The 288,358-nt window shown below is 42.3% G+C and overlaps 2 protein-coding genes across 3 annotated transcripts; both read right to left on the bottom strand.

The window, feature by feature from the left end:
* Nucleotides 1-5,857: 5,857 nt before the first annotated feature.
* Nucleotides 5,858-11,555, bottom strand: TRIB1 (tribbles pseudokinase 1; the record flags this gene model as incomplete). The annotated part of the gene is made up of 3 exons (XM_079722595.1): nucleotides 5,858-6,323; nucleotides 8,878-9,170; nucleotides 11,196-11,555. The coding sequence occupies 3 exons, from the start codon at nucleotides 11,553-11,555 to the stop codon at nucleotides 5,858-5,860; spliced, it is 1,119 nt and encodes a 372-aa protein (XP_079578721.1).
* Nucleotides 11,556-62,038: 50,483 nt separating this feature from the next.
* NSMCE2 (NSE2 (MMS21) homolog, SMC5-SMC6 complex SUMO ligase) lies at nucleotides 62,039-277,958 on the bottom strand (the record flags this gene model as incomplete). 2 transcript variants are annotated; one of them, XM_079722855.1, is made up of 7 exons in its annotated part: nucleotides 62,039-62,382; nucleotides 70,063-70,169; nucleotides 70,581-70,681; nucleotides 167,544-167,627; nucleotides 208,823-208,976; nucleotides 237,962-238,068; nucleotides 277,808-277,958. In XM_079722855.1, the coding sequence occupies 7 exons, from the start codon at nucleotides 277,956-277,958 to the stop codon at nucleotides 62,265-62,267; spliced, it is 822 nt and encodes a 273-aa protein (XP_079578981.1). In that variant the 3' UTR covers nucleotides 62,039-62,264. The 2 variants fall into 2 exon arrangements, with proteins under 2 accessions (XP_079578981.1, XP_079578982.1); XM_079722856.1 differs by lacking the exon at nucleotides 167,544-167,627.
* Between the last annotated feature and the right edge of the window lie 10,400 nt (nucleotides 277,959-288,358).

Below are 288,358 nucleotides of genomic sequence, written 5' to 3'. Positions count from 1 at the left end.
GATATCATGTTGCTGGTCTAGCACATCAAACCCAAAGTGTAAAGCACAGGACTGGAAAAGGCAAAGATCTGGAGTCAAACAGGCCAGGTTAGAGTCCCATCCACCCACTGCATGAACTTGGACACACTGTTCAGCCTCTAGGTCTCGGCATCCATATCTGCTAAATGGGAACAAATCATTCACTTCACAGGGTTGCTGAGGAGATAAAATGAGATGCGTACTGTAAAGCATCAAGCAGGATTGAGGTGTGATATTTGTGAAAGGGACCATCTTTCTCTTTTCCTACCTCTTCTAGGAACCCTAAGTCATTGACTGCTACTGGAATCTTTAAGAACCCACGGAGGGCTTCCCTGGTGGCGCAGTGGTTGAGAGTCCGCCTGCCGATGCAGGGGACATGGGTTCGTGCCCCGGTCTGGGAAGATCCCACATGCCGCGGAGCGGCTGGGCCCGTGAGCCATGGCCGCTGGGCCTGCGCGTCCGGAGCCTGTGCTCCGCAACGGGAGAGGCCACAACAGTGAGAGGCCCGCGTACCGAAAAAAAAAAAAAAAAAAAGAATCCACTGAAATCTCATATGGGCAGTTCCCAGGGGTTGGTAATGAGATCCTACTCCTCTTTTTTTTTTTTTTTGGAGGGGAGCCAAAATCATATTGAAAAGCCAGTCCCATAATCTTCATTGCTACAATGTCTTTTCTCATCCAGAATGAAATTTTCATTCTAGTTTCACGCTGCCTGTGACTAGTTTTAAAAGGAAGAATAAAGCTATTCCAATGGTCCCTCTGATGAAGATTATTGTAGGCCCTGTTTTCACACAATCAGTCTCTTTTCACAGAATACCAGCTGAAGAGGACGAAGAAGTCAAAGAGTATCACTCCTGTTTAAAGATGAGCAAGTGAGAACCAGAGAGGCAGGTCTGCTTGTTCAAGGTCAAATAGTGGAAGAGCTTCAGAGCTAGGGAGAGACCCCTGTCACAGGATCCCGGCTTCTGTGCTCTCGGCTCTCAGACGTGGAGGCCCATTAGGCTCTGAGCTGCTGGAGGACATCCCTCCATTTATCCATCCACACATGCACCCACCCACCCATCCATCCACTCATCCACTCACCCACCCACTCCTCCATCCACTCATCCATTCACCCACCCACTCATCCATCCACTCACCCACCCACTCATCCATCCACTCATCCATTCACCCACCCACTCATCCATCCACTCACCCACCCACTCCTCCATCCACTCATCCACTCACCCACCCACTCATCCATCCACTCACCCACCCACTCATCCACCCACTCATCCATCCACTCATCCACTCACCCACCCACTCATCCATCCACTCATCCATTCACCCACCCATTCACCCACCCACTCATCCATCCACTCACCCACCCACTCATCCATCCACTCATCCATTCACCCACCCACTCTTCCATCCACTCATCCATTCACCCACCCACTCACCCACCCACGCACCCACCCACTCATCCACTCACCCACCCACTCATCCATCCACTCATCCACTCACCCACCCACTCATCCATCCACTCACCCACCCACTCATCCATCCACTCATCCACTCACCCACCCACTCATCCATCCACCCATCCACTCACCCACCCACTCTTCCACCCACTCATCCATTCACCCACCCACTCATCCATCCACTCACCCACCCACTCATCCATCCACTCATCCATTCACCTACCCACTCATCCATCCACTCATCCACTCACCCACCCACTCATCCATCCATGTTGGCATTGGACACCTTCCTGTGATAGGCACTGAGCTGAGAGCTGGGAGCCAGGGGTGACAAAGATGGTCACAGTCCCCAGCTTCATGGAGATTTCTATTCACTGAGCTAGGACTGAGTCTTGGTCATCTGTTTCCCAAGGGTCTACCACAGTGCCTGGCACATGGTAGGTGAACAGTAAATGTTTTTTGAATAATGGATATCTCTCATCTTCAGTAATGCTCCCACCTTTATAACTGACGTACTGAATCGTTGTGAAGACATTGAAGGGGCTAAAATCTCAGTATCTGTATTTGTCTTGAACCATCTTCTCCAGTCGTCATTCTTACCAGAAGAATTTAAACAGCTGTGTGCAGACATAGCCACAACATTAGACAAGGAGTTAAAGACCTGAGTTTATGTCCCAGCCCTGAGCTGCTTACTTCTAAGTAGCTCCTGAAAGACATTCGAGCCTGTTTTCTCATCTATCAAATGGAGCAAATAATATTTGACTTGCCTATTTCACTTGGCTGCTGTGAATATAAAAGGAGAGAGAGAAGGAGAGGGAGAAGGAAAAGGGGAGAAAAAGAGTGAAAACTTCTAGAAAGTACAATATGAATAAACAGTCATTGAGATGTTACTTGAATGATTTATGTTGAGGGTACAAGAGAAAATAAAAGTGATCAGCTTTGTAACCAGTGCTCGGTACACTCTCCTTCCGACCTTCTATAATGTAACTGGTTGTGATTGCCCCAGATTTGTTCCGATCTTTGAAGAGATTAAATTTATGGATTTGTGGCATCACGTGTCATCCCAGCCAATCCTGACCCATATTTCTCTCCACTTTGTTCATGCAACGACAGTACAAAAAGGTGCTGTAACCTTAATTGCTTGCAAAGTATTTTGAAATCCTTAGATTAAAAAGCTCTGTGAAGTCCAAAGTATTAGCCTTCTGTGTGCCCAAGAAGATGTGCTGAGCCTCGCCTGGGTTCATCAGGGCAGGGAGAAATTGCAGTGTATGTTCTGAGGACCCAGGAACTTTGGGGTGTAAGGGTCTTCTTCGTGGAATGGCCCTAGATCAACTCCCAGCTTCCTAGTCTCTTAGCTACTCAGGCATCTGACCATTCTTTGTGTTGCTTTGTGCTTTTCCCATTTCTCAAGTTCCTGGGTCACGAGGCCTGAGTTGCACTTACTTTGGTATCATAGGTTTCTTTCCTGAGTGATCTCAGCCTAAGTCCTAGAAAAGGGCAACTGTGCCACCTGTAATTTCTGTATGCCTTTTCGTTTAAGCCCAGAGTGATGACTTAATCCTCATTCTAACTTTTACCATTAGAACTTAGAGCTAAAATTCTGTCCCATGGTGGTAACCCTTGGAGGAGGTGTCATGTAGGGACTGAAGCGGGTAGGAGGGGGCTCCTGGGGTCCTGGCAGTGTTTTGTTTCCTCGCCCTGACTGTAGGTTAGGCCAGTGTGTTTGTTTTGTGAAAATTCAGAGCCACACACTTCTACGTGCATTTTTCTATATATTTGTTACACTTACAATGCAAATGTTTTTTTTTAAAATCACTCTGGATGCTAACTGACTTCATATAGAATAAATTCTGATGTGATAGTGAAGCTATACACCTAATCAAATCAAAATCCTCTTTCTCTGCCTTTGTAATTCAAAATAATGTCGCTTTCAGTTTTCCTTCCTTTAGTTCCATTTTCACACTTACAGGAAAAAAGGACAAAAAGGAAGAGCCTCAATTAGCCATTTTAATTAAGTCTAATGGGGGAGGCAAGGGGGAGGTTGGTTCTCATCAGAAGTCCTGTGATGCCTTCAGGGATGTATGTGGACCTCTGAAATTACAACAAAATTCTGTTGGATACACATGTACATTTTTCTGAGGAGTGTCCACAATTTTCATCAAATTCTCAAGGGTCCCTGAACTAAAAAGGACCATAAGTCAGAGGGACTCTTACAACTCAAGACTTTTTTATGTATGCTCCTCTTGAAATGTTTCTCGACTCTAAATTCAACCCATAGCCCTCACCAGCCTGATTCACCAAATTGGTTTCACCCATCAAAATGAATTTGCCCACTTCAATGGAAAAAGTGAATGGGCTCAGCTGTCAAAGGTCATACACAATAATCATCATCTGTTTACTTCTCCATCTCTTCCTCGAGATTCCAGGCCCTGATGCCAGAGATCTTTGCATCCTCAGTGTGAAATTGCACCAGGCGATGGCCGATTGGACTCCAAAGAAAGTCACTGCACCAATTTACGAAACCAGATTTATTAAAATTTCTCTACAAGTCAGAAACAGCCGTCTCACATATATACACATGTACAGGAAGGATCTAGTGTTTCGAAGCCCCAGCCAGCCCAGAGTCCTTAGCCGGGTCATGTATCACAGATACAACATTCAAGCAACCACAAGAGCGTTAGCGGGACAGAGGCTTCTGTCCTCCCTCTTCTCCAAGTCCCATGATTCTGTCAAGGTAATATTGCCAATGATCATTCACATTTCACGTGGTCTTAAGACACGCAGGTTATTCAGACAGACACAGACAACAGAACAAGCGTCAGAGCCAAAACAACAACAAAAAAATCGGACATATGTATAAAAGGTACACTATATGTACAAAGTACACAGTACGTGAGGTATACACGGTATTCTCACAATGCATGTTAGTAGTTTGCCTAGGCGTAGCCCTTAAAAGTGACTGCCTGTTTTTGTGCCATTTCTCAAAATACAGTATGTTTGGTTTACCCGTTTAATCACCTGATTTCAGTACTGTCTGAGACATTTACTGATATTTCATCTGTACTTGTTTTTTTAATGCAAGTTGCAGTTTCTTTGTTAAGCTCTATCTTTTGTAGGTAGTGAGTTCCCATCTCTGGAAGCATTCAAAAAGAGGTTGCAGACCACCTGTGAAAGAAGTTGTGTGGGGGGGGACGGCGGATCTCTGCATTGGTAGGTGGCAGAGAAACGAAAGAAGTTGGACCAGATGACTTTTAATGTCCCTTTCAAGTTTAAAGGTTTGGGGCTTGCTATTTCATCCCAGATACTGATGATACAGATGTATTCATAAACCACACCACATCTGAAGTATTAACAACCTGTCATGCAAAACTGCAGACCATACCCATGAGGGTGGTTAAAGTATAATTCTGGAAGTTAGTCTGAGAACCGTCTAAGACTATCCAAAATTCACTTTCTCTGAAGCACAAAGATGTTTAACATTTGCTCTTGGGAGAGGGAGTGGAGAGCCTTCTTATCTTTCTCCTCCTAGACAAAATGCTCCACCCTGAGACGGTCTTGGGGAAAAAAGTAAAGGATAAATGCTAACATGTTTGAGGGGAACCAAGAAAGCTAATGGTTTCCAAGTGCTCAAATTCTTGTTAGAAGTCTCCAGTCTCTCTGTCTGAGCTCAGAGTTGTAAAATAGCCAGGAGTTTGAATCTTTTATGATACTTTTCCACAGTTAGCTGGTAAGTGCTTTTATAGTGAAGAGGTGGGAGGGCGCATTTCAAGGTCAGAAAGAAGGCATTAGTGCAAATGAGGTCTTAGCAGGAAATGGAGGAGAAATTCTGGGTTCGTGGTTCAGGCAGCCCCTGAAACAGTCTGCTCCAAAAAGATGAAGAAAGGGTGAGTGTTAAACCAAACCAGAAAAAACAACCTTCCGATCAGAGAAGCTAGGGTAGCAAAAGTCTGGCTACCAAAGACAAGTTCGAAGATGGCAGGTTTATTGGCCCAAATTATTTGTCACCCTGTTAAAAATATGGTTATTGCCCAAAATGCCACTGTGCGATTCATTTCCTCTCCCTTTAGAATGTTCATTTCACTTGATCACATGCTGTAGGATATCCATACTCCTTGCCACCTATAAAAGATGTGGAAGCCCCAAATCTGACAAAGGGACAGTTGGCGAAGGTTCATTAAGGGAAACAACTCTGCAGGGCAGCCAATCAGAGTGTATGCTGTCACTCATCAGGACAGACAAGAAAGAGGGCGCCATGTTGAATTCAGCAGTGACAGTCTTTATGCCATCACGTGTCTGGCTGGCCAGACGCCGAAAGGCCTGTCCATCTTTAGAAATGGAAATGCCATGTGTGAGAATTATGAGGTTTCTGAGGTTTGGGGATTAGCAGAAGAAGGAACTGATGTCACTGTCCTCCTGGTACTCTGGAACAATCTGGTCGGAAGTTCCTATTTCTGAGTCGACGTACCCAGGTTCCAAGACAGACTCGAACCAGGGATGGAGTAAGATCTCTGGAGCAGTGAGTCTTTCTGAAGGCTCCCGTCTCAGGAGGCTGCGAATGAGGCACCTGGCTTTGGGGGAAATGTGGTCAGGAATGCAGAACTGTCCACGTCGGATTTTGGAGAAAAGGGCACTGGGGTCTGAGTCATGGAAGGGGTATCGTCCCACCAGAAGGGTATAGAGCATCACCCCGAGGCTCCAAACATCCGCCGCCTTTCCGGAGTAGGTCCCTGTGGTGTTGAGAATCTCGGGGCTCACGTAGGCTGGGCAGCCGTGTTTGTCTGACAAAGCATCATCTTCTCCCTTAATTATGTGTGTATCTTCTAGACTTTCCAGTCTGAGCTGGGTTCTGTAGGAGAGAGGAAACAAGCCATTACTTCCAGATCAGCTACTATGAAAAACAAGGCCTCCCCGATAATAGCGCCCACAAGTACTCATCGCAAAGGCCCAAGGAATGCCAGTTACCCCTTCATCCAGTTAGCAGTGCCTTGCATCACCCAGGAGGACTCAGGATTTCACAAACCAATACAAACTGCAATAAACATTAGCAAAGTATTGAGAGAGAGCCTGGGGTGGAGGGTATGATGCAAAGCCCCAAATACTATTCAATATGCTACAGCTTATAAGACATATCCTAATAGGGGTTACACAATTTACAAAGTTCACATTGCAGCAGTGGGAGCCTGTCTCAGGGGAATGCTGACATTTCTCCAAAAGCTATCAGGGAAGAACAGTTTACCCTACTGCTTCAGGGAGAGCCTGGGCATCCTACAAGCCGATCTTATCTCTTATCATGCCACTGACTGCCAGGGCTACTTGGACCCATTGCTTGGCATTACAGAACATTACAGAACACGGAGCCCAAGGTCACTGTTATTGCGCACAGGTTCTTAGCACTCCTGCTCACATTGATATATACACACAGAGGGAATTCTGTCCACCTGAGCCCGAGCCATGATGGCCATGATGGGAAATGTACAAGGAATGTTAATTACAGTTATTGGGAGGTTTAATTGCAAAGAATGCTCAGTCTGGACAGAGAGGACAAAGAAAAGCAGCTGGTGGATTTGAAAGATGCAGGAGCCCTAAAACGCCCTTGTATGTGTGCACATGCACGTACAAACACACACACACACACACACATGCACACACACCCTAGGATGGCACATCAACACCTGAGCTCATTTACTCAGGTAAAAGTTTATCTCTTCAAGTAACAACTAAGGTTTGAAACATCTTTAGTTAAGGCTCTCTGATGAAGCTGCAGGTGCCTCCTTGTTCAGATCCAGCCACTCAAGCCTCTTGGCTCCCCCAAAGCCCAGAACCATGTGGGGAGTCTCCAATACATGGTGGCCACTTATGCTCCTCCCAGCTTCTCTGAAACAACCCTGTGTCAGTAAGTCACTCGTTGCGAAGTTAGAGGCAAACATTTGGTACAGGCTACTGGGTCAATTCCTTTTCCTCTCAAAGGTCTAGGTTTTTTTCGGTTTTTTTTCTTCTTCTTCTTCCTGCCTTCCTGTTCCCTGGAGTGTAGTATACATGTGCTAACTTCAGTATGTCCTCAGCCTGACCTCCCCCCCGTCCCCGCCCCCTGCCCGTCGTTATGTAAAATACCCATTGGTTCTGTAAACGGAAAATATGACTCAACCCACACTGTCTGCCACTGATTGGCTGCTGTAGTACTAAAACCCTGCACCTGTGCTGGTTACACGAATAGCGTCAGCCTGTCATTGCTTAACCCTCGGGTTGCCAAACTCCACGCACATGATATTCGCCTGTGCAATAGCAGATTTCAACAGTAAGCAAGGAGGTGTGTAAGGTGTGTTTCAGAAAATACATCACCATATCAAAGGAGAGTGTTCCAGGAATTGCAAACTTCTTCATTGCCAACACTTTGCTTTTCTTTGCTAATCAGTATGATCCAATGACTCTTGCAAGGTCAGACACAAAGCCATGCTTTCTGGCAACTCAACCCTATACTTTTTCATAGGATCTGAAGTTAAGGGTAAAAAGAGCACAGGTGGGGTGAGCCCTGCATGAATACCTACAACAAAGTAACACACACCCACCTGTGCAATTCTACAATGGTATTGCTTTTCATCTTTCCACAAGGGATGTGGCCCACCTCTTAAAATCAGGTAAGGTTTATCTCCTGTGGCTTCCTGAATTCTCAACTGAAACCTCAACTCTGAATCTTAATGTCACATTATAGTCTTATCGAGCTCATCTTGTTCTTTATGAGGTAAGCCATGATCTATATTTAGCAACCAATTCTAGCCAGCTTCCATTTCTCATTCAGCTGTGGCTATCTTCTGAAGATGTATCCAAACAAGATGTCTAAAAAGTCACCGGAGAATGGGGAGAAGATACTGGGGGCCAAGCCTGACTCATAATAGGAGGGTGGTGTGAAGGAAAGGGATAGGTTTCTGCAAATACGACAGTCTGACCAGCTCTGTGATACTTATTAGGTACAATAAATAAATAAATAAATAAACAGGGGAAGAAAACAAGAAAAAAAAAAACCCACTCGGTATAAACAAGGATTTGAAGACATCCTCTAGGAATGGATGTTGTGAAGGGTAGACTGACATTTGTACCCCAGAAGAACTGACCTTTCTGACAACGATGGGGAATAAACCTGATCCTGGGGTGGAAGCGGGGAGGGCATCCTGTCCTCACGTGACACCCCACAGATGCACCAAGGTGTCCCCAGGCCACGTCCACAAGGGTGCAGAATAACCAACTTTGGCTTTGGCTCCTCTGGAGAGAGGATTTCTAAAGACTAACTCTGGGACAACTGAGCCCTTGGTGTTGTTTTGAACCAACACCCTGCACCTAACTGCTCGACCTGGACCCTCATTTTGGTGTCAAAAGGCCCAGGAGGGGCTGTAGAGGCTGCTCACCTCTCCTCCGTGGAGAAGACAAACTTCCTAAGCTTTAGGTCCCCCAGCACGATGGCTGACTGGTGGCAGTGGGCAACGGCAGAGACGATCTGCTTGAAGAGCCGGGCAGCCTCCTCTTCCCGCAGCCTCTTCCGGCTGCGCACGTAGGAGTGCATGTCCCCAAAGTCCCTCTCAAAGAAGACATAGGCTTTGGTTTCCCCAAGGATCACTTCCACAATGCCAGTGATGTTCCTGTGTGAGGGCAGCTGGATGTAAGGCCGGATCCTGTCCTGGTAGTGTTTAATGGGAAACACCTGCAGAGAGAAGGGACTCACTTAGGAGGCTAGAAAAGCAGAGGCTGCCTCCCAGATCCTGGGCTGGGCTGCAGTTCTCAATCTCTGGGCTTTGGTTGAAAGTGAGGCTCCATTCATTTACCCCAACCTCCTGCAACCCCTCTTAGCTCTGCAACCCCACCTTATGCAGCCTGGGCTACTCCTAACACCCAAAAGCAGTAGCACCTAGGGCTAGCAAATCTCCAAAGAGCTACCATACGGATGGTTTGAAAGAAGTCTTCTATGTATGGCCTTCCGGCTCCAGAGAGCTAAGCTCCTAAGTCCCCACCCTCTGTGGCCCTTTCTCGTTGGCAGGCAGTGCTGTGCAAAGTGGCTGATAGAGGTCCCCCTGGGATCTCCAGGGGCAGGCCCTGGAAATGCATGGCCTCCTGCAGCCCAGAGAGAGCACAGGACATGGTGACTCTGCAGCCTCCAAGTGGAAGAACATACAGCTGGAGAACGTACAGCTCTGTCATTACTCAGAAGGAACACATGACTCCAAGCGCAAGACTGTCAACACAGCCCTAAGCAACCTGCCTAGGCTGACTCAGGTATAAGCAGTCTTGAGTTAAAATTCCCACAGGAGGGATACGGGATCCTCTCGGGGGGGGGGTTTCATTTGTTTACTTTTCTCCCCCACCACCACCACCAACTCCCATCCCCACTTTCACTGGGGACACGGGTAGCATCTTCTCTGAGAAGCTGGCTGTTCTCTTTAAGGGCCTTTGGTTTAGTCCGGTTACTCATATCCTAGACTCAACTGGAAACGGTGACACACGGGCTGTCACCATCTGGATTCAGCTATTATCTGCTCGGAGGAACTGGAAGGGGTTGCACAATGACCAGACCCACCCCACCTCTGGCCCTGGGTTGCTCTGGCACCAGCTCGGAAAACCCTTCCGCTGCCCCCCTCCTCCCACCCCAGCCCACACTCATACCCTCTGAGCTCTGCTCCCCAGCCACCAAGAAGAAAAGGTTTTTCCCCCCTTTAAACTGGGCTTGATCACACATGCGAAGTTTCGTTCGTGTCGGACAGTAGGTGGCAGCAGCGAGCCCAGGGAAGGGGAGCTCGGGGGGTCAGGTGAGTTGCGGAAAACCAAAGAGCGACTTAAACTGAGGGGTGACCCTATCTTTCGGGTGAAAACGAGCAGCCCGGAGGGTTCTCAGGGATGTCTGAGGCCCGGGTGTCCAGCTCGCAAAGGGTGCATGGCCTGCGTCTATGGGCGCTAGAGGAGGGTGCGGAGGATCCTGTTTGCACGAGTTGTATCCCCTCCTGGATGGAGCCCCTTACGTTCAAAGGAAAACCGCGGGCCGGAAAAGCAAGACATGAATGGAAGCGAGGGTTCCTAGTCGGTGTGGGCTTTCCAACATTTCTATTCCGGCCAAATCCCCCCGCCCTCGCTGGAAGACCCTCTCAGACTACTCTCTGGGGGGGACAGGGTTCCGGTTCCGGCGCGGGTTCCAGCCGGAATCCCCAAGACCGGAGCCCAACACGGACTTCCCGCCCCCTTACCACCCACGGCTGAGCCCGGGTGCCTCGCAGCCCCAGCAAGAGAGTTGCCAGCTGCTCCAAGCTCCAAGGAGGCACCCACAGCAGGGCGTCCTTCCAGAACGAGGGGCGGGGGAAGCGAGGAGAATGGGAAACGGGGAATGGCATGGCCCTGGAATCCATTTCAATTCCACAACTTATGTGGAACGCCACGCACTAAACTCGGCGCTAAGCAAATAATATAGATGTTGTAAAGCAACTGAGCACCGCGCTTCCTCTCGACCGCCAAGCCCCCGCTATACCACTCCATCCGAACCCCTCAATCCCCAATAGGGTGACCCTGGTCAAATGCTGCCTTACCGGGCTCAAACCCCCTTATCCGCCTTGCCCCAAGCCCAAGCCCTGATGGCACCTTCGGTCCCCGGGCGACGGCGGGCGAGACCCCAAACACCTTTGCCTGCCACCGTGCCCCCTCACCCCGCGACCCCCCGCCGGGTCCCGGCCCCCTCAGTGCCTACCTTGCAGCGCAGCTCGCGGCCGGTGTGGAGGCACAGCGCCCGGGACACATGCTCGCGCTCGGCCAGGGGCAGCAGCAGGTAGTCGGCGATGCGGCTGGGCCCCGGCGCGCTCCCGGAGCCGCCGCCAGCCCCCGGAGCGGCGGGCGGAGGCTGCGGGCTGCAGGGAGAGCCAGGGGGGCTGAGGTAGTCCGGGGGGCTAGAGCACTCGGAGAGACGTGGGCACTTGGCCGCCACGGCCGCCGCGTCGTCCGCGTCCAGCAGGCGTTTGGCCGGGGCGCCCCGGCCGACCGGGAGCAGCAAGGTCGGAGCGCGGGGCTGCGAGACGCCGCTCATAGCAGAGCGCACGGGACCGACCCGCATCCCGTCCCCGGCCGGGGCGTCCCCGGCTTTGTACGTCCTCGGATCGGCGCGGGAAGGCGCAACGGGGTCGGCGCCGGCGCCGCGACTTACTCCAGCCCGCGGGATGGAGGCTGCAGACGGAGCTTCGTTCTGCCCCCACGGGGGGCAAAGCCGGAGCCGCTCCCGGGCGCTCGCGGTACACGCGAGGGCCACGGTGGCCGCGCGTCCGGGGCAAGGAGGCCGGTTCGGGTCCCCGGATCCCCGTGGGTACCGGCTCGGGGCGCCTCGCTATTGTTGTGGAGCCTGCCGACAGTCGGGGAAGCAGAGGCGGCGGCGGCCTCCGAGGTCCGGAGCAGCGAGAACAGGATTCCGCAGGCTCGGCGGAGCCACGGAGCAAATGCACTTCCCGAAGCAAGAAGTGTCGGAGCGAAAGCCGGACCAACTTTTCCGCGGCGCCCGGGATCCTAAGCGCTCCGGGCTCCCGGCGTGAGTGTGCGCGAGACAGACGCGCTCGGAGAGGTTGACTGAGTGTGAGTGAGTGTGTGCGCCGCACCGATCCCGGCCAGTGCACTCCTCCTTCTCCTTTGCCTCCACCTCCTCCGCCTCCCGGTGACTCACGCTGTATACACATACACTCACAGGCCGGGCTGTGTAAACAGTTGGGAAGCCGGGTTGTGCAATGAGGTGGCTGCGACGACTCGGGCCCTGCCGCCGGGCGAGCAGTCACCGGAGCGGAGGGGAGGTGCAGCTGGGCCGGCGGGGGCGACGGGGGTGGCCCGACGGCTGGGGATGCTTCGGGCAGAGCGCGCTCCGGCGCAGGTGGCGTGTCCTGAGCCCGCTGGGGCGCGCGCACACGCCCCCCGGGCCGGTCTAGGCGGGAGGAGGCGCGCGCCCTCCCGCAGGCCGCGGGCTCAGCGCGAGAAGCCGTAGGAGGGGGGCGGAGGAAAAGTTCCCGTGACGTCAGGGTCCCGGGGAAGTGGGCGGGAGGGGAGGGGCCGTGGGGGGGCGAAGCGACCGTTGATTGGTGCGCGCTCCCCATTCACTCCGAGCACAATGGACTGCGGGCGCGCGCACCAGGGCACCCGCCGCTCGCTGCAGCCGCGGGGTGACACCTCTTGCCTCGGGGATCCCCCCAGTGCCCCGCGCCTTGGGACCTCCGGTTGGAGCCGTGGGCGTCGCCGAGGCCCGGCGGTAGCCGGAGGAAGGGAGGAGAGAGAAGGTGATGAATTCCAGAATCACTCATTCACCCCCACGCGGTGGTTCCGGGGAAGACCTGCGCGTGGTAGTGGATGTGGCTTTTTTCCTTTTCCCGCCCCCTCCCAGCTCTAATCCCCAGCGTCTGTTCGCTTCCACAAATAGAACCTTCTGTTGGATGAAATAAGAGCAAACACTGGGCCTTCTGCGCTGCCTCCACCTCCACGCCCCTCCCGCGCCTGCCGCCCGCCCGGATTGCACGGAAATAGCTCCTCCGGGCTCCCGGGCCGCCCCTTCGCGGTGACTCGCAGAAAGAGCTTCCTGAGCCGGGGCCGGTGGGAAACAAAGGATGTGGGGAGAGGGCGGAAGGGGTCCACGTGGCCGTCGCCGAATTCCTGCCCTCTCCCCAGCCTCCACACGCGCAGTAGGGTCTAGGACGCCGGGGCCAGCCCGGTTCCGTGGTGGCCGGGGAGCGGAGTGTAAGTCATCCTGGCCACCGACAGTGATGCTGCCTACACCCGGGCAACCCTGCCAGGGCGTGTGCATACACTCGTGCAACGTGATTTGGGTGAGCTCGAGATGTGTGTCAGACCCTGCACAAAGCTCCGTGAAAAAACAACCTAGAATCTGTCGATTTTCTTTCTTTCGAGAACCAGGTCCATTTGGAGTCCCTGGACACCCAACATAGATAACTGTTATCAGACAGTTCCTTCTGTACTTCTGCTAAATACTTCATTTTCTAAAACCAGGTCGAGCCCCAAGGATAAATCCTTTTCTATATCAAATCTCCATTCGTTCAACAAATACTAATGAAGCATCTGCTAAACTAGACGCTAGGGATTAGAAGATGAAAACTAGTAATAATAGCTAACATTAATTGAGGTCTGTAACGTGCACTTTACACACACTGCAGTTTTACAGCCACCCAGTGGGGTTATTTTTTGCCATTTTTCACACAAAGGAAGCCTGCAAAGTTAAGTTACTTGCTGTGGTCAAATAGCTACTGAATGCATTCAAGCTCTTAAGCATTTGTGGGAACTCAGGGAAGATTACAATTTGTACAGAGAAAAGAGAAGTCAGGGAGGATTCCCCCCAGAAGGCATTTGACCTGGGGGGATGTGTGGGATTGTAAAGGAGTTGCTGGGGTGGGGGGGGCAGGGATGTGGGGAAGGGTAGGGTCAGCTTAAAGAGGCCAGGGTGGCTGCAAGGCCGGAGCTGAGCCTGCACTTGCACATGTCATTGGGGGAAATGTGAAAAGCTCCAATGCCTGCTGAGAAGGCTGCCCTTCATCCTGTAACCAGGCGAGAGCCCACCAGAGGTTTTCCTTCTTTCAAGTTCATTTTGTGCTATTTATTTAAGATCCATTGAGCTGCCAGCTGGGCATCAGCACTTGGATGGCAAACTCAGCATGGGCCACCAGCATCTTCCTCCAAGGTGTGCACCTCCCTCACTGCCTCTTCTGAGAGAAAGGCATCCCCACCACCCATCCCCAGGGCCAGAATCCCTGGCGGTCATTTCCCCTTGAATCCACCCTTCTCCTATCCCGCACTCAGTTGTCACTGGGTCCATCCTAGACCTGCTAGCTCTCACAGCCACCCCCTGCCATCCCCTCCTCAGCTTCCTGAAGCTGCCCCTTGCAGACTATTTCTCATGCTCCCTTGCCCACTGGCTTACAGCCCAGTTTGCCCAGAGGGAGGCCCTGGAGGGAGATAGGAGGGTGCTGCTTTGGGCACTGGCTGCACCTCCTCTGTGGCCCAGGCCCCGCTAACCAGCCCCTCTGTGTAGCTGTTGCCATGTGCTGCCAGATCTCCCTACAGGAATGAAGGATTTATCCGCCCACATCCACCCAACCCTCCACCCCGGGACTGCTAGGAACGCCTTTTGGGAGTTTTGGAAACTGCCTCAACTGAGAAGGGCTACCTTGCCCCAAGCCACACTCCCTTCCCAGGAGGTCCACATCCAATGACAGGTGATTGTGGAGTCCAGCCTCCTCGCCCGAACTTGAGCCAACTCTGAAGGGCAACCCAGCTTCAGCCCGCCCATTTAGGGTCAACTGAGTTCTTCCTTGAGATTGCCTCCAGCCCAGCTCTTCTCTCCACCCAGTCCCATTCCTTCCCTCCCCTTCCACAGGCACTCCCTGATAAACCTCCTGCATGCTAATCTCCATCTCCAGTCGGCTTCCCGGGGGACTCGACCAAGGCACCGCCTCCCTCTTCCCGGCCTTAGCTTGCTCTAGGCACTCTGGCTCCTGGGATCAAGTGACACAACTTTCATCCCTCCTGCCCTAGGGTGGAAGCAGCTTCGCGATGTTGATAACCTCTGGGCCCACCCCCCACACTGTGTTGTTTTGTTCTATGTTTGTTTCTGCTCTTCCAATACCTTCATAACTAGTTCCTCACTTTAATTTTTTTCCACTGTACTTCCTGGCCTGGGTTCCATTTTCCTGACTGATACAAACCCTGTACCTTTCCCATGTCAATCCACTCTTCTCTACTCTCATGATCTTAGTTCAGAAACTTCTGGTTTTCTGCAGTAAGCTGCTAACTGGATCACTCATTCACCCTTTCAACATACAAGGGCACCTACTCTGCCAGCGTACCTGCTAGGTGCTGGAGATATAATGGTGCACAAAACAAAATGGATCCTTGAGCTCCTTAATCCATTCCCCACACTGCTATCAGAGTACTTTTTCTAAAATTTAAATTTGATCACATCAGGCCCTGGCCTAAAAACCTGGCAGGGAGCCTCAGATGATAAAATCCAAACACCCTCTTTCCTGGCCCTACTTCCCATTCCAGTCTCACCTTTCTTGTTTCCTCGCTAGCAACATACCCATGCCAGCTCCTGGTAGGGCCCTAAACAGATCTTACTAATTCACACCTCTGCATTTTTGCCTGTGCTCTTTCCTCCTACTGGAATTCCCTCCCCTCCCACTGCCAATCTGATGAACTCCTATTCATCCTTCAAAACCCCACACAGATTTCCCCTGCACAGCAGTCATATTTAAATGTCCTGCCAAGTGCTGTTGAGTCCTCCATCTAGCTTCTTCTCATGGCACTGTCCCCTCAGCTGTGTTCCAGAGGGCAGAGGCCATGTCTCATTCAGCCATGTGTCTCCAGTCCCCAGCCCAGTGTCTGTTATAAAGGAGGGGCTTAGTAAGTGACAACCAAACAAATGTACTCAAGGGCAGAGGGTCACCCACAGGGAGGGCCTGAGATGAGAGACAGGGATGGAGAACAGGCATTTGGGCCAAGACAGGGGACTGGAGAATAGGGCACAGATTTCAGAGTTGAATGTCTAGCCCTGGAAGGCAACAGGATATGGAAAAAGAAAGGGCTGAAGCTTTGGGGGCCTCCAGCCTGCATGCCTGGGAGGACAGACATGTACTCTTGACAGGTTCTGAGATCAAGTCAGCCAAGGGGACAAGTGAGCTAAAATTTTCCTGACTTCATTGCTGGGGCTTTCCCTGCTGGCAAAGTCTGGACTGAACTTCCATCAGACTTTTCAGATACTTATTTGAGGAAGTCAGTTACTCTTTATAGGCCTCAGTTGCCTCACCTGTGAAATGGGCATAAAAAAGGCCCGTTTTTCCTCCCCTGCAAGATTCTTATGGGAACAAGTAGCTATAAACTATTTGTCCTTATGAGTTATCTACCCATACACAAATATGATTATCAAATATGGGCATGCCTTGATTTTGAACTCTGTTCATTTATTCAACAAATATTCATTATCGGTTTACCATACGCCGGAGATGGAAAAGGTCTTTACCATGAAAATCCAAATTGACAAATACAAATATATAAGTAAATAGGATGTGAATTGGACAGTAATTCTTCCTGTGTTAAAAGGGTTCTTTGCTTTATAAAAGGGTCTACCATGTGATGCCATTTAGCAAGCTCCTTTGGCATATTTATGGTGTGGTTTGGTAAAAATATAGGAACCTTGAAAGCAAGACTCACAGTTGGTTGTGCGTGTGTGTGTATGTGTGTGTCCCCTTTGTAGCCTCAGCACGATGCTGAGGTGACTCAGGATGCTCACTGGATGACATGTTGAACTGGGGAAAAAATTGATTTACCTCCAACGTCTCAGGAAAGCACATATTACATAATGTGGGGAAACCTGTATTGATTTTTTGGGGGACAAAGTTGGGCTACTGATGAGCTCAGGCTTGATTCATTTTCATTCATGCCCAGGTAGGTGCCTGGCAGCACCATTAGGAAGGTTCTGAATGTCGTACCCATTCCAAAAAAATTGGGACATATTTAAGAAAAACAAAGTGTTTACGATAAGGTTCCAAAAACTGGAAAAGAGATGAACATTTACTGAGTTCCTCCCATATGGTAGAACCGTGTCTACTTTCTTGTTTAACGTTCAAAATTATCTCATAAACTAGTTATTACCACCATTTTACAGATTCACAAGAAGGCTCAGAGAAGTCGATTAGCTTGTCTAAGATCACGCAGCTGGAAGGTGGCCAGTTAGAACCGGAACCCTGATCCAGCTGACCTCAAGTCTGGCTCTTTCTGTTTTATATACCACCCAGTCTCCCAATGAAGAGAAAGTTTATCCGTATATTTCTCCTCCTGTGTCTTTTTTTTTTTTAGTTCAGTAAAAATCTTTATCTTTTAAGAACTTACTCTTCCCCCACCAAACATTCACATACACAGATAGAAAATTAACATTCATAGAGCCTCAAATCTGACCTTAACATGATTTCATATTACTTCTTTTTTTTTAATTTTCCTTTTTTAATGATTAATTTTAAGAACACAGGAAGCCTTAGGTCCTCCAGGCCTCCCCCTAACATCTCTGGGGGGCTGGACGGAAGTGAAACTGAGAGTCTGTGACCTGATGCCCTTCTCTCTTCCCGCCCCAGCTCCTGCCTTCCCCCTGTAAGGTCTCCAGGGCCCACCTTGGCCAGGCCAACATCTACATCCGTGGTGCTGCCCTTGGCCCTTCCTTGACCACCCACAGTCCTAGAGGTGCCCACAGCAGGTCACGTTGGGAAAATAGACTCAGGAAAGAACTCTTGGACTCTTGGACCCTAGAAGCATGTTCTGGGCATTGAGGCAGAGGATTTCCCCAGTCCTGGGTACCTGGAGTTTGGTCTAGGCCAGCAGGTACAGGCTCTATGTAGGTACAGCCCCTGGCCACGTGGGGACAGATGCAGCGGGCAGAGGGCCAGGTCAGGGCTGGATCGCCCAGGTCTAAGAGAGAGGCACTGGTCCCCATGACGGATTCCTGGGAGCTCCACCAACACCTCCTCTCCCACCTCCTCGTATGCTCATTTCTGCCTTTTGCCTTTAAAATGCTCTTTCAGTGACCTGATCCGTAATTCGCATAATCCCTGCCCTTCCGCAATGGAATGAGCCTTAGTGGAAAAGGCAGACTAAACAGAAATAGAAACAAATGGCTGCAGTCTATTGCGTAGAAGGCAGAGAATAACTTGGCGGGGAGAGGGAGGAAGGATCAGGGCTGACTTCACAGAGAAGGTGGCCTTGGAAGACCGTGGACGATCTATCACTTATCTCCACGGATGGCCTGTCCAGGGTTTACATGCACTTGTCAGGGTGGCTGGACTGCAAGCCTCTCAGCGACAGAGGCTGGGAGTTTCCTGGATCCAGGGGCGAACACAGCTCCACAGCTGCCCTAGATGAAACGGTGAAACACCCCTCACTTTCTTCAGAGTTATTTGCTCCATCTTTCATCTGTGAGTTGTCCCTGTCCACTGGCTCTTGGTTCATTTTTGCTTCAATTCTTCCAGCACATGGACAATGGCTAACCCTCTCTACCACTTGGCTGGGGTATCACCTCCCTCCCCCCGGCCCAGCCCTTAACTGCTGACCTGGTGAGTCACTTGCCCTCACCAAGATCACCTGTAGGCTGGGAAGGAGTTGGGGGACAGACACAAGGCAGCAGGTTGTGCTAATACAGGTGAAAACACTTTGTCAACTATTAAGCTTCGTGCACATGTAAGGCATTCGTTGTATTGCCTGTGGAAAGGGCATAGGCCTTCGTGTCAGAAAAGACCTGGGTTCAAGGCCTGGCTTTGCCATTAGCTCACAGTGTGGATTTGGATAGGTCACTTCCCCAGTTTGGGCCTCACTTTTCTCCTTTTTTGCAAGAAGATGTTAAACGGGTGGTTCTTGGACTGGGTTCCTTGGAACCCTGGGCTTCATAGCGGTAACTTAAGAAGAGAGCGGGAGGACTTCCCTGGTGGCGCAGTGGTTAAGAATCTGCCTGCCAGTGCAGGGGACACAGGTTCGAGCCCTGGTCCGGGAAGATGCCACATGCTGCCGAGCAACTAAGCCCTTGCACCACAACTACTGAGCCTGCACTCTAGAGCCCGCGAGCCACAACTACGGAAGCCTGTGCACCTAGAGCCCATGCTCCACAACAAGAGAAGCCACCGCAATGAGAAGCCTGCGCACCGCAACGAAGAGTAGCCCCCGCTCGCCGCAACTAGAGAAAGCCAGCACGCAACAATGAAGACCCAACACAGCCAAAAATAAATAAACAAACAAATATATATATATATATAAATTTATTTTTAAAAAAGAAGAGAGCAGGAAGCTGATGTGGGATTCTGGGCTGCCCATTCCAGTTTCCATCACATGTTCCATGTCATGCTGCTTCCGTAAGATCGTGTTTGAGAAAAGGCTTCCACTGCTTTGGAGAAAAAGAGTTTGAAAACCACTGGCCTTTGTATCTCTGAGGCCCCATCTCTGCCACTGATTCTTTTATTTAATGTCAAGGGTTACAAATCAGAAGCCCAGAGGCCAGATCCAATCTGCAGCATGTTTTGTAGGTCATTGCAGTGATGATGCACCGCCTAGTTTACCACAGTCCCCACTGTTCCTTATTGTCTAACACTTGCCACTTCACATATACGTTAGCAGCATGGCCCCTGGAGCTCTTTGAGCTTGCATCCTCAGAAGTGCTCCCTTGAGATCCTCTTTTCCCAAGAGACGCTCCAGATGGCAAAGAAGAGAAGGGCCCATAGTCTGGAAACAGATGTTCCCCACCAGAGGGACTGGGGTAGTTAGTCTAGGTATAAGGGGTGCCCCTCTTTCCTCGGGTCTGCCCAGCCCAGAAGACCACTGTGATAGTTATAAAAACATAGCTGCAACTTCTTTGTCACTTTTCTCATTGACAGGCAGAGTCTCTCGCATCTGGACAGGCTCAGGACTGCTTTGACCAATCAGGTACAATGCAAGTGCCACTGTGAGGCTTCCAAGGTTGGGTCACAAAAGTCCATGCAACTTCTGTCTTGTTCTGCAGGACACTTGCAGTTGGAACCCTGTGTGGCTAGGTAAGAAGTCCGTCTACCCTGAGAACACTGTGCTGGAGAGGCCACAGGTAGACCCTCCAGAAGAAAGACCCAGCTGAGACTGTCCTGCAGCTATCCCAGCCCAGGCGCCAGACAGGAAGCCATCCTGGGGGTGAATCCTCCAGCCTCAGCTACCTGCTTCTTCCCAGCTGAGGCCCCAGACATCACAGTGCAGACAAGAGCCGTCCTCACCTTGCCCCTTCTGAATTCCTGACCCACAGAATCATTTACCCCCTAAGTTTTAGGGTGATTTGTTACACAGCAGTGGATGACCAGTATAACATCCTGAAACTGTTCTGGATAAATTAGGAGGTCTGACAGGCAGGGCCTCACCAGCCCATAGGACACCAGCTGACAGGAAGGAAGGCATTTTCTCAAAACTCAGATAATTGCCCCATAAGCTCCTTGAGCATCTCCCAGGATTTGGGGAGGCCCCTGTGCTCAGACCTTGCTAGTTCTGCCTCACAGTGAGTCATCCTGACATATAAAGCATTCATCAAACAACACACGCACACACATATCCTACGGGCTTCTTTTTCCCTTTTCTCATTAAAAAAAAGCTCCACCCTACCGTGATCTGATCTGAGATCCTCAGGCTATGTTGAAGTAATTCATCTTGCCTCTTCAAACATACCATTTTCCCTCACTCAGCTTGAATGAGGCCCTGGTGGCAGCCAGCCAAGCCCATCTCCCTTCATTCTCAAAGGAAGCCTGGCCCGGTGTACAGGACTGTTTGGTTTCTGGGATTTCCATTTAAAAAACTCGAGGCCTGTGGCTCCTCTGCAGTATTCCGGAGGAAGGCTGCAGGCAAGAACTGAAGGGCAGAGGGGGCTGGGGCAGGTCACGTGGGGTCGCGGGAATTGCGTGGGGTGGGAGGGCCATCTCGGCAGCGTGGCAGAGAGGCCTGCCGGCTCCCAGCATGGAGGTCTTTCCCCCTTTGGTCTAACTGGCAGCTGCAAATTCAGTAGGGGCAGATGCCGAGGGGTTTGCAGACTTTATAACTCATCTTATGCAAACCTGGTCGACAAAAGTCTGGCTTTCTGTGAAAGATTGCAGAGGGGTAGTCGTCCATATAGCCTGTGGGTTCAGGCCACCTCCTTCCCTGGGAGACTGTCCGGTCAAAGATGATTTGCCTTTATTGGGGAAGAAGACCCTCTATGTGCTTTGCATATGTTATGTCGTTTATCCTCACAGCAGCCCTACAGATTGCTATGATCATCCTCACTTGTCAGCTGAGGAAAGAGAGGCCCAGAGAGGCTAAGTAACTTGCTTAAAGTCACACAGCTAGAAAGATTGGGAGCCAGAGTTCAAACCCAAGGTTGGACCATCTCCAGGCACTTGTCCTTCCCTTGTTCCTCTGTTCCATTCCCTGCTCGCTCTCTCTCTCTCTCTCTCTCTCTCTCTCCCCCTCTCTCCCTCTCCCTCTCCTTCTCTCCCTCACAGTCTCTCTCTCTCCATTTCTCTTGAGGAAACCATAGAGTAAGTGCCTCTGCTTAACCTATGGATATGGGGTGAGACTACACATGGCTTCACCTGTGGTTCTGAGGGAGGGCTTACCTAGTGCTTGTAAAACACAATTCAACTTATCAAAACTTGTTTCAAGACCTTTGGGGAATATTCCTATTTGGTATATTGGGGTGAACCTGGACTGGGGCTTGGGAAGGGATCTTTGTCCTTGGCCAAAGTCAGCCTTCATTGGGCCCATACTTACTGAGCTCCTCCTGTGCACTAGGCATCATGATAGACACCAGTAGTGGAGTGCAGCCCTGTCCTCTGTGAGCTCCCAGGGGAATGGGAAGGAAGTCAGTGGCATGGAGCACTGTGGTCTGAGCAAAATGAAATAGATAATAGAAGAGGGACACACAGGAAGGAGAGATTAGTTCTGCCAGAAGGCTCCTCATGGGCCAGGCTCTGGAATCTGACAATGTCCTTGTGGAGTCTGGATACACGTCAGAAGCAGATTCACTTGAACCGGGTTCTGTGAACTTGACACATAGTGAGAACTACATTGATAAAGGCAGGCATCCGGCAGAGCAGGATGTACGCATCAGCAGATCAATGAAAGCATTCCCTTTGCCTGGACAAGCCGCCCACAGGAAGCCACATTATCGGAAAGTTACTTGCACAAATGGAATCCACAAAGGGGACTTGGCAGTATTAAGAAGTCTATTTCAGCCAGGGTGGCTCGAAGCCATCTCTGACCCTAAAGGGAAAGAAAGTCCTCTGCAGGAAACAATTGCCATCAAGTTTGCTCTGGCAAAACTCTCTCCACCTTAGAATAAAGATGACGTATTAGTTAAAGCAAAGCTCTACTGCTTTACCAAAGATAGCCAGAAAGAAGCTGTGTGAAGACTACAGAGACTGTTTCTCTCCCCTGTAACTTTCCGAGGTGACCGTTACTGATTGACAGATTTTTAGGGACCTAGGTTCCCTCCATGTCGGGGCTCTAGCACATCATCCACATGGTCAAGGCCAGGTCTCAACCACGTCAGGTCCTCTCTGGCTAGAGGGGAGGAGCGGGTGAAGGAGGCACACCCACTACAGCCTGGAGAGGGCACATGTGCCCTGCATTCATATTCACGTTCCATTGGTGAGAACTTGGTCACGTGGTCCCACCCAACTCCAAGGGAAGCTGAGAAATGACATGTGTCCTGCCATGAGCCCAGGAAGATGGAGAGAGTAGGCATAGATGGACCCCTGACTATCTCTGCTTCAAATGGCAGTTAGGGTGTTTTTCAGGTGTAACCAAAACCTTGACTTAAACCAGCTTAAACCCAAAGGACAACTTTGGGCCGATTCCAGGGTTGGCTGATTCACCGACTCAACCCTGGAGGGTTCCAGGTACCACCCTCATTGTCGGCTCCAGCAGGCCTGGGTGTCACATCCCAACATGACAGTTTTCAAAGGAAGAAGAGAGCATCTCTCCCTGTGCTCTCCCATAGGAGAGAGGAGGGTTTCCCCAGAGACCCCCCTCCACCCCCAGCGGACATCCTCTCTTATACCACTGGCCTGAATTGGGCCATATGCCCATTTCTGAATCAATTACTGCTGCTGTAAGCAACACCCACCAATTCACACGTTGGAGTCCTTGATCCCCAGTACCGAAGGCTGTGACCATATTTGGAGATGGGGCCTTAAAAGAGGTAATTAAGTGAAAATGAGGTCATATGGGTGGGCCCTAACCCAACATGCCTGATGTCCTTATAAGAAAAGAAGATTAGGACACAGACAACACACATTCCAAGGGAGGACCCTGTGAGGACGTGGTGGCCATGTGTAGGCTGAGGAGAGAGGTCTCAAAACAAAGCAAACTTGCCAACACCTCGATCTTGGACTTGGAGCTCCAGAACAGCGAGAAAATAAGATTCTGTTGTTTAAGCCACCTGGTCTGTGGTGTTTTGTCACAGTAGCTCTAGCTAACTGGTACAACTGGCAATCAGCATGGATCAATCCAGTTCACTCCCGGGGTGCAGTCGGTGAGACACAGCTCATGGGAGAGGGAGGTGCGGGTTCTGAAGAAGGAAGCTGACAGGAGGGACGCTGGGCGAACAGAGGGCGAGGCCAGTGATAGACAGCATGGCCGCCGTCCACGCCACGGGCGCTGCTGGAGCCCTGTCCTCGGGGTCAAGCACTCCAGCCCCCTGCCATCCTTCTCCAAGCAGACATCAGGACAACTGTCTCGTTAGACTTCTGCTTCCCACACTACCATCACTCTCCAGTTCTCTTTCTAGAAGTTACTGCAGTTGACCTTGCTAGGAGTTTGGCAGGGAAGGGGGCGGGGGTCCCCCAACTCTTCTCTCACACCTGTATGGTCTGCCCCCTGGTTTCCTCCACTGAAGACCAATCCTACTTTAACTCCGAGGACAACCTCATTTCCAAGTTGCTGGGGGACAGAGGGGGTGCCGGTGAATGTTTAATAAGCTGTGCAGCACTGTAGTATTTGCCGATTGCCATGGTGTAAATACTCCCCTGTGGCCCATTCTGAAGGACCCACATGAGGCCACTGAGCACAGAACTGGGAAGAGACGTGCACAGTGGCAGCCCCAGCCCTCTGGTGCTTAGGAAGACCTCCCCCGTCATTGCCTTCGGGGATGACTTTTATCATCTGAAAGTCCAGTCCCTCAAGATGTTTGCGGGAAAACAGTTCCTGGGGCAGGAGAGGGTTAAAAACGTTTTATGAGCCCGCGGGTGGGAAACAGAGGGCATGGGAAAATCCTGAGGGTGTCCGGTGCGGCATCGCGGAAGGGCTCCCTCCCTCGCTGTTCCCAGGCTTCGAGGATGAATGCCGCCGTAGAGAACCAAGTGGAAGTAGGGCTCAGCCAGGCCCAGGCAGCCCAGGACTGTCACTGCCCACCCCCGGGGAGGCTTCCTCCCCCACTCACCTCTGTACAATCGCTTCCTCTGTTCCCCAGCTCCGCTTCCCTCAGGGTCCCATCCAAGCCAGACTCATGATAAAGGCCACCATTGACGGGCACTTCCTCTGCGCCAGGCACTGGGCCGGGCCCTCCAGACCCATTTTCTCATTGAATTCATACCACTGACCCACAGACTTGGTGGGTATAGTCCCGTCCCAAAAATAAGGTTCACGGGGGTCAGAGGAACGGTCTCAAGGTCATGGTGGCAGGGCCGAGGTGACTGAAACTGCGGGTTTTCCATGGTGCTGCTGGGGTCAAACAGGCCAGGCAGAGTCATAGAGTAATAATAACAATGACTGTGGCTAGAGCTTACTGAGGACTTAATTTAAAAAGTGAGGGTGAAAATACACACTGATCTCCCTATGGGGTGAAAATACACATTGATCTCCCTATGGGGTGAAAATACACATTGATCTCCCTATGGGGTGAAAATACACACTGATCTCCCTATGGGGTGAAAATACACATTGATCTCCCCATGGGGTGAAAATACACATTGATCTCCCTATGGGGTGAAAATACACACTGATCTCCCTATGGGATCCGGGTGAATTTGTCTCCCATTCTGCAGATGAGGAACCCAAGGCTCAGAGAGGGCGTGCCGCTTGCCCTGTGTCACAGCTGATTAGTGGCAGGGCAGGACTGAGGACCCTCTGAGGTGGGGCTGGGCAGGGGGCTGCTGCCCAGTCCATCCATGTCCCCCACCCCACTTCCCAGGCTGGCTTTGGTGTCCTGGTTCTCGTCATATCCCCCCAGAGGACCAGCACTTTCCTGGGGGTGTTTGGGTTAGATCCAAGATCCAGCTGGTCCTGCTGCAGGCGCTGTCTGGGTGGTGGGAGAGGAAACACCTATCCTTCCCCGCAATGCCCCACCTCCAGCTGGCTGAGCCAGCACCTGGGTGGGGAAGAGGGTAAAATGGCCCCACCGAGAGAGCCTTCCTGATGCAGTAACTGATTGCAAAACCCTTGCATCCCTGAGTGTTTTATGGAGGGTGGTAATTTCCCACAGCAGCAGGAAACCCCAAACTCACCTGGCTGCCAGAACACGGCCCTGCAGGTCAAACGCTAGTCCAGAAATACAGTTACCCCAGGCTGGGGCGTTAGAAAAAGAGCAAGAACACCACCACCAACCCCACAGTGGATCCAGTTCTTCCACACCCCTAATCACATTTAATCAACAAAGTCCACTCAGGTGGGAGGGGCAAACCCAAGTCTCAATTTACAGCCAACAACATCGGTTTGCGCAAGGTCGGCGGATGAGGAAAGAGCAGAAATAAGGCTCAAATCTGACTTCCACACTCTGGGTCTAGTGCTCAGTTCTCCACAGGTGGGGGTGATGGGTGATGCTGTCAGGAGGGTTCAGAGGCAAACAGAGGTGGATGTCAGGGTGAGAACAAGTACAGGAACCTGTAGCCAGACTGACCCAAGTGCAAATCTTGGCTCTGCAACATCAGGCAGGTTACTTAACCTCTCTGAGCCTTACTTTCCTCCTCTGCAGGTGAGAGAGGGTTGTGGTTAAGAGTCTGAGCTCTGGAATCAGAATGCCTGGATTTTAATCCTGGCTGTGCTCCTTACAGCCTGTGTGACCTTGGACAAGTCACTTAACCTCACTATGTTCATTTCCTTATCTGTCAAATGAGCAATGTTAAACCCACCTACAGGCTTGCTGTGAGGTTTTGCTTAGCTAATACCAATGAGGCTCTTAGCACAGGCCTGGCTTATGGTAAGCAGTCATTAATGACTAACCATTGTTGTTATCTACAAAATGGAGAAGAAAAGAGCTTTTGGAGATGAAAGGAGAGAAAGCACATTTCCAGTGTGTGTGTGTGTGAGTGTGTGTGTGTTTGGAAGGAAGTGCAGGGAGGCTCTTCACAGATGGAATTGGAACCTTCTAGGAAGGAGGAAGGAGCAGAAGGGGACCTGGGCTGGCCCTGGCCCTGCTTTGGGATGTTTCCTGCTGAAACAACCACCTGGCCTTCACCTGTGTGCTCCACTGACTCTTTGCTATGAGTCAAGTGCAGCTTCTTTCCAGCCACTCCCCAGTCCCAGCAACAATTCCTTTGGGAGAACAACATAAGGCTGGAAATCTTCCTGCCCAGAGTAGTGAAAGGGTCCAAGTGTAAATAAACACGGGCCTCAGAGTTTTGTAACTGTCCTGAGTCACTTCTCTTCAAGAAGATACGGCCAAGGGACAAGAGCGCCAAGTCTCATCAGTGAGTCTGAACCCAGGTGTCTTTCAGACATTCCTCATTTGGGTCCTTTCCAAGTTCTCTCCACTGGAAGGAGGTTCTCCGGATGTTTATGCTGATGGCAGGTCAAGGTTCAGAAGAGGAAACCGAACACGACTGGGACCCAGGTTTCGAAATTCCCCCATCAAACATCATTTCTGCCTTAGCAGAAATTCTTAGCTATCCCTGACTCTTTCCTAGTTGCCTCAGAGGCCTGACAACTTGCCATGTATTAGCTAGATGTTAGTTTGCAAGTAGCTGGAATTATAGTATTACATAAATACAGGTTTATTTTCTCACATAAAAAGAAATTCAAAACTGAACAAGGACTGTTGTTATTTTGGCAGCACAGTGATGTCAAAGCCATACGCACCATGATTCTGTTGGTCTTTCCCTCAAGTTGCAAAATGGCTGCTGCAGCTCCAGCTATCACATCTACCCTCAAGGCTGAAAAAGGAGGGAAGGGCACAAAACAGTGGCACTATTGGTGTCAAATATTTCTGTATCAGTCATTTATTGTCACTTAAAATACCACTGTGAAACTTAGTAGCTGGAAACAACAATTATTTATTAGCTCATGTTTCTGAGGGTCAGAGTTTGGGCTGGGACCGGCTAGCAGTTCTCCTACTGGTCTATTGGGCTCACTCATGTGACAGCAGTCAGTTGATGGCTCAGTAGGGGCTATATTGTCCAAGACAGCCTAACCCAAATATCTGGTATTTGATGCTGGCTATTGGATATGTGATGACAGAGCAGAGGTCAGAGTGATGCCATTGCTGAAAGGTGACCGCTACCCAAGGAATGTGAGTGGCCTCTACAAGCTGGAAAAGGCAAGGAGTGGATTCTTCCCTGAAACTTCCAGAAAGAACAAACTCTGCCAACACCTTGATTTTACCCTAGTAAGACCAATTTTGGACTTCGAACTGTATGATAGTAAATTTGTGTTACGTCACTTATTACAGCAGCAGTAAGAAACTATCTCCCTCCACTGCTCTCTCATTCTCTAAGGTAGAGGTTAGCCAACTATGCCTCCGCTGCCTGATTTTGTAAATAAGGTTGTATTGGAACTTACATTCCTTTCCGTATTATCTGCTTTCACGCTGCAACAGCACAGTAGTTGTGACCGAGACTGAATGGCCCACAAAGTCTAAAATATTTACTATCTAGGGGCTTCCCTGGCAGTCCAGTAGTTAAGACCCTGTGCTTCCAATGCAGGGGGCATGGGTTCCATCTCTGGTCAGGGAACTAAGATCCCACATGCCAAGGTGCGGCCAAAAAAAAAAAAAGTAAAATATTTACTGTCTGGCCCTTTATAAGAATTGTTTGCCAGCCCCTGCCTGTTCTAGGAGGCTTGCTGAGGCTTCCTTGTATAGTGGTTTCAGAATAGCAAGAGAACAAGAGTTTGCGTCAAAGTTCTTGGAAATTCAAAGCCTTGGAAGTCCCATAATGTTATGCCCTTTACATTTTGGTCAAATAAAGCAAGTCACAAGGCCAGTCACAGGGGTAAGAAATAAACTCCACCTCTTGATGGAGGAGCAGCAAAGTCACATTGCAAAGCAGTGTGGGTCCAGGAGCAGGAGACACTGTCCCGGCCATCTTCAGCCAAGAGTCTCAGAGCCCCCTTTCACCAGGAAAGCAAAGCCCTCCCACAGACTCCCATCCAGACATCCTTTCAATCTCATTGGCCACAACTGGGTCACGTGGCCACACCCAGCCACTAGGGGAGCTGGAAAGCAGGAACAGGATTCTCATGATTGGTTTAGGCCAATGGCGATCCACTACTTGGCGCGCATGCTCTGTTAACGAGGAAAAGGGAAGGGATTAGAGAGGCAGTTAGCACAGTTTGCTCTATGTGTGCTGTCTGGGTGGGCTTGAACTTCTTGAATTCACTCATTCAACACATAAACATCCAGGGCTTCCCTGGTGACGCAGTGGTTAAGAATCCGCCTGCCAATGCAGGGGACACGGGTTTGAGCCCTGGTCCTGGAAGATCCCCGATGCTGCGGAGCAACTAAGCCTGTTGTGGCACAGCTACTGAGCCCATGTGCCACAACTACTGAGCCTGCAGTGCTGCAATTATGGAAGCCCACGTGCCTAGAACCCGTGTTCCACAGCAAGAGAAGCCACTGCAATGAGAAGCCCGTGCACTGCAACAAAGAGTAGCCCCCGCTTGCCGCAAATAAAGCAAGCCTGCGCGCAGCAATGAAGACCCAACACAGCCAAAAAAATTTTTTAAATAAAAAAATAAAATATGGTGAATGAACTGACAATGATCCTTAAATATAAAATAAATATGAAGAGTATGTTTATAAAAAAATTTTAATAGCAAAGCAAAAAATAAAATCTGATAAAGTTTTTTGAAAAGTAAAAAAGAAAGACATACAGATGGCAAACAGGCACATGAAAAGATGCTCAACATCACTAATCATCAGGGAAATGCAAATCAAAACCACAATGAGATGCCACCTCACACCTGTCAGAAGGGCGATTATCCAAAAAACAACAAATAAGTGTTGGTGAGGATGTGAAGAAAAGGGAACCCTAGTAATGTAATGTGGGAATGTAAGTTGGTAAGCTGCTACGGAAAAGAATACGGAGATTCCTCAAAAAATAAAAAATAAAACTACTATACAATCCAGCAATTCTAGTCTTGGATATTTATCTGAAGAAAATGATAACATTAATTTGTAAAGATATATGCTCCCCTATGTTCATTGCAGCATTATTTACAATAGCCAAGATATGGGAGGGACTTAAGTGTCCATTAATAGGTAAATGGATAAAGAAGATGTGTTATGTACATACAGTGGAATGTTAGCCATAAAAAAGAATAAAATCTTACCATTCATGACAACATAGAAGGACCCTGAGGATATTATGCTGAGTGAAATAAGTCAGACAGAGAAAGACAAATACTGTATGATTTCACTTATATGTGAAATCTGAAACACAAAACAAATGAGCAAACATAACTAAACAGAAACAGAGTCATAGATACAGAGAACAAACAGGTGGTTGCCAGAGGAGAGTGGGGTGGGAGGAAGTGAGAAATAGGTGAGGGAGATTAGGAGGTACAAACTTACAGTTACAAAATGAATGAGTCACGGGTATGAAATGTGCAGTGTGGGGAATATAGCCACTACTAATGTAATATCTTTGTATGGTGACAGATGGCAACTAGAATTATCATGGTGATCATTTTGAAATGTATAGAAGTATGGAATCCCTCTGCTGTATACCAGGAATTAACATAGTGTCGCAGGTCAGTTATGCTTCAGAAACAAACAAACTCACTCATAGGAAAAGAGGCAGATTTGTCTCCACCAGAGGTGGGAGGTGGGGGAGGGGAGATTGGAGGAAGGTGGTCAAAAGGTACAACCTTCCAGTTGTAAGATAAACAAGTACTAGGGATGCAATGCACAACATGATAAAGATAATTCACACTGCTGTCCGTTATAACTGAAAGTTGTTAGGAGAGTAAAACCTAAGAGATCTCATCACAAGGAAAAGAACATTTTTTTTCTATTTATTTAACGTTGTATCTTCATGAGATGATGAATGTTCACTAAACCTATTGTGGTATCATTCCATGATGTATGTAAGTCAAGTCATTATGTTATAGACCTCAAACTTATACAGTGTTGTATGTCAATTATGTCTCAATTAAGGGAAAAAAATATTTTTTAATTTTTAAGAAAATTTTAAAAATAAAAATGAAATTGTATTTAGTAAAAAAAAAAAAAAAAATACCGGGATTTCAAGGGGACAGCTCCAATGAATATGAGGGTGTTTTTGTTTTGTTTTTTGAATTTTTTTTTCTGTCATTTCATTGAGAGTTAAGCTAGAGCTCAATTTTGCCATCAACATTAGAGTAGGACGAGCCAGAGGTCAGCCCAAGTTCTGTCACTGGTGCAAATCCTTACTTCTAAGCCTCAGTTTCCTCTTCTGTAAAATGGGCTTGTGGCAGTGTTGTCCAAATGAGAAATGGACACAATAAACATTTTGGACTGAGCTGCTCAAAAATGTACCTTGCCCACCTTCTTGCCAATTTCTCTTTCCTTCTCCATGCCTGGAACCTAAGGTCAGGGACAGGGAACCCTGAGGTAGACTAAGGCATCTCCCATCTTCACCCAAAATACACCCTCTGAAATTAGATTCAACTGTCATTGCCCCAGGGAGGGTGTCCCCAGAATAAGTGACACCACCAGGGCCAGTGGATGCTTCGGTGGGAATTGGGGGAGATTATGGACCACCTGGGTAGATAGCGAGTGGGCACCCCTGCATTTTCTCTTTTGGGGCTGCAGCAGGGATTTCCCTCGAGGAGACGCTCTTTCCTCCTTGCCTTCTGACCACCAGCCTGTGGAGTCTACTTGCCTGGCGTTTCACATTCCCTAGGCAGCTTCTATCCCTTTCAAGGGCAGTGCCCAGGAGGCCCAAGTCACCTACCCCAGAGCAGCCATTGTTCCCATGGTGTCCCCTGAGCCTGGGTAGAAGCCAGATTTGGGGGGAGGCATCGAGAACATTCCCAGAGGTCCCTAGGCCATCCGGTGGCCTCCCACATCCACAGAGCATGGCTCCAAACACCACCATCATCATCGTATCAATCATCATCATCCTTGCCAATGTCTGCACAGACTTCCTGTCATGAGCCCCCTCAATGTGGCAGATCTTTTGTGGGCATGAGGACTCTCAAACTTCACCAAGCCCTGTGAGGTGGGCTCTGCAGCCTCTGCCTCCTGAGCTGCTTCAGAGTAGTTAAGCTAAATGGCCAAGTTGACACAGCTAGTAAGAACAGAGTTAGGACTTGCCCTAGGGCATCAGTATCCATCTAGCTGCAAAGCTGGCGCTTCTACCTCTTACAGTCCTCACACCGTATTGCCTCTCTTCCCCGGGGAGAGGCAGGATGTGGGGTCTGAACACGCTCCCCCTTGGGGAGGCAGGGGAGGCTGAGCCTTCTCTGGCACTGCCCTGAGGGTGACTCACAGCCCTCAGCCAACTCCTCTCAGGAAACACTAGGTTAATTGTGGTCCATTGTTGCTCTCTCTCTGCATAAGAATAAGTGTGAGTAACTGCGGAACAGAAAGGAAGCAGTTCCTGAGTAGGGGACACAGATAGAGGAGGGGGGATTCTTGGGAACATGAGGTGTCCCTGTCCGGAGCCGGGAGGCCTGAGGTCCACCTCATCCGGGGCAGAGAGAAGAGAGCCGGGGGGCCTCTGCCCCGCACTCAGGGATGCCCTGAAAGTATATTCCGAACACCCTCCATGTGCCAGGCATGGGGAGACGTGCAAGAGTGGGGACTGGGGCCGAGGCAATTCTGAAGCCTGATGGCCAGGAGAGAAGCTTGAAATCATTTCTGTGGGCAGAAGACAGGGTACTTGGGAGACCAAGGAGGTTGCTGGGAAGGGTTGAGAAGCAGGAGTGATGGAGGACAGAGATCTGTGGAGCAAGGGAGGGCCTGCGGGCACGGACAATGCGACTGCACTGGGGAAGGAAGAAATGAGTCCAGATTTACAGAGGCTCTCGACACCCTGCCAGCCTGCTCCCACAAGGCGGGACACATATGTGAGTGGCCACTGGAATTAAATGAGGCGGCCTGGGTTCCAGAGCAGGTGCTGCCACTTGCCTGGAGTGGGGGAACTTGAATGAATCAGTGCACCCTCTGTGGGCACAAAAAACACAGACATCAAGGACAGCACATCTGGCTGGACCCCAATGGTCAATGGCTCAGAGTGAAGCCAGAGGGAGAGAAAGTGGACAGTCAATGGGGGGGCCTAATGCTACTTCTCAGAGCATTCACCAAACACCTTTGTCAAATATAATAAACTCTGGGGGCTTCCCTGGTGGCGCAGTGGTTGAGAGTCTGCCTGTCGATGCAGGGGACACGGGTTCGTGCCCCAGCCCGGGAAGATCCCACATGCCGCGGAGCAGCTGGGTCCGTGAGCCATGGCCGCTGAGCCTGCGCGTCTGGAACCTGTGCTCTGCAACGGGAGAGGCCACAACAGTGAGACACCTGTGTACCGAAAAAGAAAAAAAAAAAAAAAAATATATATATATATAATAAAGTCTGGACCCCTCCGTGCCCTGCCTACTCTAACTTCATCTCCTAGTCATGTTCCAGACACACCCTCTCTATATAAACGTGGCAGCCACTTTCTGCCTCAGGGCCTTTGCACATGCTGAGTCTGCTTCTGAAAGCCTCTTCCTCACCACCTGCCCATTTCTCCTCCCCACCAACTCCCACTCATCCTTTAGGTTTTAGCTGAAATGTCCCTTCCCCAGAGAGACCTCTCTGAACCCCCAAACTAAATGAGCTGAGTCACTCTGTTACCACTGCTCCCAGCATCCAGTGTTCACAGTTCCTCTATGTCACTGACCGTCATAGGAAAATTATCTGTGCAATTGTTTGATTCGTGCCTGCCTCTACTCCCCACCGCCCCGGACTACAAGTGCCCTCGGGCCAGCAACCACATCTATTTCACCTCCCAGTGTATCCTCAGTTCTCCTTTGTTGATAGGAAGAGAGGAAGGGAGGGAGGCAGGGAGGGAGGCTAACCGGAATGGTGGTAGAAAGAAGGAAGCAGGGAGAGACGAGGGAGGGGTCCCTTGGTGGGGACAGCGCAGGCCACCTACAGCGCATACACCCCGTCGCTCTCTGCCCTCCCTAGCAGTGTTCAGCCGTGGCTGGGTGCCTCAGGGGGGAAGGAGGAGACAGAGAAGGGCAGGCCAGAGTCCACCTCCGTCAGAGCGTCACCTAGAGCCCCTGGCCTGTGTAGCCCCTTCAGAGGCAGCCTCTGAGCTCCGCCCCACAGCAGCTCAGTAGGGAAAACAAGATCCTTAACTTCTGGGAGCCTCACCTGGCTCTTCTGTCAAGCGAGATAAAGCACCAACCTCCCACTGACTCTGAACTCTGGGAGACTGAACGAGATGGTGGCCCTAAGGCACCCAGCACCTTATCTGGCCCAGCACAAGTGTTCAGCAACTGTGAAGCACCCCCAGTCCTGTCTCTTCACTCTCCTCTGGCCCACTTCTCAGCCCTCGCGACAGCCACCGCCTTCCGCAGACGAGTGTCTGTACTCAGGGCCCAAAAGGGAGAAAAGAAGGTAAGAAAGAATGTGGGTGGCTTTAGGGAACACTTGACAGTAAGGATTCCAGAGTCCTGCCTATCTTGAAGTCATGACGGCCCCTCTCCAGCTGTGTGACCTTGGCAAGTGACTTAACCACACTGTGCTTCAGTTTCCCCATCTATAAAGTAAGGATTACAACAGTGCTCATCTCAGCTTGAAATCAGGGAGTGCCACCCACTTTTCCCTTTGCTCATTCCCCTGACCTTGAGTTCAGCTGCTGGCTCCCTTAGAGTTATGGCTCTGTAAACCCAGGGAAGCCCTCGGCCCCCGTTCCTTTTCCTGGTTCACTGAGGAAGGGTCCGGGAAACAAAGCTTTGGTCTGGGGGCTGGGGAGCCCTGGTCCTCCTCCTAGCTTTTGTACTAAGTCACTTCCCTTCTCTTGGCCTCAGTTGGCCCCGTCTCCGAAAGAAAGGGGCTCAACTTGGGGGTGGTGCGAAACCTGAACTAAAAATTAGAATTACTCTAGGGGAGAATTTTTAGATAGCTATGGCTTCCTTCTGTTTAATAACCTGCCTTTTCCACTATTGTATAGACATCTTTCCATTTGAATAAATGTAGTTCTACATAATTAAAAAATAAAATACAAATAAATAATAAAATTAATCTCCCTCTTTCTTTGTACTTTTAACAATATGTCACCTAGACAATTTAAAATTACACATATGCTGGAATCTAAAAAAACAATATAAATGAACTTATTAACAGAACAGAAACAGACTCACAGACATAGAAAAGCAAACTTACGGTTACCAAAGGGGAAGGGGGTGGGGGAGGGATAAATTAAGGAGTTTGGGATGAACAGATACACACTATTATCTATAAAATAGATAACCAACAAGGACCAACTGTATAGCACAGGGAACTATATTCAATCTCTTGTAATAACCTATAATGGAAAAGAATCTGAATAAACTATTATGGAAAAAAAACGGAATCACTTTGCTGTACGCCTGAAACTAACACAACATTGTAAATCAACTCTACTTCAATTAAAAAAAGAGCCCCCACCAAAAAAATAAAATAAAATAGAATTACACACACGCTCACATCTGTGGCTTACATTGCACTTCCTTTGGACAACACTAGTCTAGTTGACCCCTTAGGCTTTGTCCCACTTAGACGATGGGATGACAGCCGGTCCCTCCTCATTCAAAGGTTCTTCCTCCGGGCAGAAGGCAGCTGCATTTGTTGCGTAACAAACCACCCCAAAATATAGTGGCTTAAAACGAGCATTTATTTAGCTAACAGCTCTGTGAGCCTGCAATTTGGGCCAGGCTCAGCTAGGCTGTTCTTCTGTCGATCTCAGCTGGTCATATTCAGTGTCCACAGTCAGCTGGGCAGCTCTGATTCTAGGGATTGGCCGGCTGTGGCCAGGGTGACAAAGAAGCTGAGTCTGTGTCTCTCATCGCCCATCAGGCTAGCCCAGGATTATTCCCACAGTGGTCCTGAGGTTCCAAAAGCTAGAGAATGGAAGCTGCAGGACCTCTGGAGGCCTAGGCTCAGAACTCACTCCATGGCACTTGTGCCACAGCTATTGTCCAGAGCAACTGAGAGTGCCAGCCTAGATTCAAGGGCTGGAAAAACAGACTGCCCCTGTAGTGAGAAGAATTGGGACCATTTTTGCAAACCACTTTCGCAAGCTGAGTGGCCCCAAACCAGGAAAGGACTCGCCTTGTTCCCCAGACACTACTCTCTGCCAGGACCTCGCTGTGACCTTCACGGGCCTTAGGCAGTTTGCCTCCATGGGCCCCTTCCTCCATAAAATAAATTAGCAATTAACGTTGTATTTTATGACTACATTGGTATAATGATGGACATATTCATTTTTTTTTCTGATTTTAAAAGAAATGAAAATTGAACCATTTGCGTGGGCCCCTAGAAGTATACTGGGCCCTAGGTATTGGGTGTCGTGTGCCAGACACACAAGTCGGTCTTGCTCTTGGTGGCTGAGCCGGCACAGGGCACCCCAGGCCTGCGTGGCTCAGAGGCCCAGCAATTGCTCAGCCACCTGGCTGACAGAGGAGGGGGCAGGTGTCCTCTGAATGAGTTACTTATTTCCCCAATTAACTGTGTTTCTAACACCTTATGAGAACATCAGTACTTTGCCCTTCCTTCACGTAAGTGATGAGCCACTGTTAGACTCCCAGGGAACCTCCTGGAAGCCCGGTGGAACAAGGAAGTGCATTCAGGGCCTCAAATGGTGATAATGACATCAGTACCCCTCCCCTCTTGTCAATCACTCTGCCAAGGGCTTTCCCACGCTTCCCTGCCTTTGAACCTCACACCATTTCTGCAGAAACTGAGGCTAGGAGATGTAACAGGACTTACCCATGTAGAGGTAGAGTCACCAAGCAGCCCAGGTTCCCAGACAGAGAGCGCTGGGCTTGTTCCCTGACACTGCATGAGTCCCAGGTGATGTGCCCCTGGTGGTAACTAGTATGGCCCACGGCCCTGGTAACCAGAGCTTCCTGTCACACGGGGAAGGGGGCCGGCCACAGAGCGCAGGCCTCCACTGAGTGACTCGTGAGAAGATTCCCGACGGCCAGGGGTGTAGGCCGCATGAATTTGGGGTGGGGGAGGGCTGGGTGATTCTTTCTTGAGGGAATAATTTATGGCAGCTCTTCAAATTCCAACCTTGCTTTTTGCTTCGTCCCAGATATGTATACTAGTCTGTTGTTTTTAACAAGGCTATATTATCACTATTCCTATTTATTTTAAAATAATTTTATAAATTTATGTATTTGTTTTTGGCTGCGTTGGGTCTTCGTTGCTGTGTGCGGGCTTTCTCTAGTTGCGGCGAGCAGGGGCTACTCTTTCTTGCAGTGCGTGGGCTTCTCATTGCGGTGGCTTCTCTTGTTGCGCAGCACGGGCTCTATGCGCGCGGGCTTCAGTAGTTGTGGCTCGCAGGCTCAGTAGTTGTGGTTCGCGGACTCTAGAGTTCAGACTCAGTAGTTGTGGCGCCCAGGCTTAGTTGCTCTGCAGCATGTGGGATCTTCCCGGACCAGGGCTCAAACCCATGTCCCCTGCATTGGCAGGAGGATTCTTAACCACTGCGCCACCAGGGAAGCCCTATTCTTATTTATGTAAAAAGCGTATTAAAAAGGACAGAGCTTGAAAGTCAGATGGCCCTGTCTTTTCTGCCCTTTTCCAGCGGGGCAGCTGATTTAACCTCTCTGACCCAGTTTCCTGAACCTGAAATGATCACCCAACGCCTAGGGCTCCTTTGTGAGGATTAATGAGGAAAGATGTGGCAAGTCCCTCGCCCAGAGCTCAAAGGCCAGCGGCAGGGTCCGGACTCTCTTGTCTCCGTTTAATTTGCCCAGGCCGCCCATCCAGCATCCATGGTGGCTGAGATGACCCCAGAGCAGGGCAGTCTCAAAACCCCTCCCCACTGCCCTGTGCCCAGCCATGCCCACGTGGCCTCAGCTCATCACCTCGGACGAAGGTAGAATAGGTATTCTAAGCATCGTGGACATTTTTCTCTGACAACATGAAAAATGGGGATTCTTGCCCCTCAGAGTGCCTGGCAGGGAGAGCGGGGTCCAGCCCTGCCCCCCAGGGCCAGACCTGTGTCAACTGAGATGCAGGGGGAGGGGGGAGGGCGGGAGCCGCTTGGAGCCTGCATACCAGTCATACCTCCCACCGGCGCCTGCCCGCCCAGAGCCATTCCAGCTAGCTGCTAAGAACGTGAGAAGGTCCCCCTCTGCACCGCCCCGCCTCCCCTCCCCCCAAGAAACCACTCTCTTCCTGGCTGGCCCCAGTGTCCCTCAGGCCGTGGTGACAACCTGTTTCCTGCCATGGCAGCTTTGGAGCCTTACGTAAGGTTAGATCCCAGAGCAGAGGAGAGGGCTTCCGCTCAATTCAGTGCCGCTGCCGACTTGCCAGACGCAGGGGTATAGAGACAGACTGGACAGCCAGGCCCCTGGAGTCATCTGCAGATGAGCTCAGTAGAGCGTGGAGAGGAGCAGGGCCACCTAATAAACCCAGCTGAGATGGGCTTAGGCAGGGTGAGATCAGGGAAGGCTTCCTGGAGAAGGTGATAGCTGAGCTGCATTCTGGTTACCGCACAGAAAGTGGGACGGGCATTCCAGGCAAAGGGCTCAGCCTGAGCAGAGCCTTGGAGGCACCGCGCCTGGCTTGGTGAGGGGGAGGGGAACAGGAGAAAGCGGGGAGGGGGTAGGGATACACTTGGAGGGGCCTGAGTGTCAGTATAAGTTGTAGACTTTGTCCCAGGGGCCCTGGGAAACAGGCAGGGAGGGGTGGATGGCCAGATCTGTGATTCTAGGTCTAACTCTGGCTGCCTCGAGGGAATGAACAGAAAGGGGTAAGAGTCTTGGAAGCAGGGAGGCCCCTGACGAGCTGCTGTCAGAGGCCAGCCAGCAGGAGAGGGCAAGGATCCCACGAAGGCAGTGGCACTGGCAAGGGGGTAGTCAGAGAGGAAGGGACCCGGATCTGGGCGCCTCGTGTGGGGAGGGGCGAGTGAGGAGCAGGGGACCCAGGGGGCACAGCTCCTGACTGGCTGGGCTGAGAGACTGACTCCCCACCTGGAGGGCAAGCCCATTTTCCAGACTGCATCGGGAGGTGGGGCTGGAAATGAAAATCTCCTTGAGGTACCAGCATGCCTCATTTTATTACACTTTGCTTTATCGCCCTCGCAGATACTGTGTTTTTTACAAATTGAAGACTTGTGGCAACCCTGCATCAAGCAAGTCTATCGGCGCCATTTTTCCAACAGCGTTTGCTCACTTTGTGTCTCTGTGTCACGTTTTGGTAATTCCCGCAATATTTCATCTTTTTCCTTGTTGTTATATTTGTCATGGTGATCTGGGATCAGTGATCTTTGATGTGACTGTTGTTATTGTTTTTTTGTTTTGTATTTGTATTTTGTATTTATTTATTTTTTTTCGGTACACGGGCCTCTCGCTGTCGTGGCCTCTCCCGTTGCGGAGCACAGGCTCCGGACGCGCAGGCTCAGCGGCCATGGCTCACGGGCCCAGCCGCTCCGCGGCATGTGGGATCTTCCTGGACCGGGGCACGAACCCGTGTCCCCTGCATCGGCAGGCGGACCCCCAACCACTGCGCCACCAGGGAAGCCCTGTTTTGTATTTTTAAATTAAGGTATGTACATTGCTTTTTTTTTTAGACATAATGTTATTGCACACCTAATAGTATTACACAGTATAGTGTAAACATAACTTTTATATGCACTGGGAAACCAAAAAGTTCGTGTGACCAGCTTTATTGAGATATTCTTTTCACTGCGGTCTGGAATCGAAACCACAATACCTCCGAGGTCTGCCTGTGTTTGTACAGGACTGTGCCGGCAGCTACTGGGTGTCTGCTGTGAGAGCCGGAGCTCAGGAAAGCCTGAGCTGAGGTGGGGGCTGGCGGCGGAGCTGGGGGTTGTGCAGCGTGCCTAGTGCACGGTAGGCGCTCCCTGCAGCCTGGGAGTGGATGAGACTCAGGGAGACCCTGAGGATGGAGCGGAGAAGGGATGGCCTGGGAGGGGCAGGTCCTCAGAGGGGATACAGGTGTCCCTCCAGGGCTGCACCACCTGATTCGAGGTGGCGCTTGAATGGATCCTTTTCATTTTCATATTTATGTGTTTGTTTTCATGAGTATTAGAAAACAGAGAACATCACACCTTTTAAAAGTTGCCTTTTAGAATAGTTTAAGTGAAAGGGAGGATTAATATCAAGTGCTGGGACTTCCCTGGGGGTCCAGTAGTTAAGACTCCGTGCTCCCAATGCAGGGGGCACGGGTTCGATCCCTGGTCGGGAAACTAAGATCCCGCATGCTGCATGGAGCGACCTAAAAAATGTGTGTGTGTGTGTGTGTGCGCGCACACGCGTGTATCATCAAGTCCTGATGAGGATGTGGGGCAGGGTGGACGTGCATCCATTGGAGAAAGGGGACGACCACTCAGGAAAACCTTTTGGCAGCATCTACTGATGTCAAGCTCAGCTGAGCCTGTGGTGGGCGCCCAACAAACGAAGAACTGGTGAATGAATGACACAGGGGAGGGGCCCTGGCATTCACGGGGCAGGCAGGGGAGGAGTGATCAGAGAGGTGGGTAGACACCCCCTTGGACATATTATACGATCTTTATTCCTTCTTTTGATCCTCTTTGCCACAGTCATTCATGTTTTCTTCTACTCACAAGTATTTCTGCAGCACCTCCTGTGTGCAGGCACCATGCCAGGCACTGAGCATCCGTTAATGACCAAAAAAGGCACAGTCCTCACCCTCATGGAGCCGACAGACTGGAGTAGAGATAGAGAAACAAGTAGACAGGTACACGGAGCTGTCACATTCCCGCTCAGATGTCTTCCTGGGTACTTCCCTGGAAAGTGGAGTCATATCAAAAATGGTAATTACAGGCTCTAAAGCCCTTTCACTCTGCGATCCCATCCGCCTGTCACCATCTCCCTGAGGGTTGAGGCAGCTATGATTGTTTCCATTTTACAAATGAGGAAGTAGATGGCAGGAGAGGGAGGTGACCTGCCCAAGGTGACAGAGGCTCTCCGTTACACCTGCTACAGCCCAACCCTGGGCCCCTTATGTAGGTTGGTAAAACCTTCAGGGGAAAGTATATAAGAAAGCTGTAGGTCAGCAGGCCCTGGCTCTATAGATTTGCTTATTCTGGACATTTCAAATGAATGGAATCATATCAGATGTGGTCTTTTGTAGCTGGTTTCTTTTTTTTTTTATTATAAATTTATTTATTTATTTTTGGCTGCGTTGGGTCTTGCTCTCGGGCTTTCTCTAGTTGCAGCGAGCGTGAGCTACGCTTCTTTGAGGTGCGCGGGTTTCAGTAGTTGTGGCACGTGGGCTCAGTAGTTGTGGCACACGGGCTTAGTAACTCCACCGCATGTGGGATCTTCCCGCACCGGGCTTGAACCCATGTCCCCTGCATTGGCAGGTGGATTCTTAACCACTGCTCCATCAGGGAAGTCCCTGTAGCTGGCTTCTTGTACGTAGCACAAGGTTCACCCATGCTGTAACATGTATCCATACCTCATTTCTTTTCACTGCTGAGTAATATTCCATTGTATGGATAGACTGTTTTGTTTATCCATTCATCCATTGATGGACATTTGAGTTGTTTCCACCTTTTGCCTATTACAAACTATGCTGCTGTGAACATTCCTGTACCAGTTTTTGTGTGGACACGTTTCTCTTTGGTAAACACCTAGGAGTGGAATTTCTGGGTCAGATGGTAACACTGTGTTTATATTGCCACTGTTATGAGGGAAGCAAAATCAGTCCCAGTTTTCAGATGAGGAAGTAGAGACTCCAAAAAATCCAGTGACCTGCCCAGGTTGTACAGAGAATAAGTGACCGAGGAGGCTTTATAGTTACGTCTGATTTCAAAAGGCAAGCTCTTTCAAGCAGCTCCACTGTGCATTGTAGGAGCTCAATTCCTATAACTTTAAGATGTGTGGGGGAGGGAATCCCCTGGAGGTCCAGTGGTTAGGATTCCACGCTTTCACTGCCCAGGGCCAGGGTTCGATCCCTGGTTGGGGAACTAAGATCCTGCAGGCCTCGTGGCTCAGCCAAAAATAATAAGATGTGTGTGGGGAAAAAAGAAGATGCTGTCAGAATTAAACAATGAGTTAAGCAGGGTCTCTGCCTCTGAGTGACTTACCATGACTGTGTCACTCACAATGACCCTTAACCAGCGCCTGCCCTGTGCTAAGTTTGCGCTGGGCATGATGGTGGCCACAAAGGTAAAGGCCGTGCCCTTCTGGCTCCCAAGGAGCTCTAACTCTATTGAGGGAGGCCCTGGGCATGTCAGTGGATAATGCTGATGGGTGACAAGTGCAGTGGCCCAAGAAAGTGCTCAGGACACGTGGAAGAGCTGGCGAAGACCGCCCTGAGGTTCTGGCCAGTCTGCTGGGCACTGAACAATGAGCATAAATAAAAGGCATTTCAAGGTGAGTGGACAGTTTGTCTAAAGGCCTTACAGCTTTGGTGGGTCAGAGTGGAAGGTGTAGGCAGAGACCTGGACAAGAAGCTGAGCACTGGTCAGGGCCTCAAACACCACACCAAGGAGATTGGACTTGTCCTTTTGAAGTGTCTAAAGCAAGAATGATACAGGGTAGTTTGAGGGTTAGAAAAATCCCCCCTGGAGCAGTGAAGAGAATGAGAGGAGGAGATGAAAATGGGGCAGGTTAGAAGTCTACTGCACCTGTCCCAGCAATAGAAGAGCGAGCCTGAACAGGACAGCAGTGTTGGAATGGAGAGGAAAGGACAATGAGAGAAGCATCTAGCAAGGGGGGAAGCATCTGTGCCATTAACTGGCTCTGACAGAGGCAACTTCTGGGATGGAGCAGCTTGAATGGTGGCCCCCCAAAAAGATGTGTCCACCGGGAACCTGTGAATGTGGCATTATTTGGAAAAAGGGTCTTCGCAGATGTTATTAAATTAAGCATCTTGAGATGAGATTATCTTGGATTCTCCCAGTAGGTCCTAAATCCAATGACAAGAGTCCTTATAAGAGATAGAGAAGAAATGATACAAATGAACTTATTCACAAAACAGAAACAGACTCACAGACACAGAAAACAAATTTATGGTTACCAAAGGGGAAATGTGGGGGAGGGATAAATTAGGGGGGTTGGGATTAACAGATACACACATACATATAAAATATATAACCAACAAGGTCATACTGTATAGCACAGGGAACTATATTCAGTATCTTGTTATAACCTATAATGGAAAAGACTCTGAAAACAAATATATATATATATCTGAATTACTTTGCTGTACACCTGAAACTAACACAACATTGTAAATCAACTATATACTTCAATAAAAAAAATAAAAAATAAATGGAAAAGAAAACAAAAGAGAGAGAGAGAGGAGAAGGCCATGTGAAGATGGAGGTAGAGACTGGAGTGATGCAGCCAATAAGCCAAGAACCCCTGGAGCCACGAGAAGCTGGAAGAGCCAAGGAAGGGTTCTTAGAGCCCTGCTGGAACTTTGACTTTGGACTTCTGGCCTCCAGAACAGTGAGAGAATCAATATCTGTTGTTTTAAGTCACCACATTTGTAGTAATTTGTTACAGCAGCCCTAGGAAACTAATACATGGGGCGATGCAGGTTCCCAGGGTTTGGGAAGGAGGAAGCAGCCTGCTTTCAGCCTGCAGACCCAGACGGGGCAAAGCTGCAGGGAGAAAGCTCTCACTGGGGCCGGGCCCTGCCTCTGGCTACAAAAACAGTCGCCAGTGTGTTGCCACATGAGGATTAGTCAAATAATGATGAGCTCTGACTTCCCCTGAGTAATTCGGTCGGGCTGGAGACTGAGGCCTCCAGAGGGGCGAGCGGAGTCGTTGCCCGGTCAGCCAGCGAGGAAGAGAGCATCAGATACCTCCCAGAAAAAGCTGAGCTCCGTGGGAACCTGCGAGAAACCCAACCAGGCTCACGGGTGGCACACCCCAAACACGAACCAGTCCGGCCACCTGCCCTACACACCGCACTCCACACGGTGAGCTCACCCCCTCGTCGGCCACAAAGCCCTCTAAGGGGCGACCCCGCTGGGGGCAAGGTGAGCCTCGCCAAGCACTCTCTAGACTGTCTCATGGGGTCCAGCCAGTGGGGGTGGGGGGAAAGGCAGGCAAGGTCGTCCCCTCCTCAGAGGCTGGGGGAGCTCCGTGGGGCAGCAAACTCAGGAGCTTTGGAGTCTAATGAGCCAGGGTTCAAATTCCAGCACCACCTCTTAATAGCCCTGTGTCTCTGGATAACTTCAGTCATTTCACTTGGCCTCAGTTTTCTCATCTCTAAAGTGGGGACGATGAGACCCACATTGCAGGATTGTTTAGAAAATTAAACGAACTGTCATATGCCAAGTGCCTAGCACGTAGCGGCTGTTTTGATCACTTGTCAAACACGGGTTGAGCACCGACTGTGTGCCAGCTGCTGGTGAACAAGCAGGTCGCTGCCATGATGGAGCAACCCGATAACAAGGCAGACACAGCCCGGCGTGGGAAGGCTCTGATGGGAGGGTCAGGGGGTCAAGAGGAATCGCAGAGGAAGTTGAGTTAGAATCACATTTCTGTTGTGCCAGAAAGATTCAGGGATCAGCTTGAGGTCACAGGGCAAGTAGTGGCCAGGTCAGCACTCAGACCCATGCTTCAGACTTCCACCAGCTGCCACCTCTGCTCTGGGCCTGGCAGTCTCTGAGGTCCAGGTGTGCAGGATTGGACCAGCTCTACGTCAGAGAGTCAGCCCACCTGGAATATCACCCTCAGGCCTCCACCCTGAGTGCTGGGCATCTGACCCACTGACGCCCCACTGACCCTTGACCAAGGCCCTGGTACTCCATGTGATAGAGACACCCCAGTTTGTTTATCCGTTCACCTGTGGATGGATAGTTGGGTTGTTTCCAGTTTGTGGTGATTACTAGTATAGTTGCTATGAATATTTGTGGACAAGTCTCTGTGTGGGCCTATGTTTTCAATTTTCTTGAGCAAATTCCTAGGAGGAGAAAGACTAGATAGTGGTAGGTATGATTGAACTTCGTAAGAAATGGCTAAACTGTTTTCCAGAGCGGTTGCACCGTTTATATTCTCATGTGTGTGAAAGGTCTAGCTGCCCCACTCCCCTGACAACCCTTAGCCAGTCTTTTTAATTTTAGCTACTGTCTTGGTCCACTCAGGCTGCCATAACAAAATACCACAGACTGGGTGTCTTAAACAACAGAAGTTTATCTTCTTACACTTCTGGAGGTTGGAAGTCTGAGATCAAGGTGCCAGCATGGACCAGTTCTGGTAAGGACTCTCTTCCTGGCTTGCAGACAGCTGCCTTCTCACTGAGTCCTCAAACATCAGAGAGAGAGAGTGCAAGAGAGCGAGCCCTGGTCTCTTCATCCCTTTACAAGGGCCCCAATCCCATCGTGGGGGCTCCACCCTCAAGACTTCATCTAACTTTAATCACCTCTCGAAGGCCCCATCTCCAAATACCATCACGTTGGAGGCTAGGACTTCAACATATGAATCTGTGGGAGACGCAAACATTAGTCCATGACAACCCTTCTAATATATGAGTCATGGTATCTTACTGTGGTTTTAACTTACATTTCTCTGATGATTAATGATATTGTGCATCTTTCAAACCTGCTCACTTGTCATCTGTTTATTGTATTTGGCGATAAAAGATCTGTTCACATCTCTTGCCCATTTTTTATACTTGTTTGTTTTCTTATTACTGAGTTTTGAGAGTTCTTTATATATTCCGGATACAAGTCCTTTATTAGAGACATGATTTGCAAATATTTTTTCCAAGTCTGTGGCTTAGCTTACCATTCTCTTCATAGTGTCTTTTAAAAAGCAGAAGTTTAGGGCTTCCCTGGTGGCGCAGTGGTTGAGAGTCTGCCTGCCGATGCAGGGGACACGGGTTCGTGCCCCGGTCCGGGAAGATCCCACATGCCGCAGAGCGGCTGGGCCCATGAGCCATGGCCGCTGAGCCTGCACGTCCAGAGCCTGTGCTCTTCAACGGGAGAGGCCACAACAGTGAGAGGCCTGCGTACCGCAAAAAAATAAATAAAAATAAAAATAAAAAGCAGAAGTTTAAAAATTTTGATGAAGTTCAGTTTATCCACTTATTTAATGGGTTATACTTTTGAGGTCGCAATTAAGAAATCTTTGCCTCACACAAGGACACAAAGGTTTTCTCCCATGTTTTTTATTCTAACAATTTTATTGTTTTAGGTTTCACATTTAGACCTATGATCCATTCTGAGTTAACTTTTGTATATGGCACAAGGTATGGTCCAAAGTTCATTTTTTAGCGCATGGACATCCAATTGTCCTAGAACCGTTTATTTAAAAGACTATCCTTTCTCCACAGAACTGTATTTGAACCCTTGTTTTTTTAAAAAAATTTAGTTATTCATCTATGTGTAGGTCTGTTTATGGATTCTCTTTTTGTTCCATTGATCTATTTGTCTATCATTAGGCCAATACCACCCTATCCTGACTACTGTAGCTTTATAATAGGACTTGAAATCAGGGAGTATTAGTCCTCCAACTTTGCTCTTTTTCAAAATTGTTTGGGTCTTCTAGGTCCTTTGCGTTTCCACACGAATTTTAGTTTGTCAATTTCTCAAAAAGAAAAAAGATGTGGTGGGACTTTGTACCAAGTCATTGCTCAAGAAATTGTTCAGGATTTCAGTCTTGACTCTTCACACTACAATAGTGCTTCCTGGTTTACTGGGCCCTTTCATGCCCTCAACTGAACTCTCTCAACAAGCCTGTGACCCAGGCAGGTGTAGCTGGTGTACAATAAGGAAAACTGAGGCTCAAAGGCAAAGAGCCTTTCCCACGGTCACCTTGCTAGCAGGTGGCAAATAGGCAAATATGGCAAATAGGCTTTTTTAAAAAAATTAATTAATTAATTTATTTATTTTTGGCTACGTTGTGTCTTCGTTGCTGCGCATGGGCTTTCTCTAGTTGCGGCGAGCAGGAGCTACTCTTCATTGCAGTGCGCGGGCTTCTCGCTGCGGTGGCTTTTTTTATTGCGGAGCACGGGCTCTAGGCGCACGGGCTTCAGTAGTTGTGTCTCACGGGCTCTTAAGAGCGCAGGCTCAGTAGTTGTGGCACACGGGCTTAGTTGCTCCATGGCATGTGGGATCTTCCCAGACCAGGGCTCGAACCCGTGTGCCCTGTATTGGCAGGCAGATTCTTAACCACTGCGCCACCAGGGAAGTCCAGCAGATAGGCTTTTAATGCATAATGTCAAACTCCAAATCCACAGCTCTCTGTACCAAGCCACCTCTGAGTAGGGTCTCCAATATATTCTTAGTACTCCAGAGTTTAATAAACTGGACAAAAAGGAGCACTCACTGTTTTGGTTACTTTTTAAAAAAATGAGTTTCAGATGTTGGTGCCATCCATGCACATGTATTTCTGTTGCCCTATTCTGAACTCTTTCCTCTGACTCTCCTAAACTGTGGGCGTCAGTCTGAATAGGAAAACCATATGTCTTTGTTCCCTTTTAACTTTCTTTCTTGGCAAGAACACAGCTCCATAAAGGAAAAGGGAGAGGAAATGGGGATACATCACAGAAGGAGGGATTCCAATTTGAAGTAAGGAAGAACTTCCAGATGGTGAAGGCTGCCGATCACTGGATAGAAATGCCAAAAAAAAAAAAAGAGAGAGAGAGAGAGAATTTTCCAGCTTGGAAATCCTAGGGTCCACATGTCCCCAGGGAGTAGTGATGGCCTGGACCCTCCCTGTCCTCAAAGGCCATTAAAAGTCAGTTGTGTGGCTCTCTGAACGCCTTCTCCCAGGTATCCAATGACAGTCCTACGGGTTCCCAGGCAAGCCCACACTGCCAGTGGGACCCCTCATGGAATTGACTCACCGTGTAAGTAACAGTTCAGAGATGCAGGTTTTGCTTTGTGTCAGGTTCCCTGCAGTTTCTGAGACAGAGATCTGCATATGGGGAGGCTGCGGGGAGCACTCTTGGGAACCACATCTGTGGGGCGGGGGGCGAAGGAAGCACATTGGCAGAGGGAGATGAGTAATGCACCTGCAACAAAGGCTCTGGAGCTGGGGTGGCCTTAAAAAGTTGCCCCCTTAGTGATCCCCTGTCAACCAGCAGCCCCGGGGAAGGCAGAGGGCCTCAGCTCTGCAGCTCGAGCCCCTGGCAGCTGGGGAAACAAATGCCTTGGTCCTGGAGGGGCCTGTGGTTGGTGAACCACACAGTCACCAAGGTCTAAGTTTGTTCTGGAGCCCATCTTCCTTGGTTCTTCAGCATTTCGTGGAATAAGACCTCTGATGCTCCAACTTAGAATAGCAGGAACACCTCTCCAGAAGCCCTTTCTGAGGCCACAAGTCCATCATTGCCCCCTCCCCCCAGGAAGGGTGGAGTAAAAATTACATCAATGCCTAAATATCACCACCTAGACACTCTCCTTCTGGGCCCTTCACAAGACTCATCTGTACCCACTTGGATGCATGCCTCACTCCCGTGCTAGGACAGGGGCCTTTGAAGCTCTGCCTGCTTAGGACCTCGGCAGGCGCTGGCCTGAGGCAGGTCCGAAGTAAAGCTCAGTTCTCGGCTCACAGAGGTACTCCCCATGGCTTAGTTTCTTCTCTCTCTCACTGTTTTTTCACTAGATTCTTTTCTGAGCTTTTGCTTCCATTTTCACTAATCTCAGGGCTCCTCTTGATATTGATGAAAGACAAGATAAGTCTGAACTCTGTAATTTCCTTCATGTCACCCATAGCGATGAAGAAAATCCCTCGGCTGGTTTGTGGACAAGATACAGTACCCAGGGGTTCTGTATCCGTGGATGCAACCAACCAAAGATTGACAATATTTGGGGGAAAAAAGTTCTAGAAAGTTCTAAAAAGCAAAACTTGAATTCGCCACACTGGCAACTATTTACATAGCATTTACATGGTATTTACAACTATTTACATCGTATTTATATCTACATTGTATTAGGTATTATAAGTAATCTAGAGATGATTGAAAGTATACGGGAGGATGTGCGTAGGTTATATGCAAATACTGTACCATTCTATACAAGAGACCTGAGCATCCTCAGATTCTGGTATTCCCGGGGGTCCTGCAACAAGTCCTCCCCGCCCCCCGCCCCCCATCCTGAGGGAATGTTATCGATTAACCACCCCAGGAAGGACCCACCCCCTCTCCACTCCCCCACTGGAGAAGATTGTTCTTCTTTCTCCACCCACACTATCAGGAAGCTTCTGGAGGAAACAGGAGATGCCCCTCCAAAGAATGCTACCCCAAAGGGCTAAGTTTTATCTGAGACCTAGAGGGGGTTGGTCCTGATAGAGCTCCCAAGAGAGGCTGGAGGCCCTGGGGGAGGAGACATTTTCCTGCTTTCCTGTGCTCCTTTCACAAATACCCTGCCATATGGCCGCGCGAGAGCCTGCTCTGAAGGAACCCACAGTCCAGCGCATCCCTGTGTCCAAGCTGGGATGGGGACCGCACAGGCTGCAGGGGGAAACCAAAGACAAAGTACCGCACGCAGACTCCAGTGGGGCGGGGGTGGGGGGCGGTTTACAGGGGCAGAGAGGCTCTGTGGAGGAGAGAACAGCCCGGCTGAGAGCTGGGGGAGGAGCTAGCAGGTGAAAAGGAGGGGCGGTGAGGGCACAAGGAAGGGTCCAGGCTAACAGAGCAGCACCTGCACAGACCACAGCCAGGTGAGGGCCTCGAAGCTTCAGGGAAGGCGGAACATTCTGTCTGGCAGAGTGATGGGGAAAGCCATAGACTGATGGGACGGAATAGATGGAATGGGCCTGAGGGAAACAACTGGTGCTGAGACAAAGCCTTCTGGGCAGAGTCCCGAGCAGCACGCAGCTCCCCCGTACAAACCCCAGTGGGCATGGAGGCCCAGGGCTACAGCAGCAGCGGCATTGCTGCAGGGGTGGGCGTCTCCCTCGCTGGACCACGCTTCCCTCACACCCGCATCCGCGTGGCTAGGGCTTCCTCACCCCTCCCCCGTCTTTGCCTAAACAGCACGTTCTCCCGTGGCCTGTCCTAATTACCGTATTTGCAACGTCTACACTTGCCCTGGTCCTGATCTGTTTTTCTCCTCGGCCCTTGTCACCATTCACGCCCTATGCATTTTACTCCTCTGCCTGTTTATTGCCCAGCTGCCTCACTTCTTGTCTGTTTTGTTCATAGCCTAGATGTCGGGCACATAGAAGGTACTCAATAAAGATTTATGGGATGAAAACTGCTCATAATAGCTCCTATTTATCGAGCACTTACAACGTGCCAGGCTCCACCTTCACACTTTACATACATTCCCTTATTTATCCTCACAAACACCTCCCCCCCCACTTTACAGATGTGCAAACTGAGGCCGAGGGCCATAAAGAAACCTGTTCCAAGCACACATCTAGTCAATGGCAGAGCTGGAATTCAGAATCTTAGATCAGGGATCTGCAATTGCTACTGCTGGGTTCCCTCGGGAGACGGCTTTAGCATTTCCAAGAACAGACGATATCTAAGAAGGGTGTGTGTTTTTACATCGCTCCTCATTGTGCGCACACACACATAGTTCAGAAAACAAATTTCGACAACTGCATGTTCAAATTCAGAGGGCAGATTTGCAAATCCAAAGCGGTAGTGTTGGCTAAGTCCTTGGCATGAACCTCCAACCCGCGGACGTTGGTCAAGAATTTTTCGGTAAATCTGTTGGGTGGAACTCCTGTGGGGTGGTTCCCAGGCTACCCCGGGGAGCTTGTTAACTCCTGCATCCCTCCCAGAGTTTCAGGCTTTGCCTCGGCGCCAAGAGTCCAGACGGTAGGCTGCCTGCGGGGGAACTGACAGAAAAAGCGCTCTTTCTCCCTAAGAAACAGTCTCAGAGCCATGGCCATGCCCAAGTGTCTTATCTGAGCTGTGAATAAACAACAAGCACAGAGAACAGTACCCTGACTCATTTCACCCTTTCAACCTCTGCTCGAGGGTGTGAGGGGTTCTTGTCCTGTTATCTCACGGGTGGAGGCTGAGAGGTCAGGGACTCTTGCCAAATCCCAAGGCCAGGCTTGGGGCCCTGGACGGAGACTCAGCCCAGGACAGAAGCCCTCAACCCCCCGTGTGTGCCCTGGAAGGTGTCGGCCAAGCTGGCATCGGTTGTGAGGTCCAAGCGCATCTCCTGCAAAGCTCCTGGGTCTGAGAGGGGAGGGGTCAGATTTTATCTGTGCTCCCTCACCACTTCCCCCATCAGCCAAAGCCCAAGCCGTGAGTGGCTCTCTGTTGGTTTCCCTGGGGGAGAAAAGGATGACACAAATGACTGTTTTTCATTTCCCAGACCCCACCCAGTGCACTTTTAAGATGTGGAAATTTTATTAAATCCCTGGGCACAGCCTCTTTTTACATGTTCTGTGGTTTAACTGTCCCTGGGTCTTTTTGCTTATGGTTTGAACTTTTTTCCCTCCCTCTTTAAACCTGAGAGTTTTCTTTCTCCGCTGTCTCTTAACTGCCCCAAGTGTTAACATTCCTAGTACTTGCTACAGGCCTTGCACACTCGGACAGTACATGTGTACTGACCCGCGTCCAGTGGCTCCCTCTGCGGGCTCGAGTCCCCAGTAGGAGTCTGGGCTCCCATCCGCCCGACCTCCCCTCACTCCTGCCCCACTGGGACCACATGGGGCACTTGTTCCTGCTGCTGCCCATGACCTTTGCTCCCTCCCGTCCATCCAAATTTGTCCCTTCCTCATGGCCCAAGGTGAGTCTCCCCGGTCCGCAAAGTCTTTTCTGACCACTGATGCCCACAGGGCTTTGTCACTCCTCTTACATCCTGAAGGATTGTGTCTGCCTCACCGAGCTGGTAGCACAATTCGACTCTAGAATTACCCTTGAAAAAAGATGTAATGAATTATAAAGACATGAATGTTTGTTTTAGAAAAATGAACTACCCCACCCTCAAACCTGGTTCAAACCCCCCAATCCCAGCCCCCCAGGTAACCCATTATAAATTGGTTGGTACTTTGCATTATTTAATTTTCATGCATTCACATGCATTCAAGTGAACTGTCTTGAAAGCAGGAACAGGAGCTGAGGCAGGCTCCCCTGGTTCCCCAAGCATCCAGCCAGCCTTCGGCCATTAGTGCTTAATTCCTTCTACATGCACCGTTCCCCTGGCTCTGGACAGCCAGCCCCAAGAGCAGGGGTTAAGACCTCCTTTTCACAGGTGAAGCTACAGAGACACAGCAGATTTCATGGAGTCACCTGAGGTCACAGAGCTAGTGAGAAAGAGAGTGAAATTGGAACTGGCGTCTTCTGACAAGCCCAGCTGTTCTGGGAAAAACGCCGAAGGATGCTTGACTTCCCTAAATCTCGCTCCCCGAGTGCCCTGCTCTGCAGAGCTGAGGTTAGCAAAAAACATGTTGCAATCCCTCTTCGCTCCGGGGGCAGCCAAGACGGGGTTCTCATCTGTGACTTGATACGGGCCCTGGGTGGCAGTCCCTTTCACGCCTCTGGTTCAGTGTCCACCTGGGTGAATCATCAACCATCAGCCAGCTGTCGCCTCACCTTTAGCTCGGTGCGGTGTGAAGCTTGTTTTCTTTTGCTGGTATTAAACAGTCACCTCTGACATGTGGTGAGATGCAGGACGTTGCCTCCAGGGCAAACACGGATCCACAGGAAAAACAGATCTGTAGAATACAAGTACTCTAGGGTGCCAAGAGTTGGCTTCTCCCTACGAAGCTTCCACAGCCGGCAGGGATGTCACCTGCCTTCAGGAAACAGATGGGATGTGTGGGTAAGCTCCTGCTTACTGACTCGGGGGAGAAGCAGGAATGCCTGGCTGAGCACTGGGGGCATGAACCAGACCAGGCAGCCCCAGGGGCCCAGAAAGCCCTGTTCCTGGGCTCACACGTCTCATGTGAAACTCAGATCTGTGGGTCAGCACAAACCTGGTCCCGGGCCATCTTTCTGCAGTGCCTGCTGAAAGCCCAACCACAGTGGGTGGGCGGGTACGTCTTGAAGATTAATTGCCAGAGCTTCATAGTGGTGTCAGTGTCCTCTCAAGGGACTTGATTTCAACGCTGGCAGCCTGTGGAGGGTGGTTCTTAAGAGAACCCTGGTGAGTGTGGGAAGGCTCTGGGCCCTGGCCTGGACCCCTAGCCCCGCTCCATGCAAGAGTTTCCCAAAGAGCCACTCGGGATGATTGTAGCTGCTTCAAGATACCTATTTCTTTTATTTCAAGAATTACCTATTTATTTTAATATGTTTTAAAAGATACTTAGCACATCAAACCCGCAATTTCATGTATACTATTACTTAGGAGGAGGCTAAACATTTTTTTTTAAGTTGGCTTGATTAAAGTAAAAAATGAAGCAAATGATAGTACAGGTTATGAGAGTGTGGCAAAACTTGAACAATCGGCGTTTGGGAAACACTACTTTCTGGGAGAATCGGATATTCGTGCCAAACATAGGGACCAAGCCTAGATCCAGATGAGGGGATGGTTAGAGATTTCTCTCTCTGGAACCACATTAGTCCATTTCCAAGCTTTCAACCTGTATGAAAGCTAGACTGGTAAGGGAAAGCAAGTAAGATGGTTTTTGTGTTTGTTTTGGTTTAATTGAGACTTTACAGTATATGGGGCCCTGGGGGATAGAGATGAACAGCTGCCACCAAGTGGGGCAATTAAAAATAGTCTGTGTAGTGAAATCCGAAATGGCAAGCAGGGCGTGACGCATAGAGTCAGGACGAAGTGGGTCATCAGGCTTTCAACTCAGCACGTGATTTTTTTTTTTTTAAGTAAAGAAAGAAAAAGATGTACAACTCTTTGTATTTACCTATGGTCTTTTTTTTGAGCTTTTGACATAAGAATGTGGTGTTTAGATAGCTGTAGCTCTACTGTGTATACATATGTCATTCTGTTTGGCTTTACTAACCCAACATGAATTCATTTGGGCCTTTCCTTGTATGTCCGATGCCTACAGTCCTCACGTGAAGTATGAATCACTAACAGCTGGAGAACTTGTTAAAACGCAGATTCCTGGACCTGCCTCCCAGGATTCTGACTCAGTCGTCATCGGCATTTTTAACAAGCTCTTCAAAACCCTGGATAAAGGTGTTCCTGGACCTCCCTTTGAGAAACCTTGAAGCTTGGGGAATATACATGGTCCAGATGTGGAGTCCACCCTCAGAACCCAGTCGAGGGAGGGAGATGAGACACCACAATAAGTCACAAGGTAGAAGGTACCCAGCGCAGCTGGAGAGCATGAGATAAAGTACAAGGAAGCTCTCACCACCATCTCCAACACCCAGGGGTGCTGAAGCTTGACCCTCTGCTCTGAGAAGTTTCCACACTTTTGCTGGACTGTATTCCAACCAACCTTGAATTACATATTCATAGTATTACTTCTACCTCTAGCAGAAGAATCATTTCAGTGATGTAGGAGCTTATCTTTCATTTTGGTGAAGGGTAGTGGGGAGGGAAACACTTACTTGTCTTGGCTAGAAATCAGATTCGGGTGGCAAGAACTGGGTGCTCTTCCGAAGCTGTATGGAGGTGACATGCAGCCTGAAACAAATACAGCCTCCCAATACCCCACCCTCTACTGCTTACCAACAGAATCAAGAAAGAGGTCCTGAAGGCTCCTTTGAAGGAAGTTAGAGATCTTGTGAGAGGCTGAGGCAAGACCAAGAGCTGGGACCTCCTCTCACAATATCTGATCCATCACCACCCACCACCCCTCCTTGAGGGCCCATGGCCTAATAAAAGGGAGTTAGACCCAAGTGTTGGAAGACTCCGGGGACTCCATCTGAGAGGATCTGAACCACTAAGGCTGGTTCCCTCAGGGACTTCACACACTTACTTCATGGTTTGGCCCAGGACTTGGGTCTGCCTTCACCCAGCAGTTCTTTCCTGTCAAATCACAGGGGAATGTGCTTTGGGGATTCTGGTTCCAACCCCGGCCCCATCACTCACAAGCTCAGAGACACTGGGAAAAGATTTCATCTTTGGTCATCAGTTTCCTTATCTGAATCCAGGGCAGTTGGGAGGTTTAATGGGATAATGTATGTGAAATGTGTCAGATGAACTCTGACAGATGCTAACTACCATGGGTCTGGGAGAAACTTTATCTTCATTAATTTATGCATACTCCTTCTTATTTCATCTTCCAAGGACATAGAGAACATTCTTCTTTTTTCCATGTCCTCTTTACTAATCAGTGAGCGTCTGTGAGGTGCCAAGGCTCTGTGTTAGGGGCTGGAGATGTGTGAATACAGCACACCCCGCCAGAGGATGCCCCAGAACTGTGGGAGAGGATCACAACAGAGACAGGTACACGTATCCACAGGGCTGTAGACCCTCACCGTGCCCTGGACTCCTGGGTGGTTGAGTGAAGTGTTCCACCCCTGTTTACAACAATGCTTTTGAAAGCATAAGATTACAAAGGAAACCAATAATACTGAAATATAGTTATGGGACCATTTTGAAAAACGAATTTGTGATCTAGTAGATATGGTTCTCTTTTAACACAGTAAATGAGATCTAGCAGATTTAGTAAGGACTGTGTTTTATTTCTTCACTTTTTCTGCTTCCTATCTGTCTTCCTTCCTCTGGGGGCTCCAAATACATGTGTGCTAGTCTGCTTGATGCTGTCCCTCAGCTCACTGATGCCCTGTTTACTGTTTTCTGTGACCTTTTTCTCCCTGTGTTTCCACTGAATAGTTTCTATTGCTGTATCTTCAACCCCACTACTCTTTTCTACTACAGTGTCTAATGTGCTGTCAATCCCACCCAGTGTAATTTTCACTGCAGATATATTCTTTTACTTCTAGGAATTTGATTTAGTCATTTTTATATCTTCCATGTCTCTCCACAACATTCTGTGCTTTCCTCTACCTTTTTAAAACACATGGAGTATATTTTTCGATAGCTCTTTTAATGCCCTTGTCTACTAATTCTATTATGTGTGTCATTTCTGGGTCTATTTCTATTGAATAATTTCTCTCCTCATTATGGATCATATTTTCCTGCTTCATTGCATGCCTGGAACTTGTTCATTGGATACCAGACATTGTGAATTTGACATTGCTGGGTGCTGGCTTTTTTATTTCTTTTATATTCTTTTAAATATCTTTGAGCCTTTGTCTGGACACTGTTAATCAGAGACAGTTCAATATTTTTGATCAGAGGTCAACAACCTGCAGTCCAGGGACCAAATCTGGCTTCCCTTTCTGTTTTTGTATGGCTCATGAGCTAAGAATGGTTTTTCTGTTTTGAAATGGTTGAAAAAAATCAAAAGAATATTTTGTGATGTGAAAATTTTATTAAATTAAATTTTCAGTGTCTATAAATAAAGTTTTATTGGCACACAGCCACGAGCATTCATTTCCGTACCGTCTGTGGCTACTTTCGTGCTACCATGGCAGAGTTGAGTGATTGCAACAGAGACCAAGTGATCTGCAAAGCTGAGAATATTTACTGTCTGGCCCTTCACACAAAAAGTTGTCTACCCTTGCTTTTGAGGCTTGCGTATAAGCACTGTTAAGCAGATAAATGCATCCTTTAGTCCAGGGCTAACTTTGCCCCACTTTGGCTGGTGGGAGAAGGAACACCTTAGGCCTGTGTGAGCTCTGGTTTTTGTTCCCGCTGATCCTCTGGGGGGTTCTTTCCCAGCCTCAGGTAGTTTCCTCACAGGCACGAGCTGATGATGACTCAGCTGAAGACTCCAGGGGGACCCTCTGCAGGTCTCCAGGGCTCAATCTCTGAGCAGCTCTCTGCTCTTCTAGCTCTCTGCTCTGCGAATTCTAGCTACTTGGCCTCCCTGATCTTCAACTCTGTCTCCTCAACTCAGACAGACCTCCAGGCTCCAGCTAGGTCCCTCTCCCTCTATGGTAGCCTGGGAACTCTTTAGGCAGGAAGCAAGGGCAGCATCCAATGTCTGAAAACCACAATTTCATACATATTTTGTTCAGGTTTTTAGTTGTTAAAGGTGGGAGGTAAATCCAATTTCTGTTAGTCCACCATTGCCAGAAGCAAGCTAAGTACTGTATTTTAAAAGAAGAGATGCGTATAAATTTATCTTTACAGCAACAAGAATGCTATGTGAAAATGTCATTTTTATTGGTGATGAAGTCACAGATACTGCTAATTCTACTAGAGTTCATTGCCTGCATTCATAATTGTAGGAAATCAAATTCCGATTGGAGGTTAGTAAAAGTAAAGATGTCCTTTTTCTCCCCGTACTAATTTGTAAACCTTCTGAATTTTATTCACAGTCTCCTGGGGATCCATGGTTTCCTGGATAAGAGCTCTTGCGCTGAGATGCTAACAGTAATTTTTTTCTTCTGAGTACCAAAGAACTTTTAATTGGCCCTCTTATGGAGCTTATTGTCAATTGTCCTTGCAATATTTCAAAAAGCCCCATGTTTTGTGTAAAACAGAAGCCTCAGTTTTTTTCTCTGTGGGCAAAAACATCCCAGTGCCTTCCAGCACAGCATCCATGTTTCATCATCCTGAGCCTTGTTTGTGCTGATCTCTGGACTCATCAGTGTCGCCGCATTCCTTGTGAACTGTGGGGAGCGTTATCAGCTCAGGGCCCACGCAAAGCCTGACGGCCAGAGTCTTCCCTGACTCTGAACGACAGCTTTTCCCGTACATTCCAGCAGCCTTCTGACTTCTTTCTTAACAGCACTGCACTTCTGGTTTGTGTTCTGGTTATGACGGAGGATGGTCCCTGGGCTGCGCTTCCTTTCGTAAGTGTGTCTTGCTTTTTCTTTTTGTTTTAAAACAAATTCTGTATTTGTTCATGAAAAGAAATCCCCATTAAATGTTCCCTTTAGTGGTCATAAATGTTTATGGTCTTGTTATAAGTTTGGGTCATTCTGCCAACCACTAAATGATTACGGGGTCGTTTTTGGGGACTCAGTTTCATCCTTCCCAATGGCAGGATGAACAGAGAAAGGAACTAGCCAGGGTTTTCACTCCATTATACTTAAAAAAAAATAATAGAAGTAGCTAATTAGAACTATTGATTACTATTAGTGATCACTGCGGATAAAATGAATCTACAGTTGGGAGATTAAGACATAGAAATAGGTAAAATCAAGTTCCTTATTGTTATCAATCCTATTTAATCTTATCCTCTCATTAACCCTTAACAGATTTTTTGTTTAAGTAATTGCTTCTTTTTACTTGGATTTCTTGAGGCTTGAATAGAACTCTTTTTTATTTCACGTTCATCTTTAAGATGCAAAATCCATTCTCAGAATATTGATAGAGATGTGGTTACCCGCTGAACTGGGGGCATCAATGGCTGTTATAGCTGTCCCGTCTTTTCAAATGACCAGGAGGAAAGGCCTCCCCTCTCTCTCCTGTAAAGCAGTGCCCCCCTCAGCTGATTTATATCATTTATACCCCATAAAATTCACCTGTTTTAAGTGTTGGATTCAATAACCTTTAATAAATCTAGAGTTGTGTAATCCTCACCGCAATCCGGTTTTAGAACATTTCCTTCACCCCAAAGCACTTCCATCCTCACCTCCAGCCTCAGGCCACCAATAATCTACTTTCTGTCTTTATAGAGCTCTCTTTTCTGGACATTTCATGTAAGTGGATTCACACAATGTTTGATCTTTGTGACTGGCTCCTTTCACCAGCATCATGTTCAACCATGTTACAAGCATTGATACTTTATTCCTTTTTGTAACCACACAGTATTCCGTCTGTATGGACCCACCGCTTCTGTTTAGCCCCTCACCAGTTGGATATCTGGATTGTTTCCACTTTTTTGCTATTATAAAGCATGTTCCTTATGAACATTTACACACAAGTCTTTGTGTGAACATAGTTTTGACTTCTCTCGGGTAGATACCCAGGACTGGAATTGATGGGTTGTGTGGTGAATTCATGTTTAACATTTTGTTTAAAAGCCAGACTTTTCAGTGACTGCACCAATTTGCATTTCCACCAGCAATATATGAGAGTTCCTGTTCCCACTCAGATTTAACTGCCTTCTTTTCAGAAGAGTTACCCCCTTCCACAAAGTTTGACACAAGCTAGAAGGCAGATTTCCAAAACATAACATATTTCCAGTACCACTGGGTCATCCACCCTCAGGATTTATCCTCCATATCCCAATCAGAAGGTTTCACAAACTTTTGATTAACTTCTTTTGAATCTTGTGACCTGATTTACTAAAACACAATTTTTACTTACTCAATAATTTTCCTGTATTTCCTTTCTTTGTGCTACTGTCCCCCAAACATGGCACTCACATAACCCTTTATGCAATTTATTTTTTTACATATCTGTCTACGCCAACTAGACAAGAAGCGCTCTGGAAGGAATATTTTTGTATCCAAAGTGACTAACACAGAACATGGCATCAAGTGGGCCTTAAAAAGTGTTTGCTGAATAAATACTTAAAGATGCAACATACACATTGGGTTCAAATATACTCTAATTTCCAAGTCCGCTTGTTTTCCTTCAAAAGGGCCATATACTTTGCACAGGACTGATTCATAGAAGAGGAATCTTAGGGTTTAAGAAAACCTTGGCAAGAAGTCCAAATCTTTTAGCTTATGTGACAAATCTGAGGGCTGGATCAGTAAAGTGGCTTGCCCAAGGTCATCTGCATGTGCTGGTTAGGAATATGCCATTACTTCTGGAAGAAACCCTGCCGTGAAGAGAGCAGGTGAACTAAAGTGTTGGGGAGACAGAAGTGGGGCTGGTCTGTGGGTAGAATCCTGAAGGCCAGGCCTGAAGTTCATTCGGTAGGAAAGGATATAGAATTATCCAATCAGGATTCTAGTAGATTAACATGGGAGGGGGCAGATATGAGGTGGGAGACCAGCTGGAAGGCTAGAAAACAGTCTAAGTGCGAAGCCAGGAGGGAGGGCCTGGACTTGGTGGGGTGTTTGCAGAGGGGAGGAGTGGGGGAGCACTGGGCTATGCAAAATGCACCCATGACTGGAAAACGGTGCCCCCCCCGCCGAAATGGCGGTCTCAGGAGCAGAAATAAGGAAGATGGGATAGAAGTGCAGGTCTGCTGATCATTTATGCATCCTCTACGGCCTTGGGGCAGGGAGCCCAGAGGGAGCCCAGTGGGTGAGAGCACTCCCTCTGCACTCACGGTTCCATCCCAATATAAGCTCTACCACCACCACTCACAAGCCAGTGACCTCAGGCCAATGACTTAATGACACCGAGCCTCAGTTTCCTCATCTGTAAAATGGGGCGATAACGCTTCCTTCCAGGGTTGTAGGGAGGATTTGCTCAGGTGATATGTTTAAGGCACTCAGACCTGAGCCTGGTGTGTGGCCAGCGATCAGTTCCCAGTGGCCTCGGTTCCCCCAGTCCTGTAATCTCTTTGTCCTCACAGAAAACTTGAATTGAGGCATGTTCAGCTGGGAGCTGTGCTCCCAGCAGGAGTTGCTTCAAACTGGGCACTCCGTGTTTGAACTTCTATATAAGGTGAGAGAGAAATCATCTTATTGTTTGGAGTTTGTGGTAATGTTTTAAACTTACTCAATTGGAAATTTCTTAAAGGAACTAGCAATTTTTTTAAAATGCCATGTTCACACAATTATCCAAGTCCTAAACCAGTCATGCGAAAGAAATGATTTAGCTACAATATCTGGTGCAGTTTTCAAATGTCACTCATGGGGCCTTGGGTGATCTCAGATAAGACTGGGGCTGCCCTGTGGAAAAGGGGATCGAACTCCCACCTCCTCTTTGACTAGAACTGCTCCCCTTTTAGCTGTCATATTATTATTGGGTTTCTCAGTAAGACAAATACGATGTCATTTGAAGAAAAGGTTTCACTTTTTGGGAAAACTCTTGTAATGGCAATTAAACAAATATACCAGATTGATAATGACAAGCAAATGGTGAATCTTCAAAGATAAAAATAAGTTTTATATAAAACTTCAAATTCGTTAATTGGCTGGACAAGTATATGTTTTCTGGAGACTAAAGAAGGAAAAATGTCACAAGATACAAATACCTTTTCCGTAGTAAAATGGTGTTTGCATTTTTCTAACCGATATCAGTGTCCACACCAATATTCCGGAATCCTCTTTAGAAAGAGTAGGGGAAAATGCAAATCCAACCTTGGGCAAGCATTTCATGCTTGTCCCTATCTGTTTAGGAAACAAATTATTTCACAAAAAACCACATTCCATGAAAAGTATATTTGTTCTGGCTTAAACATAATCATTTCCTCTGGAAGTCTGATTCAAGTAAAGCATCTTAAGAAACTCAAAATTACTTAGTTTGTAGACAACTGAATGTCATACTCCTTTCTGGATTTCATGAAAGTGTTTTCAAAATTAACTGTGCCATTTTAGACTATGCTTTGAAACTCAAATGTGTTATTATTTCATGGCCTTTACTGCTTATTAGATACCAAGTCCAGTTACTTCCTGCATTTTAGTGCACTTTTTTTTTTGCACAAACATGTATATGCTTGTTTATTTACAAAAGGTTCCATTTTTAAATGTGGACTTTCAGTATATTTTTAGATTCTAAATAAATCGATAGGGAGGAGGAGAGCATACGATTAAGAATCCAGGGCTTCCCTGGTGGCGCAGTGGTTGAGAGTCCGCCTGCCGATGCAGGGGACACGGGTTCGTGCCCCGGTCTGGGAGGATCCCACATGCCGCGGAGCGGCTGGGCCCTTGAGCCATGGCCGCTGAGCCCGCGCGTCCGGAGCCTGTGCTCCGCAACGGGAGAGGCCACAGCAGTAAGAGGCCCGCGTACCACACACAAAAAAAAAAAAACAAAAAAAAACAAAAAAAAAACGAATCCAGACCCTGGGACCAGATGATCTAAGTTCCCATCCCAGCTCAGCCACTTACTAGCTCTGTGACTTTCCACGGGTCACTTCACTTCTCTGTGCCTCGTTTAGTGGGAACGATAAAGTGGGAATGATAACTGTACCTCTCTCATCAGGCTGTGAAAATTATAGGAGTTAATATATATATGTAAAGTGCTTTGAATAGCACCCGGTATACAGTTAGTGCTCAATACATGTTAGCCATTATTAGTTATTCTTGGTTTCCTAGTGTAGTCAGGGTATGCTTCGTTAGGTTTAATTGATTATTCTAGTTGATAAAAGGCTGCTATGGAGACTATGAATAGATTAGCACTTTTTATACAAATGGAATATAAATCAATGGTATTCAGTTGACAGACCCTGCTGGTTGTAAGTCTGCAGACTTTCGGGGCTGAAGAGACAGTACAGAACATCTTATTCAATATCTTTATTTCGTGGCTGAAGACCCCCCGCCCCACGGGGCTGAAGCTACTTACCAAAAGCCACAGAGCAAGGCAGAGAACAGCCAGGATGTGGTTGCTTCCGATGACGCTTCAGGATCTCAGAAGGCTGCAGCAAAGTTTCCATTATGGCATCAATTATCATCGCACTGATAAGCCAGCTACTGGAGCATTCTGTGCCCATCAGAATGACAAAAGCATTTACATCTTTGGAACTGTCAGCATACAAAGTAAATATAGGTAAGGAAGCTGGCTTTGCTTTCCACCCTCATGCTATTCTTTACTATCCTGATAGAAAATGCTTGCAGTTGGGGATGTTTCTATGTGTTTGCATTTCAAACATGCCTTGCAAGACATTTTTTTGGTTAAAACTATAATAAAAAACAGTCTGAAGGATTAGAAATAGAGAAGCCTGGCACCACCCAGGCTTTACCACTGGAAGCATTTACACCTCGGGAGGCGCACAGATAGGACACACGCAGATAATCAAAGTTTTATTTAAAGTTGCAGGACGCTTAAAAATAAACAATATAATATGCTTGAATGTTTACTGTGACATAGAAAAAGGCTTTCAAATACACTAAAACCTTCAATTTTACCCCAAAGTATGCTATGCAGCCAGTCGAAGTGCTTTGACAAGCATCGCTCTCTACAGATGGCTGGGGTAGGAGGTAGGCTGCGGAGTTCCCTGCAGGCAGGTGGTCTTCCTAGTCAGACTGGCGATGTTTTTTCTTGCTGTGGCTCTCAATCGCCCTCCTCAGCACCTCGTCCTGGATGAGATCAGACATTCTCACGTCCGTGTGGCTACAGCCAATTTTCGGGCAGCTGTGAGGGATGAGAAAATCAAGTCAGGCCGCTTCCCCTTAATGCCTTCAGCATGAACTTCTCTCACATGCAAGAATCTAAGTGAGGGCATTTTTTTTTTTAATTAAATGAAAGATTCTTTAACGTCCAGTGTTTTACAATCTTCAGAAGTTTCACACAGGTGACTTCATATAATCCCGTAATAACCCCTCGTGCTTCTTCTCGCCCCTATCTTGCCCCTCCCCTCCCTCTCCCCACCGAGAGCCACGAGTTTGTTCTCTGTATCTGTGAGTTGGCTTCTTTTTCGTTTTATTACTTTGTTGTATTTTTTAGATTCCACAGATAAGTGTTATCACACAGTATTTGTTTTTCTCTGACTTATTTCACTTGGCATAACGTCCTCCAAGTCCATCCATGTTGCTACAAAGGGCAAAATTTCATTCTTTTTTATGGCTGAGGAGTGTTTAAGTGAGGACGTTTTACCAACAAAGGAGCACACTTAAAAAATCAGGACCGATGTGCACTCATTCATTTGTTCACCGGGTGCCCACCTGAGCCAGGGCCTGTCCAGCACCGGGGGCAGGGCAATGCCCACTTCACAGCGCTCACTTTGCGGTGGGGGAGACAGATCTTCGCTAACTCAACCGCATAGATGCCTGCTGTGAGTTCATGTGGCATTAAGTGCTACAAAGGCTAAAAAGCAGGGTCAAGGGAGAGAGTGTGAGCTAAGGGGCTTATGTAGAGGGGGTCAGGGCAAGGCTCACTGGGAGGTCTTATCTAGAACAAGGGCTGCATGAGGCTCGGGCTGGGGCAGCGGCCCGTGTAGAAGTCGAGGAGATAGCCGCTTGGTGCCCGGGAGTAAGAACAAGGTCCGTGTGGCTGGAATGCCCAGGGCAAGAGGGAGGGCATTTGGAGATTTGGTTGGAGGGCGTGTGGGGCTTTGGGTTTTATTTTAAATATGAAAACAATGGAGGGGTGGAGATAGGGGAGGGATGGGATTTGGCTTACATGTAGGAAACATGACTCTGGCTGTTTAATACAGAACACAGGCAGAGGGGAAGCAGGACAGAGGGGGGGATTGTGCAGCAGCCAGCAGAGTGAGGGCAGCTTGGATGAGGGCGTAGCCGTGAGCAGCCTTGGATACAACCGGAAATAGAACCTATGGGACTTGCTGATGGACCTGATGTGGGGGGTAAAGGAAAGCTGAGCTTTGTGCAGAGTCTGGCCCGAGCCGAAGGGGACCGGTGGTACCCTTCCTCTCCATGGAAACAACTGGAAAGCCAGGTTGGGATGGAGTCAGGCAGGAGTCCTGGTTGCTACATGTTCCCTCTGAAATGCCCACTAGTCCTCCCAGTGGAGAGACTAAGTGGGCTGATGGGGACTCAGGGGAAAAGCTGTGGCTGAAGAAACCAGTGGGTGAGTCATGGTTCTGTTTAGATGTGGTCTCCTCTGAAGGCAGCGGGCTGGATGAAGTCACCTGATTTCTTCTCAACATGAACCAGACTCTGGTAGAGCACCCAGTTTTGGAGTCAAGCCAACCTAGGTCTGAATTCTAACTCCAATGCCTACTTGCTTATCTTGAGACCACCGGCAACTCACTTTACCTTTTGGAGCCTCTGTGTCCTCAGATTTACAATAGGGGCAGAATCCCAATTTCACAGGGCTCCAGGCAACACAGTGCTCAATAACTTTCATCCCCTTCGCCATCTCCTATGACTGTCACCAGTCTCCTGATGAAAGCTGCTGATCTGTCTATAGATTGCATACCTCCAACACAGACGGGTGCACATTCGTGCATTCATTTGACCCTCTTATGTGATTGGCCCTGTGCTAGTTCTAAGCACCCAGCTGTGAAATACAAATATAGGTTCCTGCCCCACACAGAACTCTGGCCCAGTGATCTGAGACAACCCTCCAAAAAGCACAGATCAAAAATAACAAAATTCAAGACAAAAGCTATAAACCAGAAGGGGAAGAAAGCAGATCATGGGAGCTCTAATTTGTCCAGCAGTAGAAAGCTCAACAGTTCAACACAAAAGTGAAACTTTTTCTCGGTCTTAATTTCTGGACCAAGGCATCTTTATATTAGAGGAGCATTAATCAATGTAATGAATAATATGCTTGCTAACAATATTTATATTTAAAATACTGAAATGTGTCCTGTATGTTTGGGGACATGTGTTAAAATGTGATTAAAGAAAGGCAATCATATGAAAGACGATGGGGGTGATTTGGCCCAGGTATGATGATTTGGCTTTGCGTTAGGGGAAGGATTGGAGGTGCTTGAGAAATGCTTTACACTGGTTTAAAACACCCTGCTGTCTCAAAGTGAATTCTTTCTTTCAGTATGAAAGTAAATAAGGTGAGATTATGAAAAGGATATGGACACTTTCCTGACTTCAGCAAAGGCAGTTTTCATCACTTCAACTTCCATGACATACATGGAAGTGCAACCTTAAGTCGGTGGCTGGGATGACCCTCAGTTAATGCTTATCAACCCACTGATCATTCACATTGAACAGCCAGGATGTGGGCTGTAGTCCCCCCACTTCACAGAACAAAGTCTTTAAAACCAATAGTCAGACAGTGAATAAGCTGTTTTAGGGAAGTGGAGAGTGAGGTGGGGAGGACTTCCTGATGACATCAGTGGTTTTAGTCAGTAAATGAGAGCATTCTGAGAACGTGTGATGGGATTAACCACAGCAGGCAGTTGCGGAGCTGGCATGCACATTATCCCAGGGCCACCCGTGTCAGACAAAGCGGTCTGAGCTCACTGAGGGTATCAGCCCAGGGGACAGAGGCATTAACCAAAAAGCCCTCCCAACGGGAGCCAGACGGCCTAAAGACACAACTACAGGCTCAAGGGTGAAAAAGCCCTGGGCTCAAGCCTCCTGGCTGTGACACTCTGGGCAACTGATGTCCTTAATGGGCCTCAGTTTCTTCCTCTAGGAAGGCAGAGCATAGGGTTGTTGTGAGAATGAGCGGGATGCGTTGCAACAATGGTCCAGGAATTCACTCAGGTGCTCAGTAAGCTGGTTCCTGCTCTAGGACACAACTTCTGTCCTCTAGAACCTTGTGGAGAAGAGCCGGGCCCACCTACAATGCTGGCAGGAGGCAGGCGCTGTGGGAGCACAGGGACGGGGCACCTTGCACAGCACAAACGGGGGTTCCAGGAAGGCTTCCCGGAGGAGAGGTCGATGCAGGAGAACCTTGTTTCTCACGCCATCTCAATTAAACAAACACAAGTTTCTAAACTAAAGAGGATAAGACAAGGTCATAATGACACGATACTGAATCAGGGCCCTCCTCCGCTGGAGAAAGAACACTCTATAAGCATTAGTGCATTCATCCCCACGACATCCTGGTGAGCAAGATAGGCGTGGCAACAGCCAGTCTTAAGCTCTCCTGTCATTACTGTTCAAGAGTCAGACCTACAGGCCTGGAAGGAGAGGCTGGGTCCTGAACTGGGGTCACTGACAGGGCAGAACATTCCACCGCAGCAGTGGGCAAGCGTGTAAGTGTCTGTTGAGCGAAGGGACCGAGTCTTAGGGGGTCCCAGAGGCTCTGGGGACCCTAGGCCTCAGCATCAGCTCCAAAGTACAGGATTCTGGGTCTGACGAGCTCCTGGATCTGGGCCCCAAGAATGCCAAAGTCCAGCCCAGCTCTAGAAAGCAGGTCTGGAAATGTGAGTGGGATGGATTCCCATCATACCTAAACACAGAGTGTAACTCTATCCTACATCCTCTGAGTCTAAAATAATGTGTCACCAAGCAGTGAGGTAAGTAATACAAACATGAACAGTCTTGACCTCAATAACCCGACTGCTATTTGTTCAGTCCAAAAGGAGCTTTCTCCTAAGTGCTTTGCTTCTCCACTGCCAAGAAATTTGCTGGTCCAGACCTAGACTGGAATTCCCCACTGTTCCTTTGATCCTGAAATTCTGTGAGATGTCACTCTTTCCATTTTACAGATGAAGACACTGAGGCTCTGAGACGTTAAGGGACCTGTTGGTAAATGGTTAAAATAGGGCCTCCAAGGTCTTCCCTGGTGGCGCAGTGGTTGAGAGTCCGCCTGCCGATGCAGGGGACAGGGGTTCGTGCCCCGGTCCGGGAAGATCCCACATGCTGCGGAGCGGCTGGGCCCATGAACCATGGCCGCTGAGCCTGCGTGTCCGGAGCCTGTGCTCCGCAACGGGAGAGGCCACAACAGTGAGAGGCCCACGTACCGCAAAAAAAAAAAAAAAAAAAAAAAAATTAGGGCCTCCAAGCGCAATGCTGGAGTTCTGCTATTCAATGACACATTTCTGTTCAACTTAATTGTACTCTCCGTGCTCTTAAATGTGACTGTTTGTTAATATAGCCTCTGTTCTTAAACAAAAGAGGAAAGAAATGACTATGGATAATAGGAAATACCTTATTAATATGAAAATCATAAGGCAGCTTTATTAGTAAGATAATAAACAGCCTGATTATTAAGAGATGTGTTTTAAGAAATGATTCTAACTATTGTATTTAGTTAGGGCTAAAGTCTCAACAATGGAGACTTTAAAATGGAGTCAGTGCCAGTAACACAATGTAACTGGAACTCCTGTCTGACAAAACATAGTTGGAACCAACAAGGAGGAAAAACTGAGATTTCTCGGACTGGATGTGTCATAGACATTTTTAAACAAAGGGAAGCCAGAACTGCTCATCGCCCTGACATGCGTCCTGGGAAACAACACTAATTCGTTTTTAATCAGGAACCTCTGGAATAGGATTTGAAGATGCCCTGGATTCTAACCTGTTGCCAAATACAATGTACCTCATCCTCAAGATCCTGTCACTCCAGCACTGGCTCCTGTGATCCTCAACTCGCTTATCTCTCATCCCTTCTCTCCTGCCTACATCTCAGACTGCTTTGTTGGAGTCTTCTTCCTTTGATTGCCCTTTCAAAATGGCAGAATGCTTTTCTGTGGGTCTACGTTAGGTGCTGGGGGAACGCAGTAAGCAAAGCAGAGCTGCATCCTGGCCTCACGCTGCTCAGAGCCAGGCCAAGGTCCCGTCCTTGGGGGTTCTCAGCTGGCTGTCACATCCAGTCCAGAGCTGTACCTGTGCTGGTCTGACTCCTCTGTATCAGTAACCTTACAGTCAACATCTCACACTCAGAGCTCTCTCCCGAGCTCAAACGCCCACATTTTCTGTGCCTCCTGGATACTTCCAGGTGGCTGTATTGCTAGGACCTCAAACTTAGCATGACCCAAACTGTGCCTCTTCTATTCCTTCCTAAATGTGTTCCCCTTACGACCTCTCTGCCGGCTAATGACGTCGCCATCCTTCTAGACACCCAGTTTAGAAATGTCGGTCATCCTTCCACTTGTTCCCCTCAACTTCCGGCTACCAAATTCTGTCCATCGTACCTCCATGGTCGTGTTCCTCCTCATTTCCCTCCACCTATGACTCCTGCCTCAATCCCAGCTCTCATTACCTATAACTTAATCTACCGCAAAGGCATCTGAATTGACATCTTCGCCTCATGCCTTTATTCATCCATCTCTTGAACTGCTACTGGAGTAACTTCCTAAAACCCAGGGTGACTCACCTTCTTCCCTCAAAACCCTGCAATGTTCTCTCACGCCTACAGAATAATGGTGGCAAGAATGAGGATGAGGGTAATGATGATGGGATAAAGTTTACTGACCACATGACAGGTACTTTAAGTGCTGTACGTATATCTTATTCAAATTTCAAACATACCAAGGAGGCAATGACAACTATTATCATCCATTTATAGATGAGGAAACTAATGAAATCATGACATTTAACGCCCTCTACAATGAGTACAGAATAGAGAGAGAATTTACATACACCATTCCCCCACTGCTATTGTCCAGAGCATCCTTCTAATCACCGGCTAACATGCAATAACTGTCGCTGTACGTACTATCCCCCAAGTGGAACAGACTCTGAATAGGGCGAGCCTCTTGGCTAGAAAGAGTCTTCTCCACCATTCTCTGAAATCCTTCTCATTTTCAAGGCCCAAGCATTCTCTGAAATCCTTCTCATTTTCAATCCTTCTGATTTTTCAATAGTACCTTCACTGTAATCCTTCCAGACTTCCTCCACTTGGACTTAACTATTTTTACTAAGCTATGAGAACCTGCAGAGTTTGCGGAATCTGCACACAAGTTATAGAAATACAGAAAAATACCCACCTTTTCCAAATGACGGGTGTTACTCAAGTGCTTCCAAACATCATTTACAATTCAAAAAAGGCAAAGGACGTTAGAAAATCAAAGTATGTAATCAAGAAGATGCATTTAAATGTGAGTCTGCTCTGGGAGCTGCTCCCAGCCATCCTGGGACTTGGGAGAAATGTGCTTTTGTATCAGTGCCTGCCCTTTTCAAATCTGCCTCGAGGAGAATGTCACAAACTTTAAGGAAGAAGAGCTGTGACACAGAACTATCTGGGAACCCCTATTCTTAGCAGTTATGTCAACAAATTAAAGTTTTGTTTTTCAGAGGATAAACATAGAAAAAAGTTAGGAGAAAAAGAAGGCTTAGAAGTCCAGAAACAAAGAAAATTACACTCACAAGGGAAAATGAAAGGTTCCTTAGGGAAATATGGTATCTCAGTCGTAAGCTGGAAAGTCAAAACAGATAAAAATGTGCTCAAACAATCTCGATTTTGTAATCATTAGGCAGTTCTTCTAGAATAAATAGGGCAAACTACTTGACTGAATGACCATCAAGATATCTGCAGTCTCAAATGCCCTATCTTTAAGTCCACACCCTGATGAGGAGAGGTGGGGAATTCCAGTTCTAGGTCTGGACCAGCAAATTTCTGGGCGACGGAGAAGCAAGCCACACATCAAAGGGACTGTTATCACAAGTCCATTGAGAACTGGTCACACCTGCAATTCCATTCCTTCGACAAATCTGTGATAAAAGCACAAGAAATGCCAACCAAGTCAAAGCTAGGCTAGCCAACTCAGGCTTCTAGGTTATTACAGAAACAGAGCCATGGTCCTCCAGGGTTGGAGCATGTGTGCATGTGTGTGTGTGTGTGTGTGTGTGTGTGTGTGTGTGTGTGTGAGAGAGAGAGAGAGAGAGAGAGAAAGGGGTAGAAATATATATATAAAAGAAAGATTCTCTAAACATTCCAATTAAAATTTTCTTTCTCATTGCAGTCATCCATGAATTTACTTAAACCATTTGGGAAGTTATTTACGTAATTAAAGATATGAAAGGTTTTCCCGGACAATCAAATCTTGATCATCAAGACCAGTTGGATATGAATTCTTATCTTAGAATGATGACTTAATATTTTTTTTAAACAAACTACCTGTATTGCAGGATGCAAAAAAACAAAAAAAATTTTTTTTTAACCATTCCTTCTTGTTTGGGTAAGTGCATATAGAAAGGGGAAAAGAAATCTCTCGGTATCACAGTTCTCTATTTTTTTCAGGCTCCAGCACAAATTCATAAAAATTCCTATTATCTAATGATTAACATTACATCCAATTCCTTTTTCTTGTGTTCTGAAGGTGTGGTTGAAGCTCCTTCAGTTTCTTCCTGAACAGATTATTAATTTGTTCCCTCATGTCCTGTTTTTCCATGTTGACACTATCCCTCCGGCTGAATGGACTTCAGGGGAGAAGTTGAAGCGCCTTGGACTGACCACCCCTGGGAAGGTGTCATTTCCCTTCCTGCGGCAACTCACCAGGCCTTTTTCTTCCGCTTGTGCTTGGACTCAATCATGCGAACAATGGCTTCCTCTTCATAGGTGTGGCCACACACTTTATTTTTCACTGGCTTCTTCATTTCCAACTGCAATCAAGGAGACATCAGGCTTTCAGGAATGATAGTGATCAGCTTCCAGTAACTTCTCCAAGCCAACAATTATTTGGCGCTATGTTTGCCTAGACTTGGGGCTTCCGAGGTTTAACCTCCCCGTTTCATGGCTCTAGATAACTCCTAGGGCAGATGACCACATCAGAAGATGCAGGGAGACCAGTGGCACCAATGACACTTGGCCTGTGGGCCAGGAATTTATTCCTAGATCCCTAAGGACATCATTGACTGAAAACTCTTTCCCAGGTATACTCTTCAACTCTCATCCCTTTCCTTTCCTCCCTCCTCAACTCTAGACATGAAATGAAGTCAGAAAGCAAACAGGAACCCTTTGCCTCTATGAAGTGAATTGCTTTTTCTTTCAGGGGAAGGAGGAGAAAACAGTACCTGTGTAATGGGGCAGATGAAGTTGGTGTGACTTTGGGTCACAATCATATCTTCATCAACTCCTTCTGTGGCATCAGCCTCTCTTTCTGCTTGAAGACCATCTAGAGGGAAAAAGGGAAGTTGCTGAGTCTCATTGGTCTAACATGTCAAGGACAGGAAGGGATGGAAGGGTCTCTTTGGTGTTAGCCCCTGTGCTAGGCGCTTGGATGCATATTAACTCTTCTGCAGGGGAGGCAGGAGTCTGCCCATGTTTGGTAAGGAAACAGATTTGGAGCAGCGAAATAACTTTTTCAAAGTTACAGAGAGTGAATTTGTGAGGGAGTGCTGTTCGCTAATCAAGAATGTGGCTTTGGAGTCAGAGGACGTGGTAATCTCTGCCACTTCCAGCTGTGAGACCTCGTGCTAGCAGGGTCTGTTTTTAACATCTCTATAACTTTATTGCAAAGATTAAGAGGTGAAGAATTTAGTGTGCTCTGCACAGCTCCTGGCACAAAGACACATTCAACAAATGATAGTGACTGTTGGACAGTACAGGGATTCTCAAACTTTTTGGTCTTAGAACCCTTTTGTACTTTTAGAAATCATTGAGGACGCCAATAAACTTTTAAAATGTGGTTTATATTTATCAAGATTTGCCATGTTAGACATTAAGACTTAGGAATTTTAAAATATGTATTTATTAATTCATTTAAAAAGAACAACCCCATGACATGTGAACATAAATGACATTTAAAAAATTAAAAGTAATTATATTTTCCAGAACAAAAAAAAGTTAGAGATAAGAGTGGCATTGTTTTACTTTTGTGAAAATATCTTTAATGTGTGGCTTAATAGAAGATAGCTGGATTTTTTTTTTCATGGTTTGCATACTATATATATTTATTTTTTCATCAGTCTAAAAATAATGTCTACACATTTAATTTCTGTCCAGTAAGAAGTGATAAGAGGTTTAAGAAGGCCTAGTTTAAACAATTTCAAAGAATGAAAATAAGTGAGCAAAATTATATTTATCCTAAAATATGTCTTTCCATCCACTCCATAGTGTAATGGCTCCTTGAGGCAACTTCCAACAACAATGATGTTTCTGATGCTTTCTATGGTGGCAGAGAGGTGAGTATCACGGTCTGCAGGGCACAGCAATAAATATAACTCTAGTAATCCATTGTACATCGAAAGTCAGGGAATACTTCATTGGAATTATTCTCATTTGGGGGGATGAATAAAATTAAATCAAAGGACACAATACCTGATAAAGGAGCAAAAAGTTTGTAGGCTTTGGTCAAAGAAAGAAAAGGGCCTAATGAGTGAAGAACTTCACTAATGAGTGAAGAAGAACCATATATTCTAGTTTTCTTCCTTTAGTTTCTCAACTAGATTCCATTAGTGGAGTTTTCTAAAAGATTTGGAGGAGATTCCAATTCAGATATTATCAGAGATCATCATAAGGATAGCTGGATTTTGATATCTGTGTATGCGTCCAGTCTGTCGTGATATCACATCACACAGCCTCTGGAAAAATTCACTTATGAAAAGAAAGAGAGTGAAAAGGGCAAATGACATCTTAGTATTATTATGAAGATAGTTTTGACCTTGTGGGCACCCTGAAAGGCTCTCAGAGTACCCTAGGCGTTCCTGGCCCACACTTTGAGAACCGCTGAGTAAATGAGTGGTAGGGCTAGCTTTGAATATAACTTATTTGATTCTGATATCTGTGTTCTTTTCATGGTCCGTGCCCCTCACCAAGGGAAACTAGAGAACAGATGGCTTCTGAATGGGGTACTGAGAGAATCTCATATGAAAGCCTTTCTTTCTGGAGAAGGCAGACTTGTCATTCTGCACTGAAATCAAAGATCAGTAGTGTTTTAAACACAAGTGTGACAGTGCAGTGACAGTGTAGTCCTTCCTCCTCCTTTTTCCCCTCCCTTTCTCTCTTCTCCCTTCCCTTCCTTCTTTCATTTTGGCAAAATATTGAATGTAGACATTAAAAAGTGCCTCGCTTTTAATGTGTGAGTGAAACCCTTTTCTCAAGTTGAGATGGTTCTGCGCATCTTTTAGTTCCTACAACTGCTGGCCCTGGCCTTCCCCCTTGGCCAGATGAAGTATATGCTGGAAAAGTACTACTGGAGGCAGGAAAAGGGCCACAGAGCACTTGTTCAAGGTCACCCAGTGAACTTATGGCTGAAACCCAGGGATTCTGCCCCCAGTTACTCTGTTTTTTTTTTGTAGGGGTTTCTCTTTGTTTTAGCAACTAGTGCTATTTATATGCCAGCTTGTTGTATTTTCTTAGAGAAATGTCCCCCAAACAGCGCTTATTCCTTGAAGAAGCCAAGAGTGAAGCCCTCAGGGCTTAGGATTTCCCATACAGAGCGTTTTCTAACCACTGGTCATTAAGGTACGATGCCTGGGGACTTTCAGCTTTTCAAGGGCCGATAAAAATGTCTGAGACCTTGAAAACCATTTACTGGTTTCAAAACAGGATAACTACAAAATGGAGAATAATCAATTTTAAAGGTCTACAAAATGTAATGTTGGGTTAACTTCATTAATTGTTGATTTGGTAATCAAAAATATTTCCTTTGGAAGCAATATATACGCTGGAGTTAGGTTTTAATTTAATAATTCCCAAGTATGCTAAGATAATTGCTGAGAAATTAATAGCCAATTATAGGTTAAATCACTTACTTGTAGCCAACCGTTTTCCAAGGCAAAACTGTAAAAATATCTTCAAAAAATTTTGCCAGCAATAAAATTATATTTAATGTGGAAGTTGTCATAGTTTAGTATGTTTGCTATGATGTGAGTTGCGGCTTCTGAAATAATTTTCCTTAGATCTATGAAGAGTCTTTGTGCTTCCCAGGACCCGTCTTTGGTATGAATAGCGCAAGAGTCAGACTCTTAAAAAAGAGTCCTCTTATCAACCCAATGATTCTTTTTTTTTTTTTTTTTTTTTGCGGTACGCGGGCCTCTCACTGTTGTGGCCTCTCCCGTTGTGGAGCACAGGCTCCGGACGCGCAGGCCCAGCGGCCATGGCTCACGGGCCCAGCCGCTCCACGGCATGTGGGATCCTCCCGGACCGGGGCACGAACCCGCGTCCCCTGCATCAGCAGGTGGACTCTCCACCACTGCGCCATCAGGAAAGCCCCCATCCAATGATTCTTCACGATGGTTCAGGAAAGCTGGACAGGTAAGGAGAAAAGTCAAGAAGCAGAGCAGAGAGCTCTTCTGATTCTCTGATTCACTTTCCAAAGCCTCCTCTTGCGGGCTGCTGCCGCCCATTTCTGATTGTGCATTCGACAGTCAAAATAAAAGTATCTCTTTGTCCATTTCTTACAGGGCTTCCTCTGAACTGATAGATTTCTGACTGTATACATTATACTGTGGAATTCACCAGAAAATCTGTTGGATGAATAACAGGGTTCAGCCAATGTGAAAGACTGTGGGTTTTTTTTAATTTTCTATTTTTAAATTTCAAAAAGTAGAGGAAGCAAGAAAGCACAACTCAAGTGCAATGCCAACCACTAGGGAAGGCTGAGTGGGGAACTTAGAAGCTGTAGGTGGCTATCAACAGCAGCGATCACGAAAGAAGAAGGTGACATAAGTGAGACTGGGAAAGAATGCCAATGGTGAGTAATAGCCCACGGACCGAGAGTCTAAAAAGAGAAAGAGCCTCAATAGCTAAACTTCTCTTGAGCTAGAACATTTCCTCACCAGAAATCTATATTTATAGAAAGTGATATTAACGTTGGGATTCTACAGTGTGCTAAAACAAAAGGTCACATCTGGCAATAAATATCACTTACACTAATCTATACAAAAAGACAAAACTTTTTGATAAGCCCACTGATAGGAAGATTGGAGAAAAAATACAGATCGTCTACTAGAATCACAAAAGTTTTAAACTGAGGTTATTTATCCTTATTCTCTCATTTACTGGAGAAAACGGGAGATCCAAAGACATTATAGGTTTTGTTCAAAGTCATGCAGGGAGTTAGTGCAGCAAATCAATGTATAGCTCTACTTTCTTGGCCTGCTTAATTTGAATACTAAAACCAGTGTATAGGTTCTGGGAGCCATCCCTCCCTCCCCCAGATTATTATTTTATTAATAATAATACCTCAAGTTTACTGACTGCTTCATACCAGCTACTATGCTAAGCACTTTATATACATTATTTCATTTAATCTGCACAAAACACCCATGAAGAACAACTCTATTGTTATTCCTACTGAATAGACAAGAAAACTGAAGCCTCCACAATATTTTTAAGGCAAAAGTAGAAAATGTCAGCATTATAATAAAGAAGTAAGCAGATTAAATCCGTTTGTTATTCAAGAGATCTCAAAAAAATTTTCTGATTAAAAAAGGAAGAACAAGATGATGAGTCACACTGTTTTCCATATACATAAACAAGGCATGTTGTCAGAAGTATACGCGCCAGCTGTCAGCTTCCGCCCAGATGGGCAGATCTCAGACCCACACCTAACATCCATGCCGGGGGCCCAGGGCACCCAAGCGAAGTGCTGAGGAGGGAAACCTGGGCAGGAACTAGTATCTACAGAGCATCCAGGAGGGATGTATCAGGACTGAGTTAGTAACTTGAATGGGATTTTTTTGATGTCATAAAATAAAAACCAAAAGGAGGAGACATGAAAATGCTTGCAGTAGTAATTAAGTAAGTAAACAATCAAGGATTTCCAAAAGTCTGTGAATATTCCCCAGTGATGTAAGGTTAGGAGGTCGGTGAGGGCATTTATTGGATCCCAAGATGTGCGTTCATGGTTAGTCAGTGATGACCGTCAGTGAACAGCTAAATCCTCATCTCAGTCATCCTCCTCCTAGGTGCTCAAGCCCAAACCTTTGGAATCTGTCTATCTATCTATCTATCTATCTATCTATCTATCTATCTATCTACCTATCTTATTTATTTTGGCCGTGCTGTGCGGCATGGCATGCGGGATCTTAGTTCCCCAACCAGGGATCAGACCAGTGTCCCCTGCATTGAGAGCGTGGAGTCTTAACCACCGGACCGCCTTAACCTGGAATCATTCTTGATTATTCCTTTCCCTTCATTCCTCACATCCAAACCACTGGCAAGTTCTGTTGACTGGTTCTCGACTATATTCCCTAAATCGAAATCTAGCCTCTTTTCTCGATTTCCACTGCATCTTAGTCCAAACCACTACGGCCTTCTGCCCAGGCCTCTTCAGGAGCCTCCTAACTAGAACCCCTGCTTCTTACAGGGGTCACGACCTCCACCCCTCGACCCCCGCCTGCTTCTTACAGGGGCCTCCATAGCCAGCTCCTCTGACCAGTCCCCCTCTCACCGACCGTGCTCGAGTCGCACTGGTCTTTCCTCTGCTTCTGGAACCTGCCAAGCTCTTTCTCATCTTTGGCTGCTATACTAACCTGCCTGGAATGTTCTGCCCTCCGCATCTCTGCTTGTGCTACTCCTTCCTTTTCATTTTAAAATGTCGGTGTCAATGTTACCGCTTTGGAGAGGCCTTCTCCGACCTCGTGAGCTAAAGAAGACACCAGCCCTCCTCTACCCCAGCGCTCTGCTGTGACCGCACAGCGCATCTCTTTAGGTGCTACTTTCTTGTCTGTCTCCCTCTCTTCTACTTTCCCCTACTCCTGTTCTCTTCCAGGAAAGCAGGGACTTCATTGTCTTGTTCATTGCCGTTTCCTAGATTCTAAAATGTCCTTGGCACGTAGTGGTAGGTGTTCAGTAAGCATCCCGTTAGTAAAGTGCTTCATCCAACAAGGCAGGAGTGGGCATACTTTTCACAAGGATATACTTAACATATTTAACAGATGCGGCAACACAGACAGACACAGACACACACACATGTCTCACACAATGATGACTTTATAGGTTTTAGGCAAATAACAGAGAGGACTTCACTCTAGCTTGGGGTACAGCCTTGGACCCTGAATTCCACATCAGGCAGCAAGTAAATGTAAGTGTTACAATTATAGCAGGCCGTGTGGTAATTACAAAGGAGAATCCAGCCAGACATGGTTTTGTGGTCAGAAAATACACTTGGGCCTGGCCACACACAGCCCTAGTATTAGTCACTTGTCTGTCTTCAGGCAACCCAAATTTGGCTGACAGACAGTTTTACGCCAGCTGGGAATAAAAGTTGATTGCTATGTGTTTTTTCAATTAAGCCTCAGACATTTTTCTAAAAGCACTTTTCTCTTAAAAGTTAGTAGCAAATATTTTACAAATATTTGTTGCCCGCCTGAAATGCTTATTGGGCTGCCTGGATTATTTTACTTGCACTGTTCTGGGATGGCGTATTTGGGGCAGCTGAGCTGGTACATGGGAGATCCCCTCCCTAACCTGCAAAAGAAGGTTGATTCCAAGTTGGAAGCTCTGCAGTCACAGTGCCTGCATATGTGTCTGTGCCAACTCCTGACTTGTCGCCCCACCAAGCAGCCCACAGGCGGGGTTATGAGTGGCCCCCTCTGTGAACTCGGACCTGTCTTAGACTCCAAACGGAAAAAGAATTGGGTCAGCAGGTTCAGTGTCTTTGGCTTGGAATTAAGAGGAGTGTGTGTGTGTGCGCGTGCGTGCGCGTTGTTTTGGGGTCTACTCTACTACTAATGGGTATCTAGCCTGTTCTTACTTTCTTTCTGGTATGAGTGGCCTGTCCTGAATGCTTCTTAGTTTCTTACTGGGATGAGTGGCCTGCCCTGAATGCTAGCACTTTGGTTGGGTCAAGTTAGCATTAAGGGAATCCTAGGTTTGAAACTCTCTGGCACTGGCTAAGAGCTAAGACTCCTCTGTGTGTGAACAGCTTTTGCAGAATTAAAATGCAGATCATGTCCAGAAAGGGCCTACAGAATTAAAAATTTCCTAGGTGTTATAATCTTCATAGGATAGCAAAATTCAACCAACAATTTCAACAAAAAATATTCAGCAAAAGTAGATTGAGTTAATAATCAGAACAATGGATAGAACATAGTAAGGATCCGATAAACGTTATTTATCATGTATATATTTTATTATAAACCAATGCTATATAACTGTAAATTGTTGCTGCTATTGTTATTTTTATCACTACTTTGTGCCAGGTTGTATGCTTGGTATTGGCAAAAAATAATCCTTGCCCTCAGGGAGTTCAGTCACACAGGACAGATATATCTTGTGATATATCTTGTGAGGGCTATGCACACACAAGATACTGTGGAAAGAAGCTCCCAGGAATGAACAGGGTCAGCCTCTCTGAGGAGCTCATAATTGATCTGTGACAATGAGGAGGATCTTTCAGCTCACATTGTCTGAAACAACTCTGCTGCCCCCTTAAACATGAGCATTTAATTCGCAGCTACCTCAGGTCAACATTTTGATCAGTCTTCTTCCTTCTTCGGTTAGCTATAATCTATATTCATCTTAGATTCTACACATTTAGAAGAAGCTATATATATCCAATACAATTCAATCCAACCCAATCCAATCCAGTCCAGTCCAACCAAACACAATCCAACCCAACCAAACTCAACCTAACCCAATCCCTGCAGCCAATCTCCTTCCTTTGAAATCTTATAACACCTACTGTATATACCATACTCTTTTAGCTTAAATTTCTTCATTATTCAGTTGTTTCATGTGGATGGAACTTCTTTTCTAGGTAGATTGAAAGCTCCTTGAGGACAAGCATTGTGTGCTCAAGCCAAAACAACTCAACTCAAGTTGTATTCATTGAACACCTGCTCTGTGCCAAACACTACACAAATGCCCGTGCATATGAAGAGGATTAAAATCACGTCTGGTGGGAGAGACAGATACAAACACTTATATTCTGTGCAGTGAGTGAAATAACAAATATGTTTTCTACAAAGAAGAAAAGTAACCTAGAAGATCTCGGAAGGTGGGGTGAGGAATCAAGGCGAACCTCCCTGAGAAAGTGATGACTGAGCCAGGCTCTCCAGGGAGGTGTGATAAGAAGAGGGAAGGACACTCAGGCAGCTGAGGATTAGAGTGTTTAGGAACACGGGCTTGGAGACAGCTTGCCCGGGTTTAAATGCTGGTCCCATGACTTTATCAGCTGGGTGCTCTTGGGTGAGTTACTTTACCTTTTTCTATTTCCATCTTCTCAGCTGTAAAATGGAGTTTACAATCTACTTCACAGAGAAAGAACCTACTTCACAGAGCTGTATGAGGATTAAGTGAATTAATGTATGAAAAATTCTTAGAAGGGTGTCTGGCAAATAGCAGGGGGTCAATAAATATTGTTATGATTATTAATATTATTACTCAGAATTTCCACGGAGCTAGCATAGAGTGGGTACCTGCAACATATATGCTCTATTAAATAAAAACGATGCGCTATGGACTCACCCAAAGAGAAACCACAAGACTGCTCGACTCAGGATTCTGAATGGGATGAGCCCTTCCATGCCCAGGGCAAAGGGAGGCCTAAATTAGCCCAGTTGTAGTTAGCTGACCGGGCACTATCAACATCTTTAGTCTCCTGGCCGCTTTCACTTCCACAGCTCTTTCAACAAACTCCTCTAAAGATCTTGAAAGTAAACTGAATAAAGAGTTTCAGCTTATAACCTCCAAATGAGCTGAGATTTTCATAAGATGCACCCTGTCACATTATCATGCACTTGTTAATTTATCTGCTGTTGTTTTAGACACGTTCTTCGTCCTCAGCTGACATCATGTATTAATTTGCCTCCATTTCTTTAAATACTGTCAAAATACATCATATGTCAAAATACGAGGGTTTTAAAGTAATCAGAACCCGGTGCATTCTACTGGTGGGACAAAAACCAATCCTTTGAGATCTGGTCATACAATATCCACTTTAAGTCAATAAATACTGAAAATATCCCCAAATTCAGTACATGCATTTAGTACTTGTTATGCAAGTACAGAGAAGGTTTGATGCCCATCTCTAGGTTTCTAAGCAAAAGCAGACCACCAAATGCACACATTCTATTTCTTTGCTTTGGGCAATTAACTAGAAAACCACATGATAGGAAAACTGATTTGCCAGCATCGAGAAGGTATACAACTCTCCATCATCATCTTTTTTTTTGTGGTACGCAGGCTTCTCACTGTTGTGGCCTCTCCCGTTGCGGAGCACAGGCTCCGGACGCGCAGGCTTAGCGGCCATGGTTCACAGGCCTAGCCGCTCCGCGGCATGTGGGATCTTCGCGGACCGGGGCACGAACCCGTGTCCCCTGCATCGGTAGGCGGACTCTCAACCACTGCGCCACCAGGGAAGCCCTACAACTCTCAATTGTTTAGATCCACGGAAGAGTATGAAGCAAGCAAAGATCAGAAGATGAGAAATCCCATTTGGGTCCATTTTATGTTTCCTTGTTTTAGAGGGTTGCAAATACCACCTATCCAGGTACCCAACACAGTAGATGCAACTTATTCCTATATGCCTTCCAATCTCTATCTTTAAACTACCTTGACTCTGTCTCCTTCTTTTCATGCTCACTGCTGCTGTCCTAATTCAAGTCCCCAGACTTCCTATTTAGAATATTGCAAAAGTTCTTTATTTATCTCTCTGCCTCAGTCTCTCCCCAACCTCCTTCTACACCCTAGCTCATCTTTCTAAAGCCATGGACTCCTAAGCACAACAACAAGACTTGTCATTAGTTGGCCCAGAGCATCTTCATCTCCCTCCCCAATCCCATTCCCCATATCCATCCCAAACTCATTAGTTTCCTCACACTTGCCAGGCTATTCTGCTTCTCTGCTAGCCCTTCCCCTAGCAATCTGTGACCACACTTCAAGACTAAATTAATTCAAGTATTTCCTCTGTGAAGCCCCAAAGCAGAGGTGATACCTCCTTCAGCCCCCAGAATATCTTTGTAGATGCTGTAATCATTTGTTTACTTCTCTATCTTCCCTACTAGACTATGAATTCCTTGAGGGGAGGAACTCTGCCTTATTTATCTTCATATTCTCAGGGAGCCAGGCAAGGTGCTGGAACTTAATAAATGTTCACTGAGTGACTGGTTGCCAAAGCAAGAGAATGCTTTGATTATTGTTATATATAAACTGACTGTGATAATAAGATGAAAACAGTAAAGAAGACTGTTCTGTAGGCAAATATTTTAGAATAAGACAAGCTGGTCTTTGATCTAATTACTTTTTTCCAGAAAGGGAGCCATTTTACACCATCTAAGTCATTCCACTCTCCATTCTCCGTTCCAAAAGAGAATGCAAAAGCAAACTACCAAAAAGCAAAAGCAAACTACCAAAAAGCAAGATGACAGAGTTCGTATTCCAAGAAATAAACTATTCCATACTATGTCTTTATATTATCTCTGATTCTATTCCCTTGCCCAGGGGAAAGAACAATAATCATAAGTTTTGAAAAATGTGTAAATCATCTTAAGTTTATTGAGTTTAGCCAGAGTGTACATGTAGTGACATTCAAGTACAGCAGTTTTTATAACAGAGAAAAACACTGGGGAAATCTAGATATTTGACAGACTGAGAATTTCAATGAACGGTGACATCACCACTCAAAATCTGATAGAAATTAAGAACAATCTTTACCATCAGAAAATGCTTATAACAAGAGGCGGAAGAAATGAAATTAAAACTATATATGTAGTGTGATTAAATAATCTTAAATATGGTATACAGAAAAAAGACTGAAAGAAAATATGACAAAATATTGCAGTCCACTGTGTCCTGGTGGCGTAACTACTGTATATGTGAACTGGCAGTAGAGAAGGAATCAAGGGCATTTTTTAACTTTTGAAGAATAATTATTCATTTGTACTTTTTATAACTGGTACTGTTTATGAGACCAAATAATATTTAAGAAGAAGGTAGGACTGATGGCAAGGGGGATGGATGGATTTGTTTATTCAATTTGTCAAACGGAAACAGGTAACGAAATCAAGTCTAGAGATCATAATATTTTAAAAAGGAGCTTTACAATTTTTAATTGTTCAACTTTAAAACTGCAACACTTCAGCTTTGGGTAAGACAGGGACTATGACACCATTTCCATCCCTGATACATTCGAGATTTATTATCCTAATGACAGTTGTAATATTTCAAACTTATCTGCTCCCCTACAAGGTAATCCATCACAATGTAATTTATATAACATCTTCTCTCCCATCTCCTCTAATTTCGAAGCTCTAGACAAAACAAAAATGAAATTCCTGTGTAGAATGCAAGACTTTAATAACAGAATAAAGCCAGCACCAACAACATACTTTGTTTTGTAAAGCTTCTCGAAATAAATGATAAATTTTGATCTTCAGATGATAAAAGGTAAAGAGGCACTGAAGACGTCCATTGTGGGATAAAGCTCAGTGAAGGGGGAATTATTTGTCTTACTAAGTGAGGGCAGGCCTCAAGTCTAATCAGGTATGTTACTCCGTAGGATTTACCCAGCATGGTAGTTACAAAATGCCTCAGAATCTGGCATTAATTAAATATGCTTATTTTTCCTTTCTACATGCATCTGATAAAGAGTATCAAGGTTTATTTTTGATCCATTTAAAAATTCTTCTTTATGGTGGCACAGTGTAGTCATTTTTAAACAAGAAAAAAAAAAAAAAGAATAGAAAAAAGAAAGGGGACTAATCCCCAAAGTGCATTCCATATGGAAGAAATTTAAAAAGGTGAGAGCCCGAGGGACCAGATCTAGTGAGGCTCAACAGTCCTGTCAGCCGCAAAGTCAGCGAAGCCACCCAAAACGCAGCCCGGCTCCCAGCCTGCAACGTGCGCAGAGCCAATCGGGGCTTCGGAGAGTGATGAACCCACAGACGCTCTGGGCCACCTCGACATCTGTTTTCAGTTTTCAGGGTCTTGTCTGAAGTTAGCCTAACAGAAAACATACCAAAGGGGGGGAAAATCCCTGCCAACTGGAAGGAAGAAGAAAAATGACAGAGACAGAGAGAGATGGAGAAAGAGAAGGAGAATGGGGAGGAGGATGAGGGGAGGGGTGAGGGGTATGGGGCATCTTCCACACCACAGAGGCCAAGGCGCTCACACACCTAGAACCAAGTCCTGTGGCCAAGCTTTCCTTCTGTACCCCACCCCCCCGTCGACTTTCCACCCTCTATAAAACCTTCTGCACATGCAAAGGAAGAAGACACATGACTTCAAAATCGGGAGCAGCTTAGGACACAGCTCTTGTGAATGCGTACAATAGATCTGAGTCCTTTGTTCGTTTTGTAAACATGGAGAAATCACACTTGTAAAACTTCCTCGACCGTGACATTCACAGCACTTGACAATATGCTTAGCATTTACTGTTTTCCTTATCCACACCTAAATATGTCAGGAGGGATAAATTTTCCTTCTCAGTGAGAGCTCACATACTCCAGGGCAGGTGGCAATTAGGAGCGAGCTCGCTAAGGGAGGCAGCAGCGGGCCTGACAGTGGCTGGGCCACGCAAAAACACAGAGAGGGCTTCCCTGGTGGCGCAGTGGTTGAGAATCTGCCTGCCAGTGCGGGGGACACGGGTTCGAGCCCCGGTCTGGGAGGATCCCACATGCCGCGCGGAGCAACTGGGCCCATGAGCCACAGCTACTGAACCTGCGCGTCTGGAGCCTGTGCTCCGCAACAAGAGAGGCCGCGATAGTGAGAGGCCCACGCACCGCGATGAAGAGTGGCCCCTGCTCTCCGCAACTAGAGAAAGCCCTCGCACAGAAATGAAGACCCAACATAGCCAAAATAAATAAATAAATAAATTTATTAAAAAAACACACACACACACAGAGAATCTCACCAAGTCCACTGCCTTCCTCTGGGAAAGCTTCTCACTCAGGGGCTCCCCCATCCCTCCCAAACTTAAATCCTCGGTAATTACCTGTTTCTGCCACTGTCTCCCTGACTAATCTGTAAGCCGCTCAAGGACAGGGACCACCTTTGCTCATCATCTCTGCATCACAGTGTGTGGCGCATGATAGGGGCTCAGGGTTGATACCTGGCATCCAATCTTAAGGGCGGCTTAAAAATTACACCGTTCACCCCCGAGCTCTTCTGCAGAAAAGCGGTTCTGCGCAAGACCCAGAGGAGAGCTCGGTAAGGCATGGACTTCAGCGGGGTGGGTTAAGTCTAGATCTAGGTTCCACGGGGCTCTACCATAAATTGGGGGATAGGTGTTGAAGTTCTTCAGGCGAACACTGTCTCTTCTCCACTATTTCATTAGGATACAGTGAAGATGAGATGAAATGTTTTGCCCTCTTTGGAAAAAAGGACCTAACAAATACATCCAGGCAGTAACAAGAGCATCATGAGGAAGGAGAAACCTGGAGACAGTTTCTGAAAAGGCAGAGCAGGGCGACTGGCTGATCTTGTTCATTTTCAAAGCCTTTGGGGGGGTCCAAGTTCTAGCGCTGCAGTGTACGGTCTACGGACATTCACGAGCTCCAAAAGGTAGCACTAATGGGCGTGAAAGATGGTGAGGAGGGACAAAACAAAGGAAGGAAGGAAAGAAGCAAAAAGGCTCTCAGAACTTCCTTTACAACCTCCATAGAAAAACTGAAAGATCTCAACTAACTACCTTTCTGAGCTTCTAATGAGGGTGATGCTGTTTGAGCCACAGTCTCCAGCCTAGAGTGTGGACCTGATCTGGATTGTGCAGGAAGTAGTGAGACAGCATCAACTCATTAGCACACGTCCCCCAACATCACAGAAGGACAAGGCTGTACAATAGCTCTCCGGTTTCCCTGAGGACAATTCTCTTCCTTAGCTAAAAATTGAGACGAAAGCCAAACGTGGTGAGACAGCTGGTTAAGTGACCGGGGAAGACTCACTCTGAGTCCCTCAACCAGCAGCCCCGTGAGGGAAAAGGTAGCAGGGAATTCAGGGGCCGATAGAGGAGGAGGCTAAAAATAATAAAGGGTGAACATCAAGGAGGAAGAGACATTGTGCCGGGGAGGTAATCAGCACACTAATTACAGGGGTCATAATTAGGAGGGATGGAATGAAATTAAGAAAAGGAAAATTTTAATTGTCAGGAAAAACTTGGTTGGGCTCATCGTGAGGGAGAGATGAGTTCTCTCATAATCTTCACACAGTCTGAAGGCCATTCATCTGTACAGAGTTGGCTCAGAATGAGCTAGAAATTATTTAAAGGGAATTTTATTTTTGTTACCAAAAGTAGACGAGGTTACTTGATGACACACAGAGGGCCTCTTGTATTTAATTTTATCATTCTGTTCCCTCTTCTAAATTAAATTGTAAAATAGCTAATGATAAAAAAGCCTATGACTATTTCATTCCAAAAATATGATTCAACATGTAAGGAGATTGACCGGCAAAGTGAGAACAAGTGAGGAGAATGGAATACAGTCAAACGCGCTTCAATTGACAAGAGATTTACAGGTGATGGCAAACTGGAAAGGAATAAGTACTAAAAATACGACTGGTTTCTCTTATTTTTCAGAACGAATTCAGTTACTTTATTTTTCAGAATTAATACAAAGATGGCAATTAAACTTAATTAATCATTGTCAGGACACGGTAAAGAGCATCAGCTTTCAAATTTTAACCCAGTCTCAGGATGACAGTCTGGTAGCAGTCTCACAGCTGTCAGATAACTGAAACTTGTAGCCCTAAAGAGGGTTAAAACTTAGGTTGTAAGAAGAGACTACAGTATTGGAAGCTTATGGATTGGGAATAAAATGTCAAGAAAATCTATTTTCTCTTTCTCATTTGGGGGCTCAAGGAATGATGCACGTAACTTTCATTGAGTAAATGTCTGCTGACCACCCCTGTTTCCTAGGCGCGGAGGATGCAAAGGCCAGGGGTTGGAATGGACCAGAAAACACATGACTCTATCCTGGTGGGCTGAGTGCCAGGATGGACGTGAGCTTAGGGGGTCCGGGGGAGCTTACCGGGAGGCTTCTAAACACGACTGCAGGAGGGACAGTGATGCTGGGAAGAATCCTGAAGGAAGAGGAGGTAAGATGAGCACAGGCAAAAAGGTGAGAGAAAGCAAGGCTTGCCATTCCATCATCCTCAGCGGATGGGTTTAAGAGCAGCAACTCCAGTGATTTGTACAGATACCCTATTATGTAGATTACACTAAAGGAAGCAATATTAAAGTCAGGTTTTCTGATATTACTGATATCTCCCCAGTATTATTATTATTACTATTAGTATTATTTAAATGCATCCTAAAATGTAAGCTACCCAGGAGGTTGTCTGCTTGCTTCTTCCTCTTTCACCCACCCACCCACCACCATGAACTGAGGGCCTGTCATCTTGGTGGGTCCTGTGTTCACCAACATCAGGAAGGCCAAGCAGAGCTCCTGACCTAAATGACTCACTGTCTAGTGTCAGGGGAGAGAGTGCCGTTAAAATACAGTAGAATAAGTTCTACGAGCTTCAGCAATGGCTTCCAGAGGAGAAAGGAGATTCCAAGCAGGGTGGGGAGCTCCCGCAGGGCCTACAGGCAAGAGAGGTCCAGGTACCTTTGGAGAACTCTAAGTGCTTGGCTCAGGGATGCTGGGGGAGAGGAAGCTGGGAGTGGAAGGGACATGAGGCAGACCTGGATGACACCAGATACTGCTAAGCAGTGATCCTTCCAGAGCAGCAAGGTGTCAGGGCGCTTGTTAAAAATTTTCCTTTCCGTATGTGAATTATCAACATGTAACATTTTGGACAGGATTTCTCAGGATAAGTTATATCTTGTGATGAGGTACTCTGTGTTCTCACCAGTTGTCGGCTCATCCTTGCCCCTTCAGGTCAATTGCAAATTCAGGGATAGAGCTATAAATAAGTTTTCAGAGACTCTCTTAAAAAACCTTTGGTCTGATTTCATATCCAAAGATGTCTTGAGCATTGTGATGGCCTGATTCAGTCCTTATCAAAAAACCTTTTCCATAAACATTCAATTTCACCACACACACTGTATTTATTACTCCTGTAATGAATTTCATTTCAAATCCTACTTCTGCCAACAGGCACCACATTTTGAAAGGACAGACAGCCTGAAGGCAGATTCAAAAGTAGAGTTTACAGCACTCAGGATTTTCTAATGCAGGCTTTCATCTTGTATAATGTTAACTATATAATTGCTAACTTGATTTTTCTTTTCTTCTCTGTATTGCTTCTGAGGTTCTGATGAAATGTTTGCTGCCATTGCTAATGAAATTCAGAAAAGGACTGTTGGTTTTTTTACTCTGCTTGGGAACTGTGATGCAATAGATGTTTGCATACTGCTGTCAGGACAAATAAGATTCGTTATTCCTAAGTGCAAAGGGAACACAGCTTTTCAAAAGAAAAGTGAGAAGAAAATTCAAGCAGAGAGGACTTGCGGAAATTTAGCAGGAAGAAACTTTTGTGTTCTGCTGAGCTGATGTATGAGAAACATTTTCAAGAGCTTTTATGTAAAAGGCAGTTTCTTTTTTTTTTCCAACCCAACATCTAGGGTAGAGAAGCACAGTGCCTTCAAGTGAACTGTTTGCCAATTAGAGGAAAACAGTACTTTGGTGGATAGTAAATGGGAATGACTGAAAGTTCTGGGTTCTGCCACTTGGGAGGTCATGCCACTTAAGCAACTGTTCTTGACCTTGTTCTTTCTCCAACCTGAAAAATAAAGGAATGAGAAGAGGAAGGAAGGTGGACTCTCTAGTTTTAAAAACCCATTCCAGTTTTAAATCCTTTATCCTTATAATCACTATCAAAGCTTACCACTATCTGAAAACTAAAAAAACAAAGATTTTCACGAATATTTAGGTAGTCAACTCAAATGACTCTTCATACTGATTCCAAGGCAAACTTGTTGCCTTCAAGAGTCAACCTATTTGCAAACCAAACTTGCACAACGTCCTAATTTATGTTACAGAAATAAGTGGCCATTACTAACCTAGCAAATAAAATTTGGATTTCAAGTGCTGAAAACATGTTTCACTATGACCAATGTTAAGTATAAACTGAGCAACAGAGATGGTTACCCAAGTATAGCAGATAGGTACAATGCGGTTATTACCAACATTTTGAAAACAGTATTCAGGAAGCCTTATAATCACAGCATTATTTTCCAAGAGTCAATGGACTACAAAGAAGAATTGTGTTCAGACCTGACACATACTTAGAGGAGGAATAGGGCTATAAGTCAGCAACAATAACAGAAATTAAGTCAGTAGCTGAAATACATTTTCCCAGACTTCTTACTATGCCACAGACACTTAGGTACTTCTAAAACAAAACATTTGCCCATTCTTCTTTTCATACTCCAGATTACAAAGTCCTCATATAGACGAACCTCATTTCCCCAAATTATAATTATTTTTTCACCAATGCGTTGCAATGCACACAAACCCGTAATCTCACAAACATTAAGTAGCCCACCGGTCATTGAAAAGGGCAAGGAGGTGAGACCTGGGCCATTACTGAACATAAATGGCCAAATCACTGTATTAGTTGGGGGAAAGGATTCCCATAACTTCCAGATGTCTTGCTGGTGTGAATGTCTAGGTAGCCAACAGGACCACCAGTTTAAAAATATGAAAACCACACACTGGAGCCAGTATTTCTCTTGGAACTATTATTTGAAGAGGTACCGATCTGGAAGCCCAAAGACTAAAAGGTGGCTTGCAAAGAATTTTCAAACAAGGAACTCACATTCTCCAAAAGCACAAGTTGGATGCAGCTAATATTTACTCTTCCATGTTCCAGACAGTAAAATGCCACACATGGCAAATGAACCGTGAACCCGACCACGTGAATTTTCCTGTGGTCAACTTCTCCCATTTCTGTTCCACAGCAGTTTCACTCAGCGAGACCACCAGCATCCTCGTCACTTCTCTGAATCCATTCTGATCCTCATCATCCTTTCATAGCTTCCGACTCTGCACATAACCAGTCCCCGCCATCTCCTAGCCAACTTGTGACTGGGGCAGTGAGGAAGGAACAAGGGCCTCAGAGTCAGATCTAGGTGGATCCTGCCTCCCCTAGCTGTCTGATGGCTGGAAAGGAACCACCTCTCAGAGCCTTAGTTTCCTCGTCTTTAAAATGGGACAACACTCAACTGGCAGGACTGTTGTGAGGACTGAGAATTTAACTGAATACCTTATTTAATTTGAGTAAATTGATTATTTAATGTATGCAGCACATAATAAAGCGCCCATCAGGTCTTCTCTCCCTTTCTTTTCCCTTGGATTCCAGGAGACTGGATGCGTTTGCTTTTGTTTTCTGCCTCAATTCTTTCATATCCTCTTCAAAACCACTTCAATGATCCCCTCTTCCTGGCACTGAGGTCCTGTCAGGGCTTAACTTTCCCTGTTCTTCTCCCTCCACTACAAAGTGCTGTGTGATAATATACGGCCTCTCCTAGTTTGTTATTTTCCTAGTCCTGACTATTCATTTCCTTGTTATAGTGTCTTAGTACAGTGCCATATGCACACAGGGCCATAAATGATGTTTTCTGAGGACCTAGCTCACCCAGTGCCACTATATTATTTGTTTAGAGGATACATCAACCAACCTACCCACTTTGAACTTTCCCCTTCAGTTGAGCAATGCTTAGTCCTCAATCTGAAACACCCTAAATCATCAGTAACTCTTATTTATTTATTTATTTTTTTTAAAGAAGATGTTGGGGGTAGGAGCTTATTAATTAATTAATTTATTTTTGCTGTGTTGGGTCCTCGTTTCTGTGCGAGGGCTTTCTCTAGTTGTGGCAAGCGGGGGCCACTCTTCATTGCGGTGCGCGGGCCTCTCACTATCGCGGCCTCTCTTGTTGCGGAGCACAAGCTCCAGACGCGCAGGCTCAGTAGTTGTGGCTCACGGGACTAGTTGCTCCGCGGCATGTGGGATCCTCCCAGACCAGGGCTCGAACCCTTGTCCCCTGCATTAGCAGGCAGATTCTCAACCACTGCGCCACCAGGGAAGCCCAGTAACTCTTATGTTATATGACATCTGCTTATCTCTCTTCTGTGAGTCTTCCTCTCCTCTGTCTCATTGTATCATGTCCCATGTTAATGATCCGACAAATAAGTAACCTCTAGCCATGTTCCAGTTGTCCTCTCTGGGGCATAATTCAGACCACTCCAAGAGCTGGTGTTGGTTTCCCACCTCTCAGCCTGTGCAATATCCCCTCTATTGTTCCTTTCTTTGTTTACAGACAAAAAGGGACAATTTTAATTACCTCCTGGCTGGATGTCTATAACTTTCCTCCCAGTGTTCTCAGAGAGACCTCATGGAAGGAGACAACATGAGCTTAAATCTTGCCTCCCTCAGTACTTTTGTGTTTTTGAGTGAGTTACCCAATCTTTCTGAGTGTGTTTCCTCATCTGTAAATGGGAAAACAACACCTGTGTGGTACGGTGGCTCTGAGGATAAAAACGTTTTGCGTAAAATGCTAAATATGGGCCTTGACATATGACAGCTGTCAAGAAACGGTGGAAAAGATTTTTCTTAAACCTCCAGAGCTGCTTCCCATCACCCAACCACTCCATCCCGCCCCATCCCAGACCTCTGAGTGGCAGTGATTTTGAGTGTTTGACCTTCCTTTCACCGTCTCACCGTGACTTCCCTCTGTGGTGCAAAACATGCCCAAGAACCTCATCTACTGCTTCAAGACTCCTAGGTTGTTTCAAGTTATTTCATAATCCTTTTTGGCCCAATCCTTCTCACACACACTCTGCCCACCATCCCCTATGCCCACATTCTGAGCTCTCTCATCTCAAGATGTCCTTGAAATGCCAGCTCCCAACTTTCCTGATTAAATATAATGGACACTGTTACCTTCTAACCCTTGAGAAAAACAATTCTGCTCCAGCAGGGGGAGGTGGGGAGAATGCTGGTCAGATCAGGTAACCTGCTCCCAACTTGCTATGTGACCTGGGCTAAGGCACTTCACTTGTCTAAGCCAGGGAGGCAGACTGGATGTCTCCAAGCTCCCTCTAGGCTCAAAGATTAGATTCTCTGAATTCGGTGTATTCGGATGCCCAGTCTTGTCTGCCTATCTGCCTATCTGTGTTGTTCTGCTGCTGTATGAATAAACTTTAGGCCCCTTAGCCTCAGCACTGTTCTCAAGGGCAGAGACCATTATCTGGGTAACTCACTTAGCACAGCCTGGAGCGAGGTGCCACAGACAGACAGTACTTAACACACGCATTTAGATGACAATGATCAAAGCACCTCCCGTGAGGCACAGACAGCTGCCACTAGATGACTCAGACCTCTCTGCAAAATGGCTTAATTTAGCTCTCTTTCGGTCTAAAGAACAGGGTCTGAGTGAAGAGCAAAGTGAACTGAATACCCTTTAACTAATTTAACCTCCCGATGGCCCTGTAAGGTCAGGAGGGAGGTTTTTTTTTTTGCGGTACGCAGGCCTCTCACTGTTGTGGCCTCTCCCGTTGCGGAGCACAGGTTCCGGACGCGCAGGCTCAGCGGCCATGGCTCACGGGCCCAGCCGCTCCGCGGCATGTGGGATCTTCCTGGACCGGGGCACGAACCCGTGTCCCCCGCATCGGCAGGTGTACTCTCAACCACTGCGCCACCAGGGAAGCCCAGGTCAGGAGTTTTTATCTCTATAACACAGATGAGAACGTACAGACACAGACAGCTCCATCCACTCCTCCGGAGTCACCAGTGGACCCAGGGGTCCGAGTGAGTAGTGGAAAAACCCTAGACTGACTGGGAAGGAGACCTGAGTTCCAGGCAGGCTTCTGCCATTAGCCATGTGTGTGATCTTAGAGGTGGCAGTTTTGGGGCCTTACTTTCCTCATCTGGAAAACGGCCTTGAGCAGTGGTTCTCAAGCCTGGCAGGGTATCAGGACCACAAAGAAAACAATATTAGAAACAAATCTAGACTCCCGGGCCCACTCTTGGAGATTCTTATTCCATGGATCTGGAGTGGGGCTCAGTACACTTTATTTTCTGCATGTGACCCCCTATGGGAACAAAGATCACTGGCAGCTATAAATGCCTATGACACTGGCGTCACAGCTTAGCGTTCCATTCAGACAACTTTGTCTCTTCCAAGTTCCAAGGCCCATTAGATCATCTAATCCTTCTCTTTGTCTCTTGAGGAGAACCCAAACTGGACTATTTCCAAGCATATTACATGGGAGCTTACCACATGCAAGAAAACCCAAAGAATTTTGAAATCAAATGTTGGTTCATGAGACTCACAGGGTCAGTAAAGAGGTAACCTTGTTTTGATAGAAATCCAAGCTAAAGTGCAGCGAGCCCTGCGTAACCAGCCTGAAAGGCTGAAGAGGAAAGGGAAAAGGCAACAGGCTTGCTATAGCAGCATAAGAAGCTTCTTTTTAAAACAAAAAACCTGTAATACATCTGGATCTGCTGACGAAAGCTTAAAGATTCAGTGAAAGTCTTATTAACAAGGGAAGAACGAACCCAAGAATCGGTTTGCTTTGTAGTCTGAGCGCTCTTATCTATTGAAGGCTTACTATGTGTGCCAGGCCCTGTGCTAAGTATTTTACACACATTACTCCATTTCACTGAACCGACTCTGATGCAAGTATTCACACTTTGTTGAAAACTGAAGTTCACAGAGCTAGCCAAACCCTGGTATATTTGACTCCATAAACCACATAATACTACAAACATGACCTTAATATCTAATAAGCTTTAGGTCAAAATTTCTAGAATATCCAACACTGAATAGGAAAGCTCAGCAAATCTGCCAGGTTTCTAGGAATCTATGCATTGGAGACAAAAGAATTCTCAGATGTGCTTCACTTAGAGGAATTTGGACAAATGGAAAGAAGATAATAAATATAATTTAGAAAATTTGAATCCACCTCCCATTCTTGATGCTGGTTTGATGGTGTGAGTGCCCTTGAAAAGGCAGTTTTCATATCTGGCTGGGGGTTCCATATCAGCAGAGTGAGGGTGATAGGAGCTACTTAGATGGCAGGGATATTGTGAGAATTAAATAGATTTAAGTCCGCAAAGCAGCTTTGATCTCTTTAGAGAAAGGTGACAAATAAATGAATTAGGGAACTATTATTTGTCCTCCTAAAGGCCATAGCTGGCTGAAGCTTGTAAGAAGCACCCTAGAGACCAGACATCCTCCATCATTTTCTCAACTTTCCAAATTTTACCCCTGCAAATAAACCTGTGATTGCAAGAGGTGGACCAGACTATAGGCTGCAACTTCATTATTGATTGGAATTTGAAATACAGTAACAAACTAGTGGGTACCAGTGGGGAGAGGGAAGGGGGAGGGGCACGGTAGGGGTGCGGGATGAAAACTATTATGAATAAAATAAGCTACAACGATATACTGTACAACACGGGGAATATAGCCAATAGTTTACAATAACTATAAGTGGAGCATAACCTTTAAAAACTGTGGATCACTATAGTGTACACCTGTAACTTACATAATACTGTACACCAACTATACTTCAAAAAAAAATACAATAAGCCTGTCTTAAATTCTTTCCAAGGGGATTTCGGTCCTGAAACCCAATTTGGATTCTGTTGAAGTAACTTCTTACAACACGGTCTGATTTTTGAAGGTCGGCCCCCAAACTGTGCTATTATAAAGTATTCATAGAAAAGTGTACAAAAAGCATTCAGTTGTTTTCTGTTAAAAAGCAAAGCGGAAAATACATATTTTTTAAACTTCAGGAAGAAGAAAATGTATAGTTTTCGTCTTTCGCATGCTGTTTTCCTACCCTATTTGAGGTTACTCTTTCCCATTACACGGCTCTTGACATTTACACAGCGTTTTACAATCTTTTTATTATCTCATGTTCACAGGCACCCTATGAGGGAGAGCCCTGGGTACTGATAACCCTTTTACAGGTGAGGAAACAGTCAAAGAAGCCTAATAACTTGTTCAAAATTATGAGAAACCTTTCTTCCTTTATATATAAGACATTTTACCACCTCTTTGAGAGTGTCAGCACAAACTCAAAGACTGAACACATAAAGGGAACAAGGTTTGGGTTTCTCTTTTAGTGGATTCAGTATTACATTAAAACTGAAAGGAGCCTGTGGTCATCTACTTCAAACCCCGCACTTTACAGATGTGACCTGGAGAGAGGTGAGCGCTCAAGGCCTCATGCTCTTTAGACCCAGTGTCAGGACGCCCGCCACTCATCCAAATCCCAGACCCGCAGGCTTCCCGTGTGGACTGCCCCTTCTTGCTGGGATGTGAAACTCTAAAGGGTTAGATCTAAACTGTTTTCTTTAGCACCTAGTATACGTTCAAGGCTGAAGAAATGGATGTCATTAGACGTGGAATTAAATCTAGAGTCCTCCAGCTGCCAGCTTATCACTGGTCCGTGAAGTACTCAAACCTCTGGAGCAGATCTGTGTTCCTCTGAGACTAGCCTTCCTTCCCAGGGAGATTATCAAAAGGGCAGTGGAGCAGATTGCCATACTTCTCATGGTGGGTCACAGAACCAGTTCTGCTTTTCCCTAGCAAGAGAGCAACTTTATTTCCACCCCTCTGAAAGCTACATGCTCCAAATCCTTAAAGCAACCCATCCACTCCTGTTCCTACATCATCATTCCTCCCCGTTCAGCTTACCCACTTTTGACTCTAACTCCTAACCTCATTGGCTCCAAAGTCAACAGTTTAGGTAATGGTGGTTCTTTTGTAGGGGTCTGGAGAGAAGTGCTAATAATGACCATTCTTACTACTACTATCACCACCATCACTACCTCTAACCCCATCATTTTATTGAGTGTTCACTGCGTTCCATGCCCTGCGCTACGTGAACACTCTGTGTGAATTAATCCAGTTCATTATGTGTCTCACTACAACTCTATGAGGCAGGTTACAAATATACCCATTTTACAGACAAGGAAACTGAGGCACAGAGAGGTAAAGTTGCCCTATGTCCCACCGCTAATTCTGGTCCAAGAGGCCACACTTGTTACCAGTCTCTATACTGTGATGGGGTCACAAGATAAGGAAGGGCCTCCAGACTCTGAGTTTGTCCAGTGGAACAAGCCAGACAGGTGCACTGCTGGAGAATAGGATCATCTGGCAATGAAGTTGTCTATAATCAAAGGTTGATGTGGATTCCAAGTAGAAATCCACATAAACACCTAACTCCAAACTAAACAAAGCGCAGTATTTGTTCAAAAGGAAATGTTCTTGTTAACTAAAAAGAAAGGAAACAGGATATTAAAAGACAATGGCAATTCAAAGGGGTTGTGGCAGCTTTGAAGGAAGAGCCAAGCTGAAGAGCCCTGCTCACAGCCTAGGGTTCCTGCACTGCTGAGCTACTGCAGTTCCCTGGGCTGAACAAACCCGGGGTGCAACAGCAAGGCTGCGCTGCATTTTCAAACACTTCCAAGAACATCTTTACTGTCTCACCCAGAGAACCTATTAAGAAAGGATGCCCTGCTGTGGATTGAGGTCAGCCTGGTCTTGCTACACTTCAGACTTGGTTTCCCAGGTGGCAATGTTACTGAGAACATCTTCGATGCTGCAACATGATTCAAGAGTGGTTTTCTCTGCATCTAAACTCACAGCTCAATCTTGGGTGAGTCTGAACAATGCTCTTCACTTTTCTTTGGCCTGCAGACTGTCTGTCTGAGGGGACAGGCACGACATAGGTAGCAGGGAAGGCACTGAGCTGGGGTCAGATCTGACTTCAGGTCTCGCTGACGCAGTAACCAGACATTTCCTCATCTATGAGAGGGTTAGAACTAGATGACCTGGGATATTATTTCTAACTATAACATTTGAAGACTGTAACTCCCCTGTCACTAAAAAGAAAGAGGAAAACCACAAGAAAATGGAAACCCAGCTGACTGCAATTAATGGAAAGGCTGATACTGTTTCTGATGAAACAGTGACAATGTATATCCTATCACTGATTCACGCAAGAAAACAAACAGTAAGGTTGAGATTCTGTGCACCAGCCTCTGAATCATATGGAGGATCCTCAAGACCACATTTTGAAAATCCTTGAGTTGGGCTTTCAGGAGAGAACTACTCATCACCACTTCTGGCCTGGCAGCTAATCAAGTTACCAAACCAACAGGGCTCAGCATCCCGAATTTCTCCAATGAAAATGTGCATCAAGATACCCCTTTGACAGGCACAGAACCCAGTCCCAGCTCTTGAGGTGCTCAGTCATTCACAGGTTCATAGCTCTCCATGTGCTTTTTTACACGTTTACTTTATTTTCTTTTCACTAGAAGCTGATGCGACAGGCATGGAAATTGATCTTTAAATGGGGAATATCATTATTATACTTAGCTCCACTTCACCCTTGCATTAATGCATGATCTTATAAACAGTTTAGGAATCACTTGTAAAGACAGATGCATCACGAAGGTCTCTACCATTGCGTTTAGAACATGCTACTTGCAGACATGATTCTGACAGTCAATTTCAATGTGAGAATTTTTAAAAAGATCAAAAGAATCTGTAGAAAAGGGCCAGTGAAGGGTCTTTGGGGGATGTCTGCCTCTTAAAAGTGACTAACAAACTTGAAAAAATGACCAGTGCTATTTCCTTAAAAGTTAGTTTCACTAAAGCAAACAGTTTTTAAAAATGTATTTCCTTGTGCTGGAAAACCTCACCCATAATTAGAACAGTTCACAAATACGGCAGTCTTTTATTGAGCAGGAGTTCTTTAATATATACTAATCTCAAAAGATTCAAAGGGAGTTCCCAGATTACCTATTTATAATTCATTCAGACCCATTTAGAGATGTTGAGAACCTTTGTTAAACCCATTTGTAATAATCCCTGTGATAATTAGTTACCTAATACAGTTTTGCCTTTAAATCCTTTGACAATTATACACATATATTTCGTGGTTACTTATCCATATTGGAGAAATGAGTCCTTCAGGTCAAACGTTCCAATCTATATGCCTAAAGAAATATTACTTTCAACACCTTTTATTTCTGGACATTCTGTACCCAATACTTGTATAAAATATACCCCCAACCTCCTTACTTCTGGCACCTGCTTTCTTGTAATATAGCTGTCCCTTGCACACAATACTAAGAAGTTTGTTTTTTTAGCTCAATGAAAGGGCCTTTTGAAAAATAATACTCTCTTGCTTCAACTTGACCAAGAAATGAGGCATAAAATATTTAAGTTATTTCGGACAAACCCATAAAATCAATTTCTTAACCCGGAATAATCTTTAAAGTCTCCTTTAAAGGCAACATTCTGTAACGGTTCAAAGGAATAAAAAAACAAGTATTTTTCAGTTGGTAATTAATTCCCAATTTTTGTTTTTCCCTTTCCTTTCTCTTTCTCTCTTTTAAACCAGAGTTTTCTTTTTTGACTTATTTTAAAAAATTATGCATGCATATGGTTAAAAACTCAACAGAAGTGAATAAAATGAGAAATAAAAGACTCCCTCCCTGTCCACAACAATTCCAGTTCTCAGAAATAACTACTGTTAGGTTTTTGTGTATACTTCAAGAAATCCCTTACACACACACACACACACACACACACACACACACACACACACACAGCTACTGTTCATTCAAAAGAGTACCTATGTTAATATATATTGTTGGGGGCTTCCCTGGTGGCGCAGTGGTTGAGAGTCCGCCTGCCAATGCAGGGGACACGGGTTCGAGCCCTGGTCCGGGAAGATCCTACATGCCGCGGGGCAACTAAGCCCGTGCGTCACAACTACTGAGCCTGCGCTCTAGAGCCCGCGAGCCACAACTACTGAGCCCGTGTGCCACAACTACCGAAGCCCGCGCGCCTAGAGCCTGTGCTCCGCAGCATGAGAAGCCACCCCAACGAGAAGCATGCGCACCGCAACGAAGAGTAGACCCCGCTCACCGCAACTAGAGAAAGCCCACGCGCAGCAACAAAGACACAACGCAGCCAAAAATAAATAAATAAAAGAAATAACCTTTTTAAAAAATGCCTTAAAAATATATATATTGTTTTGCACCTTGATTTTTACATCTAATAATATATTTGGGGGATCATTTCATATTGGCACACACAAGTTGACTTCATTTTTAAAAATAGCTGCTTAATATTTTATTTTATAGGTATCTAGAGTTCACTTAATGAATCCCCTAATAAATAACATTTAAGTAGCTTCCTGTCCCCCTCTTTTACTGAGGTATAACTGACATGCAACGAACTAATATTTAAAGTGTATAATTTGATAAGCTTGACATAGGTATGTATCCGTGAAACCACCACCACAATCAAGAGAGTGAATCAACCATTCCCCAAATTTCCTTTTGCCCTGGGTTATCCCTTCCTTCCACCTCTTCCCACTCCTCACTCCCAGGCAACAGCTGATCCATTTCCTGCCATTTTAGATCAATTTGCACTGCAAAGAATTTTATATAAAGAATCATATAGTATGTGCTTTTTTTTTTCCTGGCTCCTTGCTGCATATATCAAAAGTTTGTTCCTGCTTTTTTGCTGAGCAGTCTTACATTCTATGGATATACCATACAATGTTTATCCATTCATCAGTTGATGGACATTTAGATTGTTTCCAGTTTTGAATGACTACAAAAGCTGTTATGAACATCTGTGTACTAGAAGTCTTTGTATGGACATATGTCTCCAGTGCTTTTGTATAATACCTAGGAATGGGATGGCTGGATAATATGGTAGGTATACACTAACTAAACTGTTGAATTGTTTTCCAAAGTGGTTGTATCATTTTACAGTCCCATCAGCTGTGTAAGAGACTGACATACTCCATATCCTTACTACCACTTGGTCAGTTTTGTCTTGTTTTTAAATTTTAGCCATCCTAATAGGTGTGTGGTGGTATCTCATTATGATTTTAATCTGTATTTCCCTAATGACTAAAGAGACTTTACATGTACTTATTTGTCACCAGCATATTTTAAGTGTCTGTTCACTTCAATACTTTCTGTCCATTTCAATATCTTTTCAAAGTTTATTTTTTTAAACATATGGATAGTCAATTGCTATAGGACCACTTGTTGAAAAAGACTATCCTTTCTTCACTGAATTGTTTTGGCATGTTTGTGGAGAATTAATTGGTTGCCTGTATATGGGTCTACTTCTGGACCCTATTCTGTTCCATTAATTTGTTTAACTGTGTCTATCTTACTACATTTTCTTGATTACTATAGCTTTAAAAGTCTTGAAGTCAGATAGAATAACTTCTCTAAATTTGTTCCTCGTTTTCCAAGTTATCTTGGCTGCTCTAGGTCCTTCGCATTTCCAAATGAATTTCAGAACAAGCTTGTCAATATCCACGCCCTCTCCCTCCTCCCCCTGCCAAAAAACTTGGGATTTTGATTGGGGTTGCTTGAATCAACAGATCAATTTGGTGAGAAATGACTTCTTAAGTAAATTGAGTCTTCCAGCTCATTTACATGGTGTGTCTCTCCATTTATTTAGGTCTTCTTTGGCTTCTCTCGGCAGTGTTTTGTAGTATTTAGTGGACAGCTCTTGCACACTTTTGTCAGATACATTTATAGGTACTTCATATTTTTTGATGATACTATAAATGGCATTTAATAATTTTCAATTTCTGATAGTTTATTGCTGCTATTTAGAAATATAATTTCTGTTTATTGATCCTGTATCCTGCACATTTGTTAAACTCACTTATTGGTTCTAGTAGCTTTTTTGGAGATTCCATTGGATCGCCTGCACAGATGATCATGTCATCTTCAAATAAAGAGTTTTACTACTTTCTTTCCAATCTAGATGCTTTTTATGCTTTTTCTCACCTTATTGCACTGTTAGAATACCCAGTACAATGCTGAATAGAAGTGGTGAGGGTAGACATCCTTGCTTGTTTCCTGAGAGGACAAGTTTTCAGTTTTTTTTTTACCACAAACTATGATTTTAGCTACAGGTTTTTCATAAACACCATTCTTACGTTTAAGAAGGTCCCTTCTATTCTTAGTTTGCTGAGAACTTTTATCAAGAATCAATATTGGATTTTGTCAAATGCTTTTTCCGCATCTACTGATCCGTTAATATGGTAAATTACACTGATCAATTTCCAAATGTTAAACTAAATTTGAATTTCTGAAATAAATCCTACTTGGTCATGACGTATTATCTTTTTAATATATATTTGGATTCCATTTGCTAAAAATTTGTTTAGAATTTTTGTATCTATGTTTATGAGGAATATTGTATTTGTAGCTTTCTTGTAATAACTGTTTTTGGTATCTGGGTAATGCTGACCTCAAAGAATGTGTTGGGCAGTTTTTTTTTTTTAATGTAATTTTTTGGCTGTGTTGGGTCTTTGTTGCTGCATGCAGGCTTTCTCTAGTTGCGGTAAGAGGGGGCTACTCTTCGTTGCGGTGCATGGGCTTCTCACACGATGGCTTCTCTTGTTGCAGAGCACGGGCTCTAGGCACGTGGGCTTCAATAGTTGTGGCACACAGGCTCAGTAGTTGTGGCTCGAGAGCTCTAGAGTGCAGGCTCAGTAGTTGTGGCACACGGGTTTGGTTGCTCCGCGGCATGTGGGATCTTCCCGGACCAGGGCTTGAACCCATGTCCCCTGAATTGGCAGGCAGATTCTTAACCACTGCACCACCAGGGAAGTACCAGTATTTTCTTTTTTGATTTTCTGTAAAAGTTTGTGTAGAATTGGTATTATTTCTTCCTTAAATATTTGGTAAAATTCATCATGAAGCCATCTTGGCCTGGAGTTTTCTTTGTGGAAATATTTTTTTAACTGCAATTAAACTTCTGTAATAGATGCAGCACTATTTAAGTTATGTATTTCTTCATAAGTGAGCTTTGGTAGTTTGAGGCTTTAAAGGAATTTGTCCATTTCATCTATGGTGTTGGATTAATTGGCATAAAGTTGTTCATAATATTCACTTATCCTTCTAATACGTGTAATGCTTATGTTGATGTAACATCTCTCATTCCAGATACTAGTAATTAATATAATCTTTCTGTTTTGCTTTGTTTTTTCCTCCTTGGTCTGGCTAGAGGTATATCAATTGTGTCGATCTTCTCAAACAAACTGCTTTTAGTTTCACTGAGTTTTTCTACTGATTATCTAATTTCTATTTGACTAATTTCCACTCTGATCTTTATTTTTTCGTTCATCTGCTTATCTTTGATTTCATTTGTTCTTCTTTTCCACTTTTTTTTTTTTTTTTTTGCAGTACGCGGGCCTCTCACTGTTGTGGCCTCTCCCGTTGCAGAGCACAGGCTTCGGACGCGCAGGCTCAGCGGCCATGGCTCACGGGCCCAGCCGCTCCGCGGCATGTGGGATCTTCCCGGACCGGGGCACGAACTCGTGTCCCCTGCATCGGCAGGCGGACTCTCAACCACTGCGCCACCAGGGAAGCCCTCATTTGTTCTTCTTTTCCAGTTTTTAACATGGAAACTGAGGTGACTGATTTGAGAACTTCCTTCTTTTCTAATATGAGCAGGTGTTTAACGCTACAAATTTCTCTCTGTTGCTTTAGCTGCACTCCATATATTTTGATATGCTATGTTTTCATTTCATTTAGCTCAAAATACTTTTAAATTTCCCTTTGATCTCTTTGACTACAGGTTATTTAGAAGTATTTAGTTTCCAAATATTTAGAAACTTTCCAGACATCTTTCTTTTTTTTTTTTTTTTTTTTTTTTGCGGTACACGGGCCTCTCACTATTGTGGCCTCTCCCATTGCGGAGCACAGGCTCCGGAGGCGCAGGCTCAGCGGCCATGGCTCACGGGCCCAGCCGCTCTGCGGCATGTGGGATCTTCCCGGACTGGGGCACGAACCCGTGTCCCCTGCATCGGCAGGTGGACTCTCAACCACTGTGCCACCAGGGAAGCCCCAGACATCTTTCTGTTACTGATTTCTAGCTTATTCCATGGTGGTCAGAGAACATACTTTTGTAACTTGAATCCTTTAATTTTATTGAGACATGGTCTCTTTTAGTAAATACCGCATATGCACTTGAAAAGAATGTATATTCTGCTGTTGTTAGGTGCAAAGTTCTATAAATGTCAATTAGGTGAAGTTTGGTGATAGTTTTCTATATCCTTACCAATTTTTGGAGTACTTGCCTATCAGTTGTTGTGAAATCTCTGACTATAATTGCAAATTCACCTATTTTTCCCTGCAGTTCTATCAGTTTTTGTTTCAGTAATTTTGAAGCTTTTTTATTAGATGCATCAATGTATGCCCTCTTGATGAACTGACCTCTTTCACATTATAAAATGACTCTCTTTATCCCTGGTAATATTCTTTGCTGCGAAATCTACTTTCTCTAATTAATATAGTCACATAAGTTTTCTCTTGATTAGTGTCAGCATGTGCTTCCATTCTTTTACTTTTAGTCTATTTGTATCTTTATACTTAAAGTGATTTTCTTTTTGTTTTTTTTTAAAGTGAGTCTCTTACAGATAGCATATAGTTGGAGTCTACTTCTATATCTAGTCTGATAATCCCTGTCTATTGACTGCTATGCTTAGACCACTTATTTATTTAATGAGTATTGATATGATTGAGTTCAATCCCGCCATCTTGCTATTTGTTTTCTATTTGTCCCATCCGTTCTTTATTACTTCTTTCCTCTTTTTCTTTTTTTTTGGGGGGGGGAGGGGGATGGGTGCTAGTAACTTTTGGATTGAGTATTCCTTATGATTCCACCTTATCTTCTTTGTAGGCTTATTAGCTATAATCCTTTGTTGTGGTATTTTAGTGGTTGCTTTAGATTACAGTACATATCTTTAACTTATCACAGTCTACCTTCAAATGATACTACTATACTACTCCATCTCTATTATAAGAGAATTAAAACAGTATACTTCCATTTCTCCCCTCTTGGCCTTTGTGCTATTGTCATATATTCTATATTCTATTTCTACATCTCATATGAACATTGTTGTTATTTCTGCTTTAAAAAGTTAATGATTAGGGACTTCCCTGGTGGCACAGTGGTTAAGAATCCGCTTGCCAATGCAGGGGACATGGGTTCGAGCCCTGGTCCAGGAAGATCCCACATGCCATGGATTAAGCTGAGTACAACTCAACTAAGCCCGAGTGCCACAACAACTGAGGCTGCGTGCCACAACTACTGAAGCCTGCACAACTACAGCCTGGGCGCCACAACAAGAGAAGCCACCGCAATGAGAGGCCTGTGCACCGCAACGAAGAGTAGACCCCGCTTGCCGCAACTAGAGAAAGGCTGCACGCAGCAATGAAGACCCAACGCAGCCAAAGATAAAAATAAAAAAATTTATTAAAAAAAGTTAATGATTAAAGAGGTTAAAATAATAAGGAAAAAAATGTTTATATATACCTATATAGCTATCATTTATGGTGCTCTTTATTTTTTTGTGTGTAGAACCAGCTTTACATTTGGTATCATTTTCTTTTCCCTTGAAGGATTTCCTTTAACATTTCTTGTAATGCAGGTCCTGCTGATGAATTCTTTCACATTTTGTGTCGAAAAAGTCTTTATCTCATCATTTTTTAAAGATATTTTAAGATATTTTTAAAAATTTTAGATTGACAGTCTTTTTCCTTGCAGTACTTTAAATATTTTGCTCCACTGTTTAGCTTGTGTGTTTTTTTTTTTAATGAGAAATGTGCTGTTATCTTTATATTTGTTGATTTGTACGTAATGCACCCTTTCCTGCTCTTGTTGCTTTTAAGATTTTTCTCTTTATCACTTGTTTTAAGCAATTTGATTACAATATGCCTTGGTGTAGTTTCTTTCATGTGTTCTTGTGCTTGGGGTTTGTTGAATTTGGATCTATGAGTTTATAGCGTTCAACAACTTTGGAAAAATTTCAGTCATTATTTCTTTAAATATTTTTTTAGTCTTCCTATCTCTTGTCTCATTTGGGAACTTCAATGACACATATATATGACTCCTTGAAATTTTCCCATAGTTCACTGGTGCCCTTTTCACTTTTTTAAAGTCTTTGTGTGTGTGCATGTTTGATTTTGGATAGTTTTCATTGCTATGTCATCCAGTTCATTAGTCTTTTCTTCTGCAATGTCTGTGTTGTTAATCCCATACAATGCTCTTTTCTTTCCTTTTCTTTCCTTCCTTCCTCCCTCCCTCCTTCCTTAAAAAAATCTTAGCCATTGTAGGTTTCATCTCTAGAAGTTTAATCTGTGTCTTTAAAAAGATGTAAAAAGATATATCTCCTTACTTAATATGGGCAATCTTTCCTCTAGCCTTCTGAACATATGGAATGCAGTCATAACAATTATTTTAATACCCTTGCCTACCTATTTTTATATCTATGCTATTTCTGGATCAGTTTCAATGGATTGATTTTTTTCCCCCTCATTATGGGTTGTCTTTTTTTGCTACTATGCTTGCCTGCTAATTTTTTTTTTTTTTTTTTTTGCAGTACGCGGGCCTCTCACTGTTGTGGCCTCTCCCGTTGCGGAGCACAGGCTCTGGACGCGCAGCTTCAGTGACCATGGCTCACGGGCCCAGCCGCTCCGCGGCATGTGGGATCTTCCTGGACCGGGGCACGAACCCGTGTCCCCTGCATCGGCAGGCGAGCTCTCAACCACTGCGCCACCAGGGAAGCCCTTGCCTGCTAATTTTTGACTGGATGCCAAGCATTGTGGGGTGACATTTATTTTTGTCTTCTTATAAACATTCTTGAGTTTTGTTCTGGGATGCAGTTAAATTAACTGGAAACAGTTTTGTCCTCTGGGATCTTGCTTTTGAGATTTGTTCAGGGCGACCAGAGCTGTGTTTAATCTATAGTTAATTTTTGCTCCACTATTGAGGCAAGACTTTAACAATACCCCTGAAATATGAAATTTTGTCCTTTCTGGCTGTTGAGAACAGACATTATTCCCATCCCTCTGTGAGTTCCAGGCACTGTTCTGATTCTTTAGATTGTTCTTTCTCTGGCCTTGGGTCATTTCCTCATATGCGTGCACTCCTCTGTACTCAATACTCAAGGGAGACCTCCTCAGCTCTCCAAGTTTCTGTCTTTGCACAGCTCTCTACTCTAGACTAACTATCTTGGCTTCCTTGGACTTTTAGCTACATCTCCTTCAATAAGGGAGACAACAGGGATCTGCCTATGATCTGCTTCTTGTACTATGGCCTGGAGACTCTCTCCAAGCAGTAAGCTGGAGCAATCAGGGGTTCATTTTCTTTTCCTGTCTTCAAAGATCATTGCTTTCTGATGTGTGATGTACAATGTCTTAGGAGCTATTGTTTCATATACTTTGTCCTTTTTTTTTTTTCTCTTTTCTTTTTTAAAGTTTCAGGTGGAGGTAAATGTGGTCTGTGTTGCCTCATCTTGATCAGAAGCTGAAGTCTTACTTCTAGTTTTTGGCTGATATAATAGATGTGGCAATATACATCACTGCATACACACCTTTGGTTCTGTGAGTGGATTTATTTGTTGAATAAATTATCTAAGGTGTCTTTGTTAGGTTAAATGGTAGGTGCATTTTAAGTGCAAATGATTTTGCCAAGCTGCCCTCCAAAAAGGTTTTACAATCAATACTCCTACTGACAGTTTTTGAGAATGCCTACTTTCCCATATACTCTACGACACTGAGTATTATCAAATGTGTACATCTTTACCACTTTGATAGGCAAAAAAGTGATTTTATTTTCATTTCTTTTGCAAGGTTAAACATCTTATTATATGCTTACTGGTGACCAGTACTGCTTTTTCTGGAACTATTTATGTCCTTTGAATTTTTAGAAAATTGATTTTTCATTTTCCTATTGATTTGTAAGAACTTGTGCAGGAAATTAACCTTCTACCATATGAATTACAATTTTCCCCTTCAGTCAGTTGATGGTTTCTCTTTGACTTTCCTCAGGTTGTTGTTGTTGTTGTTGTTTTGCCATGAGTAATTTTCAAATTTTTTTTTTATGTAGTCCAAGTTATCAATCTTTTCCTGTATGGTTTCTGGAATTTTCATAGCTCCTGTATATACACATGTACATGACAGTAACAGGAGTTTATATTCTAAACTCATAATTAATAAGTGAAACAGTTTAGTTTCTTTTTTTTTTTTTTTTTCAGTAAACTGAAATTAGATAACAGTTTGCTATACTGAGTTCCTGTTTCTTATGCTGATTAAGATCTCTGTTGGGCAACTGTCTTTGATTAATAAAACACAGAAAATACAGATTATTACTTATAAATACAGTTTGGTAAACAAGAATTTCAAAGCATGGAGGAGAGTAGAGGTATAAAAAAGGGATCTTTTGGGGAATCACTGGCTTTAAATCATAGTCTTATTTTTCCCAGGATGGACTCATCTTTAGGGTTTGCTGGGAAGCTAGAGGGATGATATGAAACCAAAACTGATGGTTATTTTCAGACATGTTGGTTGGTTATAAGATAGTTCCTAAAGCCTGGTGCCTCCCCTAAAAACTCCAGCAACTTCTCCCCCTCTGTCCCCACCCTGCCCCCCATGACCAATGTACTTACTGCCAGTGTCATAAACATATTTAGAATAGACTTTGTACCTTGTCATACTTTCTTCATAAAATTGCCTAATTGTTTTCTGTAAGTTCTATTTTCCCAACCAGGCAGTCAGCCACTTGAAAGCAGGGCCTTGGGCCATATGTTTACCACAATATTGAGCTTAGATATATATAGTTGAGTTGTACTCAGCTTAAGCATGTGCTGTTAAAGGTAGTAAAACTGTGTAGAAACTACCAAACCAGGAGAGTAGAATCCGAGAAGAAAGTACGTTATTTATTGCCTGGGGATGACACTTGTCACCATAAGGCATTTGGCAAAAATGAGGCTACTGTCCAACAAAGGAACATGAATGCAGTGAGGCCTGAAAGGAAGACCCCTTCGGAGGAAATATAATTGCTAAACAGGCCAAGTTCTCTCTCAGCATAGTTAGAGTGAATAAATTACCAAGGGACTGAAAACTGCAGACCATTATACTTCCGTAGGGGAAATGAGCTAACCTTTGTGAGGGTCTATGACATGTGGTGGCAAAGGAGGAGGACAGCTAACATTTAATGCTTATCGTGCAGCCAGCACTGTCCTAATAAGCACTTTCCATGAATTAGCTAATTGAATCCTCTTAAGTCCATGAGGAGGATACTATTATTCCCACTGTACAGGTGAGAAAACTGAGGGTCAGGGACATGCACAATTACTTAGGTAACACAAGAAGGCAGCGTGATTTGAACACAGGTCTTTCTGACTCCAAGTCCAGCCCTTGATTATTCTACAGATTATGCTATAGACTATGCACCTCATTTCATCCTCAGAGGAACCCAGATAGAAGCTTTCCCACATTGTTGATGTGGCAACTGGAGTTCTGAGGTAAGGGAACCACCTATGGGCCATCCAGGTCTTTCTGACTCTAAACCTCATATATTCCTTGTATGTGGAGCCTCCCGACCCCTACACTCCTCCACTCTGTTTGTCCCAGTCCCTCTATCCCTGTAACTCTCCTTCTATCTGCTCCCAATGCACACTCTAAAGGGAAAAAGGGAAAAGGTGTAGTCACATGAGAAAAGTCAATGATGAAGGAACATGCTATGCATGGTCATTCTTCTGTGTCTGTCTTGGCTCATGTGATTTCCTGTGTCTAATTATATCTTCTTCCTTTAAACCCACACATGTGAGTCTACTTGCTCCTTTGAGGCCCTCCTTGATTCTCACCTCCCTTCTTGAATCAGCTGCTCTCACCCTGCCCTTACATACCACTTTGCTTACACCTCTGCTCCTACAGTACTTCTCACACTCTGCCCATTTCTCCACCTAGACCCCATCTAGCATCTTATTTAATCATGGTATCACCAATAGCTAGCACAGTGCTCAGGCATGGTGCACAATGAAGGAACTCAGTAGCTTAAAAGAAAGCCCACAGGTCCCTATACAGCACTTGCTACTGAAAAGAAAGCAACTGCCAGGATCACAGCCCCACTTCCAAAGGCGTAAGAAAGACAACTGGCAGACAACCACTACCTGGGCTGGGTTATTTTCAGGGAGGGATTGAGTGTCTAAAAATGCAAGTCTCCTTGAAAGGAAACTGCAAGCTTAGAAAGGCACGTTACTGATTTATGGAATCTGTGTGAGCTTTTAATGGCACAGGAGAGTTGGCCTGCTGCTCCGAATATCCACTCAGGCATTAAAAGCTTTGCTTCTAGTTGCTGAAGTATTTTGAACAAATCATCTCCTACGTCCATTCAACTCAAATCTCTGTATGTTTGCTACCCTATTCAAATACCAGTCTTTGAAGACCCCATGCTTTTGAATACCACATGCCAATCTTTTTCACTTTCCACTATTCTAAATAACTAGAAATGCGGTATAGTAAGTTGCTCACACAGGGCTCCTCAGGAGGTATTTGTTGGAAGATGAGAGAAAGAAAGCATCAGTCGCTTTCTGCCACTATTTGGTATTGGTAATTGCTGGTAAATTGAATCTTGGGTCTATCATTTTGGGTCTCTTGGAGTTTTCATTTTGTCCTGCAAAACCAATATCTCTAACCTGTTGAGAGAAGGAAAGTAAAGTTGTGGGGTTTCCCCTTTCTTAGCTGTGCCCCACTTTGTCTGTGAAGGAACAGGGGGCGTTAGGAAACTATTCCTAACTACAGGGGGCACATGTAGCACAAATGCGGGGGTTTAGGGTGAATGCAGAAGAGCAGTCACAAAGCAAAACTGATTTTGAGGATTTGCTTTGGTGTCCTTAGTTTATGTGGAAGTTGACGACAACAAGAGAGGTGTAGGTGGCAAGTCACAAGGTCCTGCTCTTTACAGCTAAGAGTATAGCCTATCTGTCATCAAACACGAATCTGGAAGTTGTAGCTGGCTCAGAGTTGGCATACAGGCTTTTTACTATTTCTTCAAAGTGTTTTTCACATGCCACATTTAGAGTTGGGATAATTCTGAAACACACTAGCAAGAAGCTTTCATAAAATGAACACAACTGCTAATTCTCTTCTCCCAGTGATGGACTTTTATCAGAGCTGCTCCTTCCTACCTTTCAGGTCCTACCTCACGCCTCCTGCCTTATGCTCCAGCTACATCTGCCTCCTCATTGTTTCTGGAACAATTCATTCCAGCCCCAGGGCCTTTGTACATGCTGTTTCCTTTTCCTTTGTACCTGCTGTGTTCTTCCCTGTGCTCTATCCCTGACGATTCCTTCTGTTTCAGCTCGAGTCACTTCCTCTGAGAGGCTTTCCCTAACCACTCTTCTCAAACAGGCCCCCCACTCTTTATCACACCAACCAGCTGTCTCCTACTCAACCCACCCCATCCTGTCACTGGGCAGAAAGCTCATTACATAACCCTTGTGCCTGAAATAGATCTGTTTCCTTTTGTCCTGTCTAGTATATTTAATACTACCCCAGTCACCATCCTTGTTCTGGTGGCACTATGGATGCAACATGGATTGACACTTCAGAAAGTTTTCTAACAATGTCTAAAAACAAAAAAGATTTCTGTTAACTCCAAGTAAACCAAGAAATTAAATTAAGAAACCACTTTCCAAGCATCTGAAATTTTATTTTAATGTTTCTATTTCAGTATAGCTCCTAAAGTGTAATAAGTACATCTTTTGAAAAGCACAGAACAGAGATATTACAGTTTATTAAATGTTTTAAAGACTTGATTATTTCTAAAGTTTTTCTAATTCCTTCTGTAACTCTTATTTTCAAGAAAAACAATCCTCTCTTGATTCTATTTCACCACTGAGATTCACACAAACCATTCCAAATTTCTTAATTTCCAAGCAACACATTAAATTCTTCAGACTTCTTTCAAAACAGCTAAGGGGAAATCCCTGATGATTTCAGCAGACAATTCCTTAATCAGGAAAAGGCTTTAAATGCCAATCACCAGGAAAGTTACAATTTACAGGAAAGAAAGGGGAAATGCTGACATATTACACAACAAAGCATGAATAAAGCATGGTTTATGAATTGAATGGCATACTCATGCTGACAGTTTTATCAAGAATTTCTGGTGACATCATAAACTATGTTGGAGCAATGAACTGGTTCTATTGTCCATGTTTCTGAGAGTCTAAGGTGAAAATAAGATTCCCTTCTTTGGAGATTTTATGGGAAAAATGAAATAACAATTTGTGTACTTTTTTCCCCCCTAGACTTCTACAAAGACTCTGGGTTTTAAATGAAGCAAAGAACTGAGCTAAAGGGAATTCTTATTTGATGCCTAATTTCATCCAGAATTGAGGAGCGCCCTTTCCGTCAAGGTTTCTATTAGTCGGTAGAGGAAAGGAATGATCTGCTCTGCCTCTAGCTGTGGGTGTTCAGATCAAAGTTCTCTGCAAGGGCAAATGCTGCCGCAGTAGGGTCCCCAGAACAAAATCCTCCCCCAAGTTACAAAAAGAAGAGAGTTTGAAGGTAATAACTACCAGGATGTAACTCTGACCCCCAGTGAATCTGGTAAAATCAATTATTTTCAGTTGTAGTAATTATGCAACATATTAGAGATGAGAACACCATGAGCAACGGGTTTTCCCCCTTGTAGTCTATATAAATTCATCAATAAACTATACTCTCTATTAAGGCTTTATTGTAAGTGATTACAAACACAAGGCATTTCATAAACATTCTGTCATTTGCTACACTGTAATTCAGCAGAAGGAATGACGCAAAAATTATAATCTTCAGTAAATGAACAGGAAACCAAAGAAGAAAAGCTCCTGAAGGCTGAAATAGATCAGTGACTCAGTCCCAGAGTCAGCCTAAACCTCCATTCAGATTGGGTCTTAAGCATTTACTCATTAGAATGGTATTGGCCGAGAGTGAAAAATGACTGGAGAATGAACGAGATACCGGTAAGTATACACAAAACTAAGGAAAGGGGCTGAGAGCGACTGGGGATTTAAACATAATTATGGAAAACTTAGAAATAAACTATGGTGTCGGCCTTTATTTTGAAAACCATATTGAATATCCAAAATAAAAAATGATTGCGAATTTCCATGTAACCAAATAGCAACTGCTGTCACTTACTGGGCATTCATCATTTACTAGGTACTGCCCCAAGAAGTCTCCACACATTATCTCTTTTTAATCCTCATGACAATTCTATAATGTTCCAATTCCCATTTTAGGGATTAAAAAAAAATTGAGGAGCAGAAAGGTTAAATAACTTGCCTCAAATCTCACAGTGGAGGCCTGGGAATGGAACTCACTTCTGACTCCAATCTGAGTTATTAACCAGCAGTGATGTATCTTCTCTATTTGGGCATTTTGGAGCTAGCCTCTCTGAGTATCCTTTGGGGCTCTAACAAAATGTTTCAAGTATTTTCTGATGCTTCATCCTACTGATTACACAATTAGAGTTTCCCAATAGAAAGATACTATCTATTGTTTCTGTTTAATCACACTTCATTCCACTGCCGTTGCTGCTGCTTAAATAGGGCGAAGTCCCACCTATCAGAGTAGAAATGAAAAAGAAACTGGCTTCCAACCTGTTTTATTATCTTTCTGAGGTTCTCACAGCAGAGCTTTAACATTTTCTTCTAAAAAACCTTGTAATTACAGACTGGTGCTTCTTGTTTTGACAGTCCAATCTTATTAGATCATGTTCTAGCTCAGTGTAGACCTTGCTCAATACTCCGAAATTTCAGACCTACCAAAGCTACTAAAAACTTTTCAGTTGAGGAGTCCACGACCTCATGCGAAATTGGAGTCATGGGAATTTAAACGAACTAATAAAACATCTTTATGGTAAACTGAAACAGTGATGACAATGGAATGAATGACTAATATTCACATATGACTTTTTTATCCAAAGCGCCCAGTGTTCAATGCATTTTTGCAAACTGATTAAACTTCTGCACAGTAATAACTATGCTTTGTACTTCCATGACACAATTCTTTCATGGACTGCTGTGCGCTGGCCTCATGTTAGCACGCTCTAATTGCCCTCAGGTGGCTGGCAGGTGGTACAAGAAATGTACTCTTCGTTCGTTCCATCTTCAGAATAAAGAAGTGGTACAGAGGAAGAAGAATTCGAGCCGGGGCAGATTTCAGCAACTGAGGTATGCTCGCCTGAATGGGGGGCCTGCAGAACCATGTGGGAAGGGCTAGCCATGCAGCTCAAAGAGGGAAATGACTTCCCAGTAAAAGCAATTTACAAATACTTTGGCATACATCACCTTTGTGTTATGTGGCCCCATGACTCAGTGGAAGTGAAACGTGTACCTTATTTCCCCTCTAGATCTCTACGTTCTCTTCCCCAGAGCAAGCCTATAACCTCAAATCTCTCAGCAGCCAAAAGGAGATGACTAAGGACAAGGCCAGAGGGTTCAACTTTGGGTTGTTATTTAGCCCGTATTACTGGTAGTAACCAGAACAGCATAAAATACTACCATGAAAAAGGTTAGAGGACAAAAAGACTGTTCTCTGACTCAGGAAAAACATCAGGCAAGGATAATTTTCAACTGTGTGATTTTTAAATAAATGACACAATGAGTGTCTTACTTGTGATTCTTCATCTTAAATCACAGAGCAAAGGCTCGAGACTCAGTATTTAGTATCTTGTTACATTTGGGTCATGGAATGTAATGAGAAGCTTTTTCACTTTTCATTTGGGATTATATTGTGAAGAAAATGGCACCAGGCTCTAAGAGATTTATAAACTTCAACGTCTCTGGGGCTAGGAAATGAGCAAGAGTAAAGGATGTGGGCCAGGTGGGGACCATGCAAAGTGGAGGGGCCGACGAGAGGCAGCTCTCCCACTCAGGCGAACTGTTCCCCACGGGAAGGAGGGAAGACCCAACGTTGTCAGATCTGGCACATTTAAAATAAAAAGTTGGAAATGTGGATTGTTATGTGAAATCTCCCAATTTGTGTATGTTGCAACTAACTGATATATGTATATACAACTATGTGGGCCAAAGCAAACACATCTGTGGGCTGGATCCAGCTCACAGACTCTGCTGTCTGACCTCTGTGACCACAGTAATGGTTTTTAACCCTTAAGCAATTAAAAGGAAACAAGATCTGACACATCCTCCAGGGAGTAAACTACACTGTTGCTTGGTCAAAAGGCCCTTTACAACTCCACTGTGTGGGGTTTTAGAAATAAGTCCAAGAAGTCGATGATTTCATTCTACTAACTATATGAAGTGTACAGCTTTGCAGCTTCCTGTTGTAAGGAGGTCAGTATCAGAGGATCTTAGGGCAAGTTAGGGAAGGGGTTTAGCAGGGAGATGTTCTGTGGCATCACAATATGAGGTGTGAAGCTGACTCCAAGCTGGAGCTCATACCACCTGTTTAAAAATCTAGGATTTGTTCTCTGCTGGCTGCTCTGAGACAAAGGAGCCCAAGAACTGTGTCAACCAGGGGCTTTCAGTTGGCAGCTCAGTAGGACTGACAGAAAAGTTCAGCTAGAGAGAAAAGAGTCATATCCCCCTTCTGATCTGACAACACACAACGGAACAGAGACAGCACGATGGCTGGTTGGCTGGCTGCCCATCTTCCTTATCATACACGAGGCACCACGCCATATACCATGCCTTCAGCTATCTTCCCAGCCTGCTCCTGGAAGATTTCTAAACATAGCCATTGCACATGTGTTTGGAAGGAAGGAGGTTTCTATTTTAAAGGAGAGAGAGTTCCTTCTCTCTGGCTATGGGGCTTGAAATTGACTACCCTCTCAGTTAGTTCTACCATGGACCACTGATCCTCAGTGTTAAAAGAGAATAAGAGGAGATAAATGCTGGACTCTTCCCTCCACACTAAGTGAAAGGAGAGCTGCCCTGTGACTGATTTGCAATCGGTTGGGGAAATCTATCCTCACTGGCCTGGCTACCATCTTAAAATGCTGTTTTATCCACTAGCATAATACAGTAATAACACTAACACCAAACCTTTATGGATTGCTCACTACATATGCCAGGTACACATGCTTACTATGTATATGCCAGGTACAGTTCTAAGTGCTTTATATATATTAACTTATATTCCTCACATAACCCTAAGCATGTAGGTACTATTATTACCCTCATTTTACACATGTGGAAACTGAAGCACAGAGAGGTTAAGTAGCTTGCCCAAGGTCACAAAGTCAGTGACTGGTGGACTAGGAATTCAAACCTAGACAGTCTGGCTCCAGGGCTGTGCTCTTAACCATTATGCTAGATAACCTCTCAAAAGGAGGAATGAATATCAAGGTAAAGGCTGTAATTTGAGACTGAGCTACTTAGCGTACAATATGAAGGCTTGATAATTTCCTGTTCTGATGGAAAAGAAATTTTCTATTTCCACATTTTATGCAGGTGTCAGAGCAATTATACATCCAGGAAAAAAAAATCTAAGAAATTTCAGTGTGCCCATTTGACTCTCAATATTTGTTACAGTGGAGTGTATTTTATATGCATTTTATATGCAGAGATTCAAGCATTGTGGGGAGGAGAAAGAGACAGAGACAGGATTTAGATTGGACAGCGGGGTCCCAGAAGGGGCATGGGGCAGGCGGCAGCAGCCAGCTCTCTCTCGGTGGGGCTAGCTCCCCGTGTGCCTCCCTTGCTGTGCAGGTCTTCTTGTGTGGAGTGCAAGTCTGTGATTAAAAGATAAGTGTTTTCTAGTATAACACGGCTCCTCATGGCAAGCCGACGACTTCATCTGGTGCTCAACAGAAAAAACCTGCAACCCTTGAGAAAAAACTGTCTGTGGGAGACTGACTTAGAGATGGTGCCTCAGCCTGCCTCAAAGACTTGCAGAAGTCATCTTTTGTAGATTTCATTTTTGCCTTACACACCTAAAAAACCCAGCTTCCTGTATAACCTGTAAGCAAATTAATTTCAGTACATATTATCTCAAATTTTCTTGTAATCATTCTCAAGCATTTCTGCAGGGATATAATCTTTAGTTATTTTTAGGTCCAGCAATTGTTCTTAATTATAAACTTATTCCATATCACGACCTGTGATCCTAATTCCCTGGCTATTGACCCCCAAGTCTAGCTTTGGAGCCAATCTTTCACAGGACTCTAAAAGAGCATTCTATAACAACACAGAAACCTATACTGTAATTGATAATGACTTGTTACTCTTTAATTGCTTTTTCATTTATGGCTCTCTACTAGACTATAAGCTCTGTGAAGGCAGGGACCAACCTCTAAGAATGACTGACACGTAGTGACACTCAACACCTAACTAATGAAAAATAAAAGGCAGTCAAATTTATACACCAGAGCACAGTACTATACTTTGGCCAGAAAAAATTCCACTGCATAAAGGTATGTGAGTGGTTCTGAACTCCTAAGCTAGGTGAGCATTCAACGTCTTACCTTCATTTCCTTAGGGTCTGTTTCTCTTTAACTATACATCCTTTGCTGGGTGACCTCATTCACTCCCCCATGCCAACCATATGCCAACAACGCACAAATTTCTTTATCTCCCCCTACCCCCTCCCCTGAGCTACAGGCCTGATTTTCCAACTGCCCTCAAGATATCTCTGCCTGACATAAGTGACTCAAGGTTAACGTTTCCAGAACTAAGTTTTATCTTCACCCTCCCAACCCTACTCCATTTCCCCTTCTCTGGAGTAAAGGCCTATTTCTTGCTGCAGTTTCAAGCGAGGCTTTGGTGTCAGAAAAATCCATGTTCCAATCCTAGGGAGACATTGACTGGTTGTACAGCATCGGGCTTCTCTGAGTCTAAATTTTGACAACAGTCACATCGCCCAATATTACCGACTCCATAAAGTTGGCATGATGACTAAATCAAATGATGTATTAAATTCCTTAGCTCAAATCTAAGAAAAAAAAATGTCATGAAGAACCTAGGGGTAAGATGGGAATAAAGACACAGACCTACCAGAGCATGGACTTGAGGACACGGGGAGGGGGAAGGGTAACTGTGACAAAGTGAGAGAGTGGCATGGACATATATACACTACCAAGCGTAAAAGAGATAGCTAGTGGGAAGCAGCCACATAGCACAGGGAGATCAGCTCGGTGCTTTGTGACCACCTAGAGGGGTGGGATAGGGAGGGTGGGAGGGAGGGAGACGCAAGAGGGAAGAGATATGGGAACATATGTATATGTATAACTGATTCACTTTGTTATAAAGCAGAAACTAACACACCATTGTAAAGCAATTATACTCCAATAAAGATGTTAAAAAAAATTCCTTAGCTCAGTGCCAAGTATATAGCTTCAGTCTGCAATAAAATAGTGCCTTTGATTATTCTCTACACTAGTTAATTCAGTATCTCCATAAGCAAGAAAACTTCAAGGTCATCCTTTACTTCTGATGACCCTTCTACTCCCTCTTGATTCAAATAGTCCCCAAGTTCTCTCAATCCTATGTTTAAAACCTCTCCAATCTGGGTTCATCCTGCATCTCCGCTGACACAGCCTTCACCCAGGCCCTTGTCTTTGTCACCATTTATTCGCGCATTCATTTCCTTGCTTTAGATCTCTCTACATTTAGCTCACACATCACAGTGACACCAAAGTCATCTTCCTTAAAACCTACATGAATCACGTCACTTCCCAGCCTAAAAACCTTCACTGGCTCCCAGAGGTACAATCCATATCCATCTACACTTCTTACGAACGGGGTGGAACTATCACTTACACAAAATGACTTGTCGGGATCTTTATATATATTTTTCACTTACTCATCACAACAATGCCATTATTTAATGAAAAAAATAAATTTGGAAAATGAGGCCATTCACTAGCCACTAATGGAAGTCAAACAATTTGCCTGTGTCTGAATCTTGTCAGACTGGAATTCACAATCAGGTTTGCTTCTAGCCTGTATATCTGTCAGTACAATGAATTCACAACTTATTTAGAGAATGAACTCTAAAGTCAAATATAAAATAAAAATTTCATAGGACTCAAAGCCAACTTGGCCATCTCTTAGAAAAGCGGAACAATATCTCTTTCCGTGTTGGAAAGAGCGCAGTTTCTTTGGCTGATATAAGATTAAGTAGTTGATGGGCATCACCTGTACTATTTCACTGTAGCCCTTGTCTCTCTCCATTTTTGCTGAGTGTGAACAGCTGAATCTATGTACAGCAATTGAAATATATGGCTAACAGAACACCCAGATAGAGTGCACCATAACTGAACACTATCTGTGCCTCCCAAACAGCTGGAGTGGGGCAGAGACCACTTAATTTGCACATATTAGGTGGCTAATTTATACACTTGGAAAAAATTAATCGCTTTTTTTTTTTTTTTTTTTTTTTGCAGTACGCAGGCCTCTCACTGTTGTGGCCTCTCCCATTGCGGAACACAGGCTCCGGACGCGTAGGCTCAGCAGCCATGGCTCACGGGCCCAGCCGCTCCACGGCATGTGGGATCCTCCCGGACCGGGGCATGAACCCGTGTCCCCTGCATTAGCAGGCGGACTCCCAACCACTGCGCCACCAGGGAAGCCCTAATCGCCTCTTCTTTATCTTACAGTTCAGCTCCTTCAAGAATCATCACCGATTTCAAAATAGCTGAATGTGAATTAAGAAGCTGATTGTGTAGGTCATTATTTGGTCTCACAAATTGCAAAAGAAATGATCTCATTCCCAACAAGACTTCTGTCTGTCCTTTACGTTCTGCACTGCAGTTTGGACTTGAACACTCAACCTGACTTTGGGGGTGTCCATTCAGTTGAGAACAACTTCTTTCAGAGTAAGGAGTCTGAGTTCCCACAGGCTCCTGTGAGTCAAAGCTGAACTGCAGGTTCATGGGTGGGGACACCTGTTCTGAAAGCTGCCTCATTTTCTGGTCTAATGTGGTTAGGAACAGGAAGTTGAACCTTTGGTATTTTGGGTTTTGATTCTACCCTGCCCTGCCCTTAAAAAGCATTCACTCACACCAGGGTCTTTAAATGTGGAGTGACCACATTTACAGCATCCATTGGAGAAACCGAAGACGCTGGGAAGTGTGAGGCTGGAGCTTCGACACTGTGTCCTGCTGCTTGGTGTCCCGGAAAAGCACTTGTGTGTGGTGAGTGCTGTGCACTCCGATTCTCTGTCCCTGATTTCTGGAGTCCTTTGAAAGCACGGACACCGAGTTTCTACCCAGTTCCTGGGCACTCGTCTTGTGGAGTGGTCAAGTAGATGCTGAAATCAGTCTTGCTACAACCAATCTGGTGGCAAACACATCCATACGCTCGTTCAATTACAGTAGAGCATCATGAAGTCACACGGATTTGGGTTCCAATACTGCTCCAGGCAGCCTCCCTAACACCACTTATCTCAGGTTCCTCCCTGGGGATAGTGTCAGTGTCGTTTGCCTTACATCATCATTCTGATCTGTTCCCTCTCTCTGATCGAATCAGATAACACAGGTGAAGCACTTTTACAAGCTCCATAAACAGTAGTAGTTGTTATAATTCCTTCTAGTTCTCACTCCATATTGACCTCAAAGTCAAAGTCAAAGTCTTCACAATGGTCTACAAGGCTCTGTGAGATCTGCCCCTTGTTGCCACTCTGATCTCATTTCCTGTATTGCTTCTCCTTGTTCATTCCACATGGCCCGCTTGGCCATTCCTGGAACATTCTAGGACTCTTCCTTTGCATGGACTGATTCCTCTCATTTTTCTCCAGGTGCTCAGAGCAGTGCCTGGCACCTAGGAAACATCCAGTAGATATGTGTTGAGTGAATGATGAATGAATAAATTGCCTTGGATGGTCAACCAATACCCCGTAGAGAATTCAAGCTCAGCACTAAATACCTCACTGAACTGCACAGGTCTCGATATGTTTAGGTCCCCTTCAGAGAGAACTGGACTCTGTCCGCTAACAGTGAACAAGAAACTGTTCCAAGTGCTTTCTATGAATTAGTTCCTTTAATCCTCACCCCCATTACTAGTCCTTACTTGAGCGAAAACAAAGCACCGAGAGGCAAAGGAATTTGCTGAAGGTCACCCAGCTAATAAGGGATGTAGGCTGCCTGTCAGGAGCCACTGCCTACTATTACTTTTGGCCAAGGGACCAACCTTCAGGGCTGATGACTACTTTGAATGATGCCTACTGTCCGACTCTGGCTGATTCTACAATTCCCTTGGGCTGCCAGCCATACAGGCGGGCGATCTCCCCAGGGCCCCCTTTCCACCAGACCGTGCCGCTGGAGTTCTCCAGCACACTCCCCAGCCAATCCTGCTCCAGTTACGACGGAGGAGGTCAGGCCAAATGGGTAAGGCAGACTGTTTATTTCAGGGACCAAAAGGCCCAACTGGTTTTGTTGTTTGTTTTTTTCTTATAACTTATACTTCACAAAATCAGCTAATCATTGAGACACAGAAATGAATTTTTTCTGTAACAGTCAAATATAGATAGGATTTGAAGTCAGTGAGTCAGGTGATTATTTGTCACCTGGCACGTGCTAATCCACCCTTACGACTCATCTCAGCATTCCATGCCCCAGGAAGCCTTCCTGGATGAGCCCTATCCTCACGCCCATGCCCCCTCCCCCAGGCTAGATTAGGTGACCCTCTCTCAAGGCACCCAGCATCTCCTTCCACCCTAAGGTGTGCTTAACTGTACTGAAACCACCTGTTCCCGCCTTCCCCACAGACTGGACACTTGAGCGTGGGGACAGTGTCCACTGCATGCTTGTCTCCACAGTGCCTAATGACTAAATTCAAAAGACGACTCTTGAACAGAACAGTGTCACTCCACTGAGATACCACGACCTCTGACATCTCCGAATCTGCCTTGTTATCTTCCATCTGGCTTGGAGTGAGATCTGAATGACAAAGCCCCTGAAGTGACCCAGTTACAGTTCAAGAAAGGCATGACTATGGGGTCAGAGGAACAGTCTTCAAACCACATGGCATTCTCTTGCCATACACTCAAAAGTTCTCCAGCTGTTCTCGATGAAATTAATTAGCCCCCAATTCTCCTTAAATAAATGCATAAAAGGAGTTGTGACATTTTCTCTAGGGGTCTTCCTTTCTCTTTCAAAAAAGGCAGCACAAGGATACATTATCTCCTCGTGATTCAGCCAATACTTATGATGACAACCCCCATCAACCAAAATATTTATAACCTCCTGAGTCTCACCGTGTGTACAGATTTAAAATTCAAAATGTTTGCAGGTGATGCTATTCATATTTTTAAAGGTTTGCTTTCAGAATAGTTCACTGGGTCAGAGTGAAGGAGCTAATATGAAATAGAGGGAAAAATAATGACACTCTCCTTGTTACTAGCTAGCATCAGCTATTCATGAAATGTGCTGCTTTGAGGATCCACGCAGATAAATATTTCAGCGCTAAATGGAGCAAGGAAGTGCATTTTAAGTATCCGAGAAACAACCCCCTTGGGATTATGAAGTCAGACTCTTTAATATCACCCCAAACTTAATCCGACCCATGCTGACTAATTCTGTAATGAATTCTGTAGTTATCAAGAAGATTAATTTAAAAAAAAAAAAAACACCCCACCCTGCTTATTCTGAAGCAATGTTGACATGAGTCTCAAACCAGTGACAGCAAACCACATACCACAAAGTATTTAAAAAAAAAAAAAAAAAAGCAAAACCCAACCCACAGATGTTAAGAACCACTGGTCATGTTCAATGGCATTCCATTTAATTCTTATAATAATCTTGCCCATTTTTAGAGATGAGGAAACTAAAGTGAAGGCGGTTTAAGGAAACTCCCTGCATCGCCTGGCTTGTAAGGTAGAGCCGCAGGACTAGATGCTCTGGCTGAGTCAGCAGAGCCTAGGGGCTGAGAGTGGGGTTTCTGCAGCCAGAATGCCTGATTTCAAATGCCGGCTCTGACACTTACTGGCCCGGTGACTTTGAGCAAGTTTCTTAACTCTGTGTCTCAATCTTCTCATCTGTAGAAATGGGGACATCAGTAGTACATATTTCAGAGGGCTGTGGTCAGGATTAATTGAGTTAACTTATAGAAAGCGCTTACAACAGTGCATACAGGCAGCATCATTTTTGCTCTTATCTGACTTCAAAGCCTGTGCTTTTTCTCCCACATCAACGGTTAACATTACAAAGCACACATATTACTATTTTGAAGCATTTCATAATTGCCTATTGTAAATAATAAATAAATGTTTGTTAATTAAGATATTCCACCCTAGTTTGCACCTTGTCTCATTCCAGAAAGGTTAGTGGTGAGAAAAGCAGGTATCAGAGAACACAACATTTGGCTCAACAAAGGAAATCATTTTCACCACTTAGAACTTCCTGAAAATGGAAGGAACTTCCTGTCCCAGGAGGTACCTCAATCAAAGATGACTACTTAGTGGAGATTTTATAGAGCAGATTAAAAAAGGGCTACCTTCGCAGGAGAGGGGAAGGGCTGGTAAGATAAAACTCTAGGGAGTCTCTTTTACACTGGAGAAGATTATTGGCTTAAAGAGCTGCCTTTTGGCAAGCCATTTTTATAGGAATCTTACCTCAGCTACTTTACACTCAGACACATCTTGAGTAAAAAGCATGAATGGTATGAAATAGAGGCTGTTAAAAATGGGTGTGTAGGGCTTCCCTGGTGGTGCAGTGGTTGAGAGTCCGCCTGCCAACGCAGGGGACACGGGTTCGTGCCCCGGTCCGGGAAGATCCCACATGCCGTGAAGCGGCTGGGCCCGTGAGCCATGGCCGCTGAGCCTGTGCGTCCGGAGCCTGTGCTCCGCAACGGGAGAGGCCACAGCAGTGAGAGGCCTGCGTACCGGAAAAAAAAAAAAAAAAAGGGTGTGTAGGAAGCGAGTGTGTGTGTGTGTGTGTGCGTGTGTGCGCGCGTGTGTGTGTGTGAGAGAGAGAGTGAATGTGAGAGAGATGTTAATTAATTCATTGATTTTAGGATATCACAGTAAAATGGCCCAGCGAAGTGAGCATAGTAATTTAATTAAATAAGTGACTATAAATAACTTTATGCTTGCAATGACAAAGAAAATACTTCCTGAATTTTTAAATATACCCTATATTTTCTATGCAAAATAGGTAATCAGAGGTGTGTGGCTTTCTGAAGGAAAACCAGTATAATATTCTTTTTTATTCTAATTTCTTAACAGAAAAGAGCAAGCAAAATCTCTGATCCATTTTTGTTCCATGAAAGATAAACCTTGCCTTTTCCTATAGGAATAACCAGCCTTGGGTTTGCCTCTCCTAAGCAGTTATTGCTTCACGTTTGTGTGCAAGAATGTAAAAGAAGGAAAAGGAATCTTAAAAGCTTTAATAAAAACTACCATGACAAAAATAAAAACAAAAAAACAAACTCTACTACAGCAAAACTCATCAATTTTCTTCCCTATTTGAGGTCTGCTATCCCATTCATTCATTCATTCATTCATTCATATTCTCTCTCACATTTCTCCATTGCCCACCCCTCTACCCACCTCCCGCTATTTCTAGTATGTGATTTGGTTGAGGAACGGTGCGGGGGGGCTATAGTACTCATTAATATGGCACGTACACAGGGGAAGTTGTTTGTTGGAGAGCTCAGGGTGCGAGCTCTGGATAAGGCAGGCACTAAATTTCATTAAACCTCAGTTTGTAAAATGGGGATATAATAACAGTACCTATTTCAGAGGGCTATGGAAGGAATTAAATGAGATAATCTATGTAAAGCTATTAGTATACACTAGCACATAAATCAATGTTCAATGAGTGCTAGCCAGTATTATTTTTTATTACTCAAGGGCTAATCATTTGCAAAAATAAGACTCTAAACTATAATTCTTACTTTAATAAACACTCTTTAGTTCTTCTTCGATAGTTCTAAAGGCACATGGGGTAGTTTAAGATCTTCATTAGAGGCAACAATTATCATTGGGTCATCATATGCTTAAGTTTTAGTCAAAATAATACTTTAATTAATAGAATGCTCAAAACGGAATTTACTAAAGCTTCAACAAACAAACATACCCAGCTCTCTAAATGTATAAAGTTATTACTTCCCTTTGCTTTGGGGGGAGACAAAATTCAAGCTCTGCCCATAAGCCTGGCTGATACTTTCAATTTCCCCTCCTCCACCCCAAACCAAGCTACAAAAATGCATATTAGGGCTTCCCTGGTGGCGCAGTGGGTGAGAGTCCGCCTGCCGATGCAGGGGACATGGGTTCGTGCCCCGGTCTAGGAAGATCCCACATGCCGCGGAGCGGCTGAGCCCGTGAGCCATGGCCGCTGAGCCTGCGCGTCCGGAGCCTGTGCTCCTCAACGGGAGAGGCCACAACAGTGAGAGGTCCGCGTACCGCAAAAAAAAAAAAAAAAGCATATTAAAAGTTAAGGAACAAATAAGGCAGTACATATGATGATATATTATGAAGGGATTAGTTATCCACTCTTAGTTCTTTTTCTCTCCTTCCCTCCTTTGTTCCTCCCAGACCTTCTCCAAGACGTGCTAACTGGAAACAGGCATGTAGAGCCTAACGGGGAGAATCTGGATCTATGTGGTCATTCTCTCTATGGGTCAGGGAGGATGATCAGGCTACCGTTAGGATCTCTTTTTTGGGGGATGCTTTCTGAGGGATCCTGAGACCTTCTCTGAAGAAAGCATCCTCTCATTCTGATCAACTTTTTATTTTTTTTCTTTTCTCACCAAATGGCCTTTGGGGATGTTCTTTTTATGTATCTGCTAACTGGCGAAATCAAGATGGTGAAACCCTGATACCTTCTAAGCCCCTCATTTTTTTTTTCTTTGACAGAAAGACAAAGATAACCACAGTAGGAGCCTCAATAGGTAAAGAGATGAAAGGTACAACTGGTACAGAGTAAAGTCTAGGCATATAAGCAAAGGCTAAAAATCACAGTGCTTTTACTGGAAACAAGGGATATGGAAGCAACCAAAAGTCATAAAACAGTGCTTCCCCTCTTCTGCAGCCAAACCCCAATGTCATCACAGCAACATGACATTCAAGAAAGTCCAACCTATTTTAAGTAGTTTCAGGTGACAGATTATTGGCCCACAATGAGAGACAGACTGATGGATCACAGAGAAGAAAAGTTCACTGTGCTGTGAACCACACTGCTAATCTAGACTGATAAAACCAGAGGAGACATGCATCTCCACTTTCAAGCGCTTACTGGATGACATCACACTGTGGATTTAACCAAAGTGCTGTCTAGATTATCCAGCAAATGTCACATAAGAGTACTTGAGTAGCTTAGATAAAGGTCTCAAAACACTGTGAATGAATTCATCTTGCAAAACAAATTTCCCATATGAGTTCATAATCTGAATTCCATGTCATTTCACTTTGTATCCTTTCAGGTATAACTCAAACCCCATAAATGACATTCGTCTTGCATAGAACAATGGTTTTGTTTTAGAAAGTCAAGCCAGTAATGTAAGGCAGTTTCCATTATGTGCATAAGAAAGCATAAGATTGAAGCTTTTGTCTTAGGTTGGTAAAATAAATATTACAACATTAATCCGTCAGGGAAACACACATCAAAACAATGAGATACCAATTCGCAACCACTAGGATGGCTACAATCAAAGAGACAGATAATAACAAGTGTCGGCGAGGACGTGAAGCGATTGGAACCCTCACACATTGCTGGTGGGAGTGTAAAATGGCGTAGTCGCTTTGGAAAACAGTCTGGAAGTTCCTAAAAAGGATAAACATAGAGTTACCATATGACCCAGCATTTACACTGCCAAATACCACGAGAAATGAAAATGAAAACATATGTCCACTTGTACACGAATGTTCATAGCAGCATTATTCATAACAGCCAAAAAAATAGATACAACTCAAATGACCATCAATTGATGAATGGATAAATAAAATGTGTTCTATCCATACAACGGAATGCTATTCAGCACTAAAAAGAATGAAGTTCTGATTCATGCTACAGCATGGATGAACCTTGAAAACATTATGCTAAGTGAAAGAAGCCAGTCACAAAAGACCACATATGCATATTTATATGAAATGTCCAGAAGAAGTAAATCTATTAAAGACAGAAAGTAGATCAGTGGTTGCCTAGAGCTGAGGGGGTTGGAGGAAAATGGGAAGCGAATGCTAATGGATACAGGGCTTCTTTTTGAAAATGTTCTAAAATTGATTGTGCTTGGTGCTTGGTTTCACAATTCTGTGAATATATTCTAAAAGCCACTGCATGTGTACTTTAAATGGGTGAACTGTATGATAGATGAATTATATCCAATAAAGCTGTTTAAAAAAAAGCAATATTAACATATCAGACAGAAGGAAATATGGTCATCTAACTACAGCAAGGGTAACTTCTGGCACAACAGTCAGCGTATAACCTATCAGCTAAAGGCTCAAGACCTAAATAATGGCCTTCATAGTTCCAGGGACCTCACTAATGTTTAAGGTAATCCTGCTACCTCTACAAATCAGTATCCTTGATGATTAAGCATCCCTCCTGTTTGTATTCCCTGCAATAATTAGCATAAAGCTTTCCACATAGTGGATGCTCAACTATGATCTATTGAATGGAATTCAAATACATTTAAAAATAACCAACTGGAGTTGGTAAATAAAAATCAAACCAAGAATGCTTTGCCCTACATGGGGAAAGCTGATCGGCACCAATACAGCTATATGACAAATTAAATCTGGGGCATCTAAAATGCAATCCTGTCTCCCAAATTTTAGTCAGTCATTCCTGGTTACAAAAAGATTCATGCTCTTCATTTGCCTGGGTTGCATTTCCTTGAATAAAAACTGGAACTTCCTGGGCAGGGGTTACTTCCAACGTGGATTAACAGACAAGACCCCTGAGTGTACAAGGTGGGACGGTGCTCTTATTTCCTATTTATTGTCAGGAAATGCTCAGGCAGTCTTTTGTGGTTGTTATTTTGGGTTTTTCCTATACTCTAGCCTGATGTTTAAGAGGATGAGCTCTGGAGCTAGTCTGCTTGCATTTAAATTCGAGTTCTGTTCCTCACTGGCATCTCTGTACCTCAGTTTCACTATTTGCAAAATGAGAACAATTATAGTACAGGCCACAGGAATCTCTGTGAAGATGTAAAGTACTTCAAATGATGCCTGGAATCTAGTAAATCTCAATAGTGTAAGCTATTATTGTAATAGAATTTAGATTTGCAGAATCCCTGAAACAGAAGTCAGGCATAGCTACTGTTATCATAGAGTGGAGCATATGGTATCAGATATAAGCCAGCCCCACTGGGACAGGTCAAAGTAAAACTATGGAATCTCATTCTTTCCCAGATTTCTGGTTGGGAAATGCTACTCCAGGTTTTCAGCAAGTATGACCTGCCAACAGTTAAATTTTGTTTTTCATGTTGTAAAACCCTCCTGGAAGAGATGATATTCTTTGATGGGTATGTCACTATCTAATTGTGCTTTGGGCGGAAAGACGAGAACTACCACACTGTGATTAGATATGGTACTTTTCAGAATCTGTATGCTCTTAATTTTCTTCTGGATTTTCCATCACTGACAGGGAAGCACATAAGTGGCCTATAGCAGCCAACGATAATACCAGTGGTATGAGGCTTCTGAGTGACAGTTCCTAAGTTCCTTTTTTTTTTTTTAAGACAACTAGTTCAAAAAATTTTTAAATTTTATCAACAAAATTCTTTTGGAGATACAAAGGGCTTTTTAAAAAATTTATTTATTTTTATTTATTTATTATTTTTGGCTGTGTTGGGTCTTCACTGCTGCACGCGGGCTTTCTCTAGTTGCAGTGCACGGGCTTCTCATTGCGGTGGCTTCTCTTGTTGCGGAGCAGGGGCTCTAGGGCGCGTGAGCTTCAGTAGTTGCAGCACGCGGACTCAGTAGTTGTGGCTCGTGGGCTCTAGAGCGCAGGCTCAGCAGTTGTGGAGCACGGACTTAGTTGCTCTGCGGCATGTAGGATCTTCCTGGACCAGGGCTCAAACCCGTCCCCTGCATTGACAGGCTGATTCTTAACCACTGCTCCACCAGGGAAGCCCCAAAGGGCTTTTTCATGACATTTTCCCCCCCATGTTTCCACAGCTTCTTGAATCTACATATTGCTAGTGTGGTAGACACTGGGAATGTTCACCTATATCCACATTCTCCTCTTCCTCTTGGGTCCCCAACTGTATGTTTTTCCAGCCTTTCCATAGGTAGGTGTGGTACAGGTGATGCAGTCCTACTCATTGAAATGTGAGTGGAAGTGATGTGCACTTCCTTGTCTAGATCTGGCCCAATCTCACTCTTTCTCCATGGACCAGCCTTAATGGAGGGGACTCAGAAGGAGCCACAAGATGGAAAGAGCCTAGGTCCTTGAGTAACTTTATGGACCAGACCCATTCTGTCCCAATCCAATCTGCACTGAACTTTACATAGGGAAAAATACACAATAATAAGCCACTGGGGTTCTGTAGCTGTTTATACAGAAGCACCTGTTAGTTACTCTAATTAATATAGCTAGGTAAAGGCTTTGTTAGTTATTGTTTAGGAGAGCTGGTTTGCTTCCAGAATAGTTCTTTCTCTGTTAGATACTGGCAACAAGCATACTAATAAAACACATTTCCTACATCCCTTCTCCTTTAGTCTCTTTTACTATCACTAAAATCACTGGATACAATCTTTCAGTCATATCCACAAAACACATCCTGGTGTTTTGTTGATATGATTGAAAGATCATCATCTGATCCTGCCAGATTCTTCTTTAGAGAACATGTCTTTTGCATTGGATTATTTGTAATCTTAATCCAGATCTCTTTGCAGAGCTGGCCAAAGTATATCTCTAATTGTGCACTTGATTAATCACTCACCATCTCAGAGAATTGTTTTATAATTATATCAAGTTCTGAGTTAGGAGTTGAACAATCACAAATTGTCAGATAAAAATTAAAAGCTATCAGCAAACACTAACCACATTTATTTATAATTCTTCACATAGTTCTTTATAGCAATCTTTTAGTAGCCCATGTATTTAATGTAAACCACAATTTCTTTGTGTGTATTAAAGTTATAAATGGAATGAAGTGTAAATGGAATCTTTTACGATTATTGTCTCCAGCCTCTTAGGATGAATAAACAAAGTTGGTATAGCTACCTTGGGTTTTAACACCATCAATGACCTTCTGAAAGTTTCTATTCTTGCTCGCTGACTACTCCTTCCTCTCTCTCCCCTTCTTAAAATGTTTTTAATGCTTACTACCATATAGCTTTTTATTTGCTTGTTTGCTTATTGCCTGCTCTCATTACCAGACTGTAATTCCCATGAAGGTAGAACTTATATCTGTTTCTGTTCGTCCAGTAAATACTAACTGAATGCCTATTGTCAGGCGTTGCTCCAGGTACTAGGATTAAACATAACTGAAGATTAAGATTAAACATAATTAAGATATAGTACCTGGCCTCAAGGTGCATACAGTTTGGTGGAGGAAACAGGCAATAAGCTTATAAATGATATATACTGGGATGAGCGCTACTATGTTGTACTTTTCACTTCATGCTTCCTTGGTTTTGGGTGGTAGTCAGGGTTGTCTGTCTAGTTTGTAATGGCCCATCCTGCCTGAGAATTGCCTCTTTTTGCATTCATGTGGGTGCCAAGTACATATGTATGTATGTATATGATACGTATGTATCACATGGCTCTGTCCCCTTGACCACAGTGAACTTCTGGCCTGTGCTAAATAGAACAACATCTCTCTTCTGAGAGGCTGGAATTGGAACTGAGAAATTCTAATTCAGTCTGAGCTCTTCAGCTGAAATGAAAGAGGATATATAACGTAGAAGGCTATGCCGTGGCCATCTTCCGCCAGATGGCCAGGGAAACTGAGAAAGCTAGTCTAGAGAGAGAGAGAAAAAAGAAGCAAGTCATGTAAAGAAGTAGAGATGGGAGATTTTATGGTCTGAGGAAGACCTAAAGAGCCCACTTCATATTTTGGTTCTCATCCCTTTCCCATGAAACACCCTTACTTCCTTGTAGCCTTTTTTTTTTTTTTTTTTTTTTTTTTGCTAAAGCTATTTTGTGTTAGGGTCTTTTGCTTTCAATCATGTCTTAACTGAGACATTTCTATTTAATATGAAATATTAATAGATTCTATTTAATCTCATTCATTTTCGTAGTATAAGACATAGGAGCTATTCTCCAAAAAAGTAGCTTTTCCCCTATGTTATAAACGATGCATCTGTTGGATTTTAATACTTACAAATGCTAACAATGCTTCTAAGGTGTTTGCCTAGAAGTTTCCCATTTTCCTCACCAGTGATTTTAAAAGGTAGGCTCATTTCCATTCAAGGGCAGAACATCAAAGGCCAACATTCTTTAAACTCTGTGAAAAACACTATCACATGTGTACACCAGCTTTTGTGGCTAGTTAACATTCAGGGCAGAAAATAATTCTTCTTATAAACATCAATGGTGTATTTGTACTCATAAACAAAAAGGCTTTGATAATGAATGTTTTGATTTAAGCTCAGTAGTTGATCAGCTAGTCTGATTAACAACTGTTTACTGGAGACACCAGAATTTGAACACACCTAAAATACATGGCTTTAAGGTCCTACTCAAGAAAAGAAACTTAAGCTTTATATTTGGGCGGGGGGATATGCAGGGAAAGGGATGGATATACTTGAGAGATTTCAAAACAGCACACCCACAAACATCTGCTACTTTTAAAGTGTATTCTCTCATTATTCCTCAGAGATACGTCAGGCACTGTGAACGTTAAGGAGTAAGACTTGGTCTCTGTCCTAAATGAGCTCACCGTTTACTGGGAAAGATGGACAAGGAAACAGGAAACCGTAATGCCCTCTGCTAAGCGCCATGCTAGACATACCATCACAGATGAGAGGCATCTAATCCATCCTGAGGTTGGCCTTTGAGCTGAGCCCAAGAGAATAAGCAGGAGTCAGGCAGACTACGAGTAGAGGCACAGACAGACGTGCTAAGAGAAAGGAGCATACAAAGTTCATGTACAAGGCAAAGATGGGGGAGAGAAGAGGGTCTACATGTTAATATCCAGTAGTCCTGTAAGAGCTGCACGAACAAGGTACTTGGGATAATTGTCTATATTTTCCTCCAAAGCTCCTGTTCCCAATGCTGTTCACGTGTTCTGATTACTCTAGAAAGTTTGATTCAGTTCAACAAATATTTATTGAGGCCTTAGTAAGTTTTAGGTTGTAGTCTCTGGGAGCATGATGATGAATAAGACTAGGGAATAGTATTTGTACTAAAGAAGCACAGTCTAGTGTGGAAGACAGATAAACGGTATCTAGAGAGTGTTAAGACAGATATGTGCATAAAGTAAAGGGGCAATAAAGCTTCTAATGGGTCTTTAAGAATGAGTAAGAAGACACTAACCTCATTAACAATAATAAAAACAAAAGTGAGAGAAGCATTTCGGACCCAAGGAAGAACATAAGACAAATGCCAGGAGAAAGGACCAGGGCATAGGGAGACAGCAGATTTGAGAAATTATCTAGGAGGCAAAATAATGGAGATGTAATTACTGGGGGTGAAGGAGGGAAGTCGGTCTATTAAGACTCAAGGTTTTTTACTTGAATTGACGACCCATTAACTGAGGCAGGGATTGTAGGAGGAAAAGCTGATTTTTGAAGATAAAGGGCCATGTTGAAGCTGCAGTGCTGCGTCACCCAAGTGGAGAGAAGGGTAATAGGGCAGGACTTTGGCTGGAGATGTCACCCAGCAGCATAAAGGTGTGTGTGGGGGGGCGCGACAATAACTGAAATGACACAAGGGAAGTCAGTAGAGAGGATGGCAAGCGGCCAGAGGCACAATCCTAAAAAATATCATTTTAGTTGAAGGCAGAGGGGTCAGGAAGCTCAACAAAGGAGATGAAGTAAGGGGCAATGCACTTCTAGCAGCATTAAGTCATCAAAGATTTGAAATGAAGCAAAGAAACTCAGTAAGATACAGACTAAAAATCTGTGCAATCTGCAGGCTGCTGGAGATTTGTGCACTGGCGCGGTGGAGGAGACCAGGTGGTCGTGACGGAGGAGTGAAAGAAGAGAGGAAGGGGCCCCTGGGTACTCAGACCACGCTTTTAAGCAGCTCGCTGGAGCAGGGGAAGCAAGGGAAGATGCATCAGCAAATGCAGGATGATCTCAGCCTCTCTCTCTCTATTATCTATCCATCATTGTAAAGGTAAAGATGGAGAGACTCGAGTGGGTCTCCAGGCTGGGAGGAAAGCCGGCAGAGATGGAGAGACTAATGATACTGCGGAAGAGACATAACTGAAGGAAAAGGTCCCGGAGGAGAAAGTTGTCCTAATTACGTAATCCATGTTAACAAATTTTAGCTTCTAACTGTCTCTAGCCGGGAGAGTTGTCAAGCAATATGTCGTAGGGTCAGGCATCTGTGGGAAGCAACAGAGCAGGAATGAAACAGTGACACTGGGCTTGAAGCAACATCAGAGAGCAAGAGACAAGCTGTGTATCTTATCAGTCTGAAAGTTTCTTACATGTTCAATAAAGCCCTACAGAGAAGCACTCAGGTAATGAGATGAGAGAAAGTTGACCTCCTCATCAGTGTCTCCTGAAGTTCTGGGATAAGCAATGAAAACTATCCCTCCATCCAGGGGATTACAGTCACTACACAAACATGATTTTGTTAGGAGGTAAAGGAGTCAGATCTGAGTTGGAGTCTCAGCTTTACTAGAAACTAGTGACTTTGGAGCAATTTCTGTGCTCTAGGCCAGGGTGATGCTGTAGCCCAGAATGTGAGGCTTAAGCACGTTCTTAGACATGAAAGTGTCTTGTAAAACATAATGCTCTATGCAAATATATGGTGCATGAGGCACATATAATGACGTTATTTGGAGTCTCTGAAAATTGGGCAAATCTGGAAGAGACTGCCCATTGAATAGTTTTTGTCATTACCACTGTAAAGTCATGTATCAATACAAAGGAAAGTAACTGTTAAAGCAAAGACCTCCAACTTTTGCTGATGATTAATTCCTTTTGATTTTCTGGTAGCCCTGTGATTCTGAGAAGCCAGAAGGTTAGGTATCGACAGGGAAGTACAAATTAATTACTCCAGGCACTGGAGGGTGGGGAAACTAGTGCTACTAGTGGCAGGGTGTCTGGGGTCAGCGTGCAGCAACAGGCAATGGAGACTGTACAAGACTTCAAAGTGCATCTTAATGGTTAATGGCTCAAGTTTTAGTCAAGACAGAGCTGGGTTTGAATCCTGGCTCAGTCACTTATTAACCATATAATCTTGGACAATCCAACCTCACTGAGCTTCAGTTTCCTCATCTGTAAACTGGGATAATAACATCTACCCTTAGAACGTTGTAATAATTAAACACAACACTGGGTAAGTATCTATGTAAGGATGTGTGTGTGTGTGTGTGTGTTTGTGTGTGTGTGTGTGTGTGTATGGAATTCCTGGCATATTGTAAGTGTCCCATAAATAGTATCTATTATATTGGACCTGTTGTTACAGGTTTCATAGAATCTTGCATTCTTTTCACATATAGCTGTTATTTATTTATTTATTTTTTTGCAGTACGCAGGCCTCTCACTGTCGTGGCCTCTCCCGTTGCGGAGCACAGGCTCCGGACGCGCAGGCTCAGTGGCCATGGCTCACGGGCCTAGCCGCTCCGCGACATGTGGGATCTTCCCGGACCGCGGCACGAACCCGTGTCCCCTGCATTGGCAGGCGGACTCTCAACCACTGCGCCACCAGGGAAGCCCCACATATAGCTGTTATTTATTGATACTTACTAAGAGTAAGTAAGTACAAGTACAGTGTTATCTAAGCCTCCATCTTTAAAGTATAAAATCTACTATGTCACTCAAACACTCTGTTGAGAGTAAAAACTGTATCTACCTTTTTTTCCTCTGGCTCCTCAGGGTATGATAAATTACTCAGCACAGAGTGGGTATTTAAGAAATATCTGTTGAAGGAAGGAAGGAAAAAAGGAAAGAAAGGGAGGGAGAGAGAAAGAGAGGGAAGGAAGGAAGGATGTTGAGAGTTGCTAACTCAGGTGCTATAAAATTCAAGGGCTGAGAAAAACAGAAACAAGGCATTCTTGAGCTATCAAATGTGATGAAAAATAGCTTATAAAAAGCTATTTTCTTAGGCTGATGTGATTATTTTTACTCCTCTAAGCTCTGGTATTTCTCTCCATCTGGCAAATGGGAATGGACCAGTTATATTTCAAGTTTGCTACCTTAAGCAAAGATTGCTTAAGATAAATATTTGGTGCTTTCCAGAGCAAATCATACCATTTTAGTTTTAGGTTATTTTAATGATAGCTCCTTCAGATCTAGTTCCATTGATACTCTGTAGTACAGCATAGACGTACATTTGACTCCAATTCCAACTATATTTAGAATCCTTTTCACATGGCATTATTCAAGCAGATGTGAGGCCAGCTGCTGCTATTCTTTCCTAGAATCTTACCGAGATGGAGATTTCAGTAAGATTTTTAAAAATAAATTACACAGGTGTTATCTCTGAGCCCATTAGCACATTAGCTATAAAAAGAATATGTACAAATGAGGCTCCCTTTCCACAAGCTCCAAGATGGGAACAGGGTTTTCACTGTTCTGATCTATCTACCCTCATTTGGTTGTATTAAGCTATTTTTTATTTTTCACAAAACAAAAAGAAAGTGCTCCCTGGACTGTGGTACTACACTTTTTGTTGCTGTTGTTGTTAGTAGTTACACTAATATTATCACAGAATAAAGTGACGCAGTAAAGTCTTCTCTTTAGATTCAGATTCAAGTCACATCCACTGAGCATGGCACAGAAGCTCTGTAGGTGCCCCCATATCCACTATGTCATTTTTTCCCCAAGACATTTGAAGATACCAAAACAAACTTGAAAGCTGTCTTCAAAAACGTGGGAAGTCAGAGAGACAGCTGAAATCCTAAAAACAACTGAATCTAAGTATCTTGGGGGTGGTACAAAAATCACTGGTTCAACAGTCCTGGATATGGGTGGAATCTCTAATCCTGTTTCCTTATTTCTGAGACAAGGATTAATGGATTTTGGTTGGTCTCAATATACTGAGCCTCTGCCAGATCTCTCATGCCCTCATGTGGATTACAGCCTTAGCTCTGCATCTGCATGTCATCCTAAGTCTTAGGCACAGTTTGGAACTCTTCTAAAGCAAGTTGAATAAAGGAGTTGTGAGGGTTGGGGAAATATTCTCTCCTTAAGGGGGTATTTTTTTACAAAGTGGAAGTACCCCAAAGTAAGAAAAAAAATTTTTCTTTTGAAAAATAGGCAAAATCGGCCTCGGGTTCCCCTACGATCTACACGTTGATTGTGCTGTGTCCCCTCTCCATGCTGTTACGTTGACGGCCCTTTCCCACTATGAAATAATACTTTTCATCTGTGTATCTGTTTATGTGTTACAATACGTAATTGCATTTAATCTTCACATTATCCTAATCTTACTGATATTCACAGAGGTTGATTGATTTTTAGTTGGTCACAGCTACTGAAAGAGGCAGAGTGGGTGCCCAGACCCAGTTCTCTTGATTCCGAGTTCAGTGCTTTTAAAATTAAATACGACAATAGTAGCAGTAGTTAATAATTTACTACGTGTCAGGCATTGTGCTAAGAGCTTTACATATAACATTACCTTATTTCATCATCGTAACTTTGTGATATAGATAGTATTACTATCCCCACTTACAGATGTGTAAAGTGAGACCACAGAGAGAGTACAGAATATGTCCAAGGTCACACAACTATCAAGATGCACAATCAAGATTCTAATTCAGGTAGTTTGCTTTATGACTTGCTCTTTCAACAGCTATGCTAGATGGCCTTCCTACAACGGCATAGCTGCCCTCATCAAAAGTGTTCTCATAATTTCCATCCATAACGTAGGTAAAAATTTTGCAAGGAGAGTCCGGGGCTGCCTAATATGGTTCTTCACTGGAGCTCCAAGCCCTACGTAACACAGGTCATCCTGCTGTTGCACAGAGGACAGATACTTGGAAGGCGTGGGCTGTAGAGCATCACTGTCATCATTGTCAGTGCCTGAGCACAATGTATGATCCATAGACGATGCACAGTAACTGTGTGCTGAGTGGAATTCAATGGAAATTACCAAGTCTTCATTGACATACTGAAGTGCTGACTTTCTCAGGGTTATATTTGTGCTTTAAAATTAAGAGACAAAAGCCCAAAATCAACAGGATAAGTTCTGACTCTCAAATCAAGGAAATTAGTGAAGCAGAGGTAATATGCACCAATCACATACTGCCTGCAGACAAGTTTTGTTCGGCTACATATTGCTTTTAAATTTCCAATCAACAGCCAGTATTTAAAAATTAAGAGACTTCATTCAAAAGTCCCAATTTTCAAATTCTCTAGAAAAACTGCAAATTCTGCCACTAGACTGGGCATCTATTCTCTAGCTTGCCAATTTCAATGGGACCAGCTCTACCCATTTACTTTCCTCCTTGGCCCCTATAGGGTCCTGAGTTTGTAAACTATGAGCTAGATAGAGTGTAAAGGAAGACTTGGAAGGGCATCAGAGCCTTCTAAGATTCTAAATCATCATTTTGATATACCCAACAGACTACTCTGCCAGCCTTGCTGTAAAGTACATTGAAATTTTAGTCATTTAGTGACTGAGATTTCATCTTTGCTGCAGATAAACCGACAGCTCTCTCCCAACTTAGTTTAGTTGTCTCCCAAACTAGAATGTCTCCAGCATTACGGCACCATCACAAAAGTTACAAATTGGGCCAGCATCCTTTCATTGGCTCCAGGTCAAATGGCCCATGCTGTTGTTTTGCAGAGCTCTGCACAGTGTGGGCAAATAGCTAACTATATCTCACTCACGTGTTTTAAGGAAGAAAGGCTGTCACTGGTCAAAACTCTGATTCTTTTTTTTTTTTTTTTTTCACAGCACGCGGGCCTCTCACTGCTGTGGCCCCTCCCACCGTGGTGCACAGGCTCCGGACCCGCAGGCTCAGCGGCCATGGCTCATGGGCCCAGCCGCTCCGCGGCACGCGGGATCCTCCAGGACCAGGGCACGAATCCATGTCCCCTGCATCGGCAGGCAGACTCTCAACCACTGCGCCACCAGGGAAGCCCTCTGATTCTTTTTTAAGGCCACCTTAATCTGCTTATAATTGTCACATGGGTTATAGGCAAAATGTTGACATTTGCACTTACTGACCCCTTCTGGGTGGGCAGGATTTTCTTCCTGAAAAATTCTGTGGTCTCTGCAGTTGTGCTACTATTTAGGAAGACTGGAGCTTAGTAGAGCAGCAGCCAGGGAGGCAAGTATGCATTTGAGAAAGTCTTAAATTAAACATGTCTATTCAATCCAAATATAGTTACAGATAAACTACACCAGGATAAAATGAGATTTCCCTTACCAAATTTTGGATTTTATAATGTAGTAAAAATATTTCCTCAATTAGTCAGTGAATTACTATTGAATTCTGTGCCTTAGTTAAAGAATCTACAGGACTTCCCTGGTGGCTCAGTGGTTAAGAATCCGCCTGCCAATGCAGGGAACACGGGTTCGAGCCCTAATCCGGGAAGATCCCACATGCCGCGGAACAACTAAGCCCGTGCACCACAACTGCTGAGCCTGTGCTCTAGAGCCACAAATACTGAGCCCGCGTGCCGCAACTACTGAAGCCTGCATGTCTAGAGCCCGCGTGCTGTAACTACTGAAGCCCGTGCGCCAACATGGTCCGCAACAAGAGAAGCCACCGCAGTGAGAAGTCCGCGCACTGCAACGAACAGTAGCCCCTGCTCGCTGCAACTAGAGAAAGCCCGTGCTCAGCAATGAAGACCCAACGCAGCCAAAAATAAATAAATAAATTTATTAAAAAAAAAAAAAAAAAAAAAAGATACAGACGTTTAAGTGCTTTCTCCTGTCTAGGTCCCAAACAAAAACCGAAAAAAACATTTAAGGAGCCAAAAGCGCTGCTAGAATTACATATTCGGTCACATTTTATATTATAATCAGCTATACTTCAAATAGAGACCTTCTTTTTCTTAAGGAGGTTAACAGAATCCTTTCTGAATAGGATTTTTTGTTTTAATACCATGTATAATGATAGGGAATATGTAGTTTCTTTCACTGTTAAAAAAAAATCCTGCTTGTTAGAAAGTCTGCAGTCAACTCTGCTTTATTGCTTTGAATAAGCAGTTTGCACACAGAACAATAAAACTGTTTAATAAAAGAACATAATAGGCTTAGCAGATGTTGCAATCACAGAACATTTTAGGTACATGGTTTTAAAAGGACATTTCATCAGTTTAGAAATACTCTTTGGAAAATAAAATTCAGTTGCTGAATTTATGTAGGCTTTCTCTGAGGGAATGTTTGGACCTATTTTTCTCCAACAGAAACACAAGACTAAGTTTACAATGAAACAACTTCCAGCAAAGGTGGACTGGAAGAAGTGTGACTCCTTTAACTAACTCACATGACCCATGTTCCTGCTTGTGTTGCTAATAAAGACACCTTGGTTTTTCTTGGTTTCTTCAAAAAAATCATCTTTACCATTTGTTTCCCGGATAGCTTTTAAGGTATTGAAGAAAACTGTCACCTTCTTAGCAGTAAGTCCTTCAACATTTATTCAACCACCTCTACATGAGGACATAAAGACAGTTCCTGCCCTCAAGGAACTTATACTGCAGCAGGAAAACAAAAAGTGACAAATGAAATAAATGCTCGTTGGTATAGAGTTCAGGCCATTGCTTGCTAATTTATGAAGAGTATAGAAGACTGTGCTGGGTGTACTATGTCATTTTTCTGCACCTTCACAAGGGCAAATTTTTTTAAGGCTGATGAAAGCCAAGACTTTAGCTCAAAGGAAAAACAAAGTGTTACAATTTAAAAATGTCACTTCACGCAACTGATTTACTGAGAAGATAGGCAAGCAGCCAACATTTTATTTTATTTTATTATTTATTTATTTATTTATTTATTCATTCATTATTTTAAGATTTTAAAAAAATATTTATTTATTCATATGGTTGCGTCGGGTCTTAGTTGCACTTTAGTTGCAGCACGCGGGACCTAGCTCCCTGACCAGGGATTGAACCCAGGCCCCCTGCTTGGGAGCATGGAGTCTTAGCCACTGGACCACCAGGGAAGTCTCCAAGCAGCCACCATTTTAAATGTGTATGTTTATTTGCCAACAACAAAGTTGGATGACGTACTTGATTATTTTAATAAATTATAAGTTATGATTTAACCCTGCTTAGTGTTTCAACTCTAAGCTTCAAAAAAAAAAAGAAAAAAGAAAAAGAAAAATCAAAGTAGCAATCTTCCCCTCTTAATGTATCTTTCTGGCCTTACAGCTGGTAAACGTTCCAACCCTAAACACTTAGGTTGTATCTGGTACAAGTTTAGCAGACTTTACTCATTCCAGTCTAGTAACTTGATTCTAATTAGGCCTCTTACTCAACAAAATGCTTGAGTTGTCATATACTCCGTTGTAAATTTATTTGAGAGAAGTCTTAGCATGGTCATTATCATTCTTAAATAATAAGACCATTTTTCACAAGGAAACTACTCTTCTGACAGTGGCAAAGAAAATGTTTAACGTTCACGCCACCACAATCAACCATTTGCAATATACACGGGGAGAAAAAAAACGACCCTTGATCTATCTCAGCACTGCATCTGTGCTCACTGCCTCGGGCTCAGTCATGGCCCCCTCGGCTCCCAGGTGCACTGAACCACATCTATCAAAATATTTACCCAGAAAATAGCTTTGTAAAAAAAGAGTGGAATGTCCTTTTTGATGATTTCCTTTGAAAAATACATATGTATTTAACTGGCAACTACAAACTTTCAGTGATGGTAGATCACATGAATCCACTTATTTAAAAAAGAAAACAAACTCCTTTCATGGTGGTTATAGCTGATGTATTCTAATAACTATACCAACTACTCAATGCATGTAATAGGCTTTACATTTTCACCTTGGACTATGGCTCTGACCTCCAGCTGACTGTTCCTCAATTCCAATCAAAGCCTGGTTCTCACTGTGAGTTGAATCCTTACTAGAGATTTAGCAGGGAGGTAATATTAGGTATGAACCTCCAGCTTAATAACGTACGAACATTAGGCATAGCTAGTGAAAGCCATGAAGGTCTATAGCAGTTTTTGAACAAGTTAAAGTGAATATCAGCTTCTAGGATGGCAATTTATATTACGGAATGAAAACCAAAAGAACATCCCCCCCCCAAAAAAAAAGAAAAAGAAAAAGAAAAAAACCCCTCCTGATCTAAGCAAAAGCATGTCAAAAATCTACCTAACTTTTAAATATTCAACACTCATGTTACCGACCAGGGTTCTTGGCCTTCCTCCAATCAACAGAAATTGAATAGAGGCCAGACAAGAAATTCAGGCAAGGCTTTATTGGGGCCCCTGCTGCAGCAGCCGGGAGCGAGAACAAACAACAGGTTCCCTTGCTTGCTTGCTCCCTGAGGGGGTGGTGAGCTTGTTCCTTATGTGAGGAGAGGGTAGGGGTGTGTCCAGGGCTTGGGCCAGAGGCGTGGCTTAGGTGGTTTGCTCGCCCCTCTTGGTGGTGGTGTGTGCAGGGGGGCATGCTCAGTACCCTGCTTTTGCTCCTGACACCCTGGTTTTGCTACAGGCTCTTCCAAAGCGGCAGTTGGGTTTTTTGGTCTTTTTGTATCTTTTGGGTCCAGAATTGGTCCCAACTGTGCATGCACGCAGTTATTTTTAGTCCCATACAGTTTCTTTGTATTTTGGTGCTTGAGAAGAGTTGTGTCTGGGTGCAAGCATTGCAGCACTGCAGCAAAGGGTGTCCCAGGTTCCAGCCTGTCTCACTCATTGCCGACGAAATACCTCTACCATACTGTCCACAGGGTTGCTGCATAATCAGCATCTAAAACAATGGTTCAGGTCAGCACTTTGAGTCACCCCGACAGTGACGGGCAAGGGGAGAGGTCAGTTCCCACAAGTGTGAGCGTGGCGTGTGCTCTTGCTCCCCGGTTGCTCCCACATCCTGGCCTCACCATCCCTTTGCTTCATTAACTCCAGCCTTCTGCCCTCAAGACTTCTGTGCCACCCTGGACTTCCTATCCTCAGAAGGAACCAGACAGGATGGCAAGTAAACCTGAGAGCAGGGCCAGGACAGAGCATTCAGGAAGCTCTTACTGGTACCACCTGAGAGCCCCAAAGATTGCTGAGTATCTACATAGGAATGTGGCACTCATCCTGCATAAGACAGGAGAATTCCCTTCCCTTTTTTTCCCTTTTCATCAATAAGATAAAGTAGAACAAAACAGAATAAAAGATAACAAAATATTCATGCTTCCTTCCCTCCATAACAACAAAACCACCATCATTTAACTGCAATCAATTAAAATCCAGCAAATACTTCTAGGGCTATGTGCGTAGCATTGTAAACCCAGACGATTTATTTTTAAGATCTCAACTATGTTTAATTTTTGGAACCCTCCCCCCCAAAAAACATCGTATCAACCATACTAAAAGCTGTATTCATAACCCAAATTAAAAATAATTTTATTGCCAAAATAGTTTTGCAAGAATTTTTGTAGTCCTGTTTTTTAAATTATTTGGCCATCGGCTACTCATTTAATTTACAGTTTGCTATGACTTCTCAGTAATCACTGCTAAATTTAACATTTTATGAGGATGACAAAATATTTGGTTTTATATTTGTTTGCTTTAACACTTATTTTTGATCCTGTACTTTTTTGTGTTTCAGAGCCAATAATTTTTCTTTTGAGATCGCCAACATTTTTGAGGTTCTTGAAAAGTACAATAGCATTTAGTCATTGTGCCCCTAGCGGTTAATGAGTACTGTGATGGCCTTGACCGTAATAGCTAGAGAGAGGCCATCTGAGGAGGAGACGCCTTCCTCGGGAACTGGCAGGAAAGATACAGGGTGAGCATAGAGGGAGGGAGCACAGAGGGAGGAAGAGGATGGCTGATAGAGCTCATGTCACAGAAGTTCAAATTCAGTAAACCAGCAGACAGGATGTCCGACCGTTCAACAGTCACTTTGCAGACGTCCAACAGGAGACACAGATGCAGAAAGCACTTTCCTGCCCCTCAAGGAATTCATCGCTTAGTAGGGGAAATAGGACTTTAATATAGGATGTAAGGCAGAGTGTGAAAACGGTTGTTAGAAAGACCTCAAGTACCATGGAAACAAAGAGGAGGGAGCTATCACGAGAGCCACCAAATGGCACAGCTCCAGGGGGCGCCATTCACAGTGTCATCTATGTGGATGGGGTCCCCTACGTGTGTGCAGAGCTGTGGCCGTGGCTGAAGGGAGGATAAAAGGCATTCCAGAGGAGACGGCCTTTGGGCAGGTCTGTGAAAGACATTTCACAGGCTCTTCCATTTACTAGCAGAGTCACTTCTATGAGCTTCCATCTTCTCATCTGGAATAGAGCTAATAATACTGACTTCTCTGGGTCATTAGAGGAAATGAAAAGATCTATGTGCAGTACACTACCTGTGCCAAATCCATCCTTCCTTCCGCTTTTCTTTCCTTCTTTCTTTATTCAGATGCTCGTTGAGTTTCTACCGTGTGTATTCTATCAGGCACCGTATAGACGATGAGGGACAATACACATGAGTTTGCCTTCATGAAACTTACAATAAAACGGGACTACTCTGTTACTAATTATACTACCGACAGTGATAGGAGGAAGGTGGGCCACATAGAAGAAGCAGTGAGAGCAAAAGCAAGGAAAAGGTGTGTCCAGAAAACAATCAGGGGCTTCCCTGGTGGCGCAGTGGTTGAGAGTCCACCTGTTGATGCAGGGGACACGGGTTTGTGCCCCGGTCCGGGAAGATCCCACATGCCGTGGAGCGGCTGGGCCCGTGAGCTATGGCCGCTGAGCCTGTGCGTCCGGAGCCTGTGCTCCGCAACGGGAGAGGCCACAGCAGTGAGAGGCCCACGTACTGCAAAAAAAAAAAAAAGAAGAAAAAAAAAAGAAAACAATCAGTCACCCAGTTTTTCAGGAGTAAGGAGGAGGGTTTTATGTTGTTAAGTTCCTTCGTTAGTGGTAAGACTAATAGAGAAGAGTGGGAAAATGACTCAGCAGCAGCAAGTCAGGGAGTGGATCAGAGTGACAAATAGGTTTTATTTCCTACCTCAATTCTCATCAATCGGTAAGGGCTTCCTGGAAGGCTGTATCGAGAATGTGCTCATGATTGTCAATGTCCACCGTAGGTACTGCAGGGGCTGGGGGTGGGTTGGACATTCTCTGTCTAAATAAACTGGGCAGCCTGTCTTTGTAAAAAGCCGTGTCTGGAAGAATCTGTGTGATTTCTTTAGCAGAGATCCAGAGCACTAGAGCAGGACAGGAGACCCAGAGGCGGAGGGAGACCTCTGGCTGACTGATAGCACAGCAGAAGACCAAGAGATCAAAGGAATATAGGGTGGTGGTGACTGCTTTAATGAATTGGCTTAGTGTGGAATTCATGTTGGGCTGAGTCACCAAAATGGAGCCAATGGATTAGAAAAAGTGAAAGAGGTTGGGTTTTGGAGACAGAGAGTCCTGTGTTCAGATACTAGGTCTTCTAGGGGCAGGACAGGAATAAAGACGCAGACGTAGAGAATGGACTTGAGGACATGGGGATGGGGAAGGGTAAGCTGGGAAGAAGTGAGAGTGTAGCACTGACATATATACACTACCAAACGTAAAACAGATAGCTAGTGGGAAGCAGCTGCATCGCACAGCGAGAAGAGCTCGGTGCTTTGTGACCACCTAGAGGGGTGGGATAGGGAGGGTGGGAGGGAGGGAGACGCAAGAGGGAGGGGATATGGGGATATACGTATACGTATAGCTGATTCACTTTGTTATACAGCAGAAACTAACACAACATTGTAAAGCAATTATGCTCCAATAAAGATGTTAAAAAAAATACTAGGTCTTCCAATAAAATGAAGCTAATTCATTGGCTGGCTAACCATGGGCATGGTCTTACATGTCGGATACCATGGGAAGATACAAGGAGGAATAAGGAGTGGTTTACCTCTGGGGGAGTTTGTTTTTAACCCAAAGGAAGATTGCTTTTAACCCAAAGTTATAAGGTACGATGTGAAGTATGCCCCAAGAATTAGGTACAAATGACACGGGAGAGTCAGGGGACAGGGAATAGGGTGGGAAAGAAATAGGGGCAAGTTTCACAGAAGCTGCAATGAGAGTTGCATCAAAGGACATCAAAGATTTTTTCTAAATGGAATGAAAAATATTATTCTTTGAAGAGGAAGCATATGTGAAAGAGAAGAGAGGTGTGAAGAGTCCTTCCAGCGTAGATGCCAAAATCATACAGGATAAAAGCAAAAATGGGACAGATGGGGAAAAAAAAGAAGTGAGTCAGGTGCTGAAGCCACCTGGGATAACTTATCATTCATTTATTACTTTTATTGTCCTCAGACTGGTCAAAAAAATTTCATGACCAACCAAGCACAAGCAGATTCTTGTCATTAGAATTCTAACCCTAGTCAGTGATAAACTAAAGATGCATTTATCCTATATAGAAATCAAACTAATTAGGCCAATAAATATGCACAGAACTGGAAATGTCACGGTCCCCGAAACATTTGCCCAATGGAAAACTGGTAGGTGACATCCAGTTAATTGAGAGAAGAGCTTGCCTCACAACTCAAAAAGCAACTAGTTTTTAAAAGCTAGTCTCGTCTTTAAAAAATTAACTGAACTAAAAATAAAATCACTAAGTTGACAGGAATTACAATGAAATTAATACAAGGAACTTTCACTGAATTTTGTAAAACCCTACATTTACTTTGGAACCCTCTCAATTTTAGTAAATAAGTTAAAACATTTTTTGGTTTCATTTTCATTATTTTTGTTTTGAAATGTTGAAAGCTTGAAGCTTTCCTTTGTGCTCAGGATCTCTCACGTGCCAAACAGTATGGGTTACACTTTGCTTGTATATTGGGGGTGAGTGGCGAGGGGTGTAGAGTAGATACGCCTTTCTTGAACACAGTTTGAGAGGCCCTGGTCTCCAGAGCTCTGGAAGTCCTTTGAGAATGACATCATCATTTCGGTGACTCATCTGCGGTACAATCCATCTTGCAGAAGGAGAGGAACCTGAATGCAGCATGAGTTATGCTAGTCAGGGCAGCAGAGGCACCTGGGGCCGGGGTGGCGGGGGGTGTACCTGAGAACACCTGGGCCCCTACTAGCTCCAGGTAGGTGGTCAGAGGACCAGCAGGTTACCAAGAAATGGCCACATTCATGAGATCTCAGGATTCTAACACTTAAAATGCAGCAAGCCAATTTCACAGGTATAGAAACTAAGTCATGGGAAGGGCACCGGCTGACCCCGATCCACAATGAGTCAGAAACAGGGCCTGAGTTCAGAAACTGGTCTCTTAACTTCACCAAGCATTTCCTAGCCCACTCTACTAAACTGAAAGACACTTCAGAGGATAAGCTGATGAATCACGATCATACTGTGGTATAAATAAAGAATTAAATAAAAACCAGTTGCAACCTCAAATATGTCCATAAACTTTAAGTTGGAAAGGTAGTTTTAAAATACACTTTCCAATTCTTTTGAACTAAAATCAAATTTAGGACACTGTAGAAAGGCAGTTCAAACAAAAGCTAATTTTGTTTAATGAACTAACCAGGAAGGCATTGTGAAAGTATTGTGCAACTAAATGCTTAGCCAATTACTGTGAGATCAAATAACTGTTACCATAGTTACCGCACACTGTTTTCCATAATAACTTTTATCACTTCAATAAATCTTTGTGACGCAACAAATATAAAGTTTACTGTAACATGACTATAATGTTTTGGAAGGCACACACTGATGACTGACCTACCGAAATTACCTTCCCATATTTGTCAGTGAACAAGGGGTGATACTGTGTCTAGCTGACTCAATATCAAAATGTTTCACTGGCTTCTTTAAGAGGCTGTCATTCCTCAAGAGTTGAATTTACCTGGTCCAGTCATTCAGCAGAAAAATCAAAAGGCCCTTAGAGCATTACATCTTGTCTCTGAATGAGAATAAAAATAACAGCAGGCATTAATGAAGCCCTAATTGTCAGGTTCCATGCCAGGCAGTTGACATACATCATCATCTAATCCTTCTTACACTGCTGTGGGATAAGGATCTGGCCCAGTGTCATCCAGCTCCGTCTTGGAAGAGATTTCAACCCAGGTCTGTCTAGCTCTAGCTGAAAAGTCAGTTTTCTTTCCACCACACCACACAGTTTTTTGGTTTTTTTTCTTTTTTTAAAAAATTTATTTTTTTTAGGGGCTTCCCTGGTGGCACAGTGGTTGAGAGTCTGCCTGCCGATGCAGGGGACATGGGTTCGTGCCCCGGTCCGGGAAGATCCCACATACCGCGGAGCGGCTGGGCCCGTGAGCTATGGCCACTGAGCCTGTGTGTCCGGAGCCTGTGCTCCGCAACGGGAGAGGCCACAACAGTGAGAGGCCCACATACCGCAAAAAAAATAAAAAAATTTATTTATTTTACTTTATTTATTTTTGGCTGTGTTGGATCTTCGTTGCCGTGCACGGGCTTCCTCTAGTTGCGGCGAGCCGGGGCTACTCTGTTACGGTGCGCGGGCTTCTCATTGCAGTGGCTTCTCTTGTTGCAGAGCACGGGCTTTAGGCGTGCAGGCTTCAGTAGTTGTGGCACACGGGCTCAGAAGTTGTGGCTCACGGGCTCTAGAGCGCAGGCTCAGTAGTTGTGGCGCACGGGCTTAGTTGCCCTGCAGCATGTGGGACCTTCCCGGACCAGTGCTCAAACCCGTGTCCCCTGCATTGGCAGGTGGATTCTTAACCACTGTGCCACCAGGGAAGCCTGACAGTTTTATATTTATATAAAAAACACAATTTCTATAATAACTGTTTTCTTGCTGCTGTGTATAGTGTTACACCAAAGTGCCAGAGGAGACTCCCTGACACAATGCCTGGCTGGTCTGTTAGCTGAAATGATGTCGCTTCACTGGATGTCATTGGAAGATGGAAATTCTTTCCCTGGCTACACTGGAGTTGAGACGGTTATAATGACTATTCCCAGTAACCCCTGCCCTCCCACCACCCACATGCAGGGCTTAGTCATTTTGCCACTTTCACTCTTTCCTGTATCCTGCCCTTTTCTAGATCTAAATGCTGAGATTTTTGAATAAGTGAAGTGACAAACATAGTCTAATAGGTTAAGACTGACAATAAACTTGTAGTATGAGTACGATAAGATAAAGGCAGCTGAAGACTCAAATATCAGTTCTGTCAATGTGAGACTATAGCCTTGGGCAAGTCACAGAGTATCTCTCTGGGTTTTCCCATCTGGAAAATGGGGCAATAATCCCCACCTACCAACTCACAGGGATATTATGCAGATTAATTATTCAATGTGGTTGAATTCTTTGGAAGATACAAAGTGCTAAGTATAATAATCATTATCAAGGTGAAACGTAAAGCATACATATGATTACAGAGTATTAAGAAGCAGGACCGAAAGCCACTATCAGAAGAGTGTCCCACTGCAGTAAAAGCAAGCACTTTTATACATTCTCCAGAACCCTGATGTAGGAACTCTAAGGCTCCTACCTTTGAAACTTGATTCATACCTATTCAGCACTGTTCCAAAGGTCTCCGTTTTAAGAGGCCAAAGTCATTTCATCATTGGTTTCAATGATGAACAGGTAGGATTCATGTCCGGGACTGAATCAGCCTTGGATGACGCATTGGCTGTAATCTCCCTCCTGTGAGAGATAGCCAAAGGCTGACACCTCTGTCTTTTGTACCCCCCCACTGCCTGGGGAATTTAAGTGGGAAACTTGTCCTTGACTCTACCCTGTCTCCCCATTTCTTCCATCCAACCAGTTACTGCCATCTCCCAAATCTCTCCCCAATTCAACTACTTCCCTCTTGGCCCATCTTGATTGTGCCTTAAATGAGACCCGCCTCACTTACCACAATGACTGCAACAGTCTTAGATCCGTTTTCCTGCCTCCAGTTTTCCCTCCCCCTTCAGTTGATTGGTCATCCTACCCCGCATGTAACACAATGCTAATCAGGACTTGCTTCTGTATAAAACAATTCAACACACACCACTGCTTTCAGGATAAAATTCAGATTCTTTTGCAAGTGATAAAAGAATTTTTCTACACTGTCTCCAACTTCATTTTTTTACCTCTCTCCTGTGATCCTCTAGTCACTCTCTCCCTTATAGCTGGTTCGCTGCTTACTGCTACCACATCTACTTCACTATATACTCTTGTTACTTGTAAAGGTACTAGTCCTGAAGAACCCTAAGGGCAGTGGCTGGCCTTTACCTCAGCCTGCCATAAACTACACATGTACCCAATAAATGTTAAATGACTGACTGACTGAAAGGCTTCCAGAGGACATGGTAACCAGTTACGTCGACTTTTTTTGTTACGCTCTCAGCTTGGTAAAAGGCTCTTGAGCAACTAATTTGATTGATTTTTTAAATACAGCTGATGATGATGATAACTGATTCAGAATATCTTGTTATTAAGACTCAATTGAACTAAGTTATCCTTTGCAAGACAGACCTCAATGATTCCAGTTTGCCCTTTAAGCTTTTAGATTTGGTCAGATTCCATGAACTATTGCCAAGAAGCAAACACTCAAAGCATAATACAAGAGTCTTAATGATTTTGTAGGAAGCTGTGATCATAGAATGTCCACACCTATCAGAACCCCTGCTGTAAAAAAAAAAAAAAATCTTCATCGAAGTTTTGACAGGGACAGGAAATACATTAATCACATAGTGAGTGGCGTACAGAGGAGTATAAGTTTAAAGTGGTATGGTTTTGTTTGCTCCCCAGATATAGGAGAAAAAGTGAATGACAAACGGCATCTTACTTCCCGGCTCTGGAATGCTACTGGACCCATAAAACCAAATCAGTCATACATAAACCAGCTTCTCTTACTTAAAGTAAGAGCACCAAATCTATCTTAATCCATTTCGGAGAATGAGCAAAGACAGCTGTGCACAAGAAGCTCATATTTGTGGAAATAAAAAAGAGAATTATGAAACTTAAAAATACATAAAAAATAAGACATGCTCTCTCCCCAATATCTGCCAATTTTTAAAAAGTCTTTGAAATTGACCAAACATGAGCGATTTACTTGTCCACCGGTCATCCAGGAACAGTGTCATCTATTGAGTTAACGTCAGTTAAAGTTCACGCAATGGTCATCCAAGAGAATCACCTCTTATTTTAGCTTCCTACTTTTTGACACTCTTCCTCCTCCTGGATCTCAATTTTCATCTTCTAAGCTCAAGATGACTCCTGTGATTACTCATTAGTTTTGATCTGCAGGCTCTGGCACTGCTGGCCACATCATTCTTCCTGAAATTACTTCCTCCCTTGGCTCCTGCAAGACTATGGGACCTTGCACCTCCTCCATCTCAGACCATTCCCCCTATGACATTTCTTCCCTTTTTTAGCCAATGGATGTGTGTCTATCTCAGCCCTCTGTGTTGTTCCTGCTAAAAGACCAACATTATATCTGGATACACAACTTCTAAATAATTCACTTTTAGCCTTGACTTGCTTTCCCAGTTCCAAGTCTGTACCGTCAACAACCTAAGGGATATATTAATTGCTCATCACACCACTGCTTCAAAGAAAACATGCTTGAAACGGAACATACCATCTTTTCCTTCACACCCCAAACAGTTCCTTTTGCATTTTTTGGTAACAGATTGACCATTTTTTTTTTTTTTTTTTTTTTTTTTTGCGGTACGTGGGCCTCTCACTGTTGTGGCCTCTCCCTTTGCGGAGCACAGGCTCCGGACACGCAGGCTCAGCGGCCATGGCTCACGGGCCCAGCCGCTCCGCGGCACGTGGGATCTTCCTAGACCGGGGCACGAACCCGTGTCCCCTGCATCGGCAGGCGGACTTTTAACCACTGCACCACCAGGGAAGCCCAAATTGACCATTCTTTATGGCACTCATGCTAAAAACTTGGGGTCCTTTTTTTTTAACCTCTTCCTCCTTCTAACAACCAATGTTAAGTCCCAGTGCCTAATTCCAGTGTCCTCTGTCACATATCTCACAGCCACCCTTCACTTGCTTTTCTAATCTTACCAACCAAAAAAATACTGCTCAAAGATACTTGTTGTTTTAACACACAAGTAAGCACTCTTCCTGTCTCCAGTTTCTTCTCTTTCCTCCATAATGCCACCAGGTTAAACTTCTAAAAATATTAATTTGACTAGGCCCTTTCCCACTCAAAAGTTCTTCTGTAGTTCAATAACACCTTTATAAGATAAAGTATTGACTTCTTAGCCTAGCTTTCAACTCCCTCAGCAGTTTGCTCCTGAACTTCTGGCCTCATTTTTCACAATCTTCCATTAAAATACCATAAGAATAAAGGCCCCTATACAGATCTATACTCATTAAAGTAAAGCAATAAAAACAACATATGCTTAGGAAAGGGACCCCTTTCTGCTTCTGTGTCTCTTCTTCAAAGCAAATATTCAATGTCTTTATTTATGAATCAGAGGTTTTTATCCTATGATATTCCCAGAGACATCTCTCCTCGTCCTTCTGAATAAACACTGGAGTATAATTCCAAGATCTGTTTCCTTGCCCTCAACTCCCTTTACCTCTCTAAGACTTAATTGGAAAGAAAAGCAAGTCTATTGCTGCTCTTTTATTTTTCCTTCTTTTTCTAATCTTAAACTCCCAGCACTTTCTTTTTTTGTGTATCCCTAACAGGTATACTGGACCTGAAATTCTCTAGGATGTCCATAAATTGTTCAGAAGTAAGGCCAAGTGTAAGGAAAATGATCAGGGACTTCCCTGGTGGTGCAGTGGTTAAGAATCTGCCTGCCAATGCAGGGGACATGGGTTCGAGCCCTGGTCCGGGAAGATCCCACATGCCGTGGAGCAACTAAGCCCATGCGCCACAACTACTGAGCCTGCGCTCTAGAGCCTGCGCTCTAGAGCCTGTGAGCCACAACTACTGAGCCCACGTGCCACAACTACTGAAGCCCGCACACCTGGAGCCCATGCTTGGCAACAAGAGAAGCCACCGCAATGAGAGGCCTGTGCACCGCAAAGAAGAGTAGCCCCAGCTCACCGCAACTAGAGAAAGCCCGCGTGCAGCAATGAAGACCCAACACAGCCAAAAATAAAAAAATAAATAAAAATAAAAATAAAAATTCTGTCTGGAAAAAGTTGATAAAAGCAAAAAAAAAAAAGGAAAATGATCAGATGGGAAGAGTTTTCTTTTTCTGTTCTTCCCAACTACATAGGAGGGCCCTCTGATACACACTTCAGAGAAACAAAATCTTAAAAGATCATTTACACCTCCATACAGTCCTATGCACTCTCCTCCCATAGATGGAGAACATGGATGGTACTGTTTGTTCTTATGACCATACACCATTTTCATTATTTAAGAAACTTCACTAAAGAACAAAGTCTGTACAGAACATGAATGGAATAAAAAGTCTACAGTGAACATAAAATGAAGATTAAAAAAAAAACTTCAGTGAAATTTCACAGTTGTAGCAGGCCATTGGGCTATGCCTCAGACTTGCTGGGACTAAGTCCCATTCTTGCTTTCAGGGCTTACTCAAGGGAGAGACTGGGAAGTCCTGATCTTGGGGCATCCATCACGGTCCTGGGTTATACTTGTCCGTGTGTTCATTTGACCAGCATCTAAACATCAAATATGTGCCAGACACTGGAAATCCAGAGACAAAGTATAGCCCTTGCCTTCAAAAAGCCATCTAGCTGGGGGTATCAGAGTACCAGAACACTACATGGTAGGTAGACTGAGGCTTTCACTCATTAAGAATAACTTTAGTGAGTGTGAGTTGTTAAGCACTGTTCTGGGCACTGGGGAGATAGCAGTGAGTAAAACACAAAAATCTCTCCATACTCTAGAGCTAATATTTGAGAGGGATTCTTCAGTGCATCTAGGATTGGGTTTGCTCTAGAAAGATCAGACCTCTTATTGCATTCCAGAACATAAACACGGTAGACCTAAAACCTAACAGTAAATCAAACATGAAGCTAGAAGTAATTTTTTAGTTTCCTCATATGATGATTTATTCCATGATCCAACAGGGATAAATGGGCATTCCAATGTCTAAGAGAAAAGACCTCCCAAAACGTTATAGGACCAAGTGGACATTTCTGTACAAATCCTTGGAAAACTGCAATTAAGGTAATGATTTATATTTGGTCACTTTAAAATTTTAAATACAGTATATGGATTGAATAATATTTGCAAATAAGGTTCACTAGCTATAGATGCCATTCCTCCAGTTACCTCATTATGATGTCTCCGCCCCATGGACAGACAATAGGGTAGTTGTCTCTGTATAGTAAATTGCTAAGGCTGACCATCATAAACATACAGATCTAGTTCTGGAGAAACTAGATAAATAAATACGTACTCATCCTCAGCCCTTTTCAAAGAGGCAACAAAATGATCACAACCACTACCATGGTCTCAAAATTACTACTTGTCTTTATATAATGCCTGATACTTTTTTTCAAAGCTCTTTCAAAATCACTATTTTATTTGACTCTTTCACCAAAGCTATAAAATAAATAGGGTGAGCATTATCACTTCAGAGATGAGGAAACGGACACAGAATGGGCCCTACCTAAAGTCACACAGCTTACCAGTAAGTTTAGGAAAACAACTGGATTCTCAGTAAATGGCTCATCCACTACACCAGACTGTGGAGCTGTAAGCATTGAGTCCCCAGGTTTCAAAGTACCTGGCACAGAACTGGCACATAGTAAACCCTGGCTGTCTAATTTATCTGTTACTCTAGGTGTCTAGAGCAATATTTGGTGAATGAAAGAATAAACAACGGATGGATGGGACTTCCCTGGCAGTCCAGTGGTTAAGACTCCGTGCTTCCAATGCAGGGGGCATGGGTTCAATCACTGGTCGGGGAATTAAGATCCCACATGCTGTGCAGCGTGGCATGGCCAAAAAAAAAATAATAAAATAATAAAAGGATGGATGAATAATAATAAATGGATGGAGGAGGAGTGGCCAGACTAAGTGAGGGTTTGACTCATACACCAGCTATACAGACAGCAGCTTTCATAAAATTACATAAAATTGATTTCACAAATGCTTTTCAAAAGCTTCTAAACTGCTTTTTTTTAACTTCTGTACCTGATTAGTTTTAAACCAAAGTAGATGGTTTTCCCTGACCTATTTTCAAAGCTAATCTCTAAATCCCTTGGTTACAAAATCGTACGGATTAAATATTTGTTCTGTGAAAATGTATAATGGGTCAGGCAAGAAAAAATTCAAAAGTGTAAGTATACAGATTAAATTTCCAGAATTCAAGATAATAACAAAAGAGTTACATTCAAAGGCCTTCAGGGTGAGGAATCTCCAAGGAGAGTTTAGTTGCCAATATTTCAAAAGCTACTCGTCATAAACCCAATTACATGAAAATAGTTAACAGCAGAGCACAACAGCCAAACTGAGAAAGGGAAAAACAGATGCTTGCAGAAACAATGAAGGCTTTATGATGTTGGATCTAGACTACATTTGAACACCTAATGCGGTTTTCTGATAGAAAACCAGAAGTGCAGCATTTCCAACCTTGTGAACTGGATCACCCTTGCATGCTCTCCCCAGATTAACAAAGCTGGGGTGCAGCTTACATAACACTTGCTCTGCACAGTATCCAGCACAACGGTGACTGTCAATAAACGTCAAACAACTAATTGGGATAATTCCACAAAAAATTGCAGGTAAGAACATAATTCTGCGATGATTATGGAGTACTTGGGTTGACCCACAAAACAGAGATTTTTTCTCCTCTTCTTCACTAAAATGTAAATATTAGGATTTCTTTGCCAGCGTTTTTGTCTGCAGCCGTCCTCAGCACCTTGTGCTCCCCTGTACCTGTGGAGTAAGATCATTCATCTATGGGCTAATAGCAGCCGTGCTTTGACTTGACTTAACGTATCTGTGCTGTGTGGTATACTTGGAAGTAAAGAACTAAACCATGAGAGAATAGGACGGGGCTCTCCTAGACCCAAATCCTCATTTTATACAGGAAACTCAAGCCCAGAGAAGGGAGAGTGAATTATCCCTGGTCCAGAAGCCAGTAAGTGAGGGAGCCCACAGGACTGGAATGCAGATATGCTGGGGATGCACAAAAATGGCATACATATATATATACACACACTATATATATATACACACACACACACACACATATATATATGGCATATATATACACTGTATATATATACTGTATGTATACATATATGGCATATATATACACTATATATATATACTATCTACAGCATGTCTATATATATATATATATATATATATATATATATATATATATATATATATATACATACACTGTTAGATATTATTATATTTAGCCCCAATGAATCAAAGTAACCACACTATAATCATCTTTTTGCCACAGTGCTGTTTTGGTGAGGTGCTGCTACTCGGATGACTTCATCTTTAATTTTACCCTCTTGGTTCCATTCTGAAAAACACATCTGCACACTGGGCTACCACCAGTGACTTAGCCGAAGCAAGGACTCTCCCAGGTAAAGTCACATTCAAGGGCCCACTTCCTTCCACAGTCACACTCTGACTCACCGTAGAGGTATCTCCTCCCATATTCCCAGATTTGAAGCCTAAACTCGAGAGTAGTGTAGTACGATGCATTCCAGCTCTGACTTTGGCCTCTAGGAAGTCACTGAGTCTTTCTGGAACATTTTTAAATAAAGTATTTATGGAGCAACTTTCATGGCAAGTATTATGTATCTGGCACCGAACTACGGTGTGATAATAACAACTAATTTCCTAAAAGTGGCAGGTACTCTGGTAACTTTTAATCTCATTGGATCCTCTTAACAACTTTCCCCCAAAGGATGGTTCAATTATCTTCCTGTTTCACAAATAAGGAAATCAAGGCTTAGTGAGTTCTCACATTATTTTTTTCTATTTTACAGGAGAGGATCCTGAGGGTTAAAGAAGCTTACCCAGAATCTGCCTAACATTAACTAGCTAACAGAGCGGCTAGGAAGCAGCAGAGACAGGATTCAAACCCATGTGTGGCTGACTCCAAAGATGCTCCTTAGGAAGGAGGCAGCCAGGAGTAATGATGGCAGAAAGCTCTCTGCTCTCAATCTCCTTTGGGGACCACTTTAGCTGAAGAGAATCACCTTGCCCAAGATCATGCTCCCTTTCTGGGGTGACCAGCATCCAATGGCCCGTCAATAAGGTATAAAGGCCTGGCCCCGTTTCCCCCACTCAGGACAGCTCTGAAGGGTCATCCATCTTCAGAACTCCCTGCAGGTCGGCTGAAGCTTCTGCTGAGGCTGTATCATCACTGCCTGCCTGTTCCCTCTGCCCAGTCCTGCTTCCTTCGTTTCCCTTCCAGGGGTGCTGCTCCCCAGAGCACTGCCTGACAAACTTCTCCATGCTCATCTCCACCTCAGAGTTGGCTTCCCAGAAAACCTGACCCGCAGTATCCACATTCTTTTCACTTTACCAGGCTGCTGCCTCAGCTGTTTCATCTGTAAAAGGGGAGGTTGGATTCGATGAACCCAATCTAGTTTTAGCTTCAAAACAGCAGTGTGGCATAGGTGAAAAAGGTTAGGAGTCAGAGGATCTGATTTCTATTATCATCTCAGCCACTAACCAGCAGCATGACCTTAACCCCTGAGATTCCCACTTTCTAGTCTATAAACTGGAATGACATGATCCATCTTTCTTTCACATTTGTTGAGAGCACCAATTTAGAAACTACAAAGCCCATATTAACAGAAGCTACTATTTTCATGATAATTATTACCGTTAAAAATTTGTGGGAGCTGCTGTAACAGGAGCAGACCAGCAAGGACTAAAATGCTGCTGTTCTACAATTCTCTGGGGAGACCCAACCAAGGTCCCTGGCACCCCACCGCAAAGCTTGTGGCAGCCCTGTCCAACTCATATAACACCATGTACATCTACGCTTATGGTATTCCTCCAGTCTCAAAGGACTGTCCTTGACCCTATGCCCCTTTATCTCCAACTGGATGTTACTGCATGAATCATGCCTTCTTCTTCTTTTTTTTTTTTAAATATTTTTATTGGAGTCTAGTTGATTTACAATGTTGTGTTAGTTTCTGCTGTACAGCAAAGTGAATCAGTTATACATATACATATATCCACTCTTTTTTAGATGCTTGTCCCATTACAGAGTATTGAGAAGAGTTCCCTGTGCTACACAGTAGGTCCTTATAGTTACCTATTTTATGTGTAGTAGTGTGTATATGTCAATCCCAATCTCCCGATTCATCCCTCACGCTTTCTTCTTCTTCTCTCTTCAACTTCCTCCTCTTTACTGGCACGGGCCCCTTGGAAATTTACCTATTTTCTATCCCCCTAAAACCACCAGCCGCAGCAGCAGCACCACCAAACGCTCTCATGTCCCTGTGTTCTTCTCCAATTACACTTCATCCCTTGGCTGTACCATCTGTGACCTTTTTTACTTCCCATTCACTTAACCATTGATACATGGCTTTGCCCTGCCTGGTTAAAGTCATCAGTGACTTCTCATCTATCCTCATCTTACTGGACTGGCTGATGACATTTGACACACAAGATAATCCCCTCCTTGAAACTCTACTCATTTGGTTTCTGAGACAACTCTTTCTTGGTTCTCCTGGAACTTCCTGGATTATTTTTTCCCCTCAAATCTGTTGTGAGCTCCTTTTCCTTTGACCATCTTTTAAATCTCAGGGTACTCCTAGAGGTTCATCCCTAGGAGCTCATCCATTTAATAATTTCAGCTACCATCTTTGTGACAGTGACTGCCAAATCTTATAGTTTAAATCTCTTAATTTTTGACTTGTGTAGTCTTCCTTATGCTCTCCTTTGGTCCCTTCTGTGGCACTGGCATCTAGCTGGTCGCCTAACTTAGAAATCTAAGTCTTCCTTTGCCCTTTCTCTCCATGGTTACTGAGTGTTATCCTTTCTGTCTCCTAAATACTTCTTTTTTTTTTAACCCCCTAAATATTTCTTGAATCTACTTTCTCTTCCCCATCGCCACCACTGTAGTGTTAATTCAGGCCTCCCTGTCCTTGTCTACACTTCTGCAATGACCACCTAACTGATTTTCCTGCTCCCAGTTTCAAAACCCTCTATAACCTATTTTCTCCATGGTCATAGAAGGATCTGTCTAAAACACAAACTCTGATCAGATTGCTCTGGTATTACCTAGAACAATAACAGAAACACCAAATTGTCTGGTTACAGGATGCCTTCCTTGGCAGCCTGCCAGGATTCAAACTTTGCCCACCTCCCTGGCTACTTCATCTGCACTTCCCATCCCCAGCTTTGTGCTCTGGCAACACTCAATGCTCACAACCCTTCATGCACACCACGCTGCTTCATGTCTCTGCTTCTCGTCACACTGTTTTCCCTCCTGCCCAGAACACCCAACCCTTTCTCCCCTGACCTGGCTAACCCTTCCTCACTCAAGACTCAGTTGACCTGTCATCTCCCTGAGCAGGTCTTCCTTGATAGAAGGATTAGGTGTCCCTCCTCAGTGTTTCTGGGATACCCGGTGCACGCTGCCATCACTGTAACTCTACATTGCTTCAAAATTGCTTGCACGTCTACCTCCTTGTTCTGACAAAAAAAAACCTGGTGGCTGAACACATGAGTCACGTATTTTGCTCACAGATCTTCAATGTGAGCAGGGCTCGGTGAGAATGGCTTGTCTTTGCTCCACTCAGTGTCAGCCAGGGCAGCTCTCCCGAAGCTGGAGAATCTACTCCCAAGATGGTTCATTCATAGCACTGACAAGCAGGTGTTGCCTGTTAGTTCCTGTCCACCTGGGTCTTTCCACAGGGCCATTTAGGCTTCTTCACAGCATGGTATCTGGGTTCCAAGAGTGAGTGTTCCAAGAGACAGGAAATGGAAGCTGCTAGTTTCTTAAGGCCTGGGCCCAGAAACTGATACAGTTTCTGAGTAGAAACAGAATAGACTTCTGCTATAATCTATCTTCAGGCAGTCAGTCACAGGGCCTAGATTCAAGGGGGGGTGGGGTGGGGGTAGGGGGTAGGTAGAGCTCTAACTTTTGACAGGAGGAGTGTCAAAGAATTTGGGGGGCCATGTTTTAAAACCACCATACTCTTCTATTGGACCATGAGCTCTTTTAGGTCTCATGGTCATGCCATGTGTCTGCTGAATGAATACATTCATTCCTGGACCAAACTACCTTCACAGAACTTCACCATAACTTGCACCAAGGAGGCTGATTCCAGACCACTCAACCACATCAATTAGCAAGAGGAACAAGGCTCAAAGGAAATCAGTCCTACAGCATTTTAGAAGTTGGAGGGATTTATAAGCTAGTCAAATCATAGTCTTTCATTTTACCCAACCAAATCAAACCAAAACAAACAAAAAAACCTGAGGTGCATAGACAAAAGAATATGGCAAAGATTCTGTGTGGGTCAGTTATATAAAAAATAGCAATGATTCATAATTTATTATTTGTGGGAAGTACATGCTATTTATTTGCTCATTTTCTTTCCTTTAGCAAGTCAGAGTTAATTAAACCTTGGAGTCTGAGTGATGAGCATTTTTTTTTTTTTTTGCGGTACGCGGGCCTCTCACTGTTGTGGTCTCTCCCGTTGCGGAGCACAGGCTCCGGGCGCGCAGGCTCAGCGGCCATGGCTCACGGGCCCAGCCGCTCCGTGGCATGTGGAATCTTCCCGGACCGGGGCACGAACCCGCATCGGCAGGCGGACTCTCAACCACTGCGCCACCAGGGAATCCTGAGCATTGTTAATTTTCTTTCTTTTAAAGGAGGACACTATTTACTTTTGCAAATTGGGTCCCATTTACAGCTATCAGTGTAATTCAATCATTTGATGATGCAATATGTGTCTTGGTAAAATGTTTTGTGGCACACCGATGACTCAAATACTATGCACTGACATGCATCTAGACATTAAACAGAATATGCAAGAATGCACAAGACCCTAATTATTAGGCATCTAAACATGACTGATCCAAACACAAATGTGAACTGAGGTATTTGAGTTTGAATTACTAAATGTAATTATTAAAGTCAAAGGAAATGAAATAATTTGACATTAATAAGGTTCAAATTACAAGCCTAATTCTAAAAGTTGAATTTTGAGCAAATTAAAAAAAAAAAAAAGAATTTGTTGAATACAGAGAGATAACTAATTATAGCTTTAGAAACACACAGTTAGACCTGAAAATATTTAATTTCTTCTAGGCTTTCTGAGGAGCTTCCAAAACACTAGATAATTTTACAGAAATTATAATGACTACAACTACCAAAAAAAAAAAAAAAATGGTGGGAATTGTCAATTCACTGAATACATAGAAGCATTTTACCAAGAAAGTAGTATCAGTTTTCCCCAAAGGAATGAATTTTTTTTTCCCTCAGAGTTCTTTTCCTGCCTAGCAGAACATTTAGGAAATGTAACTTCCTAAATGCAATTACCTTGTAAATCAGACTGCCTATATGACTGCATTTTAAGCAATGTGGAGGAAGGGCACAATGCTGATTTAGCAATAAATAAATAATAAAGATAAATCACATGGGATGCTGGTTTACTACACAAACTAAGAGGTGTATTTATAACATTATCTGCACTCCCTACACGATGTTTATGCAGTGACTACATCTTGCCCAATACAACATCTGAGAAACAACAAGATCCCCAGGAACAGATCAGAAATAAACTGGAAAAAAAAAAAAAAAGAAAAACATAAAACTCTTGCAAGCCATCTGAGACATATTGCAGGAATTCCCAACCACCCATCCACAAAGGCTGCATCTTTTTTATTTAGAGCAAAAAGAAAGGCTGCCCCTCGGGGTTAATCATTATCACAGTACTTTATGTACCAACTATAAGCAAGGCTTTGGGCTGGGCACAAAATGGTTCAGAATCTGTGTACACCTGCTAATTCAAATTCTCTAGCAGGTAACACTTGAACATTCTTCAAGACAAGGCAACATGGAGCTTACATAAGCTTCCAACATATTTGCCTACTTCAGATGGAACCTAGCTTTACTTAAAGAGACGTGGCAGGGCTTCCCTGGTGGTGCAGTGGTTGGGAATCTGCCTGCCAATGCAGGGGACACAGGTTCGAACCCTGGTCTGGGAAGATCCCACATGCTGTGGAGCAACTAAGCCCATGCGCCACAACTACTGAGCCTGTGCTCTAGAGCCTGCATGCCACAACTACTGAAGCCCGCGCACCTAGAGCCCATGCTCCGCAGCAAGAGAAGCCACAGCAATGAGAAGTCCGCGCACTGCAACGAAGAGCAGCCCCCACTCGCCGCAGCTAGAAAAATCCCACGCGCAGCAACAAGACCCAACGCAGCCAAAAATAAATAAATAAATAAATAAATAAATACATTTTTAAAATAAAATAAATAAAAAATAAAAAACACTGTCTTCCTATTGAGGCCTGTGATATAATTTTCCATTGTTCCAAGTACCTCAGAAAAATTTAAGTTTGCTTTTTGAAAAGATCTACATATTTCTTAAGCTCATTTCTGGGCATTTTATATTATTACCGAGAATTGGATTCTCTGCTTGTTAATTTTGTCCCTCCCTCCCATTATACTTTCTAATGGGTATGGCTGGAATATAAGATAGCTGTTGACATTTGTCTTTGTCCTATAGTTTACTGTCTTACTCCCTTATTAAACTTTTTAAAATTAGGAAACAAAACCTTTTTACCACAAAAACTTTGAACATATATATAAATAAAAATTTAAACCACTTGTAGTTTCGACATCGAAGATACCCACTTTTAATAGCTGTGGAGTTAGATTCTTTTCCATATGGCATATCAGAGATTTAAGTCTATTTTATAAAAATGAGGATCCTCCATATTGTATATACTTTAATTATAATATACATAAACATTTAGTATATGTAGGCTAATATTGATGTTATAAATAACATTGTTGTCAACTGTCAATGTAAACCTCACTATTTAAAGATCAAGATTCAGACTGATTTAAAAGATAAAAACTAATAAATGTTTGGAAGTGACATGACAAATAAGTGATAATCAGAAGAAATTATAGCTATAATAATTTCAGATAAACTTCAATTCATGAGAATAAAAGTGAAAAAAGTAAAAGAAGGTTATTTTAAATTAATAAACGTTCATCCACAATCAGGAAATAATAGACTTATGCTATAAACATTTCAACAGCAATCTATCAATAGAGATACACTACATTTATTTTTAAAAAGAGAAGGATAAATAGAAATTCAAAAGTATCATGAGATTCCAACAGCATCTCAGTCCTTTTCAGACTAGTTAGAGGGCTAGAAAAATCTGAGAGGATGTAGAAGCCTTGCCGTTTTTGAAAAATCCACTGTGAGCATCTTCACATTTCCATACCAATAAGCATACATATAAAATAGTTTCTCAATGTTTTTTAAAAGTCCATGCCACCTTTAACCAAACTTAAAAATCTCAATCCTGCCTTTAATGTTTAAAATATATATTTTTTAATCCCAAACTTAAAATATTAAAACAATAGCAGATTTGGAGGAACAATTTTTTTTTTTTTTTTTTTTTTTTTTTTTTTTTTTTTTTTTTTTGCGGTATGTGGGCCTCTCACTGTTGTGGCCTCTCCCGTTGCGGAGCACAGGCTCCGGACACGCAGGCTCAATGGCCATGGCTCATGGGCCAAGCCGCTCCGCGGCATGTGGGATCCTCCCAGACCGGGGCACGAACCCGTGTCCCCTGCATCGGCAGGCGGACTCTCAACCACTGCGCCACCAGGGAAGCCCAACAATTTTTTTTTAAACTGAAGTAGAACTGACCTACAATACTATGTTAGTTCCAGGTGTACAACATAGTGATTCACTATTTCTATACATTACAAAAGGATCACCACAGTAAGTCTAGTTACCACCTGTCACCATACCAAGTTATTACAATATTACTGACTGTATTCCTTATGCTGTACATTTCATCCCCGTGACTCATTTATTTTGTAACTGGAATTTTGTACCTCTAAATCTCCCTCACCTATTTAATTCATCCCCCACACCCCAAAACCACCTGTTTGTTCTCTGTATCTATGAGTCTGTTTCTGTGTAGTTATGTTTGTTCATTTGTTTTTTTAGATTCTACATGTAAGTGAAATCATACAGCATTTGTCTTTCTCTGTCTGATTTATTTCACTTGGTCCATTCATGTTGTTGCAAATGGCAAGATTTCATTCTTTTTGTGGCTGATTAACATTCCATTATACATGTGTGTGTATGTAATTTCTTTATCCATTCATCTACTAATGGACACTTAGGTTGCTTCCATATCTTGGCGATTGTAAAGAATGCTGCAATAAACATAGGGGTGCATATATCTTTTCGAACCAGTGTTTTTGTTTTCTTCAGAAAAATACCCAGAAGTGGAACTGCTCGATCATATGGTAGTTTGATTTTAATTTTATGAAGAACTCCATACTGTTCTCCATAGTGGTTGCACCCCACCAACAGTGCACAGGCTTCCCTTTCCTCCACATCCTCCCCAGCATTTGTTTTTTGTTGTCTTTTGGATAACAGCCAGTCTGACGGGTGTGAGGGGATGTCTCATTGTGGTTTTGATTTGTATTTCTCTGATGATTAGTGGTGAGCATCTTTTCATGTGCCTCTTGTCCATCTGTATGGCTTCTTTGGAAAAATGTCTACTCAGTCCTCTGCCCATTTTTTAATTGAGTTGGGTGTTTGTTTGATGTTGAGGGAAAAAAATTTTTGCTTAAAAGCCCTGATCAACATAAGCACTGAGTATTCTCGCTTGATGAAAATGTTTGCCTTCTAACCTAAGTGGTGTGGGAAAGAGAACTCGACGTGGGCCATGCTGATCAAACCACTTTGCTTTCATAGTCACGCATGGAGAAAAACCAGCCTTGCAAATATATGTGGATGAAATGAGTGACATTCAAAGCCCACTAATTTGTTTTGGAGTAAACAGGGAAATGTTTTACTCAAAAATTCTCCAAAGTGATTTTTCTGGAAGTTATTTTGGCAACTGAATAAAACTTCAGTTCTAAACACTTGCCACAAAGACCTTCCAGCACAGACTGCATATATGTGAGAAAAGTATTCCTCACAAGCTCCCAGTGGATTTTCAGCTGTGAGTTGAAAAACTATCATCCAAATTTATTCTTCACACAGATTAAGTTAAATTTATCTCCTCCCTGAATCTGTTTTATCTTTTATAATTTTAATAAATCAGGAAATTTAGAGACATGTTTGGTACAACATAATGGTTAGGAAAGTAGACTCTGGCCCTAGACTAGGTTGCAAAGCTGATTCTGCCAATTATTACCTGGGTGCTCTTGGGCAGGCTACTAAGACCTTCCTGTGTCTCTGCATCCATACCTGTAAAATATGTAAAATACTACCTGTACCTATTTCAGATGATTGTTGTGAGCACTACATAAGATAATACATGTAAAGCATCAGAACAACATCTAGCTTGCAAGAAGCATTTGAAAAATGTTCGTGAGTCTTATTAGTGCAGCTGGACTTTGGCTGCAAAAACTTAATGTATTAAGTAATAATGTTGGGTTTTACCCCTTGAACTTTCAGTTTTTTGTATATAAAACTTTCAAATACATCTTCCAAATGTTATGCTTTGCCGAATGTTTGCAAGTTTGAAGCAGTTGCTTTTGTCCTTATGGTCTCAGAAACAGAGTGACATTATCCTTCTGCTCGTTAATCTTTCCGAGCACTTTTCCTTCTGACATGATTGAAAAGGTCTAACAGAACATGAGGCAATATAAATATTCATTGATTACTTCTTCTGATAGTTTGGCTTCAATTTTTAACATTAAAACCTTCAATTCATCTGGAATGAATTTTAATGTAAAATATAAACTTTGGATTTAAAGTAGTGTCATTAAAACATTATCAATGGTTCCAAATGTTTTTCTTGAATAAGCCAACTTTCCCCCACTGATTTGAAAATCTATCGCACACCAAAATTTTACATGTGCTTATTACAATATCTGTTTATTTCTTATTGTTCTCTCAGCGGAACTTATGTCTCGCAGAGAAAGGGGCTTGGTTACTTCGGTTCACCGCTGGATCACCAGAGTAATGCTTGGCTCATAGAAATAAATGGCTGGAAGAGGCTTTCCTCTTTTGACCTCAACATGATTACTAATTAATTGATTTTCTAATGATAAATGCTACATTACTAAAACAAATCCAAACTTATCATATGTACAGTTCTTTCAATATGCCGCCAATTTTATTTGCTAATATTTGACTTAAGATTTCACATATCTAGTTTTATGTGAAAGTGTTCTTAACTTTTAAGAAAAAGACAAAACATGGCATTTGGTCATAAGTCATCCTAGTTTCCTAAAATAAACTGGGAAATGTTCCGTATTTTCCCATGCTTTAAAATAGATTAACTAGCACAGAAAATATCCGTTCCTTTAAGATCTGACAGAATTTGATTAATATGTCTAGGATCTGCACATTTGGGGAGCAGAGAATCTTTCTTTTAATCTTCTTTTTGTAAACGTCATTCATAATTTTGGCCATTTGGAGTCAATTTTGGTTATTTTTTGTTTTAAATCTATTTTCAGTCATTCATTTTGCAGATTTAATTGTCATAAGGTTAAACATATTACTCCTTTCAAATCTATTTTTTTAAAATTCCCTCTGCATCTATGGTTATAGACCTCTCATTTTTCCTTTTAAAGGTGTGCCTCAGGATCAGATTATGGTTGGATTTTTTTAAAAAAGCGAATCCTTGTCGTTTAACAGAACAGCGTAGTCACTGTGTGGTAATAAGTTCAGTTTTAATTTAAAACTATATTCTGGTTTTTATGCTTCCAAAACTTCTGCTTTCCCCCTCATTCTTAGCCAATAGATTCGGAAGTTATTCATCCTATTTCTACTCAAGTACTGCTTGACTTTACTTTCTTTATCCTGTATTTCTTCCTTCTCAAAAAATATTTATTTATTTATTTGGTTGTGTTGGGTCTTAGTTGCGGCTCGCCGGCTCCTTAGTTGTGGTATGCGAACTCTTAGTTGCGGCATGCATGTGGGATCTAGTTCCTGGACCAGGGATCGAACCCGGGCCCCCTGTATTGGGAGCACGGAGTCTTAACCACTGCACCACCATATCCTGTACTTCTTAATAGATGCCAATAAGAAAGTAACAGTTTCTGGAATCTCCTTGCACTCTTCCATCTTCTTTCTGCTTGCCAAATTGTTGAAACACTTTATAATCGCAGATCCCCATTATTATTAGTCTGTCACATTACTCTTTTCTGAGAACTCATTTATCATTAGCATTGTGGCTTACTACTATATTAACAACTCTTATTCACAATTAATTCCCTACCACTTAAAAAAAAAAAACACCCTACTATCATTTCTTCCCCTTATCAGGTTCTTTATTCTTGCTAATTACTTATGTGGTGCTTGCATGTCTTCGCATAATTTTCTTTTTTCCAGGGCAAGTACATGAGTGGGATATTCCGCAAATCATTCAATGTCAAAGACGACCTTTCTGATGCCCTTTCAGGAAAAGATGCCTCAGCTGGCTGTAAAATTTGAGTAACAACCCCTTCCCCTGGATGTCTAAGGTGATGCTCTGTTGCTTTTTGCATATAGTGCTACCAGGTAACTGGATACAAATGTATTCTCCTTCTTTTGTGGATAACATCTTCTCCCTCACTCCACTCTACCCCGCCCGCACACATGTGATGCTTACAGTTTATCCTTTTTTAAAATACAACAATTTTGTTAGAATATATTTAAAGATTGAATTCTTCATCATTATTATTCTCTTCACTTAATAACAGCTTTCTTGAGATATAATTCACATAGCATAAAATTTCATTATTTTCTGCTGGCTACCTGTGATGTGAAGATTCATGATTCCCTTTAGGTAAGGCGGTAGTGAACGTGTGAAATGTAATTTGTAAGCTCAGGTCATCATCTTGAACCAAGAGCCTACCCTGATGCTGACTGCTGCTGCCATACTGCTACTCCTCCTCCCATCTGTTCCACTGGCTCCATCTTGGAACACACTTTACATACTCCTGGCTTTCTCACTGGGTTCCTCTTCTTTCTCCATTGTTTTGCCAGGTCCAATCCTCACCCTTCCTCTCCTCTCATTCAATACACTCTTCCTGGGTAATCTCATCCACTTCCTGGCTCCAACTGTCATCTCTATCAGTGGTTCTCAAGCCTCTCTCCGAACACTGTTCATATGGAAACAGTCTACCATCAGTAACGTCTCTCATTAGACACAGCAATTCACAACTGCAGGGACATCCTGGGATCTCAGCAGGTGCACTTATAGCTTGAAGAAGCACTTCTCCTGTCTAGGGACCTTCAGTCGGAGACAAGTCTATTCCATCTCTGGAGGACAGCGTCACCATCCACTGAGCTGTCCAATCTGGAAGCCTGGAGGTCATGACTACTAGACTTGAAGACAGAGATGGTGTCTCTACAGTTCACCACCATACCTCACAGAGTGTCCAACACACAGCAGCACAACAAATATTTGTTGAAGGAATGAATTCAATCACTAAATTCTGTGGTTTCTAATTCATATCCTTTCAACTCATCCTCTTCTTTTCACTGGCACTGTTAAGGTCACTATTATTGTCTGCTGGTTACTACTGAAGTCTCCTAGCCTCCAGTCCTGCTTCCCCCAACCCATTCTCCACGCTACAGTCAGTTATCTTTTTCAGTTATAGCAGTACTTACCATCCCTCAACTTAAGGCCCTTTAAAATCAAACGTAAAGTTCTCAACAGGCATATAAGTCTTAATTCTCTTGACTTTGTACATAGCATTCCTTCTACTTAAAGAACAACTCAGGTATCTTTGTAAAGCGAATTTCTTGATGCCCCCAAACTGAATTAAACATTCATCTTATGTGCTCTCTGAAGTATCCTGTACTTTCCCTGCTGCTGCACCTATTCTGTCTTGTAGTTGTCTGTTTACTTGTCTGTCTCCTCAACTACACTGTAAATTTTGATGGCTGCGCCAATGTCCTGTTCACTGTATCTCAATGCCCTGCAGAGCTCCTGGCACAGAGTAAGCATTCGATGACTATCTGGTGAATGAATATATTTTCAAATATCACCAGTGACCATGCAAGTAGATAACTTTGGAATTTCATCATGGGACAGGGATTCCGAACCCAGTTGGGATCCATAAATAGGTACGAAGAGGGCATGAACACCATGAAATGGTACCCAACATTCTCTGTGTATATACATTTTTGAGGGTAACTTTCAGACTGCCTAAAGAGTCAATAATCCTAGGAACTTAAGAAACATTACCGTTGGAGTTTATGTGGTTAGAAAGGAATATTCTAAAGTATATTACAAACGAAGAAAAACAAAATGGAGATACACACACACAACACAGACAAATATACACAGAGACTGACTTAATGCTATCAAGCCTTATGGTGAACCTTTTACTGAAAAGGGACAAGAATCAGAGAAGTTAGATAGCTGCAGGAGGACTGAAGAAAACCAGAGGATGCCAGAAAAAGAATTTAGAAAGGTAGAACAGAGAACGAAAAAGAAATTCTGTCTACTCTGCCATTTTATATACGGTCCTTACGCAGCCAGCGAGTGAAAGGTTAGGGCTTCATCACAAAGGATGTCGAAGTCTGAAGATACCTGTATAGTTTTGAAAACTGCATCTTCAGCTTTGCCATAACGCTGCCTAACTTCAGGACAGCTCTGTCCCGCCACTCTAGTTGTCTTTGCAGTTCTGTCCAGTGAATCCCTGTCTAGACACGGGCCTTCAACAGAAGGAAAGAAAGAAAAAAGGAAGGCAGCGGCCTGGGCTTATGAGAAAAGAGGGGCAGGGAGAGGAATAGGTCCAACGGTCCTTACTATTCAGGTGACCATCTTTCTCTGGCTCACTCTACTCCTTTGTCTTTATTCAGGGTAAAGTTTATGCACTTTAAAATTTTCAAGAATCTTGACGAGATATTATGCACGTTGGTAAAGTAAGGAAATGTACTTAAGTTCTGAAAAATACAGGTAGTTTTGAGAGTTGTAGGTGTTTTTTATAAATGTTGACTATGGTCAGCCTCTCCCCACTAATTTAACATGTAATGAAGCTAGAGAATATGATTTTCCTTTCTTTCTTTTTATTTTTTTTGGGGGGGTGGTATTTCCACATATCAGCATATAACATACTATACTGCCTGTTTTGCTTTAGAAAATGCAAACTTTCATATAATAAGATGTTGTTACTAATCTACTGAAGTAGGACAAGTACTTCAGAGGGGATGACAGGCTTGATGTTGAGTGTTTCGATGCTACCCAGCCGAACTTCCAATACCGTAGGGTCCACGGTGTAAACCTGATCTTACACATTCAAGCTGTCTCCGGCTGTGAAACAAACCTTGCTCACATGGGGACTAAAAATGGACCCTTTCCTCATTAGTATCATCTTTCATCCAAAGGAAATGAAAGCCAGAGGATGGTGAATTTGGTCAAAAGGCCTGAAGAATTCATTGACTGGTTAATCAGCCTCTAAATAATCAGGAATGGCCCACAAACCTATAAAGCAATTCATCCCCATACCATCTAACATCAGTCTACAAGAACAGCTCTGAGTAATATACAGATACAGGAGCCTCATGAATTTAACACAATAATCCAACAGTGTCTTACTTTGCTGCAGAACTCCACTGTATAAGATGGACAAATTGTGATTGTCAAAACAATAGTTTCAAAGAACCAAGTAAGAACAAAATAAGTCTTTTAAAGATTCTATATTTACCTGTGCTACCTGAAATCTTTGTGAGGTCCTAATCTACTAATAAAAGATATATTCTTTTAAATCAAATTGATAACTGAGGATTGCTCTGGGTATATTCCTGATAAATTTATGGTGAAATTTAGTGATCAATTATTCTGGCTGGAAGTTGGGGTGAAAGGGGAGGAACAGGAGAGAAAGGGGAAAAATTACCATTTATCAAAGTCCCATCTAACCGTGTACTTATTTGATGCAAGAATCAATTAAAAAAATATTCCAGGATGCACTTAAGAGTTGTAGTTGAGTTTTGCCCTGTTATCTACTCAGATATCCTTTTTGGCAAGACACTGCTGTTAATGATTTATTGAAATCTGGTTTACACGCCATTGTACTCATAGGTAAGCAGAACATGGCACTGAGAAATTGTGCTTTATTTTTTCCATAGCAGTGTGTGGGATTCTGAAACCCTTTCAAATGCTACTGGGACTATTTTGAGGAAAGAGAGAAAGATGAGAATGGAAGAAAAAAATTCTATAACCTCGTTCATTGCCTGCTCTACTTGCATCCTTATCCTTAATCTGCTCGAAATCATTGTGTCCTCCATCTTCTTTAGGTTTTACTGCTGCAAGAGAGACCCAGGTTAGGAAGTGACTTGAGTATGACGCCAGGATCAATGTTGACAATGAGATGAGAGCCAGAAGTGAAGCCAGAAGAGGCTGTGAAGCCAGAACTGGAAATGAGTTGTTGGGGGTCCTCACCATGTGACATCTACAATATACATTCCATTCATCCATACAGGTGTGGAATTTACAAAACCAAACAGATAATACTCACCCAGAGGATAAGGGTCTACTGTCATTGACATAATATTATTTGGTACACTCTAGCTGAAATGCGCACATTATTAAGATGTTCTTAACATGTTACTTCCGGGAAGACTTTTTCTGGTGAAGTGTAGAGTGGAAAGGGAACATGGAGCAAGACGACACGGATGGGCATCACCTGGGAAATTCAGCAGTCCGCTCCATCAGATGCCCACAAGGTAGTATTTACCTTGATGGGCCTTGCAGACTCTGATACCTGATTCTCATTGACTGGACCCAGGAATGCAGACTCATGCTAACAAAACTCACAAGACACTGATGTATTAAAAAAAAAGAAGGCGACTTTATTATTTACAGTGAACAACAGAAGACTCAGGCATACTGAATCTGCATCAGTCTGTACCAGCCTGATAGTGAATTATCTCCTTGGGAAGGCAAATTACCAGAGGGAAGCTTGGTGCGCACGGAAGCAGAGCAAGCGGAGTTAATTATGCAGGATTCCAGTGCAAAATGGCATGAGGCTCTGCAGCTCTGTACCACAGGGTTATCCACCTGCCAGGCAGGTTGGATGCTTGCCTCAACCTGGCAGGTGCTACTGGTCAGACAGTGCTTTGTTAGGCATCATGACAATCACATTAATAGCTTTTCTTTTTCTCTGTTTTGGAGACAGAGAAAATGCTCTTCTGATGGACATTTTATATGTTTGTGTGTTTTAAAGATGTCAATACCCTCAATTAGGTTACAATCAAATCTTTCTGCCCAAGGAGTCTTTATGTCTCGTAAGGTCACATTGCCTCCCTTGGCTTTAATCTATTAGCTGTTAATTTCTTAGGTTAATTTTCAGAGAGTATTTTCATTTTCCAGCTTTCTGGGATCAAGAGGGGCACCACATGGTGGACTCCACATTTGCCTACAGGTTCCACAAAGTGTCAGTTAAATTCAAATCGACCTGTATTCACTGTGCCAACTTTACGCCCACTGCTGTGCCAGATACAAAATAATATTCAGAAGTGTAACAAGAGCCTCTAAGGAAACATATCTACTGGATACCTATAGCCCTAAGTTCTTCTTAAGGTATACTTTTCATTCATTTTTCACTAGCATTTATAGATCCTCTCCTATATACCAGGATTAACTAGATATAAGAAATACAAAGATAAAAATTGTCTTGTTCCCTTTAAGAGCTTACAGTCTAGCAAAGGAACAAGACATTAAAAAAAAAAAAAAAAAAAGGTACTTTGCCAAGTGGTATGGAGCCTGGTGGAAAGCATACTTTTATATATAAGGGGCAGAGACGGAAGCCATATTTTTTTAAAAATCTATTTCTAAAAAATAATAAATAGTAATATTTAAAAAATGTAACAACAGTGGTTTGAAGCACAAAGTGTAGTAAGTTCCTTCCTCGCTTCTTCCCCCCCCCATTCTACCTCTCAAGGTTGTCTTCAGGAGTTGGAGAATACTCTTTCACATCTTTTTTTCTGTATTTGAAAAGCGTACACACACACACACTTTTGCATCCCCCAAACACACATATTTTTACACATATATAAACATAAATTTCTATATTTTATCAGTGTGTGAAATTTATATATTACACATTCTACTTATAAATATACACACACATGCACATATACATTTATGTAATATACACACGTGTGAGATCATATTATTGTTTTATAACTTGTTCTTTTATGTTTAATTTTTGGTTATAAGTTATAACATGTATACAGAAAAGTACACAAAACAAATACGCTCAGTTTGGAAAATAAATTACCCCACAGAGCTCCCACTAGGTCAATAAACAGAGAAGTCTGAGTACCCCAACCTGCACCGCCCCCAAAATCATTACGCTAAATTTTATGTTAGCCATTTACAAGCTTTCTGTGTAGTTTTGCTACCCATGAGGCAGGCAAAGTCCAAATTTGCCTGGATCAGCAAACGTCCTCAGGGTAAAAGCAGCTTTAGTTCTCTAAAGAACACTTGCTGAACTCCTGCTTTTCCTTATGGTTCCTTAGATTTTTCAGGCCTTTGCTGCTCTGAGGATGTTTTCTTATACATATTCAACAGTTTCAATAATTTTCAGCAAGATAATTGTTCAAATAACTTAATCAGCCATATTTCCAGTAACAAAAATTGGTGTCACTTCTCAATTTCTTCCTGTGTTACAGTTCTATGTATAAATGTAGATTCTTATCTACTAGATCCTAACTCCTTAGGGGTTATGAGAAGTAAACATCTTGGATTTCCCACAGCATGAATAGTGAAATATGCAATAAATGCACAAAGACCAAAGAGTAAAGGATTGGAAAAGAGAATGAATGTGTAATTACTCCTGCCCTTGAGGAGTTTCCATTTTCTTTTTGTGAGGGAAGATGAGATGTATAGGTATAAAACAATTTGACATGAAACAATTTGAGGCAATAAAGAGATATGTTTAAATGAAATCACTTATATTCACTGACATGAAGAGATTTCCAAGATATATTGTTAGGTGGGGAAAAAATGCTGTAGGATGGTGTAGGTGCGTAAAATATATCTAAATCTATAGCTATCTCCATGTGTGTAAATAGGTGTGTGTGTGTGTGTGTGTGTGTACGTGCCTGTGCATATTCTTGTTTATACACAGAAATACAACCGTAAAGACACATTACAGTGGTTACTTCTACAGACTGGAATTGGGAAGCCAGGAGTGATCTTTTCACTTTCAAATATCCTATCTAATATTTTTACATGAAGCATATATTACTTTTATAGTTAGGGGAAAATTTTTAAATTCTATTCAAGGGCAAACATATACAACAAAGGATATCAAGAACTAAAAACATCCAGGAAGACAGACATTATTGGGGAAGGCTTCTTTGAAAAGGTGGGACTTGAAATAGGTCCTGCAGGACTGGTGGAGTTTAAGTTAGAGGGCAGGAGTGGGGGGAAAGTGGGCTTGGTGAACAAGAGTTGTGCTGCGAGCAGACATCAGGGGAGAAATTAGAATGGTACCTAGAGAGGACCGTAAGGAAGTGCATTCGCCCGGCTAAAGCTAACTCCAGTTTACATTGAGAGGTAGGATTAAATGGATGGAGAGCCAGGGCATAAAATGTGGAATGTCATTAATATTAAGAGTTTAAAATTGGCTTGATGGGAAACAGAAGTCATTACAGGTTACTTTATGAAGTAGTGATATGAGATAATATTAACCTCGTGGACTAGTTTGTGTAGAATGAAATCAAACGTGAAACATCCCTGGTAATTTGTAAAGTGCTAGATCAGTAACTACTGGTTTTATTAAGTAAGTTATTAAATTAAGAGTCACATTTTAGGGAGACCACCTTGGTATTCTTGCACAGAATGCATTACAGGGGGAGAAAGACTCAGAGCAAGGAGATTCCTTAGCAATATCATATACTTGAAAGAGCTTACCCAGTTTATACAATCTGAAAAATGCAGATAACTGTCCTACCTCACAGGACCGTTTTAATAATTAAATGTACATACAATGGCATGGTCAAAATGGATCAGTTCATTTCTTCTCAAATGCTCATTGTCCAGATGTACATTGATAAAAGAGCAGAACTGATGCCTTGGTCGTGGGAATGGAAAAGATAAAGCCCGGAGATTTTTCTAAATAACTAATCAATAAAGATCTATTTATTGGATGTAGAGGATGAAAGAGGAAAAGATAAAGACTTCTTGGTTTCCGTCAGGGAAGACTCGCAGAATGGTGACATCCCTGACGGAAACTGACCTACGTCTGCCACCTACAACATTTTTGGAGTTGTGACACTCTTACCATGTGAGTTTCAACTCCTCCATCTCTCTGTCACTCTCAACCCACAACCCTCCCCACTTGGGTATAAGGCAACCTCCTTGCATTAGTACAAATATGGCTTGAAATATTTTAAAATAAAGGTGCATTTATATTCATTTTATTTTGGAAAAATTTTTTCAAGAACACATAAAAACCTCAAAACAACTGAGACATGCAAAGTTTCTGACTATTCAATGGTTGCAGTGGGCAAAACTTAGCAATACCTTGTTCAAAATCAAAACAAACCCTACATTTGACTTTAAGGAAGAAAAATTCTAGGCAAATGAAATTTGACAGAATTAAATATCTTTGCGGTTTAAAATTATGTGGATTTGTATTTTTATCATATTAAGGCCCAAATCACAAAATTATGAAAATCAAAAAAAGGATCAATATAAACTAATATAAGTGATGATTTAAAAATTCTTTTCTTCCAAGTGGATTTTAACTGCTGAGTGGCATGTTATAACCCTGGGCTGCAGTCTTAAAGCAGGGTTTATTATAGTTTTAACAGTATTCCAAAAGTTTCAGCTGGATACTTTTTGTTGCCTAGCTAGAGGTCAAAAGCTTGAGGATTATTACATGATAGAAAACAAAACTTCAAAAAACTTAAAAAGTGACCCGTCATACTTCAGACTCCTTACTTTGCTGTAAGGTCACATTTCTGAGGAAGATGACAGAGTTGGTGATTGTGTAACTAAGCCTCCAGAACTACTTACGACTCTGGAATGTGATCATGGTTTTGCAATGGAGTTGTTCACCATCGTATGAAAATCTTGGGAGATAAAATACCTTGTTTACCTGCTAGTTCCTGTCAAGAGAATAGCTCATTCACACATGGTACCACAGTACTTTAGTCTAAACTCCCAACCTGCATTGCTTGGTACGAATGATTCTATTTTAAAAGAATGTTAAGAATATTTCTACATACTTGAAAAGGTAAACAAAAGAGGGAGGACGGTGGGGGAAGGGAGAGGAATGGGAGAGAAGAAAAGAAATGCATCTTTGCTTCACAGTAACGTGGAAAGGGGGAGATAGGAGAGGATGCAGATGAAATGAAATGGGCTCAAGTTGCTACTGCCTGGTTGAAGGTAGAGCTGAGTGCACAGAAGCCCATCTTCTGCGTCTACTTTGTATGTTGAACTGTTCCGTAATAAAACGTTTAAAAATAAAAGGCACATACTTAATTTTTGAAGATTGTCTCCTAACTTTTTACCTAATAAGGGATAAGACAGTGCTATTAATAGTACTGCAATAAATATGTCATCTTTAGAACACTGATTTAAGATTTCAGGAGTTCCTGAGGCTTATCTGCCCAACAATAACAAAATTTATGCCAGATAATAATCCTTATTCTGCACATCGTACTTACATAAAGCACTCTCACATCCATTATCTCAGCCGCTCTTCGCATTAATACTCTGAGATCTGGCAGGTAGCATTCTCATTTATGAAAAATACAAGGCTCAGAGAAGGTAAGTGAATTTCGTTTCTTTCTTTCATTCATTCCACAAACATTTACTAAACACCTGTGTCAGGCAGATCTGTCCTAGGTATTAGGAATTAAAAGACAAAGAAAATGCGATTCCTTTTTTCAAGCGGACAGACTTATAAAACAATTAAATGACGATGTGATTCACATGCTACAATGAAGTGTTTTTCAAAACAGGATTTTAACTATGACCTACAGTAAGAAATACATTTTACATTACAAACCCAGAATACACAAACATGTTTAAGTGAAACAGAAGTTTTAGGAAACACTACTCTTCCTATACATGATTCACACTGTGGTATTTTTTAATCTACCCCATTCAGTGTCTTTTCTTTTTTAATAAAATGCTGGTTACAACCTTTTACAATGGGTTGCTGCTTAGAACATTTCATTATTCACTAGTGGGTGTGTCCTACAGTGTGCAAAAGTGTCAGGATGAGTATGATCAGAGTTCTGTGGCAACACAAAAAGAAACAAAACTGTTCTAGGTTAAGAGAAGGGCCTGAAAGAGGTTAGTCTCTGAGTACTTATCAATATTAAAATGGCAGGTCATAAAGGTCTTAAAGGTCATAAAGGTCTTAAGAGGCTTTAATCACTTTGCTTTTACAATAATTGTGCTGTTGCACGCTGGCCAAACACAAAGCAGCAACAGACTGTGAACTCACTGAAAAGCTACAGAAACAAGTTGTTTTCTTGAAGGGATGGCAGCAATCATTTATTCATATTTACTAACTCTTCATTATGTGGCACAGCACCTCCTGTCTACTGGATCATCCTGCTACTACCTGTAAAACAACTATAAACATCCTGAGACTGTAAGGTTTACTCTGTGACTAACAGTCCTAAATATTTGTTTTCTCAAAAATTCTCTGGAAGAAAGACTTAAAAACAAGAGACCAGGATAATATGTGTGAGATGTAAAATCAGATACTGTAATTTTTATCAACCACAAATCTATACTGTGATTTTGTTCAAGGCCTTAATCTTCTATCTCAGAGTCTCAAAACTTTGCTGTCTGTCCAGGCAGTTGTGTAGCTGCTGTGTACAGAGCTCAGGGAAGAGAAGAGGCAGCAAAAGCACTAATATCTCAAGCAGCTGCCCCCTGCTGTCTAACAGAGACAGGGTCAAGATCAGGGAGACCCATCGATTTGATTTTGCTTTGTCATTTCCTCCAATAGGAAGGTTTCCATTTTCAGGTACTTGTTCTGAGAATCTATTTTGCCCAAATGCACCAAAGGCTCATTTTGTGAACTTGACCTAGTCTGGCAAGTCCTTTGTGCCTTTTATCCAATAAGCAATAAAAGAGAAAAGGTGCTTTTCCACATCAGCATGTGCTCAGCTTACAGGAGCGCTACTATTCCTCGGGCATTCAATAAATATTCATCAAGGATACTGATATTGACACTGAGCAGAAAATAGACAAAAGGAAGAAAGTTAATTGGATTTCATGAAATGTAGAGGAACTACAGCTGTTTCTCATCCCTACTTCCCCAAAGGGAAACATGGTTTGAATATCAATGATAAAAGATTTTGTTGGCTGACGTATTCGTAATTAAAATCAAACCAAACTGAACCAAACCAAAAACATCAACCAGCATTTGTGCCTTTAATCATATAATTGGAGGGTTTTAGTAAATTGAAAGTATTCTGGGTTAGGCCTTATAGGTATTAACTCAGTAACAGAACGATGGCCAGAAGGAAATGAAAATTATAGTTTTGAGAAAGTCACTGAAAAGCATAAGCCATTTGTAAAGACATTCTGAGCTTTGGATGAATCTATCTGTTTGCAAGACACGTTTAGGGTTGATACCTTTGAATATTCTAAGAAGTCTAAATAGGTGAATGAACTACAGTCTAAAAGACCTTCATGTTTTAGACTACACAAAAGATTTATTTTACGAATACTCTTTAATTTAGACCAAGTATAACAGTTTCAAAACTCTCTAACTATTTAGTTGAGAATCAACTGATAAAACACTAAAACAATCAACCACCAGAACATAAGCTTGGTATTGTGCTCCTTCTATAATCTTTAGGACTCACTTCCAACTTTGTATGAAGCATCTTCAAGGGACTGCACTACTTGAGGCATCTTGAACCCATCATGTCCAAAACCAAACTCTAATTCGCTTCTACCCTTTCTTTCCTCCTGCCAACCTCCCAGAACACCCATTCTTCTTAGTTAATTCCAGTGATCCCTGAAATGAGTATGCACAAGAAAAATCCACAGGAGAGGGGGTTAAATATTAAAACTTTCATACTGGATTCATGCTCAAAAGTATTTAACTGTTTAGAATATGTGATTTTTAAAAAGTTGAGACAACTAATCTAATCTAGGCCTCCTCACTGCCTTCAGACCATCAGTCTACTAAGGGCTTACGTTCTTTCTCAAAATCTCTTCCACTTCTTTTCCTTCCATTTCCACCATCTCTTCAGTAGCTCAGCTTCTCCATGTCTTGCTGGGATTTCTGCAGGAGTCTTCCATCTTGCCTCACTTCTTGCAACATCTTTTTCCAACTCATTCCTTGCTCTGCCACTAGAAGTACCTTCACTAGTCAGATAATATCACTCACTAAAAAAAGAAAAGAAAAGAAAGCACTACCTACACAATATTCCAAACACTGGAATGTGGTTTTTACAACTTTCTATACTCTTAGCTCAAACTAGGAAAGCAGTGGGAAAAAAAGCATGACTTTCAGGCCTAGGTTTGAGTGCTGGCCCTGCCTCTTATGAGCTTTGTGACTTAGGCTTCCTGACCTTTTATTTCCATTTTCGAATGGTGATATTAATAGCTCACAAAACTGTTACGTAAATCAAATGAGATCATCTATGTATGAGAAGGAACGTAACACAGAGCCAGACGCACACTGATCGATCGTCAATTGTTTGATCCCTTCGTGCTCTAGGTTCACCTCTTCTACTGCCCTCTGCCTCGCTCCCATTACACCTGACCCCACGACCCTGGCACGTCACACACCAACCCATCTGCAAGACATGATTCCCTCAGATATGACATGCGCTCTCAGGCCCCTGTGGTTCTGATTATATTTTACACCCTCGGCCTCGTATGTCCTTTACTGCCGTCTCAATGAAATTCTACCCGTGCCTCAAGGCCCAGCTCCAATGTCAACTCTTCCAGGAAGTCTTCCCTTTATTCCGCTGATCAGAATTAACCACTTTCCCTTCGTGTTCTCCCTGCACACTGTTTACAGCTTTACTTTTGTATTGATTTCTTTGCATTATAATATTACTATTATATTTGTATTAAATATAAAATTATGTTTACATATGTTACCTGCATGAATTATAAGCTTCTTGAAGGCAGAAAGCATGCTTTTCTTCTTTTAATTCTCAGCCGTTAACACCTTGTGCTGGAAGGGATTTAACAGAGGTCTGCCGATTGAATAAATAAATGTATCACAACATTTCCAAAAGGAGTAAATTCTCACCAGAACAAAACACCAATCACTTGTCTCAACTTTTGAAGTAAGTTTTAGAAAACAACGTCTACCTGAAAAATACACTATTATTTAACCTTTACAACACATAAATTAAAAACAAGGAAGAAATGACTTAAAAATGGTAAAGTTTTGACATTTCAGGCTCAAAGAACAAGATATTATTTTTAAACTATTAAACTGATAATATCAATTGTCATCCACCGACAGCCTACTAGTGAGTGAATATTAATAGAGGGTAATGATTCAGAGGAAAATCATGATACATACATAAATGGAATATTAGACATCAATTAAAAATCATATTTTCAAATACTTAATGAACTCACACTATACTGAGTGAAATAATCAGAACACAAAACGGATCCCAATCTTGCAAGGACATATTTTATAAGAAAAAAAGACTAAGGAAATACAGAAGACATTAATATGTGGTTATCTCCAAGTGGTGGGACTACAGGCAATTTTTATGTTTTGTCTTTTATATTATCTAAATTTTCTACAACACATGCATTTGTATAGTTAGAAAAGTAGTTTTTAAAAGGATTGAACATCAAGAAATTCTAATTAAAGCTTAACCAGATTTGCAAATACTAAAAAAGTTATTAGCCCAGTAAAAGACTTCCTGCTTCTTAATATTAATTGCAACATATCTGTGTAGACATGATCAAACACGGAGAGTTAATGCTGTAGTTTAGAAAAAGATATGAAGAAAAGTTTTCCTTAATTCTAAACAGAAAGCGGAGTAAGTAAACATCTGACTAGTCATTCAGTAGGCAGCAAAGCACCAGCTCTGGAGGGGGAGAGACTTGGTTAGCTCCAGCTCAGCCGCCTGTCAGCTGCCCTACTTGCTTTGTCTGAGCTGTAGTCACCCTCTCCACAGATGAGGGAAAATCCCCATGTTTCCTCACGGTTACCTGCAGAACCCATGCGGACACCGTTAAGGAGACCTCTACCCCAATGTCTAGGACATGGAAGGTCCTCTCCCATCTCACGTCTCACAGATCTGGAGACTGTCCAACCCGATTGGAAGATGGAAGAGGATGAGTACGGGGGTTCATTCTGACGTGAAGGGAACCAGAAAGGTTGGTTAAGCTTGCTGGGTAGTGAAGGCTGATTCTAAAAGAGACCCTGGGTGATTTCGGCTGCACCAGCTGTGGCCGTGAATGTGGCGCTCCCTGGTGGAGCCCTCTGCAAAGTGGGATGGGGCCACTAAAAGGAAGCTGATAGAGGTGGGTGAACGGGTGAAGACGGGGGACTGGGAAGGACACAAACAGATGAGAGAGAGGGAGGAGGGAACAGGTTTCGGGGGGCAGTGCCACTGAAGGGGCGGGGAAAAGCGGAAGCTAAGGGAGAAAGTGGAAATAACCAGATGGTGGAAGAGGGAGGAGGGAGGGGGAGAGAGGGAAAGTTGTCTCTTCCTCTCCGCTGTCCTCCTCCCTGAAGTTTCTCCCCCTTCGCGTTTATTCCTCTGCTTCTCCCTCTTTCCTACGCCCCCCTCAACTTCACTTCCAAAGCCACACTCTTATTCTCAAGAGCCACTCCTACTCCCTCTCCGACAAGTGGCATTCCTGTCTCCAGGAGCCAGGAAGTGGAAACCTAGAAAAACACTGGACTGCTCTGCAATGCCCAAACTGGCTGCCCAAACCCTCAAGGTCCCCAAGCGTGGAGGATAACATCTAGAACTGACCCCGGCTGCAGGTATGAGGGGCACAGCACAGAGAGAGCAGCTGTTCACCTCGCTACTTTCTGTTCCTGGCCACCCGCTGTCCTCATTTGCACTATCTTCAATCACAAAGGATGCACTGTCTTCAATTACAAACGACCCACGCGAATGTCCCATGATTAGAATTTACCCTCTGATAATTGTACGGTCACCTTCCTTTCCTGGCACATTTATAAAATGTTATTTTAAAACGTCAGGATCGGACATGTTTCAAACAAAGAACACACAAAGACTGGGCCATGAGAATATTTATAGTCAAAAATCATAATGTCCTCAGGGTAGGAATGCATTTATTTCCAAAGTACATCACCTCGACTCCCAATATGTCACTTTAATGTGCCAAGGAAAAGCTCAAGACAAAATGCTTGATTCTGGTTTTCTTGAAGAAAATTTTATGTATTCTTTTTTACAAATAAATATAAAGGTTGTACTGAATCGAAAGTGTAGATAAAGTGTTACATATGTGGGTGCTGAGTGGGGGCAACTTCAGAGACGGAAGGATATACTTTGATAAAACTGGAACAAGTCTATTAAAAAATCATCTTTTGGAAATCATTACTTGAAAAATAAGAAAATGCTAATATTGTACCAGGAAATGCATTCAATCCCTAGTTAAGGTGTGTTATTTTATACCTCACCAAACAGTAGGATAACCTGTTTACAACTGCCAAAGGCTGTGCCCCCTCTAGTGAAAACTCAAGTGTCCTTGCAAACAGCTCTGTTCAGCAAATACGTATGATTTGCTCCCATATTAAGAGAACACTTCCTTGTAAAATGTACCAAGAAACAAGAAAGGGAGCATCTTACTAAATAAAAACAAATGTACCCCAAAGCTATTTGTAATGAGGTGGATGGACCTAGAGTCTGTCATACAGAGCAAAGTAAGTCAGAAAGAGAAAGACAAATACTGTATGCTGACACATATATATGGAATTTAAGGGAAAAAAATGTCATGAAGAACATAGGGGTAAGACAGGAATAAAGACACAGATCTACTAGAGAATGGACTTGAGGATATGGGGAGAGGGAAGGGTAAGCTGTGACAAAGCGAAAGAGCGGCATGGACATATATACACTACCAAACGTAAGGTAGATAGCTAGTGGGAAGCAGCCGCATAGCACAGGGAGATCAGCTTGGTGCTTTGTGACCACCTAGAGGGGTGGGATAGGGAGGGTGGGAGGGAGGGAGACGCAAAAGGGAGGGGATATGGGAACATATGTATATGTATAACTGATTAAATTTGTTAAATAAAAATAAATAAATAAATTTTAAAAAAATGTACCCCAAAGCACAATACGAAACAAATACTAACGATCGGGGACCTCCCTGGAGAAACTTCTTCCCTCACTGTACCTTTAGACCCTGCGTTGTAGGGGATGCTGGCAAACGACTGGTTACGGGAACAGGGTGGGCTGGTGCTTTTTACGTCTTCCACTTCTCTTGCAGCTCTCAGGAACTGAGACTGAGCCAAGGAAGAAACAAGAGCGGCAGGGCTCTGAATAACTGGTTAGTAGTGTTGACTGTAAGAAAGGAATTGTTGGGTTTGAGGTGAATGGAGCTGAAGGCACAGGAGGTTGTCAGAGAGCTTAAAAGAGCCGCAAGATGAGAAGCGGCACCGCCTTCCATTGAAGGAAAAGGCTTTCCTGTTAGCTGAGCTGTTTCCAGGCACTGCCCCATGGTGCCTCTCTGAACGGCAGAAACCAACACTGGTTTAAGAGCTGATTTTAGTCTCTGAGGTAATGTGAAAGAACATTAGGTTCTCAGACTCAGCTCATTTTAGGGATCAGCACACAGAGCCTAAGAAAGGTAATGCTGGGTAAGCAGGCAGTCTCTCTCAGATGTAGCCCACTTATGAAGCCACTTCGTTTTGGCAATAGATTTTAGCAAAAGTACTCCAAAACGATCACTAATTAAAAAAAAGAATCTCACAAAAGAGATCATATTATCACTGGTGTGCTGACTTCCCGTTTTCTCCTACTTCTAAAGAGTTCTTTCTTTTTCCTCAACAAAGCCAGTCAACAAGAGGCAGTTTACGTAATGGCTAAGGGCATGGACTCTGAAGCCAGATTTTCTGGGTTTGAATCACGAATGTGAAGCTGGGCAAATTGCTCAACTCAATATCCTCAATATCCTACTCTGTAAAATGGAGATGATACCACCACCCAACTCACAGCACCTTGAACAGGGCTGGCTACACAGGAAGTGCTCAAAGAAGGTCAATGATTGTTACTGGTTTAAAAGAAAAATGTTACTACTGCAAGGTAACAACATCCTTGTACCTAGGCTTTAAAAAAAGAAAAAAAAGCATATGACGAATGTATTTAATAACTTGTACATCTGCCTTTCCAAGTTAAGAATGTACTTCTTGAAGGCTTACTAATTTTTTGTCTCAAATATCTCAGTTTCTGGCATATAATAAGAGTTCATAAATGTCTGAGTACAGGAATGAATGAAAGAAAAGGAACAAAGCTTTGTGGATCAAATAAGGCTGTAATATTTGCCGTATAAATAAATTCAGATTTAGTGATCTTTTAGTAAGTGCCTACTTTATGCTAGACCCTGAGTGACGTCTTTAAGTTGTTTTAATTAATACATTTCTATGGAAAAAGACACATCTATGTAACTGCATAATAACAGAGTGGCTACTGGGCTGTGCTGAGACTCATTTAGACTAGGCCCTTTCAGTGCACAACCCAGAAAGGGCTGGTTAACTAAACCCTGCTGAACTAATTTTCAAGCCATACAAATCACTAACTCATTTATATGCCGCCAAAATGTAGCAGCAGAGGGACCACACGACCAAGACACAAGGGAAGGCTATAGCAGGCCTGGCATTCTCTCCTCTAGATCTAGGGCAGGGCAGTGGTACTCCTTTGGGGTACAAAAAGCACCTTGGGGATATTTTTAGCACCCATAAGGCCCAAGTCAGAAAGCCCTGCTTTAAAGGATCTCTTTAACCACAGAATAAGGAAATACATTATTAGATTCAGGACTTGGCAGCAACTCCATTTCCAAATGTTAGTTTTCATGAAATCGTTATGTATCTCAGGGAAATTTCACATCGATCTCAGCTCTTTTACGTTTTACTTTATTGGGAAGAAAATTCTAAGCCAGCATAAATGAATAAGTGGATTTCAGTCTTCTGAAAGGGCTTTTTGGGTGTGGTTGAGATAGCTAACTTTGCAAACTTAGCAACACAGGATACATTATGAGTAAGTCCTTTCCTTTTTTTTTTTTTTTTCCTAAATAATGATGCTAACTCACCAGATCCTTCTGAAAGAGGTCCTTTTATTAATTTCAATGAAGTCAAGTACAGAACAAGTTGTAATATGAAGCACCATTTATGCAACTATGTTGAAATTCTCTGCCAGAGTTACATCTCCTCATGTAAGAATTTTATGGTAAAACAATTTCAAATATCAATCATTAGCTTAGGCTCATTTTGGTTTTAGGCTGTCTTTCTATACAAATCATTGAAATCCTAAGGCATAGTGATAGTGCCCTTCAATAGAAAAAAAAAAAAATCCTGTTCCCCACAGTTTATAATAAAAGAGCTGAAACCAAGCCTCAATTGAAATTATATTGTTAGGCAACTCCAGAAACTAAACACAAAAACATGTTAAAGTAAAGATTGCAACATCAAGGGAAAACCATCCTCATATATATAGTTTTAGATTCCCAGCCATTCCTAACCCCAGCCCAGATGAGATCAACTGAACCTTCAGAGGCTTTCCTGCAGTGAGCCAACAAGCCACTCACTCCTTTCTCAACCAAACGGGTTACCCAGGGAAAGGCATGCAATGCATTTAAAGGGCCAATAGAAATCCTGTGGGTGGGTTTGGTCTGCCTTTCAAAACCAATGAACTTCCCATTATATAACCTTTAATAACAAGAGAGAAGTTTACAGTCATACACCCAACTAAACTCCAAGGCTGCATGCCTCACTGTACTTTTTTTTTTTTTTTAGAAGAAGCAGTAAGAAAAAGTAAAAGAAAAAGCTTTCTGAATGGCACAATCCATCTTGTCAAGTAATGTCGGAAAATTAATGAATCCGACTTGGTACAACTTAAGCTTGTTTTTTTGCAATGATTTTCATGGCAGTCTGATGTTTTCGATCAGAAAAGCCCAAGCATCTAAAACAAAACCTCCATGACATGTTATTAATTCTTTATAAAATAAAGTAAGTCCTTAACCACAGGAGAATTCTAAGAATCTGGCTTTTCCAGAAAGCCCAAGAAAAATACTTTAGTTTCACCATTCTCAAATTCATTTGACTTTGAAACAAAATAAACATATTACTCTATTTAATATCTTGCACAAGCGAATTCACAAGAATGAAATGTGTTCAGAGTTCCTAGAAAAAAATGTAGCAATACAGGCTGCCAACTTGTTCAATGTCAAGCTCTAGGCAGTATAGCCGCACTAGCAGTAAATGACTCAGAGTGAGTCACGCTTAAGCTATTTTTGCTTTTAAAGTACTGCCAGGCACTGTGTTAATATTCAACCCAGAGTAAATTTAGCCCAACAAGAAAACAAGTGTTTCCATGGTTGCTTCTTCACAGTGTTTATGGTATATAGGCAGCCATTAGGCACAGGAATCTAGCCAGATAAATTAAGTAGGAATGCTCATCTTTCATTTATAGCCAGGCTTTGGAACACTGGAAACGCTAAGTGCAACTTAGGCTGTTCTTTCATCTCATTCTGTCTATCTGCCTCTCCAGACCCCTAATAGCCAACTACACAGAAAGGATACTGTTCATGATTCATTTAAAAGTTTGTACCATTAAAGTACCTTTAGTGGATTGTTGTTCATGGATTTTATTTGGCTCCTTGTTGTTTATAAATAAACAACAAGGTCCTACTGTATAGCACAGGGAACTATATTCAATATCTTGTAATATTTTATTTGAGTCACAACCACTTACATGTCTCTGATGGTGTAGCCACAGGGGACTAAAGTGCTTTAAAAGTATCTAGCAAAACCAGCAGGAAATGTGGACTACAAATACCAAATGGAATCATTATACAGTATCATGTACAGTGAATGGTCAGAGTCTGGTAATATGAACACTCACAGGGTGTTTAAAGAATACTGGTTGTTCTAATTCGAAAAGATACATGCACCCCAATGTTCATAGCAGCGCTATTAACAAAATATGGAAGCAACCTACGTGTCCATCGACAGATGAATGGATAAAGAAGATGTGGTATATATACACAATGTAATATTACTCAGCCATAAAAAAGAATAAAATAATGCCATTTGAAGCAACATGAATGGACCTGGAGATTATCATAGTAAGTGAAGGAAGTCAGAGAGAGAGAGACTAATGTCATATGATATCACTTATGTGTGGAATCTTAAAAAATGATACAAATGAACTTATTTACCAACAGAAACAGACTCACAGACACAGAAAACAAACTTATGGTTACCAAAGGGGAAAGTGGGGGGAGGGATAAATTAGGAGTTTAGGATGAACAGATACGCACCACTGTATATGACATAAATAAACAACAAGGACCTGCTGTATAGCACAGGGAACCATATTCAATATCTTGTAATAACCTATAATGGAAAGAATCTGAAATTCTCATTCTGAGAAATGAATGGCTAATATCTGACTGATCTAAAAAAAAATCTCAGTTTTTCAGAATATGCTATTTCTATTGCAAATGCACATGGAGTTCTTACACTTGAATAGCACAGTGACTACGAAGTAGATGCCAGGACCTTCCCCTAATTAAATCCACCTGTCTATTTATAGCTGTTAGAATCCTCAGCTTTATCTACAGAATCTACGCTGCAGTCCTATACCATGGTTAGCTATTCTGCTCAGCAAAGAAATATTACAGCTAGCTATCCCAGCCCAGGTTTTCAAAGTAGGATGCATGCACCCCAGTATGCAAACTCTTAGAACTTTTATTTAAAATTAACTGTTGTCTAAAAAATGAGGGGAAAAAAAAACTTTGTTTCACTAATAATGTATATACCGACATTATGCAGACCGTGTATTAAAAATGAATGAACAAAATATCAGGAGGTGTATGCTCCTCCGGATGGGGGGGAACAATCAGAAATATGTGGAGACCACTGCTTTCATGAACACAGCCGCCTGAAGGACACAACCTTCTCTTCTTCATGTTATATCCCAGTAGATGTTTGTTTGTTTGTTATATTTAAATGGTCACCGGCACAAAGAAAGTATAGTGGAAAAGCCTAGGTCAGAAAGCAACTGGAGAAGACAGAGAAATGGTAATCCGAGCAAGGCAAGTCTGGAAAACAGCCACACAAAGCACCCAGTAATGACAGCACTGGGCACAACGACAGTCCCTTTGAGTCAAAAAGCTGACCAGTTAGGTCTGGCTTGCGTGAATGGCATCTTAATTCCCACGGAAAGCATCTAGCGCAAGGCTTGACATATAGTAGATGCTTAGTAAGTCTCTGTGGAATAAACAGATAAATTATAAAACTGTATCCCTACAAAACACCTCATTTGAAACCCATGTATTCTAAAGCTCTGTATTTGTTACCTCTCTGTTTACTGTATAGGTAACTTTCACAATCTAAAAGCCTAAGGGACAAAAACAATTTATCAGAATTTCTTGCTTCCTGACAACCTTGATCACCGATTTCACTAACTCTACCAATACCAGGGATCCTACTTATCTGTACTTGAAAGTTCCATATTAAGAGGAATATAAACAGTAACTAAATCTTTACAGTAGGAGCATACTAACATTTACGCAGAGGCAAAGATGGGGAGGGATGAAGAGTTGAAGCATGAGATTTTCGGGGCAGTGAAATTATTCTTTATGATATCATAATGGTGGATACAAGACATTATGCATTAGTCAAAAACCCACCGACCATTTGATCCAGTAGTTCTACTTCTAGGTGTAAAGACTTGAAAGCAGGAATTATAAATAGATATTTGTATACCAACGTTCATTAGTAGCATTACAGCCCTGCAGTGGAAACGACCCCAGTGTTTATTGATGGATGCATGGATAAACAAAATGTGGTATATACAGGCCATGGAATCTTATTCAGCCTTAAAAAGGAATGAAATTCTGTTACATGCTACAACATGGACCATGAAGACACTGTGCTAAGTGAAATAAGCCAGGCACAAAAAAGACAAGTATTACATAATTCTACTTATACGAGGTACCTAAAACAGTCAAATACACAGAGACAGAAAGCAGAACAGTGGTTACCAGTGGTTAGGGGTGGGGATGGGAACATTTAATGGCTATAGTTTCATTATGGGATAGTGACCAGGTGCCAGAGACGGATAGTTGTGATGGCTGCACAACAAGGTGAATGCACTTAACGCCACTGAACTGTACGTTGAAAAAATGTTGGAACGATAGATTTCATGTTATACATATTCTACCATCGAATCCCCCCAAAGAACAATACAAAGAGTGAATTCTAATGTAAATGGTGGACTTTAGCTGACAGTAATGTATTAATATCGGTTCATCAACTGTAACTGACAGACCACACAAATACGCAAGACGTTAAAAATCGTAGCTGTGGGGGCAAGGCAAAAATCTCTGTACTATGTGCTCAGTTTCTCTGTAACCCTAAATCTGCTCTTTAAAAAAAAATGTCTATTGATTAAAAAGAAAAATCTAAACAAATGACGTTGCTCTGTGGCAAACTCCTTTCTTTCATGTTGTGCCCTGCACTGACTCCCCAGTGATCTGTTTCCTTATCCAGGACCCTTAGTCCCTTTGTCTGGACCCTGGACCCCCGCCACTCAGCCTTTTTGCCTGGTTCCAGCCTCCTTTTCTGCCAATTCTGATCTCACCCCTTTAACGTTCATGTATTTCCTGGTGTCCTAGAGGCCCAGATTCCGGGTTCTCTTGTTCCCATGGGCCCTGGATGCTAATACGGTTTTCCAGTTTGTCCACCTTGCTCTGACCTATGACTTGTCTTGACCTCACTGTCTGTGTATATTCTGGCTGGAAGTGACCGGGCTACTACTGACCCTTGGTACTCTAAACCTTGATATAGTTCCCTAATTCTGTCTACCAACCTTGTGTTTATCTGGCTATCAAGCCCAGCCCAGCCTAATGGTAATTAAATATGAAGAGTGCTTGGGGGTATGATATTGGTACGAAATGAAAATATTCAAAAACGTTTTTTAAAACTAGAAATAAAAATGTTCTTTATTCAGCGTAAAATGCTTCTCTATTAAACTCTTAGGGGCAGATCTTTATTCTACCTTCTAATTTCCTGCTTTAATTCTATGGTCAAAGGGTATCCTAAATGTAAAGCAAGAATTGCAAACTTAAAGGGCTACCAAGGAAACATAGTTAAAGTGTACCAGAGATAAGACAAGGGAATGGTCAGAATAGTGACTGAGAAGCACAGAGACAGAGAATAGAGACAGAGACAGAGACAAGAAAGGGGGCAGCATGAGTGCCTTATGTAGACTCTACTGTTTAAGACACTGAGTTTGAGCCAAACCAGTCCATAAAATGTTTATTTATCAAAATACCAGAGAGAAACTTAGGCCTAGGAAGGCTATGGGCATTCAAATCACATTTCAGAATGGTGAACCCTTTGGCCAAGTGAGGATGCCATTAATAACAGGACTAGTTTCATTACACTGTTGGGATGGAGACAACCCTGTGAAGGCTGAAAAGACATTCTTCTAAGGCCTGATGCATTTTGCTGCCAGTGTTCTCAAGAAAGAAAATTGTATGGATGTGAATAAAGGCTTAAAAAGAAAAAAGAGCACAAACGTCTCAGATTTCTTTTTCATAAAGGGGTTTACTCTTTTAAAGCCAAATACTTAAGTTCTCTTCTTTCCTATCCTCATTTTATAAAAGGGAACTGAACTATGACCAGTTGTTATCATTTACTGCCAAAAGCAATTTTTGGATCAGAAAATATTATTACACTTTGATCCCAGAAGTCTTAAAAACAGATTAGAGAATGTTCTTCACTTTGAGTCCATGACATGAGACAAATGGAACAAAGTCTCTGCTTGCCTACCCTGAGCATTTGAAATGAGCAGATGAATTAGAAAAAGGCACACATTCCTCCGGGCACATGGGGCACATGCTTTGGAGATTAGAACACAGACCGGTATTTAGCCACCCCTTGCCACCTCAGCCAGGCGCTTTTGTATAGTGTGTAATAAACTGTACAGCTGTATACAACAAACCTCTCCCATCCCACCGTTAGAAATGTTATTTTAATAAAGGAATTAGTTTGATTCCGTGAGTCAGTACTTTCTAGCCCGCTGTGTCTCTGTATCTGATCAACAATCCCCAACTTCCCAACTATCTAAGCTGTCAAAATAATTCATTCCCTGGCAATGACTTTCAATGGTTTGATACTGAACCACTTATCCGAATCCTTCCCTGCCTCAAACTTCAGCCTGGCTAACAACTTCACTGCCCAATCTACTCTTCTCACCTTGCTGCCTGGGGGGTGCACGTGATAAGCTCGTTAAGAACTAGGCCTCCCTGCCCAGCTACCCGGCTCTCATGGCCTCGACTCTGCAGGGGCAGCCCATTAGCTCAGCCAAGTCCCTGAGCTTCTCCATTACCCAAGAAAGGCATCTTTTATGAGATTCTTCCTACCTACCTCACCTAGCTCTGCAGAGTAGACCCAGAAAGGCTCTCTCTAGGGCTACTAGGAAATAAGTCATAAAATCTTATTGGTATCTTTAAGCGAATTTGTGTTAGCAACTCTGACAAGGTAAAAGCCAGTACTAGTAAATAGGCTGGGTTTGAGTACTGAGAATGAGTTGTATATGTAGTAACAGACACCTGTCATGTTAATTAGAATATTTAACACAAAGGCAGGAAATAGTATAAAATAAATTACATAAATAGCTAGATTCTGCCCACTTAGGATAACATTCATAGAGCACTATGACATGTAACTAACGGAGGGGGAAAACAACGCAAAGATGCATGAAAGAATGAGTGTATTTTTCATGCCAAAACTTGGGATACGTGGTCTGACAAGTATATGTCAGTGGAATAGAACATCAGAAAGTAGAACTCTCCTAAAAGTTAAGGAACATAGTCAATGAAAATATAAGATTATTCAAAACTGCAAAGAGTTGCTAACGTATGGGAGATAGACAGAAATGTTCTAAAGGATAACAAACCATATGAAGCAGAATAAGAGCAGTTTCCCTGGGTTATGTACATGGCAAAGACCAAAAGGTTTAATAACACCTGAGTCGGCTAGTATGTTGGAAATGGGCTCTCCCATACATTTTTGATGGGAATTTAAATTAATATAATCTTTATGAAGGGCAATTTGTCCTCCAAAGTAAAAATTTTTTTATTTATATATTCTTTGACTCAGCAACTTCCCAGGATTTATCTTACAGATACAGACCTACTTGTGTGGAATTTTGTATACATAAGGATATCCACTGCAGTAATGTCGGTAACAAAGAACAATTATCCCCACCATCAGGGGACTGGTTAAAAATTACGAGCTGCTATGTAGCCATTAAAAAGAATGAGGAAGCCCTAATGTACTGATATGGAAGAATATCCAAAATCTATTAAGTGAGGAAAAAAAGAAAAAAAGCAAACTAGAACAGCGTGTCCAATATGCTGCCATCAATATACACTCACACAGATACACACACTTCTAACAGGGATGCAAAAGAAAGCGGCAATAGTAACTGCCTCTCAGGAAGGCAAAGACCCTTCTTTTCACCACACAGTCTTTTGTACTTTGTCTATTTTACACTATGTGCATATATCACCTAATCAAAAGATAAAAACAGTCAAAAAGGCCAGGAATATATATGTATATAGTGCATAGAAAAAAGAGACAATCTCGGGCAGCAGTGGTCATCAAAGCTTTCCCACAGAAGGCACTGTAGTGAAATCAGCCTGACGGGGAGTGGCTACGTGAGGCTGCGGAGGTTTCCAGGAGGACAGACTGGAGAGGCAGAAAGGAACGAGAGGAAACCATTTTTTCTCTGCAAAGAGAAGGTGGATCAGAAAGAGAGACTAACAGTATACTGACACCGAACGCTACCCCCGTTCCCACACTCCTTCTATAATACTTCTCTCTGAACAGGTCATGTGTGTGATTATATAATATAATCCATTCAGTTACTGAATGTCTACTATGAGCCAGGAACTATCCTAGATGCTGAGGACATGAAAATTGATGAGACTCAGTCCTTGATCTCAGTAAGCTCTCTATCTGATGAAACTGCAAGTCACAGAGTAGAATTCCATAGAGAAAAACCTGATTAGCATGTATCTAAGAGCAATCATCTATCCATTCTACATCATGCGGTGATAATAATGCTGGTGATGAAAACAACAGCTAACACATGTAACATTTACTGTGTGCAAAACACTGTTCTAAGTGACTTTCATATATTAATTCATTTAATCTTCACAACAACCCTATGAAGTGGATATACTCTTATTATACCATTTTAAAAGACAGAGAAACTGAGGCACAAAGAGTTTTTTTTTGTTTTTAACTTATCCATAGTTACACAGTTAGTGAGGGGCTAAACCCAGACTTGAACTCAAAAAGTGTGACTCTAGAACTAAGCTATGAACTACTATTAGCGAACCTGAAAGAGTTAAGTGTCGATCTCAGAATAATAATACGATCTCACATATATCTGCATAGGACTTTGCAGTTTACAAAATACTTTCATGTGTTATCTCATTTTCAATATATAGTAGCCCTGTGATACATTCTCTTTGAAATGAACACACATTCCAGCTCTTAAAATAAATGAAATAATAAAAGCTATTTTAAATTCTTAAAATTCTCATCACTGAAAATAACTGTGGTAGTAGAAAAGTTTCAAAGAATTCTATACGAATTCATCACGTGGTCAGGTTCAAGTTAGTATTAGTCAAGCATCACTGCTTTCATAGGACAAGGCAATGAGAGACTAGACAATGGGATTTCTGTATTTTAAATGCCATTTAAACAGTGAAATACTGGCTCTGATTTACTAAAATAAAATTACGATTCTTAGAGTCTATTATTAATTATACAGTTATGTTGACCACTTTGGCAATTGGTATATGTTTAGATATTGTATCTAAACAATTAGCATTAAAGGAAATGCATTTTTTAACACGGCGGGATTCTGACTTAGAGGCCTTCAGTCATAACCCCAATAAAATGCATTTTAATCAATCCTCCTCAAAATAGTTTAAATTGTTTAAATAGAACAAACTAGAACAGAAAGTTTGAAAAGCAAATTTACTTGTCAAATTTAGGAAAGGAAATCCCCAATTAATTTCTACCAACTTAGCTCTTAAATAGATCCAGACATGCTTGTAGGAAGTACCAGTCCCCTTTACTCAATGGGGGTTTCCTTACTTTTGTTAATTTTGGATTTCCTTGTCAGCAGGGACACACGATATTTATTTCTACTTTTCCAATCAATATATAAGTAAAGTGAGCACTACTCAGTGAGAATGAAGTGTGCATAGCCCTTATAAAGTAAAATAAATATTCTCTACTCAGTTTTCCAACCAAGGTACACAAATATCGGCTGAAAGAAAATTAAGCCTCGGCACAACTGGAGGGAAAAAAAAAATTGCCAGCCATCTTCCCAGCACAATGTTTTCTACAGAGTCTTTCTACAGTGTTATCGCATGCTCTTTAATATTTGCCACTTTAAAAGGCTCTCTTTAATTAAATAATTACTTTCTTGGGAAAACACAACTCAATCTTAAATTGAATAGGATTCTCACCTCTCCACTTAAATTCTACCTCCTCTTCAAAGTCTTGTTCAAAACTCATTTTCTCTATGAAGCCATCACCTTCTGGTTTCAAAGCTCTCTCCCTTCTCAGGTATTAATTATATGAATCACATATCCTGGCAGTTGATCATTTGCCTCCTATTCTTTTTCTAACTCGGCGCCACTCAGTTTATATTTCTCTCATGGCACTTATTACTTTGCTTTGAATCACTGTGATTTTAAGTATCTGTTTCTCTGCTCCACTAAAAGGACAAAGTCACAGCCAGTTGTGTGCACTATCTTTGATTAAAACCCAGTCCTCGACACATCAATAATAAATGCTTGTTGGATTGAATGGATATAAATTTTGCCCATTTTGTAAGAATACAAACTTCTTGAAACAAAAGAATATGCCACATTTCTTTTTTCTCTATTCCTAGATACCTGGCCTAATGCCAGGTACTAAATAGCCATTTTCGAACATAAATTTGTTGAATGTATAATCAACATATACCACGTAAGTAAACCAGTTGTAATTAAATTTTACTTATGCTAAATTATCTCTTCAGTTGCTTTGATATCTGAATAAACACGTCCCTGATCAAAGGGATGACTCAAAAAAGTGAGGTTACTTCAATTACCCCTTATTTTGAGGGTTGCATATTGAGAAGAGAGGTTAGTAACACACATACACACACACAAACACACACACAGTGAAAACCTGGCCACAGTACTTTCTATCCCCTCCCATTAAGAAGCAGTGTCCACTCTCCCATCCCTTGAATCTGGGCTGCCTGGCGATTGCTTTGACTAATAGCCTAGCAAAAGTTACACTGTGCAATTTCCAAGCGGAGACCTCAAGAGATCCTCTGCTTGTGCTCTTATCTCCCTTCTACCACTCTGTGGACAAACCTGAACTAATCTGCGGGAGGATGAGATTGCATGAAGCAGGGACAAGCTGTGCTAACTGAGGGTGCCCTAGACCAAGAAGCCCCGAGTCAACCAGGCAGCTGGCCGCAGCTGTGTGAGTGAGCCCAGCCAGACCAGCAGCAGAGTCACCTAGATAAGCCCAGTCCAAGTGGCCAATCCACAGTATCAGGATCCAAATGAATGGTTTGTCAAGTCACTAAGTTCTGGGGTGGCTCATTCCACAACAAAAGCTGACTGAGAGGTGGAAACCCAGCACCATTTTTTAAAACTGAACGCTTACGTGGTGTCACAATGCCGATTGCTATTCCACAGCAGTTTTGAACTTTAGAGTCAATGCAAATCATTTCTATATGTTTAATTATAATTGAATAAAATATTCCAATTATGATTAAAGCACAATTTCTAAATAAAAAGTAATTGCGAGCTTTTTGATTGATTTTAAAAAATCTATTATCTAATAAATGAATACAACTCATCTCCATCCCCTCATGTACCATGAGAATTTTTTTTAAAAAACTACACAATGGGGCTTCCCTGGTGGCACAGTGGTTGAGAGTCCACCTGCCAATGCGGGGGACACGGGTTCGTGCCCAGGTCCGGGAAGATCCCACATGCCGCAGAGCGGCTGGGCCTGTGAGCCATGGCCGTTGAGCCTGCGCGTCCGGGGCCTGTGCTCCACAACAGGAGAGGCCACAACAGTGAGAGGCCCGCGTACCGCAAAACAAAAAACAAAAACAAAAACAAAAACAAAAAACTACACAATGTGTTTCTTGCTTCAAAATTGGATAAAAATCTTTATTTTTAAACACCCCTATCTGGGAGGGGCAAAAGAAGCAGTGAAGCAAACTCTTAATCAATACTACCAACAAGAAGGAAAAACACAGAAAATCAAAAGCAATGGCTAATTCTGCCCCCCAATCTTATTAGATTATGGAATTTAGTTTATGAATTTTGAAATACGAAAAATATGAATAATTTTCGGTTCAGGACTGAGAAGTTTGTGCATCCTTGGTAACAGGACTGAGAAGTTTGTGCATCCTTGGTAACAGGAAATTCAATTAAAGTAAGAAAACGATACTAAGAAGAGACACTCTTTCTCCCTTTAATGTTTTTGGCCCATATGCCCCTTGGTCCTCCTCTCAGCCACCAGAGCATGCCTTGCTGGCTCCTCCTTTTCTTCCTCTCCTTGACTCTCTTGGACTCCTCCCCCTGCATGGGTCACCTACTCCCACAGCTCCAGCTGTTGCTCAGGAACGTGTGAAGAGCCTCTCTCCTCCTCTCCTTAGCCCCGGTCTAACACAAGCGCTTTCCTCATTTCCAACCATTTGTTGAAGATCTATGCCAAAACCCAGGCCCTTAAACTCAATATACTTGACAATTGAGTCTTCCTCCCCACCTGAAGACCAGCTCTTCCATGAGACATCTTGCTGCTTTTCATGGTATGATCTTTTCCCCAGTTACCCAAACCAGAAACCTCAGAGCCATCTTCAACTCCTTATTCTCTTACGTCTATTATTGTTTTAAACAAGTGGACAAGTCCTAAAGATTTTACTTCCACTACACCTCCTGCGTTTGACGTCTTTCCCAATTGCCCCACTGTAATTCAGAATGTCATCAGGGGGCTTCCCTGGTGGCTCAGTGGTTAAGAGTCTGCCTGCCAATGCAGGGGACGTGGGCTCGGGCCCTGGTCTGGGAAGATCCCACATGCCACGGAGCAACTAACCCCGTGCGCCACAATTACTGAGCCTGCGCTCTAGAGCCCATACCACTGAAGCCTGTGCTCCGTGACAAGAGAAGCCACCACAGCGAGAAGCCCGCGCTCCACAACAAAGAGTAGCCCCCGCTCACCGCAACTAGAGAAAGCCCGTGCATAGCAATGAAGACCCAACGCAGCCAAAAAAAAGAAAGAAAAAAGAATGTCATCAGTACTGAACTGGACCACTGTAACAAGACCTCTTCCCACCCCAATTTACCCTATATACCACAACCAGACTTATCTTCTTACAGTTGGAATATAATCAGATGGCTCACCTAATGAAAAACTTAATGCGCCTAACCCTAACCCATGACTTACTAATTAAACTATCCTATTTAAGGCAACAAGTAACTCCATAAATCAGCCCCAACTTACCCTTGTAACCTTATGTCCCAGGTACTTATGCTCTAACTGGATTACTTGCTGGTAATCATGTCCTGTGCCTTTTTCCACTTCTGTTCATGGCTTACAGTATTTTCCTACCCAGTAATGGTAATCACAATACATATGCAATATTTATACTGCTTTAAAATTTCATATTATATTATAAAGCATTTTCTTAACGTTTCATTTTTTAGATAAGTGATTTCCCCAAATCTCTTGATGGTTTCCAAGTTTTCCTATTGAATATCACTGAGAAATATCTTTGCATAAAAGAATTTGCTTTGGGGGGTTATTTTATTAGAATTAATTCCCCAAAGTACAATGACCAGAAAAACATTTAAAAGAGTCTCACTATGTATTCTGTCCCTTTAATATTCAGTTGATTATAGTTATCTTAAATTATTATTGTATTATCAAAGCTTAAGCTTGATCCTCAGATACAGTTGGTATATCTTATAACTACGTTGTTGGGATTTATAACCTATAATTTTAACACGCTTCTCCCAACCCTCTGCCCCGTCGGGGCCTCCACCTCTCCTCCAACTTCAAACTCTAGTCTCCAGCTCGCGCAATTACCAGAATTCAGCTGTAGGCCAACGGCCATCGTAGCAAAACCAGAATAGCTTACTGCTTCTCAAAGCCTGGAATTCTGAAAACATAATAATATACTTTCTATTTTTAGAGGTGGGGTCCTGGGGGAACTTGCTATTCAAGTCAAATGAGTCAGTCAAGATGAGAAAGTTAATATATTTCAGTCAGTTTGTCTGTGCTGGCATGCACCATCGCCTAAAGCGGTGAACACAGAATATTTTATTTTAAAGGACAGTATGCATACACGTTCAAATATCAGAGTATAAATAGGATATTTCAGTATTGGTTTCCATTTTGCACACTATCTAAACAAAACAATCAGCCTATTTCAAAGCCGCTATAAACTTTACTTCAAATTCCTCTCTTGCCAAATAATCTCACATGCTAACCTTCCTAATCTTTGTTATTAGATATCCCTCTCCAGATTAAAGCTTCTTTAAAGGTCTCACATGATACCTGTGCACTTACTCTACCGTGGGGAAGACTCCAAGAAGTCAGTGATATCTGTATTAAGGCAGAAGGGTAGACTTTGTTGTAACCAAGTGAAGGGAGAGGTGGATAATAAGCAGAATATTCCATGATGAGATCTAGTAAATGTGAAAGTCTGGAGGTGAAAGAGAACACAATACTTTCTGGGGACTGCAAGTGTTTGGATCAAAGGGCTATAGAGGAAAGTGGTGAAAAAGTAGAGCAAAACAAAACAAAACAAAAAAACCTGGTTGCAAAAAGGGCCTTTATTCTAGGAGGGTTGGGGGAGCCTCTGAAAGACCACATGGTGGACAACCATGGCCAGATCTATACTTTAGAATGATCAATCACTCTGGCAGAAACTGACAAGAGGCCAGTCTGGAGCAGGGAGCAGGTAGGCTGAGAGGAAAATGGGAAATTGAGCAGTAGTAGCAGTGGGAGCAGAAAGAAATGGAGAAGGGCTTGGTAGAGGGTTCTAGGAATGGGACTAGACAGCACATCTTGTTAACTGGCTGACAATTCTTACTCATCTCTTTGCAGGAATAATTTTCTGCTTCTGCTTTTGGTTAATGTAAAGTAAAACCACTGTCCTCTAAAGCAGAAGGAAAACATACCTAAATAAGCAACTACTATATCTTCTTGACTCTATACTACTATCGAATGTAAGAAGCATCATCAACTTAATGTTTTATGTGTGGGTGGAAAAATCAATGCTATCACGTGAACAGGAGAGATGGAGGTTACTAAGCCTGATGGTTGGGGGAAGGAATTAAAAATTCTTGAGTCTAACTTGTAAGTTTCCTGCTTTATGCAGTTGAAGTCAATGAATAGTATCGCCCCTAGGGAAAGAGGAAGGAAGTACCTTCCACCAGTAAGCAGCCAGTGGTCAAACTGGGCAAGGAAGGTTGCCAGAAAGTCTGGGAACACCTCCAGCCAACTGGCAGCCACACTTTGTACTTAGAGCATGGTTGTTGCCCAGATCTACCAAAGCAACCTTGATGGAAAGGGACACAGCGCCTTACCCTATCCTCTCATTCCCAAGACTAGTGTGCATCAAAGGATCTGTCGTGGAATATCTGTCCCAAGGAGAGGAAAAAAGCTTCCATAAACTAAGTTTTAACCCCCCTTTGCAATCCTTCAATCATTCCCCAAATATACATGAAGCACTGGTTCCATGCCAGGTGCTGTCCTAGGCGCTGCGGACAGTACCAATCACCGTGGACAAGTGCTGCTCTCGCTCAGGTGACATTCCAACCAAATGCAAACTGCATGATGAAGACTAAGCACCCCATACTAAAGAAAACTGATTAATTTATCTGACCTGGAAAACTTTATTATTTTATTTAAAAAAATAAACTGACTACATTTATTTGGGAAAGCTCTACTCAGTACCTTTCATCACCCCCCTCCACCCCTCTCTCATTTCCTCTCCAAGTTCTTTGAGTCAAGTCCTAGGACCCTGTGATCTCAAGTGACCAGTATCCTTTTTCTCTCACTCCCCAAGACATTAATTACTTGCCTGTGGTCCTGGTGCCTAGCCCAGTGTTCTGCGTAACAGAGGTGCTAGTTCACTAAAAAATATAATTTGAAATAAGTCAGCAGGTGATTAAAAAAAGCTAAATAGCCAGGTTCAAACACAAAGCAGATCCTCTGCAGTTAAATGTACAGTATATCTGTAAAAGAATCCCTAATATAGTAAAGACTCATGCAGGGCACAGTCATAAAAGCTGCAGCGCCTTTTCATCTGCTCCATTATGTCCACTCACGATGAATATATTTCACCAGACGCAGCGTGGTTCATTATGTGACTAGGGCTGTTCCTGACACTTCACTCCCTAACAAGAAAAGGCTGCCAAAACCAATATTGTACTGAAAAATGATTTGTTACCTTATCAACATTTTTTCGTTCACACCCTTGTCAATGACAGAACATTCTTTAACTACTTGACAGCCTATTTTATCCTTCATTACAATCTCTTAACACTTTTACGAAATGACTAAAACACTCTGAGCTTGTTTCCTTGCACTTGAAGATTTATGGCAACTGCTAATGATGTATAAAATGTATAACTTTGGAAATAGAAATTATTAAAGTTATGCCTTTAAGCAAGTTAAAAAAGATTAGGAAATTAATATTTGGGAGAGTATATTACGGTTTATAAAACACTTTCACTTTTCATTTTAAAATATCTGGTTTAATCCCTATACAACTCTGTGGGCTAGGAAGCATTATTATTATTATATGACCTACACTTTACAGAAATGTAAAATTCTATTGATTTGATCAAAAATACAAACTATTATTTGGTTGAGCCAGAATCTGAATGTATATTTTCTGATTCCAAATTTCAGGATCTTTCTATGGGTTGGACAGTCTCTGCCCTTAACATTGTTATCAATGGAGCTGATTAAATACATGACTTTAAAAAGTTATCAAGAAAATGGATTTCATGACTAATATTAACAAATACAAGGCAAATAACTCTGAAGGAAAATTCTTGAATATAACAAAAATATGAAAATATGATCGTTAAGGCTATTAATTATGCATATGAATCGACAACTTCATTTTAGAGCCATTAAGATGTGTACCGTATCCACCTAAACACTGTAAAGTGAGTAGATGCTAACTAGGTGCCAAAGACCAGAATGTAAGCTCCATAGGCACAGGGACTTGTCTATTTCCTTCACTGTTACATTCCCATCATGCTCAATAAACACTGGTTGAACGAATGAATGTGAAGTACAACATGGAGTACAAAAATGAACCTCTGAGATGTAGAATTATAAAGTTAGTTTCCATTCAAACCCAAGACACCAAGTACAATTTAATTTATTAGATAATTACTGAGTTATTTATATGTGCCTATATCTATGCTGTGTATTTTTTTTTTTTTTTTTTTTTTTTTGCTGTACGCGGGCCTCTCACTGTTGTGGCCTCTCCCGTTGTGGAGCACAGGCTCCGGACGCGCAGGCCCAGCGGCCATGGCTCACGGGCCCAGCCGCTCTGCGGCATGTGGGATCTTCCCGGACCGGGGCATGAACCGGTGTCCCCTGCATCGGCAGGCGGACTCTCAACCACTGCGCCACCAGGGAAGCCCCCGTCAGTTTCTTTTTTAAAGTTTCTGAAACTTTGTTAAGTGAGAGCTGAAGTCTAATGAAGATGAGATACAGTAAGTCATCCTTAGATACTTAAAATGTGTTAAAGTAAAATATATTGAGTGAACTTTCAGATACAATTGAAGAAATATTGTCAGTAATCTTTGTGTTAAAAAAAAATCCTGCATATAGAGAGAAGTGTTGGGTGACTTTAGATTTACCAATGTCACCATAATATTTTTTCAAAAGGGGATGAAAAAAAAGTTGTGATATTAAATATTGCCAAATTTCACATCAGTCCCCAGGAAAATTCTACAAAGGACTGTGAAAAAGATGATTTAATAAATCACTTAAGAAGCTGATCATCAATATAAACAAACATATAGGCATAAGGAATAAATTCTCATAGACTAATGTAATAAGATAGGATTATTGACTAGATCAAAAGAAACTTACAAATACTGGGAAAGTATCTTAATTTTCAGTAATTCATGTAAGTATACATGTAGGGGAGGAAAACTTTTCTTCTTCCCTTCTAGGTTCTTTGACTGGTCTAATAACTAAGTTGACATAAGACAGATTAGCAGGAGAAAAACAAATTTAATTTTGTGTGTACGGAATCTATAAAAATAAGACTCAAAGAAGTGACCAAAGCAGGCAGCTTTTATACCTTTTAGACAAGGAAACAATAGATCTGTGAGAAACTGACAAGTAAAAGGGGTTTGGGCTTGGGGTAGCAAGTTAGTGAAGGAGTAACAAGGTGTTTTTACACAACTTTCTTGGCCCTAAATTCCCTATCTCTGGTGAGAAGGATGCCTTCTACCTCTGGTATAGGGAGGGTACCCTTCAAATGGGAGATTTATTTCCTGCTTCCAGGGAGGGGCAAAGGAAGTCAGCATGTCCGTCTTCCCCTGGTTGTTTCTTAAGTAACTTTAATTTAAAATAATCAATGGAATATTACTCAGCCACAAAAAAGAACAAAATAATGCCACCTGCAACAGCATGGATGGACCTAGACATCTTCATACTAAGTAAAGCAAGTCAGACAGAGAAAGACAAACATCATATAATACCACTCATACATGGAATCTAATTTTTTAAAAAATGATACAAATGAACTTATTTACAAAACAGAAACAGTCTGTCAGTTTCTTATAAGTTAAATGCATGTTCACCATAGGAGCCAGCAGTCCCATGCCTGGATATTTATCTAAGAGAAGTTAAAACTTATATTCACATAAAAGCCTGTACATGAATGCTTATAACGGCTTTATTCATAATGGCCCCAAGCTGGAAACCACTGAAATGTCCTTCAACTGATGACTGGATAGATGAACAGATGAACTATGGTACATCTACATGATGGAATACTACTCAGCAACACAATGCAACAACAAACTGTGGACCAAACTCAAATGCATTCTGCTCGGTGAAAAAAAGCCACTTACAAGGCTATACCCTGTATGATTCCATGTATGCAACATTCTGGAAAAGTAAAAACTATATGGAGAAAAGGAAAAAAAAAAACCAGTGGTTGCCAGGGGCTGGGATGGGGTGGGTGTCAACTACAGATGGGTACACATTACATACTAATCTAACGACTATAACATGTCAATCTTCCAGCCTCAGGGACTAATAACTTGACAGGACAAGACAATTCTTTTCTTAAGCATTATGTGCATTGTCCCCAGGACATTTACTCCTATTCTCGGTTCGGGCTGCTTTCTGGGCACGGATGGCATCACACTCTCTCAAAATAAGCCACCAGGAGAGAAACACCCATAGTTCACAGTCTGTTTAAACTTGCTGCTGACTCATTTCTCCCTTGATAAACTGAATCTTTCTTCCCTAATAACTTTAATTATAGCCATCTCTCATTCTAAAGCTTCCCAGTTTCCTCGGAGATGTACTTGTTATCCATGTGACCTCCTGACTGTGAGACACTGGGTAAATATGTCACCTCCAGGATTCAGTCTGCTAAAAACAGAACCTGCATTTTTCACACATTCCTCTCCCGCACGTGGATGTCACAAAGATTAAAAGAGATGATGTATGTGCATGGGATTATTGCCGTTATGCTTGAAATACATTTCCTGGAATTTGTTCTAAACTTGTGGTGCAATAAATATCCTATTCCTCTCTCCCTAGCACGGCAACTGTTCACACCGGAAATGGCATTCTTAGGCACTATTTACTGGGATCTGGAAAAGGAGGACTTAGTTTCAAGTCTCACTCTGTAACTTACTTTGTGACCTTGACCAAACCACTTGCCTTTTGAGTCACACTTCTTTATCTATAAAATGGGCTTCAGCTACTACGTGTTTCTCTAGGGGCTACCTTGAAGGCAACATCAAGCACAGACAAAGTACTATATAATGCCTGAGATGATTCTTACTCCCTGATCTCTAAATGGAAGTGACTAAGCAAGAGATTCTCTCTCAGCCAGATGAAACAGATTCCATCAGTGTCATCAGAGGACATCAATGTAGATCTATAATCTGGGAGACCCAAACTCTTCACTACTCAGGAGTCCTAGGACACATCAATTTTTAGAGGTGCATGAAATGCTTGAATTGAGAGCAGAGAAAAAACATGAAAGTGTTTTCAAGAGTTGGTGTGGTATATAAGGTAAAGAACATGAACTTTGGTGTCACCTAAACCTGGGTTTGAATTTCAGCACTTAGGATCTTAGGGAAGTTATATTACCTCTCTTCGCATATTTTCTAATCTACAAAATGGGTACAGTTCTCTTGTAGAGTTGTGAGAAATAAACAATAATGTATATACAGTATGCAAATACCATACCCCTTGTGAGAAATAATAATGTATATAAGGTATGCAAATTCCATACCCCTTCCATAGGTAGGCCCTCCAACATGCCTGTACGTTATTCATTAATCCAACAAGCACTGATTAAATACCGTACATAGTAGGCACTATACAAAGCCTGGTTATTACTTCTAATATTACTATTTTCCAAAAGGACCAGGAAAAATCTAGAGTGAAGGCGGAGCCGATGGGCATCTTTATGGTTTATTACAATGCACACGTAGAAAAGCCAATTTTTCACTACCAAAGAGCTCCCTGATAGCTTAATGCCCTGACTAAAACTCTACCACAACAGAATCAATCTAACTTGAATTAATTTTTTTCTTCACTAATTATTTATTTGGTACCTCAAATCTGCTTTAAGATGTAAAAATTCCTAGGAAATAACAACTTTATGAAACAGAAGAGAGAGGATAGTTACACCTCTTCCTAATACTCTCTCTCTACCCTTGGCATCTCCTGTCTTCTGGTTCCACTGTTTACTAGCTTTGTAACCTTGGGCATATCACTTAATCTCTCTGAAGCTGCTTCATCATTAAGATGGGAATGGTAGCACTTAGCTACCACTTACATAAGTAAAGACCTACAGGAAAGAGAAACCGTATGGGGTGGGAAACACCAAGAAAGCAGAAGGGAGGAGAGAGCCACAAAAGAATCAGACTGAATGACTCAAAGAGGAAGAGGGGGCTTCCGTGGTGGCGCAGTGGTTGAGAGTCCGCCTGCCGATGCAGGGGACACGGGTTCGTGCCCCGGTCCGGGAAGATCCCACATGCCGCGGAGCGGCTGGGCCCGTGAGCCATGGCCGCTGAGCCTGCGCGTCTGGAGCCTGTGCTCCGCAACGGGAGAGGCCACAACAGTGAGAGGCCCGCGTACCACAAAAAAAAAAAAAAAAAAAAGAGGAAGAGGCAAATACACAAAGAATGAAACATCAGCACAGGGATAAATTTCACTCAAGGAGCATGAGTCCTCAGGCCAGGGATGCAATACAGCCTGAAAAAGTCAATCTCTGTTGTGAAACTTACGACTTTTTAGCATTTCTCAGCAATTAATGGTCATCCAGCAAATGAATGGTGATGGTGTCATCAACATCAAAGAAAAAAATGAAGATCAACTGAGGGCCACAGAGATGATAAAAATGTCTACAGAAGAGCCAGCAAACTTAAATTTTTATAAATTTACTTAAACGTTCTAAAGCAATCACACTAAAAGTGAGCATCAATTCCTGAGCATTATGCTGCTATGGTATTAAAATCTATGTATTACTACATATACTATACATTTACACCCACATTATCACTATAATGGGTTATAAGCACAAAGTCATGTATGTTGTCTTTTCTGAGTAATTTAAAAAATAAAGAATTTTCAAAGACAATAGAAGTTGTTAACCTTTGCTGCTGCTTTTGGATCCCAACTCTATACATGCTAATTTTCTTCCCCTTCTTTTCTTCTTTGCTGATGACACAGTATTGAAGGGAAAAGAAGTTTTATCATCAGACTACCTTAACTAGATTCTGACCCTCTTTTTCTAGTTGAATAATTCTGTTCTGTAAATATTACCTAAGCTCTGATTAGATGAGGAACAAAAGAAACATAGAGATGAATAAGAAACTGTTCCTGCCTTAAAGGGTCTTGGGCTTTGGTTAACTGCCGGCCAGCAACACACGTTGTTTGGATGGACAGTTATGCTGTACAACAAAGAAATTTACAGGTTGAAGGGGATCAGGATTAAGTCAGGTTGATCAACACCTGGCGTAGTTTAAATGCATCCAACGGATTTCTAGGCACAACCCTTTTCCCTGTTGGCACCACCACCTTTGTTTCTTCCTCATCTCTTTCCTTCCAGGCTTCAAAACTCACACACAACTTCCCAGTCTTCAAAGATGCTCATCTTCTCTATACCTCCACTGCTCACCTGCAACTGGGTTAGGGACTCCCATACCTGGCCCCTCACCATAAAATCTCCACCTGCTTTTCAAGAGAATCCACTGGGTTTCTACTCCACATTCCCAAATGACATCAAATGCACATTCTGGCCTTACTCTGAAGTGTGCTGAAGCAAAACCATCCCTTTCTCTGAAGAAATCATAATCTACTGTTAATTGGCCAGATTAATGCTGATGTCCCTCATTAAGTGCATAACAAGGCACTGAAAAATGGTATTATGAGAAGGCAAAATCAAAGATCGCAAACTGAGTTTGCACAGTGTTTTTAAAATTTAGTAACTGAAAAATAATCAGCTAAGCTTCTGGGTTTTCCAAAAGAACCTGAAGATCTGGCAACACTGGGTCCACCCTCACTCACAGGCACAGGTGGCAGGGGTCTCCTTTAAATACAGCCTAAGCTCTCAAGTATATGACAGCTCTCCTGAAGACGCTTGTGACCATCAAGGATCTGTGCTATACATACCGTGTGCCTGGACCTCAAGGAATACAGCAGTAGGCAAAACACGGAAGTGCCTACCCGATGGAACTACACTGCGGCTTTGAATAGATACTGAAGGAAGGGGTAAGCAACCCATAAGGAACAGTAAAGTAAAGGTATTCCATTGTTCCTAAGAACTCCCTATCTAACGGGCTCCTTGAGTGAATCCCTTTGTGAAGTGAATGGCCACTTCCTATTTTATCAGTTTTGAGAGCTATAATGAGCATGTTTCAAGTGAAGGTACATAGATATTTTGTGAACCCATATAATTACAAGATTACAGTGGAAATTCCTGTGAACCCATATAATTACAAGATTACAGTGTAAATTCCTATGTCTGTATAGATATATCCGGATACAAATATCATTATCACTGAAATTGATTTCTGAGTTTCACTCATGGATTCAAATATCTCTGTATCTTATATTCTGCATATCTCCTATATGACCTAAATATACTGTTAAATTTGTGGTGAACATCTTCAGATTAGCAAATTTGCATTAAAAAAGACATGCTCTTATAACATTTAAAGGTACCATCAAAATTACATTTCATATTCATTTATTTTAATACTAAAGATCTCAGATTCACAGTAAATTCTATTTTGAACACAAAGTGAAGCCCTTAAACTGTAAGGGTTTCTAAGTATGAATTATTGTCAAATGCCCTCAATTTCTGCCTTGATGACCTACCCTAAAGCTTCTGATGCCTGCTAATCATATAATGGGTAAATGAATAAAGGATGCCAAAAAGATTACTTGACGACTTGAGAAAGTGTCTGTAGAGAGGTGTCTGCACATTCTAATTAAGTTCTCCTGATGTTAAAATTGCAGGAGACCATGAGTTGTAATAGGGTAAACTGTTTAGGCAAAAGAGGCAAGGAAGAGAGAACATTATGTGAACACATTGGTCAGATAAATGAAAATTATTTCATGTAACAAAGTCTGGTTCTGTCTGCCCTAAACCAAGTCATATTGTTTATTTTACAACTTGGGTTAGTAAGAACATGATTACCATTTAGGGAAATAGTTTTCTGTGAAATTATTCCCCAGCTCATTCATCATCACCACCGCCAAGTATAAAAATTATCTTCAATCACAATCTTGATTTACATGACTCCAAGAATTAGAACTAAGAAAAATGGGCGGCATTGGTAGGGAGACCAGGCTACTTACCTATTAAGTGACTCAAACCCAGGTCTTCTGGCTGCTAAACTCATATTCTTTCCACTATGCTGTACTAGCTCTTTCTCAATAATAACTTAAGTCTAAAGTAAGCTTTCAGAGTTTGCAAAGATCTGCTATCTCATTTAATCTTCGTAATAATCCTGTGAAGTTGGGGCAACATAATATCTCTAATACAGAGGACACTGGGTACCCAGGAATAAAATAATTTATGCATAGAAGATGGATTGAATGCCTGGCAATATCCATAAGATGCAAATAACTACTAAAAAACCTTAACTGTGTGCAACTGAAGTATGTGACCTTTAGAGTAAGCATATTCTTAAATGAGTACAATGCATCTGTTACCCTTATATTCTAGGGATGGTAAACACCAGATATCTGTACTGTTCCTCTTCTTTTCCACAGTAATCCTCCAGCACACTCTTTTCTGCTAGGCCCAAACCCAGCCTCAGAATCTTTTTGAACACACAGTTCCAGGCAGCCCCTATCAACTGACACAGATAACATCTGCATTCCTATTCTGACTCTCTCCATTAGGGCTCACTTTATATAATATGGTGGAATATATAATATTCTATAACATCTTACGGAAAAACCCAAAGGAACTTTTTGGCCAACCCAATATTTGTTTTTGACATTTTGTCTTTGCTTTTGATTGGATATTTGTTTTAATGGCTCTCACATTATTTCACATTTGTATATATTGTCTTCTCCAGGTACCGGGACTCTACCTTATTTTGATCTCAGAGCACCAGCTGCAATGATTCATACACAGCAGGCACACAAGGTGTTCTGAACATACCTGAGACAAAATGCATGGTATTTATGAAAAAAATCTGAAGTTAAAACAACAACAACAAAACAACAACAAAAACCTTCCCTTGTTTCTGATTTTAATTTAGGCCAGGAGTTGGTAAACTTTTTCAGTGAAGAGCCAGATAGTAAATATAAGTTTTGTGGGCCAAATGGTCTCTGATGTAACAACTCACCTCTGCCATTATAGTGTAAAGCACCCACAGACAACATGTAAATGAATGAGTGTGTCTATATTCCAACAAAAATTTACTTATGAACACTGAAATCTGAATTTTATATAATTTTCACATGTCACATATTATTCTTTTCTTGACATTTTCCTCCAACAATTACAAAATATTAAAAAAAAACATTCTTAGCTAGCAGGCCATAGAAAAAGAGGGGGTAGGCTGGATTTGGCCGACGGGCCATAATTTACTGATCCCTGGCCTAAATCTGTGGTTTTCAAAGGGAGAACTTCAGGTGGTCTGCAAGATCCTTTCAGCAAGTCCAACTACCTGTATGTGAAGCCAGATTTTCTTTGTATGCTTCAACCAAAACAGTGTACAACAGACTGACTGCAGAAGCAAATATGAGGATCCAGCTGCCTTCCATTAAGCCAGAAATTGAAGAGATTTGCAAAAATGGAAAACAATGTCAATCTTCTCACTAATTTTTCTTTGTTTGGAAAATATATGAACGTTATGTCATAACGTTCTTTGTATTAACATGTAATGGGCATATGATTGATTTTTTGAAGTGGATTAATATTTTTTAAATTCCTCAGTTTTGATTTCGAATTAGATGCCAACAGCTATAACCCATGGAAACAAAAGCTGTCTGGGGGGTCCTCAGTAAACTGTCAGATGTAAGGGGATCTTGAGACCAGACAGTCTGAGAACCGGCTGCTGAGCTACAGCGGGGTGAACGGATTCCTGCCGGCAGGGCCGCCTAGGCCGAGTGGGAGCACGTCCTCAGGTCAGGGCACCTGGCAGACGGCCTCATTTCAATCTCCTTCTCGACTTCCCCCACCTGAGAGTTTCCTGGCATTTCTTTCATTAAATCCTGATTTGGTAAAATTTAATCCCATGCAATTTATGTCCTTGTAGAATAAATCTGGTGAAAATGTGGGGTGATTTTCATGAAAGAACTCTTCGGCTATGTGCAGACCATAAAAACGCTTTAGCCTTTGTCAAAATAGATAACTAGATGCAAGTATCTCTCCCTGGCTTGTCTTTTCCAATCTTTAAAAAAAAAAAATTACTGTTCTAATTCTTTGCCTTCAGAACATCTCTCAAAATAAACAGATTCACTGGCTTCTTTATAAATCATAGTCCCTTTGACTTGGCTCCACAAAAATTGTAGGAGTCCGGTGCTAATCAGCATCCTCACTGGTGTTAAATCTAAAGAAATGAAATCCAGTAGGCATGGTGCAAGTTTAATTGAAAGCGCTAATAATAATGCACAAAAAAAAATCACATTTTGCAAGTAAAGTATACGCGTCTTATAGGGCATCTTAAGAAAGTATTAATTATTTTGCTTGTTCTCCCATTTGAGACTTTAAAACTTTTTAAAAGACTACTTTAGAAGAAATAAAAGGGAAAGCTGTCTTAATTCTAGTGTTATCATATGTAAGGAAACCTTACATAAGGGAGCTCTTCTTTCAATATAAGTTTACTTTGTCGTAAGTTTTAACTGTCTAGACAAATGATGTATACTGCTGGCCTGGGGAAACCTCTCCCTCACCCCCCATTTTAGAGAGAATTAAAGAAACAGTAACTGTAATTCCAATAATAATCATTTTGTTGAATTATATATTCTTAATTAGAAAGTGTTTTCACGTGAGTATATGATTCTAAAGATCTTTATAGTTTTCTCTTATGGAATAGTAACTTTGTAAACAATAACAAAGTGGGAAGAAATTTCTATTTTTGGGTATGTGTCCTTTAATCCGTATTATAAAATATCTAAAAAAACAAGAATTATGATCAGATGGATGCTAAATCTGCCATAATTCATGATTACTGGTTCCAAGTAGAAAAATAAAATACATTTGGCTATTTTGACCAAGACCAAAACTTCAATTCCCTAGCATCTTAAGACCAGAAAGGCACTAACAAATTATTACCTGTTTGGGGGATTATTACCCATTTGGGGGAACAGTGCAAACTCTATTCGGGAGATTTTGGTAGCTGTGCTGTTCAATGAAGAACAAAAAAACGGATTTAAAATGTGGGAAAAAGTGCTTACTGTTTAAATCTACAGTAAAAGCAAAAGTCTCATCATGATTGCAAAACATTCCAAATTGTGAAACTTAAGTTATTTGTAAAATAGACAAAAGTAAAGCAGCTTCCTCAGTCATTTTTTGAGATCTCAGCATCAATTTAAAGAAAATGCTTATATTTAAAAGAAAGCCTATTTCAAAATATGAATCCCTATACTAAGTACAAATATGAACACGAAGTAAATTTATATCTTATATCATGCATTCCTGTTCCATGTGTATGCACAAATGAAGGTGATATGAAACTAAAGTTTTAAAAAAACTTTATTTGCCTCAATTCTTTAAGGAATAAAAGAGCCTCAAACCTAAAAGAAAGAACAACAGTTGATGCTAGTGTAAAAACAATAAAATTGTTACGTGGACTATATGAAAAAAGAGGGGGAAAAAAGGACATATGTACTTCACTGTATAGAAAATATATATTTCTGCCAACACTGTCTACAAGATTTTTTGGGTACAACTAATAATTTTTTCCACTCTCATTTTTAAATCAAAATTATGTTCATTAAAAACCTGAGTATAATAAAGTTTCTTAGGAAGGCAACAAATCTAAAGCTCACGTGGAATTTATACTACCACCAAGATAGAAGGGATCAGGAGAATTCTGGTCTCATATTTGAGAAGACACTGCTCCTGCTACTCTAAAACAGCAAAACTAGAATCAAGGTATGGTTGTTTTAAAGCTTGGCACAGCAGTTTAAAATGTGAAAACACACCACCGTTATTTTAATAAAACGGCTCTCAGTTTTATTTTCCCAATTCCCCTCCCCAGCAGTGGGACAATAACAGTGTAACCTTCTCTACCTGCTGGGGAATTTTCTTAGCACTTTGTGGAAACTGTTGGTTTTCAGAAATGGACAGGCTGATGTGAACCAAAGTTAGACAAAATACAGAATTGCAACAACAATAAAAAAGCCATTTAGAAAGAGGATCAAGCCAAGCAGATAAGCGAACTCTATAAAATCAGATTTCTGGGACTGTTCATCCAGTCAGTTCCCTAATTTCAAAAAGCCAAACCAAAGCAAAGCATGCTGACTTACATTGCTTCTTCAGTTCTTTCAGCTGTTGTTTAAATTGTGCAAATTTCTCATTATTTTGAAAGTCTGCATCGGAATTCTTATTCTGTAAAGCCAAAAACTTCTTCTCCACTAATAATTTTAGATCGGGTATTTCTCCTGGACGTTCTGCTTTTACCTGAGGAAGACAATAAAATTACTTAAGTTAAATGTTAACAATGACACAGTCTTGTAACAGTATTTCTCTCTCATCTCATTCAAATAAAGCTACAGTGAGGTAGAAAACAGAATTCCCCCCAACAGAGAACCAGAGACGCTGGGACTTGTTCCAGAACAGACTGCTAGTGAACAGCAGAGGGAATCATTCATCCCATCCCACAGTTTGCTTTCTTAAGCTATGCCTTCACTGCCCTGCTAGCTTGCTGTGTCCAGACAACTACTGGGGAAAAATTTCACACCAGTGCAACTGTGTCCTCCATCTCCACCAGAACTTGAACATGATGGCTCCTTCCTTTTACTTAGGTCTGTTCAGTCCCCTCTCCTTCCTCCCGAGGGCTCATTCCATCCTTCATTCTCTTCAGCACTCCTCTTCTCTGGCCCCTGGTCCCAGCAGGTGAGAGTGGCTCCTACTTCACAAAACAGGTAAGATTTCAACCTTAAACTTCCACCACCTGCTGCCACAAGGAAAAAGTGCCCCTATTCTGTTCAAGGCTAAACTCTCAATCTTTATTCTTTTTTACCCCTCACAATATTTTATTATAAATTTTTCAAACAGGCAAAAACGTTGAAAGAATTGTGCTTTACCATTCAAAGTCAAAAAGACTATCTGCAAGTCCTCTGCTTTGATTAGCTTTTGTCATGGAGGAAAGAATTAGATACTCTTCTTTTGTTCAGTTGCTATGCATTTTAATTAGCTGAATCGAAAATGAAAATTAAGCATGAAACCAAAATGCCTAAATCCATATTTAAAGTACAGAGTGTAGGAACTGTCTACTCATTGTACTGATGAAACTCAACCAGTGCTGGATCCACCATCAAAGAGAGGTGTGAAAAAACATGGAGAGGCCTTAATGACAAGCTTTATGTAATTAAAAATCTAAACCAAGTCCTGTAAGGCTAAAAAACCAATAAAGCTCAATTTGGCTAGAGAAGGTAGAAAGACAATTTAATAATGCCTTATATCTCAAGAATAAGAGCTATTATACGTGGTGACTGGCTATCCTCTGCCTCTACACTGGATAGAACAAGTTCAAGATAGCAGCATGAAGAGGTCAGAGTAGATAGATACAGAAAATAAATTATGAGTTTTTTAGAAAAGAATTATGGGCTCTCTTTCTGGATTTATAAAATAAAGTCAACTCACATCCACCTGAGATGTTAAGGGGAACGTTACAGGCAGGCATACAGGTGAACCTTCTCAAGGTCTTTGAGCAGTATGAAATTATTATTTAAGCTGCAATGGTCAGAGAAGATCTGATCTGAGCAGATTATCAACAAATGCAGCTGTTCTCTTCCAACAAAGTCTCTAACCCACTCAGCATACTTCATTTCCTTCGTTCAACTACACCACAGCTGAGGAGCTGGGTAAAACAGTGCGGGGATGAGGGATGGAGAGGGTAGGCATTTTGAGGTGGACAACACAGCAACCTGAAGTATGACTAGGAAAACCTGAACACACCAAATTTAGCGATTCACAGTACTTCCTCCCCCCCCCACAGCAGAACCTCAAGAGAACTGCTCTAAAGCCCATAAATTCACCGCGGCAAATATCTTCTCTGGAAGCTTGATGCTGCAGTTGGCATAGCTATCCATTGCAAAGAGAACTTACTGTACTCTAGCTCTCAAAATGAGAGCCTGGAAAATACTAAGCTCATTACCTGTTTAAATCAATGCAATAAATGGGGATTAAACCATATTTTTAATGGTTTCCTGCTTTGTTTGTATCTTCAAGATAAATAGATACATAATCCCAAAAGCGGAAAGAAAAAAGCCATTCTTTGAGTAGCTAGTTGATCATAAGTGTTACCTAGTCTGGAAAAGGTAAGGATGGCCCTCTTCTCCTAGGACAAATGTAAAATACCTCAAAGAAATTTGAGATGGGAGGAGAGGGTCTATTAGATCCTCAGTCCATCCCTTTCCTGTGGATAAAGTTCCCAGACACAAGACACAAAACCTCAGTTTTAAGTCACTGGGTGTATTAGTTTGGTAGGGCTGTCATAACAAAGTACCATAGACCAGGTGACTTAGACAACAGAAATTTATTTTCTCATAGTTCTGGAGGCTAGAAATCTGAGACCAAGGTGACAGCAGGGTTGGCTTCTTCTGAGGTTACTTTCTTCGGCTTGCAGATGGCCATCTTCTCCCTGTGACATAGTCTTCCCTCTCTACGTGTCTGTATCCAAATATTCTCTTCTTAAAAGGACCAGTCATTGGATTAAAATGAGGCACCCCAATGACCTCATTTTAACTTTCATTATCTCTTTAAAGACCCTATGTCCAAACACATTCTGAGATATTAGGGGTTAGGACTTCAACATAATGAATGTTGGGGGAACACAGTTCAGTTCATACACTGGGTTAAAGAATTTTGAAAACAGAATTTTAAAAATAGCTTATAACATCATATGGAAAAACCCAAATGAACTTTTTGGCCAACCCAATAGATTGCTAATCTTTACACCATTATAATTTCTAAATGATAGACACTACTGAGAAGTAAACTTATCGGACACCATACTTAGAGAAGGAATTTAATACTGCCCTGGGGAGAGAAAAGGTCAGGTTTTTAAGTACTACCTACTTACCCAGTGAGTGCCCTCTCTGTGCTAAGCTTTGTAGCTAAACAGGAGAGGACCAGAAAAGTTGATTGGGAGTAGGGTGGTGAGTAGTTTTGGGAGCCAGGCTATGGAAGTGAGGCCTGACCTGATAGGCAGCAGGGAAAGACACTAAAGTATTCTAAGGAATAAAGTAATAATACCATGAGAAATTTCTTTCTTTCTTTTTTTTAATGACGGCTGTAGTTAAAGCATAGAGGATGCACTAAGATAGGAAGGGAGAAAGAAGTTATTGGACTATGTTAACTCATGGTAGAGGGGCTGGCAACTTGACCAAATTGTAACACTATTTTTGAAGCAGAATCGCTGAGTGATTTTGTGAGAGGAAGACAAGAAACTGATAATGAGCTCAAGATTTTTAACATTTAATATGGGCAACTAGTTAAATTTAAAATGAGAGCATGTGAAAAAAGAGAAGAGAAATGCAAAAGGACCTCTTAAGAAAAAAAAAAAAAAGCAAAGAAGAAAACCAGGAGTAAGGCATGTCCAAGAAGAAAGGAAAAGAGAAAATTCCTTAAGAGACGCTTGTCCTTTGGAAAAAATGATGCAAGAGAGCTTCAGTAAGATAAGGGCTAAAAAAGAAACCACTGGATTTAATTACCAGGTACTTGGTACACTGCACTGGAACTATTTATCTGTTTCAACCTACTAGCTTGAGAAGCTTCCCTCAGGCAAGGATTATTTCACTGGTGCCCAGTGTACTATCTGTTGTGCAGTAGGTGCTCAAATGACCTTGATGAGCTAGTGAATTACAGGGACGCCAAATTCTACTGTAGTGACATGAGAAGAGGGACTAACAGAGTTCCGTGTGAGCAAGTGAACAAAGTCTGGCAGCAAGGGAAGGAGAAAGAGATGGGAAGCAGATCGTGGGAAAGAGACAGCAAAAGACACTTGTTTATTTGTACAGAGGTCAACAGTAGCTTGGAGTGAAGCTGACATGATGGAGGAGAAAGAACATGGACCTCAGGATCAGGCAGGTCTGGGTTCCTAAGCTGTGGATTTGGGGACAGTCCTTCTAGGCCTTGGGATTCTCTCACTTCTTCATTAGGAATCAGGAACACCCACGTCAGTGCCATGGAGACTTAATTACACCATGTTTGTGTTTAACTCGCCACACAGTAGACGTTAAATTTTCTTACTCTTTTCTTCCAACTTTAGCACAGAGCTTTCAACATGTTTGTGGACTGAGAAGAAGCCAGTGGGGAAACACAAATCAGAAACACTAAGAGAAAGCAAGTAACAGATTTCATTTGAGAAAATCCTGCAAGTACTAGGGCAAAAACTAGAGAGGGGAGAAGACCAGCTGCGAAAGCACAATAATAGTCTTTACCAGAGGTCATAAATGCCCACAGGGCTGGACACGCAAGGATCTGAGGAAACCCCCAAGAAGTTTAGGACAACAGGCAGTGGTGAGGACCGTGTCAAAGTAGCCGGCAACAGCCCCAGGTAAGAGGAAGCCGCTGTACAGCTCCGGGTGACTGCTGCCACGTGAGAGAGCAGGCCCAGGTTTCTAAAGAAAAGTTACAAATCTAGATTTCTGTGAGACCTTTGTTTTTTTTTGTTTTTTTTTTGTCTCTAAAACAATGTATAGTGCAAACAATACATCAGCCTGAAGCCAGGAGTTTGAAACCTCTGTTTAGTGCAAACAAGATATTTTGGACATAAAAAGCAAAGTACTACTGTGATCCGCAATCTTTGGAGGTTTACTGCAATTCCCAGACTTCTACTTTAGGAATGAAATATGGTCCTTTGTAAATAGGACAGAGAATAATGGGAAGGATGGGTGTGGGGAAGAAAGGGGAAAGTAAAGGATTCCATTCTGACATGCTAATCCCAAGTATTAATGAAAAACTTGGGCTCTGGACTTGAGATTAAAAATTAGGCTCTTCTGCTAACTGAATGACCTTAGAAAAGTTACTAAATGCATCTAACCTTAATCTCCTCACTTGTAGACAGAAAATAATGACAGTATTTCCCTCACAGTGTTGTGGTGAGGAATAGATGGGATGAAACAATACAGCACTGATGAGCTATCTGTCACAGAGAACAGTCAATGAGGAGTAAGTGTTATTGTTGTGTTTATCATTATATATATCTCCAGGGTGGCTGGATATCCAGGCCCACAGCTCTGCGGACTGACATGAACACCCACGTGGAGAAATCAGGGTATGGATTTTAATGGAAACCATGGAAATGAATGGGATTACCAAGGAGATGAAATAAACAGAAACAAACAGGGCTTCCCTGGTGGCACAGTAGTTGAGAGTCCGCCTGCCGATGCAGGGGACACGGGTTCGTGCCCCGGTCTGGGAAGGTCCCACATGCCACGGAGCAGCTGGGCCTGTGTGCCATGGCCACTGGGCCTGCGCATCCGGAGCCTGTGCTCCGCAACGGGAGAGGCCACAACAGTGAGAGGCCCGCGTACCGCAAAAAAAAAAAAAAAAAAACCAGAAACAAACAAAACAAGAAGTAAGGAGAGAACTCTGGAGAATACCACATTTATGGGGTAGCTAGAAGAGTCTAGAAAGAAAAAAGTGCAAGAGTTAAGAAGACAACCAAAAGAAAGTGTCCCAAAAGTCTAGGACATTGCAAGATCTGTCAAATGCTGCACTGAAGTCAAGCTAAATAAGGATTGAGAAGTGTCCGTTGGACTCTATGATTGGCTCACTGAGGACTTTAGCGAGAGCCCAGATGCACACGCACAAAGTGCTGACTCCAAAACAGGCAGATTTTTGTTGCATGAATTGTTTCAAAAACATGGAGCAGTGATAGGACAGAACACATAAATCGCCAAATGTTCCAGAGACTCTCCAACTAACTGCTCACTTTGAGCTCAAAATCACTTGTGAATGTTTAGCTACATTTAACTGGAACCCAACACTCCTGTGACTGCAGTATTTCTCTGATGTCAGCAAAGGACGGCAATCACAGAGCTGACTGTAACAATGAAGTCAGACCTCTGGTGGCTCTGTCCCTATGAACAGAGGCTCAATGTTTTAGGAAAAGAAATAACGGTAGGAACCAAAGGCAAACTTGGTCCTTACCCATACTGAAACTACGTATTATTTTCAACATGCTTTAAAATAAAATTTTTAATATTTATATGATGATAATACACTTCATTTCTTTCAAACAATATTGTACACATATGCAATTACTCAAAGTGTATCATTTTATTGCCACAGGGCAAAGTCAAGGTCTCCTCCTCCAGTTATCGTTATTGCCTGATAGCTATTATTTCACTGGGAAGGGAGATCACAGGAGCTAAGGATATTAATGGGCTGAGTCATTCATACACTTTTGAATCATGTGAGAATCTAGTATAAAATTAGTCACTCTTGTAACTGAACCAAGACTCAGATGGATTTACTCTCTCCAAAACAGCCACTGTTAGATGTTTAGCTCCCCAAATAACATATACCTGACGATTTACATTTTGGAAATCACACAGCCTTTAAAGTTTATTATAGGTACATAAAAGTGATAAGCACTATGCTTTGTATGCTAAGTATTCCAAGTTCTAATTCACAGTCAGCCTGATCTAAGGCTATGGGACCTACTTTCATGGGAATCAAGAGAGAATTGCCTCAACTGGTCCTAGAACATTCATTCAACAAATATTTAGAGCCCCAACTGCGTACCAGGCATTATGCTAAGCACTGAGACATTTATGGAGGTTGGCCCACACTTACGACACACCACCAACCCAACTAGTCATGCACAGGGTAAATTTATATAGGCCAACACTGTCTCCACCTTTATATAGCAAAAAAGCTTGGAAAAGTTTTCAATGAAAGACATGTCCAGGCTGAGAATCATTATGCTTTCACTGACTATAACCTAATTGCAATGGAGACACATTATATTTTCTACAGAGTTTACTATACTGCCTTTGCCCTGTTAAAAAAAAAACAAACAAACATATATCACACACGCTAATGATGACCAGCATGGATTATACCCTTCATCTCATGCCCGTTTCTGTTGTCAGTTGCACAATCTGTACTGAACTCTGTTGGACCCAGTTATTTGTAGTTGAGTGAGTTTCCTAGTGCCATTATATAGTTTGACTTCTGACAAAAACACTAAAGAGGGAACACTTCCTTGTTGAACATTATGACACACTGAATGGACTTCTCAGTTTGCCAAGGTGTTGTAATACACCATTACTGGGCAGCGGCCAACCAGACGTGGAAACATCTTTCCTCTTTCAAGCCTTTCAGAAAAAAATTGAAAGCGAATAAACTTACACCTGTGAGAAAGTGCCATTGGTCTAGTTCTAATGGACCAGTCTTATTGGAATAGACAGTTGTCTAACAGATGGCAGTTGAATGAGGCAACCTGCCATCTATGTGCATCTGTTACTAAACATTTATGCTGTTGAAAATTACTCAAATAATTGCTCATGGCACCAATCCCACTATAAGAGTATGACCAAGAGGAGTCGCATATTTACACAGTACAGTAACAGGATTCCCATGTTGCGGGGGTGGGGTGGGGGGTGGGGGTGGGCCGGGGGCAAAGGAACCCAACTTCTGATTCGTCTCTCTGGGCTTTGTTGCTGTTGTTGTTTGCTTTCTTTCTTTCCTTCTCTGGGCAGAATTCATAGAAATATGCATTATTTATTTAATCATCCATTCAATAAATATTTACCAAATGCCTACCATATGCAGGCACTGTGCTAGGTATTGGCGATTCAATAGTAAACAGCCTAACCTGGTCCCTGTTGGTCTCATGGGGTTTGGGGTATAGTGGAGTAAAACAGTACTATTCCAAGAGTCCAACAAATACACTATCACCAGCTGTGAGAAGTGCTGTGAAGGAAACGTATTAGACGGTAGGAGAGCATGTAACCACAGAAATCTAGAGGACATCATTTCATAGGCCATCTTTTTATGCACTGCTCCATTTAAACACAGGTCATGCTGAGGGGAGGGTGAGATGAGGATTTTTATTGTTGTTATTAACAAACACTTTGCAATTGCGCAAAATCCTTCATCTGAGTGGTTCAAAGCCTTATATACCCAAGTGTCATTATCCCAATTTGACAGATGTGAGGAGCGGGCAGCTCACAGGTTAAGCGTCTTGCCCAAGGTCATACTGAGTCAGTGACAGATGGCTGCAACTCATTCAAACCCCCTTTCTTTCTTTTTTTCCCTTGGGACTTGCACATTTGGGACCTGTCTAGAGTGGGGGGAGCGAGGGAGGGGGAGGGGCAGGGGACTCTTTGAAGAGAATGGAAGAATGAATAGGGGCAGTCAAGCTCTAAGGGGGGGCCCTGAATTAGCTAACTGATTTTACAACATTTCCTTACAAACAATAGTGCAGCCACAGGGGATTGGTTCCAGGAGACCCCACATATACCGAGATCTAAGGATGCTCAAGTCCCTTAGATAAAATGGCACAGTATGGTTGGTCCTCCCATTCTGCAGGTTTCCTTTCCGCAGATTTAACCAACTGCAGATGGAAATTTTGATCCACGGTTGATTGGATCCAGGTTGCAAAACCAGTGAATACAGAGAACCAACTGTGTATTTATTGAAAAAGATCTGTGTATAAGTGGACTCTTGCATTTCCAACCCCTGTTGTTCAAAGGTTAACTGTACATTTCCTGAAGGTTTACTATGACAGGCACCTGCTAAGCTTGAAATCACCATCTCAGTTGATAATCCCAACACCCCTTGGAAGTTTGTTAGAAATTGTGTTAGAAACCCCCTTTCAACTTAACTTTGCTTTGCATGTGCCTCCAAGTACCAACTCAGAATGAACTTTTATACCTCATCTTAATTGTATGAAAACATACTTGACTTCAGGCAGATATCCTCAACCTTTAGTGGTCATTCGTTAGCTCTCACACGAAGACACTTATTCTGAGTTTGAAATTGCCTTTCCTGTCCACCAAGCCTCTGTCATCCACAGAACTACTCAATGCCTTATTTATCATTATGGTATCTCACTCAAGATTTGAGGATAAAAAGTACAGCAATGGGTTGATGCTAATGGGATATACTGGTCTCACCAAGTACCCCATTATCCAGAAAGATGATCTCCTAAAATGCTAAATCATCTACTGAAGATTCAGTTCCAGTGCTACCTGGGAGACAGCACCTCATGAGGTTCATGTCCCACAGGATGCCTGTAGCCAGTGAATAATATGTGACATTGTTTCTCTGATAGTCAGAACACATGGACCTAGGAACCAACGGATGAAAGTAGAATTAGCTGTAATTCTTCTCCCCCTCATCACACCTAATGACCAACTTGCATTTTTTCTCCCATGGCTGCAACTCGAGTTCTGCTGGTCTAGTAGTCTTAGTACTCAAGAGAAGAATTATTTCACCAAGGGACTCAACAATGCCTTCACTGATTTGGAAACTTAAACAGCAACCTAGCAATTTTGAGTTTCTCATGACACTGACCAGACAGACAAAAAGTGAGGTTTCAGAACTGGTTGGGGCACTGAATCTGAATTACCAAGGGTAAACAGGATTGCTGCTACAAAGTGAGGAAAAGGAGCTATGCATCTGGAACCTGGACTGTCTCCTGGTTTTGCCACGTCTAGTGGTAAAAAAATAATGAAAGTCCGTAACAACTCCATACAGGTAGAACCATCAAGAACACAGATATCCCAGGAACGAAAGCCTAGGTGTTATAGCCAGATAAAAACCTACCTCATTCGGGAGTTGGTTGACAGTGAACATGAAATGGGTATTGGAGAAGGGAGTTAAAATGCCAACTACGGTTCAGGACCAATAGGAAAAGCTAAGTATCCCGTCGTATTGCTTCCTTGGTCTGACAAGTACATATTTATGTTTTTAACTAATTTCTCCCTTTCCTTTCCTCCTAACACTTTATAAAAAGTACGCTGGTGGCTCACTAGTTACAGAGTACCATAATGGAACAGTATGGACATAAAGGAGTAAGTGTGGCCCAAATACCCTAGACTTGGAAACAGTAACTTAAGACGTTGTATCTTTCCCCCTTTGGGGGGAAGACAGAGCATATTTTTCACCTTTATGAGAGAGGGCTGCAATATGTTAGTAGGAAGCATTTTCTTGTTGCACGGTTTGCAAGATTAAGTCTGGAAGGAAATCGTATACAGAGGCCGAGCAGCCATACTGGTCTAGAATCTTTTGAACCTTTCCTCTGTTTGGGGAATTTCCCACCTTATGAGTGATACCTCACTGGGGCAGGAACCAGAAATTCACTTTCTCAGCTTCCCTGCAACAAGAACACAGACATGTCAACTTGGCCCTTGGCCTGTGGGACTTCAATTCTTGAGAATGACATGAAGGAGGTGCCTCGGAACCAGATTACCTAAGGATTTAACCTTTAAATCCCAGCTCCGCCTCATACAAGCTGTGAAATCTTGGGCAACCTCTCAGAGACTTGATCTCCTCATCTATAACTCTACCAAAGTCTTTGCACTGTCATGAATGCTAAATGGATTAATGCATTTTAAGAAGTCAGAGCTTTGAAACGCAAATACAGTAGCCACTGGCCGCACGTGGTTATTCAAACCTAAATTAATTAAAATTAAATAAAATTTAAAATTTAGTTCCTCACACTGTCACATTCCAAGGGCTCAAAAGCCACACGTAGCTAGTGGCTACCTTTTTACAGTGCAGATATAGAACATTTCCATCACTGCAGGAAGTTCTACTGACAAGTGTTGACTTATAGAATACTTCCTGGCACTCAGTAAGCACTCACATGATAATTGCTCCTATTATTGACAACTGGCATTGCTATCATCATTATTATTTGACATGACGTCCCCACTTACGTATCTTATACCTGGAAGTCTGAGCACTTCCACCCAATCCCCCTCCTCCATCCCCTCCCCTCACCTCTGGCAACCACACTATCATTATTATCACAATAGCAAGCTTAAGACACAGCTGAATTTAAAATCTAATGGACAATCAATGAAATGCGGTCTTCTAATAAGAATTAGCAGAGTATCAGCAGCAACAACTGCTCTCAATGTATAGTTTATTATGGGCAAGGTACTGAGCTAAGCACTTCACAGGGATATTTTATTTAATCTTCCCCAAACAAGCAAATAACCTGAGTGGTAAGAACATCCCTATGTTACACATTGGGAAACTGAGGAAAGGAGTGGTGTAACTACAAGCACTGAAAATGCTCATCAGTACGGGATCTGGGACTCACTGGATTGGCAGGTCTGCAAAACTACTAAATCCATGACAACTTCTTCTTAGACTTCACTACAGAGTTACTGAGTGCCCACTAGGGGTCATGCCCTGCGCCACATGCTGGGAATACAGTGGTAAACAGAGACCAAGGCTCTGCCCTCACAGACTTTCAGTTCTAGTTGAGAAGAACGGTCAGAAAAGATATAATTAGCTGGATGGTAATAAGTGCTATCGAGAACAGTTAAACAGGGTGGGGTGGGGAGCTCCTATATGATGGATGGTTAGGGAAGGCTTCACTGAAAAGATGACACTGGAACAGAGACCTGAAGAAAATTTAAAAGGGCAGGGTGGAGTGGGAGGAGATGAGGTCAGAAGTGAAGATGGAGTAACGGGGGCCAGGCCAGGGAGGCCAACGTGGGGCCTTTAGCCTCTAGGCTAAGAGAGGTGGGAACGTTTTGAGCAGAGGCGTGAGAAGACCTGGTTTCCTTTTTTATAGGATCACTCTGGCTATTATGATGAGAATAGATTTTAGGGGAGCAAGGGCAGAAGCGGGAGACCAGCTAGAAGCAGGCCAGTTAGGAGGCTACTGCAGTCATCTAGGCAAAAGGAGACAATGGCCCACATCAGGGTAGCAAGAGGTAGCAAGTAGCAAGAGGTGGTCAGATTCTAACTACAGTTTGAAGGTAGAAACAATAGGCTTTACTGATGAACTGGATATGGGCTGTGATACATTAAGGAACTTAGGACAGCTTTGGGCTTGGCCTCTCTAGAGGAAATGGTACAGGTGCCATTTCCTGAGATGGGGACGTCTGGAGAACAGCTGGTTTGGGAAGGTTAAAAGTGAAATGCCTATGGGAATGAAGTGAAGTGGGAATGAAAAGAAGACAGCTGTATATCTGAGACCTGGTTTTGGAGAGAAGATAGGGTTATGGTTACAAACGCAATGAAAAACGACTAAGCGTATGGCATTATGAGAGCGCAAGATACATTTGGCGGACAGAGGCCGGGTGATGTCAGGGAGGGCTGCTGAAAAAGAGCTAGACTAAGTTTATGAAGGGCAGGAAGGAGTTAGCTATTTGAAAGTGAGAGGAGAGCACGCCCAGCAGAAAGAATAATGTGTACTAAGCCCAGAAGCAAGAGAACATGCCGAGAACTAGCATAAAAGAATGGTAAAAAATGAGGCTACCAAGTTAAGCAGGGTTACAGACCAGGTAAAGACGTTTGAATTTAATCCTGAAATAAGGAATAAGCGAAGAGGGGAGAGTTGTGAAAAAGGCAGGCAAAATAATCAAATTTCCAGTTTAGAAACAGCTTTTGGGCTACTAGCTAGAAAACATACTAGAAGAAAGCAAAACTTCATGCAGGAAACTATTCATGGGAGAGTGGAGATTGTGAAAATGGGGATGAGGTAGGCAAACTCATTTGAGAATCAGTAAAATTGGGTGATGGAATGCGGGCTATGAGGAGCTAGGAGAAGTTGAGGATAATTACCAGGTTTCTGATGTGGGCAACTGCGGGGGAGGATACTGCCATTTCCTAAGTTACAGAATCTCAGAAGAAAATCAAGGGGAAAACTCTCTGAGCCATGCTGAATTTAAGGAGCACACTGAAGCGAGAGATCAAATAGATGATCAAATTCATGTGTGTGATTCTCAGACGCATGCTCTGGAATGGAAATAAGGATTTGGGACTCAGCAGCACAAAGACAGTAATTCAAGTTAAAAGCTCAAGAAGAGAGCACAAAGAAGACAAAAGAGTCAAAGAACAGGTAGGAATACCAAGATTTTATGGCTGGAGAGGTGAAGTAGGGTCCACCGGCAGACCCTGGAGAAGTGGCTGGAAGCAAGAAGAAAAGTCAGACGTGTGTTGTCATGAAAGTTAAGGGAACATAACAATTCAAAAAGGAGGGAGTCCTCCATAGTAGCAAAGTCAAATAAGAGAATGAATGAACAATGTCCTCTGGATTTTTCACCAGGTGTGTAACCTAGGGCCACTCCCTCAACTCTTTCAGCCTCAGCTTCCTCATCTACACAAGACAAGAATGTTATGGTACCCGCCGAACCCAGTTATTGTGAGGACACATGGTGATGCATACAAGGTACCTGGTACAGTGTTAAACGCACTAGGCACTTAAAAGAAAAAAAAAGCTCTATTCTCAGTGCCCCACGTCTTATGTGATGTCAGACAGGCAGGGCGAGGTAACAAGGAGAAAGGGGGTTGAAAGTTTGAAGCCACATGGTACCAATGGCCTCGGAGTGCACTATGCATTTTGAAAAACAGGAATGGGGAGAAGAGAACTACAGTCTTTTTCCTTTTCTTCCTCTCCTCTCCCAATGTTTCCTTTCTCTACACTAAATGCAGTTTATAATGCAGAAATTCCTGAGAGCCTGTCAAAGGGACCTTTTAAGCATACCTTAGTATTTACACAAAGAACTGTGTTCAGTGTCGATATTTACCACAATCGTCATGAGTTTGTGACACAGATGTTATATTCTTAAGAAGGGTGGCTGAAACTCAGGAGCAGTCCGCAAATAAATAAATGAATAAATGCTCTGTAGAAACTAAATCTATTGATTAGTGATTTCAAAATTTCTTCCAACGGTTTTTGACACGATAAGCCAGGTAATGTTTATCAAATGAAATATTCTAAGTACATGATTAAGGAGACCTTTGGACAACCAAACTGACTTTCAGGTTAGTTTCGACACTGACAAAATGATAGTCAAGGAGAAGTTTCCCAGATGGCATATACTTTCCTGTCAAGGATTAAGGTTCTACCCTTTCTTGCTCTCACCTCCTCAGGGACATGAACTGGGAAAACTGTCCCAATGTTTGCTTCTCTAATGGAAAAAACACGTGCTTTACAAAAATGAACTTCACTGATTTTTTTTCATATCTAAACTATTCCCATCCTTCTAGCATAATTCCTTTCAAAACCTCTTTGCTTTAGGACTGACTTAGCAATCTCTCAATGCACAAAGCCTGTATTATATAGTCCCTCCCCTATCTGCTTATTTTCTGTTACATCCATCAAAATGAAGGCTCCTAAGGAAAGTCCTAACTACTGGGGATCTTGATTTTCTTATACTCATTTAGATAAACTTTTCCATTTAGCTCAGCAGTGGTTGGTGACACTGAAGCTTATTTTGCTTTAGAATCTGAACAATGAAAGAAGTATCTCTTGCTCCAGTCTGTGTGTGTGTGTGTGTGTGTGTGTGTGTGTGTGAGTGTGTGTGGAGGGGAGATGATAGGGGAAGGGATATACACACTTGGTGCTCTCTCTCCTGAAGAAAGCAAAAGACCTGGGAGGAGAACGGGGCAGCAGTGCTCAGTTTCGTGGAGCATTCGAGACCAGAAGACCAGCCTTTGGCACCTGGGCCATTGAGGAGTACCCCAGCCATTACACGCTTGCTGACGTGAGGACAGGAAGAACTTCTCTCTCATGTTCCATGTCTTTCCTGGGTCCTCCAGTAACTCCCTCCATGAACTAGAGGATCTGAATAACCAAAGGAACAAATTCACCATTTCTGTTGTAACCAAAGAGAAATGCTAATTGTTTTCTTCCCCCTGTTCTTGCCAAGTTTCCATCAGAAAACCCATTTAATGTGACTATAGGGCCTGAAAAAGAAAGAAGCAAAATATCTATTTTTGCTTATATCTATTTGCTTACATCTATTTTGCTTATAACTATGTATATCTAAATGTAAAAATATCTATTTTTACATTTTTTAAAAATCCATAAGTTATCTTCTAACATTCTGATAAACAGTAAGTTTGATTTCAAATCCCTTGTCTTTACATCATACCACATATCCATAGCACAGAATGAGGGCAATCCAAGGATACAAGGCTGGATCCTTCTCTCAGTTATCACATCTCACCCAACACAGTAAAGACTGTGGAATTACTAATAATCCAGCGGTTTATTAATGCTCCTTATCCTTTATCTACTCCATTCATTCCCATCTAGCCACCTATCAAATTCTGTGATGTTGCCTTGTCTATAATTCATATGGCTTCCTTTCATTTGAAATTATTTCCCACTACTAAAGCTATCAAACTGACTTTTACCTTCCATTTTGTCACCTATGAGAAAAATTTCCTGAGTAAATGAAAATGAATTCTCTCCACCTTATCTAATCAAAAGCCACTGTACCACAAGAAAAAAACAATAAACAGGTGCTTCATAGTACATACAGCACTTGTGAGAATAATTTATATAATTTGATTCTCACCGCCCAGAGAGAATAATTTCCTTGAACCGAACACCAAATAGACAACAAAGCTAAAACTACAAGGTGGCCACCAAGTCTGAAAGCATAGACAATACGATTTCGTAATGGGCTATAATATTATATCATTAAGCCATTTATTGCATAGTCACCTATGTTTCCAGATTTGGTGGCCACCCTGTAAAACCCAGATCTTCTAGCCATAATCTGTTTTCCTTGATTCCCTGCATGTTTACTCTGAAGCACTAAAGAAGGCAGCAGTCAAAGGAAAATACCATCTTTAAACTGGATGATATTTAAAAATTTATAAACCAGGTTTCATAGTCTGTTCTCCAACTTAACTTCACAAACACATTGTGCACGGAGATTAAAATAAGCAGTTAATATTCTCTCAATGCCTACTATATAAAACCTCACTTCCTGTGAGGGCACGCGTAGTTAAGAACTTTACCTACAGTATCACACTTAATCCTCACAATAGTCCCGTGAGGTATCATTATCCTCTTTTTACAAATAAGGAAGCTGAAGATTCTAAGAGGACAGGTCACTAGCCCAATGTCACACAGCTAGGCAGTGGAGGAGCAAGGATGAAGCTACGTCTTCTGATTCCAGCTGCAGTATTATTTCCACTACCCCAGTGAAACATCCTTTACATGTTCCATAACATGCCACTTACTGACCATTTCACTGCCTTCTTCCACAGAGAGACTTCTTCCTCACTGCTTCTAAAAACTAATCATGAGCAAATCTGTAGTCTAAGCTGGCAAGAAGAAAAAAGTTCCTCAACATTGCCTGGCACATAGCAAGCACTAGAGAAATGTTAGCTAGGCTTACTATTATTATGGAAAGACTGACTATTCCATCTTTTAATGTAACGGTTCCATATAACAATATTCTTTTCCTCAAGCAGTTCTTTAATATTAACAGAATCCCTCCCTATGCATGTCAAATCAGTGTGAAGAGTTTTTTTCATTCAGACTAAAATTTTACCTTTGGGAAATTCACAGTTAGATATTTATAAGATCATAAGCATATTTTATAACGAAGACTACACAAAAACACTCTTTCTCCCAACTAAAACTACAATTCAAAGTGAATTCAACGAACTACATCTTTTTAATATATATATATATATATTTTTTTTTTAAGATTTTTTTTTGATGTGGACCATTTTAAAAGTCTTTATTGAATTTGCTGCAATATTGCTTCTGTTTTATGTTTGGTTTTTTGGCCCTGAGTCATGTGGGATCTTAGCTCCCCAACCAGGGATCGAACCTGCACCCCCTGCATTGGAAGGCAAAGTCTTAACCACTGGACTGCCAGGGAAGTCCCACTACATCTGTCTTGAGGCATGGAGATGTCATGAAAAGAGCCTTGAATGACATATCAAAAAAATGACATATCAAAAAACCAAGATTCAATCTCACCTCTTAAGACTAAGCATGTGACCTGCGTATGACCCTTAACCTTCCTGAGGCTCAGAGTCCATCATCCACCTTACCTAACTTGGAAGGTTACTGTGATCATTAAAGAGGTCAGGGATCCCAGAGGGCTCCTCATCCCTTACCCAGGGCAAAGAAAGTTGGCTTCAGAGTCTTTTAGTCAAAGGGCCAGGGGACTGAAGTAGAAACCGGTATTTCCAAATCTGGTTTAAGTAAACCATCAACAGCCTGTAGGCAAATATCAAATAACTGGGGAAGCCAGAGGAGAAGTGAATTCACTATCATCCAATAGGCTAGGTCCTCCAGAACATCTGAAACACCAAACTGAAACCAATACCACAAATGGGCTTTGTTACAGTTTATAGAAATTGGATCACTATGAACTATTTATGATTATATCATTTTTTTAAAAATTGGCTAGCCTGGAAACCTAGCCACTGAATGTTATTTCTATGGGAAACTGTATTTCATGATTCAATTCAGAAATCCAAACACTGGGAATGTATCTTATTTCTTTCCAGTTCCAAGAGCTAACAGAGACTCCCTTCTGATCCTCTTTGGCATATTCAGGCAGTCTCTTTCACTCTTTGGGCCTGTGGCCATTCAGATATGAGATGTCAGATGGGGACAGTCAGGACATAATAACTATATACCACCTTTCACTTTTTTTTTGGGGGGGGGCAGTATCACAACACATTTCTATTTATAATCTCATTTTATCTACAATTGCCCAGTGAGGTATGTAGGGCATATCCCATTATTCCTCATTTTAGAAATGAGGAAGCTGAAGCACAGAAGTTTCCGTGACTTGTCCAAGGTCATAGCCTGGCAGAACAAGGATTAGAAGTCAGATCTTCATTTCCCAGCCCAACGCTCTTATCAACGAAACATCAACTGCTGAGAAAAGGGGAGAAGGAAGTGAAGGTGATTGTGATTTACTGAGACTTTTTGACTAACTTCGTCTGGCGTTGTGAATTTTCATTAATTTCCTTCTTCATTGTTGCCTGATGAGTTAGTCACTAAAACCATAAGATCAGAAAGTATAAACTGTTTTATATTATTTCCTCATTGTTACAGATAGATGTTCAAGTTTAAGTGTTTCATGATAAAGTGACTCAGAGACTAAGCAAGCCCAATCTACATTAGTCACTTGTTGAACTGTTACATGAGATTTCTGCAAAACTCTTGGGGCCGGGGGCAGGGTGGGGACAGAAATAAGCATTTACCAAAAGGATGACTAAATTAAGGACAAAAGGTGAGTGTAAAACTTACACATTTTTTCCTTCCAGTTTAAGCTGTGGCATGAGAAAATAAACACGAGGAAACAAAACACAAGTCACCTATTACCACTTATTCTGAATTTAGGAGGTTTAGAAGAGTTCACTAGTTTAAATCAGCATGTAGTGGACATTTTCAAGACAAGAGAAAGAAGTTAAAAGTTAACAGGACGGAACACTGAGCCTTTCACTTTATATAGCACTTCTACCTCTCAAGTGCTTTCACATAGGTTTATCTCATTTCTTAATCAAGAACTTGCTCTGTCATAGGTAGGTGCAGATATTACTAGGTTCATTTTGCAAACGTGCTTAAGGTCAACACAGCTTTTCAGTAGATAGGTGTAGAAAAAACACAATAATTAAACTGAACGGTAACACCAAACAATTTACTATCGTAATGGGATCATACACACTTTACCTTGCAAAGCCAAAACATTTTCATTCCACATTCTGGCAGAGCAATACCATTCCTATTATAGAAACTGTGGCATGACATATTCTAATTTCATCTATATTATTTATAGGTGCTTTAAGTAATATGTTAAGTATTTCTTCTAAGAAAAAATTGAGCATATGACATTTTTGCTTAGGCTTTTTAAAACACCGTGTAACTACACCTCATGAGCCATATTTAATTTCTGATTTTGTAAGAGGGATGCTCTGAATACATCCAGCATTTAGTCCATTTAGAGCTCTGATTTAGCATTTCATGTGGTTTCACTGGCTTCTGTGTCATGGTAGGGGCTAAAATAAACCTCAGGGTGACAGAGAGTAACCTGATGGGTGGAGAGGGTTTTCTCCTCACTACCAGTAACATTCCAAGAATCACAAATATGAGGCAACTGGAAGGCATTGAAGCACGTGAGACCCCTGCGTGTCAGCCAAGGGGAAAGTAAAAAGCAAGCAAGTCAGGACGTCTGGAAATCAGTCACGTGATGTAATCATATTAAACTATTCCTGGTTACTGTTTCCAATTTTAAGTAACAATAACTTGGTCTTTCTAAATATCATTTTCTTTTTTTTTAAATTAGTTAATTAATTAATTAATTAATTTTGGGGGGGTTGTGTTGGGTCTTCGCTGCTGTGCGCGGGCTTTCTCTAGTTGCGGTGAGCGGGGTCTATTCTTTGTTGCGGTTCATGGGCTTCTCATTGTGGAGCATGGGCTCTAGGCATGTGGGCTTCAGTAGTTGCAGCATGCGGGATCAGTAGTTGCAGCACGTGGGCTCAGTAGTTGTGGCACGCGGGCTCAGTAGCTGTGGCATGTGGGCTTCGTTGCTCCACGGCATGTGGGACCTTCCCAGACCAGGGATCGAACCCGTGTCCCCTGCATTGCCTGGTGGATTCTTAACTACTGGACTACCAGGGAAGTCCAAAATATCATTTTCTATTAGAAGATAATTGAATGATTATTTTAAGATGAAATAAAGGAGAGAGGAAACAATTAAATTGATTTGGTGAGGACAGCACATAAGGATTTTCACCATTTTAAAGAATCCTATATTATGTGACACAAATTTCCCTTCAAAAAAAAAAAGAGGATGGGACTTCCCTGGTGGCGCAGTGGTTAAGAATCCGTCTGGCAATGCAGGGGACACAGGTTTGATCCCTGGTCCAGGAAAATCCCACATGCCGCGGAGCAACTAAGCCCCTGCACCACAACTACTGAGCCTGCGCTCTAGAGCCCGCGAGCCACAGCTACTGAAGCCCGTGCGCCTAGAGCCCGTGCTCCACAACAAGAGAAGCCACTGCAATGAGAAGCCTGCGCCCCGCAAGGAAGAGTAACCCCCGCTCGCCACAGCTAGAGAAAGCCTGCGCACGCAGCAATGAAGACCCAAGGCAGCCAAAAATAAATAAATAAATAAATAAATTAGGGGGGAAAAAGCCCAAAAAGAAATGAAATTTCAGAAAGTTCAAGTGGTTAAAATATCAGGCTGGCCATGACACAAAAGAATGAAAGTCACTATTGCTAGAAGCTTGATGCTTTAAGGGAGAAACAGAATGAGGAGAAATCCTCACCATTCTCTCAATGACAGTTCACTGGGCACTGGCTCCACTTCAGAATGAAAGAGCTTTCCTTACCAATACAACTGCAAACTCACACAGGGCTTGAAAAATTAAATCCATTTACAGTCTCTCCATTTATACACTCTTTTTCTTTCATTTGTCAACAATTCATACAGATTACACATTTGAAACAGAGCTGACAACTTGCATATGATACATCAGAGGGGTAAATCCAACACATTTTTCTCTCCCAATATTTGTTCAAATGGGTGCTAATAAACAAATATTATTTAAAGATGGAAATGTAAGTGAAGAAATATTTCTCTCTGTGCACTTGGGTATATAATTATGCTATTTATTGAACTATCTTGCTTACATCTTTAAGTAATTTTTGTTTACTTTAGAAAACATCAAATGTTATTCGTGAATTACCAAAGTTTTCACTTAGTTGTCTGGTCCGTATCTCTAGTGTGGCTCCCCCTCCATTGCCATTAACTAGCATATGTTTTTTTTGTTTTTTTTTTTTTGCGGTACGCGGGCCTCTCACTGCTGTGGCCTCTCCCGTTGCGGAGCACAGGCTCCGGACACGCAGGCTCAGCGGCCATGGCTCACGGGCCCAGCCGCTCCGAGGCATGTGGGATCTACCCGGACCGGGGCACGAACCCGTGTCCCCTGCCATCGGCAGGCGAACTCTCAACCACTGCGTCACCAGGGAAGCCCTAACTAGCACATGTTAAAGGGAGCAATCTCTTTCTCATTACTACAGACAGAAGTAGACTTACTGATCAGGGGACTTCACATCCAACTGGCCAAATGCCATGCAGCTCACTGGCCTGCTCCCCCATATTCTGCCCAATCCTCTCGGCTTACAACAGTATGAGCACCAAGTTCCCCCCAACATCCTCTCTGCCCCCATTACCAGAAGCCTCCTTCTAAGGAAAGAAGCCCTTCCTTCAACCTCTCAAGGACATTAGCATCTCTGCCCTTTCCCAATGGTTTCCTGCAGCCTACTCTACTGTCTAAATTTTAACTCAAATTTCCTCTTCAGATACTATTTAAATTTGATCAAAGGAAATGACTTCTCCTTTACAGAACTCTCTGGGCAACTTTATAAATGAGTCTTGACAGGACTGTTTTAGGTGCTTTCATGCTATCACTTTTCATCGTTTCCAGAATTCTCTGACCTATATTCTATCACCCCCACTTTAAGAAGAAATTGAGGCTCAGAGTTAGAGGGTAGAAAAGCCAGAATTTAAGCAAAGCCTCTTCTCCCTTACTCTGAATTTCTTAAGCATGTTTTTATTTTCTGTGTCAAACTATTTCACTGTTAGTACTATTTTGTAGCTATTTTATATACACGTGTCAAGAGGCTTTTGTATCTTCATTAGACTAAGCATACTATTGGCACTAACTGAACAGCTTAATTATGAGATTAATAAACAAGCAACTACTTTCAACTCCACACTTTGCAAATGCATTCATTTTACAGTGAATCGTAACCATCTGGTGATCCATTCCGTGGTTCAAACTATTTTCCCATCTCTCTTCTGCAGTTAGCCTACACTCTTTCACTGCCCATGAGCACCACGGCTAGACAGTGGGGAACAGCCAACATCTCAAGATCTTTAATACTTATCAAGTACGGTGAAAAGTCTGACATGGAAGGAGGCTCAAGTGATTATCTAAAATAAGGGTTTGATGTTACATATGGACTATGCCCAACGTCAGAAATAAGCAGGAGTTTGCTATATTAAAGAACATTCACATCATTTAAATAATTCAAGTGGGACTTTCCTGGCTGTCCAGTGGTTAACACTCCGAGCTCCCACTGCAGGGGGCGTGGGTTCGATCCCTGGTTGGGGAACTAAGATCCCACATGCTGCGTGGCACAGCCAAAAAAAGAAAAAAACATTCAAGGAGTTACCTGCCAGAATTGCCCGGTACCACTGAGGCCAAGGTGTTCAATAAGCATTGAGTGTTGTGCTGAACCAGGTCTTTCAAAGTCTGTATGCTTTTTTCTGTCCACACTGCTGCTGTGTCCTTTCTACCTAAACTATCCCCTCCTCTCTTCATTTCCTTGAAAACTTTTCCTTCTCTCCACTTTCCTGAACCAATACCCCACACGGGGGGTCTTGTTTGCTTCAAAGAGACATAGCCAAGCAACCACTGTATGTTTTTAAAAACTTTTCTTTCCTCTCTTTCACTGTTGGAATAACACATAGTCTTTCCAGAGGCCTGGCCCTTTCCGGATCTTCTGCATAGAAACATCTTGTAGGTCCATTTCAGGTAGGGGGTTTGATATACTCCCCAGTTCCCTGGATGCCACAAAATCTCTACCAGAAACTGCTGAATCCACCTTTTAGCCTCTTCTGTAAGGTACAGGGATTGAGACTATAGAAGCACTTTCCAAACTGCGTTCTGTAGAGTACCAGTCCTTCCCCCAAAGAGGTTTTCAAATAAGGTTAGGAAATGACTAAATATCCTCCTTTGGAGAATCACAATGCATAAAAGCGTATTAAGGGCTTTGGAGTCTTTAAGGAAATTCTTTTAATCAAGCACTCCCCAAACTTATATGACCATAAAATCCTTTTTTCCTATTATACTTACTCACATCCTGATTAATTAGTATTACAGAGCAAACTTCTGAAAATGCTGCATTAGAGGCACATTAAGACCCAGTAGAGTGTAAGCGTTTTTATAATTATGAATAAAATCCAACACTTAGTACCTACAAAACACGAAGATGGATTTCTATAAACTACCCATGATAAGGAGTCTTAATGTGGCACAAGACCAGAATGTTCACCTATTAGTAGCTACTTCACTTGGTAACCTAAGAGATTTATATCTGGATTCTTTCCTATAGAGACAACTCAATTAGTGAAATACTATATCCAGACCTAACTCTCTGTTAGCATTAGAAAAAATGCTACCAAACACAACCTTAATTTTGGAATAACTACAGAGGGAGTTCTAAAGGAACGGAATAGAAATTAATTACCAGTAATCACACATTCCAGGGCCAAGAGGCTGAAGAGTGAATACCTATGTCAACTTTTTTTCCCCCTGGTTAATTTCCATATCTGGGCAATATTCCTACAGATGAAAAGGCTTATATGTGGAGCATCTGTTAACTTTGACAGGAAAGGCGTTAAGAGACCACACACCATCATGGAGGGCGGGCAGTGGAGAAGAGGGGGATTCCGCAGTACTTTCCCACTCGGCTCCAAGAGATTCTCACTAATTCTACTGTCCTCTCTCACCTTCTTGCTATTCTGCTGACAACAGTCATTTCTCTCATGCTCAGGAATCTTCTGTCCTCAACTGTCACAACCCTAACAAATTTACCCTCCTTTCTCTTTTGTCAGTGATTCACAATGTGAGGTGCATTCTTAGATGCAGTCAGAAGATGGTGATAGCCAATAAACCACATCCTCTGCCCTGGAACTTTCTTCTGATACTATAAATTTTTAGCTTTCTAAGTGAGAAATGCTCCCCAAATCTGGTATAACTAAAATAGTAACTCCCGACTTACAAGATAGCTCATAAGATTTCATGTTAAAGCAGAAGATGTTAAGGTAACTTTAAAATAAGATTTACAAAAGGCAAAGCTTACCAGTTGATGAAGGGTGAAGGGTGAAGAGGTATAGGGAAGTGATATTAAAAACATTCTAAACTAGTTGCATAATGTCAAGGCTGAGGTAAGCTATACCTTTGACCCACCTTGTTCTTTTATTATATCTAAGATTGTGTTGGTTTCAACAACTTATGTGAGGTATATTTCCACCCTTCTAACTCTCAACATACTACTTTTAAAATGCAGATTAAATGTTCAGGTTAGCTTAGCAAGTAAAAGTCACAGTACACAGGACATATCCATGAACAGATTTATAAGAAACAACACAATAAACCGATCCAGCAACTAACTGCCCCTGTTAGGTTAAGAAGAAAAATATCCTCCCTCCCTACGCTTTTGGTAGGAATTGTTATAAAAAACTGATTTAAAAAACCGCAACAGGGACTTCCCCGGTGGCACAGTGGTTAAGAATCCGCCTGCCAATGCAGGGGACACAGGTTCGAGCCCTGGTCTGGGAAGATCCCACATGCCGAGGAGCAACTAAGCCCGTGCGCCACAACTACTGAGCCTGCACTCTAGAGCCCGTGAGCCACAACTACTAAGCCCACGTGCCACAACTACTGAAGCCCGTGCACCTAGAGCCCGTGCTCTGCAACAAGAGAAGCCACCGCAATGAGAAGCCCACGCACCACAATGAAGAGTAGCCCCCGCTCACTGCAACTGGAAAAAGCCCATGCAGTGACAAAGACCCAACGCAGCCAAAAATAAAAATAAACAAATTAAAAAACACACACACACACACACAACAAATATGTGGCAGCAATCTGATTTAAATGCTTTCAAATCTTAGATAATCTATAAGATGCATGTAGCCCAAAGAAGAGTAGTAGAAGAAGGTGAAGAAAATACAACACTCTGGATTTTCCATAAAGTAACATGCTAAAGTAGCACCTCCTAAAAGAACCATATACAGGTAAAATCTGACAATGCTTTTAAGATTTGAAGTTTGTTGCAGTAAAATTGCACAATTAAGTGTCATGATAAAGAAAATGCAAAGTATAATGTGAATCCTAAGCTTTAGTTATTTTTGCTGAACTCTAGGACTAGACTGCTCATCAAGAAGCACAGAAAATATATCTTTTACCACTGACTGCTAATAATATCTGCAACTAATCTGAACCTGTTAGGCCATTTGTCATTTAGCTTCAGGGGGCCCATCCTTTCTCACTACGAGAAGTAACACTATAAAAAAGTTGCGAAGACCACCCCAACGATAGTGGTGGACTCTTTATCATCTCTTATTTGAAAAAACACATACCTGAGAATAGATGTGAGGATTCCTTGAATTAAGCTGGTGCCCACCCTCTGGAATCTGAAGCCCACGATGGACTCCACGTTTAGTTTAAAACCATCACATAAATCCAGAACCAGAAATACACAGTACACAGTATTACCACTGTTTATTCAATACATAATAAAGAGTCTCACTTCAAGAGGGATAACCCATTTGACCAGTGAAATGGCTTGAGAAGCAGAATACTGGTAATGAAATTATTCTTAAATCAACTACTGCCATAACTTGCTTTACTAAGCACAGTTCCTGGCACATGGTCGTTGCTCACATCTGTGGATGAATGAATCCTCGACCAACCTTAGGTAGGTTACTCAACTACTCTATAGACTTTAAACTTCCTATGTATAAAAGTCGGCTTTCTCTGGCTTAATTTTCTCAAATTAAGCCTTTGGATTGATCAAGGCACTCTGAAACTCTGACACTGAGGGAAAAAAAAGATGCTTCCATTTCATGCAAAAGTCACATAGACAGGGAAGTTATATATCATGATCCCCATGTTGAGGCGCATTTGACTTTCATCTTAGATTCATTATCACTTCATCAGGAAGGAGTCCCCTAACCACCAACCTACTCCCCCCACCAGCAGATATGCCCCCTGAGTTATTAACTCCTTGAAAACTTTATTTTCCCTTTGTAGTACACAGCACAACAATCATTAAATAACATCTGTATTGTTCTCTGTTAAATGTTTGTCTCCCTCTCTAGGCTTCAGACATTCTGAAGGTGAGATCATATGGGCTTTGCTGATTGACCTCCTCTTTCTTACACCTAGAAGTACCTGGCACACGGATGTTTAGAAAATATTTGTTCAGTGAATGTTTGAGAACAAAAAGCCAGCCAATGGTGCCCCTTCAAGATACTCAAATAATAAAAGCTTAGAAATCAAGGAAGGGAACGTTAGGTCATCAAAAGCTAATGTTCAGAACATCACTCGGTTCTCAACATGAAACTGAGAGAAGTTTTTCCTCAGCGGTAACAGCAATAAAAGAAGTAAATGTATCATAGCATATCTATGTGCCATTTTATACCTTTCAAAACACTTTCATCACGCGTGGTCTCATGACTGAAAGTCTCCGAAGAGTTCATACAGAAATTCTGTTTATGGTTCTACATGTTTTAAAGAGTTGTGACAGGTATATAACCCATTTATCCTGAAAGTTTTTATAAATAACTTAGAGACTGTCTGGGAATTTTTTTCCCCCTTTAGGTGCTCACTGCATGATATTCCCTCTACAAAACAGCTGGGACAAAGTCCCCCTTTTTTTTGTTTTAAGTTTCAGAGCACTGAAATAAATACTGATTCCAAATAAAGTTTTCAGCTCTATTCTTCAGCTCTAGCAGCTCTATTTTCTTAAAGGACAAAGAAAGGCAATCTGAGAGCTTCTGCTGGATGCCAAAGGGACTTCCCAGGGATTGTTGGTAAATTGAACCACATCTAAGGTTCCAAAGTAAACTTCTAAAACCTTTTCAGAGGTGTATAACCTTCAGAATTCTGTGAAGGTGAGAGCAGGAGCGAGATCTTTATTTAAATGATAAACTTTAATGCTCTTTGATGATGAAAAATATTTTTTAACTTTCTATGACTATATGAAAATTCATAAACAGAAAGACCGTGGGGGGATGAGAATCTTGGCAAATGATATGGGAATGGAAGTACTGCAGCTCTTGAAAGTCTATGACAGAGCACAAGTGAAATGAGACTCAAGAGGGGTTCCTACTTTCTGTATCCTTTCCTAATAATCTGACTTAAAACAATTTCTTCGTTTTAGAGATCATAAACACATCATACTGTAAACTTTACCAGCTTATATCTAATCCTATATGATTCCTGAATTCCAGAGGAGGACAGGTCAAAGCCAATAAAAGTTTTATTTCAAAGCCCTGAAATAAAGAAAGCAAAGTACTCATTAAGAAAGATCCAGTTCCAACTTCCTCAGGAGTATGTTTGGATATCTGGGTTTGTAATACGTAGTATCTTTATCTCCATCAAATTTTATGAATGTCAAAGTGTTTGATACACAATATCTAATCTGATTCACATAATAATCTTGTGAAATAGGCAGGCCAAGAACCTTATAGACGAAGAACACGAGATTCCAAGAGGTTAAGTTTCTTGACCCAGGATCATAACTTAGAAAATGGAAGCACCAGGGTTGGAAGAATTTCTGATCCCTAGACCACTGCTATTTCTATAGCATAGAACAGCTATACCATTCTGGACTCTCTAAATTTGCTGTTCATTCTTTATTCCTCATCAAAACAGGCAATAAGATAGCCATGTCCATACATGTCCATACTATGTAAAGAGTACACAGTATATAAAGAGGGTAAAATATTCCCCTTAAAATAATGGTCATATCCCCACTATGTCCCTATATGGTTTTAGGTCTTAGAATCTTATTCAACTGTGATTTGCTATTCTTGGTCTCATATCAAGCTTATATACAGAGCACAACTTTGCATGAGAAAAAAATGCAATAAACACGTGTTCTCTTATTAAAGACCAGGGACCTTCCCGACAAGCATTAGAATCACTAAATCCAAGTTACTCCATAGTCTAGCGTAAGGTTAGGGCTGAAAAGCTGGATAAAACTCCAACTATATTCTTTCCTGATTAGTAGGGTGGGTGTAATGGCATGAGGCCTCAGGATGAAAGAAATGCTATTAACTACTGAATGTGCGTGAGGGTGAGGGTTGCTTTTTCTTTTTTTTTTTTTATGAGTGACTCAGTTTTTTGAAGGGGGAAAAGTCCAATTCTTCACGTAAAAATACCTTATGTATCTGTGAATCCTAGGGTTTAATAATAAAAAAAAAATCCACATTAAGTTCTTCAACTTCCAAAATCTGTTTTCTTATCTATAATGTACATTGTGCTGTTATATTTGCAAAACATCAAGGTTAAATATAGAAAAGCCTATCAAATAACCTCCATAGAATGTAAGGGTCAAGGCAGGATTGATCTATACAATAAGCCTAACTCTGATCTTTGGTAACGAACACACTTTATTCTATAAAGTCAGCCTTGTTCTTTTAAGGCAGTGGTTTTCAACTTTGGATACATAACAGAATGGGTTTTTAAAAAATACTGGTGCCCCAATCCTCCTCCAGATCAATGAAATCAGAATCTCTTTAGTGTAGGGTAGGGACTGGCTGTTTCTAGGGGTCAGCTGGAGTTGAAAACCTCTGGTCTAAGTGCTTTGCTATCTAGTTTAAAGAATCTAACATGACATCATTTTCATATTTTCCTATGGAAGGAATATTCACAGTCCCAAGACAGTCACAATGGTTAGAAACACCAGAAATGTACAAGTTGAATGAGTGTATTACTTGGATATAAGCAGACATTCTTAAGTTAGTCACAACTGCTACACTTAATAAATATTAACCATTAAAAAAAATGTTTTTAAAGAAAGAACAGAAAAACTGCATATAACCATGAACATATATACTCATTTAACTACAGCTTAAGTATTAAACCATATTCAAAAATTTATCTCCCACTGAATAGTAGCCAATCTTGTAAAGCATTTTATTTTTGGAATTTTCCCATAGATATAAGTAAGAAAAAGCAAATAAAGAAACCAGAAGTACAAGACATCCTATTACACAGGTATATGAAATCAGTTCAAAGGGGAGTTTCCACTGCTCAGAGGACAAAGCACTTCTCAGAAACATTACTGCAATCATACTGCTCATTTCTTGCTCAACACAGTACTGCTGAAAAGGATGTTGCTATGTTCCCACCTTGACTGCCTTATGTGTTGTTCCTATGACTTGCCGGAGCCAACAAAGACAAGTTTGGCTTCTGGAAAAACCAAAAGGCCACGCTTCTTTATTTGTAATCTTGCTCTAAACCCTCTCCCTATTATCTGATTCTATGAATTTTGCAATAGCTGCATATTAGTTAAAGCTGGAGAATGAGTAACTAAACCTGGTCTAAATTGTATGCTTAAGCAAATATAACAATAAAAACAAGTCCTACGCAATTTGTAGCATTTTATAAAAAACTACTCACATTTGAAGGAGGCTTAGACTAAAAAATTCAAGACCAAAAAATGCAAGGAAATCTAAAACAGATGTAATATCCTAATTAAACCTAGGTGGCCTATCTGGGAAAATATTTAAGATTCCTGTTCTATGAACTTCCTGATTAAGAAGAGATTAATAGCTACTACAGTAAGGATAAGAAATTATTAAAGGTTAGAAAAGAATTTTGATTTGTGTTTCTAAGTCAGTGAGCTGTAACCAAATATAACCAGGTGAGTGGTAGTGGTATAAACTTACATGGTTTATTGTAGATTGAACAGCCTTTAAATAATGGTTTAGTTCCCGATCCATCATTGCAAATTCAACCATTGCCTTATCCATACTGTATTCACTACTCACTTCAGCTGAAAAAGAAAGGAAAGCAATGATCATTTTCCATTTAAAATGCCGTATTTGGAAAAAGCTGTACCAACATAATTTATCAGTCAATGGTCTATCTAAATGATTTTGTAAAAGTATTGCATATTTTTTAAAATGCCTTCAATATATGCCTGCTTCATTCAAAATTCGAAGAAGACACCCAGTAGAAAAAGTCTCAAAGGTGGAAATGTAGACTCAGACTCAGGAGTTCCAGGCTGTGCCACCTACCTGGACAATCTTAAATCAACCACTACACTTTTCTCAGCCTCAGTTCCCTCATCCATTACAGCAGCCCACTTATATATCTGCACATGAACCTCGTAGTATTGTTAAAGATCAAATAAGGAAGATTTCCACTTCTAGTAATGGGAGGTTGGGTTATGTGAACCAATCTTCCTACTGAAGACAACTAAAATGACTGGAGGGCTTCCCTGGTGGCTCGGTGGTTAAGAATCCGCCTGCCAATAAAGGGGACACGGGTTCGGGACCTAGTCAGGGAAGATCCCACATGCCGCGGAGCAACTAAGCCCATGCACCACAACTACTGAGCCCACGTGCCACAACTACTGAAGCCCGTGCACCTAGAGCCCGTGCTCCGCAACAAGAGAAGCCACAACAATGAGAAGCCGGCGCACGGCAGTGAAGAGCAGCCCCCCGCTCACCACAACTAGAGAAAGCCCGCACGCAGCAACGAAGACCCAACACAGCCAGAAATAAATGAATAAATAAATTTATAAAAATAAATAAATAAGTAAAATGATTGGATAAAATAGGAAAAAGAGTAATCTCCTTAAAAACAAAAGGGTCACAAGATAGTAAGAAACAACCAGGGCAAAGTTAGGGAAAACCAAAAAAGAGAAGCCGAACGCCGGACATCAAAGTTGCATACTCTCCCCCAGTAAGCTGGGTCCCCACTTGTCAGAATAAAGATGAACCGGAAGTAATCCCACTCTGCTCCTCCAGGCCGCAGGGAGGTTGGCCTTGGCCACTGAGCAGAACAGAGGGAAGAGAGAGAGAGAAAACAAACATGTTTCTGAAAAACTGTATCAACAAGCCACAGCCTGGGTTTGCAGCCTGGGTTCCCCTCACCTGAGTGGTGCTGGGAACCTGAGCTCTGATGTTGGTGGGAGGTGGTCTCACAATGAAAGTACCCACACGTACTCCCCTCTGGAAAAGACACTTGTATCTGAGGCCTCAAATAACCCTACAAATAATTGTTAAGGATAATGAGTAGATTACAGGGGAAAAAAAATAAAAATAAAAACAAAACAAAACAAAAAACCCTACAAGGAAAAGCACAAGAAAACAAGCCAAAAAGAGTAAAAATCAGCAGAAACAGATCCCCAAATGTTTCAGATATCAGTCAGAGCATGAAACAACTATACTTACTATATTTAAAAATTAAAAGACCCTCAGGGAACAGGAGACTATAGAAAGCGACTAGTAGATTGGAAAAGCAAGATACTATTCTTCAAAGTGTTTTTAAACTTTTTTTTTTAAGCTCTAGACACACAATTTAATAATAGATCGGGAGATAGAGAACACAGGATAATAAAAACGTTAACATTAAAAAAGCTGAAAGAAATGAAAATAAAACTGGAGTCCTTAAATCATATTTGGAGACGCACACACTCAAAGACTCTTCATTCAAATAACTTAGCTCAGACAAATGGCAGTATGTCTTGTCTACTCTGAAGAACAATACAACAGTTCATCTCTAAGTCATGAAATAATATAAAACCCACTTACATTTGGCTTTTAAAAAATGATTTTCCTGGACTTCTAAATTATACTTTAGTTTTACAATAGTCAATTATAAGCACACTCCATAAAATATCTTCTGGGTTAACACACTTCTGGTAGAATATCTCTTGGCTGGTAACACCCAGACTTCACAGAATATACATATACCTCAATATAAGCTTTTTTTTTTTTTTTGAGGAGTGGGAAGGGGCAGTGTTTATATAAGAAAAATTTGTATTTACATTCCCCAAATTAAATACATTTTTAACAAAGCGGTATATGAGAAAGGTCTCAAGTCATATTCCATATAAAATTGTTAGACCGTTTGAAAATGTCCAAACATCAATGAAAGAGACATGCTGCTTAGCTGTTGCTGGTACCGACGTGTATCTATTGCCATATATACAACAACTGTTTGTTAAAAATCCTATTAATTGCTTGATGATCAGGAAGAGAATTTTAAACAATTTATATCCTAATAATGATGGGTTGTGACTTATACAGGCGTTTTACTGTATATAGTTACATTTCAGTAAATTGGTTAGGGATTTGGGGTTGGCCTGTAATTTAATTTTTTCCCATTTAAAATAATGAAAAAAAGAAAATTAAAAAAAAAGAAGAAAGAAAGAAAAATAGGCCCCTGGTTTCACACAAACCTTATCTAGTTAAAGGAAATGATGATGTGTGTGTGTTGTTTTTTTTTTCCTTTTCTTAGTGGAATCAGTATATTTTATGTGTAATGGATTCTGATACTGGGACCATTGAAAAAGTGGGTCAAGCTGGCAACCTGAGCAAAGACTAACAGCATAAACTGCTTTATCAAAAGTGCAATAATTAGTGTCAACTTCAACCTAAATAGAAACTCACTAAAGGATGTATCAGCAGCAAAAGTCTTTTAAGTATGAGAAATAAAAATGTGTCAGGGGCTTCAATCAGTAGGAATTGACATAATGTTGGCAACCTCCCTCTGGAATTAAATGAGTTAATTTTTTAAAGCACTTAGAAATATGCCTTCGACATTAAAGTTTTCAGAGAAAGCAGGATGATGATTCTCATTATCAAGGTCCCATAGACAATAGCAAGACGTGAACCAGATAACAATTTTAAATACAAGGCCAAGGAGACCTTCCCTGCAAAGGAGAACGCGAGCGACGGCTGCCAGTATTTGATGGCATGAAGCCTAAGGGAAGTACCTGAGGAGGCCAGCTGTGGACATGCAGCCTCAGCTAAGGCTCCAGGGCCCAAGAATGTTGGGACAAGCTAAAGAACCTAAGTGATGAATAGCGCAGCCTGAGGCGACAAAGGGAAACCACCAGAAGACTGCAGGAAGCTACTCCTCAGAAGAACGAGAACCACACCACACCACACTTGGAAGTGATGCTCAGTCAGATAACTTCAGGCTCAAGTCAATGCTTTCATCTGCTGGGGAAAAGGGCTTGGAGAGACTAGAGACGGAAGACAAGAGACTCCCACAATGGCAGCCGGAAGAGAGGTCATGAGAACATCCATATCAAGTAGTTGTTAACCCCTGTCTCCCTTATGATTACAATAAAGCCTCTTTCTAAGTATGTTATTTGTGTTCATGTTTCAGAAATACCAGGCAAAGGAAGGCACAGGGAATGTGTCCTGTTCCACTAAAGAACTGAGGTGGGGAAAGAGCATAGTGTTGCATGAAAAAGGCTAAATAAAGCCCTGAAGAACTCAGGAGGAAAAGAGGGATAAACACATAAACAGGGAGTTGGCTGTTGACTAAAAAGTGGCTGGGGCGTCGGGGAGGTGCAGAGACACTGACCAGCTGGAGGCTCCCTGCTCCTTCATTCCACAGTATATAATCCCACTACCAAGAATCCCACTCTCACAGGGAAAGCCCTTCCTAAAAATCCACACCAACCAAATCCTACACATCTTTCAAGGGCTGAGCTCAGGCCCTACCTGCTTTTAAACTCTGCCAGCCTAGAAGGATCTCACTTAACTTATCTTAACAACTATACTTGATACCTTGGCACTTTGAACCATAAACAATCTTGTTTTCTTATATGAATTTGTCTCATTTTTCCAAACAGACTTTAATCCATTTGAGGGCAAGAATGATGGATCCAACAAAGAACTACAGGAACTCTTCCTTCAATATGCCTATACGGCCATCATATAATAAATGTGAAAATTAAACTTTCACCAAACTAAAAATTGTCCTGCCTCTGATATTCAGTTGAATTAAAATGTAAAGAAGACATGTAATATAAACTTATTTGCCTATTCTATTTTCAGTGTGATTTTTCCACAGGAAAAAGGTTGGCACCAGCGCCGAGTGTGGGGGGGAGATTACAAAAATGATGTTAAAATTCACAGAATGACAATCTCAGAGAGGCAAATATTACTGCAGCACACCTCTGCAAGCCAAAAAGTAACTGCAATGATAAAATATATATACATAATAATAGCTGTACCTAACAATTAGTAAGCACTTTATTATGAGCCAAGACTACTTAGCATACTGTGTTTACATTAAACCTCACAGCAGCATTAAGAGAAAGGTAGTTTTAGCTCCACTTTATATATGAGAAAACCGAAGCACCAGGCAGCTGAAGTAACCTGCTCAAGGACACAACGGTAGCGAGTGGCTGAGCTAGGCCTCCAACTCAGACCTTCTAGCTGCAAAGTATGTACACCAGCCTCCTGTGTTAAAAGGTGCTTAAACGTGAGAAGGACAAGCACCTCCAACTCCTCCATGGATATCCAGGGAACAAACCCTTGGGGTGGGGGGGACTGGGGGGAAACTCATGGCGCTGAGCTTCATCGCAGCTCCCGGTGGTCTGTTCCAAGTAGGACGCTGGCCAACGCCACTCAAATGTGATTGGGCCCGGTCCGATCACATCTGGGAAAAGCTTTCCCAAATTCCTTAGTAGAGGAAACGAATAACAAGAAGAAAATAATCTTCCCCTTTTAGAAGATTGCTAAGTTTTAACATTGGTGAAGAGAGTGATCTTTTCCATCAGCAAGGCTAATTGGAGGGGCTATAAAAGTAACCAAGTCACCCACTGAATGCTAGGAGAACAACTAAGTCAGCTCTAGCAGCTGGTAAGTCAACCTGTACCAGGCCAAGAGCACCAGCAACAACAGAGATGGAAGTAGCAGCCATGCAAGGGCAGCAGCAGAGAACTGTTTCAGGGGAAGGGAAGAGCCCTGGAAGGCTTCACATGCAGAGGTACTTCTGAGTGGAGCCCAGTGTCAAAACCATTTCTATTGTCCGTGTCTTTGACTGTCCTCCCCTGGCCAAGCGGGGTCTGGGAGTCTAGGAATATTCTCGTTTCTTCAATGTGCCATTCAATGAGCATTAATTTATTATAATCAACCCTTGCTTGTGTTAATCAAATGAACCTAAGTGATACACTTGAACATTCATTTACAAGCCAATAAATATGTGGGGAGGTCTCCTGGGGAGAGCTCGGAGACTCGGTGAGACCGGTGTGACACATCTGGCACACTGATTCAGAAACTGCTCCAAGAAGTTAGTTCAATAACTCGCTGAAATATGTCCCCCTAACCCCTGCCCCAGCAAATGAAGTCCAGAGGGCACAGATAATCTTTGATTTCTATTAAACAATTATAACTGTTTCTGTAAGTACGCCAGTACCGTGGCAAGTGTGCCTTGTCTGTACCAGCGATCCTGCTCAGCACTATCCAAACACTATGCACTGCGAACAGTACCTGAAGGACTTACAAAGTGTTATTTAGACCAGGAAGGGCCATAGAACTAAACCCATTCTTTAAAGATGGTTTCTGTTTCATTTTGGTTTTTCCTGTTCATTGTCAAGCCCTAGAAAACTAAAGAGTGATAATCGCTGAAGGAGGACCTCTTTTTAGACTGAAGTGCTCTGATATTTATCTAACATAAGAAGTATCTGAATGGATGCAGTTGGCCTGCATATGATTCTCCTGAAGTCAAACAAACCTGTAATTATGCAATCTAGGCAGCCACACTAATCATTAGACATGTCACCTGTTATTCAATGTCAGAACGCATTAACAGCAGTATTAGAACTATTACTATTCTTTCATTTTGAAGTGTTGAATAAGGCATTAAAGGTACATGTTACATAAAGAACATTAAGCAGAAATGGGTGATTTAGTGTTGCAATCAAATTCAACTTAAAATTCATGAGACTTCAATGAGAGGAAGATAATGGCTGAGGTAGGAACACGTACGAAAGCAAAACAATTATATGGAATTATATAGCAATCAATGTGGGTTGTCACAAAAGTGAAAGACTGGGGCAAAATGAGGGAGAAGAGAGAGGTCTGAGAGGAGAGGAAGGGAGGAGACTAGCTATTTTTACAGATGTAGGCAGACTCATGTGAGACAAATTTCAGGTCCCCTGTGGCTAAACAAGGTATCAACAGGTAGTAAGCCATTAACAGTATGGTAATTCTTATGTAGCACAGTTCAGACTCATGAGAGTTTATCCAGGGTGAGTTCCAAGATTGTCTAGTGTCTATTCCCACCTTATTTGCTCCACATAATGCCACTTTCTTGGCCACTGGTTAAAAAATGGGGATAAAGAAGATTCTTTATCTTGACTTCCCCAAGTCCAGATGGGCATGGTCAACAGACCAGTCAAGGTTTCCTTCCACACCAGCAACCAGTTCAGCAAGGATGGAAGGTAACTGATGCCACTAAGAGATGCAGCTTCTTGACCAACTATTCTAAGTAAGGCCCCTCCCAAGCCACAGCTGTCCTAAGGAGCAGCCTAAGCCATGCACTGGAGAGAAATAAATTCTCTTCCATGAGGCCTAGCCCTAAGGTTTGGGAAGCACAGCTGAAGCAGGTCCGGGAGCACACAGGACCCAGAGCCAAATAAGTTCCCTCAACGTCCTTCAAGTTTTCAGTAGAACTGCCTTCAGTGAAACAAACATGAAGACACCTACCCTCCTCCTTCCCCTAGCGTGTCCATCCCAGCTTTATCTCTAGGCTCCCTCTCTACACGACTGGATGTCTTTTTCCTTTGCTCTGCTGTTGCCTATGATTTCAGCCACAGGGTCCTTTTCCAGAATTCTCCCTAAGCTCCAGAATAGGACCAGACGCTTCATGCCTTCTTGGTCCATAAGCCCTCTTTACCTTTACAACGAGGACACGTGTGCAGGTGTATGTGTTCAGGCGGCACACCCTCAAGACAAATTTCACCTACTTATCCTTTCCAACTTTCTGTCCCTGATTCAACTGCAGTTTTGCCCATGGTCAAGTTGTTTCCTGAAATTTTGTCCTAACCAAACAAAAACCGCAGAAGCAGGTGTCTTTTATTCTACAAAGTCATGTATAGGCATGTCTGAACAGGAACAATACCAATTATATATAGTTGAATAAATTCAACTCCATGCATTTTATTAGTAATATACCAAACCTTTCAGACAAAGCAGTCATTTAGTGTTCTTCAGGGGTTGTGACTCCAATTCCACATGAATCACACACTCAGAAGGATCTTAAATTCTCAGTGCCATAAAGTATATGTGTCCGTTTTGAAAAGGAGGAAGGAAGGAGAGGAGGCCAGGAATCGCCTGATTTATGTTTTAAATTTCCTAGAATAGGTGGCACCTAGGGAGATTTTTACTTTCTGAAACAGGGAATAAGTATTTCCTAATCTCTTCAAATTAAAACTTGATTCTTCTATATTTTGTAAGCAAGAAATTTCTTCTTTTTGGATGAACTCAAATAAATGGCAGTATAAACTATATTGCTTCTCCCTCCCTCTGTGGAAGAAAAACCCTTCCTCTTTTAAAATATAGCTCCAACTATCTCAAGCAACATATATTACACACACACCTTCCTCTATGAGTGGGTGTGTGTATGTTTTTCCTGGCAGCCAAGTATTAAGCAATCATTATATATTCATCAGAAGTCAAATTTAATGACTTATTCACTGCTTGAGCAATATTTAATAGAAACTTGCTTACTTCTCACTACCCTGTACTTTAGTCACCATTATTCCTCCACACAGATATTAATGTGGTAAAATTAAAATTGAATCCACATTACATAACTGCCTCCCACCAGAAATAATAGTGAAGTGTAACAGTTTATGACACAAACTAGGAAGCAACTGGCTCTTTTATAAGCTCAGCAAATATGGGGGAAATCTTTGTGAAATATTGACCTTTATAATCATCTTTACCCCCCTATACAATTTTCTTATCATAGTCATACAGAAGAGGGAAGTTGTATAATACAGTAACTCAAAAAGCCAGCTCTGGAGTCCATTTACATTCAAATCTAGGTTATGTTACTTGCTAGCTGTGTAGTCTTTGGCACGTAACTTTGAGTCTCAGTTTCCTCTTCTGTATAATGGGTGCAATAAAAGTATCTAACTCACAACATGACTAAGTGAGAAAATGTAGCTAAAATGATCAGCACAGGGCCTGGCCCACAGTATGCACTGACAAAATGTTATCTGCCATTATAATTATTACAGAATGGATCACTACTCTGCAAATGTAGTTAGTCTAAATGCTGAAAGCACTTTGCCCTTAGAACCAAAAAGAATCAAGTGAAGATCATCTCTTTAACTCTCTCAGCTGTTTCTACTAACTAGAGACCAAAGCATGAAGTTAAACTCACAAGGCTGCAACACTCTATGAGAAGCTTTGTCAACAATCCGCTATCCTACCCACCCACACACTACTGTCCAGAAACTCACTTACCTAGCAAATGCTTACTGAGCACTTACTACAGGCCAGGCAGAGGGGAAAATGCTTAGAAGCAAGAAGGAGCAGCTAAGCCTGCCCACAGAGGGTTTAACAGGTTTAACAAGTGAGGGGGTGAATGTGTCTGGAAAGGTAGCGTGCATCAGATGTTTACCGGCTAGTGCAGAGGCTAAATAAATGCCCTCGGTCCTCTCCACCGAGGCTGATTTACAGTTTAAATGCTCAAACAGAAACCCTGGGAATGAACAGAGAAGGCATAGATTAAATCTTCACTGAACACTGACTAGTGCCAGGCACTATGAACACACTACTCATCCTTTGTGGCAACGGCGTGAAGTCGGTATTAGTAAACATCATTTCAAGATAAGGAAGCCAATGCTCACTAGGGCTAAATCATTTGTCCCAAGTCACAAAGTTGATAAATGGTAGACTTAGGAACTGCCCTCAGGTCTGGCCTGAAGCATGGAAGGCATGTGCAGTAGTGTCTGAACTACTACATAGAAATAAGTAAAACCCACTTCATGCAAAAGTCATGAATAATCGGTTCTGTGGCTAAAGAAATTCTCCTCAACATTACCTTCTTTTAAGAGTGAGAGTGAGAGAAAGTGAAGGAGAGACTGACTGACTGACTGAAATAATTCTACCCCAAAGCAATGGAGACCATCTTTCATTATATAGATAGATATGTCCTTAGAATGTGTATAAACCACCATAGTAAAGGTATAACTCAAAATATTGCTTGAAGTAAATTCTACGAAGAATTAAACTTAGAACTCAATCTCTGGATACAATCTAGTCTCTACCAGTCACCAAAAGCACTACCAATCTCAGGCTATGGGCATCTATCGTTGTAAAACATATCCACAGACCTCTTCTGGCTAGCTATTATAAGCCCCTCGAATCTTCAAGGTCAAGTCTGTCCTTTACATGATTTAAATCCTTTTTCTATACCCTTCCTGTCCATTTGTTCCTATCTAATCCCTGGCAGACGGGAAAGAAACAGTGAATTCAAGGCAGCAAGCAGTATTTACAGCAGCATTCCAGCCAACATATTTAATTTCAATGACAGCCATTTCTCTCTGGTTTTCAAATCCTTGACTATGCCCAAGTTTTAGTTACAGTGGGAGGGCTGAAGGCCCAGGAGGCTTAAGAAACAAAGCCTGGCTTTGACTTCTGGTTCAACATCAAAGCTCTGGCATGAATTTATGGCAGCAAAGACCAAAGGAAGTGAGGCTTAAACCTCATGTGAACATTGAAAACATTTAATGAGAATGTAGGTAAAGCACCCAACAGGATGTCTTAAACATAGTGGACCCTAAATAAAAGAAGGCTATTTTACTGTTAACTATGTGTACTTTGCAATATTCCCCAATACAAACCTATTTCACTTAAGCTAGTATCTATTAAAAAAAATAAAAAATAAAAAACACAGTGGGGCAAGAAAAAGACAAACTGCCCAATGAAAAACTTGGCAAAGAGATATAAGCGTAAATTCTCTGAAAAGCTTATTCAAATGGTCTAGTATCTACTGAATTATGGAGTCATCGAGTCACCTCACTTTTGCAAAAGTAATAGGGCATATAGTTAAGAAAGTAATTAAGCACATGGTTGAAAAATTCAAACAGAACAATAATGTGGTGTCTCCAATCCCCAAATTCTCTCCCCAGAGACAATCATTGTTATGAGGTGCTTGGGAATGCAAGCCCATGGAAATATTCTATGTATAAGGCATCCTCTCTTAAAAAGGTCTACAGAAATTAAGATACTTACAGGAGCAGAGAAATAAGAAATTAAAAATGGCCATACTTGGAGAAAGACAAATCTCACAATGCCTGACATTGAAAATCATACCAGTATTCTCTCTGTGCCCTAGTCGCCAGTAAATGTGCCTGAATAGAAAGAACCATGAGTGGCTGCTTCAGTTTAGTCAAAATATGCTTCGATATTTAGTCAAAATATCCATTCTAAAGTAACATAAAGGCAAACAAAAACATCTGGGAAAAGAACACAAACATTAAATACAAGAAAAGAGTAATGCTAAACAAAGAATACAATATGAGTGTTAATGGGGGAACTTCCATTCACTCATTGAACAAATACCTACGAAACCCAGACCATGTGCCTGGCGCTGTGCTGGGTGACCTGGAGAGAGCAGTGAACAAGATAAACACTGTATCTTCCCTCAAGGAACTCTTACAAATTTCCACTCTACACAAAAATTTCTAAAAAGCCCTGATATAACTACGTGGCCTTTGTTTGGCTCTTGGTATTATGGGAAAGCTTATTCCTCTGCTGAGCAGTTCTAATTATTAGAGTTGGTCCAAAGAGAGAGCTGATTCAGGGCCTCCCTAGAATAATTCTAGGCAATGACAACAATAAATCTGAATTGCTCTTTCACACACATTCACTCATTCACACCTCATAACCTCCGTGTAGAGTTATTTTACTTTCTGTTTTATACGGTTGAGGAAACTGAGGCTCAGAGAAGTTAAGTGATGCCACTGAAGTCATGCCTCAATGTCAGTAGAACTTGAACCCCGGTCCTCAACTCCAGAGCTACAGAAGAGCCACCTGCTGGGCCACACAGAGTCAACTTTTCCAGCTCACAGTCCTTCAAAGATATGAAGGACTACTGAAGGTGGCTATTAAATATCTCCTACTCTGCGAGTCTTTGCTTCATCAGAATAAATAATGATCATCAAGTTCCTTCAAGTTCCTGCCTTCATTTAAACATGCTTCATGTACCAGTGTCCCTTTTTAAAGATGGACTCCAGAATAAAAAAAACGATAATTACAGCCACTGGCTAACCAATTAAGACTATGATAATACTATTATTACATGTGTACCACTGTGATCCTGGTTTGACCTTGTCAATTAAAAACAAAACAAAACAAAACAAAAAACTCAACAGGAACTGCTATTAAGCCAGACATCTCCCTTCCTATATTAGTACCACTGAATTTTTCAATTTAAGATTCAAAACTTAAGGTTGTCAAATTTCATGTTTCTGAAAGCTGTTACTCCATTTTATTCAGGAGGCGGAAGTCCTTCTGAATTTCAAAATGTCATCTAAATATCAGGTAGCCTCCCCTATTTTCTGTGATCCATAAATTTGACAACCTTACCTTAGTTTTTTTCCCAATAAGTTAAATAAAATAATAGCTAACATTTACTGAGCATTAACTATGTGTCAGACGTTATGCTAAGCAATTTACATGCATCATTTCATTCAATCCTTGCAATAACTGTGGATAAAACACTGTCATTCCTTTGATGGAAGAAAAAAAATGGGCTCAGAGAGGTTAAGTACCTTGAAGCAACATCATACAAGTAACAAGCTGCAGAGGGAAGATGCAAATCAGGGTCGATTAAATAACAGAGTCCATTCCCCTAACTGCAGTTATCATCAGTAATCATCATCCTTTTGGCATAACCCACTTCCATGTCATAAGACTTTGACGAATGCCTTCCTAAGATCTATGCAGAAAGCATCCCTACTGTATCAGGGCAGTGGCTCTGGTCAAAAACAAACAAAACCAAACAACAACAACAAAACAGGGATGGGGGAGTGGCGAGAAACTAGGATGATCAAGAACAAAAACATCAAGTAAGTTCATAAAATGAGATGGCTACTCAAAATAAGGTTAATGAATAGCAACTCCCTTAGACCAGGATATCACCGTACTCATTTCAAATAAATTTAAACCAAGAAAAAAATTACAAATGGGGTCAGCCTACTTCAAAATAGAAAGTTAATTAAGGAACACTTTAATTAAACAGAAATTAAGTCCTCAAAAACTATAAATTTAAGTTCAAGGAGATATGATAAGAAGTTTATTAGATCATAAGACCTATGGTGACAGGGACTGTAATCTCTGTCATTTACCTAACTCTCAAGTGTTGGTCTAAATGAGAAGTATTTTGTTCTGAGAAACATTTCTTTAAGAGTGGAAGGGCCACAATCACAAAAGGACAGAACAACTGTATTCCACATTCCTATCTGTTGGAGGATAATTGCTATGTTAATTATTCTTGGGAAGTAACATATATTTGGTTTCATGAAAACAATGGCAAATCAATCTTAAATCACTGACAGCTCCAGAAAATAAGTCTATCATAATTTACTACAAGCATTATAGTAACTGTCCCATCTAATCAGCATTTTTCCTTATGTTTGTACCTCCGCGTAGTACAAGATCCTGAAAAGATGTCTCAGAGATTTTATAAGGTCATTCTTATTTTTCTCATTACTTATCTCATCATTTCTAAGATGTTTTATTTTCACTTTGCCTGACTTCAATCAGTAGTGACTCCAAATACTGTTTCTGTCTTGCCTTCTTTAAAAGCCTACAGATGTAGAGAACAAACGTATGGACACCACGGGGGAAAAGTCGCGGGAGTGGTGGTGGTGGGATGAATTGGGAGATTGGGATCGACATGTATACACCGATGTGTATAAAATGGATAACTAATAAGAACCTGCTAAAAAAAACAAAACAAAACAAAATAAAACCCTGCTGTATAAAAAATAAAATTCAAGAGTTCAAAAAAAACCTCTTTATCAAAGAAATAATAATCTATAAACGCCTAAACTGACAAGAAATGTCTCAGAGAACTCTTTGCTGGATGAAGTAAACTACTTCTGTAATGGGAATTATCTCCCACTAATGTATCGGTTTCTGGATAACAATTACAATGAACTGCAAAGTAAGAAATAAAGAACTATTAATATTAAATGAGTAACTAAGTGGCTCTGGAACACTGCAGTAGTATTTATAAAATGGGAGGGTCCAATCAATCACATCCCACATACAGGCACTCAGTCTCTGCATCCAAACACAAATAAACTATATACAAGACCTAAGCCCTGAAGTCATCTTGACTCCTCTCTTTAGCACATAATACATTTAACTAGTTCCCTAGTTCGATCAATTCTGCCTGCTCAAGTCAACTATTATCTCCTTTCCAACTACAGCTGCCTTAATTTCAATCTTTATTGTTTCTTTCTCATATTATTGGTTTGCTTCCTTAATGATTTCCTTTTCCAATATCTCTTCCCCTCTAATCCTTTCCCCATGTTGTTAACAAATTCTCGAGTACAAGTGACGTTACTCTTGTTTATCAAAAGTCTACCATAGTACTTCCACTTCTGGCCAAGACAGAATAATGGGAACCAAATTTATTCTCCTGCCTGAAACACCCAAAAAATTCAAAATGAAAACAAATGAGGGGCTTCCCTGGTGGCGCAGTGGTTGAGAGTCCGCCTGCCGATGCAGCGGACACGGGTTCGTGCCCCGGTCCGGGAAGATCCCACATACCGCGGAGCGGCTGGGCCCGTGAGCCATGGCCGCTGAGCCTGCACGTCCGGAGCTCCGCAACGGGAGAGGCCACAACAGTGAGAGGCCCGCGTACCGCAAACAAACAAACAAACAAACAAAACAAATGAAAAGTGGTTTGCAAGACAACAGACTTATGCAAGGAAGAAGGAAGGAGCGTAATTGGAACCATATGAGGTGAGACCTATAATTGGCCCATCTTACTATCTTGAGGGAGTTTCCAGGCTGCAGGGCACACAATATCAATCAAAATCTCTGCAGACCTTTTGTAGAAATTGACAAACTAATTCTAAAATCTATATGGAAAAGCAAAGGACCTAGAATAGCCAAAAGAACCTTGAAAATGACAAAGTTGGAGGACTAACACTATCCAATTTCCAGACTTGTTATAAAGCTTTAGTAATCCAGATAGCATGGTATTGGGATAAAGACAGATCAACAGAATAAAACAGAGAGTCCAGAAGTACAAACCTACAACATATATGGACAACTGATCTGACAAAGAAGCAAATGCAATTCAGTGGAGAAAGGATAGTCTTTTCAACAAATGATGCAGGGACAACTGGCTATCATATGCAAAAAGAAAAAAACCAGGAAAAGAAACTTTGATCTATACCCCCTACCTTACACCATATACAAAAATTTAGTCAGAATGGATCACAGACTTAAATGTAAAACCATAAACCTTCTAGAAAAATTATAAAGAAAATCTTTGGGAACTTGGGTTAGGCAAAGATTTCTTAGATACAAAACCAAGAGCACAATCCATACGACAGCAAATTGATAAACTGGATGCCATCAAAATGTAAAACTTCTGCTCTTCAAACTAATCTGTTAAGAGCTCAGACTGGGAGAAGGTATCATAAATCATATATCTGATAAAGAACTGTATTCAGAATACAAAAAGAACTCTCAAAACTCAAAATAAATAAATAAATAAAATAATAGCCCCAAACAACTGGAAACAAGATTTGAATAGACGCTTCACCAGAGGTGAACGCCAAATAAGCACACGAAAAGGTACTTAACAGTATCAGTCACCCGGGAAATGCAAATTAAAACACTGTAAGATACCACTGCGTATCTAACAGAATGGCTGGAGTACCCAGACCAAGTGTTGGTGAGCATATGGAATGACTAAAGTATTTCCTTAATATACTCCACACACAGATTCTTAATTTTCAGACAACTATATTACCAAAAAAGTACATTAACCATATAATTTAAACCACATTTAATATAATTTAATTTTATCATAGTGACTCAGAAGGGACCTCATAACATTATAATGTCTCTCAGTGTCATCGTTATGGTTTTACTAGTAAAATATAGAAACATGCATCAACAGAAATCTTTCATGTAACAGATACCAAAGAGACCAGCTTTTAGTCTGTAATTACCTCACCGGAGTATGATTGCTTTTTATTGTAAATCATTTTCTTGACTTCAGTGTTCTCAAGGAGTGGTTGCCTGACATCAGCATCAACATCTCCCCAGAACTTGTCAGAAATGCAAACTCTCAGGTCTGACACCAGACAACTGAATTGGAAACTCTGAGGAGGGGACCAGCAATCTGTATTTTAACAAGTCCCCCAGGTGATGCTGAAGCCTGGTAAAATTTGAGATGCATTGTTCTAACGTATGTTTGTTTTTGGTTTTGGTTTTTTTTGCGGTACGTGGGCCTCTCACTGCCACAGCCTCTCCCGTTGCAGAGCACAGGCTCTGGACGCGCAGGCTCAGCGGCCATGGCTCATGGGCCCAGCCGCTCCGCGGCATGTGGGATCCTCCCGGACCGGGGCACGAACCCGTGTCCCCTGCATCAGCAGGCGGACTCTCAACCACTGCGCCACCAGGGAAGCCCCTGGAATGCTTTTTTAAAATACAGATTCCTGTGCTCTGCTTCCAGAAGCTCCAAATCTGCAATTTTAAATAAGCATCCCAGTTGTTTCTAAGACAGGCTGCTGAGGACTACAGTTTGAGAAACATTTCTGTACGGGTTTCAAAGAGAAAGAATGTCTCCCTTCAAGTACTTACAACCTCCAAGCACTTTTTCCATTTCAGAACTCACTGCAGCTACCACAGTGCTGCTCCTGTTGGCTGTGTACCACATACACCTAATATGGTCCCTCCATGTAGATTCCATTTGCCATCACTTTAAGTTCCAATATCTGTGTCCTGATCCAATGACATAATATAACTCTTTACCTTGTATCTGAGATCTGCCTAATCCTCTAAACCCCACCACCTCCAAACCTATGACTACTGAGGGCTCCTGATATACGGGCTATTCCTGACCTCTGAACACAGTAGATTCATTAACCCTGGCTGCTGACCTACGGTCTCATTCATAGTCCTGGTCTCAGAATAACACTTCCAACACTGCTGTCAGCAAACATGTCTTCAGTATAGTACACATTTTCAGACAGAGACTGCAGTGTCAAAACCTATATGAATTTAACTCGCAAAACCTTAATGCATACAAAAACAAGAACAACAACAAAACAACAATCAGGGATCAGAAGGATCCTGGGATGGAATGTAGACTATGACAAAGGAATTTACTGTATTACAAATGTTTGACATAATAAGCTCCCTAGGGAAGTGGGGGGAAAAAGGAGCTGACCCAAGTAACCTTGAACGGTGTTTTGACTGAAAACTGTTAATACTAAAGACAAGAAGAACTGTACATAAGCAGTGCATGCTAGCTGATGAAGCTGTCCATCAGGGAGGTATGGGTTAATAATTCTGAAACTGCTTTACATGTATATTGGGGTAAACAAATAAGTAAACGGATGGTGGGTAGTGGGAACCAGATCTCTTAACATTGAAGAAGGAAGTTACAGATAAACAAGGGAAGAAGGCTACTACAATTTAAGCATGTGGTACTAGGTTAGAGTTGAAGACATCAGTATGAACACATGGTTACCTTAATATAAATGCAGATGGATAGATACAGAAATAATGACAGTTATGTGTGTACACATGTGTTAGTATACATACATATACTTCCTAACTCTGCTGCTGAAAGGACCTAGAAGCAGTGACATTCTGGTAGCAACAAGCACACCCAGAGCCCAGATCTTAGTTTCTAAATACCATTTTCCTTTTCCTTGGAACTCCTTGGAGAAACAGCTGATTTGGGGGATGGGACAGGGAAAATACAATTCTTTATAAAAGAATTCCAAATAATTTATGTTGCTATTTGTCCCTCTAGGAGGTGGAGCTTAACTCTCTCCGCTTGAGTGCGGGTAGAGTTAGACTTGCTTCCAAAAAACAGTATGTAGAAGGAGAAAAAAAAAAGTAACTTCGCAGTAAAGAAACCTGATAAACACTACTGGGGCCAGGTGACGAAGGTCAGTATCACCAGTAAATCATGTTGATGACATGTATCCCCTGGTATCATGTGATGAGAAGGGCACTAGACTTCTGTGGTCTTCTTGCCAAAAACACATAACCCAGATCTAATCATGACAAACCCAAATTGAGGGACATTCTACAGAAAATCTAACCAGGATTCCTCAAAATTGTCAAGGTTATAAAAACCAAGAAAAAATGAAAAAAAGAAACAGATGAAGTAACTAAGGAGATGGTGACTAAATGCAAATGGTGACTAAATGCAATATGATAGCCAGGACTGTGGATCCTGGACAATGTCTTGAAAAAAGACATAAGTGAAATCCAGAAAGCCTGGAATTTCCTATTTGGTTTAGTCAATAGTAATGTACCAATGTTGTTTCTTAGTTTTTACAAACGTACCATGGAAATGTAAGATCTTAACAACTGGGAGACCTGGGTGAGTGTATATGGGAACTCTCTGCGCTATCTGCAACTTTTTGTAAACCTGAAATTATTCCAAAATAAAAAGTTTATTTAGAGAGAGCGAGTACGTACACACAAAATGAGGTGAAAGAGAGACTGCCAAAAGAGGTGAGGCTACACTTAGAAAAGTCTACATGATTAAAAAAATAATTCTTAACTGTTGTTATTTGGTATAAAGAATTTACTTGCATATAATTAAGGCATTAGCTAGATAACATTAGTACTGCAACTCTCTCTCTTGGTATTCAGAATCCCAACGAAACACACACACACACACACACACAGGCGAAATCTTTTCTCAACACCATCTTCAAAATAAAAAGATTAAACAGACTCAGGTTGCAGTGTGGCAAACAAACTGAAGCAGGAATCAAGAAGCAAATCTGTCAACTAGTTCAACTATCTTAGACATGTTATTTCATCTCTCTGGGCCTCAGTTTCCTGATCTGTAATAGAAGTAGGTTAAAAAAAGATGTTTAAGGATCCTTTCCAGGCAAAGATACAACAACCTCCTTGAAACCAAATCCTGCTAGATTTGCTCCTACCCTCCAGTAGCTCCTCCTCAATCTCATCTGTCTGCACCAACCCCCCCAGAATGCTGGCCCAGGCCCTCTTTTCATTTAACATATTCTCAGAAACAAATATACATTTCACAGCCTCAAATCCCACATGTAGGCTATTTCCAAATCCTACCTTTACCTTGAACTCAAAGACCAACGGCTTATTGGTCATCTCCACTTGGAGACATGTCTAAAACTGAATTCATTTCCCCCCCAAAAATTTGTCTTCCAGTTCCCATTTGTCAGAGCAGAATAACAGCCTCCCAAAGATGTCCATTTCCTAATCCCCAGAACCTGTCAGTATGTATGTTACGTGCAAAGAGAGAATTAAGGTTACTAATCAACTGACCTTGAGATGGGGAGATACATTACCTTGGGTTACTCTGGGTGCACCTAATATAATCACAGGGGTCTCTATTAGTGAAAGAGAAAAGCAGGAGAGTCAATGTCACAGTGATGCGGGATGAGAAAGACCTGACTGGCCATTGCTAACCTGGAAGATGGAAGGAATGTGAGCAGCCTCTAAAAACTGAAAAAGACAAGAAAATGACTCTGCCCTACAGCCTCCGCAAAGGAGCACAGCCCTTCTGACAGCTGGATTTTAGCCCAGGGAGACCCACTGCAGACTTCTAACCTCCAGCTCTGTAAGATAATAAATGTGTGTTGTTTTAAGCCACTAAGTTTGTGGTAAGTTGTTCCCACAGCAATAGCAAAATAATGGCCACCAGGCTAGAAAACTGGGCCTTTCTTAACGGGGATGCTTCAGTCAGAAATTTGAGTATCACTGTTGACTCCTTCCTTTCCCTTAATCTCCATATTCAGTAGATCACTGAATTTCATCAATTATCCCTCCTTTGTCTCTTATGAATCTGCCCAGACCCCATGCCACCTTCCTAGTCCAAGTCACTACTATCTAATGCCTGGGGCTGCAACAGCCTCCTGACTGGTTGGTCTACCTCTAGGCTCATTCCTAGGAAGCAATTTCCCACATTATAGCCAGAGAATTAATGCAAAATACAAATTATCTTATTCCGATTTAAAAAACTTTTTAATAGCTTCTCACTGCCCGAAAAATAAAAGTCCAAACTCTTTAATTTGACTTATGAGAGCCTTCTACCCCCGCTCTGGCCCTTTCCTATTCTCTCCAGCCTCTGCTCAGTACACAAATGCCATGTCTATTTTAGTCACTGCTATATTGCCAACACCTAGCACAGGAAGTATTCATCCTTTTGGTCCTCACATGAATGCTACCCCCTAACTGAGAAGTAGAGTTTATTTTCTCTATCCATAAATTGAGGCTGGTCCTGTGACTGCTTTGACTTATTAGGCACAGTAGAAGTGATGTTCTGGAACTTCTGAGCCCACATCTTAACAGGTCTGGCAGCTTCTGCTTCCTTCCCCTGGGAATAGCTACTGTGCTGGGAGAAACCCAAACCATGTGGAGAGGCTACATGAAGGAGAATCCTAAGGCTCTGGTCAATAACTCCAGTTGAGCACCCAGTCAACAGCACCAACTGTCAGCCATGTAAGGGAGCCACCTTGCAAATTCTAACCCAGTCGAGCCCCCAAATGGCTGCCATCTTAACTGACCTCACATGGAGTGGAAGGACCTCCCAGCCCAGTTCAGTCAACCCACTGAATCATGAGACATTAACAAAAGAAAGTTTACAGTTTTAACACATTAAGTTTCAAGGTAGTTTGTTTTACAGCAATAAGGGCATATGCCAGCGTGGGTTTAAACTCTACTCCTGGTACCAATTTCATCTCTTGCTCCTTAACAAATTACCCCAGTAAGCTCCATCTCTTGATATGAGGAATAGCACGCAAGCACAAGGATGGGAAGACTTGCTGGGGGCCATGATTGGAGAGTAGTTATACAGCACAATATACTCAATACCTCTGATAAATGTGTGAGTGCCTGTCCTATCTCTTTTTTTTTTGCAGTACGCGGGCCTCTCACTGTTGTGGCCTCTCCCGTTGGGAAGCACAGGCTCCGGACGCACAGGCTCAGCGGCCATGGCTCACGGGCCCAGCCGCTCCATGGCGTGTGGGATCTTCCCGGCCCGGGGCACGAACCTGCGTCCCCTGCATCGGCAGGCGGACTTTCAACCACTGCGCCACCAGGGAAACCCTGTCCTATCTCTTAAAACCTCATTTCTTTTCCACATCCAGAGTTAAAATGTACTCTTAATGAAAAAGAGAAGTTAAATCAGTCACCTGTTAAACTCTAACTGATAAATTCAAATCTGGGCAAATATATTTTCTGAAGGTTCTTTTGAGAAATCTACTCCCACGGTGCTCAACTGCAACCAATTAAAAGCATTAAATAAATATATGGGCTTCCCTGGTGGCGCAGTGGTTGAGAGTCCGCCTGCCGATGCAGGGGACACGGGTTCGTGCCCCGGTCTGGGAGGATCCCACATGCCGCGGAGCGGCTGGGCCCGTGAGCCATGGCCGTTGAGCCTGCGCGTCCGGAGCCTGTGCTCCGCAACGGGAGAGGCCACAACAGTGAGAGGCCCACATACCGCAAAAAAATAAAATAAATAAATAAATAAATAAATAAATAAATATAGAACAAAAGTATATTAAAATCCCTATTCACAGGGCAGTCACCTGCTCCACTTGTGCCATAACTGTACTCAAACGTGAGGGACAGATTATGTGAAGGATTTTGATTATGTTTTGAGAGGTTCCCCCACCAGTGATATTGCCAAGAATGGTAAGGATGAGAAGCAAAAACAATATCATTGGAGTGAAAATGCAAACATTCATTAAATACCCTGAATGAGAGGTAAATTAATGGAACATACAATCAGTTAACCAAAAAATAAAACAGTAAAGAAAAGAAAGTGCTTCACAGTTGAGCATGTGAAACATCTCTCAGACCTGCATGGTAATCTCTGACACCGCTCTGGGTCTATGAGAAGGCTTCTGGGTATTACAGGAATTTGGTATGTGAATCTGGTAGGATTCGTTACTGGACTAGTATTGGTATTTCGCTTCCCAATTAGTAAGTATCTAAACACAAGTGCATAGTGCTCTTTGGAAAGATAAGGCAGATATAGGGTAATTCTTTCAAATTCAACAAACTCCAGAACTACCTAAGGACTCTGGAAGTCTCCATTCTAAGAGAGTAGAGAGCACTAACAAAAACTGCATCCTCTATGTAACAGATTACATAATCTTTCTTTGTAACTGGTTTAAATGTCTATTTTAGTCTGTCCCAAAGGAGCTCTGATCCTTTTTGCCTGAAATTAAATCCCATACTAATTTTTCTGAAACTAGAACACATTTCTGCCTCCGAAACCATCACAGATGTCACTTCTTTCCTACTAAGAAGGTAATGCCCATACTCCCTCTCCCCCTCCCCCTCAAACACACTTGGCCCTCACTCAACACACACTCTCAGTGCCATTCTCCATCCCAGTAGGAAGGTATATACTTTAAAGTCATTTTTTCACTTATTCTCTTTATAGTCGAAGTACGTGTTTACAGGCCGACCAGCCAAGGTGAGAAGTAGATCCGGCATATGACAAAGCATATAAACTGTTTTGAACTAGGAACAACCGTGAAAAGGAGATATTGGCCATATTTTACACACAAAGAAAAGGAAGCTCAGAGAAGTGAAGTAACTGGTTCAAACTTACACAGCTAGTAGATAACAGAACTTGCATTTTTAACTCAGGGCTATTTGTACAATATTAAATTTGTACAATACTAATTTTATACAATACTAATTTTCAACCAAGAGCTCCAAAGGATCCACCTTTCTACTCTGCAAAGGGCTCAAATAACTACAAACAAAAACATTTTTTGGTTGTTATTTGTATTGTCAAAAAGTAATTGACCCCAGATTAACACAACGTTGTAAATCAACTACACCTCAATTAAAAAAACAAAAAAAAAAGATCTAATAAAAATAGCTCTTTGGACTCTTGGGAGACTGAATAAAAACTATAGCTGATAGTAAAAAATAAATAAATAAAAATAATAGTATGTGTTTAATAAAAAAAGGTAATTGACCAATAAAATGTGAGTGTTACATGCTAAGCATTGTGGAGAGCATTTTAAACACATTATTCAATTCTCACATCAACCCTAAATAAGGTGGGAATAAGGGAGATGTTTGTGGGCACACAATTAAATATTCATTAGATATTAGTTCCTATTTTACAATATTATCCCCTATTTTACAGATGAGGAAACCAAAACCTAAAGTCACTATGTTATTAACTAGCATAGCTGAGTCTGAACCCAGTTTACTTGATTCCAGAACTGGCCCTTAAAGTCCTAAATTATTCTGCCCAGCCAACCAAAGTATTTTGCTGCCCATTAGGGAAAAAAGGGAAAGAAGAAACAGAAAGAAGAAAGGAACCTGGCAGTACCCAAGACCTTATTACTATGTTGTGAGATGTACTACATCTTCTCGATGCAATAGTACTAAAGTTATAACACATGGTGGTAAAAATCTTAGAAAGGCCCAAACTGAAGATAATCTTCAATCTGAACTACTTGCATCTCCCTGAGTCTGCCAGGCATTGCGAAACAATTCTTCACGGGTCTCACACATCTCTGAACATCTTGCAGAAGCATGCACTGCCCTTTTGTTCCAGACTATCTTTTCAAGGATGTTTGCATAATGAACAAAGCTTTGGAAGACGAGATAGTGTCTCCCTCCAAAGCAGAGGGCAGTATAATAAAGATAATGTCTTCCTCCAGAGCAGAAGTCAGGCAGGTTTACTGCCCATTATAAAAATCTGGGTTCCCCAAGCTCAAGGTTCCTCAGCTCCAACCCAAGCCCACCGCAGTATCGCCCTGGGCTCTTCCATATCACCCCTGTAAGGACTCGGATTGGGAGTGAACCTACAGGACCATAATACTCACATGGCTTGATGTACAAAAAGAAAGGCCTTTGTCTCTTACCTAGGAGTCTTCTGTCTTCTGCCAGCATCCATGAAACTGGGGCAGGCTAACTTGATAGTGTCCATGTAGGGTAAAAACCCCAGATCCTTCACAGATCTTGATACCAAGTTCTTTGGACTACTTCTCACCTTTGCTTTCCTCAGAGATACCCTCTCCCATTCTATAGGAGACACTATTCATCTTTTGGTCATCATCTTCAGCATGAAATTTCTCCTAAAGGTCCTCAGCTAGAATCTACTATTAATTCCACGATGCCCCCATTGATTCCTGCACACAGGTTTCTATCACAGCACTTTTAAAGCTTTATTCCGCTTGCTTATTTGTGTGCTGTGCCAGTTAATCAATTTATTGCCTCTCAGCTCAAAATTTATCTTTTTATACATGCGCTGTGATAATGAATGAAATTGCTTTGAGCATTTCTCCTTACAGTGAGCGTAATGTTAAGCTTTCTCAACCGAGGGTGCTGCAAGGACACTGTAGGAGGAAGGGAGTTTTCCAGAGAACATTACACTTAATGATGAAAGACTTTTCTTTTGCCCTAAGATTAGGAACAAGATAAGGATGTCTGTTCCTGCCACTTGTATTCAGTATTAAGTAAATAACTTACTGCAGGTTCTAGCACCAGGCAAGAAAAAGAAATAAAAAGCAAATAGATTGGAAAGGAAAAAATAAAACTGTCTCTATTCACAGATGACGTGACCTTGCATAAAGAAAATCCTAAGGAATCCACTAAAAAAAATACACACACAGGGGCTTCCCTGGTAGTGCAGTGGTTGAGAGTCCGCCTGCCGATGCAGGGGACACGGGTTCGTGCCCTGGTCCGGGAAGATCCCACATGCCGTGGAGCAGCTGGGCCTGTGAGCCATGGCTGCTGAGCCTGCGTGTCCGGAGCCTGTGCTCTGCAACGGGAGAGGCCACAACAGCGAGAGGCCCGCGTACTGCAAAAAAAAACAAAACAAAACAAAACACATGCACACACACACACACACACACACACACACACACACGAGTTCAGCAAGGTTGCAGGATACAAGCTCGATTTTATACACTTGCAATGAATATGAAAATGAAATTAAGAAAATAATTCCATTTACAATTGCATCAAAAAGAATAAAATGTTTTAGAATAAATTAACAGAAGAAATGTAAAACTAATATTCTGAAAACATTGTTGAAAGAAATTAAATAAGATCTAAATAAATGCAATCTCATCAAAATCCCAGCTGGCTTCTTTTTAGAAACTAATAGGCTGATCTTAAAATTTATACAGAATTACAAGAGACCCCAAAGACCCAAAACAATTTTTAAAAAGAAAAGCAAAGTTGGAGGACTACACTTCTCTACTTCCAAACTTACTACAAAGCAACAGCTACAAGACAGTGTGGTACAGGCATAAGGATAGGCATACAGAATTCTAGCAATGGAATAAAATTAATGGACAGTCCAAAAATAAACTTGTGTGTCAATGGTCATCTGATTTTCAACAAGGAGGTATCAAGACTATTCAGTGGGAAAGGAATGGTGCAGGGACAACTGCAAAGCCACATGCAAAATAATGAAATTGGACCACTAACTCAAACCATATACAAAATTAATTCAAAATGATCTAAATATAATAGCTAGAGCTATAAAACTCCTAGGGAAAAATGAGGAATACATTTGCATGACATTACATTTGGCAATGGATTCTTAGGTATGACACCAAAAACACAGGGAACAAAAGGAAAAACAGATGACTGGACTTCCTCAAATAAAAAACTTCTATGCTTCAAAGAACACTATCAAGAAAGTAAAAAGACAACTCACAGAAGGGGAAAAAATTACAAATCATATATTTGATAATGGACTTGTATCTAGAATATATAAAGACTCTTATAACTCAAAAATAGAAACAGAAATAACTCAATTCGAAAATGGGCAAAGGATTTGAATAGACATTTCTCCAAAGAAGATACACAAATGTCCAGTAAGCACATGAAAAGAAGCTTCACATCATTATCCATTAGGGAAATGCAAATCAAAACCACAATGAGATTCCAATTTGTACACAAATGTTCAGAGTAGCATTTCTTAATAATATCCAAATAATAATTTATTAATAATAACAATCCAGTGTCTATCAACTGATGAATGCATATACAAAATGTGGTATATCCAAAGAGTGGAATATTATTTAGCCATAAAAAGTGGAACAATTAACTGGGAGGGATTAAAAAGAAAGCTAGGTTAGTTATCGTAAGTAAAATCCCATCAAGGGATATAATGAAATAGTAATGGAATCATTTTTAATCAACTTCATTATGGCAGATGGTGCTAGAATGCAGGGGAAGGGTAGATCCAGATGTCAACGAAGCCTCCTCTCAACTTCTGTCTAGGCATTAAGTGCTGACTTTAAAAGGTCTTCAAAGAAATTCATGCAAGGAATGCCTCTTGCAACTTGGTCACATGCAAAAGTGAAGCAAGAAGCACATCCGTTTGGAGCTTGCCCCAAGGGCCTCCAGTTCTTCTCCAAACTGGGTTCATAACTCCCACCCACAGAGGGAAAGGCAGTGCCTGAAGCAGAACCCAGGGATAAGCAAATTAGCATTTCCAAGGTCAACTGCTGACAGGCCTAATGGATTACAGCAACCAGTATATTCTGGCTGAAGTTAAGAGGCTTAGCCTCTCTAGCTTGCTCAACACTAGCAAGAAACTAATTTACCACATCAGTTACAAAATATGGAAGTACTGTAGGTAGGGAGTCAAATTAGGATGTGACATTTCAAAAAGAGGCAAATATTAATAGGATCTGGAGAAGTGATTTTAAGGGGGTTAAACAATTTTGGGAAAAACCTAAAATACCAATCATGCCAGTGGTAAAGGACTGACAAGTACAAAAAAAAAAAAAAAAAAAAAGGAAAAGAAATCAACAGATAGTATTATCTTGTTTTACCAACTGGTTCAATGTTTCAATGCGAATATTCACCAAAACCGCTAAAAAGCTGCAAAACTAAATCATCTAACTACAATTACAATTTTTTGCCCTCCTCTGATAGTCACTGAAAAGTGAAATGCCCTCTGCCATTTCCCACATGTAGCTATTAAGCATATGAAATGAGGCTAGTCCGGACTGAGAAAAGAATGTAAGTATAAAAATAACTCAATTTTCATAACGATTACAAGTCGAGATAATATTTTAGACACATTAGATTAAATAATATATTACTAAAATTAATTCCTCTTCTTTTGTCTTACCTTTTGTAATGAGGACAGTGGAAATTTTTAAATTATGCACGCGGCTCACATTATATTTTTATTGGACAGTGCTGCACATACAAATAACACTTTACATTTATACAGAACACACATTTTCTTTTTTTTGGGGGGCGGGTGCGGTGCGCAGGCCTCTCACTGTTGTGGCCTCTTCCGTTGCGGAGCACAGGCTCCGGACGCGCAGGCTCAGCGGCCATGGCTCACGGGCCCAGCTGCTACGCGGCATGTGGGATCCTCCCGGACCGGGGCACGAACCCGTGTCCCCTGCATCGGAAGGCAGACTCTCAACCACTGCGCCACCAGGGAAGACCCCAGAACACACATTTAATTTCAGGTGTAAAGTACAGAAAGAGGGAGAAATAGGTCTGGATAATAAAAAAGTCTTCTCTAGAATAATCAAATTGGTTTCACCTGTTAATCACCAACCTAATAAAAGCTCCTTTCTGCTTAGGGAAAGACAAACTTTTATGTCTTTTAAAAAGGACCTAATGTTTCAAAAACGATCCTAAAGCCTGTTCTACTTCTGCCATGAATTGTCATCTTTGCCTAGAATTAAACTAGTCTTAATTCTTTTCAATGATCAAAGATATATGATAAAGTGCTAGTCTAATTTTAAAATCTGATCGAGTGACTCCACTTCGGTTTTTCCTGTAGTAGTCATTTTCATACCTATTAGGTCATTGAAACCTAACCCATGCCTCTGCTCCAAAGGTTAAAAAAAAAAAAGAAAAGAAAAGAAAAAATAGAATCAACACAAAGATTACTCTCAAGCATCTAGAAAAACCCAGGCAGTATTTAGGTACTATACGTATTCTGTTTTAAAAACTAAAATATGACTCATTTACTATTTCAAAAAGGGACATCCCAACGTGGATGGAGAGCTTAGCAAACAGGAGAGTACAGCAAGCAATTATTTCCACAAATTCCATCATGTGTAGAAACCAAGCCAACCTTCAGGTTTTTACAGTCTGGGGAAGAAAGAAAATCTGGAGGTGTTGGAATGGTTGGAAATTTACGGAGTGAGAGTGCACCGTAACACAAGGTGAGGTGAGGTGAGGTGACGTGAGGTGAGGTGAGGCCAACAACAGCTCAAACTTTCCTCTCCGTAGCTCTCAAAAAGGAAACTACTCAACTTTCTGACTAAGGAAGTCAATAGGAGAGGAAAACACATTTCACTTTTTAATATCCCAAAATTGTGCCCCATACATTTGGCCCACTGATAGAATTTAAAGTGGTTTTTAAACGTTATCAACAACAAAATCAAGAACACTAACTCAGAATAATAAATTATAAATATGAGATGTATCTTTCTATTTTGTGACAGGGCCTGCATCAGTGGCTGGTAAAGGAACTGAGTAACCTGGATAACTAGAAATGAAGCCAGTGGAAATGAGCAGTCTAGTCCTCATTCCTGGAAGAGCTGATCTTAAAATGTTGTGATCCTAATAGCCCTACAGTTTTTCTGGTCTGATAGAAACAGCACAATTTTTTTATTTTTAGATATATGGAGTAATTCAGGCTCCAAGCTACTAGATTCCAATAATTTAGTGATTGTACTTCTTACACAATCCTGAACCCCGCAATCAACACACACAGATCAGTAAGGCCCCAATGGCTACCTCATAAGAAGTGTTTTGGTGCCACCTAGTGGCATAGGTTTCTCCTGTCAAAGGGGAAATAACGATTACACCAGGGTTCTAAAAGTGTGGTCCCTGAACCAGTAGCATCAGCATCACCAGAGAACTTGTTAGAAGTGCAAATTTTTGGCCTCATTCTAGATCTACTGAAACTTTAGCAGTGGGGCCCAGCAATCTGTTTCAACAAGTCCTCTAAGTGGTTTCCCCCCATGTTTAAGAACCACTGGATTAATCAGTCCTTACACAAAAATTAAGTGCAAAGTCTTAAAAAATTAGGTTCATCAATGAACAAAAGTGCTCAATTTCTAATTTCTAAAGACCAAACACATTAACAAAACAAATATACAAAGAAAAGCAAAAAGCCCTGTGAAACAAAGAAAAGGCATTTATTGGTATCAGGACATCAGGTTATGGCATCTTAAGGGGGCTCACCTGGAAAGGGGGAACACATGAAAAGCCAAGGAGGTAGAACATTAGTGATTTTTAAATTGAGTCACCTACCCTAATGATAATAGGGTCCAATGTTTACATTTGCTCCTGTGCAACTATGTTATAAAGTAATCAAGAGAAAAGAGAAAAACCTTTCTCTTGATTCTTTGCTAAAATGTTTATTTTCTATTTAGGTCTTAGAGGAGAACTTGGTTACTTTAAATAACAACTTAAACTGGGGTTGAGTAAGAGAAGTCCCCTAATGCACCTAGATGTTTGCATTCCTTTAAATTCAACTTGATATTATGCTCTTCCTCAGAAAACAAAAAAATCCTTTTTTTTTTTTTCCCCGGTACGCGGGCCTCTCACTGTTGTGGCCTCTCCCGTTGCGGAGCACAGGCTCCGGACGCACAGGCTCAGCGGCCATGGCTCACGGGCCCAGCCGCTCCGCGGCATGTGGGATCTTCCCAGACTGGGGCACGAACCCGTGTCCCCTGCGTCGGCAGGCAGACTCTCAACGACTGCGCCACCAGGGAAGCCCAAAAAAACCCTTTTAATAAGTATCTATTTATTCATAATTAAAAAGTTATATGCTTGAAGTAAGAAAACTGGGTCATGAGATATATGCCCCGTATGGCCACTGGTCCACACAGTCACAATTAAGGATATACCATCCCTTACTCCATGGCTTAAACGGCAAACTTACCAGTTAAGAGAAAAAAATCAACTCTGAGAGGCTAACCATGCAAAACCAAGCCTCCAATATGACAGGTAACATCACAGACATTAATATCGGTGGCATAAAATATAAAGAAATTTCAAAGACTTGCTCTATTGATTAATTTTGATTTTGTCCTTTCAAGATATAAATTTAGATACCCACAGAGACCAACTATTTAATTCTAACGTTTTAAGAGCAAATGCCCATAATAGGATGAGTTTCTGACAAAACTCTTCTTTCCTTTTTCTCTTCAAACCTTCCCTCTACCCACAAGTGAGTTCATAAAAATATGTCACAGAAAGATGGGTCAAAAGCAAAATGTAAATAATAATAATTTTTTAAACACGAGAAAAAAATCTTGGAACTGATTTTTTAAAAAGAACTTTCCTCATTGTCACTATCATTGCAAAGACAAATCTGTGTTGAGCCACTGTATGGGGTAAGTGCCATACTACTTTGCCAGTTCAAATGCTCTACTGTTCACTAATTAATTTTTTGAATTTAAAATTTTCTCATTTGTAAAAAAGGTGTAAAACCTCATATAATTGCAGTAAGTAGAAAAAATATACCCAAAAAATGCCCCTCACATCACTAACAGCTAGAAAGGATTACTGCCATCAACTGAGGGCCATCAGAAAGAGAAAGGGGCGCCAGATTAATCTAGGTCAAGGGGCTGAAATCAGGCCAAACTGGTTTCAAATTCAAATTCCCTGGCTGCCACTTCAGTGTGTGCCCTATGGCGAGTTACTTCGATTCAGTGAGCCTCATTTTCCCATCTGTAGAGTGAGGATAAGACTACCCCTTTCAGTGATTTTCACCGCATGCACCTTTATTTAATAGTATCTGCCTATAATAGTCAGCTCTGGCGGCTCTCTTTTCCTCACCCACTTCAACACTTTGGGAAACGCTTACATCAGAAGGTGAGGCATGTTCCCAGGTCAAGACTAAACAATACAATTATGGTAGTGATACATTTAATAGCAACATCTCACACATATTTCGAAGACACAAGTCAACGGTACCAGGAATCTCACCAGCTGAGGAAAAGGCTGACCCTGAAGTTCCCCCAGCATTCAGGCTTTGTAACCTTTAGAGTATTTTACCAACCACGTCTACCAAATGCAAATACGTTCCAATGTGACAAATGTCCCGTGGCATGCTGGTAACCTGAAAGACCAGCTCTCCAGTTGATGAGAACAGCTTGATTTGTGGCATTTGCCCATTTCTGTGAGTGGGGTTAATTCTCCTACTATGGCTGCTTCAACCCAACACCCAAATTCCTTAATTACTTCATTGATTGACTGACTGATTCACTCAATAAGCATCTGCAGACGACCTAAAATGTACAAAGCCCTCTGCCAGGCTCTGAAGGTGGGGTATGAGGATGACTATAGATGAATCCTATCCTCAAGGACCTTACAGACCAGACAGGGAAAAAACACAAAAAAGAAATATAAAATATAAGGAGAACATGAAGAACCTCTGAAAACAGGGAAAAATCCCTAACTGCCAGCAAGCAGTACATACAATAAAAGTTCAGGTATTATTTACCTTAAGAACCCCTAGTATTGCCTATGCTTTCTACTAGGCAAATTTCAAAACCTCTCTGGGTGAAAAACAATATTTTCCTTTTACCAGAGTTAATGAATATGTATGTGCATATGTGTATATCACAGTTCCTCTGCCTCAGCACTGCTGACATTTTAGGCTGGATGTTGCCCAGGGGCTGTCCTATGCATTGTAGGATATTTAGCTACACCTAAACACCTAGAGGCTGGTAGAGACCAGTAGCACATTCACCATCTGCCTCTAAGTTGTGACAATCAGAAATGTCTCCAGACGTTGCCAAAGGTGCCCTGAGGGAAAAACCACCCACTACTGTATATACACTATGCATATATGGCTATATAGATGGGGTCTATACAGGGATGGAGTGGATATATGGATCCATGGATATGAACCCGTGTGCATATATAAATGAGCTAGATACTCAATTAGAGGAAATTTTTATATTAATTTGCCTACTAGGTTTTAAATATATTCATTCACTTCTTGAGTGCCTTCTATATACCAAGTGCTGATAGAGGCAACAGCAGGGGTGAGGGCGGGGGAGTTAGAGGCACCTGGCAAAAATCCCTGCAGTCATGGTGCTTACGTACAGGGCAGACAGGCAACAAACCAAATAACTATACCAATGATATAGTATGTGAGAGGGTGGGGTGACATTAGTAGTAGGGAGAAAAATCAAGCAGGGCAAAGGGTTAGAGATTCTGAGAAGAGGACATTGTTGCCCTTCTAAATTTCAAGGACCTAATCATGCCAGATCAGATTTTCAGATCATGTGCTTACAGGCAACTTCCTGAGCACACAATCTGAAACCAAGTCTAAATTTTATTAATGTTAAGAAGAGAGGGAATGTACTCATTTTGTACTCATAACCAGTAAGGGAGCAGAATGGAGGGCTGTCACACACCCCTACTTCCTCGGTCCTATTCTCTGCCCACCCCTAGAGGCTGACAAACCTTACTCATTCTGAAAAGCTCCCATTCCCTGAAGTAAGAACCAGTGAGTAAAAGCATCAGAGATCACCTAACTGCTAAGGTTCCTTTCAGCCTCAAAATGGCATTGATGGACTATCACTATGAATACTGCTGATGACATAGAAGAGGGACTGAGGAAAAGGAACAGGAAATTTTATTCTGGTAAATCTTCTTGTGGGCCTTAATTGATGTTACAAGGCTGTTTTCTCACTTTATTGCACTGCTCTAATATATACATCATTGTGAAAATTTTCCCTGTGATTCTTTTTATTAGCATATTTCAATCTCCTCCAAAAATGTATTTCACCAGAAGTTCTTTTCACTTGATTAACTATAGAGTCTACAAATATGCCACTACAATGAACAAACACACACAGCCCTGGTGTGACATAATAGGAATATATATTTGGTCTCTGCCCCTAAAGCCCTTGGAATCATCAAAGTGATAAAAGTCTTTTTGTATTCTAATGAGATGACTGGTGTCTAGGGGTATATGGATAGCCTCAAGATGGGGGCTGGTTGCCATGGAAACCAACCACATGATTAGAGGGCTGGAGATTGACTCAATCACTAGTGGCCAATGATTTAACTGCTCGTGCCTGGGTACTGAATGAAGCCTCCATAAAAACCCAAAAGGGCAGGGTTCAGAGAGCTTCCAGGTCGGTGAACACACGGAGGTGCTGGGAGAAAGGCAAGCTTGGAGAGGGCGTGGAAGCTCTGCGCCCCTTCCCACTTACCTTGCCCTTTGCATCTCTTCCATCTGGCTGTTCCTGTGATGTACCTTTTTATAATAAATCGGTAATCTAGTAGATAAACTGTTTCCCTGAGTTCTGTGAGCTGCTCTAGCAAATTATAGAACCCAAGGGCAGTGGGGGTAGTCTTATAGGACTGAGCGCTTAACCTGTGAGATCTGACACTAACTCCAGGTAAATAGTATCAGAACTGAATTGAATTGTAGGACACCCAGTTGGAGAATTGGAGAATTGCTTGGAGTGGGAAGTGGAGCTAGAAGTGTCACAAGCGCTGTGAGTAGCAGAGTAGAAACAGTACAGTTTTTCCTTACACCTGGGAAATTATGAAGATACAGGCAAAACAACTGAGCTTTTTGAGAGAGCTGGCTTTTTACTACTCTGTAGGCAATGCCTTTATACTTTTAACACTACAGATACCATAATTTTCAACGGCCTTCATTTATTTAAGTTATAATAATATTTTGCTTTTATAATTGACTCCAGCTTTAAAAGCTATATAAGAAATACAAACATTGGCTTCTTATGGTTGTTTTTTTATTGTCTTTTTGGCCACCACCCCACTGTTATTACTTTCTTTTAATTACTGCTTCTACTCAATAACATAATTATGGAATAAAGTATAAGAGCAAGGCCAAAAAGAAACCTTCCCACTTAACTAGAGTCCTGGCTATAAGAAGCAGTTCTCTAGATGGAGAAATTTATTACAGCATAATGAAAACCCATAATGTGGATCTTCCTAAGAAAATAAGTCTTGAGAATGTGAGGTCAGTATGTGCTGGCTTCTCAAGCCATTAAGTAATTTTCAAAATAAATTTAACATAAAAGATTTAAGTAAAATAATTACTCCTTTTTCATAAAATTAGGTGATGGGTGATAGGGTTGTGGGTGTTCATAATTTTCTTTTTCTCTCTATCCCTCAAATTTTTAGATTTTTAGAATGCCTTGTATCAGGGGGAAAACTAGAATATTACCCACCAAAGCATCCAGATTCAGAAGTATGCACTCAACTGAATGCTGAAGGTTTGCAAATCTGAAAGTTCAGTTATTCATGAGAAGCACGAATTTCTAAGGCCATGTAATTTTTAACTCTGATGGCTGTTCTTTATTCATCATTAACTCTAAAGTAACTGTCACAAAGTGAAAGCTCTGTTTATTGCCTAGGTGGAGACCAAGGTGAGAAAAAAAGGAATCAGGTTTAAAAAGATGATCATTCTTAACGAGAATACAAATTCTGGATACATGAAAGAACAGACTATCATTCAATCAACTCACTGTATCACTTCTATCAGTCAGAACTGCAAGGGGCTGCAATGGAGAGGAAACCTGACAGCCATCACTTAACCAAAAAAGAACTGATTTTCCTGACATTACAACAAGTCCAGAAACAGACAGACTAGGGTCAGCACAATGACCCCAAAAGGTCCCAGCTTCTTCCTTCCACGACCAGACTCAACTCTGCCTTTACAAGTGGAAGACACTAAAGTCCAGGGAACGCGTGAATGTCCAAGGGAAGTCATTGAGAATTTCACTAGCAGAATAGGACAAAAGGTGATGGGCTGTTTAAGAAAAAGCATGCAACCTCATTTCGGAATTCAAAAGGGAGAAGGAAAGGAAGAAGAGGGACAAAAAAGAAAAATCAGATAATGTTAACCTCAACAAAATAACCAAAAATTTCTGAGCTAAATACCACTAAATGTTATTTCAATATTATCCAATTGCTGCAAATGCCATTAGACGAACACAGTCAATTTTCAATAAAGTGTAATAGTTAAGGGCAGAAACTGCAATCAAGTCCCTTATGCTCAAGTCTCAACTCCCACCACTTAGTAACTGTGTGACCTTTGGAGAGCACTTAACTTCGCTAAGCCTCAGTGGCTCATGTACCCAGTGGGGATAACAACAGTCCTTACTTTGAAGGATTAGTTAGGACCAAGTGAGATATCACTTGTGAAAACAGCACAGTGCCTGCACACATTTGATGTGTGTAACCAATCAAGCTATTATCATCTTTTGATCATTATGGCCATCATTATCATCACTGTACCTCAGAATAGTTCAACAAACATCCAATTACCTGCCTGACCATAGTAACTGAAGTCTTTCTGCTCTGTTGCTTTCAGCAAGTCACAGAAAGAAAAGCAATATAGAGGGTAAAATCCAGAAGCTCTCCAACAAAGTTTTCTCATCTACTGGACCCTTGGGCAATTTAAATATACATCCTTTTACTCTTTTCTTCCAAATGTTCCTCACAAATATTCAGCGAGAATCTGATAAGAACTGTCAATCCTCAGGCACGTACATTTTCCATGGAATCGCAGAACCAAACCTCTGAAGGCCATCTGAAGACACACCCTGACACAGGGGCAGGAAGAGAGAGGATGAACCCTGAGGTACACTAACATTTTAGGGAAGGGCCATTCCTCAAATTTACTTGACTAAACTTAAAGGGCTTATGAAAATTCAGTTGCTTAAGGATGATGTTGATGCCTACAGCTCTGATAAATGAGGTCAGTACATTCTGCTTAAGAAGACAGAAAAGTACATAATAAACTTTAAAATCTGAAAAATAAGCTCCGGTTATCTGAAAAATCTCCTAACGTAACAAATTTCATTTCCCAGTTAGTTCAAATAAAGAATTACTAGAATACCAATAAATTTAGAGAAAAACTAATAGATAGGGTGGCAGCAAGAGTCTAATTGCCCAGACACCATATGCTGTAACGTAACACGAGGAAAGGTGATAATTTCAAATATGCTAGGAAGTTGAATAGGGACAAGCACCTGTATAGGAATATGCAACCAACAGGAAACAAAACGAAACACATCACCACCCAAGCTCTTGGCAGCAGGAAGCCCCTCCACCAATAATTTAATAATATAGTGACAAGAGAATTGCAGTGCAAAGTGAGAAAATGATCCCTAAGTGATTGTTACCACCTATTTTGTCAAAATTCATTCTAATTTGTGATGAAACTGGGCAACCCAAAAGGTCAACAGAAAGTGTGTCTAATCTTATAAGGCTAAGAAGAACAGGGAATATTTCTGCTCTGAACATAGTTCATGGACTTTCCCACTTGCTCTTCTGCACTTTAATTTCTCCCAGTCCATGGACTATTGCCTAAGAAAATAGTCAACTCAAATGCAAACCAAATGACTAAATAATAGCTAACATTTACTGAGCACTTATTAAGTATTAATGACTGCTCTATGTAATTTGTAAGTATCATCTCATTTAATCCCCACAATAATGCCATTTACAAATCAGAAATCTAAAACAGAGGTTACAAAACTTGTCCAAGGACACAAAAATAATAAGTGATGGAGCTGGGACAAGAACCCAGGCATTCTGTACACGAAGCTCTGCACTCTTACATTACACTATCCTGCCTATATCACAATGTAGGAGCATAATATAAGACACAAAGCACACAAATCGAATCCTCTTCACCTCAACTATAATATCTTAGTTGAACTTACTTTTTCCACCTGAGCTACTGAAATAACTTCATTAGCTACTTGAGGTATCTCCATCCTCCACAGCATCCTCAGTATTGCCATGAGGTTATCTTTCTAGACCTGGATCTTGCCACATTCCTCCTCTACTTTAAACCACCCAATAATAAAGTCCTAACTTCTTTCAGGACCTTAATGTTCAATGTTTAGGCCCTCAGTGTTCACTTAATGTTCGAATAGCATGTATATGTCTTGCTTCCCAGCTAAACCGTAAATAACCTGAAGGAAGAAACCTTTATTAATCATTGTAGTGTTGGCTAACGTGAATTACTGATTTAGCTGCACGCAAACCAAAAGCCTTAAATAGACTCCAAACTCATCCAACTTTGCTCCCCTCTTCACATCACAGGCCCTTCTTCTAAGCTCTGACACTTAAATTTCTAATTGCTGGCTATACTTTTTGATAGTTATTGAATAAACACTACGCTAAGGGCACTTTGCATATACTATCTTATTTAACTCCAACAACCTTATAAAATGGGCATTTTTATCTCTATTTCACAGATAAAAAATTAGAAGTTCAAAGAAATTACCTATCTTTGAGCAAGTTATAGAACTAAAGCTGGAACTGGGACTAGAACCTGCCCATATCAGGCTGATTCCAAGTCCTGCAATTAAGTAGCAATATTGGCTCTGTCTCCTAAAAGTCTTTCATCTACTGTTAGAGGCTGAGTTACTTTCAAATTTCCTTAAATACCAGGTGTTTCTCTACTCTCTGGGTCCTCAGACGGCACCTCAATCGGGCGTCACATGAAAACTGCTCTCCTAACAAGCTCTTGCTCTATTACTCCAGTGGGGGTCATCCTAGGCATCCTCTCTGTAGGGAGTTTCTCCTGTCACCAAAGTCCTGCTCATGGGCCTCCCTGGTGGCGCAGTGGTTGGGGGTCCGCCTGCCGATGCAGGGGATACGGGTTCGTGCCCCGGTCTGGGAGGATCCCATATGCCGCGGAGCGGCTGGGCCCGTGGGCCATGGCTGCTGAGCCTGCGCGTCCGGAGCCTGTGCTCCGCGACGGGAGAGGCCACAGCAGTGAGAGGCCCGCGTACCACAAAAAAAAAAAAAAAAAAAAAAAAAGTCCTGCTCATAAGCACTCCAATTCAGGTTCATAAGCAGTTCTCAGGATGTGGTCCCCAAGACCCTTCCACAAGGTCCACAGGGTCAAAACTATTTTTATAATAATTGTCAGACGTGCAACAGAGGAGTTGCGACAGAGACCACATGGCCCACAAAACTGAAAACGTTTGCTATCTGACTCCTTACGGAAAAGCTTTGCCAATTCCTGCTTTAGAGCATGAATCTTTCAAAAAACGATGCTTATATTTCTTTTTAAATGAAACAGATGTTGCATTTTGCATCAAAATGTACTTTTTATTTTAAAAAAATAAAACAAAAACAAACAAAAATGAACTCTGTATCAAACATACTAAGAAACCTTCAAAGCAAATCCTGAAAAAAACTGACTACAATCCTCCAGGAGGTTACATAGCAGCCCTTCTCTCTTATGATTTAAGATCTTATTATGAGTTTACCCAGGACTACCTACCAAAGCTGAATATCCATCACCATCAAAAAGAGACTACAGATCAGGCTGGACAGGGGTAAGACCTTTAGAGGCCACCCACTAAAGATGATGGGTGACTTCTGCTGCCAGCTGTGAATGAATATCTAGTATGGAACTGGCCTTTCTGCCATGAGTGACTATAAGGCTGGACAAAATATATGAAGCAACTGCTTTCAGGCAGTGGGACAATAGGCAGAGCAGAACCGGGATGCCTGCGAAAAGGAAAGCAGGTGAGGTAAGTCCTCCAATTGCCCTCTTTCTTGCACAACGGAGGAGGAATCCAAGAGGAGCACAGCAGTCTTAAAGGACTGAGAAGACAGAGACCGGAGTTCAGGGAGGGTGAGCAGCAGGCGTTTTGCAAGACAGAGCACTGGAGGGGGGCATGCAGGGAAAGCCCCTGAGGGATCTGCACAGAGATCCCCTTGAGTCTGATGCTGAATCCTAAGCTGCTGAGGAACAACTGCTGGGAGCTGTGAAGTGAACAATTCCCAGAATTCACGCAGGACCGGAAGACATTCAAATTCCATCCAGCAGAGCAGAGCTTTCTCGTTGAACTCTCTGGGTAATCAACAGACTCCAGAAACAGCAAGCTTTGTAACAAGGCTAAATTAGCCCTAAAGTAAAGCTACCCTAGACCTTCCCTAAGGAAGTTTAACAACAAGGCTGGGATGGATCAGCCTAATCCACAAATTACTTAGCTGCCAACCAAAACAAAGGTCAATACTCTTTAAAAGAAGATGACAAAATCCCAAAACTCAACAACATAATACACACAAGTGGCAACAGAGATGACAGAATTAGCAGACAAGGATATTAAAATAGCTATTATAAATACGTTCCATGTGCTCAAGCATACAGAGGAAAACATGAGCATAATGAAGAGAGAAATAAGATTCCATGTAATTCTTTTTCATGTCTTCTAAAGCTGAAAAATACAGTCTCTGAAATTAAAAATTCCCTGGATAGATTTAGTCTATTAGACACTTGAGAAGACAGGACTAATGAACTTGAAGACACAGCAAAAGAAACTATTCATACTAAAGTCAGAGAGAAAAAAAGACTTGAAAAAAATCATCAGAGCCTCAGTGACTTATGAGACATTACCAAGCAGCTTAACATACATGTAATTGGAGCCCCAGAAGGAGAAGAGAGGGGAGAGAAATAGCAGCAGAATTTTTTTCCAAATTTGATCAAAACTGTAAGCCTACAAATCCATAAAGCTCGAAGAACACCAGACAGAATAAACAAAGAAAATCACACCAAGGCGCATCACAATCAAATTGCTGAAAAACAGTGATATTAAAAGAAAAACAAAAAGATTATGCTGCTCCCCTGCTTCCATATATAATATAAAATAAAAACAAATTTAATCCAAACAAAGCAAATAACATCTTTCTAGATCTTCTCATCAAAAAATTGTGGTCAAGCTCAGCAGAACGGAACTTTTCTCATTTTTTTGTAGAGGCCTTCCTTTACCAGTACCCCTAGCATCAGCTTAGTCTACTGAGTAATTAAGCATGAACAAAATATAGTTAAATTACTGGAAAATAACTATCATAATGCTGTATACTGTACAGTTCACAAATGTCACATACTTTTTTTTTTTTGGCTGTGTTGGGTCTTTGTTGCCGGACGCAGGCTTTCTCTAGTTGCAGCGAGCAGGGGCTACTCTTTGTTGCAGTGCGTGGGCTTCTCATTGCGGTGGCTTCTCTTGTTGTGGAGCACGTGCTCTAGGCACTCAGGCTTCAGCAGTTGTGGTGTGTGGGCTCAGTAGTTGTGGTTCGCAGGCTCTAGAGTGCAGGCTCAGTAGTTGTGGAGCACGGGCTTAGTTGCTCAGCAGCATGTGGAATCTTCCTGGACCAGGGATCGAACCCAGGTCTCCCGCATTGGCAGGCGGATTCTTAACCAGTGAGCCACCAGGGAAGTCCCACAGATGTCACATACTTTTGATTGTATGTTCCTTGAGGTCAGATACCTTCATGTTTCAGCCCATAAATTTCTAGTGCAGTCTCTAGTGGCTCATGGGGGTCTGAACACATATGAATGAGTCAATCTCATCTTATCCGCAGTACATCACTATGTGGTATGTAAAACAAGATGAGAAAACAGATGCCCAGAGGGATTAAATGATTGTCCCAAGGTTACCCAAAAGGTGAGCAGTATCTTGCATCCCTAGAGCAATGCCACCACTCAGGGTTACATCAAAATAGACACAAAAGAAATAAATTTTAATTATTACTTACTCTGAGTTTCCACAAGATCCAAAGCAACACTAGAAGCTGTGTCCATTCCAGAGCTGATGCAGGACTGGAAGTTTTTCAAGGAGGAGAGTGCAGATTCTACACCACTGAAGGATATAAAACCAGTTGAACCTGAACTTGAAGGCCCTGGCATCTTGAATTATTACCTAAGTTTTCAAACACAATGAAACAAAATTTATGAATAAGAATAATAACTGCACAGGAAAACAGAACCACTATAAACATCCATATGATTGTATCCAATATCCCACAAGTGCTACACAATTATCTACATTCTATATCACTTGAAAGGATATCAAAGCATTGTCCCATCATCTGGGCCACCAAACACAATAGATGAATTTCAATATATAAAGAAGATGTACGTCAGTATATAAAGGAGGGAGAACACCCTCTTCCAAAAGATTCCCTGATGCTCTAAAGAATTCAACAACAGCACAGTTCCCAAAAACCTAAAACATAAGTGTGTCAGAAAAAGTACATTGCTCATATAAAGCATTCTTCGAAAAAAATGAAAATAGTAGCAATAAAATAGTTAAATAAGGGAGAATTTTGAAAACCTTTAATTTTTAACTTATCTGACATATATACATATTAAATTCTGAAAACTATAAGAAAACTTTTATTTCTGACAGTTCCTCTGGGTTCTAAGATTTATAGACTTGGTGAGATCCCAGATTCTGTTTCAGAAAAAAACAGAATTTGTCTGTAAATTGTTATCTTCTGGTAGCTCACCCACTGTAACAGTTTCAATTATTATCTTCATATTAAAACACTCCCTAATCTGTATATTCAACCGCCAACTCTTTAAGCTTTGGACTACTTACGTAAAGCTCCCCACAAAAAGACATCTTTGCTTAATTCACAAACCACCTGAAATTCAGTCCACTGAAACCATCCAGAAAAGTGGAGAGAATTTATACAGGCTTAGAGGAAAGGCTGTATGGTAGCAAAAAAGGTATTTTCTCAGAATCATACTGATACAGCGTGAATTCAGGTTCTGCCACTGTACTGCTGAGTGACCATGGACAGATTGCTTAGCTGTCTAGTATCAGTGGCCCTTCCAATCCTCTCCACTGCCACCATGTTTACCTCACAACTGGATTACTACAGCAGTTTCTCAATTATTGGTCCCTTTTCATTAAATTCATCCATTCATTCAACAAATAGGCCTGTCAATCATTAGATTCATTAAAAATGACACAGGGTATAAAAAGGGAAGGTCACAGAGAAGATGTTTAAGATGTTAATTTCTATTTTTGAGGTGTTAGTCTACTACAAACATCCACAATACAACTCATCATCGATTCAAATCATTCAATTAACAAATATTCAGTAAGTATTTTTTGGAACATAGCAGAGAGGGTCTTAATGAAGGATAAAGGTCCAGGTAGACCTGGGGACTTTAACTTTATCCGTTTTTCTTCTTTAAATGATCTTAAAAATCAAGACCTGAAGCAAATATGGCAAAATGTTACAGATGTTAAAATCCAGATGATGGAACAAGGGTTCTCATTATGTTATCTTCTAAGAGCTTCTGTGGTGTTAAAATTTCACACTGAGAGAGAGAAGACATGACCGTGTATATGAATGAAAAATCAATAATGACAAGGGGAGAAGCGGTGGGTGGGTGGGTGGGATGAATTGGGAGATTTGAATTGACATATATACACTAATATGTATAAAGTAGATAACTAATGAGAACCTGCTGTATAGCACAGGGAACTCTACTTTACTTCACTGTACAGTAGAAGCTATCATGACATTGTAAAACAACTATACCCCAATAAAAAAAAAAACAATAATGGTGTTTTGAATATGTGTGTTTTGGTGAAAGACAGTATTTATTTACAATCTCACTTTATCACACCAAACAAGTTGGGATAGTTAACACAATATGAACACAAACATGCAATAAGATGGAAAATATGTAAATTCATAAAAATCAGGATCAAAAAACAGATTAAAGGGAAAACCAAGTACATGAGAAAATTTAGAATGTAATCATATAAGCTTTAGGATTCTTTATGATTCTACACAGCACTATATTTGTAAATACAAATTTGGCTATGAGATTTCCTGACAAGCAAAACAAAAAGTGAAAATTACAGAATTCTCTTTCTCCATAAAGTACGCCAAGAACTCAAGAAAAATAAGACTTTCCATGGCAATCAAGGCAGCATGGATCATCACCTATGAGATAATAAGAGTCACACTGAAAAATGTCCTTAACAATATTCTTACGATACAGCAATAGTAAGCTTCCGAGGACTGTTTCTTAGATTATGTCCCAGGGTAAGCTAAGGACAGGACACGTGTGGCAGATTCCAGCTCAGTGCCCACCAAACCCATTTCCTCTTCAACCTGCTCGTACAGCTAGACCACAGTTTGCAGCCTTCCTTGCAGTTAAGTGTGGCAGTATGATTGAATTCAAGGCAGTGAAACAGAAGCCACTGCCAGGCCCCATCCATGAAAACGGCACTCTATCTCCACACTCCTTCCCATTTGTCAGCTTGAAACAGGCAAGCAATGACCTTAGAAGCCACATACTGAAGATAGAGAACCACCAAATGGAAGGAGCCTAGGTTCCTACTTCACTGCTTGGAGGAAAAGTGCCCACCAATCAGGTTCCATGCATGAAAGAAAAGAAAAACTTCAATTGTGCAAAGCCATTTAGATTTGGGGGTATACCTATTATAACACCAACTGTTACTCAAAAAACACAGTCCTGCAAAGATCAAACGATATGGTTCAAGTATTCAGTTTTCTAGTCAATCTTGATTCTAGTGTAAGTCTAAATTGTCTAGAGCAGCAATGTCTAATAGAACTTCCTGCCATGGCAAAAATGTTCTATAATCTCACTGTCCAATACAGAAGCTATTAGGCACGTGTGACTATTGATTAGCAGTGATTACTGAGAGTCATAATATAATGACTATTGATATGATTAGCGTGGCTGAGGAACTGAGTTTTAAATTTTATTTAATTTTAATCAATTTAAATTTAAATAGCCATATTGGAAGTCAATTACACTTTAAAAAAATAATAGTAACATATATCTACATGCATTAAAACAGATTTAGAAATCTTTTTATATTGATTACCAAAACTTAAAAAAAAAAAGAAACTGTTATTCTTGGTACATATTTACATTCATTAATCAGTTTATTAGCCATATCTGTCTTTAATACTATGACACCAGTATTTTTCTGAAGATATATTATCTCAATGTGGTCTTATTATTTTAATTTGTCATAGAACTTCCCGCTATTCTCTTCAAAATTGCATGTCATGCTTATGAATGTGAAACTGTTGACACCTTCATATGACTCTTCTATGAAGACCATGATTTTTTTTTTAATTGTGAAACACTACAGGTGCCAGGGAACCTGGTAATCTCAGAAGTAATGCTTCTAGATGGAGAATATTTTCTATTATAATTTTTGAAATAGATATATGTAAATATTTCAGCACTAATATTTTTACATACTGTCTTTTTGCCTCTTTTCAAGCAACTCTGTTCAACAAATATCTTTATAAAACAAAATTTATGAAATAAGTTGCCTATTTATTATTCTTGTCAATGCTTTGCTATATTAAAATAATGCAAAATCAAAAAAAATTTTAAATAGCCACATGCACCTAATGGCTACTGCACTGGATAACACTGTTCTGGAAACACAATTATCAAAGTGTATACACACACACACACATACACACACACCGAGGGTAAGCCAGATGGAGTAAAGCCACAGTATGAACATGATATATCTTCCTGGAATATAAATTTTACTTAAAGATAACATGAAACACGTTTATATTAAAAATAAACATTAGTTACGTTATAGAGTAGAATATGGAGGTGATACTAGTAGGGGTTAACGACTAAAAACTCTAGTAGGGGTTAAACACTGTAGCCTCTGGAGCCAGACTACATGAGCTCGAAGCCTGATTTTGCCAATTAAGTAGCTGAATAACTTTAGGCAAGTTATTTAACCTCTCAATGCTTCACTTTTCCTTTCTGCAACATGGGCATGATCCAGTGCCGACTTCAAGGATTACTGGGAGGACTGAATGGGTTCATACGTATAACAAAACACTCAGAATAATGTCTGGCATATAATCTTTTAAAATGAGAGCAAATATTACCATCAAGTTAATCATACAATACTGTGAGCAGCAATACAGAAGAGTGCATAAGTGAACGGACCTTGGACACAAATGCCTGGAAATTCCACCTTGTCCACCCCAATTAAAACTGCATCACTCTGGTTGAGTTGCTTAACTTCTCTATCTTCAGTTTGCTCCCGTGTAAAAAGGAGATAATCACATCTATCTCACAGCATTATTGTAAGAATAAATTAATTTTTTTAAAATAAATAAATTAATTTATTTATTATTTATTTATTTTTGGCTGCTTTGGGTCTTCGTCACTGTGTGCCGGCTTTCTCTAGTTGTGGTGAGTGGGGGTTACTCTTCGTTGTGGTGTGCGGGCTTCTCATTACGGTGGCTTCTCTTGTTGCGGAGCACGGGCTCTAGAGCGCAGGCTCAGTAGTTGTGGCATGCGAGCTCAGTAGTTGTGGAGCAGGGGCTTAGTTGCCCCGTGGCATGTGGGATCTTCCCAAACCAGGGCTCGAACCCGCGTCCCCTGCATTGGCAGGCTGATTCTTAATCACTGCGCCACCAGGGAAGTCCCCTAAATTAAATTTTGTAGTTTTCTCAAACTTGTCTGATCTTAAGAATCAGTTGAAATACTTACTAAAAATACAGCTATTAATGGATACTATCTCAGACCTATTGAATCAGTCTCTAGTGGACACTGAGGAAACTGTATTTTTATGAAGCACCCCAAATAACTCAAGTATGGAGAACACTGAGGTAACTTTGTCCCCCCAAATTTATGTTTACCCTAACTCCCAATGTGATGATATATAGAGATGGAGCCTTTGGGAGTTGATTAAGTTTAAGTGAGGCGAGGAGCCCTCACAATGGGATTAGTGCATTAGAAGAGGAAGAGACACCAGGGTTTGCTCTCTCTGTTCACCACGTAAAGATACAGTAAGGTGGCTGTCTACAAACCAGGAAGAGAGCCCTCACCAGCATCCAACCATACCAGCACCATGGTCCCCAACTTCCAGTCTCCAAATCTGTGAGAAATAAATTTCTGTTGCTTAAGCCACCAGTCTATGGTATTTTTTTAATAGCAGCCTGAGCTAAGACACAATGTATATAAGGATTAATATAATCCAGGATAAATGGAAAGTGTCTACTACATGGGAGCGATCCTTATATGAATGCAAAATTCACAGTACTCCAATGAAACTTTACACTTGCGGAGAGGTGGGGAAAACGTCCGTCTGTTAATTCTGCACTATCAAGAGGAACGACTCAGATCGAGGAGCAAAGAGAATGGCTGGAGGCGAAAGATGGACTAAACGCACTTTTCCCTATTTCTCCCACTAAGTACAGCTAAGTACATAATTCACAGGACAACCCCCCACAGCAAAGAATTATTTGGCACCAAATGTCAACAGTGCAGTGGTTGAGAAACCCTGGTTTAAACTAATCCCCCTTGGAGCCTTCCCCAGGGAACTGTCACTGTTTTGTTCTCTGTACCTATGGTCTCAAAGAAAGTTTAAAACAAGGTTATGCATTTCCTGAGCTTTTCCCTAGCATGTTATGTTGCCTTCTCTAATAGGCCTTGTCTTTGTCTGTTGGTGCTGCTGTAACAAAATACCAGACACAGTAACGTATAAACGACAGAAACATTTCTCACAGTTCTGGAGGATGGGAAGTCCAAGGTCAAGGCACCAGCATAGTCGCATTCTGGTGAAGGCCCTCTTCCGGTGATTCATGGCCAGGGCCTTCTAGCTCTGTGTCTTCACATGGTAGAAGGGGCAAGGGAGCTCTCTGGAGCCTCTTTTACAAAGGTATTAAGGCTACTAGGAGGGCTCCATCCTCGTGACCTAAGCTCTTCCCAAAGGCTCTACCTCTTAATACCATCACACTGGCTTTAGGAATTCAACATATGAATTGGGGGGTGGGGGTAGGAAGGGGACACAAACATTCAGACCAGAGCAGGTCTATAAGATTCTCTGTAGGTGAGGCCAATTATTAGCTAATATAAAAATAAAAATACTCCTCTCATCTTTCTGTACAACAAGTGGTAAGTACAGAGCAAATAGTTTAGATACTGTGCTGACCTCCTTTAAATCCACAGGGTCCTATACAAGTTCAGCCATAGCTGTATCTTCTTTTTCAATACGCAAGGTTACATCTTTATGAAGCCCTCTCAGTTGCTTGTTCTCTCCGTGCTACCACTATCCCTCTCTCTCCCTCTCCCCACCACCCCGTTCTATTTTAAAAACCATCATAACTACTTGCTCCCATATCTGCCACTCTTTCACCCTGGGAGCAAATTAAACTAGAATTCTGACAGATTCCACATTTCATAGAACAGTTCCTCACACAAAATAGGTGACCAGTAAAGATTTGGGAGAGTTACATTAATAACAGAAACCACCATTTCTAGGTTCCCTATAGCAAGCCATAAACTGGTGCTCCTAAAATTCGTTCTCATTATCGTTAATCCTCACAACCATTTATAGGAGAGAAAAGGAAACTGACGCCCAGAGAGTTTATTTAAACGATCTGCCCAAGGCCCTGCTTTGAAAGCCGGCTCAAACCAGATTTATTTAGCTCAAGAATTCATGATCTCACACTACTATATATAAAATAGACAAAACAAGGTCTTACTGTATAGCACGGGAAACTATATTCAATATCTTAATAACCTATAAAGGAAAAGAATCTGAAAAGGAATATATATATATATATATATATATATATATATACACATTTACCTGAATCACTCTCTCTCTATATATATATAATTATACATATATATTTACCTGAATCACTTTGCTGTACACCTGAAATTAACACATTGTAAATCAACTATATTTCAATAAAAAATAAAAAAAGAATTCGTGATCTTTGCCCCACACACATAGAGCCCAAGGATGGAGAGATGGCGTCTTGGAGAGGGAGGTAAACCGCCCCAGCCTCATTGCTGTGGGGTGAAAAGAAGCAGGACCATAACACACGTCCACAGACCGTAGCTCGGGGCACCGGCGGAGAGCCCGAGAGGGAGGCAACACCTCCCATCACCCTCCCCATCGCCATGCCCCGCTCTTGCCTTACCTGGCTGCCCGATGTAGCTCCGTCTGGCTGCGCCAGGACTTCCCACACTAGGACCCCCAACTACTTCCGTAACTCCCTTTCCCCTGTCGCTGAAACGGCGAGCGCGGGCTCATGCGTCATCAGTCGTCGCCGGCGAGTGGTCACATGACGCCCCACCCCACTCTCCGCCCCTTTGTCATGTGACGGCCGAGGGAGCCCCGGGCGGAAGCCGGGGTCCGGCCGTCTCTGGATAAGGGCTGGGGGTGGAGGGGGACCCCTGCGGAAACGGGGGAGTGGGGGCCGGAAAGCTGACTCCGCGCGCGACCGCCGGCCCTGCGCTTGCGCCCTGGCGCGGCCCGCGTGACAGGTGAGTAGGGGCGGTGTGCGCGCGCCCCCCCCTTCACGTCCTCCGTCCCCTCCCCCGCCCCAGGGCTGGGCCGCGCTGGCCGTGGTGGGGGCTTCTGCGGCATGGGGTGGGGTCTGGATGGGGGAGCCTGGCGTGGAGGACTGAGGGTTTTCCTGGAACTGCTGCTGCAGTCCAGGCTCTGCAGTTCCTCCACACAGGTGGAAACAATTTTCCACACCTCTTTGGCGCTTTAGGAAGTGATGTTCAGCTGCTTAGTCTGCATCTGATCCTTCCAAGTTTCCGGGAGCAATGTTCTGTGCACGTCGTGATTTCTCCATTTAATCTCCAGAAACCTGAGTGGTTGGTGGAAGCTTTTCGGTCTGACGGACCCGGGTTTGAATTCCAGTTCTACCACGGGCTGTGAGTTTGGGCAAGTCATTGCTCCTCTCTGCACCTTAATTGCCTCACCTATGTGTGACATGCCAAAGTCCTTTGAATTTCAAAAAATAGTTTCGAGAGCCCTAATTTGTCTGTGGTCATACAGTTAAAAAAAAACTAAAAAACACGGAGCCGGTAATGGAACCGAGTCTCCTGATTGATTCCAAGTGCGTGGAGCTTCCTCCAGCCTAGGAGATGCTGGGAGAAGGGGAAGCGAGAGGCTTTACTGCCTTTGCCCACAACAGGGAACACCTTCCGGTTTTTCTTCTTTCTTTTTCGGGATTCTCAGACTAGAGTGATTAGACTTATTTTAGAACTTTTCTGGAAGAGATATGCTGGTCACTTTTGATCAACAACCGCTATAGTTCCTGATAACGGATTGGTGGAGACCAGTGCTTCCTTCTTTATGGAACTGAGGTTTTATAAAAGGATTAAAATAGATCAGTCTTCTTTTGTCGTCTGAGTAGGATAAAGAGTGGTTCTTCCCAAGGCAATTTAATTTTCAGAATTCAGTTCTGTACTCATTGGGTAATTGGTATGATGTTGCAATGCTTTATTCTTGAAAGCATGTTGTCTTTTGTCTAGGATTACTTTCCAAACTAAAAATCATAATTCCATACCAAATTCTTGAAAATGAAGTTACAACCACTTTTCTGGGTGCCTTGTAAAAACAAAATTAGGAAATTGAGTGGGATCTCTGGTTTCATTGCATGTCAAATAGTAAGAGAGCCTCTACTGGGAAAGCTGATCTTTATGAGTTGTCTTCATCCCTAGCACCAGCAGAACCTCTAAAAGGAAGATTTGTTGGGGGCGGGGGAGAGATGAACTGGGAGATTAGGATTGACATATATACACTAATATGTATAACAGAGATAACTAATGAGAACCTGCTGTATAGTACAGGGAACTCTACTCAGTGCTCTGTGGTGACCTAAATGGGAAGGAAATCCAAAAAAGAGGGAATAGGGGATATATGTATACATATAGCTGAGTCACTTCTCTGAACAGCAGAAACTAACACAACATTGTAAAGCAACTATACCCCGATTAAAAAAAAAAAAGGAAGATTTAATATAGCTGCTTCTACCATGTTTATTTGCATCTCATTCTAGAGTGAATTTTTTTTTTAATATCAACTAAGTCTTAACATCTTCTATAAAGCCACCTACCTCTGAGTTCACTGCAACATGATTAGGCATCTTTAATTATGCTTCTTAGATTCTGTTCTTTAGGACCCGTTTTTCAGCCAACAATGAGGCTATTTACCAAAGACTTCAGCCAAATAATATTTTGAAAGTTGCCTGCAGTGTAACTCTTAGGTAAAAAGGATTAAAATAAGACTTGGACACACAGGAATTTTGACTTAAGTCATTATCCCAGGCCTAAGCCTCCCTGACCACGTGCATGCAGGCGCCGAGTATATCTGTCTGTCTGTTTGTTGGGAAAGAAGGCAGGTCATGTTGCCTTGCTTTAAGCTGTTTTCTCTTTGGCCACATTGTCTGTCCTATCTTGGTATCCAAATGGTAGCAGTTAGACCTGTTCATCATAGCCTTCCCTCCTCTGAATTGAGTCTAAAGTTTCATTCTCCTGAGACCTCGGTTAGTTTAGTGGTCTTCAGAGGACTTCAGGTGACTTTTGTTCTCATCTTCCTTTATTTTCTCACTTGTCTTATTTTCCAAGGCAGGCCATTTCAGTGGGAAAAATGGAATGAAATTATCTGAAATTCAGCCTGTTAGAGATCAACATGGCTTAACAAGCAAGCATCACAGAGAAAACTGAACAGACTTGTTACTAATTTATGCCTTAATGTGTATTATACACAACCCTCATGAGAGAGAGTTCTGGACAGCTGTTTGTCTTCTCAGTAACCTCTGCTATGGGACCCAACTCCGCCTCCCCTATCTCTGCTTCTGTCCCTTAGTACTTACTTGTAACCCCTTCCTGGAATGCCCTTCTCTTAGATCACTATAGGTAAACTAACAAATTACCCTCAAACCTAGTGGCTATAAAACAATAAGCATTTATTGTCTTATTAACGTTTGTGGTCAGGAATCAGCTCTGTGGCTTAGCTGGGTGCCTTGGGCTCAGGGGCTCTTGGGAGGTTGCTGTGCTGTGGACACAAACTGGGGTTGGGGGGATCCATTTTCCAGCTCACTCAAGTGGTGGTTGGCAGACTTCTCCATCGTCCCAAGGGCTCCTCCACAGGGCTGTCTCACAACCTGACATCTTGCTTCTCCCAAGACACACGCTGGAAAGCGCTCCCAAGCCAGAAGTCACAGTCTTTTTTGCAATCTCATTTCAGAAATGGTATCTTTCACATCTGCCGCATTCCCTTCTTTAGATGGGAGACAGTAAGTCGCACTCAGGGAATGAATAGGAAGGTGGAGGTCATTGGGGACCATCTTAGGGGCTATAGATACCCTTACTACTTGATCCTTCACTTGCTTCTGGCCTCTGCTCAAATATCTTATCAGAGAGGCTTTTACAAACTCCCGTATGTAAAATAACACACGCTCCATCCCTTTGTCATGCTTTTCTTTACAGCGCTATCAAAGCCTGATGTGTAA

Source organism: Hyperoodon ampullatus (genome assembly GCF_949752795.1).
Source record: "Hyperoodon ampullatus genome assembly, chromosome: 17".
NCBI classification, from domain to species: Eukaryota; Metazoa; Chordata; class Mammalia; order Artiodactyla; family Ziphiidae; genus Hyperoodon; species Hyperoodon ampullatus.
The sequence above is the reverse complement of the archived record's forward strand: the minus strand, read 5'-3'. Positions and strand labels throughout refer to the sequence as shown.